This window comes from Petromyzon marinus, chromosome 24 (genome assembly GCF_048934315.1).
Source record: "Petromyzon marinus isolate PM22_M1 ecotype Great Lakes invasive population chromosome 24, UKy_Petmar_22M1.pri1.0, whole genome shotgun sequence".
In the NCBI taxonomy this organism is placed as follows: domain Eukaryota; kingdom Metazoa; phylum Chordata; class Hyperoartia; order Petromyzontiformes; family Petromyzontidae; genus Petromyzon; species Petromyzon marinus.
In genome coordinates, this window is record NC_133690.1 from 19,225,958 (window position 1) to 19,475,000 (window position 249,043).

At 50.0% G+C, this 249,043-nt stretch overlaps 11 protein-coding genes across 22 annotated transcripts; 4 read left to right on the forward strand and 7 right to left on the reverse strand.

Annotated features, from left to right (window-relative positions):
• Positions 1–8,379: 8,379 nt before the first annotated feature.
• RBM28 (RNA binding motif protein 28) lies at positions 8,380–20,659 on the reverse strand. Its single transcript, XM_032960200.2, has 20 exons — positions 19,845–20,659; positions 18,817–18,981; positions 18,306–18,423; positions 18,021–18,145; positions 17,680–17,774; positions 17,017–17,092; positions 16,240–16,332; positions 15,544–15,615; positions 15,101–15,427; positions 14,657–14,726; positions 14,119–14,228; positions 13,750–13,823; positions 12,996–13,131; positions 12,408–12,472; positions 11,118–11,270; positions 10,769–10,918; positions 10,347–10,421; positions 9,439–9,779; positions 9,016–9,268; positions 8,380–8,804 (listed from the first exon to the last, which is right to left on the reverse strand). The coding sequence occupies exons 1-20, from the start codon at positions 20,038–20,040 to the stop codon at positions 8,667–8,669; spliced, it is 2,832 nt and encodes a 943-aa protein (XP_032816091.2). The 5' UTR covers positions 20,041–20,659; the 3' UTR covers positions 8,380–8,666.
• A 1,926-nt stretch (positions 20,660–22,585) lies between these two features.
• On the reverse strand, positions 22,586–32,657 carry F2 (coagulation factor II, thrombin). Its single transcript, XM_032960203.2, has 14 exons — positions 32,500–32,657; positions 31,986–32,149; positions 31,126–31,150; positions 29,650–29,706; positions 29,362–29,467; positions 28,711–28,847; positions 27,707–28,021; positions 27,119–27,241; positions 26,455–26,578; positions 26,144–26,311; positions 25,710–25,883; positions 25,301–25,479; positions 24,380–24,450; positions 22,586–23,142 (listed from the first exon to the last, which is right to left on the reverse strand). The coding sequence occupies exons 1-14, from the start codon at positions 32,591–32,593 to the stop codon at positions 22,999–23,001; spliced, it is 1,881 nt and encodes a 626-aa protein (XP_032816094.1). The 5' UTR covers positions 32,594–32,657; the 3' UTR covers positions 22,586–22,998.
• A 2,559-nt stretch (positions 32,658–35,216) lies between these two features.
• Positions 35,217–37,952, reverse strand: C1QTNF4 (C1q and TNF related 4). Its single transcript, XM_032960204.2, has one exon. The coding sequence runs from the start codon at positions 36,927–36,929 to the stop codon at positions 35,763–35,765; it is 1,167 nt and encodes a 388-aa protein (XP_032816095.2). The 5' UTR covers positions 36,930–37,952; the 3' UTR covers positions 35,217–35,762.
• Positions 37,953–45,275: 7,323 nt separating this feature from the next.
• On the reverse strand, positions 45,276–58,477 carry ATG13 (autophagy related 13). Of its 4 annotated transcripts, none has more exons than XM_032960206.2 (15): positions 58,323–58,477; positions 57,445–57,542; positions 56,485–56,565; positions 55,264–55,383; positions 54,319–54,365; positions 53,868–54,008; positions 53,364–53,404; positions 52,774–52,870; positions 52,583–52,681; positions 52,156–52,246; positions 51,427–51,512; positions 50,891–50,978; positions 48,792–48,989; positions 47,809–47,937; positions 45,276–47,206 (listed from the first exon to the last, which is right to left on the reverse strand). In XM_032960206.2, the coding sequence occupies exons 2-15, from the start codon at positions 57,529–57,531 to the stop codon at positions 47,129–47,131; spliced, it is 1,383 nt and encodes a 460-aa protein (XP_032816097.1). In that variant the 5' UTR covers positions 57,532–57,542; positions 58,323–58,477; the 3' UTR covers positions 45,276–47,128. The 4 variants fall into 4 exon arrangements, with proteins under 4 accessions (XP_032816097.1, XP_032816096.1, XP_032816098.1 ...); XM_032960205.2 differs by having other exon boundaries at positions 57,445–57,541; positions 58,319–58,477; XM_032960207.2 differs by lacking the exon at positions 58,323–58,477 and adding an exon at positions 58,183–58,315 and having other exon boundaries at positions 57,445–57,541.
• Positions 58,478–61,070: 2,593 nt separating this feature from the next.
• LOC116945452 (muscarinic acetylcholine receptor M4-like) lies at positions 61,071–63,376 on the forward strand. Its single transcript, XM_032959762.2, has one exon. It carries the CDS (start codon positions 61,448–61,450, stop codon positions 62,852–62,854), a length of 1,407 nt encoding a protein of 468 aa, XP_032815653.1. The 5' UTR covers positions 61,071–61,447; the 3' UTR covers positions 62,855–63,376.
• A 300-nt stretch (positions 63,377–63,676) lies between these two features.
• Positions 63,677–113,494, reverse strand: LOC116945674 (diacylglycerol kinase zeta-like). Of its 4 annotated transcripts, XM_076069519.1 has the most exons (36): positions 110,693–110,795; positions 98,077–98,963; positions 91,996–92,107; positions 91,688–91,786; positions 91,463–91,537; positions 91,064–91,120; positions 90,342–90,410; positions 89,898–89,969; positions 89,496–89,612; positions 89,247–89,318; positions 89,030–89,125; positions 88,268–88,350; positions 87,762–87,822; positions 87,495–87,608; positions 87,246–87,383; positions 86,552–86,630; positions 86,383–86,438; positions 86,181–86,243; positions 85,916–85,989; positions 85,469–85,580; positions 84,445–84,644; positions 81,222–81,284; positions 78,808–78,911; positions 78,431–78,510; positions 78,185–78,229; positions 77,758–77,824; positions 75,739–75,779; positions 74,153–74,283; positions 73,946–74,059; positions 71,998–72,117; positions 70,998–71,023; positions 68,100–68,137; positions 67,119–67,239; positions 66,510–66,546; positions 66,229–66,364; positions 63,677–64,751 (listed from the first exon to the last, which is right to left on the reverse strand). In XM_076069519.1, the coding sequence occupies exons 2-36, from the start codon at positions 98,559–98,561 to the stop codon at positions 64,635–64,637; spliced, it is 3,474 nt and encodes a 1,157-aa protein (XP_075925634.1). In that variant the 5' UTR covers positions 98,562–98,963; positions 110,693–110,795; the 3' UTR covers positions 63,677–64,634. The 4 variants fall into 4 exon arrangements, with proteins under 4 accessions (XP_075925634.1, XP_075925635.1, XP_075925637.1 ...); XM_076069520.1 differs by lacking the exon at positions 81,222–81,284; XM_076069522.1 differs by lacking the exon at positions 78,185–78,229.
• Positions 113,495–113,927: 433 nt separating this feature from the next.
• On the forward strand, positions 113,928–122,653 carry DENND11 (DENN domain containing 11). 2 transcript variants are annotated; one of them, XM_032960219.2, is made up of 10 exons: positions 113,928–114,090; positions 114,426–114,525; positions 115,028–115,186; positions 115,728–115,890; positions 116,612–116,747; positions 117,468–117,596; positions 118,286–118,436; positions 118,801–118,860; positions 120,499–120,732; positions 121,222–122,653. In XM_032960219.2, exons 1-9 carry the CDS (start codon positions 113,928–113,930, stop codon positions 120,692–120,694), a joined length of 1,257 nt encoding a protein of 418 aa, XP_032816110.1. In that variant the 3' UTR covers positions 120,695–120,732; positions 121,222–122,653. The 2 variants fall into 2 exon arrangements, with proteins under 2 accessions (XP_032816110.1, XP_032816109.1); XM_032960218.2 differs by having other exon boundaries at positions 120,499–122,653.
• Positions 119,780–127,253, reverse strand: PTPMT1 (protein tyrosine phosphatase mitochondrial 1). Of its 4 annotated transcripts, none has more exons than XM_076069526.1 (5): positions 126,780–127,253; positions 125,598–125,678; positions 125,095–125,286; positions 124,412–124,618; positions 119,780–121,392 (listed from the first exon to the last, which is right to left on the reverse strand). In XM_076069526.1, the coding sequence occupies exons 1-4, from the start codon at positions 127,236–127,238 to the stop codon at positions 124,460–124,462; spliced, it is 891 nt and encodes a 296-aa protein (XP_075925641.1). In that variant the 5' UTR covers positions 127,239–127,253; the 3' UTR covers positions 119,780–121,392; positions 124,412–124,459. The 4 variants fall into 4 exon arrangements, with proteins under 4 accessions (XP_075925641.1, XP_032816112.1, XP_032816111.1 ...); XM_032960221.1 differs by lacking the exon at positions 119,780–121,392 and adding an exon at positions 122,230–122,779 and having other exon boundaries at positions 124,511–124,618; XM_032960220.1 differs by lacking the exon at positions 119,780–121,392 and adding an exon at positions 122,230–122,779.
• A 2,705-nt stretch (positions 127,254–129,958) lies between these two features.
• On the reverse strand, positions 129,959–142,571 carry TRAF6 (TNF receptor associated factor 6). Of its 2 annotated transcripts, none has more exons than XM_076069523.1 (7): positions 142,504–142,571; positions 138,716–139,039; positions 136,821–136,971; positions 136,302–136,460; positions 135,602–135,673; positions 134,979–135,056; positions 129,959–132,309 (listed from the first exon to the last, which is right to left on the reverse strand). In XM_076069523.1, exons 2-7 carry the CDS (start codon positions 138,994–138,996, stop codon positions 131,266–131,268), a joined length of 1,785 nt encoding a protein of 594 aa, XP_075925638.1. In that variant the 5' UTR covers positions 138,997–139,039; positions 142,504–142,571; the 3' UTR covers positions 129,959–131,265. The 2 variants fall into 2 exon arrangements, with proteins under 2 accessions (XP_075925638.1, XP_032816114.1); XM_032960223.2 differs by lacking the exon at positions 142,504–142,571 and adding an exon at positions 141,384–142,342.
• Positions 142,572–142,672: 101 nt separating this feature from the next.
• TTC17 (tetratricopeptide repeat domain 17) lies at positions 142,673–194,890 on the forward strand. Its single transcript, XM_032960222.2, has 26 exons — positions 142,673–142,948; positions 143,394–143,483; positions 144,288–144,457; positions 144,625–144,736; positions 146,125–146,259; positions 146,909–147,018; positions 151,560–151,707; positions 152,404–152,543; positions 152,790–152,950; positions 157,358–157,470; positions 159,120–159,266; positions 159,867–159,973; positions 163,395–163,614; positions 170,964–171,029; positions 171,493–171,717; positions 172,239–172,425; positions 172,976–173,077; positions 173,647–174,164; positions 179,717–179,897; positions 180,206–180,277; positions 180,789–180,909; positions 188,440–188,599; positions 189,170–189,253; positions 190,174–190,293; positions 191,816–191,959; positions 194,117–194,890. The coding sequence occupies exons 1-26, from the start codon at positions 142,775–142,777 to the stop codon at positions 194,237–194,239; spliced, it is 3,930 nt and encodes a 1,309-aa protein (XP_032816113.1). The 5' UTR covers positions 142,673–142,774; the 3' UTR covers positions 194,240–194,890.
• A 153-nt stretch (positions 194,891–195,043) lies between these two features.
• LOC142928931 (uncharacterized) lies at positions 195,044–218,503 on the forward strand. Its single transcript, XM_076069527.1, has 7 exons — positions 195,044–196,601; positions 197,439–197,558; positions 203,941–204,027; positions 211,729–211,840; positions 212,468–212,742; positions 213,372–213,459; positions 214,504–218,503. Exons 2-7 carry the CDS (start codon positions 197,439–197,441, stop codon positions 214,671–214,673), a joined length of 852 nt encoding a protein of 283 aa, XP_075925642.1. The 5' UTR covers positions 195,044–196,601; the 3' UTR covers positions 214,674–218,503.
• The last annotated feature ends 30,540 nt before the right edge of the window (positions 218,504–249,043 follow it).

Here is a 249,043-nt window from a genome sequence, read left to right on the forward strand (position 1 = left end):
GGTCACAGAAAAGGCTATGTTAAAGTTAAAGCATACACATCCGCAAAGGCACCCCTTGACAAAGGAATTAGCATAGAATTTAGCATTGAAATAGCTAAGTTAAAGTATACATATCCGCAGAGGCACCCCTTGACAAAGGAATTAGCATAGAATTTAGCATTGAAATAGCTGAGTGATTAGCTTGTAACTGGTCACAGAAATAGCTATGTTAAAGTCAGAGCATATACATTCACCGAGGCAACTAGTACAAATCAAACAGGATAATTTAGCATTGAAATAACTAGGCGAATTTAGCATTGAAATAACTGAGTGATTAGCTTGCGACTGGTCACAGAAATGGCTATGTTGAAGTCAAGGCCTACACATCTGAGCTATTTACAGTAAATGGGTATACAATACAATATATAATGAATACTAAATAGTGAACCAATAAAAAACTAAAATATAAATTACCTCAATGTTATCAATGAACTCTATATATTCTCCAATCAGCTAAGCTACCAACAATAAGTCGTTATATATCACAATGCTATATGGCGAAAAATGGGTGGATTCTTACCCTCAACTTTAGCAACACGGATAGCTACGGGTCCCGTTCAGACGGACGAGTTCATCCATGGTCAGAACGGAGGAGGGAGAGAGAGACAGCTGCGAGGCGCTATTATACTCCATGTTGTAAACCATACAATTAACCGTGGTGTGAGAGGTATTAAGAGTCAATGCCAGCGAAAGAGCTGCGGTCTGAAGGTCATCGTAAAATACAATTAATTAAGAACGGAAATGGTTTAAAACATCTTTCCAATGGTTACTAAGCCAGAATCCATCTTCTCGGTTGAAATTGTCTCTGTGCTTGTATATGTGAATGGCCTCATGAACGAATCTCTCATGGTAGCCGGTTGGTTTGCAAATAACCTCCGTCTTGGAGAAGTCAATGTCATGTGAGCCCACTGAATTATAACAATGATCTGCCACGGCAGAGGAGTTCGTTCTACCGTGTTTCAAGTCTGCTTTATGTTCGCGGATGCGGTCCAAGATATGTCGTTTGGTTTCTCCAATGTAGCTACTACCACAGAGGCACTTTAGCTTGTAAACGCCCGGGTACTGTATGTCTGGAACAGCATCTTTTACAGATGGAACTAGATCACGGATTTTATGTACTGTATTTCGATTTAAAGCTTTCGTGACTGCAAGGATTCATCTTCTTTGGTTCTTTCGGTAAAGTCACGTAGAATGAGAATAAAATAATAAATTGATAAAATAAAATAACACAATAATATTCTCACGACGTTTCGGCCACAACACAAGCGGCCTTCATCAGGTGAAGGAGACGAGACTGTCTGGAGGACGGCGCTGGAGTGAGAAAGCCACGCTGAGATCACGACCTTTAAGCTGTGTGAGAAGAAACAAAGCGCCTTGACAAAGGAATTAGCATACAATTTAGCATTGAAATGGCTGAGTGATTAGCTTGTGACTGGTCACAGAAAAGGCAATGTTAAAGTTAAAGCATACACATCCGCAAAGGCACCCCTTGACAAAGGAAGCTAGTTCTTGCTAGAATTCGTAGAGAAGCTAGTTCTAGCTAGAATTCGTTTGCATTGAGAGAAGTTGCAACAGCAGAGGTTAGTGTAAATGCGGTTGGTATTTCCTTAGAGTCGCGGCATCTCTACAGAAAGGTGAGAGACTCGATTAGTTGAGCCTTCTTATCCCGGAGTCTGTTGAATGATCTTAAGGTGGTGTGGAATCCCTCTCCGTAGAGTGTGGAATCCCTCTCCGTAAATCAGACTTACACGCACCGAACTCGATCAGTTAGACAAGACACTCTACAAATCACACTTAACATTGACAGCAACAATGTCTACATCGGATTGGGAACATGTAGACAATATGACTACCTCTTCGGCTGCCACTATGTCGACCAAATGTAGGGACAATTTGATTTCCAAATTCAATCACCTCTCCAGCAAAAAATCGGATCCACACACCGCAAAGATAGACGTCAACAAAGTCGTAATTAATCGCAGTAACAGTTCCATTTCTGATGGTCTGAAATCCGTTTAGCTAAAGGTCTAAACTTTGCTGTCACACCGAGACACTTACCGGTTAATGATATCATTGCCCATGTCGACGTTGCACTCAAGGGCTTGAGTCACATCGCTGCAGACATAGCAAGATCTGAAATCGCTGCAACCCTCAAAAACGCTAAGTTGCCACCCAGCAACATCAGCAAAGACGAACGTTTTGAATTATCTCAATTAAAAAAGAGAGATGATATTGTCGTCCTCTCAGCCGACAAGGGCAATGCCACTGTCATCATGGACAAAACAGAATATAACAACAAAATTCAAGAACTACTCAACGATGGCAGCTATACAAAAATAAAAAGAGATCCCACCAACAGCCTGGTTACCAAAACGAACAAAATCATCTCTGATTCAACAGCATTAATTGATGAGACCAAACAGTTCTCGTTGAAACCCTCTGCTGCCAGACCACCAAGATTATATGGCCTTCCAAAGATACACAAAGAAGATACACCCCTTCGTCCCATCGTCTCTACTATCAACTCCCCCACCTATAAACTGGCACGTTTTCTTGCTGATATACTGCGACCTTTCACTGGAAAAAACACCTCTGTGGTACTAAATTCTACTCACCTGGTATCGACAATCAAAGGCATTTCCCTGTCCCCAGACGACCTGCTTGTCAGTTTTGATGTGGTGTCCTTGTTCACCAAAGTCCCGGTACCTGACACCATCGCTATCATTGAAGACCTGGTTCATCAAGGACTGCACACTGATGTATCCCCCCTGGTGAGACATTGCTTAACCGACACATACTTCACCTGGAATGGAACTTTCTACAAACAAACTGAGGGCACCCCAATGGGCTCCCCCCTATCTCCGGTTGTAGCCAACGTATTCATGGAAAAATTTGAAACTGACGCCATCCAGACTGCCACTCTACGCCCGACCTTATGGAAGAGGTACGTGGATGACACCTTTGTCATCTGGCCACATGGCCAGCCTGCTCTAGACCAATTCCGCGACCACATCAATTCCATACACCAAGCCATCAGATTTACCATGGAGGTCGAAAAAGATGGCAAACTACCCTTTTTGGATGTCTTAATTAAAAGGAGACATGATGGTTCAATGAGCCACTCTGTCTACAGGAAAGCTACCCATACAGATGCTTACTTGAAACCGGATTTCCACCACCATACATCCCAGAAGAACTCCCTCATCAAGACTCTATACCATAGAGCCCAATGCATTTCCGACCAGGAACACATTACCAGTGAACTCAAGCATGTACACCAGGCTCTCAGGGCTAATGGTTACTCCGACTACACAATCCGCAAAGCCATCACTCCAGTCATGAAGAAGGATCCTCTGTTGAGCCACTCAAAACCATCACCTTGCCCTACATTGCAGGGGTCACTAAAAAGATCTCCAAAATCCTGAATAAACACAAGATCCAGGTCCGATTCAGCACAGTACATAACATCCGTGATCTAGTTCCATCTGTAAAAGATGCTGTTCCAGACATACAGTACCCGGGCATTTACAAACTAAAGTGCCTCTGTGGTAGTAGCTACATTGGAGAAACCAAACGACATATCTCGGACCGCATCCGCGAACATAAAGCAGACTTGAAACACGGTAGAACGAACTCCTCTGCCGTGGCAGATCACTGTTATAATTCAGTGGGCTCACATGACATTGACTTCTCCAAGACGGAGGTTATTTGCAAACCAACCGGCTACCATGAGAGATTCGTTCATGAGGCCATTCACATATACAAGCACAGAGACAATTTCAACCGAGAAGATGGATTCTGGCTTAGTAACCATTGGAAAGATGTTTTCAATCATTTCCGTTCTTAATTAATTGTATTTTACGATGACCTTCAGACCGCAGCTCTTTCGCTGGCATTAACTCTTAATACCTCTCACACCACGGTTAATGGTATGGTTTACAACAATGAGTATAACAGCGCCTCGCAGCTGTCTCTCTCCCCCTCCTCTGTTCCGACCATGGATGAACTCGTCCATCTGAACGGGACCTGTAGCTATCCGTGTTGCTAAAGTTGAGGGTAAGAATCCACCCATTTTTCGCCATATAGCATTGTGATATATAACGACTTATTGTTGGTAGCTTAGCTGATTGGAGAATATAGAGTTTAGTGATAACATTGAGGTAATTTATATTTTAGTATTTTTTATTGGTTCACTATATAGTATTCATTATATATTGTATTGTATACCCACTTACTGTGAATAGCTCAGATGTGTAGGCCTTAACTTCAACATAGCCATTTCTGTGACCAGTCACAAGCTAATCACTCAGTTATTTCAATGCTAAATTCGCCTAGTTATTTCAATGCTAAATAATCCTGTTTGATTTGTACTAGGTGCCTCGGTGAATGTATATGCTCTGACTTCCACATAGCTATTTCTGTGACCAGTTACAAGCTAATCACTCAGCTATTTCAATGCTAAATTCTATGCTAATTCCTTTGTCAAGGAGTGCCTCTGCAGATGTGTATACTTTAACTTAGCTATTTCAATGCTAAATTCTATGCTAATTCCTTTGTCAAGGGGTGCCTTTGCGGATGTGTATGCTTTAACTTTAACATAGCCTTTTCTGTGACCAGTCACAAGCTAATCACTCAGCCATTTCAATGCTAAATTATATGCTAATTCCTTTGTCAAGGCGCTTTGTTTCTTCTCACACAGCTTAAAGGTCGTGATCTCAGCGTGGCTTTCTCACTCCAGCGCCGTCCTCCAGACAGTCTCGTCCGCTTCACCTGATGAAGGCCGCTTGTGTTGTGGCCGAAACGTCGTGAGAATATTATTGTTATTTTATCAATTTATTATTTTATTCTCATTATACATGACTTTACCGAAGGAAACAAAGAGGATTTATGTACTGTGTTGAATCGGACCTGGATCTTGTGTTTATTCAGGATTTTGGAGATCTTTTTAGTGACCCCTGCAATGTAGGGTAAGGTGATGGTTTTGAGTGGCTCCACAAGAGGATCCTTCTTCATGACTGGAGTGATGGCTTTGCGGATTGTGTAGTTGGAGTAACCATTAGCCCTGAGAGCCTTGTGTACGTGCTTGAGTTCACTGGTAATGTGTTCCTGGTCGGAAATGCATTGGGCTCTATGGTATAGAGGCTTGATGAGGGAGTTCTTCTCGGATGGATGGTGGTGGGAATCCGGTTTCAAGTAAGCATCTGTATGGGTAGCTTTCCTGTAGACAGAGTGGCTCATTGAACCATCATGTCTCCTTTTAATTAAGACATCCAAAAAGGGTAGTTTGCCATCTTTTTCGACCTCCATGGTAAATCTGATGGCTGGGTGTATGGAATTGATGTGGTCGCGGAATTGGTCTAGAGCAGGCTGGCCATGTGGCCAGATGACAAAGGTGTCATCCACGTACCTCTTCCATAAGGTCCGGCGTAGAGTGGCAGTCTGGATGGCGTCAGTTTCAAATTTTTCCATGAATACGTTGGCTACAACCGGAGATAGGGGGGAGCCCATTGGGGTGCCCTCAGTTCTATTCTTGTGAAACGTGGATCCCTCTAATGCAGGGGTCACCAAACTACGGCCCGTGGGCCGCATCTGGCCCGCGATGTCAGTCCATCAGGCCCGCCGACGGTACTTGAATATGGTTGATAAAACGTATGGAACACGAGACGTTGTGATACAATTTAAATGTAAATGTTTAGAATACTAGATCTTCACGTGTGCGGAGACCTCCTGACTGCTATGTTCCTTAAATTTACTATTTTAAATTATTGTATCTAGATTTTCTTGTTTATTGTAATGTTTGCTTATTTCGCGCCATCCCAAGTCCTTCCCCGGCTCGTGGTAGCTCCGCCTACGCTCTGACGTTGCCATGGTTTCCATGGCAACGTCCTGGCAACACGTTACAATGGTTTCCATGGCAACACACACAAACACGCATCTTTCCCGCCCCCAGATTTTCCAGCTGTCAACACAGGTCCGACACTCCAGAAATATGTATTTATTATGCGGCCCGCGCACGTCATTCTTTCAGTTATCCGGCCCACTGTGAAAAAAGTTTGGTGACCCCTGCTCTAATGGAACATCTGCGCCAGTTATAAACATTCAGGCTGGCATGCCTACGATCCATCCTGTTTATCCGGGCTGGATTGTGTGAGCAGCTCACAAATCCTTGAAAGATCTGGACACATTCCCTTCGGTGAGCTCCTTCGGCAGGCAAGGCTGCATTGGGTCATGTAGTCCGTGCCCATTCACCGCATGCCCATTCACCGCATGCCCAAGCAGCTTCTGTTTGGCCGCATAGAGGGGGCTAAACGGGCACGACACGGGCTGGAGAAGAGATGGACTGATGCGGTACAAGAAGATGTGGAGCTGAGTGGACTTGCCGACAACTGATACCAGTGGTGTCAAGATCGATCTCTATGGAGGAGGCTCGTGAAGGACGCTGCTGGGCAGTTGGAGGCAATCGCCCTCCAGCAAGAATGGATGGCAGATGAGCGATGCTCACAACAATGAGCGGAGCTTCGGGCATATAAAATACATCAAGTTAGCACAGTAGGGGGTACAGCTGGTGCATCTACCAGTCACCTCGGTCAGCCAACCCATGACACCTGGGTCTGTCCCGAAACCGCCTGTTCGCAAGACTTCGACGCCTCGACACTTCACGTGGCCTCAAAGTGCACTTGGTCTGACACAGGCGCCGTGGTGACGTCACCGTCAATTAGTGAATGGCGGGTAATGGTATTAACGCTGTACTTCTGCTTTCTGTACGTATTTGTTTTGATCTGAAATAAACAGGGATAGTAGAACCTCTCGGCCCCACACTTTCCTGGTTCGGCTCTGCGCCTTTCCTTTTCGGCCCCGCCCCTTCACATTCAGGCCCCGCCTTTCTGTTTAGGCCCCTCCCTCTTCGAGTTAGGTGTGGGAGTGCACGTGCAGCAGTGGGTGATAGTGCAGCGGTTCGCGCGCTGCGCCACGAACTTGGCGACTGGATTCAATTCCCGCTCACGGCCAAAACCAGTGACGATTATCTGAAACGGTTCTGGGCCTCCTCTAGGTCGGCTCAGGCTCAAATATGTACCTGGTGTGGTGTGTAAATATCGCCACCAGGGAGACAAAGGCAGTCGGGCGTGGTGCTGGCCACCCAGCTCCTCGTGTGCCGTGCCGGCCTTCATAGGTGCTCGCTAACAGCACTTTCCCCGACAGTCTGTTAACGCTATAGGGGTTTCCTTGTCTTGTGGGTGCGAAGGGCAGCTTCAGAATGACCAAAAACCCTTTGAGCAGCAATGTTGTAATAGATGTCACCGCACTCTGGGTCATTGCACTGCGGTCATCGCGCATTGATATTTCAACGATTCCATTAGGCACAATAAGCACACATCGGGGCTTAATTTCTCACCGACAAGTAGTCATAGCAAGAGGGTATACCGGATGTGGTATGCCGGGTGTGGATATATGCCCCTATTGAAAATCAGCTAAGACTGCAGCTGCAGGTTTTCTGGACTCACAGACAGCCAATGGATGTCGAAGCAAAGAGTGAGAATGGGGGTGATTTGCTAGAGACGAACGCGCAAATGGAGCTCACGGGACCCGATCACCAACGTCGCCCCACTCCACCACGCGCGGGCAGCGGACTTCCCCCCCCCCTCCCCCAACGCAGGGGGCACCACGCATGCCGGGTGACCAATACGGAAAGGCGACGTTAGTCATCCGCCATCACGACACTCATTTACCGAGGAAACCTCAGTGAGTCTCAACGCTTTTCCAGGAGGGTCCTCCCAAGTTTTGACAGTAGGGGGAGGGCAATGTTGCTATGCGTAATACCCAATCAAGTAATTTGCATTGAGGCATTGGGATGATTGGCCAATACCGGTTACATTATAGCCAGCGCAATCCCATGCGGAATAGGGTGAGAACATGTAAACTCCACGCAGAAACACGCCAGAGTTGTGAATCGAACCCAGGCGCTTCTTGCTGCAAGGCACGAGAGTTATCACTGCGCAACCCAGCCACACAAGCCTCACCCCCAGCTGCACCTCCGGCACGCAACGCAGCCCCGCACGTTGACTTCTCGTCTGTGGCATTCGTAACGCCGGAACGTAAGACCATGCTCTTGAATCCTGAATCAATTGCGCCGTGTATTTTAAAAGCAAAAAATGTCTTGCTCAGATTAGTAATATCCATCTATTCTCAGTTAAGTGGTAGCAAGGAATAATTTCTCACTGAATGTTTTCCAGGTCGCTGGTAGACTGGAGCAGGACTTAGACACAGAACTAAAAACAGTAGCCAAAGCGAGCAGGACTTAGACACAGAACTAAAAACAGTAGCCAAAGCCATATGGAGATATGCATGTGATAAAAGGTGTACGTTTATTGCGAGACGGTTTCATATGTGCAGCGGCAAACCAGTAAACGTTCTCTTCAATACGGTTCTCAGTAATATTATCTTAAAAGCCCATATTCAGGCAGCGTGGCCTGATATGAAGCTCATGGGTCCTGACGTATGTATGATGAACGTCTTTCGCACCGTACGTAGCCAACCATACTAATCAGAGGTGCCAAGGTAAATGTGTGTGTTTGGATACGCATGTTCCCGTGTCTGGTGCAAGCGTGCGGTGTTGGGGATTGCTGCGGTCACTCCTGGAACCACTTGCTGGCCATAGGTCGCATGGCCGCTTGCTCTGAGCCGAATATTCGCTGCTTGTAGCGCTTGACAAGATCCCCAAAACGGCGTTCCTCGTGGTCCGCCTGGTGTGCTCGCTTCTCAGCTCGCTTCGGAGGAAAGGGGAGACAGGCATTTCCATTAACAGCAAAAGTGGCCTCCATTTTTTCACTCGCACAACACAGCGTCCCCACGCGACCCCACAGGATGGCGTATGGCCCTGGCTCAACACTAAGTAAAGCTCCTTAATCAAACCACCCATTCCCAAGCGCTACTCCTAATGTAGGGCGGTGGTGGGGGATGTGGTGGGAGTCATTGTACCGGAGTTCGCTGCGCCGGAGTTCTCTGCGCCGGAGTTCGCTGCACCGGAGTTCGCTGCACCAGAGTTCGCTGCACCAGAGTTCGCTGCACCGGAGTTCGATGCGCCGGTGCCACTCCAGCTGGGACGCGTGACAATGCCTGCTGTGGCAGCCCCTCCCCCCCTGCCCCTCCACTTCTCCTCTCGGCTCTGCTCTTCTTGTTCTTAGGTTTCTGGTCTCTCTTCATGGCCAATGGCTTCCCCTTGTCGCGTTTCCTGCACCAGTGCACAGAGTAGGGTCGTTCGGAACGAGCAGCACAACAACGAGGAGCACCCCCCAAAGCAAATGAGCACTTTCACCGGTTACAGCGAGCATGGAATGAGAAGGGACAGGTTAAAGGTTAGGTTTAGTGATAGTGTTAGGGTCAAGGGTCATGGCGCCTCACCGGATTTTGGGTCCAGAGTGTGAAGGCAGTGGCAGCAGCTTCCGGCGCGGACCGTCTCCCTCCTCCTGGCGCTGCTCCTCCACACGTGTTTGGAACCCGGCCCACCGGCCAGTGCCGCCCCCCCCCTTCCCCACGGCTCCCCCGGCGCCGACCTTCGCCCTCCCGGGCTCCCGTGCCCCTGTCTTGTGCGGCTCCGATCCTCGGCTCTCCTGCGCCACGGCGCTCATCCCTTTCTGTCCCTTGGCATTCCCAGAAGCCTTGCCCTTCCATACTCCTCCTGCTCCCCCTCCTGCTACATCTATCGCCACATTCCCTTTCCCCTTCACGGCCGCCTGCTTCTGCTAAAAAATGAAACAAACAACTTCATTAACCCGGCACCTGGCTCTCTCTCACGAGAAACGATCATGAGCCAGCCATTGCAGGGGCCCAACTTTATTTCTTTAATGTTTTACTCCAGTGGATATCTTCTTGCTAATGAGAGCAACTTCACCTGATGTCAGGCGAAAGCACTCATTTGTTAAATGTAGTATTATTTGTTTATTTAAACATCGCCCTGACAATCTCTTGAGACAGAACATCATTTGCAAGGGTGTCCTTTGTCAATTGATGCATACACAGCAAACTTGTAAAACATTAAACCACCAACTTCCAAGAACCGACATCTGCGAGTTCTGCTGCGTAGGTTTGGCAGTTGGGCCATGTTGCTTTACCAAGTGTTTCTAGGTCATACCATGCGTTGTCCAGCATGATGTCCGACAATCCTGAAGAAGCTACCAGCACGTGGAATTAATTGTAGGACATCGTGCCAAACAACGCGGGGTGCAACCCAGAGACACATGGGAAGACTAGACGTGTGTGGGTGGGTGAAGGCGGGGGGGGAGGTAGCTGGGCGGTCGTCACCCACTCACCCGACTCTTGAGCAATCGGGCCTCCTTTGCATTTAGCTTCACCCGGTCTTCAAGGGAGAACTCTACGATCAGGCGCTGAATTACACACACACATATAGAGTTAGACCAAACACAGCGAGTCCTGCAAACTGAGTTATTATCTCTTTTAGGAGCGTCCCGCCAAGTTTTCACAGGAGGGTCCATTGTTGCCACTTGTGATCCCAACTGAGCACTTTGCAGGTAATATTTCAGCATTGTAAAAAAATTTGAGCTATGGAAAGAAACCGGAGATTTCGGTGGAAAACCATGCAGAACAGGGGGAGAAAATACAACCTCCACACAGAAAGGCACCCGAGTCGGCAATCAAATTCAGGGGCCGGTTGCCGAGAGACACCGGCGTTGCCGCCGCACTGCCGCCCTGCCGGAGGGGTTTCTGCACGCACCTTGGCTGGACCAAAGATGGCCGGGTTGTTGTTGGTGCTGCGCAGCGCCGTCAATGCGTGCTCGTGCTCCACAAACTCCACAAAGCCAAAGCCTTTCGACTGGCCCAGCCCGCGGCTGTTCACAACTTGCATGTCGCGCATGATACGACACTGGAGGTCCAGGGAACACGCGCACACATACGCACGCATGCACACGAGAACTGGGGTTATGGGTCACTTGGCACACAAGTTCACACAAAAAATAACGAGCGAGAGGGGGGTGGCTCAGTGGCACTGAGGAGTGTGTGCGAGAAGCGTGTAGGAGGAGGAGAGGGGGTGGTGTGTGGGACGAGGAGTGTGTGGCTCTCACCTCGGTGATACGGGCACCTGGTCCGCCAGCGCACAGGAAGATGGAGCGCAGCTTTTTGTCGTCCGCCGACTTGGGGATGTTGTGCACGCAGAGGCGCGTTCTCGACACGAACACGGTGACGCGCCGCAGCTTCTGCCGCTTTAGCTGCTCAAACTGCAGAGGGGAGCGGCCCCGGCACCGGCGAGTGAGGCACACCCAGTTCACATGGCTGTCCGGTGCCTCGGCACGATTTTTTGTACGTGTGTGTATATATGTGTGCGGCAAGCTTATTCTGGCATTTCCGAAATACAGCTGGCCTGGCATCGGTGCCGTGGTGACATCACCACCACTTAGCAATTGGCAGTTTTTTTATGTGAAGTGGGGAGCGGTATTATAGCGGTGAGCATATTGCGCTAGGCACCTGGTGACCCGAGTTGAATTCCCACTCATGGCTAACATTTACCTGCTATAAATTTCCAAATGATATCATTTGTGGCCAGGTCACTTCTGAAAAAGAGCTACATAGCTCAGTGGGCCTTACCTGGTAAAATACAAATAAAAGTTGTAACATCGGTGGCGAATATCTGTGTACTGGGCCTCCCCTAAGTTTACTCTGCCTTAAATGAGCACCTGGTGCTGTGTCGACATGAGCACTGGGGAGACGAAGGCCTCCAGGCGAGGTGCCGGACATCCATCGCCTTGTGCGTCATGTCAGCCTTAAAAGGTGCTCTCTAAAAGCATTTGTCCCAACAGCCTGTCAAGGCTATAAGGGGGAATTCTGTGTCATTGTCATATATACACACACACACACCCACTCACCCACCTACCCACCACCACACTGCAGCTCACCTCACTTCTCCCTCTCTCTGCACCACCCCACTGTGGAAATTCTTCCTATTGTCTGTTCCCCAAGCTCTAACAATAATAACCCTGCTCAATACAAGAAATGTGTCGCACTCTTATCTGTTAGAACTTTGACAGTGCTCATCTTCTTTGGTTCTTTCGGTAAAGTCACGAAGAATGAGAATAAAATAATAAATTGATAAAATGACACAATAATATTCTCACGACGTTTCGGCCACAACACAAGCAGCCTTCATCAGGTGAAGGGACGAGACTGTCCGGAGGACAGCGCTGGAGCTTTAAATCGAAATTTTGACAGTGCTGTTTGTTGCTGGCCACTTTACGTTTTGGACCTAGGGGCCTATGCTCAGCAACTGTGTTTAAAGAAAACGTGACCTCAAAAAGCACCTAGCCTGGTACCAAGCGCCATGTGGATGTCACTGCGGCTGAGGCTACTGGTGCTCTTACCCTCTCTCGCTTGGCCAGGTCAGCTGAGCCGAGACCTTCAGCTGCTGCCGTTCCAGCTCGGATCACTGTCCAACGGCACAGAGCAAACCACACATGGCGTCACTCGCACACGTATCCACACAGGCGCCACATCGTTCTAACTTGATAGGCTCTCACATGTTCAGTTCATTATTGTTAGTCTGGTCGTTTACCCAAGAAGGCCTCACCAAGTTTCTCCCAATAAGAGGAGTCCTTGTTTTTGATGCAAATTTACACTACAGAACACAAAATAAACTAGGACCCGTATTAAACTTGGACCCATATCTTACAGAGAGGGACCTTGCCTATAACATCTGGAAGTTCACCATCATCGATTCAGAAAGACCCAACTCTGCTGACGAGACACTGCATATAAAAACTGGTCAATAGTTAGTGTAGTTTCGCTGTTACTCTGCCGTTGAAGGAGCGCAGACCACAGTGGTTTACTATACGGGATCCATAGTTTGGGTTGCATGGCCACAATCGCACTCCTGTGACCTGTCTTAATTTCCAAATGAAGGGTGCGAATGACCGTGTGCGGTGTGACCGACGCGGGCGGGCATCACTCACGGCCCTCGCGCGCCAGGTAAAGGTTGCGCCGGTCGGTCGGCTTTGCGTCCCTCTTGTCGGCCAGCGTGCGGGCCTCGTCGCGGCTCACGGCCAAACACACGACCAGACGGCGCCCGTCTAGAGCCAGGCCACCAGCCTGGAGGGTGGAAACGGCGCACGCTCAAGCATGCTCACCCACACAACCACGCTCACACACGCACAACCATGCTCACGCTTGCCCACACAACCATACAGAGCAGCGAGCACCATGAGCACCGCTACGGTGTGCTCACCATGGGCAACGAGCTTCGCATGAATACAGCCTGTTGTATAGATGCCACCCTTACCGTTGTCGTACGCCGTCGATGCTTCAAGTTACTTTTGATTTTAAAAATGTAATTCAATTAAACTATCCTTCATATTCCTTGGGTCTTTCCGTAAAGTCACGTAGATAGGTTCAAAGAAAATAACAAAAAACTACGACGTTTTGATCGCAACACAAGCGGTCGTCATCAGGAAAAGGGGTGATGACGACCGCTTGTGTTGCGATCGAAACGTCGTAGTTTTTTGTTATTTTCTTTGAATCTATCTACGTGACTTTACCGAAAGACCCAAAGAATATGAATTCCTGCAGTCACGAAAGCTTTAAGTCAAGATTTATCCTTCTTTAATGACCCTTTTCTCATTAAAAAAAAACATTAGCAATTGCCACCCTGGGCAGTACCAAGAATCAACGTTTGTGGTCCAATGGCTCAGGGGCCGCCATCGCGCTCACCTCCTCGGGACCCTGGGTCGCGGCGATGCACGCCTGCGCCGCCTCCGCCGTGTGGAACTGAGCGAACGCGCAACCTGCGGGGCAGAAATGCACGCACGGCATGGTCACTTCACAACGCGGCATGGCGCGGCATGGCGCGGCATGGCGCGGCACAACACGGGACAGCACGGTCACTTCACAACATGGCACAACACGGCACAACACGGCACAAAGTCGCAAAACACGGCACGACAGGGCACAACACGGCACGACACAGCCCGGCGACCGGTGTGCCGTGGACAGTCATGGGAAAGAAGTGCGGACAGATCCAGAGCTGGGTGGGTGCAGTGAGCTGGGAGGAGGAGTGCCTCCTCCTCCCCCCCCCCTCACCCTTCGAGTGCTCCGTGTCAGGGTGCAGGACCACGCGAACGTAGCGCAGCTTCCCAAACTTGGTGAGCACCTCGCCCAGGGGGCCCTCCTCAGAGTCAAAGGAGAGATTCCTAAACACAAAGAGAATAACGACTATGGTGATGACGATTACCAGGATAATTCATCCGCATTCGGAAACGAGGAGGCCGCGTAGCTCGGAGATCACAAGCGCCAAGCCGGCACTGTTGAGACCCTGGGTTTGAATCCAGATTCTGAAACCCTGTGCGTAATAAAACTAATATCAATAATCCCTTGATACAATGCCATGCGGTGCTGATTTTATCGACCGCGAAGGTATGATAGGCCGAGTCAACCCCAAACCAGGATTTGAACTATCAAACTTGCAACTGCGAACAGCTCACTCTGCTGCTGAGCCACGCGGTCGGATAACGCAATGGGGATAAAATTGGTAAAGGCGTGGATTAAGTCGTGTGGCGCAGGGAGACACGGGGAGACACAGGGATAAACGGGAGAAGCTTCAAGATGAGCGACAACAAACCTGATGAAGACCGTCTTGCCCTCGCCCACGTCACTGGGGAGGTTGCGATTCACCGCACGCTTCTTTTCACCTGCAGTGGTAGCAGAGACAAACAGACACGTCGTGTTAAGGCAAAGACATGGCCGCAGAAACACGAGGATTGAAGATTTCGACTGTGCATACGCGATTGTTACACGAGGGGTGGGTGACATTACACGGCCGCCATGCGCTCATTACAGACGGGGATCGTCGTTCTAAGCGCGGTTTGTTATAACGAGGTGACGGACGTTATTTTACCCGCCGAGCCAACGCATCATTCCACGCCTCGTCTCTGCAGCTGCCGAGCCGACAGGTGGAAGACATCGACTGCACAAATTCGCACCCAAAATAACAATCGGCGCACATGACATGGTGCATGTGCTGTGCATGGAGCCAACGGGATCGGTCACGGTGACGTGGACATACCGTCACTCTCCTCGTCGTCGTCCTCATCGTCCGAGCCGTCTTCATCGTCCGACTCGTCGTCCGAGCCGTCGTCCCCATGCGCGTCGTCATCGTCATCGTTGGAGGCTGCAGTGCTGCCCTCGTCCGAGCCGGATTCACTCTCCGGGTCGCCGTCTCCACTCCGCGGCCCCGCTCGCGTCTCCCGCCCGGGTGGCGCCGCCTGGGCCACACACTCCGTGTCCTCCTCCTTCTCCTTATCCTCGTCATCCTCATCATCCTTGTCCTCATCTCCAGCGGGCCCCTTGCTCCCTCCATTTATTGCACCTTGCTTGCCCTCTGCCTTCTTTCCTGCAGCCACACAGCACAGTTGGGTCTATACAAGTGTGTGTGTGTGTGTACAGGTTTGAGGCAATAGCCACGTGTCTTTGTACAGGTGTGTGGTTGTAAAGGTGTGTGCTTGGTACCCGGTGCTTTGGATGCATTGGCCAACTCGTACTTGTCCTTGGCCAGGGCCCAGTCCACGGACACGGCCCGTCCTGCCAGACAAAGACCGCGAGTGTCCGACCAGAACAAGTAATCAACAACAACGGCACCCACGACTCATGCGGTGATGTCCCCACAGAGACAACGCCAGGCTAGATGGACTTTGAGGCCATCACATGAAAAGTCAAAAGCTCGCTGCTGGCATGAGTTCACAGGACAGACCCAGGTGCCATGGGTTGACTGACTGAGACGACTGGCAGAGGCACCACATCTGCGCTCAACACTGTGCTAATTTGCTGCGTTACCCGCTCGCCATCCCGCTCGTTGTTGTGAACGTCGCTCCTCTGCCCTCTGCTGTTGCTGGAGAGCGACTGCCTCCAACTACCCAGTGGCATCCTTTACAAGCCTCCTCCTCAGAGACCAATCTTGACACCACTGGTACCAGTAAGTCCACTTAGCTCCACATCCTCCTGAACCACATCAACCCAACCCTTCTCTAGCCTATGTCGTGCCTGTTTAGTCCCCTTAATTTGGCCAAAGCAGAAGCTGTATGAGCATGTGGTGGCTGGGCATGCAAACTACATGACCCATCCAACGCAGCCTCGCCAGGTGAACACATGCACACACCCCACACAGAGCAGACGTGTGTAACATCACCAGAAGTTGAGCATCCACACCTTTAATCTCCTTGCTGTTCATCTCCTTCAGAGCCCTGGTGGCGTCTGGCATGCTGGTGAACTGAACGAAGCCAAACCCCTTCATCTTCCCATCTGAAATAACGTCAATAAAAATAATATTAATTACAATACCAATATAACAATATCAAGCACACGGCAATGGCTCATTCCACTAGGAGCAGCAAACGGCACGCAGCATCCGGGAGCATAGTGCGGTATTTTCCCTGCTCGTGCCGTCGTTTCCCTTGCACGCACGGCCTGCAACGTAACGGCCACGTCCTTCAAGTGCCTCACGGCAAAAAGGGCCTGGTTTCATAACCTGACACGGGTGTATTTCTGTGTGCAGTTTCTATGTTCTCCCCCTGTTATGACAGGTTTTCCAGTTTCCACCTGTAAGCACACAATGTAACTCTTGTTGGCTACAACATCCCAATGCTGAAAAATGCGAATGATTCAGCTAGGATTACACACAGCAGCTAGGATTACACGCAGTAGCTCCGAAAACGTGGCAGGACCCTTCTGAAAAAGAGTTGAGACTCGACGATCATTGCTTGACAAAGAAGTGGAATCTTCTTGGTTTTTCGATAAAGTCACGTAGAATGGAAATAAAATAATAAAAATAAAACATATTATTTTATTTCCATTCCAAGTGACTTTACCGAAAGAACCAAGAAGATTAATCCCTGCAGTCACGAAAGCTTTAAATCGAAAAAAGTAGAATGATGGTCATAACAACAACAAACTCCGAGGAGGCGCAGGGTGCACCCGCCGTCTTACCTGGTTTTTTTGGGATGTTCACCTCCAGCACGATTCCAAAAGGAGAGAACGCTCGTTTCAGATCGCCCTGTGAACACTGCATACAGAAACGAGCATTGCCGAGAGTGAAAGATGTTCGTCCATCATCTCAAATTCCCCGTTGCAATGAGCGCTACCCACCAATGATATGCGACCGCCACTTATCACAATGTCCCTCTCCATGACACGCACTACCACGTACTTTGTCCAATGATCCAGCGCTTACCGATTCACACCGGTCACTCGCTCACCGGCGGTCTGTCGCCTCTCTATCATTCTTCTATGGCTCCTAGGATGGTGACTGTTCTTGTAAAATTCACTCGTTGATTCCTCCACCCATGTTGAGGACTCTTCCAGAAAGTTAATGTTTCGTCTCATCCACACTGTATTGAACCACCACATACAGGTCACAACACACTAAATCAGCCCCTCCCTCACCACGCTGCAGGACGCCTCACTTCTCGCTTCCCCCTCGCACTGCTCCACTCTGGAATTCCCTGGTCCCATCATCTCTTTTCCCTAGGCTCTAACAATAATAATCTTGCTCAGTTCCAGAAACGTGTTACACTCTTGTCTATTATAATGTGCTGTTTGTGGCTGGCTGCTTGAAGTTTTGGGCGATTGGGCCCTGTGCTCAGCACAAACCTTAAAGCTGAGGTTGCGCACAATGAGACGGGCACGAAGGCGAGACTTCTTCATGATGCCCGGCCGGTACAGCAACACTACCGAGACGCGTTTGCCTGCACACATATAAGCACCCACGGCGTTACCGAACGGAGTTCACCAAACATTTGGTTTGTTATCATGAAAATGAGTTTTGTTAATCATGGTTAAGTAAGCATTAATAATGAAATCTATAACACGCGCAATATTTCAGACACGAATGACCGTAACTCTATTGAACATGTGCGAGCGAACCAGTGAGCGAGTGAGCCGGTGCGTGACTGAGTCAGGGGTTGTAGGTTCCTCTGGTGCACAGTGGGGACCTTGGATTAGGTTCTGCTGCCAGAAAGTCATCGCGGTGGTGGCCTCCCGCACGGTGGAGAAGCTGACGTGGACCTTGGTCGGGTGGTCAGGCACACGGGCCACGTCCAGCACCCCAGCACGCTGCCTGCTCACGCACGGGGCCACACCGCGAGGTCACACGCCGACGCTGCCAGACGCATCGTCGCCAAACACAAACCATCTGCCGTACCACCACGTGAGGTTATTCGCATTGCCGCAATGGTATTTTCACGATGCGATGTCACGTTTCTGCATCTCAATGGCACCTGCATAGCGACTCCAGCATTTCGGGTTCCAGCGCTGGGGGCAGGCCGCTGAGCTCCAGGGTCGGCCGCTGCCTCGGCTGGCTCTCCCACGCCGGCTCCTCCGTCGTCGCAGCCTCCTCTGATGAACGCACACAGATGCGTCACAATAATGCGTCACACGCTTCACAGTGGATCTTAAACATCCCATGACGTCATTTAAAGAAGAGTAGACCATCGTGTGCCAGTCATGGTCAAAATTACCCAATTAAAAAAATACTCGCTAATCAGTCAAAACAGTCACGTATTGAAATACCCCTCCAGCCCACCCTTACTATGAAAACTCAGTAGCACCTTCCTGAAAATGAGTCTTGAGACTTAGTGAGGTTTTGCTGGGTAAACAAGCAGAATGATAATGGTAACTTAAAGTCCTATTCTGTCCCGAGCAAGTGAGAGGTTCCCCACCCTGCTCTAAACGGCAAAACTTTGTGGATGGGCGGACGGGCGAGCGAGCGAGCAAGGTTGCTGGGCGCACCTGCTTCGGTCTTAGAGGGCTTGGTCTTCTTGACCGGTGGCTTCTTCTTGGCGACGGTGGTGATGAGCTTGTGTCCATGGTACTCGACCTTCCCCTTTAGCGCCTGCGCGGCGTCAGCGGGCAGCGCAAACGTCACGTAGCCAAAGCCCTTGCAGTGAGGGGAGCCTGGCGTCGACAAGGGGTACGCACCAGCAGAGACACGACTCAGTCAATCCCTCCGGTCTTGAGACTCGACGAGGCTGAAAGGGAAAAGTTAGACTACAGCGGCCTGAGACTGTGAACACGGTGCTACGATGTGGAGTGAATGTGCACTCATATATTTAACAGTATAAACTATTTGTTTGGCTGTCTGGAGGTAGTGGAAGGTTGTAACAACACAAATTTGGTCAGATCATGACGTGGCCTAACCCAATATTAATTATATTCGCTGCGAAAGCCTACGTGTGAAGTTTAAACCCTACTGCAGTAATCATCTCCTTCAGTTACATCGCACACAACTCCGCTCTGTACCACCCTGCCCTACCACACACAGCACGATCACCCTGCACTACCACACAGTACTGTATTTCACCCTTCACTACCATACACAGCACTCCGTACCACCTGCCCTACTATAGCGTGGGTCAGAGCTGGCTACACTACCAGACAGCCCACTGTGTACCACCCTGCACCACCACACACATCCCACTGTTTACCACCCTGGACTACCATAGCCTTCTCAGACCCACAACTACACGAGCAGAAACAGCCCACTGTGTACCACCCTGTACTACCAGACAGCCCACTGCGTACCACACTGCGCTGCCAGACACAGCCCACTGTGTGCCACCCTGCAATACCAGAGTTAACCCACTGTGTACCACCTTGCACTACCAGACACAGTCCTGTGTACCACTCTACACTACCAAACATATCCCACTCTGTTACTACCCTGTACCATCACACACAGTACTGGCTCTATAAACACGTGGCAAAGACACGGTTCGCCTTCAGTGGAGCCCGTGAGTGCTCGGAAGCCAGAGTCGTACCCTTCTCCGTGACCACGAAGCACTGCCTGATGGGGCCGAACTCCCCGAGCGCCTCCTCGAGCCCGGCGGCGCTCGCGTCGCGAGGCAACCCGCGCACAAACAGCGAGGCGCCTGTGGCACGCACGGGGGCCGCCATGTCCGCGTCTTCACTACCCCAGTTCGCGCGCTCAATTGGCTCGCCAGGCGATGACATCATCGACCACGGCACGCGAGGGTCGCGTTCGGTTGCTCCACTACGGCAATGTGCTCGGGGTGTGGGGGGCGCGTTCGGTTATTGCACCACTTGGCGACGTTTGTGGTGACGTGCAGAGAGGTAAAGCGCAGCCCCGCAGCTGCTCGCCCACGCCGCTGCTGGCGGAAGCCCCCCCCACTCCCACACAGGAGCTCTCGGCGATATTTGGTCTACTCTTCCACGTTGACTAGAAGTGTAAAAGCATTGGAAGAGGTAGATAGTACCCACTCGTTCGTCTATCGGCCGTCATCCCTGCTCAACCGACTCACGCTCCAGAACAGTGAATGCCACGAACCCGCCTCCGTACTCTCATCCACGTGTTCCTCTAATTCCAAGCGTGCATCTCTCCGTGAATCTTTGCACACTTCTCACTATTTTGTTCCATTTTCTCCGCGAGTGTCCATGTTTTTGACCCACGTCACAAAAGCTTATACACACTGATTGACAACTTCCCTCATTAGACAACTGATTTTATCGGTGACCATCGATCACCGATCACCTACGGAAATCGATTCTTAACCTTACGGCGCACACGCGGATTTATCACGCGAGCTTCCGACTCAATGAGGACTGAAGTCTGCAGGCCTCAGCTGCTGGGTTGCTCCAATTGAACCCTGCAGCCACTAGAGGCGCTACACGTGCCACAATAGCCCAGCGCCGTCGCTTCCTCGTGTTTCCCGTCTCATCATTTCGTAAATATATTGTCCCCCAGGGAGATAGTCATGCACAGTCGGTTGAGCATTATGAATCAATATCTCTGTTCTCCGATTGTTGTCGAAATTGTATCTATAAACATGAGGCTTGTGTCAATTTGGAGCTCTTAAGAAAGCCTGGCGATCCCGTTTGACCGTCAACTAAATTATCAGAGCCTTTCCGAAGGCATGAATCAAAAAGTTATAGAAATTGGACCCCCCCAGACGAAAGACACCCTACATACAATAGAGTCAGTAGTATCTACTAGAGTCAGTATTATCTACTGACTCTATTCTATATATACCTACACACCCTACATAAATAGAGTCAGTAGCAACTACTGACTCAGCCCGCCGAAATTCAAGTAATATACAACAGGTTGCTTCAAAAATTGTTTAACACTTCTGAGAATTTGCAACAATACCACAATAAATGAGCTCCAGGCTCGGGAGACCACCTGGAAAGATTCCAGGCATGTGTTGACAATGATGGCGAACAAGTGGAGACTCAATTTTGAAGATATTAGCATCCAATTGTTATCATGTTAGTGTATTATCCGTTCTTTTTCCATTAATAATGATAGTCCCATATAAGTGCAAAAAATAATTTGACACACCCCCTGTATTTGCGACTTGGCTTTGGAACGCCATCCCGTGGCCTCGTTCCCCAAGCTCCTGTAATAAACTTGGCTCAAGTAAAGAGACGTGTAATACGCCCGCAGTGGTAATCTGGGTGGCCTGCGGAATCGAACCGCGAATACTCTGCAACAAGCAGAGTGTTCTACCACTGGGCCACCGCATAACTGTGCCATGCAAGGGGTCTCATTGAGAAGGCAACTTGAATCGCAGGTCTTCTTCGTAGCCAACACAACGATCCCTATTTGTTTTTGGGTGAGGTCACGTGGTGAAAGGTTTATCGCAAACAAATCATGTGAGGAACCCCTCCACCACCCGACAAGACTGTTACATTCACACAGATATTATTTATACGGTGCCAACAAATCAATCAGTCGATTCCCAATAAAGCTCGCAGATGGCTTCAGGCTTTTCTTAACGATGTTAAATTCAGTCTGGAAAAGGCTTAAGTTGCCGATGCAGAGGAGCTGTATTGATCAGAATGTGAGCAATATATCGGCACGTGTAAATCACGTCGGTGTAAGCGTGAAAATTTCGTAATGCTAACAATCATTCGATGTAGAAAACGTTGCACAAGACGCAGCAGCGGCACTCAGCATGACGATCGCTCTTGAAACTAATCACCGAAATGTAAAGTGTAACACAAACACTAAAAGCTATTCCCTGAAATAGTTCAGTTGCATAAGCGGAAGTGTAAATATCGGTTCACAGACTCAGAGAGACCCTGGTGTATCTCTTGGGAGAGAGTTCCAGAGTCTGTCGGGTGGTGAAGGGATAACGACACGAATTTTGGCATTAAATCACGAGGTCGCCAAACTCAAACACGGAGCAGGTTTGAGAGGTGCCGGCTGCGAGGAGCCTCGTGTCAAGTCACGAGCACAGGCGGCGTTCACGCTGCGCCGTGCGGTGATCGATGATGCAGCGCTCACCGAGGCACTCCAGTTTCTCGCTTACTGGCGGTCAGTCGCCTCCTTGTCACTCTTCTATCACAACCACCATAGTCGCTGTTCCTGTGAACTTCACTCAGTTCAAGAAATGTCTTTACTTATATCTCACATCTTTGACAACGTTGATGATCGTGCTGTCTATTTCGAGCTGCTTGACGTCTCTCGCATTCAGGCCTGTGCTCAGCAGCTGTTTAATAAAACGAATGAACACAGCATTGGACACAGAGACAGGAGGATTGGTCTGTATTTCCTTTATTGAGATAGAGACTGCGTGAGGGTGAGTGTGGGCGAGTGTGTGGGGTCGCTCGCTCCAACCGCTCCAGTCTCTCTGGGCACACGTGTGGCAGGAGGTGAGGGCAGGGGAGGGGAGAGGGAGGGAGGCCAAGTCACAGTTGAGAAAGCCTTGGGGAGTGAGATCAAGATCAGAGAGGGCCTCTTGAATTCCAGATTTTGTTAACGAGGGATACAGTCAGGTTAAGGTGCCAGGTTAGAGGTTCAAGTGTCAGGTCAAGGGTGGAGGTGTCAGGTCAAGAGTTAATTTGTCAGGCCAGGTGTAAAATGACGAGTCAAGGATAATGCGTCCAGTCACGGGTTCACGGGGTGGGAAAAGGGGTCAGGAGGTGGGAGGTGTCGGGGTGGGCGAGCCCTCATGTGTCTGGCTCCCCGATCACTTTGTTAATCCACTTGCGCAGCCGGTAGACATGCGTGTAGATGCCGTACTTGCCGTCGCGGTCACACCCCTCGCCCCACGACACGATGCCCATCTGGTACCAGCGCTTGCTCTCGAAGTCCTACACAGTGGGGCACATGGCACAGTCTGCAGGTTTACTGGGGGTGCTGCGTCGGCGTTGGGTGCGGAGCAGATCTGTTACTCATTACACTTTGGGGTTTGCGTCGAACTAGAACCCACATCCTTGCCTTTAAACATCTGGCAGCTTACAGGTATTGGTTTAATACAGATTCGACTCTGCTGATGAGACTTTAAATGTCGAAATCAGTCCTGAGTTTGCTTGTATTTAACCAATGCTGCTTAACAAATCACTCCCAGAAGACTGTGTGGCCAATGGGAAGTGTTAAGAAGGTGAGTTGTCTGCGGATTTGTTCTGTTACCTCCTAAACATTTACCCAAAAAATCCGAAGTCTTAACTGTTGTGATAGGGGCACCAAATGTGATATAGTTTTACCCAATTAAGTAATTTGAGAGTAATTTATGAAGTCTGTTAAATTTGGAACATGACCCCGACTCTCAATGGCCTACTCTTTTAGAATACCATCACAGGATATGTAACGTCCACTGTGAAGCAGATGGCGCGTAGAGTTTATCGGCTAATACACCCTCAGTAGTTATCCAGGAGGGCCTGACGAATTCGAAGTGCGAACCTCTGCAACAAACGGCCAACACGCTGCTGCTAGGTCATGTCATGGCCCCATCATCATCATCATCATCTTCCGGGACCACATGGTGGAACCGTGGACATTAAAGAATTGTCAACAATTGTTTGAACAAATTTCTCGGATTTGTTCATGAAACAGTCACGCATGGGTGAAATACAGTGAAACGACACCCTAGCCATTCTCTCTCCTGCAGCTGCAATAGGCGATTACAAACCCTGGGGTATGAGCAGTATGGTCCTGTGTATGTGTGTGCGCGCATACGCATGCGTGGGGAGTGGTAACACAGCGGTTAGCGCACAGCACTATGAACCCGGAGAGCCGAGTTTGATTCCCACTCACAGCTAACATCACTAATAAATATATGAACCGATCCTGGGCCTCCCCTAGATCGACTGAGCCTCGAATGAGTCCCTGGTGCGACGTGTAAACATCACCACTCGGGAGACAAAGGCAGCTGGGCATAGTGCTGGCCACCCACCCCCTCGTGTGCCATGCCGGCCTTCATAGGTGCTGCTCGCTAACAGTACTTGCCACAACAGTCTGTTCAAGCTTACACGGTGGGATCTTTGTCTCTGTAAATGGGTGCGTACATGTTCACGTGTGGGAATACACTCGCGTCTTTCGTGTCCATACCTTCATAATAAAGGGCCCACCACTGTCTCCTTCACACGCATCACCACGCTTCACGTCTTCCGGTTCATATCCTGGGCACCAACACACACACGTGGCACCCGACAACTCGGCACCTTCTCCCTTCACACAGGCACAGCACCTGGGCAGGTGGCAGGGGCCACACCTCTCTCCCAAGCACATGTGCTGCAGTTTCCGCCACGCTATCCTCAACCGTGTGTAGCTGTCGCCAGGGCTTAATATCTTCATTAATATTTCCAGGTCACTGATAGCAAGTTCAAATCCCACTGGTTGACTCAGCCCATCATCCCTCCGGGGTTGATAATATAAGTAGTTAGTCTCATCCCCTCAATAGGAACGTGGAATATCCACCACTGGCTCTGCAGGGCTGTCAACAGAAGACGAGCACTACCTTAATGCTAATCTGAGTAGGAAATCACTGACTTTTAACTTTGAGTATTAACCAGGGTGGCCTACCAGATGCAAACTGCAAATCTCGGCAACAAGCAGGAAATGCGCCACCACTTTGACCGCATAACTGCCCCAGAATCTACCGGGACAATGGCGACAGGGTGGCGGCGCGGTGGTAACACTTATGACTCACAGCAAGAAGGGGCCTGAGTTCGATTACAGACACAGGCGCCTTTCCATGTGGAGTGTGTATGTTCCCTCGGTGTCCTGCATGGGTAGCCTCCAGTTTTTCCAGTTACCTCCCAAAGGTAAAGAAACCATTATAATGTAAATGGTATTGGCCAAACATCCCAATGTTGAAATTTACTTTAAGTTACTCAATGGGATTATAACACAGCATCAACATCTCCCTTTACTGCAAAAACTTATCAGAACCTTTTTCGAACAGGATGTTGAGACTCAGTGAGGCTTTCCCGGATAAACAAGGAAAATAGCAGCAGAGGTGGTGCCCACCTGCACACAGCATGTTGGCCGTGATCCGGTGGGTGGTGGATGCCTGGCAACGGTTGGGATCCACGATGGGGAGGTTGATCATCTGCAGGACCTTGGGCTGTGCTCGGGGGTTGTTGGTCCACGTCTGGAAGAGGTTTCCCCACCCAGTCACTCGGCCCTTGAAGCCTGACTTCAGCAGGCTGAGTAGAAACAAAGACAAATATCCCCCCGTAGCCTTAACAGACTGTTGGGGCACTGGCTGTTAGAAATTAGTGTTAAGTGGGTACGAGTGTGATATAGGCACGAGTGGGACATGGGGAACGAGTGTAATGTGGGCATGTTTCTGGTGTGGGCCCTGTGTACACGTTCCTGGCTACGCATGCACGTGTGAGTCGGTGCGTGCGTATGCGCAGAGTGGGCGCCCGCCCACCTGACTGCGACGTCGCGCGTGGGGAGGCAGATGGGCACGATGTACTGGGTGAAGGTGATGGGTTTATCCAGGTGCAGGAGGGCGATGTCGCGTTCCATGTTCTCCTTCCAGTTGTACTTGGAGTGGATGATGATCTTGTCAACGTTGGAGATCTTTTCCCGGTCCTTCTCGTACCTGCCGACCACACCAACATCAACAACGGCAGCAGCAGCTGCCATTCACCACAGTGCCTGTGCGAGGCTAGGTGCACTTTGAGGCTTTCACGTGAAGTGTCGAAGGCTCGCTGGCAGGAGGTCATTTGACAGACTCAAGTGTTATAGGTTAGAGATAAGGTTATGGTTAGAGCTAGGGCTAGAGCCAGGGTTCGGGTGAGAACCAGTGTTATAGTTCGACTTTGGGATTTGGTTCGATGTGGCACCTCGATCGGCGCTCACCCAGCCTTGTTGTGCTTGCCGATGCGCACCGCCAGCTCCTTGGCCGTGAAGTTTTTGTCCCAGGGTGGGTAGAAGACGCAATGCGCCGCCGTGAGCACCCACTGGTCGCTGATGAGGCTGGCGCCGCAAAGCATGTCCATGGGACTCTTGCGGTAGAGCATCACCTGCCTAGACACACAAATGCGCGCACAGGTGCAGCCGGCACAGTGAGTGGCTCTGCGGGTGGAAATGGAGGTGGCGCTGCCAGTGGCGCCACGTGTTGTGAGGTGCCGGCGAGGTGCCGGTGGCGCCACGTGTTCGAGGTGTCGCACCAGGGTGCGCTCCCCTCCTCTGCGTTGTCCCCATGCACCACGCGCTGGCGCTGAGACTCCTGCAGCTCCTCTTCTCCCACGTCCTCTTTCGCCATCAGCTCAAACATGGGTCGCTTCCCACACTCTGTACACACACGGACAAATATCCCGGGTGTAGCCTTAAAATAATTATTGGGGCAAGTGCTGCTAGCGAGTGCCTATGAAGGCTGGCGCATGGCATGGTGGGCCACTTTTGTTTCCCCACTGTTCGTGTTTTGCACATCACACCAGGTATACAATTTAAGGTAGATTCGGCCCAGGACCGGTTCAAATATTCGTTGCTGGTGTTGGCCGTGAGCGGGAATTGAACTTCGGTCGCCGGGTTCGTAGCGCAGCGCGCGAACCACTGCCCCACCGCTCCTTTAGACACACATGTGCACGTGCATCACCCACGTGGGGAAACGACCATGGACAAACGCCCACAATACAGCCGCCCTATCAGCAACCACTGCGCTGGTAGAGCAACACTGGCAGCCATGTCACTCAAGTCACTGAGCTCACGAGACCAAGACGAGTCACGTGCGTCATCTCAACACCCGAGCTGTATTACCCGGTCCTTGAGCCACCCTCATCACTGAGCCGTGTCACCCTCGTCGCCCTTCGTTGATCTCGTCGCCCTCATTACCGAGCTGCCCGCTTCCAAACGAGCGTGGGTTGATGAGCGTCATCTTGGGGTCGGTGCCTGTGGCTGTGGTGCGGCCTCGGCCCCCTTCCTCCTTGGGCGCCTCCATGAAGATATCATCCTCATCTGCGCGACACGGACAACGACACTATCCCCTGTGCGGGCGGTGTAACTGCCCAGGGCCCATGAGGCCAAGGCCCTGGGCAATCGTGACAGGGGGCCCACTGACCGTGTTCTACCACCGAATCGCTCCAGTCACTCGTTCAATGCAGGTGATCACCTCCTTGTCACTCTTCTATCGCTACTATCATGGTTACGATTCCTGTGAACCGCACTCCTTGATTCCTCTACCCACCCACTCACCCACCCACCCACTCACCCACCCACTTACCCACACACGAACCCAACACCCACACTGCAGGTCACCTCACTTCCCTTTATGCTTCTTCCCTCGCACTGCTCCACTTTTGAATTCCCCCCCGCCATCATCTCTTTTGCTGAGCTCTAACAATAATAACCCTGGTTAATCAAGGAAACGCGGTAGCCATCATCCGGCATCCATTGGCACGCCTGAGCAGGGGCCACACTCGCCGCAGTAGTGCAGGGCGCAGTAGTCGATGGTCAGGCCGGGGTCCGTGGTGTAGCACCAGGCGCCCTCTTCGTCGCCGTCCGGGTTGCGGCACGCGGCGCCCTCCAGGCCCGCGGCGCGGTGCGTCAGCGGCGAGTACCGCGAGACGTGGGGGGTCTGGGCCGACCAGGCCTGGCAGTGCCGGCCCGAGCGCGTGACGTTGACGGGCCCGCGGTAATCCTCGCCCGCTCCGGGGACGCAGGGGCCCTGGGGCCGCGGGGCGGGCTTGGTGGGCGTGACGCGGGGGGACACCGGCACGTGCTGGTTCGGATCCTTGTCTGCGCGGCGGTGGGGAGATTGTTACCATCGTGACGCTTGCTCGCCCGGGAAAGCCTCGCCAACTCTCCGGACTCTTGTCACAGAAGGGTCCTGACGAGTTTTATACGTAGGGGCTGATGTTGCCGGGTATGGTCTCAATTGGGTAATGTGCAGGTAATCTTTCAATATTGGGATCTTTGGCCAACAGCAGTTAGATTGTATGTTTTATTGCTATGGGAGGACATCAGAGAACCCGGAGGAAGCCGATGCAGAAAGGCACCCGAATCGGGAATCAACCCCAGGCCCTTATTGCTGTGAGACACGAGTGGTACATATGTGAGAGATCCTTGTTTATGTTTTGCTGAGCACAGGCCCAAAGGCCTGAAGCGCCAAGCTGCCAGACACAAACAGCACTATAAAAGAAGTTCGAAAAAAGAGTTAACGCGCTTATTTAATCGTGCGAGGTTATAACAGCTTGGGAAGAAAGATAGGACGTAATTCCACAGTGGAGCGGTGCAAGGGAAGAAGCGGAGAGAGAAGTATTGTGACCTGCAGTGTGATGAGTGGGTGAGTGGATGGATGAGTGAGTGGGTGTTGTGAGCTGCAGTGTGGTGGTTGACCACAAGGTGGAGTATTTGACCACCTGGTTCAGGTTCCTGTTATATGGGGGACACAATGCTATCCCACGCGGGCAGCAAAGGGCACTCACCGCAGGTGGGCACGGAGCAGGGCTCACGTGGCACCAATGGGTCGCGTGTGTAGCACCACGGCCCGTCCTGAGACGCGTCCGGGTTACGGCAGAAATTCTCCACCAGCTGCTTCTCAGGGTGATCGACGGGTTTGAATCTGTCCGGGGCGGCACAACAAAGGCAAAGATCCCTCGTGTAGCCCACATAGGGGCAAGCGTCGTTATCAAGTAGCACGTACGAAGGCCGGCCACGGCACGCGAGGGGGTGGATGACCAGCACCACGCCCGACCACCTTTGCCACCCAAATCTGACGTTTACACACCGCAGCAGGTATTAATTTAAGGCCGAGTTAACCTAGGGGAGGCCCAGAATAGATTATAATATTCGTCACTGATTGTTGACCACGAGTGGGAATAGAACCCGGGTTGCCGGGTTCACAGAGCAGCGTGCCGAGTCACCGCTCCCAACCACGCAGGCAGCGCATGGGAGACAACGCTTCACGTGGTGGCGGTGGCCGTGGTGCAGGCGGCGGTTGTGTCGTTCAAGGGAACCGGCGATCACTTCCAAAAAAGGTCACCGAAGTGCATGCGGTTACTGACAGTGCAGCAGTAATCAACTTTAATGATCCCAGTGCGACCAGACAGAGGCCTGGCTGGGGGTGTGGCCCTTACCGCACTTGGTGCGGGAAGTTGCTGGTCCACAGCTGACACTGGCGGCCCGACTTGGTGAAGGAAACGTTTCCGATGTACTGCTCTCCATTGCCGGTCATGCATAGCCCTGCACGCACACGCCACGCAGAGATAACTTTATGTGGTGAGGGATGGCTGCACAGACAGAGAAGACTACACATCGTGGTTTCTGCACCGACACGCTGTCCACGTGTGCAGCTGTGTGCAGGTGCGTGCCATTGTGTGCCACACGTCACCGCGACAGCTGAATGTCGTGGCGGCGTCTCTCACCCTTCAGGCAGCCGCGGAACAGCTCCATGTGGCTCCGAATATTGTCCAAGTTGCATCCTGCACGCACACAGCGAACGCTCGGACCGTGCGTATACGTGTGTGCCTTGCATGTTATTATTATGATTACCCTTCTTCTTTGGTTCTTTCGGTAAAGTCACGTAGAATGAGAATAAAATAATAAATTGATAAAATAAAATAACACAATAATATTTGGTTTAACACGTAACCCAAAAACCTTTATTATGAACAATAATATTTTCACGACGTTTCGGCCACAACACAAGCGGCCTTCATCAGGTGAAGCGGACGAGACTGTCTGGAGGACAGCGCTGGAGTGAGAAAGCCACGCTGAGATCACGGCCTTTAAGCTGTGTGAGAAGCAACAAAGCGCCTTGACAAAGGAATTAGCATATAATTTAGCATTGAAATGGCTGAGTGATTAGCTTGTGACTGGTCACAGAAAAGGCTATGTTAAAGTTAAAGCATACACATCCGCAAAGGCACCCCTTGACAAAGGAATTAGCATAGAATTTAGCATTGAAATAGCTAAGTTAAAGTATACACATCCGCAGAGGCACCCCTTGACAAAGGAATTAGCATAGAATTTAGCATTGAAATAGCTGAGTGATTAGCTTGTAACTGGTCACAGAAATAGCTATGTTAAAGTCAGAGCATATACATTCACCGAGGCACCTAGTACAAATCAAAAAGGAGAATTTAGCATTGAAATAACTAGGCGAATTTAGCATTGAAATAACTGAGTGATTAGTTTGTGACTGGTCACAGAAATGGCTATGTTGAAGTCAAGGCCTACACATCTGAGCTATTCACAGTAACTGGGTATACAATACAATATATAATGAATACTATATAGTGAACCAATTAAAAAAAAGGTCGTGATCTCAGCGTGGCTTTCTCACTCCAGCGCTGTCCTCCAGACAGTCTCGTCCCCTTCACCTGATGAAGGCCGCTTGTGTTGTGGCCGAAACGTCGTGAGAATATTATTGTGTTATTTTATTTTATCAATTTATTATTTTATTCTCATTCTACGTGACTTTACCGAAAGAACCAAAGAAGATGAATCCTTGCAGTCACGAAAGCTTTAAATCGAAATGATTACCCTTGTTTTCCCAGGAAAGCTCCTCGCGGAGTCTCAAGACTCTCTTTCAGCAGGGTTCTGCCAAGCTTACACAGTAGGGGGAAATCTTGCTGGGTGTAATCCCCAATCAAGTCATTTGCTTGCGCAATACTTGGTATTGGGATGTTTGGCCAATACCGGTTACATTGTAGGATTTGTTTTAGCTCTGGGAGGAAACTGGAGAAGCCAAAGGAAACCGATGTTGAATAGGGGTAGAACATGCCAACTCCACAAAGAAAGGCGCCCTTGTCAGGAATCGAACCCTCGATTTGAGACATGCCACCACCACCCACCGCCGCCATGAAGTGCGACGTGAGTGCATGGCGAGAGAGCCGTACCTTTGTACTGATTCCAGAACGCGGCCTGTTGGGAGGAAATCGCCGTTAGTTCACGGGGACGCGCGGGAGGGCAGCGCTGGCAGCCGCGCCGCGTGAACAAATGCTAAGGTAGCGACCCTTGCCACGCATGACCTCGTGTCGTTCACTGGCAAACATTCAACCCTCTAGACTCTAGAGAGTAAACTCGGCACTGCTGCTGCTGCGTCTGGCGACTCACGCACGCAGGCGGTGACGTGGCCCGGTGGGAGGCGGCTCGCCGCTTGCTGCAAATGATCGCGGTTCGAATCTATCGTACCACCCCACCCCCCGGTGAATACCGTGGTGAGTATTTAGCCATAAAGATACGACGCGCCGTCGGCTTCGAGCTCCCGTGGCGTCATCCGAGGAAGAGTCGGCCACTGCGTGCCGGCGTCATCCTCTAGATCTGCCACCTTTGTAACATTACACCGTAAAGCAATCGTCGCTAAAGTTGAGCACAGCCCTCGTGAAAACGACTCCTAAAAGTGAGTGAGAAGGAATTATTGGCCACCAACCACTCCCAAGCACCAGCCTCACAGCTCAGTGTATCACCACGCACTGTAACACCAACCGAGTTCGATTCCCGCTCACGGCCACCACCGGTGACGATGATCAGAACCGGTCCTGGGCCTCCCCTAGGTCGACTCAGCCTAAAACGAGTACCTGGTGCGGTGGTGTGTAGTAAACATCGCTAGCACTGGGGAGACAAAGGCGGCCGGGAGTTGAGTTGGCCATCCACCCTCTCGTGTGCCACAGTGCCGGCCTTCATGGGTGCTACTCGCTGCCAGCACTTGCCCCGACAGTCTGTCAAGGCTACACGGCGAGTCATTGTGGGGGCGCACCGTGCCGGCGTCGTTCTCGTAGACCTCGCGCGCCTCCTCGTGGCTGCAGGTCTCCTCGACGCACTCGCGCTCGAGGTTCCCCTGGAGCCGCTCCTCCAGGAACGAGTTGGCCCTGCGAGTCCGCGGGTGGAGCACGCGCGACGCCACGGGCCGGTCCAGGAACACTGCACGCATCACCACACATCATCGTGACACCATCACTCATCACCGCAACACCGTTGCCCATCACCGCGAATTCACCACCCATCAGTATAAATACATATTCTGATTCTGATGATTCTGATCATCGTGACACCATCACCCATCATTAAATTACAGAAACATCAAAATGGATGATGACGATTATGTATCGAGTGTGTGCGCAGACAAGGATGACGTGCGTGCCAAATACAACCGCCAGTGAAGTTCCATAAAGAACCGAGAGCTCTGCATCATCTTGCGAGTCAGGGATTTAAATGGGAGGTACTTGGTGGGGGGGGGGGGGGTGCATGGGCGGCTAATCCATGAGTCTCACCTTGCGCCCCCTGAGTCGCGTGGATCATCGTCATGGCCACCGTCGCCATCACCACCGCCACGATCATCCTCCTCGCAGCGGGCAGCATCATCATCTGCTCCTCGCTCGCTCCGGCCTCGCAATGAGCTCTCCCCGAGTCCTCTCCTCCCCTTGCTCCTCGTCTCGACGCGGCACGTCGTTAAACATTAGCGACTCTCGCAGAGGAGGCGAGCGTTGCGAAAGGGGCATCAGCTCCGATAAGCAAGGGCAACAACGCGCAGCGATAAGAGATAAGCGGCGGACCCCGAGTGCACGAGCGCTGGGATTGGGATCAGTTTCAAAGCGCATGGCGCGGCATAAACAACCGCGCGGGGGAGGGAGGCGCGGATGGATGGAGAGACAGAGGGGTGAAGGGAGATACATGGAGAGACAGCGGGAGACGTGGAGATACATGGAGAGACAGAGGGGTAAAGGGAGATACATGGAGATACAGAGGGGTAAAGGGAGATACATGGAGATACAGGGGGGTAAAGGGAGATACATGGAGAGACAGGGGGGTAAAGGGAGATACATGGAGAGACAGAGGGGTAAAGGGAGATACATGGAGAGACAGGAGATGTGGAGATACATGGAGAGACAGAGGGGTAAAGGGAGATACATGGAGAGACAGGGGGAGATGTGGAGATACATGGAGAGACAGGGGGAGACGTGGAGATACATGGAGAGACAGAGGGGTAAAGGGAGATACATGGAGAGACAGGGGGAGATGTGGAGATACATGGAGAGACGGAGGGGTAAAGGGAGATACATGGAGATACAGAGGGGTAAAGAGAGATACATGGAGATAAAGAGAGATACATGGAGATACAGAGGGGTAAAGGGAGATACATGGAGATACAGAGGGGTAAAGGGAGATACATGGAGATACAGAGGGGTAAAGGGAGATACATGGAGAGACAGAGGGGTAAAGGGAGATACATGAAGAGACAGGGGGAGACGTGGAGATAGGGAGATACAAAGAGAGAAAGAGAGACAGGAGCCAGTGGAGAAGCCACTGGTAGACAGGGAGGGATATTGAGAGATGGGGAAAGACAAAGAGAGGCATGGAGACAGGGGAAGAGGCAGAGGGAAACAGGGGAAGACGAGAATAGGCAAGCAGAGACAGAGGGAGGACAGAAGAAGAGAAGGAGAAACATGGGGAGAGATGTGAGACAGGGAGAGACGGGGGAGATAGTGAGGGACAGTGAGATAGAGAGAAACAGGGGGAAACGTGGAGAGACAGAGAGAGGCGTGAGGAGATGAGTGAGCGAGATGGTGCCGGCATGTGTGTGTGACCAGAGGGGAGAGCAGGGTGCGAGCGCTCGTAGGGGTCACATCCATCAGCTGCGATGGAGGCGTCGCAATTGATCGATTGCTGGGCTGCGTTTCCACACCAGAGGCCCCTTCCTCCCTCCCTCGCTCTCACATTCCGCAGAACAGGTGGCATCGTGCGAGCTCCCATTCATCCAGGAAACAGCCCGCCGCTCCGATCACACAGCTCCACACACACACACGAGTGGCGACATAGACACACTCAGAGCCGTGGGGTCTTTAACGAGAAAGCCCATTATAATGATTATTCAGTCATGCTTCCGATACAATGCCCATGCTCGCAGTTTGTGTCTGTTCGCCGCATTACATGGACGGATGATGACGAATTGCGTGCAGTCCCCACTCTTTTCCGTTACCAAATAGGCACTAAATTTTGACTTAAAACTTGTATGACTGCAGGAATTCATATTATTGTTTATTTCGGTAAAGTCACGTAGATAGAAAAGAAAATAACATTTTAATTAAAAATAATAAATTTAAAATAATAAAAGCCAAAAACCCACGACGTTTAGATCGCAACACAAGCGATCTTCATCAAGCGGAGACAGCTTGTGTTGCGATCAAAATGTCGTGGGTTTTTTGCTTTTATTTTCAATATATTATTTTTATTAAAAATTCTATTTTTTCGGCTTTTTTTATTTTCTATCTACGTCACTTTACCGAAAGAACCAAGAATACAATTAGGCATTCGCTCAGTGGCTGTTTCTCTAAAACTCGTAGATGGCAGCGAGGCGGTGGTCGCAGAGCTGTTTAATTCTCTTAAAAATAAATAATGTTTGTCGACTCTCCGGGTGAGGTCGCGCCCTCTAAAGGCAACGTTTAATTTGGAAAAAGGAACTCGCTTGTTTTGATGTGCTGTAAATAATTGCTCAACCATGCGCTCTGTTTGATGTTCAAGTTACAGGCGGATTGGAAATCATGAACCAGTGAATCAATGTGTGCCGAACAGGGCCCCATCATGCACGTGGAGTGCTGCTCGTGCCTACAACATCTGGAAAGAGCAGCATTTGTTTCACAAGCCTGACCCTGCTGATAAGATGCAGAAGGTCGACAGTAGTTCATTTTATATTCTGCTTCAATAAATGTTGTTGGATATCATTAATCCGGAATGACCACGCAAGGATGCTGAATTTGCACTTTTTTCTCTTTGTGGAAAAGTAAACTGCACATTGTGTCGATTCCGTGTATTTATTTGTTGTATCATTGTTGCTTACGACAAAATCACCAGCAATGCGCCTGGGCTCGTCAGATCTTCGTGTGTACCGAGCTGGTGACTCAGGCTACGGCAGGATTAGACAAGGCCATCGCCCCACCACTTGTCACACAGACATATATATTGCTCGACTTAACGCTCTAACACCAATCCATTACACGTATACAGTATTTAATAACGCACAATGTAAGAAAAATAAATAACATATATACAATGAAGACATTTTAAAATAACATTTGTTTTAAAACTACTGTACTACTCTTTAAGACATCAAAAAGCAGGGTTGTGCCTGGATAGTTCTAGTGCATGATGCACTGTACAAACGAACGCGTGTCTCAGCCCGATAGCGCAGGGGATCGGGCACGAGCAGGAGGAGGCCGCGGCGTCTGCAGCGAGGTGCCGGGCCCACGTGAGCAGGGACGCGCGGCCACGTGGGCCCGTGTGTGTCCAGTGACGGTGCCAGCTCCACTGTGCTGTGCTCACAGTTCCCACTGTCTGTCCTCTCCGTGCTGCTGCTGATAAAGACCGCCGGGCGAGCAGCTCCACGTGGGTATGGGGGCTCTGCTCACTTCACCCCGATCTCTCAGACCGGAGTATCACATCGCCCCCTCCCCCCGCCGACGTTCCCCCCCCCCCTTGCCTCCGTCCCAGTTTTCCCGGCAGCTCGAGGCGAGGTGCTGATGGGTCGACGGTGGGGGGGTCAGTGGCCGGCGAGCGGCAGCAGCAGCATCCCGGAGAAGGTGACGCAGCGGCCCGCGTTGCTGTAGAGGCCGAGGCGCGGGTGCGCGGGCGCGTGGAGCCACACGCGGTCGCGCGCGTCCAGCCGCAGCAGCGCGCTTTGACTCTGCATCTCGCGGCGAGCCGAGCGGCTGCTGTCTCCGATTACCGCCTCCATGGCGTCTCGGTTGCGCATGAGCGCCACGGAGACGCCCAGCCCCGGCGCCTTGGCCACGGTGAAGGCGAAGAAGTAGAGGCCCGGCACGCGGCACGTGAACACGCCCGACCCCGCGTCGAAGTCGCCGCCAATGTCCACGAGTTGCGCGTCGAAGCTCAGGGCGCGGGCCGCCGCGCTCGGTCTCGTCGCTGCCGCGAGACTCGAGGTGCGAGCCGCGGAGAAGGCCGACCTGGTCGCGGGGGAGCGCGGCTCCTGGGGAAGAGGGGGGGCAGGGGGAGCGGGGGAGGTGGCGGGAGGAGCAGGGGGAACAGGAGGAGACGGCGCGGGAGAAGAGGGAACCACGAGCGAAGCGGCGCGAGGCGCGCGAGGGGCGGCGGAAGCAGGGAGAGCGGTGCCGGCCACGGGCCCCGAGTCGCCCGACGGAACTGCGTAGACCAAGTAGCCGGTGAAGGTGGTGTAGGCCCCCGCGCTGCTGTAGAGCGCGTACCTCGGCTCCCCGTGCAGGCGGAGCCACACGCGCTCGCCGCGCCGCAGCAGCAGCATCACGCTCTGGCTCTGCGTCTTGCGCTCGCCGCGCCGGTGATCGTCGTACACCATGACCTGCACCTCGTTGCGGTTCTTTACGAGCATCACGGAGAGCAGCTTCCGCGGGTACTTGCCCACGGTGAAGGCGAAGTAGTAGGCGCCCGGCACGCGGCACGTGAACGCGCCGGACTCGGCGCTGAAGTCCTGGCCCAGGTTCACGAACACGCGGTCGAAGGTCACCGCGAGGCGCGGGCCACCGATCTGGCTGCGAGTGCGCGCGGCGGAGAAGGCCGACACCTCCCCGGGGTATGATGTCCCTGGAAAGGGGAGCCCGGGGTTGAGGATCCCTGCCTTGGTGGTGGTGGTGGAAGCGGCCGTGTGTGCGCCCAGCAGCGCTGCGCACGCAAGCAGCGCGGAGACGCACGCGTGGAGGAGTCCGGGTCCCATCTGCGTGACGCGAGGCTGTTCCGAGTCGGACTCCGCGAGGCTCCGTGAGGCTCCGTGCGGCGTCGCTCCACCCTACCTGGAGCCCTGCACCTGCAGCTGTTCCCGCCCCGCAGCGCAGTGAACGCGCCGCACGGCCACTCCGAGTTGCGGACTCGAGCGAGTTCGCGCCCCGTGCGCGCTGCCCGGCCCCATCCACAACACCCGCACCTCCCGGACCGCGTTCCACCTACCCCTAGCTTCCCCACTCCCCCGTGTCTCCTTAATCGTCCATGCTCACGTGGTCGCGATAATTAGGGCTCCATTTGGCGGAGCGCGCGGATCGCGGCGTGGACTGCCGCGACCACGTACAGGGCGCGAACTGTGGCGGCTATCGACGAGGACAGGAAACCACTCCTGATGGGGAGACACACACCCACACTCACGCTTCCTTACAAACAAAACTCAGATTTCCCGTGCAGCCTTTAACAGGTTGTTGAGGCAAGTGCTGTTAGCAAACACCGATTAAGACCGGCAAAGCGCCCGCCTGTATTGTATCCCCAGCGCTGAGGTTTTAGAATCAGATTCCTGGCTTCCAAGCGCAGTGCGTTGACCCGCTCTCACACTCGCTTATACATTGACACACGCTCTCACACTCGCTTATACATTGACACACGCTCTCACACTCGCTTATACATTGACACACACTCTCACACATGCTTATACATTGACACACGCTCTCACACTCGCTTATACATTGACACACGTTCTCACACTCGCTTATACATTGACACACGCTCTCACACTCGCTTATACATTGACACGCTCTCACACACGCTTATACATTGACACACACTCTCACACTCGCTTATACATTGACACACGCTCTCACACATGCTTACACATTGACACACGCTCTCACACACGCTTACACATTGACACACGCTCTCACACACGCTTATACATTGACACACGCTCTCACACACACCCTCGCTTATACATCCTCGTGCTCACTCACCCACCCCTCCCCATTCTTCGAGCAGCCGCTGTAATTACCCACAGCGCCAGGCTGCGTGTGACGCTCCGGCTGGATGATGATAGAAGCAGACCCCGTGTCCCCCCACGGGCCCCCCCTTGTCGGGCCCCAGCCCTGCCCCCCACACAAAGGGGAACGGGACCTGAACGTCGCGCCGATATCTCGCAGCGCTCTGCACAGACTCCGTGGACTTCCACTCGATTAAAAGCGTCACACACCCAGCACCATATCCTATTACCTCGCTGCACTTGGAGAGAATTCAACGTAAGTGGTCAGGCTGATTGATGATCCAGAACTCCCTAATTTACTCCAGTCACTTGCTTACTTCATGATTCCTCCACCCTTGTTGAACCTCAGTCTATCGGACACTGTTTCGTCTCATCCATACTGTCTTCACCCACCACACTTGCAGCTCACAACTCGCTCACTCACCCACCCACCACACAGCTCACAACAAACTCACTCGCCCACTCACCACACTTACAGCTCACAGCACACTCACCCACCCACCACACAGCTCACAGCACACTCACCCACCACACTTACAGCTCACAGCACACTCACTCGCCCACCCACCACACAGCTCACAACACACTCACTCACCCACCCACTACACTTACAGCTCACAACACACTCACCCACCCACCACACAGCTCACAACACACTCACCCACCCACCACACTTGCAGCTCACAACACACTCACCCACTCACCACACAGCTCACAGCACACTCACTCACCCACCACACTTACAGCTTACAGCACACTCACCCACCCACCACACAGCTCACAGCACACTCACTCACCCACCCACCACACTTACACCTTACAGCACACTCACCCACCCACCACACTTACAGCTCACAGCACACTCACCCACCTACCCACCACACTTACAGTTTACAGCACACTCACCCACCCACCACACTTACAGCTCACAGCACACTCACCCACCCACCACACAGCTCACAACACACTCACCCACCCACCACACAGCTCACAACACACTCACCCACCCACCACACTTACAGCTCACAACACACTCGCTCACTCACCCACTACACTTGCAGGTCACAACACACTCACCCACCCACCACACTTGCAGCTCACAACACACTCACCCACCCACCACACAGCTCACAACACACTCACCCACCCACCACACTTACAGCTCACAACACACTCACCCACCCACCACACTTACAGCTCACAGCACAGTCACTCACCCACCCACTACACTTACAGCTCACAACACACCCACCCACCACACAGCTCACAACTCACTCACTCACCCACCACACTTACAGCTCACAACACACTCACTCACCCACCACACTTACAGTTCACAACACACTCACTCACCCACTACACTTGCAGCTCACACACTCACTCACCCACCACACAACTCACAACACACTCACTCCCCCACCCACCACAATGCAGCTCACAACACACTCACCCACCCACCACACTTGCAGCTCACAACACACTCACCCACCCACTACACTACAGCTCACAACACACTCACCCACCCACCACACAGCTCAAAACACACTCACTCACCCACCACACTTACAGCTTACAGCACACTCACTCACCCACCCACTACACTTACAGCTCACAACACACTCACCCACCCACCACACTTACAGCTCACAACACACTCACCCACCCACCACACTTACAGCTCACAACACACTCACCCACCCACCACACTTACAGCTCACAACACACTCACCCACCCACCACACTTACAGCTCACAGCACACTCACTCACCTACCCACTACACTTACAGCTCACAACACACCCACCCACCACACAGCTCACAACACACTCACCGACCACACTTACAGCTCACAACACACTCACCCACCCACCACACTTACAGCTCACAACACACTCACCCACCAAACTTACAGCTCACAACACACTCACTCACCCACCCACCACACTTACAGCTCACAACACACTCACTCATCCACCACACTTACAGTTCACAACACACTCACCCACTACACTTGCAGCTCACACACTCACCCACCACACAACTCACAACACACTCACTCACCCACCCACCACACTGCAGCTCACAACACACTCACCCACCCACCACACTTGCAGCTCACAAAACACTCACCCACCCATTACACTACAGCTCACAACACACTCACCCACCCAACACACAGCTCACAACACACTCACCCACCACACTTGCAGCTCACAACACACTCACCCACCACACTTGCAGCTCACAACTCACTCACTCACCCACCCACTACACTTACAGCTCACAACACACTCATTCACCAACCCACCACACTTACAGCTCACAACATACTCACTCACCTCACTTACAGCTCACAACGCACTCGCTCACCCACCCACTACACTTGCAGGTCACAGCTCACTCGCTCACTCACCCACCACACTTACAGCTCACAACACACTCGCTCACCCACCCACCACACTGCAGCTCACAACACACTCACCCACCCACCACAGTTGCAGCATACAACACACTCACCACACTTACAGCTCACAACACACTCACCACACTTGCAGCTCACAACACACTCACCCACCACACTTACAGCTCACAACACACTCACCCACCCACCTACCCACCACACTTACAGCTCAAAACACACTCACCCACTCACCCACCACACTTGCAAGTCACAACACACTCACTCACCCACTACACTTACAGCTTTCAAAAGACTCACCCACCACACTTCCAAGTCACAACACACTCACTCACCCACTACACTTGCAAGTCACAACACACTCACTCACCCACCCAATACACTTGCAGCTCACAACACACTCGCTCACTCACCCACCACACAGCTCACAACACACTCACTCACCCACCCAGCTCACAACACACTCACCCACCCACCCACCACACTTACAGCTCACAACACACTCACCCACCCACCACACTTACAGCTCACAACACACTCACCCACCACACTTGCAGCTCACAACACACTGACCCACCAAACTTGCAGCTCACAACACACTCACTCACCCACCCACCACAGCTCACAACACACTCACTCACCCACCCACCACACTTACAGCTCACAACACACTCACCCACCCACCACACTTGCAGGTCACAACACACTCACTCACCCACCCACCACACTTGCAGGTCACAACATATCCACCACACTTGCAGGTCACAACACACTCACCCACCCACCACACTTGCAGCACACAACACACTCACCCACCCACCACACTTGCAGCTCACAAGACACTCACCCACCTACCCACCACACTTACAGCTCACAACACACTCACTCACCCACCCACTACACTTACAGCTCACAACACACTCACTCACCAACCCACCACACTTACAGCTCACAACACACTCACCCACCCACCACACTTGCAGCTCACAACACACCCACCCAACACACTTGCAGGTCACAACACACTCACCCACCACACTTACAGCTCACAGCACACTCACTCACCCACCCACCACACTTGCAGCTCACAACACACTCACCCACCCACCACACTTACAGCTCACAACACCCACCCACCACACAGCTCACAACACATTCACTCACCCACCACACTTACAGCTCACAACACACTCACCCATCCACTACACTTACAGCTCACAACACAGCCACCCACCCACCACACTTGCAATTCACAACATACTCACCCACCCACTACACTTGCAGCTCACAACACACTCGCTCACTCACCCACCACACAGCTCACAACACACTCACTCACCCACCCACCACACTTACAGCTCACAACACACTCACCCACCCACCACACTGCTCACAACACACTCACTCACCCACCACACTTACAGCTCACAACACACTCACTCACTCACCCACCACACAGCTCACAACACTCACTCACTCACTCACCCACTACACTTGCAAGTCACAACACACTTACACTCACTCACCCACTACACTTACAGCTCACAACACACTCACCCACCCACCACACTTGCAGGTCACAACACATCCACCCACCACACTTGCAGGTCACAACACACTCACTCACCCACCCACCACACTTGCAGGTCACAACGCACTCACTCACCCACCCACCACACTTGCAGAACACAACACACTCACTCACCCACCCACCACATTTACAGCTCACAACACACCCACCCACCACACTTGCAGGTCACAACACACTCACCCACCCACCACACTTGCAGGTCACAACACACTCACCCACCCACCACACTTGCAGCACACAACACATCTCTTTCTCCTTCTGTGACACTGCTGCGCTTTGTAATTCCCTCCCACCTTTTCCCAAGCCTGTAAAACCTTTCTCCATTCAACATACGAGTTACATTATTCTCTATTACGATGATAGTTCTGTTTATTGCTGGCCGTTTGACATCTTGGGCCTGTGCCTAGCAACTATTTTAACATATAAAGCATCCCAAACAGCCGACAGACCTCAACTCAACAGCCAAACAACAGCTGGTCCCTATCTTCACTGGCAGGAGGAGATAGGGAACCTCGTTGTGCTCTCACCGTCATTACAACTGAGACCTCCTTGTGTGTGTAATGACAGGGTGACACCGGCCGGCCTGTAAGGGTAATTACGGTTATAGCTGCATTACATAATGCTTTATTATAAGGGGGGGCGTATCTGGGGTAAAGGTCAAGGGCGGAGTCAGTCGATAAGCTCCGGGAACCATCCTGAAGGGTCTAGAAGGATCTAGAAAGGGGGCGTGGCCAGAGGTGGAGCTTGAGCACGCCATGCAGATATAAGGAACACCGAGCCAGAGCTTCGGGGCTGTTAGCGTGGGGTCTGGGTCCTCGTTGGGTCGCTGTCGTTGTCAACTCTTCGCCTCCTGCTCGTGCCTGAGACCAGCTCTGTTGCCACCGCTACGCTCGTCAACCAGCCAGCGTAGCTACGCAGGATGGAGATGGGTTGCGTGTTTGGACAGCCTCAGTGTGGCCGCGTTACGAAGTGTATCGCCGTGTGCATCAAAAAATAAGAAGCCTTCTACTAGAAGACGTGGTGCTAATCTCTCATTAACACTGCTGTTGTGCGCACATGCGGGCATGATACTCTTATGCAGCTACAGAAGCTCATTCATGCTAATCTCCCTCCCTAATCTCCCCCATTAACACAACTGACGTGCTTGGGTCCGTGGATGGAATTCCTTTCCAGCTCAGACCCCGCTTGCTTGCCCATCGCCACGTATATAACCTCTTGTTGTAGCTGCTCTCTCGCTGGTTCAGCAGTTCCACTGCTGGATTATATTTTTCCGCCTGAGGACAACCGCTTGTGTTGCAAATGAAAAGTCGTGATTTATTTTATTTTATACCTACGTGACTTGACCGAAAGAACCGAAGAGTATAGAAGACGTGTGTCGGAAGTCACTCACTACATATGTATGTGGAACTGCTTTCGCACGCGGTGTTGGCACGGCCTTTGACGTCCAACTCAAGCCCGTGGATTCAGAGGCGCAGGGGTTGGGGCTACACCCCGCCCCCCTTCTTGCTAACGCCACTCGAGATGGGGGCGCTCAGGGGTTCCGGGAGGCACTCGGCAAAATGCCACGTGGGCCCCCTCATTCATTCACAAAAGCACAGGCCGTTGTGGGGCCCTATTTTCTGAAGCCCAGCGGAAACTACCTCCCTCCCCCCCCTTTTTATCCTGCCTCCCCCCACTGAGCAGCCCTGCCCTGCAGAGAGATGACCGCACCGTCAGCCATACAATGTTTGGCTGTTCATGCGTAATGCGCAGTTGCGTTCGCCTTTGCACAGTGTTGCAGCGAATGCTGAATAAACAAACACGAGTGATGGGGCAGCCTCCCCTCCCCCCATCGCGGCCCCGTGCCCAGTCCGCTCAGGCCTTGGAAAACAAACACCCCGCGTGGATCAACCACCCCCCAAACCAACATCTCCTCTCCGCACACTTGCAGCCACTGTGCCCTACCAACGACCCCCTCCCTCTCCCACTGAGCCAGTTCTACCGGACGGCAAGTCAGCCACTGAATGAGCAGAGCAGGTCACAACTGGCGAAACGGATATTCAGCTGGTGCGTCCATCTGCCATAGCTCCGGCACTATGCGCTTTCCCTGCACCCAGTGCTGTGGTTCACAATATTTCTGGACCCGTGGGCCACGAGCAAAACCTAAAAACTCAGCGGACCAGCATGTACCAATAACATTTAATAAATGTAAATTAGTATGCATTGCATGATGCCATTACCAATGTCAGCAATCAGCAGATTTAGTCACGAGCTAGCTGCGTTGATTCCAATCTAAAATTATTTGAATGCAATTATAATGGTGTGCTAAATATCTAAAGTTGTGCAACGGGCAGGTTGAGCCACCGGCCCGAGAGAAAAGTGCGGCCCCCTCCACGCGAAGCCAGCGATGGCTCCACAGCGTGGAGAGGCCCGTGGGCCCTCCAGACGCCGTCTGCTGCTCCTGCCAGCACAGGAAGCCGACTGCTACGAGGACCGCGGCGTAATTACGAGGAACATTCCACATCCTCCTAGAGGGCCCGGCTCCAGCTGCACGGCGCTGCCTCCATAGATCTTCACTGCGTGTGCCCATAGGCGCAGGGTGGGGGGCTATGAAGGGACTCCGCTGTGCTACCCAAGAGAAACGCGTTTCCTGCCTCATTACGCGGGCCGACGCGCGGGCCGTGTTGAGCAACCCTCGCACACGTGTCCGCTCCAGCCCCCACGGGGATAAATCGGACCCCCATTCTAGAACGCAGCAGGACCGAGAGACCGTGGGAAGGAACCGAGCGAGCGCTCTCTCACCCCCACCTCGCCCGACTGGACTTGCTTTCTTAGTTAACACAGGCCCAAAGTGTCAAGCAGCCAGCAACAAACAGCACCAGATCAACACTTGTAATAGATACGCGTGTGTAACATTTCATGAATTGAGCAAGGTTTTTTATGAGCTTGGAGAAAATAGATAATGGGATGGAATCCCAAAGTGGAACAGTGCAAGGGACGCAGAAACAAGTGTCGTGACCTGCAGTGTGGTGGGTGCGCGTGAGCGGGTGTGGTGTCGTGACCTGCAGTGTGGTGGGTGCGAGTGAGCTGGTGTGGTGTTGTGACCTGCAGTGTGGTGGGTGTGAGTGAGCTGGTGTGGTGGTGACCTGCAGTGTGGTTTGAATGTGGATGAGTCAGTTTTGCAGACCGAGTCCTCAACAGGGGTCGATAAACCAACGAGCAAGATTTAATAGAACAGTAACCATGGTGTAGCTATAGAAGCGTGATAGACGACTGACCACCAGTGTTCCCATTGCCATGCCAAACAAGCCAGGATAAAGTCTGATGCGGCAGCAGTATTGTTATCAGGTCGATGGCGTTTATTGTACAAATGTGCACAGGCCACGAGTGACGCCCAACGGAAACGAGAAAGCGATGCTCTCAGAGGGGCCTCTCACCAACTTGCACTTGGATCATAACCAAATTGGAATTAAAATAACGGGAAATAAATATCCTCAAAGTGCATATTGGCTGGATAACTTTCAAAAACATGTCATTTCTTGTTTAAACATTACATGCCTGGAGTAAACCGGACGTTATTTTAAAAATATGATCCTTCCCGGACTATGTCAGCAGAAAACCACAAACCCCCCAGCGCTCCCGAGGGTTACGACCTCGTTACATACGCTTCGTTTCCGTGGCCAGTGGGAACTATGCTGGCTACCGGTACCAGAGCCGGCGATCCCACTGCAATCGCAGCTCCCTAGGGCTCGCTTTTCAAAAGCCAGGCTGATCCCAAGTAGAGCATACGTGTGCTCTGTGAAACGTCATCAAATGGATTAACCAACAATTATAATAACGTAACGACCGACTATGTTTAGCTTTGTTAAAATATATACATATTTAAGATAACTCAGTCCCTGGCCTTCACCAAGGCTAGGAGGGATAGGATGGATGGTAACAGTGGGAGAGACCGAGGCTGTGAAGCCCCATGGCTCACGGAGCGTGAGAAGAACGACCCCGGCCGATAATGGCCCAGCAGAACCTGGTTCCAAGTGATCATGGAAACGAAGCAATGGTTGCAGAGGACACGACGAGGGCTGCCCTCTGCAGCACGTCGTCGCATCAACCACGCTTCACGGGTCAACTGCCTACAAACCGCGGGCTTCACCATCGGCCTGACCAGGCACAAAACGAAAAAGCTCAGCGTGAATGTCGCACCACTCGTTCACTCCAACCCACGTCGCGAGTGCCGCACGCGCGTGGAGATCCTGCGTGGGGTGCGTGCTGTGGAACGAGAGCGGCACGGGGAGTGTGCCCGTTTCGAGCGAATCCTGCGCGCGTGAGACCAAGGCAGCCGTGACCTCTCATCCCCATGTGGTTTTTGCGTCGGTCGAGAGAGCAGCCTCTGTGCTGGCTGCTTCTGTGTTCTACATGCTGGCAGATGAACTTCACACGAGCGAAACTTTGGGATGCATTGCATTGCACAGGTGTGGCAGCGTGGCGTGGGCCAGCCACACCATTCAGGGACCTGTGGGGATGTGCCGAGAGGACAGTGGAATGGGGAGTGGTGGTGATCAAGCAGATTTATTTGGGGGCTAAGGGTCACCCCCTTGGGTAAGGTGAAGGTGACTTGTCTGGCTCAGAAATTAGATATTTTTTCATTATGCTTGTCACCCAGAAGACTGAGTCTCAATACACTTTTTCCTGGCAATTCTTTACGATGCAAGTTGCATATAATGTTTCTGCATTGGGATGTTTGGCCAACACACATTTTTAGTGTTTTTTAGCTATGGAAGGAAACTGGAGGACCTGAAGGAAACCCATTCAGATCACAGGGAGAACATACCAACTCCACTCAGAAAAGTGGCCTAGTTGGAAATCGAACCCAGGTCCTTCTTGCTATGAGGCACAAGTTTCACTACTGCTGCACACCGCTGCCGAATTGGTGGCAGGGGTCACAGTATGGAGTGAAGAGGAAGTTGGGGGTTAGAGCTAACGTTGGGCTTAGTGTGCTGCACCCAGCTAACAGAGGTAGCGGGGTCAAATGGTAAATGAGAGCTAAGTGGAGGGGAAGCGTTGCTTTGGCTACGGACAAGGGTGAGTGTCGGCTCTAAGTGTGCGCCGGGGTCTGAGTGACGAGGCAGCGGTGGAGGAGGGCGGAGGACGTCTGTATAGAGTGGAAGCTGGCAGAGTAGGTAGACGCCGGCCTTCATTGTAGCGTCTCTACAAATGAATCAAACTCCTCCATGCTGCGCTCATATTCAGCCAACTTCTCCGGTAGAGAGTCCTGTACCACAATGCACACACAGAGCACACAAAACAAAGATAAAGATCCCCCTATAGCCTTAATAGACTACTGGGGAAAGTTATCTTAGCGAGCACCCATGAAGGTCGGCGCAGCGCTTGAAGGTGTAGTTTGGCCAACACCAGTCTTCGTGCTGATGTTTATACACTGCACCAAGTATTTAAGGCGGAGTCAAGCTATTGGAGGCCCAGGACCAGTCTAGATATCCATCATCAATGTTGGTCGTGAGAGGGAATTGATCTTGTGTTGCCGGGTTTGTGGCATGGTGTGCTAACGCTAAACCACTGCTCTCCACAGCACGTCTCGAACTCGAGTACATTTCTGTATGGGTTGTGTGTTATCCCCCTGTTCTCCATGGGTTTCTTCTAGGTTTAATTGGGACCACACTCAGAAACATCGCCCTCTACTGTGAAAACTTGGCAGGACCCTCCTGAAAAAGTCTCGAGTCTCAGTGAAGCTTTCCTGGGTAAATAAGTACAATAATGATGCAATATTCTGTTCATTCGCATGCAGTGACCCATGTAACAGCGCTCAGGAGTCCAATGTCACACCATGAGCTGTGTACTGCAGAGCAGCCTACTCACAAAATCCTCCGCCATTGACTGGGTGATGCTCTCAATGCAGAAGCTGCTGAGGGGAGGGGGGTTCTGAAATTCGCGATAGAAGGACCCAAGGTCCATCGGCAGGAGGTCGTCTTTGGAGAACGCCGGCTTCTGTAGCACAAACACGCACCCCTGTCAGGTGGTTCTCGTCCATTCGCACCACCAGCATCCAGTTATGAAAATAAATAAGCATACAATATAACCTCCTCCCCATATCAGTCTACCACGTAAATAAATTAAGTGATATCTTTTTTACACATGCCATCAGTATGAGAAATCATAATGCAGTAGCATTGGCAAAACATCACAAAACTCTGGACCAGTTTGAACTTTCAGTGTCTCATCCGCAGTATGTTTTTCTTGAACCAATGCTGTGTAACTGTGGGATGTTTATAGTCAGGACCCAGTTCAATGCAAATCTAAATATTATAAAACACACACTAGAAGGTATATCGTCTCCTTAATTATTTATAATCTCCACAACGACGTATAATTATTTGTGTTAAAAGTCATTAAAGCAACACAATAAGTCCAGAGGCCACTGTGCAGTTGCAAAAGCTACCCTCAATGATTATGTTTACACTTGTTTACCCAGGAAAGCCTTACTGATTAGCACGGTTGCCTACGTACAGCGTTAAAGACGTTCAACATACATACGAGATATTCAGGAGGATCCTGCCAAGTTTTCACAGAAGGGGGCGACAACTTTTTCAAGTAATTTTCCAAGTTTGGCAAATTTGGACCACAACGCCAGCACATTGGCCTATTCTGTGAATTATGTGAATGAAGTCACGGGATCTTCAATACCCACTGTGAAGCAGATAGTGCGTAGTATGTTATGGTTAATACAGGGCGGGTTGCCGGATTTCAACTGCGAACATCTGTGACAAGCGATAAACGCGCTGCCGCTAGGCCCCTATAACTCCCAGCAAAACTAAATAAAACAGGAAAAGCGTAAACTGCACCAGGTCAACAATGATGAAGTCGTCATGCAGGATTTGGGATCCGTGGGGGGACCCCAAGGAGCCGTGCAGGGACTCCAGGGGACCACTGTGCTCAGGGGACCCGGGGAGCGGAGAGCTGGGGGGACCCTCGCTGACCCCCTCTTCTGCCGTGGCATCTCGCACAAATGACGCAAACGGGAGGTCAAGTGCCGGGGACACCTGTGAGTTGTTCCAAACAAGAAACATGCGTTATTGTCCATCCACTGAGGATAATACAACTTGGGTTCATAGGGCATGTTATTTATCAGTGACCAAAGAAACCATCGTTCAATCTCAAGACTGTTTCAGGAGGATCCTGTGAAGTTTTTGCAGTCGGGGGCGATGTTGCTACGTGCAATCCCAATTGAGTAAACTGTAGGTCATTTTTTCAAGTCTGGCAAAGATGGACCATGGCTCTAGTATGCAATGTCCTATTATTGCATCCAATGCGAAGCACATAGCAAGTAGTATTTCACAATTGTTACACCCGCAGTAATAACTAGGGTGGCCACTGGATTCGAATAGTAAACCTCTCCAACAAGCGGTAAACACACTGTCGCTTGACCATGTCACCGCTATCGCTAGGCTGCGAGGCAAATGTGTTACCGTTGCACTTCCCTGCCATCCCAATGCTATGGATAGACAGCATTAGTGTGAATGAACAAACTGTACTGTAAAAACAGATGGCTCGGTAGCATATGGAGCGGCTCGTAATTGAAACGTTGCAAGTTCAAATCCTGTTTGGGGGCTTAATCACTCCATCAACCCTATGGGATTGATAAAACCAGTACCACTTTGTAGGGAGATTAACCGCAGTTGTCCAATGGATAGATTTGCCTCCTGCAATAAAAAAGTGTAATTTCGACCAATGGCCGTGAACAGGAGATGCGTACAGCCTCGATGCTCGTTTGAACAGGAAATCGCTTTGGAATTTTTTGAATTTGTTACAAAAACAAAGGTTCACCAATACGTGACAGGGCTAGAGTTAGGGGCGTCAGGGCGGGCCCTCATGGTTATAATTAAGCTCCCAAGTGCTCGGTGTCATAAACTTCTATGGCAGACACAAAACAACAGGCAATCCAAAGGAACAAACAATTCGAGAGTTTATATTGGGACTGATTAAACAGAGTTGCCCATTAAGTTAATAAATGTTTACAGACACAAAGCTCTATCCTGTGCAATAAGCGGGATCAGGAAATAACAGGCGCTGCACTCTAATGGAGCTACTCTCAAGCACTTCCAGCTGTTCAAAGGTGGTCCTCAACCGGGCGGCTCCCTGATGAGCAGGCCTCGGCGTCTGTGCAGGCCACTACAGATGCATAACGAAGCTCGCCAGTGTCACAAGCAGCATTAGGTCTCCAACACAGAGGATGCCACTTAGCATCAGTGAAGTTGTGGTCACTTAGGCTGAGGAGCTCGGAGATATTCTCACAGGAAACACTTTACAATCTTCAAAGTGCGGTTGGCTGTTGTAAATACAATGCCCTATTTGTGTCTGAAAACACTTCAAAAGATAGTTATAAACTACACCAACACAAAACAGCACTTACCCATAATGTGTTTCTGTGAAAATAAACATGGGTAGTGAGTGGACACATATGGATTGGGCTGCTTAGACTTTTACCTGTAGCTCTACATTCCACAGGAAGTGTGTCTTATAAAGGCTCTTCCCAACACAAAGATCCCCCTATATCCTTGACAGACTGTTGGGGCAAGTACTGTTAGAGAGCACCTATAAAGGCCAACATGGCACATGATAGAGGTGGAATAGTTAGGACCATGCCTGGCTGCCTTTATCCCCCCAATTTTGATGTCTAGAGACCATACCAAGTACTCGTTTAAAGCTGAGCTAGCCTAGGAGAGACCCAGGAGCAGGTCAGATGTTTTGTCGCAAAGCAGGAATCGAACCCGAGTTGAAAGCGCAGTGCGCTAACCACTGCGCTACCACTTACCCACGTATTCTCACACATATCACACTGTGCCCCATATCATGCAGGGTGCATTCACAACAGGCAGCAGGCTCGGGGGGGGGGGGGGGGTCTACTGTGAGGGTCAGGCTATCAGGCACAGGGGGTGCTCACCTGCGCAGGTGGTTTACTGACAAAAGCCCCTGGCTTGCGACACACAGGGAAGAGCAGCAGGTCCTGCACCCCACTCCTCCCCGCTCCACTGCGATCACACGACCCAGCACAATGAGATACCCATCATCGCAATCAAACCACTGCAATAACATAGTTCTTATTCATTCTCTGTTAATGCCCCATACATCTGGCCGGGTGGTAAAGTCGTTGCTTTTGCTATTAATTGTATTTGGTTGTTTTTGCTCTTATTTCAATTTGATCATTGGTGTACTTTATACATTTTTTGCCGTTGTCATTTTGTTGCCCCAGGTCACTCCGGCAAACGAGACTCATCTTGATATCTCCAGTTATCACTTGCTTAAACAAAATAAACTTGAACTTGTCAAATCTCTAAATGTCACAGCCACATGCTGTGGCCGACACACAAACCCAGATAAACACTGCACGCTGCCACACAAAATGAGCTTTACAAACGCAGCGTGCTGGACAAACCACAAGGCTTTCTCTGTGGGGCTAGCGATGTGAGGGAGTTGTACCTTGGCCTAGGCGGCGTGTGCGTACACGTGGACGGTAGTGATGATGAGCCACCTCCATCTCCCTCATCATGGTATCCACAATGCACCTTGGAAATGTAACAATTCACAGTCATATAATACATATAACACAAATTACTTATTTTCTTTGTAAAGCCACAGGGAGTCTGAAGACTGTTTTTCGAGAGAGTTATGTATTGTGAGGTTTGGCCAGCACTAACGAAATTGTGCATTTTTTTCTGTGGGAGGAAACTGGAAAACCTGGAGAAGTTGGCCAAACATCTCAGTACAGGACCACAGAGCTTGGGCAATTTCTGGAGCCGATTCTAGCTGCCTTGCAGCTTGTCTGTGATCTCCCACGCACCTCTGTGCAAGTTACAACTGGACATCTGTGACGAGTGGACATCTGTGAAAAAGAGCCTCATAACTCATTGGATTTCTCCAGGATAAAGATTTCGATTATGACATTCAGCAGTGTTTTGAGATGCATAATGTTGCACGTTACAATCATTATGAAAGCCATTCAGCAAAGGGGGAAACAGACAACGAAAGGCGCCCACGTCGGGAATAAAACCAAAATCCTTCTTACGAGGAGGCACAGTTCTCAACCACTGCGCTGCCCTGCCGCTCAAATAACACTGTGCACATTAACATGTTGGTATGAACCCAGTGGAACTGGGCAGGCATGAAACATCATCATTGTCATTCACCGACAGAAATGTCAACACCGACCTGCGACGGAGGCGATGTGGAGAAGGAGGATGCGCACATGTCCTGGAAGTCATCGGTAGAGCCACATGTCTCTTCCCCACCGCCTGCTCGCCTACAACACAACAGAGGTGCACGTTACTATCCACTCAGTCTTCACTACAGGCCGTTGAAGCACCAAAAACAAAGCAACCATCAATCCAGTTACCCAACACGATAATAATGTGCAAACGGACCTCAATTGGAATGTTGCGACTTAAAATCCTCATTACGTATAAGGGGTCAATAATGAGTACGGTTTGTGGGCAAGTCAACTGTGATAATCCTTGGCTAAACCCATCCCTTCCCAGAGGAATGTGGAATTTTCGCCACTGGTTAAGCACGGTAAACAGGAGCTGAGCACCGCTTCATTGCTCACTGCAACAGGAAATAACTTTTTGTTTGATAATACCTGTGCATGCAGGGCTGGGCGGCAGAGGAGCTGTGCCGGGGGTTGTCGGAGAAGTGATCAATAATGATACCCATCAAGGGCTTGTTCTGTTCCAACTGCCTGTGACCAAAATACACACACACACAATTGGCTCAACACCAGCACGGACATTAAAAGTATTTATGCAGGATGTTAACAAGCAGGAGGTTCACCTGTTGGCAATGAAAGTGAGGTTGGTGCGGTAGGCACAGCCCAGGGTAATGGTGCCCTCTGGTGTTCCCACCATGCCCACACGCAGAGTCTGAAAACCTGGGCACACACACATGTACAGACATGCCTGTAAACCGATTGATGGGATGAAAATGTTTATTTAAAAAAATTCTTCTCATTATGTTAAAATTGTGCTATCGGCATCATTTCTGAAACTCTTGCTCCGTTTACTTTTGGAACTCTGGATCTCTGCTTTTGAGAAGGGTCAGTGACCAAAATGTTACCGTATATCTAAATGTTTTTCCTACCAGGGTACTGTTACTTACGAGTTATTTTATATTTATACTTGTGCACGACTGTCAATGCAGCATCAACAATAATTCATAAATAAAGAAGTGCACCATCCCATGTATAGTCATTGTTACAAGCATGAGAACATGACCTCACTACACCAGAGAACCTTGTTGCCTGGCTTCAAAACGAGTATCTCAGATGTAAGCTCAGCATTCTAGCACACTTTTATCCCTCTTGAGCAACCCAGTTGCATTTTCCTTAGCTTTTTCTGTTCATGTATTGGATTTTAAATGCTTACCTTCACCTAGGCACCCCAACTGAACTTCATCGAAATAGATTCTGTGAAAAAACCGCACAAGTACACCAAAAGAGTATTCAGCATTCTTGTGTGCAGCTCTGAGAAATGTTGCAAAGGCCCTTTTTTTATAATTCTATCATTAATTATGATAATAATGATTATTACGCTTTTTATCCAAGAAAGAGGGTTCTGCCAAGTTTTCACAGTTGGGGCAATGTTGCCGTGTGTAATCTCAGTTGAGTAATTTTCAGGAATTTTTTGGTCATTGGGTCGTTTGGCCAATATTAGTAATATTGTATATTTTTTAGTTATCGGAGGAAACCCATGCAGAACAGGACACACAAAATCCGCACAGAAAGTCGCCCGACTCGGGGATCTCAGGACCTTCTTACTGAGGCACAAACGTTACGACTGTGATGTAAAGGCGCTAGACAAATGACAATAATAGCCGATGTCGTGGAGATGCGGCATGAGAGACAGGGTGTGGCGGTGATCACGGCATGCCTGTACAAGATGACGTAGTCATGGCCCTGCTTGCGCGAGAGCTTGTAGGCCGGCGTGACGCGTGTGACGGCCAGCAGTGACTTGAGAAGCAGAGAGAGACGGTTATACACAGTGTAGGAGACCTTCACCTCGTGATCACACCTGTCCCGCACACCACAGCACACCACAATCAGTGCACTTCTTGTTAAAGGAAAAGTATTCGTTATATGGTTAGATGCATATCCCACAAAGCAGGCTCTTGTAAAAAAAGAGATTTTATTTTATAAAAATGAACGCCGTAAATCGTAATGAAATGATGGATCACGTGGTGAATTACCATGAAAGGCATGTTTGTGTTGTGTTAAGAAGTATGTTTTTCCACTGAGCGAATAAGGCATGTATTTTATGGGAGACCTGCACTGTGATTATTGCTATCCATTAGGACATAGGTTGTGAAACTCCTACAACATACTTCTCATTCATTTCCAAGCTCCAAACTTCTAGTCCCATGGAATCACCCTGCAACACAAGCCACAGGGCAACCATATTAGCAGGGTCGTGTTCCTTTTCAGAAACACTAGCTGCTTAATCACACTCAGGGCAGCTCTGTAAGCGTTATTTTTCTCAACAGGTGGCTACAGAGATTCTTTATTTCATTACAAATGTGGCATTCATGAATACAACCTCAGAAAACCTTGAAATATGTTCAGATAACAAAATCCTTAATAAAAAAATGTGTTTTTTCCAGTTCTAATTTCTTTAGTGTTCAAGTAACTACCGTACTCTTATAACTAGATCAAAGGAGTCAGAAATTGTCATGTGCACAGCAATGGGAATGTATAGGATTCATATAATTAGGACGCAGACTTCCACATGCCAATTTTTCTGGCTTCAAAGCTATGATTTTTTTCTGCATTTTTTTTCTTAAATCAGGTGTAATTTGTTGGTTAAGTGTAAGCGCGTATGTCTGGTTATGGCTGCATAATCATGTTCTTCATATTAAAGGTACAGCTCTACAATTGCTTGGTTACACCAATGCTGGCAGAAGGGAAACCACTAACAAGGAGTTCTAGAGGATATTTAGTCTACTCTTCCACACTAATTAGACGTGTTGGAGGTGGGAATGCCCACAATTTCCCCAACCTACCAATTAAATTAATTGTTATACTGCTGAGTGGACAGTGGTATTGAGGATTTGAGAAACTAGCTCCATTGTTTCTACTGCCATGTCAAAATATTGAATGAACTCAAACTGGCGACCTCTGGATTACAAGTCCAGTTTGCTAACATTTTAAACCAAGGCAGCTCCCTTTATTTCTCAGTTAAAAAGCTAAAACGTTAATGCTTGGACATTGCTATATGCGCGGAAAATCAGGAAACTTTTTTTAATGTTATTTTACATTCGATTACACCTCACCTCGCATGTTTTCAGGGAGACCTCCACGCACATGGGCATGCCAACTCCAGGTAGCTGGTTCCCCATGGCTCTCTTCGCTTCCTGACTCACTTCCGGAATGTCTCTGATCACCAAGTTAAACTACACAGAGCGAAATTACACTCACAATTATGAGCGGCACATGTTGCTCTACAGCATAGGTAGGGAACTTTGTCCTCACCGTAGGCGAAAAAGGACTCGACTCCCTTTAGTATCAGGCCACATGTTAACACAAACCTCAGTCATGTCTCTCACTGCAAGAGGCCGTTGTATTAACATCAGCAACTAAGCACAATCAAATGATAAATACACTACGGTTGTCAAATCAAAAGTAATCCCCTCTAGTACTCGATTGGTGCGGCCAAGAAACTTGTTACGTCAAAGTGATTTATTGCTCAAATGCCACCCCTATGACAGGGGTGAGTCTATCACACCTCCGATTAGAAGTGCAAGAGAAGATCAACATACATACACACATGACAACCACTTAACTTCCCCACAAAATAGTAATTATCTTATTGACTCAGGAGGGATGATGGGCTGAGACAAACCTCAACCAGGATTTTAACTCACAATTTTACTATTGAGCGCCTCTTGCCATGTCACTGGGCCACCTGGCCTGTATGCATGTATGTTGAACTTCTTTCGCACCATACATAGAAAACCGTGCGTATTGGAAGTTACATGTGTAGGACAACCAAACACAAAAACACTTCTAGATTTACAGCTTTCGTGACTGCTAGGATCCATACTCTTTGGTTCTATTGGGTAAAGTCACCTATGTGACTTTACCCAATAGAACCAAAGAGTACAAAACACTGTTCTAAAGAAATTCGTTTTCATACTAGATTTAATAGTACATAGCTCCAGTGGCTTCCTAATATCGGAAGGAAGAGCATTCCAGATGGCCACAGAAATGCATCTGAAAGCGCGTGACGCAGTGACAGTCTTTGTCTGATGGCCAGCCAAAAACCTGGCCTGTTAGTGACAGATAAATATTGTTTTATGGCCACTTCAAAGTAATAGTTTCTGTGTGGTCAAGGGCTACACGAATAAAGTCGTGGGCCAACGGCCACCTACCCCTGCTGTACATAAAACCTGACGATTTCCACCATTTTAGTCAAGGGTAGCATGGCACAGGATGCGGTGTGTGTAAGGGAGCACAGACACGGGGCGTTGCGGGGGGTGAACGGATGCCCTCACCCAGTCGGAGCCAGATGACGAGGCGCTGGACTTGGTGATGATGCGCTCGCCTAGCCGGGCCTGGACAATCACCTGTACAGACTGCAGCATGCAGAACAAGTGGCAGAGCAAATGGGGTTTTATTTCTTCAACACAGTTACTGAGAAAAACCCCAAAACATCAAGCAGCCAGCAACAAACAGCACTATCACAGTTGTGATAAGACTGTAACACTTTATTGAATTGAAAACGTTATTATAAGAGCTTGACTAAAGTGACTATGGGAGGGAATTCCAAGCAGGAGCAGTGTGAGGGAATAAAGAAAAAGTGAAATATTGTGATCTCAAGTGTTGGTGATCTGAGGTGTAGTGAGTGAGTGTTGTGATCTGCAGTGTGCTGAGTGTTGTGATCTGCAATGTGGTGAGTTTTGTGATTTGCAGTGTGGTTGAGTTTTGTGATTTGCAGTGTGGTTGAGTGTTGTGATCTGCAGTGTGATGAGTGTTGTGACCTGCAGTGTGGTGAATGTTGTGACCTGCAATGTGTTGAATGCTGTGATCTGCAGTGTGGTAGTTGAATAGTGTGGATGAGACAGAACGGTTTCAAGTCTTGGCGTCCACGATAGTGAAGCGCCTGTCACTGCTATGGCAGTCAACAGAGCATATGCGGAGCGAGACACTTTCATCCCTCAAAAATGTCCCCAACTCGCTGTCACTTACACAGCAATTCAACATTTATTTGAATCCCTTTAGAATAACTTAAATCCCTTGTTTATTATTAAATCCCATATTTATTATATAATATCCCATATTAATAATGTAAATCACCTGATCGTTAAAAACTCATAACATGCACTCTCACAATCACTTAAACCCTTTAGGTACAGTATAATTCCACTCTTCATAATATCTCAGAGCACCATTCACATTAACCACGAAGTCACTGTGGACGAGCCGTGTACGTATCGGTTACAGATAATACCCACCTTGAGTGCGAAGAATTTTAAAAACTTGTCCAAATCCTTTTTGTCTTGAAGGCTCAACTCCTTCGGCGAATCCATGATGTCGAGCATAAGGCGGCGCCTAAAACAGCAAATCAAAGGCAGCGACATCACTTAGCCCGCGCCCGAGACGGCGCCGCGCATTCATGCGGCTCGGCCACGCTGCGCGCTCCCTACCCCGCAGGCCTCTCAGGCAACAGCGATGCTTCTCGACCAGCACAGGCCGTCGGCCTCGATCCCCTCAAAGCGGGTACATAACGCAGATTAAGATAAATCGTTTCTTAGTTTGCCACTTGAGTAATACGAGTTGATGGAATACAACGGAAACAGAACACAACGGACCAGATCCTCCTTTCATAACATCGCAAATTGTCCACACAAATCGGATCCCAAAGCTCAACCCTATTCCCATGTCCCACACTCCCCAGATCGCACTCCTTCCAGCCTAACCCCACACTTTCCAGCTCTCACACTCACCAGATCCCATACTCATCATGTCCCACTCTCTCCAGATCCAACTCTCACCAGAGTACACTCCAAACCAGATGCTCCGTTCACCAGACCCGACACTCACCAAATCACACTTTCCAGATACAGCTCTCACTCACCATTTCCCACAGATCAGATCTCACACTCACCAGATCCCACACACACGCAGAGCGACCTCAAAGTCCTCCACAGGAGTGCGAATAAATGCATATGTAGATGTCTCCTCGGTTAGACCTGCATTCCCAGCTGCTCCTCACAGGACCAAGGATCTCCAGGGGACCCTGGTCCCCGGGCCAGGCCCCACAGGCATTGGGGGGGCAGCGCTGAGGGGAACCTCTGCTGCCCTCGTCGGGGGTTGATCTCGTCTCACCAGGAGGAGGAGGAGGACGAGGAGACGGGGTCACAAGCGACGGCTCGCACGGGAAGAGGCCTCAATCCTCTCGGCGGGGCCGCGCCATGGCGCCACGCAGCGCGTGTTTACGTCGCAGGGGGGAGGAGGAGGCAGGGGGAGGGGCGACCTCGCGCCCCTTCCGGGCCCTGTTGACGGCCGCGCTCCGTGCCACGACGGCGCCCTCTGGCGGCCGCCTGGCGTGCTGCTGGCGATTCTTGTGGCGCGTCACCCAATAGGTTCATATGGTCTTCTTCGTTGGTTCTTTCGGTAAGGTCACGTAGAATGAGAATAAAATAATAAAATAACACAATACAATTCTCACGACGTTTCGGCCACAACGCAAGCGGCCGTATGGCTGGAGATGTTTTACATTTATCCGTTTTTTGCCTGGTTTTGGTTGTTTTTGTTCTGATTTCCTTGATGTCACATATATATTGTGCAATATATAACTATATTCTGTGGGTCTTTCGGTAAAGTCACGTAGATAGGTTCAAAAAAAATAACACAAAAATAACAAAAAAACTACGACATTTCGATCACAACACAAGCGATCGTCATCAGGCAGACTGTTTTAAAGGTTTAAAACAGTAAAGGTTTAAAACCGTCTGCCTTGTTGTGCTGCGATCGAAACGTCGTAGTTTTTTGTTATATTTTTGTTATTTTATTTGAACCTATCTACATGACTTTACCGAAAGACCCAAATAATATGAATTCCTGCAGTCACGAAAGCTTTAAGTCAATATTTAAACTTATTTGCTTTGAACGTTTTGGTGACCCTGGTCACTTTTTCTTCTTTGGTTCTTTCGGTAAAGTCACGTAGAATGAGAATAAAATAATAAAATAAAATAATAACTTGTATTGTTTAAATTGTATTGTTTTAAAAAACAATGCATTTTATTGTTTTATTTTATTATTTTATTCTCATTCTACCTGACTTCACCGAAAGAACCAAAGAAGATGAATCCTTGCAGTCACGAAAGCTTTAAATCGAGACCCTGGTCATTGTTGCAAATAAAACGCGTCTTGTGTTCTCATCTGGGTAAACAAAATACGCTTGAAACTTGCGGTGTTTTGAGTTTACGTGGTGTGTGGGGTTCACGAGATGTGTTGATCTTCATGTGATATGAGAGGTTCACATGGTGTATGGGGTTACTGTGGCGTGAGAGGTTCACGTGGTGTGTGGGGTTCACGCGGTGTGGTGAGATTCATGACGTGTGTGTGGTTCATGCGGTGTGGTGAGATTCATGTGGTGTGAGAGGTTCACGTGGTGTATGGGGTTACTGTGGCGTGAGAGGTTCACGTGGTGTGTGGGGTTCACGCGGTTTGGTGAGGTTCATGTAGTGTGAAAGGTTCACGCGGTGTGATGAGATTCATGTGGTGTGAGAGGTTCACGTGGTGTGTGGGATTCACGCGGTGTGGTGAGATTCATGTGGTGTGAGAGGTTCACGTGGCGTGTGGGATTCACGCGGTGTGATGAGGTTCATGTGATGTGTGGGGTTCACGTGATGTGAGAGGTTCACGTGGTGTGTGGGGTTCACGCGGTGTGGTGAGATTCATGTGGTGTGTGTGGTTCACGCGGTGTGGTGAGGTTCATGAAGTGTGTGTGGTTCACGCGGTGTGGTGAGGTTCATGTGGTGTGAAAGGTTCACGTGGCGTGTGGGGTTCACGCGGTGTGGTGACGTTCATGTGGTGTGATAGATTCACGTGGTGTGCATGGATGAACCATGAGCCCGCGTAAGTGTGGAGCGCCCTCATCTTTGATCCTCTGCCACTTCTCCCGCTCGGAATCCGAGCCAAATGCCGCGGCTGCGTTGCAGCCCAAAGGGGCAAAGCTCAGCCACGTGACGCTTTGGGTCCTGCGGATGAATAGGTGATCTCACACGCGCCCCGTGCCGTCCTCCACTCCCAAACCTCGTGGAGTTCTCACAAGAGCAAATGCAGCTCGCTCAGTCTGACGAGGGACACGTGAAGGAGACACGCATCACCGGTATTCTGAAGATATTATAATAACTTTGAAACAGGTAAAGGTTGCGCCGTAATATTGCTTCCTCACACCACTCCTGGCGATAGGGTATCCGCTCAATTGATCTCTGGAGGATATCGACATGGACATCCTCGCTAACAAAATGTTTCATCTCAAGGGATTTTGCAGGTGAATTGTTATAGTAAAGTGCCTGTTACAGGAAACAACTGTTCTGGTTTGGAAAGTTGGAAAATTACCAACGCCTTCAAATTTCAACAGGGGAACATCGATTCGAATAAGCCGAATAATGTTTCACCCTCCTCGATGGAAACCAGTGACCCGATCTGCACGGCGTCAAGGTGACTCCGTTGCTCCGGGTGGCGCGGGACCCGATTCTCCAGCTACAACATTCCCCAGTGTTGCCACCGAGAGCCAGGCAGGCTGCGCGAGGGCCGTATTATGCAAGCAGTTGCATAATTGGCTAATCCCCAAATATCTCATTTTCTCACTATTGCAATGTGGCCCAAAGTCCACACCATGAAATGCATAAACCAGCCACGCGCCCGCCACACTGCGCCCACGCGCAGTTTCCCCGCAGAGCCCTGCCACCACCGAATCACCCAGAAGGCGCGCCGGGATCTCGAGATCTCCGAAGCCAAGTGGGCTCGAGTGTGGTTCGTTCTTAGGCCAGCGACTGCCTGCGAATAGCACGTGTTGTAAGATTTGTCTACGAGGCGGCCAAGATATTTCAGGAGAGACATAGATTATTGAGTGTATATGTGCGGATTTGCGTGTTACCCTCCTCATATTTGCGTAGGGGTTCTTCGGTTGTCCTCCGATTTCCTCCCACGCGAAGCGGAACTCTTTTTAATGGAATTAGCCAACAACCTAATGCAGTAGGACCCTGCTGAAAGGAGTCTTAAGAATCAGTGAGGCTTTTCCGGATAGCTAACCAGATTAAACGTAAGATTATAGCTATCATCATCATCATCATCAGCAGCAGCAGAAGCAGCATCAGTAGCAGCGCTCCTCTGCCGACGCCCTCTGCCCGCGCCTGTACCCCTGGCTGGTGAGAAGGGGACTCCAATGCGCGCCTGCACCACTCTCTGCGACACGCGTCCGCGGGAGTGAGTGGCCACTCCGGGATGGAGACCGTGTCCCTACCGCCTCTGCTCACGGAGAACGCGACCTTCTCGGCTGCTCCGCGCTCGGCGCTCATCTTCTTGGGCACGGGCGCGCTCAGCCTGCTCACGGTGCTGGGAAACGCGCTCGTCATCATATCCATCTGCGTCAACCGCCGGCTGCAGACGGTCAACAGCTACTTCATCTTTAGCCTGGCGTGCGCAGATCTCATAATCGGCGCCTTCTCCATGAACGTCTATGCGGTGTACGTGTGGCGGGGCGCGTGGCCGCTGGGCGCTGCGCTGTGCGACCTGTGGCTCTCGATCGACTACGTGGCGAGCAACGCGTCCGTCATGAACCTGCTCATCATCAGCTGCGACCGCTTCCTGTGCGTGTCGCGGCCGCACACCTACCCGGCTCGCCGCACGGCCCGCGCCGCCGCGATCGTGATCGCGGCCGCTTGGCTGCTATCCTTGCTGCTGTGGGCCCCGGCCATCGTGCTCTGGCAGTTTGTCGAGGGGGTGCGCACCGTGCCCCAAGACGCCTGCTACATCCAATTCTTCTCTAACCCCGCGGCCACCTTGGGCACAGCCATCGCCGCCTTCTACCTGCCTGTAGCCGTCATGTGCATTCTCTATCTCTACATCCTGCGCGCCAGCAGGTGCCGCGTGCAGCCGGGCGAGCGGCCTCAGCAGCGGCCACAGGGCCCAGTGAGACTCATGGCCTCGGCCAAGGTGCTGTTCCAATGGCCTGGAGATGGCCGCTCGCGCAGCGCTGGGAGCGCCGCGAGTGAACGGGACGCAGAGGGGGAGAGAGCAGCGCCGAGCGCGCGGCTGGAGCTACACGCGGCCGGGCACGACGGCGCCGCACAGATGGATTGCAGATCTCGTCGGGGAAGTTCCCTCCCCGAACTCAGCCCAGGCTCCGGAGACGAAGAAGTCGACGGCGGGAGCGGCCCGGGAGCGGCGCCTCGCGTCCCCCCCGCGCGGTGCCGCCGTGCGCGCCGCCGTCGTTTGTCGAGCGAGAACGGAGAGGCGAGCGGAGAGACGGCGAGTGGCGGCCCGCGGCTCCGAGTGGGTGGGGGAGGTGGTGCGGGCGCGGCGCGGCGTAGCGGGAGCTTCGGCGGCGCCCGGGCGCGGCGCGAGAGGAAGCTGACCCGCACCGTGGCCGCCGTGCTGCTTGCGTTCATCGTCACGTGGACGCCCTACAACGTGATGGTGCTGCTCGCCGTGTTTTGCACGGACTGCGTGCCCCACGCCGCCTGGGAGCTGGGCTACTGGCTCTGCTACGTCAACAGCGCCGTGAACCCCGCGTGCTACGCGCTCTGCATCCGCGAGTTCAAGCGCACATTCCTGCAGCTGATGCGCTGCCGTTGCGGGAGCCGAGCGCAGGTCCGGCGCCTCGCGACCGGGATAGCGCGGGGCAGGTGAAGCGAGGTGTGGAAGCCAGTGACGAAATATGTGGGGGGCAAGTGGAGAGAGATGTAGGGGACAATGATATGAGATGTGGGGTGGCGCAAGTGAAGCCAGGTGTAGGGGACAGTGATACAAGATCTGGCGGACAGGTGAAGCGGAGTGTGGGGGGCAGGTGAAGCGAGATGACCCCTCTGAATTGAGGAAGCAACACAAACCAAAATCGCGAGGGGCCTCAGGGTCACGATCATTTATCGTCTTCTGTAAGTTTCTATTCTAGAGCAGATATATGACTCTCCTCGCCCAATCCCACTTCCCCACTTAAACCCGCAACACTGCCACAGATGCCCCATGTACTCGGGTTTCTAGCTGGGCAGTGGTGGTGGCTATGCACGTGGCGGCCTGTAATCCCGCATTGTGGAGGTAAGTGAGGTTGGTGGAGCACACACGTTGCAAGACTCCCTTCCCGTGGGTGTAGAGGAGGTGGTCCCGCAAACATGTGGACTCCACCTGTTCCATTTGTACGGGACAGTGTTTCATTCTCGCACGTGTGGGGTTTCTCCGAGTGCTCCAGTTTTCTCCCACAAGTAAACACTCATTAATTGGTCGGTAACACCTTCATATATAGAGGAACGCAGACCATCTGTCCGTGGTTCATCCGCGTCCCTCTGAGTTGTCCTCTCTACGACAGCGAGCGAAATATGTGCGGCGGCGACGCAGTGTTACAAGGCGACATTGTTATTGCTACTACTGATAGTAGAGTCGTGCTGAAGGTGGCTTCCCGTCGGTGTTCTTGAGGCGGGAGTCAGGACACGGCGGCGGCGGCGAGCGCGGCGGAGCTGTAAACACGGCGTCGCTTTATTACAAACGCACGGCGCGCGGCCACGGACGCGCGCCGCCCACCGTAGAAATGCACTCCACGCGACGCCAGCCTCCATCATCACCGGTCAGAAATATATAAAATGTCGAGTTTAAAATCTCAAGAGGATGTTTCACACGCACAATATGCAAAACGAGCACGACCATCATTCCCTCGGTATGTACACACACTCGGCACTGGGGGGGGGGGGGTCACGCAAGGTCACGGAGTCATGCAGTCACGGCACGTGGCGCGGTGCGCCAGGAAGCACGGGGGAGGTGAGCGCTGTTGGCGGTAAGAGTCGGGGGTGGTGGGAGGGACGGGGGAGCAGGGTGAGGCAACGAGAGCACCACCAGGATGGTTACCTGGACGCACTCAGTAAAGATCATCTCCGTTTCATGGTCAGACCCAGGAGGGATCGAGATCGGGGTTCACGAATGTACAAGACACGGCGACACGGCGACATGGCCGGGAGAGGGGAGGGACGGGGGGAGTCAGGGAGAAGAAGCGGTGGGGAGGAGCGGGGCTGAGAAATCAACGTGAGATGAGCGGGCGGGCGGGAGTTTCACTGTCGCGGCGACTGGAGAAGAAGTCATCTCAGCTCCACGGAAGAACTCGCCCGCGGGGCTCGGTGCGGCACCCAACACCGGGCAAGTCCAGCGAGCAGCAGCGCGGGGCCACCGTGCCGAGCGGGTGGCACTGATGAAACCGGTGGTGTCACTGTTGGAGCTGGGTTATTGCTTGTGGAGTTTGTGGAGCTGGTGCTATCATTGCTGGTGCGCTCACGATGGTGATGGTTGCGCTAGTGTCGGCTGCTGGGGCCGCGAGGTGGTGGTGACGAAAAGTTTGGTGGTCAAGGTGATAGTTAATGTGGCGGTGATAGTGGTGGCGGTGGTTAGTGTCGGTAATTGTGGCAGTGGTGATGGTGGACGGTGGTCTTCACACGGCCGTCTCCTGGTCGTCGCGCGTGATCATCTGCTGGTGCTGCCGATTCTCAAGGAAGGCGGCGAGCTCCAGTTCCCCGGCTTCACGCGCCACATCTCCTGCCAGATCCCCCTGCAGCGGCACCGGCACAAGTGCCAGCAAATTCAAGCGATCGGTCGGGCAACCCAAATCCCTCTCTGTATTGTGCAACCATAATCTCCTGCGACTTCTTCGTCTAAATGCCCACGCGATGTAAATTCGGGGCGACAAATCGCAGAGCAGATTAATGCATCCAAGCTGAGTCTGTCTGTACTCTAAAACCAGATACCACCAGATGAAAGCAGAGTCTATCACTACTGTGAGCAAACGGTGGTTGGAGAGACGACCATAAAGGCGATTCAGTTGCAAGACGTCCGAGTTGCAAGCAACCACCAGCCGCTGCAGCCTCACAGGGTCACGCTTCCTGCTCAGGGTCAGTGCTTACCACAAAGCCAACTCTGAATGTGTCCGATCTTATTTGATATCTGAAGCTGAGCAGGGTTCAACCCAGTTAATACTTGAAAAATAAAACAGGTGTTAAGATGTTCAAACACCAAATATCTTCATTTTGCAATTAATCAAGTGTGCATTAACCACACGGACTTGCGGTGAAAATGCAAAGAAAACATGCTCTGATCATATATGAATCATATATGCATGGTCTTTGAAACTGATTGACCTACGCCAGAGACAGCTTTCTTTATGGCCTAGTCGCACCAGTATTAGACCAGAAAACACCAAAAGGCGACAGTACAGTGTTTTGTTTGCATGTTTCCCGCAAGTACGTGTGGTTAATGCAGACTTGCTTCCTTGGAAAATGAAGATATTTGGTGTTTGAACATCTTAACACCTGTTCTATTGCCAGAAAGGGTAAAACCTAGTCTTATTTGTCATACTTTGATACTGGCAAATAAAGGTCCCATGGTTAATAAATGGATGGGAGACTGTGTAGGGACGCCAGGTGAGGTGTTGTAGGCTTGAACTGTCAGCAATGTGTTGGATCTATCTGTGCTGAGCTTTAGTGTAACCCCCTCGCGTGGACGGGATATCTCTGAGTTCTTCTCACGTGAAGAGTACTCAGGCTCGATACGGCTTCCCTAGGAAAAGGAGATAATAAATACATGATAATTTCTGCTGAGGATGCCGATGATGATGAATAGGGATGTAATGATTCACCCTCTCTTCCTTGGTGATTCGTCGTTGCAGTCGGGATGACATTCTGCTGCAATAATCGATCATTTATTTCCCATCGTGGTGGATGTGTAGCATCTGTAGCGGCGGCAGGGGTCACGTGACATATAAATGAACAGCATCTACACCCGACAAGACCACCGATTCGCCCACTAGATCCCCCGCACAGACCGCGAGCATAAGAATCGGTTAACCTATGCATCACTTTATGATTAATGATGATGTGCCGTTTCTGTCTCCATTGGGCTACATCAGTGATTAATTGGCGATGAACATGAAGAGAGCTCCCAGAGGCACACCGTCCCAGGAGAAGGGAAGGGGAATGCTGGGGGTGGGGAGAGAGGGAGGGGATATGTTGGGGTAGGGTACTGGATTGGACCTTGGAGTTGATTTTGAGCAGCGAGGCCCCGGCCTCCACCAGGAAGTAACAGACGGTGCGGTGCCCCCCAGCAGCAGCACTGTGCAGAGCAGTGTTCCCTCTGCGCGACACATCGTCATCTTCATCATAGTCATCACTGTATACTCATCACGCCATCACGCATCACAACATTAAAGTACAATATAGCAACATCACGCATCACACCATCAGAACATCAAATGATACCATAACACCATTGCAATATCACAACATTACGTGTGCGTGTGTCTGTGTATACGTACGTGTCAGCCTCCGTTTCATCCAATAGCTCTAGGGGCCCTGTTGGAAACACAGCAGCGCATCAAAAACAGCACGCCCCAATTTCACCGCATCACGCAGACTCCCACCATACCACAACACCACGAACGCTCCGAGCACACCATGATCCTCCCACCACACTACAATACCACACCACCACCCCAGCACACACACTACTGCCACCCCACACACACTCCTGTCACACCCTTCAATGTCATTCTCAGCGTGCATCTCTCCGTGCTTCTCTGCACGATTCAGTTGTTGGACATTTCCGGTAAATTGTCGCGTCTCTCAACCACGTGGCACCTACAGATTAAACACCTCTAGGCTCACCGCTACTTAATTTTTCATTACCATGTTCAGCTTTCCAAAAGCAGTCAATAATGGTGACTGTCCCATGAAGAGACTCACCCCCCACCAAAGGAATGAGGAATTTGCAGAACTGCCTAAGGGTAGTGAACAGAAGTTGATCACCTCCTCGATGCTCATTTCAGTGACGGAAATCACTTTGGCCTTTGTTAGATTTTTTCCAAAAGCCGGTTTCAGCACGAGCAAAGCAAAACACGGCCATGGTGAACCTTGGAAGAACGGACCGGTCTCAAGGATGTGCTTGACGAGGTCGCGGTGGCCCCCAGCAGCCGCGTGGTGGAGCACGCTGCGCCCCTCAGAGTCACGGGCCAGGAGGTCGGCCCCCCGCGAGTGGGCATCGATCAGCTGGCGGGACGCACGGGAGGAGACAGCGGGTAGTCTTTGAGCCATTGGCTGAAAACATGTCTAATCGGTACCACACAGGATGGCAAATGCTATAAATTATTTTGTCGAATAATATTATCTCTGGATCACAAATATGTGCGATAGAAATGTTATGGCGGTAGCTTTAAATAAACGAAATTGTTTATAGAAGCGTACCATCATGTGTCTGATAGAGATTATAGGTTTTGAAGGGAAAACAGGCTAATGCGATTGGAAACAAAAAAGAGACGACAGTGTCGCTCAGCCTCCTGCCCACGGCGGACACCGCCCAGCCCACTCCCTTGATAGCTGCGCCACTGTGCACTGCCTGGTCAAGGACCTAGGCCGCTTCGCCGCCCGCTCGCTCTGCAACTTACTTTCTAGGGAACTCCGCTTGTTCCCCCTCTCCGCTTTCTCTCCTCAACACGTTCCTCCTCCACGCCATGCTTTCACGAGTAGGTGAGTGTGCGGGTAAGTAAGTGGGTGCGTTAATGAGTAAGTGGGTGAATGAGTGAGTTAGCAACTGAGTGGGTGGGCGAGTGCGTGAGAGGGAAGGTGAGCAGATAGGCGAGTGATTGGGTGAGCGAGTGAGTAAGTTGAGTGTGTTTGCGAGTGGGAGAGTCGCTTCTTTTGGCTCGCTCCTTTGCTAACTCCCTCCCGTTTCCTCCTCGGGTGCATCACGCGTGCAAGTCGTCATCATCGTTATTGTTGGGGTCTCCGAGTCTTGGGCTCTTCCTCAGAATTATGACCGTGCCCCCGCCCACTGCGCAACCCATTCGCGTGGCGCAGGGCAGCGAGGGGGTGCGGTGTCCGGGGTGCGGTGACGGCGCTCCAGCGCTCACCTTCTCGAGCGACCCCTGCCGTGCAGCGTCCAGCAGAGCTGCGGGAGGGGAGGAGGAGGGAGGAGACATTCAGCCCAGAAAGCAAATGCACGCGCCAGGAAAACCTATCACAGTAACAGACACAGACAAGTGGAGTCCGGTTTTCTCCTTATTATGACTCATCAGTACAGTCACCGATGCTCACTGCTGCACAATCTGCCTCTAGTAACCGTGCATGAGGAGTCCCCACAGTGCTGATGAGTCCGAAGAGGAAGTTACCGGTCCACAGCTCTGTGTCCCTGTCTCACTGTTGTCCCTAGCAGTCGGTCAAATTTGCTCACATTTATATGATGGTGCCCTAGGACAAGAAGACCACAGTGGAGTTTTTGAAGAACTGCTGCATTTTGTATATTGCACAGAGGCCGAGTGTTCTGTGCACACACCCCTGTGTGGTTTGACACTAACGGATGCATGTGTGGTTCCACAGCAACGGAGCAACTATGCCGGCGCTGCTATCCCCTCGCAACCCCCACACGAACACACGCACACCCCCACGTAGGGCCTCGTGGGGGGTCACCTGGTACCCTGGGTTTTTACCCGAGGGCCCCCTCGTGGGGATTTCCCACGGTTTCTCAGTGCCAGGAGATTGCCCCTCCCCACCCCCAGGCCGAATTGCATTGCGGCCCCGTGGATTAACTTAAAATTGTATGGCCACGGCGAGCTCACTGAGCAACCGCGATGAGCACGCACCCAGCACAGGGGAATAGGGCCGTGGGGAGAGCAAGACACCTGGAAAGCGGGCTAGAGCTAAAAATACAGCAACAGCAGCGCGCGAGAGCAGGTGGGAGGGAAGTTCATGAATACAGAAAAAAGGGACACGCGTCGTCGGAGGGTGCGGAGCAGTAGCTTCGCGCATTAGTGACTCTCCATGGGGGGGGGGGGGGGCACGGGTAAGTGTCGATTGGCTGCGCAGATTAGGGATGATGCTGAGGGGCACAGGAAGGCGCCCCAATTGGCTGGGAGGGTAACAGAACTTGGCCAGGAATTTGTGAAGAGCGAGGATAAAAGGAAGGAAAAGAAAAAACGTGGCTTTCGTCTCCTCAAGTCAGCGAGGGAACCAGCCAGACTTCCAGCCGCTCGAGCGTCCGAGTGACGCTGGCGAGCGCAGCTAGGACACGACCCAGGCAGAGACCTCCTGGACCCTCGTCCATTCGCCTCCCAGCACGTCCTTGAGGAACCGTGAGTACGCCCGTGGGGTGAGGAATAGCGCGAGGATTCCCGGAGGGTTTGGGTACAGCTAGGTGGGACGCTGCTCGCTAGATGTTTTTTTTTTGTTGCTCCGGGCCACGTAAGGCTTTTCTTCAGGAACCCCATTAATAAACTTTAGCAGAGCAACGATGCCGCGTGGTTTCTGTGTGTGTGGGGAGAGCGTAGGGATGGTGTGAGTACGTGCATACGTGTGACGATCGGCGAGTATTCAATCATAAACGATCGCTGACGTTCGCGTGCATGGTTGAGCAGCAGATTAACGCGCGAATATTATCATCGACACGATCGTCATTGTGCCCGGTGCTTGCGCTCGCCGCGCGTGTTTGCACGGCGAATTAACGCGCGAATATTATCATCAATGCGATCGTCATTTTGCCACGTGCGCGCGATCGCGTGCGGGTTTACTCAGCGCATTTTACGCAGTGTGTTTACGCAGCAACGACCGCATTGGGGGTTCAGTTCAGTTCAGTTTCAGTTCAGTTTATTTTGGTATAGCCCTGTGAGCCATTCGGCTCTTGAATCGGGTGCAACCACAACAAACAAAAAAAACACGAACAAGAAAAACATCTTAAAGTGACTATGTGACTGTGCAAACAGAACATCCATGGGAAAAACCAGCAAAAATATTCCTGAAAAAAGCACCGTACACCAACGCTGTGTGCAAAAAATCCCAGTGGGATGCAAGTCAAACAACAACCACAAAAACTTACATTAAGGCCATCAGTCTAACTCCGTACTACAACAAAACAAACATGTCTAAACCAAAAAAGTTTTCCAAATCACTAAAAAATAAAGCCATAATTGCAACGTAACAGTGATCACAAGGACTGTGACTGAATTTTTACAATAAACTACATAAGTAACATGTAACACCAAATCCTAGAGCCATAGCTGGCTGCATGAGTTACTCCACAACAACAGAAGCATCGGTCGGAGTATCAAATTTTTCAATGCAGCTTTAAGATCAGCACGCGTGGTACGTAATTCGAGCGTGTTTGGGTGTGAGGCCGTAGGGGCAGTAATTCATTAACAGCCCCGCAGCTGTGCCGCGTGCTTGCACTCGTCGTGCGTGTTGGCACAGCGGATTAAAGCCGATCCCACGGGAGGCGGGAGGGGCGCGTGCATATTCATACGGCTATTTTTAGCGCGAGTCGGGGCAAGCAACCCGAGCAGGCACGCGCGTGCACGCAGCCACCGCAACAGGTACGGGTGGCTGCGCGTGCACGTGGTGAGCAGCAGGTACGGTTGTGCGCGTCCACGCAGCCACCGCAGCGTGAGTGGTGGTTTACGCGGGGGAGGTGAGTCAACATAACGCGTGGCGGTGGAGAGCCAGCCACGTGTCATGCCCCACAGAGAGGACGCGGATGCGGCGAGGCCGATCACTTGATCGGCGGCTTCCCGGCAAAAAGGGGCGGAAGAGGGATAGGAGGGGGAGGGCATTAGCCCCCACACTTGCACCATATTTCTGCTATCGCGAGGTTCCTCCTCGTATCCGCACGTGTGTTGAGGTTTCTTAAAGGAAGTTGCCGGGCGCAAGTTCTGGCCACACCACCCCCTCGTGTGGTGTACTCACAAACAGCCCTTGCACCAATAGTCTGTCAAGGCTACACGGGGGATCGTTGTCTTCTGTGTGAGTGAGGAGCGCTTTACCTTTCGTGGCAGTCGACGTGGCCAACCTGGCAGAGATGAAAGACGCATTAGTCCCGGGTGTGTGTGATAGCGATGATGTATGTAATGGTGGTGGTGAGTGTATGGGGGGGGAGGGAAGCGGTGGCGCATTGGTTAGCACGCTGCGCCACGAACCTGGCGACCAGAGTTCAATTCCCGCTCAAATGAATACCTGGTGTGGTGTGTAAGCATCACCACTCGGGAGACAAAGGCAGCCGGGCGTGGTGCTGTGTGTGTGGTGAGTGTGTGCGTGTGGTGAGTGTATGTGGTGAGTGTATGTGGTGAGTGTATGTGGTGAGTGTATGTGGTGAGTGTGTGGTGACTGTGTGTGTGGTGAGTGTGTGGTGACTGTTTGTGTGTGGTGTGTGGTGACTGTTTGTGTGTGGTGTGTGGTGACTGTTTGTGTGTAAATTTCGATTTAAAGCTTTCGTGACTGCAAGGATTCATCTTCTTTGGTTCTTTCGGTAAAGTCACGTAGAATGAGTGTGTAAGCATCACCACTTGGGAGACAAAGGCAGCCGGGCGTGGTGCTGTGTGTGTGGTGAGTGTGTGCGTGTGGTGAGTGTGTGCGTGTGGTGAGTGTATGTGGTGAGTGTATGTGGTGAGTGTATGTGGTGAGTGTGTGGTGACTGTGTGTGTGTGGTGTGTGGTGACTGTTTGTGTGTGGTGTGTGGTGACTGTTTGTGTGTGGTGTGTGGTGACTGTTTGTGTGTAAATTTCGATTTAAAGCTTTCGTGACTGCAAGGATTCATCTTCTTTGGTTCTTTCGGTAAAGTCACGTAGAATGAGAATAAAATAATAAATTGATAAAATAAAATAAATCAATTTATTATTTTATTCTTATTCTACGTGACTTTACCGAAAGAACCAAATAAGATGTTTGTGTGTAGTGTGTGTGGTGACTGTTTGTGTGTGGTGTGTGGTGAGTGTGTGTGTGGTGACTGTTTGTGTGTGGGGTGTATGTGGTGAGCGGTGGCAGCACCTGGTGAGCGCCTTCATGGGCGCGGGGGGCGCACTGTGCTGCCGGGACAGTCGCTCCGTCACGCAGCAGCCGTCGCTGGACAGCCTGCGGCGTGCGCCGGGCACGTGGAACCCAACTGCCCTGTGGAGATGCAGTGGGGGGGGGGGGGGGGGGGGCAGGCAATGCCTGGTGCTGGAAATAACAATATATGTTTCCGGTATCCGGCACATCACATCCAGTATACATCCCTCTCATAGTTCATAGTTCGTTTATTTGGTATAGCCCTGTGAGCCATTCGCCTCTTGAATCGGGTGCAGGAAAACATCTTAAAGTGATTATGTGACTGTGCAAACAGAAAATACAGGAAAAAAATATCAAAATATTCCTGAAATAGCACCGTACTCCAACGCTGTGTGCAAAAATCCCAGTGGGATGCAAGTCAAATAACAACAACAACCACAAGACAACTAAGATTAAAGCCATCAGTCTAACTCCGTACTACAATAAACAAAAACATGGCCAAAAACAAAAAAAAATATTTTCGAAATCACCAAAATAAAAGCCATAAATCCAATGTAACAGTGATCATACATAAATAAATTATAACACCAAAATCTAGAGCCATATTTTAGGCCACTGAATAGCCGTGGCAGCTAGGGTTGTACAACTCCTCTAGAGCAGGTTTGAGTGAAGATCTCATAGGTAGTGATTCAAGTTGCAGTTTATTGGCAATAGCATTCCAGACCCTGGGGGTATCAATAGTAAAGGCCCTTCCTCCAGTTTTTGTACGGCAATAGGGAATGTGAAGCTGGTAAATGAGCGAAGACCTGAGGTCAAATTTGTTCTTTGAAAACAGAGAGGAGATCCAGTAGGTAGTCTGCGGAATTTTTTGTAAGTACATCGTGAATAAATAAGATCTGGTGCAAAAGCCGTCGAACATTAAGAGATGTTAAGTTTGACCCAATGTAGAGATCACAGTGGTGAGTCCTATATGGGCAGTTCAATGCAAATCTTAAGGCCGAGTGATAGATGGAATCAAGCTTCTTCAGTACAGTACTTGGGGCTGATTTATACACGATGTCACAGTAGTCAAGTAGAGGCAGTATGGTAGCTTTTATCAATTCCAAACGGAACATTGGGGGGAAGCAGTGCTTGTGTCGATACAGAAAACCAATTTTTTATTTTGTCTTTTTACCAATATAATCAATGTGATCTTCAAAACTAAGTTTTGAATCCAGGATGACCCCATGATACTTATAGATCTTGACTTGCTCTATTTGATAATTATTCAAGGAATGTAATTTGGGAAAAATAACTTCCTGCTTTAGTCCCGGAGAGAAGCATAGCACCTTGGTTTTGGAGGTATTCAGGACTAGTTTAAGAGAAACTAGCTGATGTTGTAGTTTGTTGAAATCACCCTGGAGCTTAGCAATCACGTCATCCGGAGAGCGGCCAGCAGTAATCAGTATCGTGTCATCTGCAAAAAGATTTACCCTGGAATTATCCAGTTCATTCCAGGGTAAATCTTACGACCACTACTCCTATAAGTTGCTCCCCAACTATCCTGGGCTACCAGCGGCCCGGAACACGGCGAGAAATGAAGCCGCGTGCACAGCTCCGCGCAGGAGCGCCCCTGCCTCCCCTCCCTGTCTCTCCATGGCATCCTGCCCCAATTAACCAGCCCCTCGCTCTGAACACCAACCCAGGACTAGAGACGGATGGAGATGGATAGGGATAGCACTCATCTTCATAGCGATGAAGATGAGCGCAGATGCAAATTAACGGAGGTATAGGTGGGTGGGGTAGAGATAAATGGATATGAATGTTGACAAAAGGGGAATAGAGGTGATTGGGATGCATAGAGACAGCTGAGTGGAGTGGAGTTGAAGTGAGCGGAGATGTGGGGAGGTGAGCGGGGACGAGGGGGGTAGGGCCCCCCGCTGGAGCGCAGGTGGCGCTGCGCCGGTACCGGCGCCGCAGGGGGAAGTGCAATCCGCTCGGGGTCGCGGGGAAGAGCAGCGCAGGGCGGCACGAGGGCGCCGGCCTCCGCAGGAGCTCGCTGTCCGACATGGGGCTCGGCACCCTGGCCACACACGACAGAGGGCACAAAGGAGGGGTGAGGAGGAGGTGAGGAGCGAGGGACGCGAAATGGGAGGCAGCGAGGTGAGGGCTCTACCCGGGAGAGGGCTCCACGAGGTCGGGCATGCCCGGCGCGGCCCCGCTGGACAAGGACGCCGGGCGCGGGGTCTCCGGGTCCAGCACGAAGAGCTCCTCGGCCGACACATCCGACAGGAAGTGGAGCTGCTCCTGCAGTCGCGAGGACGCAGGCGGAAATCACCATCAACATCATTAGCCATGAGGAATGCAACACACTGCTGACAATCTTCCTCCTCTCTCCCAGATCTGTCCCATCACACAAAACAAAACCACACTTTTTAAATTTCGATTTAAAGCTTTCGTGACTGCAAGGATTCATCTTCTTGGTTCTTTCGGTAAAGTCACGCAGAATGAGAATAAAACAATAAAACAAAACACAATACAATTCTCACGACGTTTCGGTCACAACACAAGTGGCCTTCTTCAGGTGAAGAAACAGGTCTATCCAGGAGACAGAGCTTGAATGGACGCTGTCACGCAAGGACCGAGTCTTTTTAAGGCTGTATGGGCGGAGTTGGATTAGCAGAGTTGGATTAGCATGTTATCAGCCGGGGTGGAGGAGGGAGGGGTGCTGGAAACAAACAATTTCAAAAGGTAAACAAGTGCCGCAGTCAAGGTGCGCTGCTGTGTGCTGAGTTGCATTAGGACTATGCTATAAACAGGACTACTATGTAAAACAATATTATACCCTCCAATCTAAACTACATGGTATAACATAGACAAATTCCACCTTTGAATTATACAATGCGTTACTTTACACTACCCTATACCTAGACTATAAAATATTAGACTTGTAACATTATACTCTGTCTTATTCTATGAATCCAACTATATACCACAATACTGTATATTCACTATGCAATTACGATGCTATATATTGCCTTATGAATTATGTTAAACATTACAATGTTATACTATTAATTGTTATACTCATGTTATAAACCATACCATTAACCGTGGTGTGAGAGGTATTAAGAGGCTATGCCAGCGAAAGGGCTGCAGTCTGAAGGTCACCGTAAAATACAATTAAGAACCGAAATGGTTTAAAATATCTTTCTAATGGTTACTAAGCCAGAATCCATCTTCTCGGTTGAAGTTGTCTCTGTGCTTGTATATGTGGATGGCCTCATGAACGAATCTCTCATGGTAGCCGATTGGCTTGCAAAGAACCTCCGTCTTGGAGAAGTCAATGTCATGTGAGCCCACTGAATTACAACAGTGATCTGCCACGGCAGAGGAGTTCGTCCTACCGTGTTTCAAGTCTGCTTTATGTTCGCGGATGCGGTCCGAGATATGACGTTTGGTTTCTCCAATGTTTACACAACTCATCAGTCACACGGCTTTCTGGGAGTGCATCATTTAATCAGCATAGGTTCAACACAAAAAAACACTCTGGACCGGTTTCAACACGCAGTAACTCGTCGGCCGTCAGGCTTGGTTGAACCAAAGCTGAAGAAGTGCCACAAGTTGAAGAAGGAGGCGTCTTTCTGCCTGCTCAATAACAAAGCCGTTTGTGTTGTTCATCGTTCCTTTAAAAGTCTGTGACCTGAACTCCATGTTACTGATGAGTGTGAGGTCCACTTACGCAGGACGCACGCGTCGTACCTGCATGCGGTCGATGCGGAAGAATCGATCTGCTGATGTGGCTGCACACACGCACAGGCACACACGCGCACGATCCCCCGACACACGCACAACAACAACGGCCATTGGCCGCTAAGTGGCGGTGACGTCACCACAGCGCTTGTGCCAGGCTATGTGCATGTTAAGGCCACGTGAAGTGTCGAACGCCCGCTGGCACGATGTCATGGGACAGACCCAGGTGCCACGGGTCGACTGAGATAACTGGCCGATGCACCACCTCTGCCCCCCACTGTGCCAACTTGCTGTGATTTTATCCACCCGGCGCTCCGCTCGTTGTTGTGAGCGTCAGTCCTCTGCCCTACGTTGTTGCTGGAGGGCGACTGCCTCCAACTGCCCAGTAGCGTCCTTCACGTGCGTCTTCCACAGAGGCGGTTCTTGACATTGCTAGTACCAGTTATCGGAAAGTCCACTCAGCTCCACGTCCTCCTGTACCACATCACTCCATCTCTTCTCTAACCCGTGCCACGCCCGTTTAGCCCCCTCTATCCGGTCAAACAAAAGCTGTTTAGGCATGCGGTGGCTGGGCATGCGGGCTACATGACCCAGCCAACATAGCCTTGCCTGCCGAAGGAGCTCACCAACAGGACTTTGTCCAGATCTTTCAAGGATTTGTGAGCTCCTCACACAATCCAGCCTGGTTAAACCCAGGATGGATCGTAGGCAGGCCAGCCTAAATGTTTCTAACAGGCGAAGATGTTCCATTAGGGGGGCCCACGTTTCGCAAGCAAACAGAAGGGAGGGCATGACCGTGGCCGAGAAGACTCAAAACTTCGTGTGGAGCGACAGACCAGGTAGCTTCCACACAGCGTTGCGCAGCCGATGAGAATATAATGCCGCTCGACTGATTCGGAGTGAGACCTCTGCTGTCAAACCAGAGTCGGTCATGAGCACACTACCCATGTATGGAAAACTCTGCACAACTGCCCATCACCAATTGGGAGTTATGGGGGTGGAGTGTCTGATGGCACAACATACCCAGGTCGGTGCTTAGTTTTGATGGAGCTGATGATAACACACACGCGCAGGCACACCAACAGAGCCACACACCGCACAGTCAGCTGTGCTGAACGGGCAGTGCCCTCTCTGTTCGGTGTTTATTTCGAGTGTTTATTCAGGGTTGCTGCGTTTCCCACTCGAGTAATTTGCGGTATAATTTTAGAAATTTGGCAGATTTGTGCCATGACAACGGCAAATAATGACTTATTCCTCTTCTAATGGCATCACAGGGTCTTTGACGTCAACTGACATGCTGAGTTTTATGTTAACACACCACAATATTAACCGGGGCGGCCTGCGGGACCTCGAACCGCAAAACTCTCATACGGAGATTGGGGCGCTCGTCTGTTTTGAGACTGCATGGGTCCACGCAATCACCGCCCCGTGGTGGGAGTGAGCGAGCAAGTGCGAATGAGTGAGAGAGTGAGAGTGAATGTGTGTGAGATGAAGAGGCGTGAGAATGTGTGTGTGCGAGTGTGGAGAGCAGTGGTGCATGGTTAGCTCACTGCACTGCAAACCCGCTCATTTCCAAAAACTGGCGAATATTTGAACTGGTCCTGGGCTTCCTCTAGGTCAACTTAGCCTCAAATGAGTACCCTGGTGCGGTTTGTAAATATCAGCCCTGGGGAGACAAAGGCGGCCAGGCGTGGTGCTGGCCACCCACCCCCTCGTGTACCGTGCCAGCCTTCATAGGTGCTTGCTAACAGCACTTGTCCCAACAGCCTGTTAAGGTAATACAGGGGGTCTTTGTCTTTATGTGAGAGGGAGTGTGTGAGTGTTTGAGCGTGAGTGAGAGAATGAGTGTGCATGAGAGAGTGAATGAGAGTGAATGAGAGTGATTGAGATTGAGTGTGAATGAGTGTATGAGAGTGATAGTGTGAGAGTAAAAGAGTGCGTTAGTGACAGTGAGAGAGTGTGTGAGTGACAGTGAGAGAGTGTGAGAGAGTGTGAGTGAGTGAGTGTGTGAGCCAATGCTGTTCTCACAGTCCAGGAAGCACCACTTGGGGGAAAGTTTCTGCGAGGAGAGAATCCTCGTCCTGCCTTCCCCCTCCTGCGTGAACGCAAAAACAACAGCCTCTATTCGTCACCAACAACGACCTGACCGCCAGCGCCTGTGCCAGGCTAGGTGCGTTTTGAGTTCGCTGCTGACAGGAGGTCACGTGCCATGGGTTGACTGAGATGACTGGCAGGTCAACCAATGTGCTCCTCCCTGCATTTTAGCCGCCTGACACACCACTCGTTGTAGGATGCATCTCATGAGACACACGTGAGGCATTCATGAGACTTGTGACACGTGAACCACACTTGACATACACAGTGACAATATTTAAACACACGACACAATGCGTCATGTGCATGGGGACACACAGCGACATGCGTGACGCTCGTGAAGTGCGTGGGAATCACACACGTGCTCGAGGAGCCTTGGCAGCCCCGCATCCGCAGCCGGGAGGTCCTGTGTGGGGAATCAGTGTCAATCGTCAACCCTCGCCACCATCACAGGGTCATTCCCAACATCACCACATCACCCCATAACAAGTTAAACACGCAGACACTACGACACCTCCATTCCATATCTGCCCCTCTTGATAAAATATAATTTATTTTGTACAAATCCCATCAGGAGGGGAGAGAGGAGCAGGAGAGAGGAGCTGACCTCCTGCAGACGCTCGATGTGCTCTCGGCAGGTGTCCAGATCACAGTCTCCTGGCACCACGATGACTCCCACAGGCACCGCTAAGTGTGAGACGCATCGCACGTGGGACAAGAGCAGGGATTCATTTGCACCCGGGGACGCGCGGGTATGCAGGTGTGTGGGTGTGAGCGCGGTGTGACCGAGGTGTGGGCGAGGTGGAAGGGAGGAGTCAGCGAGGTGCGAGCGAGGTGGGCGGAAGGAGTCAGCGAGGAGTCAGCGAGGTGTGAGCGAGGTGGGAGGGAGTAGCGAGCGAGGAGCGGGCGAGGAGCGGGCGAGGTGCGATCGAGGAATGAGCGAGGTGTGACTCCACCGATGCGTGTTGGGACGGTGATACTTACAGGCCTCGCGCAGGCGGTCCTTGTGGTAGCGCAGCTCCTCGTAGTCATGGAGACGGATGCGACTGATGCGAATCCGCAGCCTCTCCGGGGGGGTCGCCACGCAACTACAGCGGAACAACCACGAGCACACATGCACAGCACCGCTCGCCCTCACTGCCACCCGCACCGCCACCCGCACTGAAAAGACGCGCGGAGCGTCCCATCTTTGCTCCAGTATAATATGTATGTATATTAAACTTCTTTCGCACCGTACGTAGCCAATCGTGCTAATCGGAGGTGCGGGGGAAGAACAATCAACTAAACACAAAAATAAGAAAAGACGCTGGTTGTAACACACAGGGAGTAGTGACATACCGACACGCCACGGGACATAGGGACACACACCGATACACTTCCACACCAGAGGGGTATTGACACAATGACACTGACACGTCACAGGGGATAGAGATACACACACACCAACATGCCATGGGAGATAGAGCAAATGGCGCATGCTACGCTGGCACACCATGGCGGATAGTGACACCATGACACTGGCACCCCACAGAGGATAGTGGCAGTGGGACCCCACGGGTATAGTGACACCATGACACTGGCACCCCACAGAGGATAGTGGCAGTGGGACCCCACGGGGATAGTGACACCATGATACTGGCACCCCACAGAGGATAGTGGCAGTGGGACTCCACGGGGATAGTGACACCATGACACTGGCACCCCACAGAGGATAGTGGCAGTGGGACCCCCCGGGGATAGTGACACCATGATACTGGCACCCCACAGAGGATAGTGGCAGTGGGACTCCACGGGGATAGTGACACCATGACACTGGCACCCCACAGAGGATAGTGGCAGTGGGACCCCACGGGGATAGTGACACCATGACACTGGCACCCCACAGAAGATAGTGGCAGTGGGACCCCACGGGGATAGTGACACCATGATACTGGCACCCCACAGAGGATAGTGGCAGTGGGACCCCACGGGGATAGTGACACCATGATACTGGCACCCCACAGAGAATAGTGGCAGTGGGACTCCACATGGATAGTGACACCGTGACACTGGCACCCCACGCCGATACAGATGCAAGAGAGTGGCACACTGGCAAAAGAGCAGGAGTCCGCGTTGACGGACAATGACGAGTATCGACACGAATGCAGTGGCACGCATCACCCGCGCATGCCGGCATCAAGTGCCAGTGCTCCTGTCACTGGCACAAGAGGCCACTGCAGTCCACGATGCGCGCATGCCTTGGCTGTGGCACACGGAGCACACGGCGCTGTACACAAACACATGCAAGCACCATGCACATGCAAGGAGCACACGTGTCCACGTGCTCGTGCGTACGCCATGCGTGTGTCGACGTGTGGGCCACACGCGTGATTGTGGTGTTTATGGGGCAATGGTTACGGGTCCCATGATCACTCTGAACTCTTCCAAATGTTATCAGACATCAGAATCTCAGCAGGTTTGAGCCTGGTTAGTACTTGGACATCGGGCCAGGTGGTTCAGTGGCAGAATGAGCGGCTCGCGATCAATCATTGAGAGTTAAAATCCTGGTTGGGGGTTGACTCAGGCCATCATCCTCCTGGTATCGATAAATACGTACCATTTTGTGGGAAAGCCAACAGTGGTAATCTTATGGATATCCTCACTCCATCCATAAGAATGCGGGAATTCCACCACTGGTTCTTGGCTGTCAATAGGAGGTGACCATTGATGATGCCTAGCGCTTGTGTGAGTACGCAGGAGCTCGCTCGGAGGAGCTGGGGGGAGATGACGCTGGGCAGGCGCCCGTCGAGGCCATGGGCAGGGGAGGCCGCGTCTCGACGCAACCACACCTCGAGAGGCTTCACAGCTCTGGCTTATTGCATCTATCTGTGTGGAGCTTTGGGTGATGTCATCGAATCTCCGAAGCCAAATCTGCGCAGCGATGTGGACCGGCAGGTAGCACATCACCGCTTATCGCAGGGGTTCACGGACGAAATCCAGCGGCTGACCTCATTATTAACTTACATTTATTAACCATGCAACTAGGCACAATCCGCTTTGCACGTTGAAGATCCCGTCACGTCATTTGAAAGAGTAGGCCAATGTGTACCGGATCACAGTCTGAATTTTTTTAATTACCCCGTAAATGACTCCATTAGGATGAAACGCAGCAATCATCGCCCTCTCAAGCACAAACCAGGGTCAACGCGGGTTTTTTAGTTAATAAATTTCCGCCACACCCCCTCGGAGCCCGGAGATGATGACTGAAATTCAGTTCGGGGATGGGTAAATTCCCCCCCCCCCCCATAAAAGCACAGCCCCAGCCACCGCGCCCTGGGGCGGCCCGTGTGCGTGTGCGTGTAGGGAGCAGGCAGTGCTGGTGGTCACGTCACAGATAACGTCACTGGGGGGCTACTTACACGGGCGAACTAGCGGGGGGCGCCGAGACGCGCCGGGGCACACACACGGGCAGCTTTTGCACGCTGATGCACGCGCAGACACACGGACACACGCGCAAACACATGGATACACGCGCAGACACACGAACATAATCACAGACACATGGATACACGCGCAGACACACGGACACACGCGCAAACACATGGATACACGCGCAGACACACGAACATAATCACAGACACATGGATACACGCGCAGACACACGGACACAATCACAGACACATGGATACACGCGCAGACACACGCACATAATCACAGACACATGGATACACGCGCAGACACACGGATATTATCACAGACATCAGCGACCAACACGGACCCGGGCAAATGCACCGACACAGACACGTAAAGAAACACGGACATATGGCACAATATACACAGATGCCTAACAAAGACAAAGATCCCCTGTAAAGCCTTAACAAACTGTTGGGGTAAGCACCTATGAAGTCCAGCACGACACACGAGGGGGTGGGTGGCCAGCACCACGCCCGATTACCTTTGTCTCCCTCGTGGTAATGTTTACACATTGCACCAGGTACACATTTGAGGCTGGGTCAACCAAGGGAAAGCCGAGGACTGGTTCAGAAAAGCATCACTGGTGTTAGTCGTGAGCGGGAAATGAACTCAGGTTACCGGATTCGTAGCGCAATTCCCTAACTGCTACATTACGGCTCCCCACACAACAACAACTGCCATTCGCCACTAAGTGGTGGTGACGTCACCACGACGCTTGTGCCAGGCTATGTGCACGTTGAGGCCACGTGAAGTGTCGAACGCCCGCTGGCAGGAGACCACGGGGCAGACTCAGGTGCCACGGGTCGACTGACTGAGATGACTGGCTGATGCATCACCTGTGCCCCCTACTGTGCCAACTTGCTGCGCTTTAGCCACCCGGCGCTCCGCTCGTGAGCGTCGCTCCTCCGCCCTCCGTTGTTGTTGGAGGGCGACTGCCTCCAACTGTCCAGTAGCGTCCTTCACGAGCCTCCTCCACAGAGGCCGATCTTGACACCGCTGGTACCAGTCATTGACAAGTCCACTCAGCTCCACATCCTCCTATACCATATCACTCCATCTCTTCTCTAGCCCGTTCCGCGCCTGTTCAGCCCCCTCTATCCGGCCGAACAAAAGCTGCTTAGGCATGCGGTGGTTGGGCATGCGGGCTACATGACCCAGCCAACGCAGCCTTGCCTGCCGAAGGAGCTCACCGATGGGACTTTGTCCAGATCTTTCAAGGATTTGTGAGCTCCTCACACAATCCAGCCTGGTCAAACCCAGAATGGATCGTAGGCAGGTCAGGCTAAATGTTTCTAACCGACAAAGATGTTCCATTAGTGGGGTCCACGTTTCGTAAGCGTAGAGAAGGGAGGGAATGACCGTGGCCGAGAAGACCTGAAGCTTCGTGCAGAGCGACAGACCAGGTAGCTTCCACACAGCGTTACGCAACTGATGAAAAGATAATGCCGCTCGACTGATTCGGAGTGAGACCTGTGCTGTCAAACCGGAGCCGGTCATGAGCACACTGCCCAGGTATGGGAAACTCGCCACTCTCTCCATCACTGCCCCATCACCAATTGGGAGTTGTGGGGGTGGAGTGTCCGATGGTACAAAATACCCAGGCAGGTGCTTAGTTTTGGTGGGGCTGATGGTAAAGCCCCACCTCTTAGTGGCAAGCTCCAGGTTCAGCAACAGCGCCTCCAACTCCTCCACTGAGTGAGCAGCAATTACCAGATCATCGGCATACATAACGTGGTTGACCAATAGGAAGCCATCCCTTGACCGCACCCGGGCATCGATCAGCCTCCCATTGTATCTGTACGAGATGGAAATTCCTCCGGTACAGCCATCGAAGGCTTCCCACACAAGCACTCACACACAACATCCGCCATTCGCCACTCAGTAGCGGTGACGTGATCACGGCGCTTTTGCCAGGCCAGGTGCATTTTAAGGCCACGTGAAGTGTCGAAGGCTCGCTGACAGGAGCTCACAGGACAGACCCAGCTGCCATGGGTTGACTGACTGAGATGACTGGCAGATGCATCAGCTGTGTCCCCTGCTGTGCCAATTTGCTTCATTTTAGCCGCCCGGCGCTCCACTTGTTGTTGTGAGCGTCACTCCTCTGGTCTCCGTTGTTGCTGGAGGGTGACTGCCCCCAACTGTCCAGCAGCGTCCTTCACGAGATTCCTTCATAGAGGGCGACCTTGACCCCGCTGGTACCAGTCTTCGGCAAGTTCACTCAGCTCCACTTTCTCATGTTCTGCATTAGTCCATCTCTTTTCCAGCCCGTTTCGTGCCCATTTAGCCCCTCTAGCCGGCCAGACAGCAGATTTTTGGGCATGCGGTGGTTGGGTATGCGGGCGACATGACCCAGCCAACGTAACCTTCTAAACATAGACAAGGGAGGGGATAATTGTGGAGCGCCAGGCCAGCCAGCTTCCACACTTTACTTAGCAGCTGATGAAAATATAATGCTGATCAACTGATTCAAAGTTAGACCTCTTCCAAACTGGACACGGCTATAAGCACACTACACAGGAATGAGAACTCCTCAACTCTCTCCACAACTACCACATTACCCATGGAGAGTTGATGGGCTCATGCAACTGCATGAGCCACAGTCATGAAGATGGCACATAAAGAAAAAAAACAAGCAGACACACAAATACACACGTGGACATACACACAGTGAAAGAGAGACATAATTTTGGACACAGAGAAACATGGACAAACAAAGGCTCACTCCACTAACATGTGGAAAAATGTACAACACGTACACACAATACACAGAGTTACACGACACATGGACACGCAAGGACATAGATATACAAATACAGTGAAAGAGAGACAAACATGGACACAGACACATGGACACAGGGACATCACTGCAACCCTCACTCAGCTCATCTCATGACAAACGGAGGAGAACCTTTGGGATTGGGACACCTGGATCATGCAGAGATTGTGTCTCTACAGGGTGGGTCCACCACAGGGCACGCGAATGAGCACGCGAATGTGATGTGTATGAGATATAGTTAGAGATCCAGGTGCATATCAGCTGTGTGAAGTGTGTGCCAGGTGCATGTCAGCTGTGTTAGGTGAGTGCCAGGTGCTTGTCAGCTGTGTTAGGTGTCTGGCAGGTGCATGCCAGGTCTTTGCGAGGTGCACGTGAGGTGAGCGCCGGCTCACTCGGTGAGCAGAGGCACGGACGCCCTCCGCTTGGACTTCTGCACCATGAGCGCCTGGTTGCGCAGGGAGATGCGGATGATGGAGGGCGCGAGGCGGCACGGCTCCCCGTCCACCTGCACGGGCGTCGTGCGCAGCGTGGCCAGTACCGCTTCGCGGCACTGGTGAAGGCGCTCGCCGTGGCCTCCCACCTGCAGCGCGGCCTGCGGCCGTAATCACGACAGACGCGGCACTGGGACTGGTGGTCGATTGCAGTGAAAGGTGGAGTCGCGAATTCACCGATTTGTGCGAATGAGCGAATGTACAAACCGCACGGTAAAGATGGTAAAGCAAGATGCAGGCGCAGCCCTGCAAGTGCTAGCTCACGCTATTGCTGGCATAAAGGCCTCAACTCGGGGTAGCTTGGGAAGGTACTTGGTCTTCTCTTCTACATGGACCGGCGTGTTGCAGCAGACGGGCATACCCATACTTTACCCATCACACATGACGTTCAACTAACTGCGGTAGACCTATTTATACAGCGGGGTGAACAGAGGAGGCGGAGATTTAAGAAACTCGCCCTCATTGTTTCAACTGCCGCACCGGGAGATGGAATCGAACCGGCAACCTCTGGATCGCATGTCCAGTGCGTTGACCACTACCACCACCTTGGCCGCTCAATTAAACGCCAACACATCTCCCTTTCTACACATTCAGAAATCCCGTGGTAAGTTCTACTGAACGAGTCATTATCCCAGAGCGCATCGTGTAACAGGCGCTGATGGTGTGACGCGCTGCCTCAGTGAGTGTTAGGTGGGGGGGGGTCAGATCGTGTCATGGTGGCAGATATTCACGACTACCGATGCAGTTCGAGTTCATGTTAGTTCATTTAGCGCGCGTCCATCTTGGTCCGATCATCGAGCACCGTTCAGGGAGATCTAACGTCCGCCGCGGCAGGACGCTCTGCCCATGGGACGCGTCCCCCAGTCACCGTTTTGCACGGTCAGCGTCAATGCAAACAAATCGATATGAACTGCCCGGTCTTTACCAGGGACGCCATGGTGAAGCCGATGACCTCGATGTAGCCGTCGTCGTGGCGCTGCGGCTCAAAGTCGTGGTGATCGGCCGGGTTACCCCAGGGCACGGTGCCTGCACAGTACCTGGCGGGGCGGTCACAATCAACTAACAACGTCGACACAACAACCATCAACGGCAATGTTACACGGGGCTGGAAGCACCGCGGCTCCTCCCGTCACATTTAACAGTGATGGTCTTCGTCCATAGTGAAACCATCAACATGCCTGGTACAGCAATCGCGTCCCAGCTGTCGGTTTCAATGCCAAAGCCTTCATCAACTCCGAGACATGATTACTCTCGTACGAAGAAAATCCATGGTACGCTAACACTCGGATGGACAGGTACTGCACGCAGAGACACGCGGATACCTAGGGGTCGTAGGGCGAGGGAGCGAGCGGGCAAGTGGCGCGCGTCTCACCGGGGGATGTTGAGGAACACGATGCACTGCAGCTTCAGCTCCTGGATCTTGGGCGTGAGGTCCACGCCGTCGCACTGCGCGCAGAAGGGGGCGGGGGGGGGGGCCGTCAGTGCACGACTGCAAGGGTCTCAAAAGTGAACGACGGACTGGGGGAAGACGGCGATAACAAAACACACTCATTGTGACACTCACCACGGCACACACACTGACATCGATACACACTCACCGTGACACCAATGCGACACTTACCACGGTACACACTCACCATTACACGCACGTGCTTTGCAAGATCTCGGGAACTCCTCTGCAAAAAGTCAGAGAAGGCGGCCTAGACAGCACAGATCGCAGCACGCACATCAGCACAGACCGCAGTGCGCAGACCGCAGCATAGAGAGCATCTCAGTGTCCACCGAGCCCCACCCGGCTCTCTGCACTCTCCCGTCCGCGCGCTCTCAAAGCCCCCTCACCCCGGCGTAGAACATCTTGTTTCGGAAGCGGCTGTTGAACTTCTCTGGGTTGGCCTCTGTAACGGAAACGCACGGGAAGCACGCGGTGAGCTCCCAAGAGACACGATGCGACGTGGACCCAGATGCGGAGGGGAAACGCCGGGCGACGGGGGTCTGGGGCTCTCCCCACCTCGGGACTCGTGGAACTCCAGGGTAACCCGCGCGTCGAAGCCGAGGCTGAAGTAGTTGTTGAAGACGTCCAGGGGCAGCTGGTTCGGGTTAGGGGACGGCAGAAAGGAGGAGCTCAAGGAGGCGCCTGCTGGGAACGAGTTTGTCCAGCGATGCACAGGCGTGCGCCAGCCTCCTGCAGCAGCTCTCACGTGGCTCAACGTAATGTTTTTTTTCAGCACGGCTTGGTGAACTTTAAAGCAGGGCTCTTTGTGCACTCTTGTTAAGGAAACTAATTTCTTTAAAACTGCTTTTTGCGTTTAGTTGTCTTTCTCCCGCACCTCCGATTGGCACAGTTGGCTATGTATGGTGCGAAAGAAGTTCAACATACATAGTACAAGAACACAGGTTTGCAAACAGTATCACCATCAGCAGCAGCCATCGGTAACTTCAGCTGAGTTACTTAACCATGGAATACGCCGTGGGCAATGCACGCTCTCTCCCATCAGTCAGGTAGGCCTGCTTCATATGTAATCAACTCTAGCCCGATTTGATGCACCTGCTCTGAATTGGGGAAATCCCTCCCAAGGCTGGGAATTTCAAGCGGCGGCAGAGAGTTGAGGGCTTACAAGAGGCGATGCATTTCTATTTAATTATGTGGCGCTCCTGCTGCATGCTTCATGAGGTTCACGTCGCTCGACCAGGCTGGGCCGCACCTTGGAGGTGCCCTGCTCCTGCTCGTCTCGCCCCACGTCCGGGTTGGGCCTCACGTCCAGGTTCCAGCGGTCGAGCTGCACCGTGGCCCCCTCCTCCACGTGGGACAGAACCTTGGAGATCGGCTCGTCCGTGTAACCCTGGCGCGCGGGGCATGCACGGCGTTCAGAACATTTATCAAAGGAACGGACACTCGGACTCGCGGACTCGCAGACTCGTGGACACTCGGACGTGCGGACACTTGGACGCACCCCTCCCCAGTTCAGAGTGCGCGCCAGGTCATTCCCCGTGCCCAGGGGGAGGATGGCGACAGGAGGAGGTGGCACGATCTGCAGCTGGTCCAACACAGACAGGATCCATCCCACCTGGAGACACGTGTAGAGACAGAATTAGAGACAAGGAGAGGGAGATGTAGTCGCACGATGAGACACCCGTAGAGATTCACATAGATCCGCATGTACAGTGAGATAAACACCGAGCCACATGCACTTCGACGCACATAGAGACGCGCGTCTCACCGTGCCGTCCCCACCGCACGCCAGCACGCGGAGGTTGGGCACCTTCCTGTAGAGCTCCAACCTGAACGGAAACGCACCGTCGAGTCGAATTCAACACACAGCATTTGATCACCTTACACATTACAGCACCGCACTGCAGTACATGGCACCACACCGCACAACAACGCACCGGTCACACGCAACCACGTCGCATCACACTGCGCCAGATTGCAATCTACCGCACTACAGAGCAACACTTCACGCCACAGCCGCGCAAGCTGCACGCTACCACTTTACTCACAGCCAAACCACCACACCACCACGCAGCTCCATGTCCCACAGCCGTACGCCACACAGCCCCACACTACACATTACCACACAGCCCCACGTATCATCATACCACATGTCAGCACCACACAATCACACTACACCACACGCCACCACATCGCGAACCACCACCCAGCTCCACGTAGCGTGGCCCTTGCGGTGTGGAGCTTTGATGTGCGCCGTGCTCTCTCTGTACTCACGCCTCCTGCGGGCCGCCCGCCCCCAGATCAAACACCTGGCGCGGGTTGAGGAGCCACATGAGGCTCTGCATGATCTTGTTACCCTGCGGGGGGCCGGGGGGGCGGAGAGCGGGCCGTGAGTGTGGCCAACAACAAATCTCGCAGCGAGCTTCTCCTGCTGCTGCTGACCGAATCGGCGTCGGGGTGTCGGTGCTCATGGCTCCTGTCTACAGCCCGGGACCTATGACGGGGGTGAGTCTTATCATAGGACAACTACTGGTGACTTTCCCACAAATAGATGGTGGGCTGAGTCAACCCCTAAACAAGCTTTGAACTCGTAACCTTCTGGCCGGCATTGCCATTTCCACTTGGGCCTTAAAAGGGAAATATACATCATACTTGACTTAAAGCTTTCGTGACTGCAGGAATTGATATTCTTTGGGTCTTTCGGTAAAGTCACAAGTGCCTCAGCAGTTCTCCTGCTGTATTTTTTCACCTGAAGACGATTGCTTGTGTTGCGATCATAACGTCGTGATTTTTACAAATATTTTTCTATCTACGTGACTTTACAGAAAGACCCAAAGAGTATACATAATAGTATGTATATATATAAAAACCAGGTGGCGTTTCGGGCAATGACCCTCCTTCACAGTACATAGCCCAGATACATGGAATGAATAACAGTTGAATACTGCACTGTACCCCATATACATGATGGGGCGCTGATAAAAGGCATGGTGAGAATGGTTTCCAGGTGAACGGTCTTAATTCGACATGTGAGACCTGGTTCCCCCCGCTCTTGGGGTTGATGAAGACGACGAGCGGCTTCACGAGCGGCGACGCCACCGCTTTGACGGCAAACGGCCGCCATTTGCATTCCTGCACGCGGAGCCAACGGACGCACGGAGCAAGGTCAACTCGGTGACCTCTGCTCCGCCAGCATCGTGGGGCCAGCCAAGGTGGCCATGCAGTGCCGTGCGGTATGGGTCGCGGTCCTTGCCTCTGAGCCCTTCTTGCTGGATTTACGCTTGAGGGAAGACCGCTTCTTCCTCCTACTCGACTTGAGAGAGGCCTGCGCACCGCACGGTGCCACCATCACCACCTTCGCCATCATCACAACCACTACCATCACCACAATCACCACCACTGTGCTGGGCAGTGATAGACCGAGGTGGGCAGTGACGGGCCATGATAGGCCGTGATGGCCTGTGACAACCCGTAACCCCCCTCATGATGACCCGTCACTCACCTGCGGTCGCTTGACCCGAATGATCCACGTGGGAGGCACGATGACTGCGGCGTGGACCCCGAGCGAGCACGGCTCCTCGATTTGCTGCAGCATGAAGCACGACACCTTGTTGTGGTACTGTGGGGGAGGGTCGGCCGCCAGTCGTCAAGTCAGCCACCCGGCCAGTTAGTCACTCAGCCATACATTCACTTAGCCGTCAATTCAGGCAGTCAGCCAATTAGTCACTCAGTCATCAATTCAGCCACTTATCAAATTAGTCACGCAACAATCCAACTAGTCAGTCATCAAGAGGTGGGAACAAGAGAAGCCCCCGCCCAGAGTGACCGGTGACAAGGGCCAAGTTTGATTGTGCGGGCGACGTGAGCGCACGAGTGTGGGCGCGCAAGTGGAGGCACAACGCACGGCCTGCTTGCACCACGAGCAGCTGATCGCCACGATCTCCTTGCTGTGGAAGGTAAACTTCTGCTGGAAACCCTGAGACGGGGAGGATGGGGGCACGGGGGGCACAGACGTCAGTATTATGGGCAGGGTCAGGATCTTGCACATCCGATCATCACGGTTGGCTATGTACGGTGCGAAAGAAGTAAAACATAATACAGGGTCGACGTTCGGGTTTATGGTCAGGGTTAATATTCGGGTCTGGATCAGTATTAGGAACAATGTTAGGGTCATCATCAGTCTTAGGGCCAAGGTGAAAGTTTCAAAGTAAGAGTCAGATTTGGGGTTCTGGCTGTTCTGGCTGCTCCCCGCACCTCCAAATAAGTTCAACATACATACACGTAAGAGAGGGAAGTTAATTCCTAAACGTAGCCCATGCCTTGCATGGGCTACGTTTAGGTCGCTCACCTTGCCACACTGGCGACAACGGCCCTCCTGCCTGTGACGGTGAACCCAGTGGTGCCGCACAGCCGAGGCCTGCGCACGTACGGTTACACGGAACACACACGAGAATCCACATGGCCATGGCCGGGCAGCACACATGCGGGCATGGGAACCCACGTGGGCATGCGCACGGCAACACACACGGCCACGGCAACACACACGGGCACGGGAACACACACGCGCACGTGAACAAACACGCGCACGTGAACAAACACGGGCACGGCAACACACACGGGCACGGCAACACACACGGGCACACGCACGGTCAGTAGAATCCCGCGGCCCACGAATCCGGAATTCACTCCGTGTTCTCCGCTGCGTGGCTCTCAGAGGATCAAGGCGGCGTGGATTCCACCCTTTCATCTCGCGCGAGTGCGTGAGTGCACGTGTGTGTATGTGTGCGTGCGTATAATTGCTCCTGTGTGTACCTGTTTGTGCGTGTGTTTATATTACCCGCGTGTCCACGTACGCATGAGTTTGTGTGTTGCCTGATGGGTCTGTTTGATGGGGACTGTAATGGGGTCTGTGTAATGGGGTTTGTGTGACGGGGTCTGTGCCATGGGGTCTGTGCGATGCGTACTGTTATGAGGCCTGTGTGATGGGGTCTGTGCGATGGGGACTGTGATGGGTTATGTGTAATAGGGTCTGTGTGATGGGGTCTGTGCGATTGGTACTGTGTGATTCACCTCCCTCGCGCTTCTGGTTCCTGCTTCGCGAAATGTTGGCTTGCAGCGAAAATTAATCTGTGGAGAGATTTGAGGCATACGGAGCTGTGGGAATCCCACGAGAATCTCAAGAGAGGAGTGAGAGTGCCGTGAGTGCCTGAGAATCCCACGAGAATCCCAAGAGAGGAGTGAGAGTGCCGTGGTAGTCCCACGAGAATCTCAAGAGAGGAGTGAGAGTGCCGTGAGAATCCCACGAGAATCCCAAGAGAGGAATGAGAGTGTCGTGGGAGTCCCACGAGAGTCCCACGAGAATCTCAAGAGAGGAGTGAGAGTGCCGTGAGTGCCGTGAGAATCCCACGAAAATCCCAAGAGAGGAGTGAGAGCGCTATGAAGCCCGTGGGAGTCCCGTGAGAGCGGTACCTGCTCGAGTTGAGGGATGCACGCCACGTGCACCACGATGCGACACGACGCGCACTTCTTCCGCGACATCGACTTCTGCAGAGCAGGGCGGAGGAGACGAACCGTGATGTGTGGACACGAGAGAACACGTCGGGATACGTAGGGACACGAGGAGATACGTGAGGATTCGTGGGAACACGAGGGGACACTTGGGGGACATGAGGCGACACGTGGAGAGGCACGCACCACCGTACGCACGACGCAGCCGTCCTCGCCCAGGTAGCAGCAGCCGTCCCCCGAGTCCCCCGAGTCGAACCACACGTGGTCCCCGGGCACCGCTGCCTCCTGCACCCCCACGGACACACGGGGCGCACACGCGTGGGGAGATTGCACGGGTGTGCGCAGGGTAATGAGAGTGCAGGGAAAGTGCACGACGGTGCAGTGGGGAGTGTAGGAGAGTAGGCAGCGTGCAGGCGAGTAGGTAGAGTGCAGGAGAGGAGAGTGAACGAGAGTAGGGAGAGTGAAGGAGAGTGCATAAGAATGGGGTCACGCACGCTCCAGTCCACGGTCCCGCGCGCCGGGATCCTCTCTCCGCCGTTGATGAAGGCGCCGAGCGCCTCGTCCTGAGCCAGGAGATGCTGCAGCCCTGAGCGGGAGATGGCCTTCCTGGGGGCACGGTGAGCCAGGACATGGGCTTGCGACACTCACTCTCACTCGGTAACACTCTCAGCGACACTCACTCTTCCCTCGCCCTCGCACACTGAGCGTGGCAGTGGAGACTATTCACACAGCAGCATAGACACCATCCCTCTCATATTGGTTTTCGTACGCAAACAATACTTGTTTTACACATCTCTTCAGCCACACATCCTTCTGAAAGTGCAGATATACAAAGATACATTCATTAACAAACTGGTGGGGCGAGTGTGCTGTTAGCAAGCACCCAGCACGACGGAGTGGGTCGTGCTGCCTTTGATGTTTACACACCACACGAGGTACTCATTCCAGGGAAGGCGCAGGACCGGTTAAAATATTCATTGCCACATATTGGTCGTAAGCGGGAATTGAACTCGGGTCGCCGGATTCGTAGTGCAGCGCGCTAAGTGCACACATAGACACGCTAACCGCTACACTGCCGCTCCCATAGACAACAACAACAACCGCCATTCGCCACTAAGCGGCGGTGACGTCACCACGACGCTTGTGCCAGGCTATGTGCACCCTGAGGCCACGTGAAGTGTCGAACGCCCGCTGGCAGGAGGTCACGGGGCAGACCCAGGTGCCACGGGTCGACTGACTGAGATGACTGGCTGATGCACCACCTGTGCCCCCTACTGTGGCAACCTGCTGTGCTTTAGCCACCCGGCGCTCCGCTCGTTGTTGTGAGCGTCGCTCCTCCGCCCTCCGTTGTTGTTGGAGGGCGACTGCCTCCAACTGCCCAGTAGCGTCCTTCACGAGCCTCCTCCACAGAGATCGATCTTGACACCGCTGGTACCAGTCATCGGCAAGTCCAATCAACTCCACGTCCTCCTGTACCACATCACTCCATCTCTTCTCTAGCCCGTGCCGCGCCCGCTTAGCCTCCTCAATCCGGTCGAACAAAAGCTGTTTCGCCATGCGGTGGCTGGGCATGCGGGCTACATGACCCAGCCAACGCAGCCTTGCCTGCCGGAGGAGCTCACCGATGGGACCTTGCCCAGATCTTTCAAGGATTTGTGAGCTCCTCACATAATCCAGCCTGGTTAAACCCAGGATGGATCGTAGGCAGGCTAGCCTAAATGTTTATAACCGGCGAAGATGATCCATTAAGGGGGTCCACGTTTCGCAAGCGTAGAGAAGGGAGGGAATGACCGTGGCCGAGAAGACCTGAAGCTTAGTGCGGAGCGACAGACCAGGTAGCTTCCACACAGCGTTACGCAACCGATGAAAAGATATTGCCGCTAGACTGATTCGGAGTGAGACCTCTGCTGTTAAACTGGAGCTGGTCATAAGCACACTGCCCAGGTATGGGAAACTCTCCACTCTCTCCACAACTGCCCCATCACCGATTGAGAGTTGTGGGGGTGGAGTGTCCGATGGTACAAAATACCCAGGCAGGTGCTTAGTTTTGGTGGGGCTGATGGTAAGGCCCCATCTCTTAGTGGCACGCTCCAGTCTCAGCAGCAGCGTCTCCCACTCCTCCTCGGAATGAGCAGATATTACCAAAACAGGTCCCTGCAGGGTGGGCTGGTAGGAACATTGGAATTTTTTTTTACACCCAACAGCACGAGATTTCACTTCGTTAAAGTATTGAAAGGGGACAGACGGATGGATACATTAATTTATTGCAGGCTGGTACACTCAGTTTACAACTTCGTTCCTACCAGTATGACTTCCAAATGTTGGGTGCAAACAGGTCCCTGCAGGGTGGGCTGGTAGGAACATTGGACATTTTTTTACACCCAACAGCACGAAATTTCACTTCGTTAAAGTATTGAAAGGGGACGGACGGACGAACGGACGGACACATTAATCTATTGCAGGCTGGTACACTCAGTTTACAACTTCGTTCCTACCAGTATAAGACATATCAAGTCTCCACGCTGTCTATTGCTGATTTTACACCCAACAGCACGAGATTTCACTTCGTTAAAGTATTGAAAGGGGACGGACGGACACATTAATCTATTGCAGGCTGGTACACTCAGTTTACAACTTCGTTCCTACCAGTATTATCGGCATACATAACATAGTTGAGCAATAGGGAGCCATCCCTTGACCGCACCCGGGCATCGATCAGCCTCCCATTATATCTGTACCAAAAGGAGAATCCCCCGGTACAGCTATTGAAGGCTTCACGAACTACGTGGTCAAAATAGATGTTAAATAATGTGGGAGCCAGAGGACATCCCTGTCGCACCCCAAGGTGTACAGGGAATGGCTCTGACTCCCGGCCACGTAGTTTTGCCCGGGCCCGCTCACCATCATGAAGGTCCTTAATGATCACGAGCAGAGGGTCAGGGACTCCAAAAGCCAGAAGAACAATTCAGAGCCCAGGCCAATTGATGGTATCATAGGCCTTGACCAGGTCAATAAAGCAGAGATGTAGGTCTTGTTGGAATTCCCTACACCTCTGCTGTAGCAGACAGACAGAAAATACGGCATCTGTGCAGGACCGACCTTTCCTGAAACCGCATTGGGGCTCCGCAAGCCTCTCCTCAACGTGCCTGGCAAGGCGATGTTGAATAATCCTTGCCAGGACCTTTCTCGGCACACTGAGGAGTGAGATGCCCCTGTAGTTGTTACAGTTTGTGCGGTCGCCCTTCTTAAAGAGGGGGGCCACCAGGGCATCCTTTCAATCCTGCGGAACCCGTCCAGTGGTCCAGACTGTTGTTATGATGTCATATAGGGCAGTCTATGCACAAACGCCACCCTCCCTCAGCATTTCGTTTGGGAGATCATCTCTGCCCTGTGCCTTTCCTGGTCTCAGACTCCGGATCGCCTTCAGTACTTCCTCAACAGATGGCACCTCAGCCAGCCACTCACAGGGGGTGACTTCTTCCAATATTTGAGGCACCGCAGCCTCAGCAGGGTCATCCCCACTTTGTGCCACGATGTTTTCCTGGCTGAGGGGTTTCCCCTCCCCCAGGGCTTCACAGAAATGCTCAGCAAATCTGCAAACCTGTTCCTGGGGGTCGGAGATTGGAACACCGTTTTTTCCCCTAATGATGGTAATAGGTGTGGCGCTGCAGGTTACTTTTTTGATGGAGTTAAATAGAGATTTGTGATCCGGGCCACTGAGGTACACTCCATCTCCTCAGCAACCCGCGACCACCACGCTTGCAGCGCCTCACGGCTCTCCGAACCTCCGAGTGAAGGCTGCGGTAAGCCTCCTCATTCTCTGACGTGGGATTCTGTAGCCGATGACAGTGGGCCTGTTGCTTTTTCTCAACTATCCTGAACACCTCCTCTGTCAGCCATGGTCTCTGGGGAGGTCTGGACCGCGTACCCAAAGCAGCCATTGCAGCTGCATGAGTCACAGTCCTAAACCTCGCCCATTTACCCTCGACATCAGGAGGAGTGGGGGACGATGCCAACCCCAGCTGCAAGGGATAATGAAATTCTCGCTTGCAACTTTCATCAGCTAACTGAGACCAGGCCACTTTAGGTTGGAAGGGGGTCCTGGGTGTACACTCACCACCGGAGTGGAAGAATGGCAGGCGCATCTTACAGATGACTAGTCGATGGTCAGAGGGCAGATCAGCTCCACGGTAGGTCCTGGTGTCAAGGACATGGGCTCGCATCCGCTGGTCCGTCACTATGTAGTCCAGCAGATGTTCTTGCTTGGACCCGGCATGCATCCATGATGTTGTGTGGATGCACCGATGCCGGAACAGCGTGTTGGTAATTATAAGCCCATGGGCTGCACAAAAATCTAGCAGCCTCCTACCGTTGTTATTGAGCTGATCTGGCCCATGCCCTCCAATCACTCCAGACCAGGTGCCAGCATCATGACCAACTCGGGCAGTGAAGTCACCCAACAAGATGACTCTATCCCGAGGGGCCACTTTAGCCAGCACCTGTGACAGGAGGTCATAGACGGGTGCGAGGGGCTGGTAACCCCTCCACCTTCAAAAAATAACCACGAAACCACGACACATAGACACTACCGCACACACACATAGACACTACCGCACACACATAGACACTACCGCACACACACATAGACAATACCGCACACACACACATAGACACTACTACACACATAGACACTACCACACACATAGACACTACCGCACACACACACAGACCCTACCGCACACACACACATAGATACTACAGCACACACACACATAGACACTACCGCACACGCACACACATAGACACTACCGCACACACACACACATAGACACTACCACACACACACACACATAGACACTACTGCACACACACACACAGAGACACTACCGCACACACACACATAGACACTACCGCACACACACATAGACACTACCCCACACACACATAGACACTACCACACACACACATAGACACTACCACACACACACATAGACACTACCACACACACATAGACACTACCACACACACATAGACACTACTACATACACATAGACACTACCACACACACATAGACACTACCGCACACACACACATAGACACTACTGCACACACATAGACACTACCGCACACACACACATAGACACTACCACACACACACATAGACACTACCGCACACACACACACATAGACACTACCGCACACACACATAGACACTACCACACACACACACATAGACACTACCGCACACACACACATAGACACTACCGCACACACACACATAGACACTACCACACACACACAGATAGACACTACCACACACACACATAGACACTACCGCACACACACACATAGACACTACCGCACACACATGGACACTACCGCACACACACACATAGACACTACCACACACACATAGACACTACCGCACACACACATAGACACTACCACACACACATAGACACTACCGCACACACACATAGACACTACCGCACACACACATAGACACTACCGCACACACACATAGACACTACCGCACACACACATAGACACTACCACACACACATAGACACTATCGCACACACACACATAGACACTACCGCACACACATAGACACTACCGCACACACACATAGACACTACCACACACACACATAGACACTACCACACACACACATAGACACTACCGCACACACATAGACACTACAGCACACACACACATAGACACTACCACACACATAGACACTACCGCACACACATAGACACTACCGCACACACACATAGACACTACCGCACACACATAGACACTACCGCACACACACATAGACACTACCACACACACATAGACACTACCGCACACACACATAGACACTACCACACACACACACATAGAGACTACCGCACACACACACATAGACACTACCGCACACACACACATAGACACTACCGCACACACACACATAGACACTACCGCACACACACATAGACACTACCACACACACATAGACACTACCGCACACACACACATAGACACTACCACACACACATAGACACTACCACACACACATAGACACTACCGCACACACACACATAGACACTACCGCACATACACACATAGACACTACCACACACACATAGATACTACCGCACACACACGCACATAGACACTACCACACACATAGACACTACCGCACACACATAGACACTACCGCACACACACATAGACACTACCACACACACACATAGACACTACCGCACACACATAGATACTACCGCACACACACGCACATAGACACTACCACACACATAGACACTACCGCACACACACATAGACACTACCGCACACACACATAGACACTACCACACACACACATAGACACTAACACACACACATAGACACTACCACACACACATATACACCACCGCACACACACATAGACACTACCACACACACATAGACACTACCACCCACATAGACACTGCCACACACACACATAGACACTACTACACTGGCTTCCCATTCAACTCCAACTCTGCCGTTACGGAAATTCGCCGCGTCTCCCGCCCCTCCTCACGCACCCCCGCAGAGTTTCCGCTGCGTGGCCCCTCCAGGTGGCCCTGCCGGAGCCCCCCGCACTGGTCACGCGCTTCGCGTTGCAAACCCCCGCAATGTTCCCCATGGGGGCACGGCGCGCCCCGGTATGGGCCCCGCACGGGCTCTCAGGCCCCTGTAGGGACGAGTGCCGGCGGAGACACGGGGGTGGCCTCAAGTAGCGGCCGTGTCTGCGCGCCCCGCCGCGGGGAGCTTCGCGAGGGGGCGCAGGGGCCTCGACGCGAGACTCCTCTCCACGAGGACCCCCCACGGACATCGTTCCCCCGCTCGGCTTAATCGAAGCGGCGTGGTTGTCGCCCCCTCCGCTCGCAGTTTCCTCGACGACGATAACGAGGTCGGCCCTGTCCTCGCTGCCTGCCGGGAGTGGCAGGAATCCCGCCCCGGACTCCTGCTCCAGTCCTCTCCGAACGCGCTCGGGGAAGCCGAGGCCCGGCGGCAAGAGCAGCTGCATCCAGTCGACCCGCGGCGCGGAGCTTCCCCAGGCAACGTCGACGCGGTCCGGGCCGTGCGATCTCCAGGCGCGGCTCCCCTGGCCCCGGTTAGGGAGCAGGGCTCCGTGCTGAGCCAGCACCCAAAGCGCGCGGCTCACGGCTCCGCGTGGGTTTGCGGCTCCGCGCTTCGCCTTCGAGACGCTGCTCCTCCTGCACGGCGCCGGCTCTGCCGCGCTCGGTTGCCTCGCCGCGTTCCGCGGACCCGGGGTCTGCTGCTGCTGCGCGGACACGCGGCGCCGCGCTCTTGGCGGCTCCGAGAGGGGGTGCGCGGGGAGTACCACGACCCCACGCCGGCGGACCAGGGGACTCTGCGCGGGCGTCGCCGCCCCAGCCGCCGCCACGAGGGTCGGGCCCGGGCGGCGCTGCGTGGAGGAGGAAGAAGGAGAGGAGGAGGAGGGGGGCGCGACCCCCGCGAGAGATTTGCGCCGCGCGGAGAGAGACGCAGAGGGGAGACCCGCGCTGGAGCGGCGCCGCGCTCTGCTGCTCACGAGGAGCGCGGGGCGATTCTCCGTGCCGCCGCCCCCGACACTGGGCGGACCCCATCTGCTCGGGCCCTTGAAATGTCTCTTGAACTTTTCCATCACTCGCTATGAGCCGGGGACTGAACGCCGCCCGCTCGCTAACGCGCGGGCACTCACTGCCTCTCTCCGTGCTTGAGTGAAGTCGGGGGCGCAGGAGACCGCCTCTTTGTTCCACCGCTCCGGGTCCCTCGTCACCGAAGCGCGAGAGGGGGAGGTGATCGCGGAGAGAATAGAAAGCGAGGGAGGCGGCTAGGGGGGAGGGAGCAGCATGACGGCAGAAGGACGAGGAGTACCGAGGGCGATTGGAGGAGGCGCACCTCTTCACACCTCTTCACATATACTTGCACATACTCCTGTGCACACTCACTCACATTTATAGATAGACATCCTTCCACCGACACCTGCTCACACTCTCACCCATTCGTTGCAAGAAGCGAGAGTTTGTGAGTGGCCGCACCCACACTCTACCCCATCACACACCAACTATGCTGCGCCCATGTAGACTGCTGAGTGGACAGCGGCGTGGGAGGCTGGGAAGGAGTGAGGAACGTTTGACCCATCGCTTCAACTGTCTAGCCGGGAGATGAAATCGAACCGTCGACCTGTACGTTGAAAGTCCAGAGTACGAACCATGAGGCTGCGGCTGCTTGGGTAAGTAAATGAAGTGCACGATAATGAATGGATCATTGTTTTCACGAGAGTGAGACTCCGTGTCGCCTTCATTATACCCGCTTCGTGCGTGAGACCCATTTGAAGTCGCAGATCCCGCGTCGCCGCTCCCCTCTCGATCCGAATTTGCATCGCGTCTCATTAGCACCTCAAAGACATCAATGGCGATGAGAGAGGAACGGAAGCGCGAGTGAGGGAGGGCACGACGCAGTTCGCGACGCGCGTCGCGACCAGAGCACGACAGAAATCGGCAGGAAGAGGAGAAACTGTTCGGATAGATTCGGTCGAAATTGGAATCGTGCTGCTATCACATCTGGGGTGAAGTACTCAGTTCCTGCCTCACTGCACAGGATAGAGTTCACAGATGGATGATCCAGCACTCGTCAAATTCACTCCAGTCACTCGCTCACCCGCGGTTAGTTGCCTCCATATCACCCCTCTATCGCTACTACCATTGATTCCTTCACACATGTTGAGAAGGTCTATGAGACTGACTGTTCGATCTCATCCACAGTGTTCACATTCACTCCCTCTCCCACCCACACTGAAGGACAAAACACTTCTCTCTCTCTCTGCTCCTTCCCTCGCACCGCTCCACTTCGGCATTACCTCCTCCCAGTGTCTCTGTTCCCCAAGCTCTTACAATAAATAACCTCTCTTAATTCGAGCAACGTGTTCACTTTTATCTATAACAGCTTTGATCGTATTATTGGTTCTTTCGGTAAAGTCACGTAGAAGGGAAATAATAAAATAATAAAAATAAAACATAATAAAATAAAATTATCATGACGTTTCGGCCACAACGCAAGCAGCCGTCCTCAGGTGAAGAAACAGAGCTTAACGCAGGGTTAGACACGTCGGTAATTCAAGAGGGCACCGTGCTAGCTCATGCGTCGCTCATGCTTCACGAAGGAAGCATCGTTGGCAGTGTAGGGGCCGTGTCAAATACGCGGCCGCAAAAGGATTCTGATGAGAGGTGGACGGATACGGTTTGTTCTGAAAATGCGGAATTGTCCGAGTCCCAGAGGGGGGAGTTGAGGGTGCTCTTGCGTGAATTCTCTGATGTATTTAGCAAGAGCAAATTTTACATCGGTCGCACTATGCTTTTGAGTAACCACATCGATACGGGCGACGCCGCTGCCATCCGGCAAAATCCCTACCGGCTGAGCCCTACGGAAAAAAGAACACGTACGGCTGATGGTTGATTAAATGTTAGCCGCAGATATAATTTCGCCATCCACCAGCCCGTGGGGAGCCCCGATTGTTATTGGTAAAAATCAGGATGGTAGTTTGCGTTTCTGTGTTGACTTCTGTAAGCTTAACAAGATATCTGTTGCTGACGTGACCCTCTCCCTCGGATGGACGATTCCCTGGATGCTCTGGCAGGAGCACATTACTTTTCCACTCTTGACCTCCTATTCGGATTTTGGCAGTTGCCACGAGATGAAGCCTCTAAGCCCAAAACAGCCTTTCGTACACCACAAGGCTTATTCGAATTGAATCAGCCTCCGATGGGCCTTCATTCCACGCCGGCTACGTTCCAGCGATTGATGGAACTGGTTCTAGCTGGTCTCCAGTGGGACTCGTGCTTGATATATCTCGACGATGTTATCGTTTTCAACCGTACGTTTAAATAACATATGGAATGGTTATGTGCTGTCTTTCTTAAAATGCATGCGGCCAACCTCAAATTTAAACCACAGAAGTGTCACCTTCTCTAAAAATCTGTTCAGTATCTTGGCCACATAGTAAGTAAATCAGGTATTGTGACAGACCCGGACAAAACCGCGTGTGTTCGTACTTAGCCGACCCCCACGTCGGTGGGGGAGGTGCGGAGTTTCATAGGATTTGCGTCCTATTACCGCCGTTTTGTCGCCGACTTCGCTACTATTGCCAAACCGCTCCACGCCTTGATGGCAAAAAGTCAGAAGTTCTATTCGGGGGAGGAGGAGGCCGCATTTGTTGTGCCCCGGGATGGCTTGGTGAACGCCCCTCCCCACCGCTACCCCGACTTTTCCTTGCCATTCGTCCTTGATAAAGACGCTAGTAACAGCGGAATTGGAGCTGTTCTGTCTCAAGTTGTTAATGGCGTCGAGAGTGTTGTCACATTTGGAAGCAGAGTGTTGTCTCTGACCGAACAACGGTACTGTGTCACACGCCGGGAACTTTTGGCTATTGTTTTATTCGTGCAACAGTATCGCCCCTATCTGTATGGCAGACACTTTGAGGTGTGCTCTGACCATGCAGCGCTACAGTACGCACTGCATATTGAACAGCCGTCTGGCCAACTTTCACGTTGGTTGGAAGTCCTCCAGGACTATTCCTTTACTGTTTCTTATAGCAAAGGCACCCGCCACACGAACGAAGACGACCTGTCGCGACTACCAACGAGCGACGGGTGCGTGTGTTTTTGGGGCTCGGGGCACTGTAAGAAGCCCACCGAGGACTCGCCCCCTCCCCTGGTGGCGTCGGCCGAGGTTGGAACCTCTGAGGTAGCCGAGGGTCCTGTGGCGCGTGATGCCGTCATTGGGTTGGACCATGCAGAATGGGGGCGCCTCCAGGTTGAGGATACTTCCCTGCTTAAATTGCGACGCCGTGTCAAGGAGGCTGATGGGGGCGGGGATTGCCGGGGTGTTGCCTCTGTCATTGTCAGAGGCGGATTGCTTATGCATTGGGACAGAGGGTTGTGCCGTTACAACACTGTTGTGTCCACTGCCCTGCGGAGTGAAGTCATTTGGGCGGTGCACGAGCGACTGTTGCACCTGGGTGTGCATAAAACGTTGGCCACATTTAAGCTGGACTTTTTCTAGTCTGGCATGGCGGAAGATGTTGCTAATTTGTTGAAAGGATGTGTGCAGTGCACACAGCGGAAACCGCCTTCTAAACCCTGTTGTCCACCGTTGCAATCTATTCAGGTATCCCGCATAAATGAGTTGGTTGCTCTGGATACCCTTGGTCCATTTCCCACTACCCTTCGTGGTAATAAGTATTTGCTAGTGGGAGTCGAGTATTTTTCACGATGGCCTGTGGCCTGGCCGCTCCCCAACCAGTCAGCGGCGACGATCATTGAGGCATTCCTAAATGGCTATGTGATGGACAAGGGTGCCCCCGTGCGTCTTCTGACCGATAAGGGCAAAAATGTTTCTTAAAAATTGTTGCGTAAGGTATGCGATTTGTTGGGAACAAAGAAAGTATGTATGTCACCATACCATCCACAGATGGATGGATTGGTAGAGCGGCTGCACAGGACTCTGACCTCCATGTTGAGCCATCAGGTCAGCGAGTCCCAACGTGACTGGGACTTGCATGTTCCCGGAGTCCTGGCTGCCTATAGAATGGCCCCTCACGCATCCACCGGCTACTCACCATTTTTTTAAATGTACAGAAGAGAACACGACCCCCCCAATTGATGTCCAATTACGAGGCGCGCCAAACAAGGCTAAATAAAACATTTCTGACTCCATGCGCTTAACCGTTCAGAAGCTTTCAGAAGCGCAAGAGGCTTCCAGAGAAAATTTCAATTCGCGACAATTGGCAAATGAGCGGCTGATGGGTTCCCATCCTTCCGGACATGACTGGGTCCCAGGTGACAGAACCTGGCTGCGCTGTCCACAGGTGCCAGTGGGTACGTCGCCCAAATTGTTTAAACCCTGGAGGGAGCCGGTTGATGTGATTGGGATCGTTCGGCCCCAGTTTGTTCAGATTCGCTTGGGTCGGCGGAGTTGGTTTGTACATCTATTGCGCCTCAAGCCTTTCATCGCACCGCGTGAATTAATTCCATCTCCACTACGCAGGGGCCGAGTGTCAGATGTGTCCGGTGAGCTGAGGTGTGTACACGTTGAGGTTAGTCCACAGCGGAGTCATGTGATCTCGTCCTCAGGTGCCGCGCGTCTAATGTCCCCCAAGCCACCACCTGCGCGGTCTCCGCTAAATTCGGGAGAGGAGAGCCCGTCCACCTGGCCGACTGCTCTTCGTGAGGAGCCTGGTTCGACGGGACATTTGCAAATTCCCCCCGGGACCTCCAGGGAGAGTGAGCCCACCTCCCCTGGGGGCCCGGCCACAAGAGCTCGAACAAAGACTCTTCGGTTTTCGTGATCCCCATATACACACGCTCCCACACCGTCAGTTGGTTGTCGCACTCGGCAAGCCATATTGGTTATTGGCTGAAACTATCCTTATTGTGCTTGCGGGTGTTGTTACACAGTGCAGGTGGGAGATGCTGGTGATGGAGGGGGTCCCGAGCGTTCGCATTTTACTGCGGTTTATTTTTTCCCTCTCTTCCTTTGTTGCCCATTGTTGTTCTGTACTTTAGTCCCCTTTCCCCGTTAGTTACTGTATGTTTGTAGATAGTGTACATATTGTATAGGTGGGTTGTGGTATTTATTTGTTGAGCCACACATTGGGGTTTTGTTCACTTTATTCATTTTGTTCGTTGCTAAAGGGGGAGTTGACAGCCGGGACGGCTGAGTGCTACGAAGGGGGGGCGGGGGGGGGGTGATGTAGTGACATTGCAGAATGTCACTGGGTAATGCCGGCCCTAGAAAGGCACGGCGTGCGGTGTATTGACACAGGAGGCCCCTTCTGCAATATCAGTGCCTCACGTTGTGCCTGGGTGATGGACGCTGGAGCCGTTTTGCGCAGGAGGAACATTCCAAGACATGCCGACCGTTTTGTGGCTGTCTTGTCAAACGGGCTGAATAAGCGCAGGAATGTGGAATGCCGTCGTCTTGCCGCGTTACGCTGACATTTACGGTTGCAGCGAGTGAACATATCTCCAGATGGTATAAGAAAGGAATACATCCCGACGTATATTACAGCCTGTAGGTGTCTGGAAGCAGGGAACCAACGAGGGTGCGTGTCAGGCGGGCAAGAGGAGACCGATAAGGCGGTGGTCCAAGCGAACCTCCCGGGTTGGGAGTGCGAGGGGACAGCGCACGACGGGAACACGAGCGTGGCGCCCACGCGAAGCGGAGCCGGGTGTCGTTCGTGATGTCAGTCTCTGGGCGAATGTGCGACTACGTGAAGAAGATGAGGCAGTGACCTTGAACATAAATCCACGCCATGACTGGGTGTGCGTTATGAGGTGGTGATAAGGCACAAACCTGCCACTGTAGAACACATCATGCTGTGTATGCGTCTGGGTCATGAGGGCACGATAAATACGAACTACCCCCACTCTGCACATTCTGCTCTCTCTTCCCGTGGGATACCTTCCTGTTAATTTCTGCGTGAGACGTTATTCCTCCGATAAAAAGCAGGTGTTGCTGTGACTCCACGTATGATTGCTACTGAAGTATTGTTGGGGTGTTCATTAATTATTATAGTTGGGGGTTGGGTGACTCAGATCAAAATCTTAAAACCTGCAGCACGTGTGAGAATGCTCTGGATACGCACCCACATGCACCCGTGGGTGACAGTGAACAAAGCAGTCTCCAGCTGTGATCCACCCAGACTTAGGCCTACTGTGAAGAAGGGCCATTTCCCAAAGCGTTGCCTATTACAATTATTTTCTTCTGTATGTCATGTTGTTATTGACACGGAATGTGTTGAGTTGTTGTTGGAATGTGTGCTTGTCCACCACTGCCAATGCGGTGTCACCAAATGGCACGAGTGGCCAACATCACCGAGGGGACGAGAAGCCATCCCACGGAGGCGGCGCTCGCCTCGTCCCTCAGCCGCTCGCCCACGCCGCTGTCGTCCGCCTGCGATTCTCCCGAAAGCAGGAGGCGATGCTCACGCCCGAGTCCACAGCCCCTGTCACGATGCCTCTGCACCATATCGCGATCAACAAGCTTATACGGTTAATGGTGTGACCATCAACCGCATAAGAACATCAACCGGCTGATGCACACATCCCCTTTATAAATGGAAAATTAAAAGTCACAGTAGTGCCATTGTGGCCATGCAACCCACGCAACCCAAACTAAGTCTGCCCTCCTTCGGTTGAGGAGGATCAGCAAAACTACACAAATTCTACCTTGAAGCCCTCTCGTGGCCAGCAGACCTCGACATTGACATTTAGCTCGTGAACATATTTCCATCATACGCCAGAATAGAAGGGATCATCCAGGTGAAACATTGTAAAAATAACTTTCAATATCCGTTGACACTTTGTGTGCGTTTCGTAATTAGCGCACTGCACTGAGTAGCGTCATGTAGAGGTGACGTCATATCCAGACGAACACGGCTGACCTAATGCCAGATAGTGGTGGGGGAGACGGTCAGGGCAGATCATGGAGATCGCTGCGATTCTCTACTGTGCAGCAGCAGCAGCAGCTGCGGCATCTGGCGGAGGGCAGAACGCGGTGGTAGAGGGGAGGTGGTGGTGGTGGCATCATCAACGGTTTTGATGTCTCGATCGTTCGATTTCTGTGTACAGACACTGTGTGCAACTTTGTTACAGTGCGCTATTTCACAGTGACACTGATACAGCGACGTTGTAATATCATACCGAAGTGAATATTTCATCATTTCTAATATCCAGCACACAAGATGTATACAGAATATCAATGTAATGCTCTGCGCAAAGCTCCATCACATGGGATGTAAATTTAGATTATGTGCTGTCTGCTGTGACGAGGTCCCCGGCTACTCCGCACTGCACCCTGTATTCGGATTGTAAAACGATAACCCGTAAACCGGTAACCGTTTTCATAATCAATTACCGGTTCAGAAAGTCAGGAACCAGTGGTCGATTGCATTAAAAATGGAGTCGCGAATCCACCGATTTCTGCAAGCGAGCGAACGTTCAAACTGCACGGCAAAGAAGGCAATGCAAGGTACAGGCGCAACCCTGAAAGTGCTCGCGCACGCCACTGCTGGCAGAAGGGCCTCCACTCGGATCAGCTCAAGAGGGTACTTGGTATCTCTTCCGCACTGACTGGCGTGTTGAAAGAGGTGGGGGCACCCACACTTTACCCCACCACGCGACCTGCCAAGTGAATTCACTGTGGTATGGACAAAGGCGAAATGGAAGCGAACCGGTGACCCCTGCATTGCAAGTACAGTGCGCTGGCCATCACACCACGACAGGTCAAACACATTACGTACATCGGGATATTTGCATATGTGCGGCAAAGCAGTTTCTTGTCATGCAGTTACCGGTAAGGCAAAGCAAGCGATTCGACCTACACACCCCACCTCGTGTCGCCCCCCTTCCCTCGTCGCAGCAGCGTCAGCTGCTCTCCGTGATGGAAACATCACCGCAGCCGCTGTCCCTATTGATTTTATTCTCCTAAGTGCTGAAGAGCCCCCCACCCCTCGACACCATCCCTTCGCACCCCCCAGCACCCCCCCGGCTGCGTAACCACATCTCCACGTGTACGCGAGCCCTCCACGCCACTTGCAGCGCAGCCAATGGAGGACAGCACAAGGGCTGAATGTATTTTTAGCCGGAGCATTAAACATGGGATATATTTTATTGGCAAATGCGCGTGGGAATCCACAGTCCACGGTATTGGATACCCCAGAGACACCCTGTGTGAGGGAAGGATCGACTGTGAAACCATTGTGAAACGTCATTTTGAAGATGCATCAGCACTCGGTGAAGGAGATGCATCATCACCCAATAAAGGAGATGCATCATCACCCAGTGAAGGAGATGCATCATCACCCAGTGAAGGAGATCCATCATCACCCAGTGAAGGAGATGTATCATCACCCAGTGAAGGAGATGCATCATCACCCAGTGAAGGAGATGCATCATCACCCAGTGAAGGAGATGCATCATCACCCAATGAAGGAGATGCATCATCACCCAGTAAAGGAGATGCATCATCACCCAATGAAGGAGATGCATCATCACCCAGTAAAGGAGATGCATCATCACCCAGTGAAGGAGATGCATCATCACCCAGTGAAGGAGATGCATCATCACCCAGTGAAGGAGATGCATCATCACCCAGTGAAGGAGATGCATCATCACCCAGTGAAGGAGATGCATCATCACCCAGTGAAGGAGATGCATCATCACCCAGTGAAGGAGATGCATCATCACCCAGTGAAGGAGATGCATCATCACCCAGTGAAGGAGATGCATCATCACCCAATGAAGGAGATGCATCATCACCCAGTGAAGGAGATGCATCATCACCCAGTGAAGGAGATGCATCATCACCCAGTGAAGGAGATGCATCATCACCCAATGAAGGAGATGCATCATCACCCAGTGAAGGAGATGCATCATCACCCAGTGAAGGAGATGCATTATCACCCAGTGAAAGAGATGCATCATCACCCAGTGAAGGAGATGCATCATCACCCAGTAAAGGAGATGCATCATCACCCAGTGAAGGAAATGCATCATCACCCAGTGAAGGAGATGCATCATCACCCAATGAAGGAGATGCATCATCACCTAGTGAAGGAGATGCATCATTGCACAGTGGAGGAGATGCATCATCACCCAATGAAGGAGATGCATCATCACCCAGTGAAGGAGATGCATCATCACCCAGTGAAGGAGATGCATCATCACCCAGTAAAGGAGATGCATCATCACCCAGTGAAGGAAATGCATCATCACCCAGTGAAGGAGATGCATCATCACCCAATGAAGGAGATGCATCATCACCTAGTGAAGGAGATGCATCATTGCACAGTGGAGGAGATGCATCATCACCCAATGAAGGAGATGCATCATCACCCAGTGAAGGAGATGCATCATCGCACAGTGGAGGAGATGCATCATCGCACAGTGGAGGATATGCATCATCACCCAGTGAAGGAGATGCATCATCACCCAGTGAAGGAGATGCATCATCACCCAGTGAAGGAGATGCATCATCACCCAGTGAAGGAGATGCATCATCACCCAGTGAAGGAGATGCATCATCACCCAGTGAAGGAGATGCATCATCACCCAATGAAGGAGATGCATCATCACCTAGTGAAGGAGATGCATCATTGCACAGGGGAGGAGATGCATCATCACCCAATGAAGGAGATGCATCATCACCCAGTGAAGGAGATGCATCATCGCACAGTGGAGGAGATGCATCATCGCACAGTGGAGGATATGCATCATCACCCAGTGAAGGAGATGCATCATCACCCAGTGAAGGAGATGCATCATCGCACAGTGGAGGAGATGCATCATCACCCAATGAAGGAGATGCATCATCACCCAGTGAAGGAGATGCATCATCACCCAATGAAGGAGATGTATCATCACCCAGTGAAGGAGATGCATCATCACCCAGTGAAGGAGATGCATCATCACCCAGTGAAGGAGATGCATCATCACCCAGTGGAGGAGATGCATCATCACCCAGTGAAGGAGATGCATCATCACCCAGTGAAGGAGATGCATCATCGCACAGTGGAGGAGATGTATCAGCGCCCAGTGAAGCGGGGCGCACAAGCTGCGAGTGTGAACGCAGCAGCTTGGTAGCAATGAGCATGGGACGCCTGACGGCGAGAGGGAAGGGACCCCTCCAGCGGCTGTTTAACCTCACATACGAACACACGTGCACACAAACACACGTGCACACGTGCACACGAACACACGTGTATAAATACATACACACATGTATGTATTTATACATGTGCACACGAACACACGTGCACACGAACACACGTGTATAAATACATACACACATGTGTAATTGTACATGCACGTCACAGTTCCCCCGTGTGCACATCATCGCAGCTCCGCCTGGGTCTGTATCGTCCGCGCGGGCTGTGATGCCTTCATTGGCTCTGCAGAATCTCAAGAGACTCGCAACGCTCAGCCGAGGCTGTCCATGCGGTCAGCGCCCCTAATGACATTACGCGCGCCGACGCCCGGCGCTCGGGCAAGGATGCGATGCACCCCCCGGGGTCTCGCTTAAAGGTGGATGGGTGGGGAAGAGCGCTGATTCGCAGTGAAGGCAAAAACCATAACCCAGCTCCATCCAATAATAGAACCGACGCTGAGAGCACGAAGCTTAATTAAGCGCGTAACGAGCACTGTACGAATGAAAGACGCCACGTCACACAGATACACAGACAAATGTCCCCCGTATAGCCGTTAACAGACTGTCAGCAAACACCTATAACGGCCGGCACGGCACACGAGTCGGTGGGTGGCCAATACCAAGCCCGCCACCTTTGTCTCCCCAATGCTGATCTTCACACACGGGTACTCATTTAAGGCTAAGTCGACCTACAGAAGGCCCACGACCGGTTCAAATATTCGCCAGTTATTGGTCGTGAATGGGAATCGAACTCTGGTCGCCGAGTTTTTATAGCGCAGTGCGCTAATACACGGCCGTTCCCCACGTAAAGACACGCACATATATACACACAGACACACACACAAGACAATGATCCCTTGTGTATTCTGAAGACCACAGCACGCCCGGCCACCTTTGTCTCCCTAGTGGCTATGTTTAAACATCGCACCAGCTACTCATTTGAGGCTGAGTCGACCTAGGGAAGGCCCTAGACTGGTATTGGCCATGAGCTGGAATCGAACTGGAATTCTTAGCACAGCAACGCTAACCAACCGCTCCACACAAACACGGGGGGGGGGGGGGTGCTGACGCCTCCTCGTTTGTACACGCGGCCCACAAGGACGAGTGATAGTAAGCCTTGTCAGTCGCCCGTGTCATAGTAAGCCATGCCAGTCGCCCTTGGTGATTGAATATAAGCCATGCCAGTCGCCCTTGGTGATTGGTGACAGTAAACCCTGTTGGTCGCCCGTGTGGTAGTAAGTCTTGTGAGTCGCCCGTGTGATAGTAAGCCCTGTCAGTCGCCCTTGGTGAAATTAATCCCTGTTTGGTCGCCCGTGTGGTAGCAAGCGCTGCCGTGCATTGCAGGGGAAGGGTTGCGAAATCAGCATCCCGGGTGGACGACAGCTCCTTGAGGCCGCGCCGTGGCTTTGTTCAGCACCCACCGCGCGGACAGTTCCCGGATCTCACCGATACGAGATCTGTTTGCGGATGGCGAGATGCGGGAAGCGGCTCTCCAGGGACGTCCCGGCCTCCTCCCCCGCGCTCGGACCGCCCGCAGCCGCGGCGGCGGCCACCCTCATCACCGCGTCCGCCTCTCCTCGATCGGCGGGCGCGGCCGACGCCGAGTCTCTGCCCCGTGCCTCAGCCATGGCTGTCGGGGCCTCGCCTTGCCGCGCTGCAGTCGGCTCGCCCAGCGAGGCGGCGTAACGGGCGGATTGCGTGGCTGCGCAGTGGCGAGCTCTCACGTCCCCTCTCTGGCTACGCCTCTCTCTCGCCGCGCGCGCATGGTGACGGAGCTGCGCGCTGCCGCCGCCAGCTGACACCGAGGATCCGCGTCCGCGGCGAGGCGTACGACGCGCATGCGCCTCCCCCCGCCGCGTCGCCCCGCCGCTCCTGGTCTTGAGGGCGACTTCGTGAGTGGGGCGGGGGGGGGGCACCGAGATGACGCTCGACAAAGGACGGGGAAGTTTGGTGCGAGGTGTCAAAGTAGGGGACGGTGAATATGCGAGCGACTGGCCAATGCGTGAGCGATCCCATAATTCTGCCTGCAAGACAGTTGTTCACCCCATAAGTACCAAATATTTCGCCCCAATCAGCGTGGGCATCCCCAGTCGGAAACTGAAGGCACCGGAATAAGCGAACCCAGCGGCACGGTATACTACTGCCTCGTGGCAGAAAACTCATGAATGAAACCCTCCAATGTATCCCTCGTCTTCGTATGGCAGCACATCCTATGCTCACGCCTGTACGTGGTCCTGAGACGTGGCAGCACATCCTATGCTCACGCCTGTACGTGGTCCTGAGACGTGGCCACATTAGGACTGTGATAGCGAGGTCGCGACGTCACCATGGCCAAAGACACCGCACCTCCTCGCCACCAATGCTCTCCACTCTCCGCCAGAACCCACGGCTGCTGCTGCACAGGAAGACACGCAGCGACCGCCAATATCTGCCATGACAGTCTCACACCATCTTCCCTTAGGTCTTCTCTTCCACTTGGTCGTCCAGCTCGTGGAGACTTCTCAAATGCCGTTCTCGGAAACCGGCCCTCCTCGCATCTTGCACACGCGTCCCACTCAGGGCAGCCGTTCCTGCCTCATCACATCCACACCACTCACCTTGTCACGTTCTCTTGTGGACTTCTCCATTGCTGGATGTTGAACTTGTCACACTGTACGTAGTCAACCGTGGAAATCTCATACAACTGGGTTCGAATGCCATCAATTTATCTTGAAGCTGCCGAGTTGAGGTTCAGATCTCTGATCGGTACATTCAGATCGCACTCATTATATTCGTGAAGCCCTCTGCATATCTCTATTAGCTACATGGACAGTCCGTTTGTCAATCCACTGCTGGATAATGACCTCCCCGCACCGTGAGGGTAATATGGCCATACTTGACCATGCCAAAAAGAGCGGGTTGAGGGATGCAAGGCCCGGGATTTTGCTGCACTGCCCTCTACTGCCCGAAACGCTCACTACAACTGCAACATCGCTTTATGCACGGTACTCACCAATCTAAGCACGATCCAGGCTTAACTTTGCTGAGCTTGCGAAATTTGACGGGATCGAACACATTCCGGATGATTTGTGGGGAAGTCAACACTGGTATAGCATCACCCCCGACATAGAAATGAGGAATTTCCACGAATGGCTCAGGGCTATACAAAGTTATCATGGCTACGATCCTCACTCCACGACACCTGTCATGACGCAACAACGGCATTGCTTACCCAGTGCCAACCAACAGCGGCGCACTGGGGACTGGGTTTCAAGGTTACTCACGTACCCACGAAAACTCTTTATTCAGGAGGGTCCAGCATTGAGACGTTATGGCCAAATATCAGTTTACATTTTAACTGGTATAACACCTCCGATTAGCACGGTTGGCTGTGTACGGTGCAAAAGAAGTTCAACATACATATGTGCAGTTTTGTTGCAACGGGAGGAAATCGGAGAACGCAGAAGAAACTCATGAAAAGCAGGTGGAGAACATACAAACTCCATACAGAAGGCGCCCGAGTCTGGATTCGAACTTATGTCCTTCCTGGTGGTGAGGCAAGAGTGTCCCACTGATCCACCCTGATGCCCCGATTTATGTGCCACATTAACCGGGATTGTTGTGTATCCATACTTCACACTGGTCAGTGCAGGTTAGCTAGTCAGGTCCTGAATAGGGTTGGTGGTGCAAGGTTGTAATCTCCATCGCCGTGGAGGCAACAGCGAACGTTGGAGGATCTCACGGATGTCGCGAAACTCCCTTCCAGTGGGCATCAAGAAGTCTCCGTACCCTCGCTCGCCAGGAGATGGCGGTACAACACAAATTGTGTCTCCACTGGCTCCGTCTGTATGAGATAGTGTTTCCCCCTTGCATGCGTGGGGTTTCTCCGAGTACTCCGGTTCCCTCGCACAAGTAAACACTACTGTAATTTATTGGCCGATAACACCTTCGTATATAGAGGACCGCAGAGCTTGGGTGGAAATTGTTGGTAGCACCAGCTCCTCAGCGCGTGGCTGCTGCTGCCTTCCTGCTCATATGTGGTTCCTCCTCCTCGCGCCTCTGAGTCCTCTCGCTCTAAGAGAGCGAGGAGCGGCTACCGTGCGCTGCATTACAAGCCGAGATGAGAATGTAAATCAGCGTTGGCCGTTATTGGCGACTGCACCGTACATTGCGGTAAATCCCCTGCACCCGTGCTCCGGACATGGACACGAGTAGCAAGGGACACAACTCAAACACCCTTCTCCCTTCACACGCACACTCAGCGTTCTCCGTTTCCAGGGCGGTTTGCAGAGCCCATCCAAAAGTCTGCCCGGCGAACGCCTCCTCCTTCTCATCACAACCCCCCAGCCCCCCGTGACGGACATCACTCCCGACGGACACGAAACGCTCCTCTGAGCGAGCCATCTCTGTCGAGTCAACCAGCGCACGAGGCTATCGCTTTGCGACGTGACGCGGCGTCGATTGCAGGGTACCGTTCGCGTTGCATTGAGCTCGTTACGTGAGCGAGAGTGAAGAAGGACTGAAGGGAAGGAGGGAGCGAGGTGAACGAACCCGATTTCTGGGCGCGGCACTTCCCCGAGTCTCGCTCCATGAGGAGGTTTCGCCTCTGTTTTGGCAACGCGACTCGGCGCGACGCCCACATCCCAGGCAGTTCCTTACCCCCCCCCCGTTCCCCTTCCTTCCCGGAGCCGTGATTACGAAGATGGACGTGGGCACAGACAGCGAGGGCGCCTTGCTCCTTGCGGAGGAGGAGGACGAGGACGAGGCGGTGAGGCGGGCGGGCGAGGAGACGCTGCCGGGCCCGGGCGAGGTGGAGGCGGCGCTCGTCACGGCCGCCTTCGTGGCCACGTTTGACGCGCGGACAGGTGCGGGGCCACGGCGGTGACAGAAGTCACACGGGGCCACTCGGCGCCTGTCCCGTGCTGTGTGTGTCGGTGGTGTCGCCGGGCGCGCCCTGCGGATTGAGAACCGCTGGGTTAGGGCCACGAGGAGGCGGAAGGGGGCAGTAGAGATCTGGCGAACAGAGCGGAATAACGCGAACGTCCAGAATACTGTAAACGCCTCCTTCCTGGCTTTGACATTCCTCCTCGCATTGAGCTCCTAACCATATCGCCAAACGCAAGAATATAATTACATCTAACGGAATGAGGCTTGGAGTGTAGTGCGGGGTGTAGCCGTGAAGAGTGTTTTGTGTTGACAGGGAACGGGCTGGAGTGGTGCGCGCCTCACGATGCAGCCCTGGTCGGTATTGAGTTCAAGGCCATCGCGAGTGGAGCTCACAACATCACTTCTGACTTCACGTGCGGCTCCCTCACTCCTCACAGTCACTTCTAACTCCTAAGTCACGCACATCGCATTTTCACCTGCACGATATCCAGTCTGCGCGTCCCCACTGAAAGGCTTTGGGTCGAGGCCCGCTGGTGTAAATGAGTGTATTGCTCACAGCCGTGTGTGTCCGGGAGTCTTTGTGCATGACAGTGAGGGAGCGGTAGTGCAGCGGTTAACACAGTGCTATACGGACCTTGCGACCCAAGTTAAATTCCCGGCTACAGCCAATATCGAATATCTGAACCGAATTTGGGCTTCTTCGAGATTGATTTAGCCTTAAATTAGTATCTGATGTGTGTAGCTACACCAGTGGGAAGACAAAGGCGGCTAGGCGTGGTACTGGCCACCCACCTGCTCGTGTGTCATGCCGGCCTTCATTGGCGCTCACTAACAGCACATTACCCCAATATCCTTTTAAAACCTACACGGAGGATCTTTGTATTTCTTTGTATGTCCGTGTGTCTGTGTGCGCAGGTATTTCCGAACGGACAGCGCCTTTGGGTTGGCTCACTTCCACAGCCGGCGCGTGGACAGTGGCCCAGAGCGTGGCGTCCGTGTCAAGTCTGTGGGGGCCCTGTCCCCCAGCTACGCCACCCTCGCCTTGCACTCGGCCTTCCTCCAGGAGCAAGTCAGGTGAGAAAACAACCCAGCAGTTGCCCCGCTTGTTAGGGTAATGGCACAGCCCCGTGAGTGCGTGCTCATTCCACTGCTGACAGAAGGGTCTTCACTAGAGGGAGTTCTAGAGGAAGTTCTAGAGAGCCCAATGGGCTCTTTGGTCTACTCTTCCACGCTGGCCAGACGTCTTGGAAGAGGTGGGGGTACTCACACACAAGCTGCAGTGGGGAACTGAGTTACCCTGCTGCCAGGGGGACAGTGGTGAGCGGCAATCGAGAAAATTGCGCAATTCTTTCTGCCATGGCATAAGATGGAAGTGAACCGGAGACCTCTGGTTTGCAAGTCCATTCCCCACGAACCATTTCACTACTGCTGCGGCAGCTACCTTCATCTCTCGGTGAATAAGGGAAACAGGAAAATCCGACGTGTGTGTTGCTAGATACATTCTCTATTTGTGTGCGGCAAGCTCGTGACTGATTTGTCTAAAATAAAGCCCGTAATTGATTATGGCTGATGGTGATGCTGATAATGCTGATAATGTTCGTGATGTGTGGAACAGGAGGCAGCTTGACGAGCCAGGGCAATACGAAGCGCTCTCAGAGTTCTATGAGCAATACCGAGCAGTGCTGCCCTTCACCACCGAGCTCCCCACCACCCAGCTCCCCTCAAGCCAGCTCCCCTCAACCCGCACGCCACTCTCCTGGGATCGTCCTCTACTGCAGGTCCAACATGAACATCTTGGCCAGCCCCTTTCTTTAGACCAACTCAAGCTCGAAACGTCACCATGGCCAAAACCGTTGATGATGCCACCACCACGACCTCCACCCCACCACCGCGTTCTCCCCTCTGCCACATCCCACAGCTGCTGCTGCTACTGCACAGTAGAGAAGCACATTGACCTCCACAATCCTCTCTGGCCGTCTCCCCCACCACTCTCTGGCCTCATGTTTTCTCTTCCCCTTGGTCGCCCAACTCGTGGAGACCACTCCAATACCAGACTCAGAAACCGTCCCTCTTCCCGAGTCCTCCATGCGCGTCCTACCCAGTGCAGCCGTTTTTCTCTGGATATGACATCACCTCTACATGATGCTACTCAGTGCAGTTGTTTCTGCCTGATCATATCTACACCACTCAGCTTGCTCCATTGCTTATCCTGTCTCACCATAAAACTCCCAACATCCTTCTCAGGCAGCTGAGCTCAAATGCCGGCAATTTCTCTTCAGGCTGCCAACTTAGTCCAGCTCCCTGAGCACTCCTGCCTCAAACGCCCTTCTGTTTACACTCATTCATCTCCTCTTTACAGCCCCGAGCCTGCCGGTGTTAGTGCCGATGTTAGTGCTGGGGTGCTGGACAGTGTGCAAATGTGAGTGTCGGTGTGAGTGCTGGCGAGTGGCGCAAGTGAGATACGAGTGTTATGCGTGGTGACGTTTGCACTGCGTGCAGGGCCACCATGCAGGGTGCCTCTCCCGGCTTGTGAGCTGCTTCGGGCCAAGCGTGTTCTGCCTCTGGAAGTTGGCTCTCCTGCGCAAGAGGATGCTGCTCTACTCGCCGCCCCCGGTGGGCGGCACGTGCCTCCACGGTGGGCGGCGCCTGCTCCTCCACACACGCACCACAAACGCCTTGCCCATTACAACTGGGGTTTTGTTAACATTGATTACACAACTCTTTGGGTTTTTTCGGTAAAGTCACGTGGGTAAAAAATAATCAATAAAATAAAATAAATGCAAAATAAATTAATTAAATCACGACGTTTCGGAGGCAACACAAGCTTCCGTTCTTCAGGTGGAAACCGTCACAGCAAAAATTGCTGTATCTCACTTGATAAAATTGCCAACAATCGCCGGCTAAATCGCACCCGCAAGCGCTCCATAAATCGTGGTGTGTGCTCCACACAGTGCTCTGTAATAGTCGTGGTGTGTGCTCCACAGTGCTATGTAACAGTCGTGGTGTGTGCTCCACAGTGCTCCGTAATAGTCGTGGTGTGTGCTCCGCACAATGCTTTGTAATAGTTGTGTTGTGTGCTCCACACAGTGCTCCGTAATAGTCGTGGTGTGTGCTCCACAGTGCTCTGTAATAGTCGTGGTGTGTGCTCCGCTCAGTGCTCTGTAATAGTCGTTGTGTGCTCCACTCAGTGCTCTGTAATAGTCGTGGTGTGCTCCACTCAGTGCTCTGTAATAGTCGTGGTGTGTGCTCCGCTCAGTGCTCTGTAATAGTCGTGGTGTGCTCCACTCAGTGCTCTGTAATAGTCGTGGTGTGCTCCACTCAGTGCTCTGTAATAGTCGTGGTGTGTGCTCCACAGTGCTCTGCTGCTGCTGCCTGGGGAGCCACGGCCAGGCTGGGCTGGGCGCCGTGCCGCCCCTCAAGCCGCTCTTCTACGTCAGCGTGGCCGACATCGGTTCGCTGGAGTCGGAGGTTACCTACATCGCGTGTGAGTGAACGCACGTGCACAACAGCGTCTACATGGGGGGATGGGGGTATTTCCCGAGCTCTGCTCGTTTCGTCCCCGGGACTACACTCAGTTGCCATCCCTGGGTAGGATAAAAGATTCATAATTGACACCACTAGCAGGGTTGAGCCTGGTTAATGCTGAGTGGAAGACTGCTTGGGAATAGCAGGTACTGTAGGGTCGGGGCTGGCTGCGAGGTGGCCAAGAGATGGAAGGACGGCAATGGATTCTTGAATGTATCTGTGGGGAGCTTTGAGTGTCGCCCCCTCTGATGTGCCGGGTGTTTTCTTCGGGTTCGCCAGTTTTCTCCCACAAGAAGCCAAACTCTCATTAAAGAAATGGCCAAACATCCCAAAAGAGCTTAGTTTAAAACAGAGCTTGGTCAATTTTGAGATCAAGTGGGTTTTCTCCAAGTACTTTGACTTCCTACTACACTGATTCATGGAGTTTTTAAAACATCCTTATATAGGGCGACAGAGCATGGGCAATTGTTCCCGCTTATTTGTGGTTTCCTGCGCATTTGTGCAAAGAATGCAGATTAAAATTCGTACAGTATTGAGAGCCAATTTGCATAAACGATAGTGTAAAATAAAATTACTCTGAATGCACCAGATGTGTCCTGGATGGATGGTGAGTTGTGCTTACAAACGCTTGGCTGCTACTCTCAACAGGCACGACAGAGAAGGTGTTTGAAGACAAGACGGCACTGTACGACGTGTACGTTGACCGGCAGAGCCTCCGCTCGCACCACAGTCACCTGCAGGGCCTGCTAGCACCTACACGTGCCGACCAAAGCCGCTACCAACAGCTGGTGATGCAGAGGTGCTTACACCACAGCACACATCACGAGCATCACCACCACGAGCATCATTGTCACGACCATCACTGCCGGTCACTACAGTGCTCCGTGCACAGAGGCCACGTGGAGTCTACCCTTGGGACAACCAATGCTGACAATTACTAATTACAAGGTAGTACTCATTTAAAGACCCCCAACCAGGATTTGAGCTTGCCACTTTCCGATTGTGAGCTGCCCGCTCTATAGCTGGGCCACCTGGCCAGCAGCTAAATTCAAACAGCATACATCATCGTCACGAGACGGTGGCCCCATGGCAGAGCACATTTGAGCACGGTTTACTTACCTGTACGTGCGCTTGACTGTGTGGGGTGCGCGTGCGTAATCCAGGGAGGTGGTCTCGACGGGTCGGGATGGAAGCCAGAACCTCGACAACGGATTCTTTCTAACGTACGTCGGTGTCATCACGATAGCGAAGTGGAATCCTTCATCCCTTCCCACTTGTTGCGTCTCCTCGAGAAACCCGCCATGCCCTGCTGTGGCACGTGTCTGTATTGCACGTGAGCGAGTGGAGGTTTTATTTGCGGGTCACACGGACACGCGTATCTGGTGCCACCCAGTGGCTAAATCTGAAAAAGAAAAATATCCCACAAGGACCAAGGTAATAATAGGGGTTTTCCCCTTTTTTCTGGTAACAAAACTGAAATTTTTACAAGGATTCATGTCTGCATTAACCACAATACCTGCAGTCAAAATGCAAACAAAAAACATGCTATGATAATATATGCATTGTCCTTGAAACTGATTGGTCCACACCAAGGGACGGCTTTCTTTTGAGCCTCGACCCAATTGGTGCTCGACCAAAAAAATGGGGAAAACCCTATTATTACATTTTGGTACTGGAAAAGGTCTAATGATGTAGATGCTCACCCCGAGCCCTCATTACTTTGATAGTGCATTGTCTTTGAGCTGTACGCCTTCTGGCGTCATCTGGTCGAGCACCAATTGGGTCGAGGCTCAAAAGAAAGCCGTCCCTTGGTGTGGACCAATCAGTTTCAAGTACAATGCATATATTATCATAGTATGTTTTTTTGTTTGCATTTTGACTGCATGTATTGTGGTTAATGCAGACATGAATCCTTGTAAAAAAAGTTTCAGTTTTTTTGCCAGAAAAAAGGGGAAAACCCTATTATTACATTTTGGTCCTGGCAAAGGAGGTCTAATGATGAAGGACCAAGGTCTTTACCCCCGAGTGTTACCAACATCAAATTGGGCCACTCCCACCTTCACCCACATCATGAACACCAAAGACATTTGTCCGAGCCTACTTTTGTGGTGGAGTTTTAAATGAAGGAACATTTACATATGGTTGTGCAGTATATTAGATTTATTCTACAATGTGGTTGTTTTTCATTCGTAATTTCTATTTGCTGCACCGTTTCACTGTTTGATGCTGTTGCTCGTCATTGTGGTGACCCCAGGTCACTCTTGCAAATGAGTCTCACGTGGCTAGACAAGCACGAGAAACTCGACTGCAGTTGAAAAACGTATGGCTGCAGAAGGGGGTCTTTAAATAAGTTTCATGGTAACCTTGTGCTTGTGAGACTGTCAGATAGGCTACATTAGGCGTGGGTGGCTGCACTGCACAGCGATTCACACCAAGCTTGTGGGCGTTCTCTTTATCGGAGCGGTAATGCAGTGGTTTACCCGGTGTGCTATGTATGAACTTCTTTCGCACCGTACGTAGCCAACCGCGCTAATCGTAGGTGCGAAAACGGAGATATTTGAGGACAAGACGGCACTGTACGATGTGTTATGAACCTGGCGACGCGAGTTCGATTTATACTCACGGCCAACACCGTTTACGATGATCTCAACGAATTTCAACCTGCCCTGGGCCTCCTTTAGATCGACTAAGCCTTGATTGAGTACCTGGTGCGGTGTGGAAAACAAAGACGGCCGGGCGTGGTGCTGGCCACCCACCTCCCTCTGCGTCAGGCCGGCCTTCAAAGGTGCTGCTTGCTAACAGTACGTGACGCAACAATCTATTAAGGCAACATGGGGAATCTTTGGTGTCGTGCTGAGCAGATTCTTCCGGGAGCTGAATTCACGCGTGCTGGGCTCGCTGGTGCGCCTGGCGGTCAGCGGTGTCCGCGAAGTCACCGAGTCGGACGTGTGCCACATGGGCCTCGACCCCGTGGCTGACCGACTCTTCTTGGCCGATCTCATCGACCTCTACGCTATCAATGTCACCATCTCCGCCGACAACCCCTGCTGCCCCTAGGCCTGCGTGTGCTGCACCAGACAACGGATGTCGCATAGGTTCGATTCCCAATTCGTCTTCGTGTGGAGTTTGTATGTTCTCCCCTTACTCTGCATGGGTTTCCTCTGGATTCAGTTTCCTCCCATCGCAAAAAAAACATACAATGTAACTATTGGCCAATTGCCTAATGCTGAAAAATTACCTGCAGGTTATCACATTGAGATTGTGCATAGCAACATCACCCCCTACTTCAAAAACTTGTCAGAATGGTCCTGAAAGTATTGAGACTCAGTGAGGCATAAATACAAAATAGGCTCAAGCATGTGCAGTCGGAGTCTCCACACGCAACCAACGGTTGTGTGGCCCAAACGGCGAGGTCCCTGCCTAGTACTTGATTTTTATGATTAACACAGCAGCTGAGCACAGGCCCAGTGACTTAGATTGTCCAGTGGCCTAGCACACTCAGCTGCTCAGCCCCCCCCCACCCCCCCGAGTCCCTGCTCTGGCGGCCGGGAAGATGAGTGACGGGACGAATCGCTCCATTCCAGATGTCCAAGTGGCCTCGACATCGCAGGTGGCATCCGTCTGCACGTCTAGAGTGTGGAGGGGAAGGGTCTTCAGGACGCCTCGCTCTGCGGGGTACGGGCCGGGAGGCAGGGAAGGCAGGTCCAAGGCACCTGGATGCCTTGCCAACGAGATGTTCCATCGTAAGAGATTACCTGCGTGAAATATTTTATTTAACGAAAAATCAAAGGCAGCTAGTGTTTCAAAGGCAGCTTACAGAGTTTCTACTTTTCACTTGGTGCTTATTGTAGAGATTCACAATGAAATATAATTTAGATTTTCACACACGCACCCAGCTCATTACCCCAACGCAGAAGTTGGCAGTGCTCTGAGCCCAGTGTATTACTCCCAATGACCTCCTCTCCACGTATTTAAATGCTGCCCCGAGCACGAACCACCAAGGTGTTTTCTGATGCGGCAGATGTCACGTCAGTTCTCAAGACTTAAAGATAAGGGGCTCTGTACACCGCTACACCGTTCCATGCACTTGCGAGCGCTGATTCAGATTCAGCACGAGTTTTGGATTGAAATATTTCAGATTTAAAGTTTTCTCGGAAGTTCTCGGATGGTTCTGGATTATGTTAAGGTCTGTATTTACGTGTCACAATGGCGATATCACTTGATGCCACGTGCCACCAGTTTTAGCAGGAAAACAGCGGAAGTGACGCTGTGATACCGGCATTGTCACTTTCCTTTCAGAATAATCCGAATCGACGTTTTTTTTTGGATCGTCTCAAGTATCACATCTTGGCCTGATCCTGAGATATTTTTGATTCATCTGAAAATCTGGAGCTCACGACTGGTTTGGATGCTCTGGCTGAGCATGCACACTGTGCAGCTGGCAGAGGCTGCGGCACTCGGGTGACCGTAATCACCAAGTGTTGTGCTCGACTGACAGCTCCCGTGCCGTAATTACCCGCCCTGCCACTGCTGGAACATGCATTAGCACCAAACCAATTTGCACTCTCTAAACCACGACCTTGCTCAAGCAATTAAATCTTTAAATATTCATACATTTATTTTCTTGATACAAATTGTACATTTTATTTCACGGAAACCTTCGTTTAGATAAAGTATTTGGTGACACCGCATTAGCAGTGGTGCACAAGCACAAATAACAACACTTTACCACCCACTCAGTACAGAATCTTAACAGTTTTATACAGCAAGGTGGCCTCACACGTGCAGTTTCCTGACACGGACAAAGACGTGTCAAGCATCATGCTGTTGCATCAATCATGACCTTAAAAGGAATGGAGCTGAATTCACACCAGCTGCACGGTTTGTCACCTTTTACCCGTGTCGTGTTTCTAAACACTGGGTCATGCAACCACCGTCCTTCGATATGCTGCACATGAGTTTCAGAAATGACGTCATTCCCTGTAATTTCCCAAAATAAAATGCTGCACGACCTCATTCCTCTCAATTAAAACTGCTTCTTTTCCAAGGAAACACATTCCTGCGGAGGGAGCTGGTAGGAACGTTGGGTTGCTCGGTCAATGGCCAGGGTCAACGGCGGCGTCCTGTATTCTGCAAATATGCCTGAGGGCGGACACAAGCCGGCGTGAGTAGGTTAAACGTTGAGTTTTATAAGGGCACCACGGGGTGACCAGCCCCTCCCCTCCCAGCCCCACCCCGCCCCACCCCTCCCACCCAGCCCCACCCAGCCCCACCCCTCCCACCCAGCCCCACCCCTCCCACCCAGCCCCACCCCTCCCACCCAGCCCCACCCCTCCCACCCAGCCCCACCCCTCCCACCCAGCCCCACCCCTCCCACCCAGCCCCACCCTCCCCACCCAGCCCCACCCTCCCCACCCAGCCCCACCCTCCCCACCCAGCCCCTCCCTACCCTCCCCTCTCCACCCAGCCCCACCCCTCCCATTTTTTATATCCGAATGTCCGGATACACGTGGACAGACATCCACAGACATACACAATTAATCCCCTGCCTCCTGTGAGAATTAATTCCGGTTGGGCTTCCAGTCCACTACGTTTCCTACCAGTAATGCCCACTAGGAGCGCATTTGTTATATATCCAGGTGTCCGGATACATGTGGACAGACATCCACAGACATACAAAATTAATCCCCTGCCTCCTGTGAGAATTAATCCTGGTTGGGCTTCCAGTCCACTACGTTTCCTACCAGTACCAGTATAAATGGGCGCTAGGTGGCGATGTTTTTATATATCCGGGTGTCCGGACACACGTGGACAGACATCCACAGACATACACAATTAATCCCCTGACTCCTGTGAGAATCCCGGTTGGGCTTCCAGTCCACTACATTTCCTACCAGTAATGCCCACTAGGAGCACATTTGTTATATATCCGGGTGTCCAGATACACGTGGACAGACATCCACAGACATACACAATTAATCCCCTGCCTCCTGTGAATAAATCCCGGTTGGGCTTCCAGTCCACTACATTTCCTACCAGTATAAACGTGCTACTGCTGTTGCTTGCGAATGCCTTGTGGATCAATTGCCAGTGGTATGTCCAGACATTTGGATGTTACATGGACCAGCACAACGGTGGCTGAAAGTACAAGCATTGGTCCTCGCTGTCATACGGATTTGGGGCGGTCATGTGGCCCAGTGGTAGCGCGTTCGCCACTTGGTTATTACTTTGGGTGCATTTACGTGCCATCTGCGTTGCTCACAGCGGATATTAAGATCCCACAACGTCCTTTGAGACGAGCAGGAAATTACATGGCAACATCGCCCCCTACTGTGAGACTATTGCACTGTGCCTGTGAAACAGTCGTGCCTTCATTCGTGATCGCCCTGCACTGATTATTATGTTTTCTACAGATATAATACTTCAAGAAAATCCATTGATAGCATTAGCCATCCTGGGTCGTATGGGTAATTAATTTGTGGACCAGTGGCACAAGGACAATGCGTCACCTGCCCATACCTGTTAACCCATATGGCTTACCCATATTCTTGAACAGGGAAATGTAGTTTTCAGGTCCATATGGCGTACAGCCATTTCAATACGTGCAAAAAAATTTCTATTTGTGTTTCTCCCTTGTGATGGGACTTTGCAGGATTAGCGTTGAGATTTATAAGGGCACGACGGTGACCAATAAGGTTGAATTGGTCTGTAATAAGATAGGCACTGATAAGGGGTTGACAGGTATGCCTCCCTGAAAAGACATACATACATTACCACAAAGGATACAGCCAATGGGAGGGGAAGGCCAGAGCAGGTTGCCGGCTAGCCAGGGGGTCCGGTGGTCTGAGCACTGGCAGGGTCGTCCGCTCGCACCTCCGCCGCAAACCGGGCCAGGGCCTCCCGCTGGGTTGGCCGGATGAGAACGTGCTGCCGCAGAGAGTGGAGGTGGTTGCAGGCCTCCTGCACATCCCAGCCATGCACCTGCGCAAAGCCCGCACGGGCATCACCTGCCGCTTCACCGCTCGACTCAGTTGTGTTTTCGCTTTTGTCATTGTGGCACCCCAGCTCACGCTTGCAAACAAAGACTCTCCAAGTCTCTTGAGTTCTCTCCTGGTTAAACAAAATCAACTCGACCCCCTCGGCGCACGGCACTCAAGAGTGTACGTCGCAGTAGGAATTAACTTTACAACGCACCTCATGAGTAACTTTATTAAGCCATTAACGCGTGAGAATGCGAAGAGTGGGTGGTGCAGTGGTAACACATGCCTCAGAGCAAGGAGGACCTGGGTTAGATTCCCAACACGGTCGCCTTTCTGTGTTGCATTTGTTTATTCGGCCCCTGTTCTGCATGGGGTTTCCTCCAGGTTATCTGGTTTCCAACCACAGCTAAAACACGTACAGTGTAAGTGTTGTTGGCCAAACATCCCAAAGCTTAAGAGGTGCGGCGGACCACGTGCCTGGATAAGGTAGGCTGCCACCATGGTGGCGCTGCGCGACCGCCCGGCCTTGCAGTGCACGTAGACCGAGTGGCCGAGCGCCGCGTATTTCAGGGCGAAGGCCACGCCGTCGTGCAGCTGCTGTGGCGAGGGCACCCCCGTGAAGTCCACGGTGCTCAGCGTAAGCTGCTCCACGCCGGCGTCTCGCCACTCCTGCAGGCGCACACACCGGGCCCGGGTGCCCGGAGGAGGAGCTGCTTGCTTGCGTGAAGGGGCGCTCATTCATCAACGATTTTATTCGTGACCATGCACGTAATCATTCAAAAATACCAGAGTAGGTGGCACGTGATTGGCAGCCAAAGCCATAGCGATTGGTAATACTGGGTACGGTATGCCAGGCACGAATATATTTTCTGGGTCGCTGGTAGCCTGGAGTAGGTGGCACGTGACTAGCATCTACATTGATGGTGAAATGTCTAATGGATGTGGTGTGCCGGTGTTGGGCTTGAGTTGTCCTTAGAGACCTCGAGCGAGTTGCACAGGAGCCTCGTTTCGTACGGCTCGTTCATGGTGATGACGCCGCGTACGTTCTCCTGCTTCACCAGCTGTAAGCAGAGACGTAGGCAGCGTGAGCGGAGACACGGGGAGACACGGGGAGACATGGGCAGTCTGAGCGGAGACATGGGGAGACATGGGCAGTGTGAGCGGAGACACGGGGAGACATGGGCAGTGTGAGCGGAGACACGGGGAGACATGGGCAGTCTGAGCGGTGACACGGAGAGACATGGGCAGTGTGAGCGGAGACACGGGAAGACATGGGCAGTGAGAGCGGTGACACGGGGAGACATGGGCTGTGTGAGCGGAGACACAGGGAGACACGGGGAGACACGGGGAGACATGGGCAGTGTGAGCGGTGACACGGAGAGACATGGGCAGTGTGAGCGGAGACACGGGGAGACACGGAGAGACATGGGCAGTGTGAGCGGTGACACGGGGAGACATGGGCTGTATGAGCGGAGACACGGGTAGGCATGGGCAGTGTGAGTGAAGACACGGGGAGACATGGGCAGTGTGAGCGGTGACATGGGGAGACATGGGCAGTGTGAGTAGAGACACGGAGAGACATGGGCAGTGTGAGTAGAGACACGGGGAGACATGGGCAGTGTGAGCGGTGACACGGGGAGACATGGGCAGTGTGAGTAGAGACACGGGGAGAGATGAGGAGCGTGAGGGGAGACACGGGGAGACACGGGGAGCGTGAGGGGAGGGACAAGGGCCCATGCTAACCGCAACGACGGCACCCTCACGAGGCATGGTGAGTTCCTGTTCCGAAAAATGCATTGAATATGTGGTAACCTCCCGTTTACAGCCACCGAGTCAGTAATGAACATCCCGCATTCCTATGGCGGGAGCAAGTCTATCCAAAATACGATCATTGCTAACTTCCTCACAAATATTCTTAGTTTTTTCGGTAAAGTCACGTTGAAGAGAAACAACAAAATAATAAAATATATAAACTAAGAATATGAATTTCCTCACAAATGTTTACTCATTGGCACTAACTCTATCAAACCCGGCGGGATGATGGGCCGAGTCTATTTGAACTCGCGATCTTCCGATTGCGATCCGCTTGCTCTACTGCTGAGGCACCCGGCCAGACAGCCACGAGCAGAAAGGTGCACAAAGAGTGACGCGCGGCACCTTGCCTGCTCGGTCATGCCGCGTAGGGGCAGCGCGCCCAGCACCACGGTCGCGTCCACGCGGTCGAACCAGCGGCGGCGGCGCGGGCCCAGCACGTGGCACGCGAGCACCGTGTAGAGCAACGTGGGGTAGAAGAGCGTGCGGGCCGCGGCCCGGGAAAGGAATTCCTCGGCGAAGGGCGGCAGCAGCATCGCAGATGCGGCCTCGGCACAAGGCCCTGAGGTCGCGAGGCCCCGCCCACGCGCTCGAGACCCCGCCCACCTGGCCACCAGGCCCCGCCCGCCGGCTCTGATTGCGGATTTCACCGCTCCATCGACAGACGTCCTCGCAAACGCGTTCGCTCCATTTTGCTGCCGCTGCTGTTCGTCTCGACCACCTGGAAAGCGTATCACCTTGTCAAACTCCATGGGCATCAAGGTGCCATACCCTGGGCTTGCCAGAATGCGGTACGCCACCTGTTCCATCTGTATGGGAGTGTTGCCTCCTCGCACGCGTGGATCTTGTTGGTGCTGTGGTGTCCTCCCATTTTTATAAACGCTCATTTATTTACGACTATAATGAGCCAAGAATGTCTGCCTCGCGCGACGTCACTCCACGTGGGTACACCCCTTCGTCCTATCGTCTCCACCATTGACTCACCCACCTACAAACTGGCCCGATTTATGTCTGAGACCTTACAACCATTCACTTGTAAGACCACCTCAGCTGTACTTAGCTCACTTGGTATCGTTAATTAAGGACATCTCACTATCTCCAGGTGATTTGCTCGTTAATTTCGATGTAGTCTTTTTGTTTACCAAAGTTCCTGTGCCTGACACCATTGCAATCATTGAAGACTTGGTCCAACAAGGACTGAATGCTGATGTACCGGCCCTGGTTAAACACTGCCTCACCAACACTTACTTCACCTAGAATGGAACTGTCTACAAACAATTTGAAGGTACCCCAATGGGTTCTCCCTTATCTCCAGTTGTAGCCAATGATTTCATGGAAAAATTTGAGACAGATGCCATTCAGGCATCCACTCTACATCCGTCCTTGTGGAAGAGGTACGTAAATGACACGTTCGTCATCTGGCCACATGGCCGACCAGCTCTGAACCAATTCCTCAACCACAAATTATATACACCCAGCCATCAAATTCACCATGGAGGTGGAAAAGGATGGCAAGCTACCATCCTTGGATGTTTTAATCGAAAGGAGATCAGATGGCTCAATGGGACACTGTCTACAGTAAAGCCACCCATACGGACGCATATCTAAAACCTGACTCCCACCACCATCCTTCCCAGAAGAATTCCCTCATCAAAATTCTACACAATAGAGCTCAATGTATTTCCGACCATCATCACCTAGCCAGTGAACTGGAACACGTACACCAAGCCCTCAAGATGAATGGATATTCAGACTACACAATCCGTAAAGCTATCACCCCAATCGTTGGGAAAGAACCATCTGAGAACCCAATCAAAACCATCATCTTGCAGGAGTCACCAAAAATATCTCCAAAATCATAAGCAAACAAGATCCAGGCTCGATTTAACACAGTTCATACAATTCGTGTTCTGGTCCCATCTGTGAAGGATGTGATCCCTGACATGCAATACTCTGGCGTCTACAAACTAAGCTGTGTCTGCAGAAGTAGTTACATTGGGGAAACTAAGCGACATGTCTCGGACCGTGTTCGTGAACATAAGGCAGATCTGAAACATGGTAGGACCAATACCTCGGCCGTGGCTGATCATTGTTTTAATGCGGTGGGCTCACACGAAATGTATTTTTATAAGACGAAATTACTTATCAAACCCACTGGCTATCTTTCGATTTAAAGCTTTCGTGACTGCAAGGATTCATCTTCTTTGGTTGTTTCGTAAGGTCACGTAGAATGAGAAAATAATGAAATAATAAAATTCTCACGACGTTTCGGCCACAACGCAAGCGGCCGTCTTCAGGTGAAAGGTACAGACCTGTCGTCCCGACCTGTCGTCCCGACAGGTCTGTTACCTTTCACCTGAAGACGGCCGTCCCGACCTGTCGTCCCGACAGGTCTGTACCTTTCACCTGAAGACGGCCGCTTGCGTTGTGGCCGAAACGTCGTGATAATTTTATTGTGTTATTTTATTATTTTATTCTCATTCCACGTGACCTTACCGAAAGAACCAAAGAAGACCACTGGCTATCAACAAAGATTCGTTCATGAAGCCATCCACATATAGAGAAAGACACAACTTCAATCGAGAATATGGGTATAAACTGAGCAATCATTGGAAGGGCCTTATCAACCAGTTGAAGTCATAACTGGCTGTGATGTTCCCATCCTACCACCTTCCGATGTTAGTTGTTATTTTCAGCTCTCTGATTTTACATGAAAAGGTAAAATTTCCCCACACTAACACAGCCACCTCGCTCGCCAAGCTCGACGTTGCTACTCTCCGATCTCCCATTAACATGCTAATCTCTCAGTCACATAGCCACCTCCACGCCCTCGTGGACGCCGCTCTCCGATATAACAATAACATGCTAATTTTGTCACATTAACATAGCCACCTCCACGCCCTCGTGGAGGCCGCTCTCCAATCTTCCATTAACATGCTAATCTCTCAGTCATTAAAATGCAAATCAATTTATAACATTTTTGACATGCGTTTTTCTGGATTTTGTTGTTGTTATTCTCTCTCACTGTTCAAATAAACCTACCATTAAAATTATAGACTGATCATTTCTTTGTTCGTGGGCAAACGTACAAAATCAGCAGGGGATCAAATACTTTTTTCCCTCATTGTACGTGACTTTACTGAAAGACCCAACGAATATGGTTTCGCCTCTATATATATATTTTTTAATATTCTCAATCTTACAGAACTTTAGCATTACACTCATTACCAATAAATTATAGATGCATAAGCACATACATAAATACCGCACTTCACTTCATAGTAATTACAATGGTAGATATCTGGTTGCAAGTTAAAATCCTGGTTGGGGGTTGACTCAGCTCATCATCCCTCCGGGGTTGTTGAAATGAGTAACAACTTTGTGGGATAGTCAATAGTGGTTGTCCTATGGATACACTTGCCCCCACCAGAGGAATGCAGATTTTCCACCACTGGAACTGCAGGGCTGGAAACATGAGATGAGCACCAATGCCTCAATGTATATTTGATCAGCAGGAATTTACTCTTGATTTTTGTAACAAGGCTTTATTTCAGATTCATGAAATATCGATGCAAAACTAGCACGAGGTTGCAGTGATATAGAAACCACACTCGCACGCTTCAGTGTGTCATCCAAACATTAATTTGCCACTGCGTTTGGCAGAGAATGTAATCTCGTTACGTGAAACGTGGGAGCACACGACAGGAACTCTTCACTCTTTAATATCCGCCGCCCCAGCGTAATGGAACACACAAGTCACACCAGAGACGAGAGCTACACTGCATCCTCACAATAAAACACATCACTTCCCGTCGCAGCTTGGGTGTAGCCTCTATATGATCTCGTGCCACGAACCAGGAGATAATGCGACACCATTCGCAATGCAGCCTGATTATATCAATACCTCACAGTTTATACAGTACATTCTTACAATTTAGTTACAAAAAGCAGGGAAGACATGCTTTTGATTATAAAGGCTGCTCTCACAGGCTGTAGGCACATGGGTATGTTAACAAACGAATATCTGGCACGAACAGAAAATGACAATAAAAAATAATGTCTTAGAGAGCCCGCATGTCATCTGCAAATGGAGGTGGAGACTGAGCGGCATAAGTCGTAATCCAGTTGACTCCAGCTAAAATCCCGAGTTGGACTTGTAAAGTACCTGAATGTGGTGACATCTGAAGACCCTGCTGAGGAACTGTGCATATTTATTTTGCAGTGACATTCATAGGCCGAGGAAAATCCTTGTGGGAAGTGTTTTCAGATATATAATTGATTTCTTTGGGTCAGATCACGTAAATAAAATGTGTGTCGTATCTGTTTGCAGATACTCGGATTTAGAATAGATATTTATATTTATTGGTGCATGGTGGTCTGTGGGGTTGACAGTGATTCACAAACCACAGGTTTGGAACCACTGCTTTGGTGGATACATTTAAAACTCGGGGTGACCAATTACAATAATATTTGGGTGGCATGGTAAGACTTGAGAACAGCAAGAAGTGCCTGGGTTCGATTCCCGACACGGGTGCCTTTCTGTATAGAATGTGTTTGTCTTCCCATTTTTTGCATGGGTTTCCTCTTGGTTCTCCGGCTTACTCTCACAGCAAAAAAACCCCGATGTAACTGGTGTTGGCCACATGCTGAAAAATGACCTGCAAATTGCTCAATTGGGATGACACATGAAAACATCGCACCCTCCTGTAAAAACTTGGCAAGACCCTCCTGAAAAAGTGTCTCGAGACTCAGTTTTCCTGGGTAAAAAAAAAACATAATTATAACAAAAAAATAATTACGACTGACATTCTGGTTGTGTTAAACTCTCCACTCTGCTCATCCCATGGAATGTGGAACATTCTCGGGCTGATTTGGGGGCCGTGGGGGGTCCTCGAGCAGTAGGCCTTGCTGCTGCAACCCTCCCGGACCCAGCGTCGTCACCACCTCACAGCGCACCACTAGGCAGTCATCGCGCAGGTAAGAGCGGTGGTGCAGGGTGTTGATATCCATGAAATTCATGTAGCCAAAACCCTTGGGGTTGCGGTGCACGGAGGGGCGCTGGAAGGCACTCAGCTGCGGATCGGCATCCATCATTTCTGTCACGTGCACGCTATCGCGCTCACACTGGTCCACCACCGAGATGCGGATGCGACCTTTGAAGGGCCATGGCAGGCGGTGGTCATAGTCGCCTTGCAGCAGGTGAACAAACAAGGCCAGATGAGGTTGGCGCCCGGCGAGCAGCACGCTGGGAGAAGCCGCGCCCGCCGGAACCTCGCGGCCGCTCAGCACCTGCAGGCGAAGGCACAGGCGGTAGCCGGGGACTCCCGTGTAGAATCCCGAGCTGTGCATGACAGCCGGAGCGTCTGGGTGCATTCCGTCGGAAGCAAAGCCGGAAGCGAGGCCCCCAGGGAGGAGTCGTGAGAACCTCTCCACGCGCCACGTGAAGATGCCCGCGCACAGGCGCGACTCGGACTCGGCCACGCGAGCCTCCAGTGAGCGCACGAGGCGCGTGGCCTCGGCAAGCAAGCCCTGCTGGTTGTCCGTCTTGGCGCTCAGCTCCCGGATCTGGTGCAGCTGCAGGACGACGCGCTCCTCTAACGTCCGCGTGATTTCGCGCAGCCGGTCCAGCTCCTGAGCGCAGTCGCATGCGGCGCGGTCGCGCGAACCCTGGCTCCGACTGGCGCCGGCAGTCTGGACGTCCCCGCCGCTCGTGCTGCTGAGCCAAGAGAGGCTGTTAGGCGGAGCAGAGGACCCGGCCGCCGAGGACGGTTGGGCACCCTGGCCAACCTGGATACGCAGGATCTTAAGGCCATTGGCCAGGAGACGCATGTGCACCTGCGTGTGCTCATGCATGTGAGCGGCCAGCAGCGACCGCACCATCTGCAAGAGAGCAACATGCCACACACACATGCGAGAGTTCACACGTATAATGAGACGACTTCCGAGACACGACTTATAGAGGGTTTCTTATTTATTTCTTAATACTTTAATGACAGGGTCACAGAGTAACATAAGCACTGACTGACTTATAGCTTAGCCATCCATACAGCGACATCGGGAACACATAACTATATAGCTGGCTAACTATATAGTGTTGACGGCGATGAAGACTGTATAATTGGCTGGCTATGCAGCGACGACGACGAAGATATGGTAGCGATGACGGCGATGACAGCCAGGATCCAAACCCCTACGACAGCCCCGAACCCCCGTTTGCCTTTCCCTTATATTCACCCAGTGTGGCCAAGCCCCACCCTTGGCCACGCTCCTCTTCCGTAACTCTCTCGCGGGTTCCAGGAGCTTCCAGTTCGATCCCGCACCCATACCCGTAGTTAGCACTCCTGGCCACCAGATGGCATACCCTACAATCAGGCAGCATGTTCTATTTCGTTTAAAAATGCAGTGACATCCTATGCGACTTAATTATTATTCTTATTAGAATACTTATCTACTCAGGAAAGCCTCGCTGAGTGTCAAGGTTCTTTTTCAGGAGGGTGCTGTTAAGTTTTCACATTAGTGGGCGATGCTGCTGCTGCGCGTAATTCCATTTGAGTAATTTGCAGGTAAACTTTCAGCATTGGGATCTTTTGTTAAAAAGTTACATTGTATGTGATATAGCTATGGGAGGAAACCAGTGAACCCAGATGAAACCCATGCAGAACAGGAGATAACATACAAATTTCACACACTATCACTTACAATGAGGAAAAAAAGTATTTGATCCCCTGCTGATTTTGTATGTTTGCCCACTGACAAAGAAATGATCAGTCTATAATTTTAATGGTAGGTTTATTTGAACAGTGAGAGACAGAATAACAATAAAATCGATAAAAACGCATGTCAAAATTTTTATAAATTGATTTGCATTTTAATGAGGGAAATAAGTATTTGACCCCCTCTCAATCAGAAAGATTTCTGGCTCCCAGGTGTCTTTTATACAGGTAACGAGCTGAGATTGGGAGCACTCTTAAAGGGAGTGCTCCTAATCTCAGGTGTCTGTATAAAAGACACCTGTCCACAGAAGCAATCAATCAATCAGATTCCAAACTCTCCACCATGGCCAAGACCAAAGAGCTCTCCAAGGATGTCAGGGACAAGATTGTAGACCTACACAAGGCTGGAATGGGCTACAAGACCATTGCCAAGCAGCTTGGTGAGAAGGTGACAACAGTTGGTGCGATTATTCGCAAATGGAAGAAACACAAAAGAACTGTCAATCTCCCTCGGCCTGGGGCTCCATGCAAGATCTCACCTCGTAGAGTTGCAATGATCATGCGAACGGTGAGGAATCAGCCCAGAATTACACGGGAGAATCTTGTCAATGATCTCAAGGCATCTGGGACCATAGTCACCAAGAAAACAATTGGTAACACACTACGCCATGAAGGACTGAAATCCTGCAGCGCCCGCAATGTTCCCCTGCTCAAAAAAGCACATATACATGCCCGTCTGAATTTTGCCAATGAACATCTGAATAATTCAGAGGACAACTGGGTGAAAGTGTTGTGGTCAGATGAGACCAAAATGGAGCTCTTTGGCATCAACTCAACTCGCCGTGTTTGGAGGAGGAGGAGGAATGCTGCCTATGACCCCAAGTAAACCATCCCCACCGTCAAACATGGAGGTGGAAACATTATGCTTTGGGGGTGTTTTTCTGCTAAGGGGATAGGACAACTTCACCGCATCAAAGGGACGATGGACGGGGCCATGTACCGTCAAATCTTGGGTGAGAACCTCCTTCCCTTAGCCAGGGCATTGAAAATGGGTCGTGGATGGGTATTCCAGCATGACAATGACCCAAAACACACGGCCAAGGCAACAAAGGAGTGGTTCAAGAAGAAGCACATTAAGGTCCTGGAGTGGCCTAGCCAGTCTCCAGACCTTAATCCCATAGAAAATCTGTGGAGGGAGCTGAAGGTTCGAGTTGCCAAATGTCAGCCTCAAAACCTTGACTTGGAGAAGATCTGCAAAGAGGAGTGGGACAAAATCCCTCCTGAGATGTGTGCAAACCTGGTGGCCAACTACAAGAAACGTCTGACCTCTGTGATTGCCAACAAGGGTTTTGCCATCAAGTACTAAGTCATGTTTTGCAAAGGGGTCAAATACTTATTTCCCTCATTAAAATGCAAATCAATTTATAATATTTTTGACATGCGTTTTTCTGGATTTTTTTGTTGTTATTCTGTCTCTCACTGTTCAAATAAAGCTATCATTAAAATTATAGACTGATCATTTCTTTGTCAGTGGGCAAATGTACAAAATCAGCAGGGGATCAAATACTTTTTTCCCTCACTGTACCACCACTCACACACACACATGCACACACTCTGCAAAACTGGGAAAGAACATACAAATTCCACATATAAAGGCAATCGAGTCGCTAATCCCTTCTTGCTGTGAGGCACAAGTGTTACCACTACACCCCCCTGCCACCACTTAATGCACTATTTATCTCTGCAGCTATGTACCGAAGAGTTACCTGATTTATGCCTGGAATTTTTGAGAAAAGACATGACTCGGCACAGGATATGAAGCCCCAAAATTGTTACCTGAGCCTCACAGCCGAGCGGGCTGAAGGTGCAGGGCACCTGGGCTTGCTGACAGTCGACCTCCAGATGCGGCCCCAGCTGTTGTAAAGACAAACATAGCCATTGATCACAGAATGTTACATCGCCAAAAACTCATGTCAGGGAATCATCACCCATAATCAATCTACTGCTGGATTAAGGCCTCCTCAAGCCACTGCTGCTTCTCATGATCCTGCTTTTTTATATTTTTGCACATTTTTATTGACGCTGACATGTTTGCTGCAATAGTTGCGTAAGAGTTTATTGCTATGCCCATTACACCTTCAGGACGCAAAGTCTTCAGAATGTAGCTACCACGTGCGCTTACAATAATTAATGTACTTAATTTATACTGCGTCATTCATGCAATGCGCATTGTAAAACGCTGTCCAAGTCGTAATGTGCAGTTTTCGCACAGAGGTGCAGGAATTTACATGCAAGTGTGAAGGCAGCCAGAACCAGCAATACCTGGAGAAAATCCACGTGTGCGGGGGGGGGTAACGCTTAATCCTCACCCAGGTGGAACAGAGAAAAATGTATCTACTGGCTCTACAACCATATTCTGGACAACCCAAGAGATGGCAGTGATGGAACAGATGACTCACCTGTTCCCGGATCAGCTCCTGTTGGCAGTGTTTGCAATTCACCACGACGAGTGGACACATCTGTTCATGGTTCTGCAGAAAAACAAAGCAAACAGAACCCACACAGCAATGTGTTAGTCACTGACAGAAGCAAATATTTTAGATTACTTAACTAGTTGCTAAATATTCATGCTCTTTTAATTATATACATTCTTACATTTATAGCCAAATATTATAATGGGAATATATATTATGCTTTTTGACCCAGCCCGAGAATGGGCCACATTCATTGGGTTGAGCAGGGTGGAGAGTTTAACACCACCAGGATCGCACTTGTCATTAGTTTACTATTATACTTTTTAACCTAGGGAAGCCTCACCGAGTCTTAAGACTGTTTTCAGGAGGGTCCTGCCAAGTATTTGGAGTAGGGAGCAATGTTGAAATGTTTAATCCCAATTGAGTCATTTGCAGGTAATTTTTCAGCAATGGTAATTTGGCCAGTTCCAGTTACACTGTGAGGTGTTTTTTTAGCTGTGGGAGGAAACCAGGGAACCCGAAGGAAGCCCATGCAGAACACACAGAGAACATACAAACTTCACACAGTAAGGCGCCCGAGTTGGAAATCGAACCCAAGTCCTTCTTGCTGTGAGGCACAAGTGTTACCACTCTACGACCCTACTGGCCAGAATATAATCGGAATATATTGCAGCCACAGTCCAACCTTTGAGTCTTTGTATGCCATCTTCTCACAGCAGTGGAGACAAGTGACAATGCGTCTCATGCACTCCTGCTCCTCATGCTTTGCCAGGTCCCGCCGGCACACAGGCATCTCACAGCGCACACATGGCACCTGCGCGTACTCACAACGCAACTGGTGTTCCTGCACACACGCATACACGAAGGGAATTATAAAACATTCAGTCAAAGTGTAAGTGATGTCTTGGTCAGATAAGCAGTGCATCAATGAGGTGGCTCGGTGGTAGAGTGAAATCACGTTCTGGTTGGGGGTTGACTCAACCCATCATACCGCATTTCAGGGTCAATAAAAAAGTACCAGTTTGTGGGAAAGTCGACAGTGGTTCTTTGGAAAGATTTGCCTCCACCATAATAACGTGGAATATCCATCACTGGCTTATGGCTGTAAACCGGAGAGGAAGACTGCCTAAATGTAAATTTGAGCTTGTGTTATGCCATGGGAATGAGTCGGGATGCGGTGTAGAAAATGGCTGGGGCTTCTCACCTGTAGGGCACGCAGCTCGCCGCGGTGACCACATGGCTTGTTGGGACATCGCACGGTGAGCGATAGGATCTCGCGCTTGGCAAAGTTATCGGGGAAGAGTTGTCCCTCATGGAGCACGGCGTTATCCACGGGGCACTTGGGACCGGCGTCCCTAAGTCGGTAACATGGAACGCATATTTTAACCTGAAGTTGTAAAAGTGTGAACACACACTCAAAAAATTGTCTACACAGTTTACATAATCATTACAGAAGCAGCCAGACAAAGAGGCATCGTGTACAGGGGGGGATGCAGGGATACCCCTGGCTCTGCTTGTTTTATCCCTGGGACTGCACTTTCACTTGCCATCCCAGGCAGTGGGGGAGGGGTCGGGGGGGATAATGCGCAATGCCAGGGTTAAGCCTGGTTGGTGGGGGGCTGCTTGGGAATCACAGGTGCTGTAGGGGCGGGGGGCTGGCTGCGAGATGGCCAGGAGATAGCAGCACAGCAATAGATTCTTGAATATATTTGTGCGGAGCTTTGGGCGTGAACCCCTCCTATGCGCCAGGTGTTTTATCCGGGCTCTCCAGTTTACTCCCACAAGAAGCCAAACTCTCATTAATGGAATTGGCCAAACCTAATAATGTAGCAGGACCCTACTGAAAAAGTCTTGAGACTCAGTGAGGCTTCCCAAGGTAAAACACATGGTTATGTCAAAGTGCATGCATAGTGTAAAAGCGCCGACTGCTGCCCAGCAGCGGCAACTGCGGTGGACAAACAGTACACACGCCGGTGAGCATATACACGGGTGTGTCGGCAGGGCGGAGGAACTGGGGCAAGGGTCATGGAAGACCCCATCTGGAAGCTCCTGGAACCTGCTAGTGGGTTCCAGAAGGAAGGCACGGCCAGTGCGGATCCAGGCCGCGCTGGGTAGCATAAAAGCAGCTGAGAGCGGGAGCTCGGGGCTGCCGGTTCTGGGAGTGGACTCATCTCGTCATCGCTGTCGTCTTCGCCGCCTTCACTAGATATTGCACGACCGGAGAGTTGTTGGCTTTCTCGGTCAGCGCCATCAGTGCCACACAGTCAGGATTGTGTTTAGGTTAGGCTAGACGACTAGGGAGAGTGCGAGGGCGAACCTGTGAAGGGTGAAGGTGTTAATAAAAAAGGTGCCTCCTGGAAACCCTTGTCTCCGAATCGCTGACATTACACATGTAACATGCGTTGGCAATATCATCTGCTGTTGCTGCTGTGTGTGCAGGTGTCATAAATTTCACTGACTTGTCACAATCTCGTATTTCATGAAGGCCTCCTCATTGTGTCGGTCAGAAATATTGTTTGACCATTCTTTAACCTGATCAGTATTCCCTGTTGGTGGAATTTCCGTAAAAAAATTGTAGATAGTCTGTGAAAATGTTGAAATATTTTGGTGGCAGGATGGTAGTGCAGTGGTAACACTTGTACCTCAAAGTAAGAATCGCCTCGGTTCAATTCCCAAATTGGGTGCTTTTCCGTGAAGAGGTTGTATATTTTCCTCTTATTCTGCATTAGTTTCCTCTGCGTTCTCTAGTTTCCTCCCATTACATACAAAAAAACACACTGAAACCAGTATTGGCCAAAACATCCCAAAGCTAAAAAATTACCTGCAAATGTCTCCATTGAGATTACACATCGGATCATCGCTACTTACTGCAATTTGTAAAGACGCTCCTGAAATAGACATGAGACTATGTGAGGCTTTCCTGCGTAAACAAGCGCAATAATAATGACATTTTACAGATAACGCTCCCCTCCGCTCCCATCATCTGTAAAACATCCTGGCTGAAACTGGCAGGGTCAGACAACTTCATGACACTGAAAGCAGTTCTATTGAAGCCATGTGTGTGGGAATTTCCAGTGTGTGTGGGAAGGCCCAGCGCACCTCATGGAGTGCAGGATGCATGCTCTGCAGAAGCGGTGTCCGCAGGGAGTCTGCACGGGCTCCCTCAGTGCCATCAGGCAGATGGGGCACTCGTACTTGCTCTCAAGGGGCGGCTCAAAGTCAGCCTCGTAGCCTTGAGCCTCGGTGGCCGAGTCATCGCCAGACACCGAATGGAAGGAGAGGCCGCTCTCTGAATAATCGGTTGTGTCTCCTGGCGTGCGCAACCCCCGTGCGCTGCAGCATGCCTCATTGTCCACTTCGCGACCACTGCCACAGCTCATTGTGCAACGCGGCCCCACGGCCCGGATGGGGCCTGCACAGAACCTAGTGGTACACGTGGGGGGAAGTAGTTACCATGGCGTGAGTACAAAAGATCACAGGAGTGGTGAAAGCAAGTTAGACTCCCATCGCTGACCCCATCACACAGACCCCAGTCTACCTTGGTATGCACACACACAACCGGCAGGAAATTTGCACACAGGCATGGCGCGCACACATATAGATATAAGTTATTTGCATCAGCCCAACTTTGCTGATAAATGTCGAATCTGGTCCATAGTTTGATGGTATTGAACCAATGCTGCTGAAAATATTCACTCTCCGAAAGGCTGTGTGGCCAATGGGAAGTGTATATGTTTTTGTGGAGAGATATGTGAAGGTGGATTTCGGACTAGCTTCAGGAGTGACATGTCCCGGTTTTCTTAACATAAACCTGTTACCTCCATGAAGTCTGAAACCTGGCCTGTATACAGTTTGTGATGTTATTTATATTGCTTAAAACAAATTTTTTACGTAAAGCTACAGCCCTGCAATTGCTCAAGCCAATTTCGGCGCGAGGGTGTTCACAAGAGGAACCTCTGGGGGGAGTATTTGGTTTACTCTTCCACAATGACCAGACGTGTTGGAGGAGGTGGGCATAACCCACTCTTCATCCCATCACACGCGACCTGCCGATCAATGAAGTTGCGGTGACCCCATTTACACTATACTCTTTTGTTCTATTGGGTAAAGTCACGTAGGTGAAAATAAAATAACAAAAAAATAACAAAAAATCACGACGTTTCGGCCACAACACAAGCGGCCTTCATCAGGTGAAGGGACGAGACTGTCTGGAGGACAGCGCTGGAGTGAGAAAAGCCACGCTTAGATCACGACCTTTAAGCTGTGTGAGAAGAAAACAAAGCACCTTGACAAAGGAATTAGCATATAATTTAGCATTGAAATGGCTCATTGAAATAGCTAAGTTAAAGTATACACATCCGCAGAGGCACCCCCTTGCCAAAGGAATTAGCATAGAATTTAACAAAGGAATTAGCATAGAATTTAGCATCTATGCTAATTCCTTTGTCAAGGGGTGCCTCTGCGGATGTGTATACTTTAACTTAGCTATTTCAATGAGCCATTTCAATGCTAAATTATATGCTAATTTCTTTGTCAAGGCGCTTTGTTTTCTTCTCACACAGCTTAAAGGTCGTAATCTAAGCGTGGCTTTTCTCACTCCAGCACTGTCCTCCAGACAGTCTCGTCCCTTCACCTGATGAAGGCCGCTTGTGTTGTGGCCGAAACGTCGTGATTTTTTGTTATTTTATTTTCACCTACGTGACTTTACCCAATAGAACCAAAGAGTATGGATCCTAGCAGTCACGAAAGCTTTAAATCTAGAACCCATTTACACTGTTGCTGGATGACCAGGGGCGGCGGAGTAAACTTTCCCGATTGTGTTCGCAGTCACGCCGGGAGATGGAATTACACCGGTACGACTGGAATGCAAGTCCAGTGTGTGCTGTTACATTACGGCAGCTACCTATAAACATACACAATGCGGCGAAAACACAGTCACGGCAAAATCTCACGAACCACCCGGCTTCGACGCTGTTCGGCCTGGCGCCCGCAGCAGCGGCCAGGCGAGCAGGGGGCACTGCCCTGTGCGGCCTCTGGGCCTCACATGAGCGACTCATCACATTTATATTAATACATCTCCAATGGTGTAACGCATTAATCTAAATATATCTTCCAATGCTGTTTGGTTCTTTCGGTAAAGTTACGTATAAAGAAAATAAATAATACGACGTTTCGATTGCAACACAAGCAGTCGTCATCAGGTAGAACTAAATTTGATAGACAAAACACAGACACACACAGAGAGAGACATACAACATACAGATACTCTGTGTTGTCTCTCTGCTTGTCTCCGTGCCTGTGTTTTGTCTCTCTCAAATTTAGTTCTACCTGATGACGACTGCTTGTGTTGCAATCGAAACGTCGTCTTCTATTATTTAATTTATTTTCTTTCTACGTGACTTTACCGAAGGAACCAAAGAGTAATTCCTGCAGTCACAAAAGCTTCAAATCAAATATCTTCCAATGGTTTAGCGCAATATATGCGGGCGAATGTGTATCTGGTCACGTTATTTGGAGCACACTGTAAACACGCAAGAGACACACGCCGCTCACAGCACGACACCCCGGCGTTCAGACCCCAGAGCTCGGATCTCGGCAGTGAACGAACCCCGGTTACCTAGGCCGAGGACTCGGAGCTCACCGGTGCGCGGACCCCATTGCAAAAAGACTGGCACTCGGACTCCAGAGCTCGAATCTCGGGTACCACTGTTTAGTAATCAGGGTGGTCAGACCCTGGTGCTCGGACTCAGGAATTTCATTCTCATACCTCGGACCCGGTTGCTCGAACCTCTGTACTCGGACCTCAGATCCCAGTTCTCGGCGCACTTTGAACCCCGACGCTCCCCCTGAAGTCGGCCCACCGAAATTCAACCTCGGCCCCCGGGTGCTGCCCCCGGTATCTCGCTTCCTTCATCCGGGGACTCAGCCCCCACGTCACGTGACCTCGGGGAAGCCCCGTGACGTCACGATTGGGTGTGCGGGGGGGGCGTTATCTCCACCCAGGCTCTATCCGCTGCTGAATGGCTGCGGCCATCCAACAGTGGAGAGCCCTGGCGTCCATCCATGCAACGGCGATACATGCATCTCTATCCCGCAGGCAAGCCGCTCTCACATCTGCGGCGGACGTCCCCAAGGGCGAGATTCCCTCTGAGGCTGCGACTCCCTCACGGTCTCGACCGTCTCCCCTCGCCATGCGTCCTGCCTAAGCCCCCTCGCTTTCCTTGCGCTGTGAACAAGAGCCATGCTCGAAAAAAATCGCCTGTTTTACATGTTCATATGTACGCGTACATATAAACGCACCCACAATGTTGTACACAACCAATAAAACATTCCGATTACGTGAGGGTTTTCACATTTGAATTGTCAGTAATGTGCAAAATGGGTTTCCATTTAATTTCAGAGGAAGTCTGGTTTGACGGGTCATTGCCCATACTTGTTTATATCTATTAATGAGGAAGGTGTTGAGTTACTGTCACCCTTCTGCGGAGTGAACGCGGAACTCCTCGCCCTTCAAGCGAAGCTCACATCACTGACCGATGGAGCGAGGAGGCTCTGCCGCCACATCACGAGACTTTGTAACCGGCAAATGTGCACACTGGGACACCATCGCTCCCTGCTGGCAGCACACGAAGTCGCAGCATTTTGTATCTGCCTTGTGATCGCAATATGGTCCAGGAGCTCAATGCCCTGTCTGGTGATAGCCGCGAGAGGGCTTCAAGACAGAACGTGAAGGAGAAAATACGACTGTGGTTTACAATACGGTCCATGGTTTGGGTTGCATGACCACGATCACACACTATGGCTTGTCTTTAATGTATCGGTGGGCTTACTATATGGGTCGTAGTTTCGGTTGCAAATGACAACATCCTGGTCTCTGGAGTTCTCACCCGGTGAACACAAAATCGACGGGAACACTTGAAAAACCACGCGTGGTGCGGCGGTAGGGTTGGCAACTCTTGAGACTTCAAAAAAAACGAATTTCCTTAAAATGTCAAATTAAAATCACTCGGAGGGTTGGCAACTCGATGCGGCGGGGACACTTTCAGCGCGGCGGGGGCCTCGAAAGACGCCGAGCGCGGGGCCGTGACGCGCGCTGATGACGTCACCGCCCAGGCGCGAGCCGTAGGAGCGAGCCGCAGGAGCGGCACAGGAGGCGCCATGGCGGGACGCGAGGAGGCCGAGCCGGGCGCCCCGAGCCGGAGTCCGATCTGCACCCAGGGGTTCATAGGCGCCGCGGCGCTGTGGGTCGCGGCGACGTTGTTCGCACTGCCCGGGCCAAGCGCGGCCACCACGCACTGGGTCGTGACGGAGGACGGACGCATTCAGCAGCAGGTGAGAGACAGAGGGGTACAGGTAAGGCCCACTTCCTGTTCCCTTTCTCAACGTACCCCTGTCCCCGCGTACCTCTGTTTACAAGGGTTCCTGCCTCCACGTACCCGAGTCTCCACGTTTCCCTGTTAACACGGGCCCCTATCTCCACCTGCTATCTGTTCTTGTCTCCATGTACATGTCTCCACGTACCCATGTCTTCACGTACTGCTGGTTTCACGTAACCATGTCTTCACGTATTCTCTCCGCATACCCGTCTCCGCGTACCCCCGTCTCCACCTACCTCTATCTTCACACACCCTGAGCTGTATCGGTGCTGCTCCTAAAGTACAGCAGAACCCCAATAATCCGTGTTGATTTGGGAGGTGAGTATTGTGCGTCCTATAATCCGCCGTTGTGATGTTTTGGTCTTGATCCGTGTCATATCTCTCGTATGCTGCATGAACAGGTGGATTCCCAGTTGAACTTGAAGCACCCCCATGATCTCGTGTTGTTCATGCGCCAGGAGGCGCGTCTGGAGGCCCTCAAGGAGCTCGAGGTGAGTGACCGCGTGTAACCTATGAGAATATGTAGCTTGTAAGAAACATATCGTCATAACCGCGCGGCTGTCAACTCGTGAGAGCGTTCTGGTTGGGGGGCGCACACGGCGGCAAGGATACCATCATCGTGCCACCATCTTCATTTAGTCTCGTTGTAAGCGTTTGCTGTTCTTTTCGATTATTCTGATCATCAAGGTGCACATGCTAGCTCTATCTAGCTTTAGTAATTATGCAGTAGTAATCTTACCATTTATATGGTGCTCAATGCTTCGGAAACCCAAAATGCCTTGCGTCACATACATCTCAACCACTCGAAGGGCAGCTGTCCTTGTGCAGCACAAGGCGACTCAGCACCGGCCTCCAAATGTGTATTAGATTGCCAGTAACAACATTTTTAAAAAATATTTTTTATTGCCAAATATACACGATTCCTCACAGTGTATACGAAATGTAGGTTACTGTGTTTATTATCGATATAATGCTGTGGTTGTCCCACCTGATGGCGGACGCTTGTGTTGCGCCCGAAACATCGTGATTTAATTAATTTTGTTTTATACCTACGTGGCTTTACCGAAAGAACCAAAGAGTATGGATATAATGCTTGTTAATCCAGAAAAACTGCAACGAGTCTCAATACTTTTGCAGGAGGGTCCTGCCAAGTTTTCACAGAAACGGACGATGTTCCATTCTGTGTCCCAATTGAGTAGTTTTTAGGTAATTTTACAAACTCCACACATTGGTGCCACTTTCTCGAATAGTCTATTAGGCTATACAGGGGATCTTTGTTTTGTGCGTGGGTGCAGCTGGTTCTTATGGAGCATAAAATTCACATCGAGGAGAATGAAGACAAGGACACGCGCCTGGAGGAGCGGCACTATGCCGAGGAGCCGGCCTGCACACACGCCCGCGTCCCCCTCGGTGACCTGGATCTCTATCATGGCACCTACATCGCCCTTGAGACCAAGAACATCCGGTGAGTACCTTGCGACAATCGTGGGATGGTGTCTTCCTAGCGGTGGCGCGTTAGCTGCTCGTTGCAGAAGTTGGTTTATGTCCAGCAGGGCACCCTGTTTGTACGTCATTATCGCTGCTGTTTTCGTTGTGTGGATGCTCTGCATGAACCACCTTTGTTGTGTGTAGGCCAGAAGATCACATAGATGTAAAGCACAAGCCAAGTGGTGACTTACTGAGTCCGGACTGCATGCGTATCCTGGAGCTCGCCTACAGCATACACGCGTTTCAGCACCTGCGGGTCAGTCTGCTCACACGCATGCATTCCCCTCTTGCACAGCTGTAGGGCACAACCAGGTTCACACATAAAATGCACACGCAAACACGCTTGCTGCATTTGTACAAATATGGCAACGGTGCAGAGAGTCAAGACCATGATGTGGAGCGGAGCCTTGCAGGAAGCCAGAAATGTGGACACTGACACAGCACAGCGTGAGACGGTGGGGAGTGTTTTCAACATGGATATGGAGGAGGATGCAGATAGCTACACTGATAAGAAGAAATCTTAAATGGTATCAACGAACGAAGGTGAGAGAAGACCGGATTGGACGCATTTCAGGAGGGGATGAATCGTTGAGTGAGGACGTTATAGAAGCACAGAAGGAAAATAATGGAGGAACAACAATTCGGATGCTGGAGGAGCTGAAGAGGAGAGCAGAGAACAGAAAGAGAAGATGGCAGCCGAGGACCTGCCATGAAGGCAGATCACCAAATAAGAAGCAAAGCGAAGCCCTGCAAGTGCTTGCTCACGGTCCTGCTGGCAGAAAGGCCTTCCCTCGAGGTGGTGGTACTGTATTTGGTCGATACTTTCCATGTTGACCAGACGTGTTTGAAAAGGTGAGCCTATCCACACTTTTATGCTGCCTCACCCATTCATACTGCTGGATGGATAGAGGTAGTCGGGAGATATGAGAAATTTGCACCATTGTTTTAACTGCCTCGCTGGAAGGTGGATTGCAACCATTGAAAAGATGTTCTAAATCGAACTAAACATTAAACTAATTTTCATTGGTACAGTATATTTTTTCAAGTAGTGGTACCCCAAACTTTCGCAGCACAGGCTGGTGCACTGCCGGTGCCGATCACTGTGGTACACCTTTCATCATGATAAGTCCGCCAATCAAATGCTAATTTTTAGACTAATTCCTTTGTCAAGGCACCTTAATCCCTCTCACACAGCTTAAAGGTGCACTGTCGTGTGCTACACCTTTCATCATGCTAAGTCCGCCAATCAAATGCTAATTTTTTATGCTAATTCATTTGTCGAGGCACCTTAATCCCTCTCACACAGCTTAAAGGTCGCGGTCTGAGCTTGGCTCTGTTTCACTCCAGCGCAGTCTTCGAGACAGGCTGGTCCCTTCACCTGATGAAGGCCGCTTGTGTTGTGGCCGAAACGTCGTGATTTTTGTTTTATTTTTTTACCTGCGTGACTTTACCGAATAGAACCAAAGAGTATGGATCCTTGTAGTCACGAAAGCTTCAAATCTAGAAAAGTCTGGTATGCTCACCATTACATTACAACAACTGCCATATGTGCAAGTAGCTACAAGTAATGGGGTTTTCATGTACATTCTTTAAAGTGCTTGCTGTTGATATTGTGGAGTGATTGTCACATGTGGTGCTTTCCAGGGTGTGCAGGAAAGAGGAAATCTGAGTGCTCCATTGCTGTCCCCAGAGGATCCTGTATTCCAAGCATTGCCGCTTCCCATGGGGACCGGCAGCCTCGATGAACTGGGGCATCTGATTCACCTGGCTTTGCAGCAGGTGTGTGCAATGTAGGGGCCACGTTCTTTGTCATAGCTCCGCTCTGGCTCAGTTTTCTTACGCGACTCGGCTCAAGCTTAAGCCACTCGGCTGCTTCCACACATGCAGGAGTGAATGCCTCAGCCATTGTTCAGCTTGGGCTCAGCTCAATGGAATCCTGAGCCTCGCTGGGACTGTGCTTCGAGCCGACTCAAGTTAAACGCAGTGGCTTTGAGCCAGCTGAAGCGAACCATCGCCAAGCCTGAAATAAGTTGTGACTAAGAATACGGTCCTTGGACATCGAGCATTTTACAGCTGTATGTTCATGGCACCTGTGTGAGTAACGGATTTGCAATGTTTGTATTATAGACATTGTATGAGTGGGTGTGTGAGTGGCCAACAAGTAAAGTGAGTAAGTGGGTAACCTATGGGTGAGTGTTTGATCGTGTGGGAGAGTTCATCTGTGAGTGAGTGAATGGGTGACAAGTGAAGGGAGTTGGTGGGTGAGTCAGTGTCTTCATAGGTGCTTGCTATTATCACTTGCCCCAGTAGTCTGTTCAGGCTATATGGGGAATTTTTGTGGGTGAGTGGGTGGGTGAGTGGATGTGTGGGTGAGAGTGTGACTCACAATTATAACAAGACTATTGTACACACACAATGTATGCTCCAGAACAAGACGTCCTGGGTGCTTTACAACATGGCCTCTTACTACTGGCGTCTCAAGAACAGTCCCACGCACGTGGCCGAGTGTGCTATGAGAGCCCTGCACCTGTCCCCCAGGTAATAATCACAATGCTAAACAAACTCTCTCCGGCGATGCTGCCATGTAGGCAGTGCTGCACGAGCATAAATTACCAACAACTCGTCACCTTCCTCAATCAGCACTGTGGCCTGAAAATGAAAAATAAATCAAGCAATCTTTTGATTTAAAGCTTTCGTGACTGCAGTAATTCATATTCTTAGTTTTTTCGGTAAAGTCACGTTGAAGAGAAACAACAAAATAACAAAATATATATATATATTTTGTTATTTTATATATATATTTTGTTATTTTGTTGTTTCTCTTCAACGTGACTTTACCGAAAAAACTAAGAATATGAATTACTGCAGTCACGAAAGCTTTAAATCAAAAGATTGCTTGATTTATTTTTTGAAGAGAAACAACAAAATAACAAAATATATATATTTGGTTATTTTGTTGTTTCTCTTCAACGTGACTTTACCTAAAAAACTAAGAATATCAAGCAATCTTCTTTGGTTCTTTCGGTAAAGTCACGTAGAATGAGAATAAAATAATAAATTGATAAAATAAAATAACACAATAATATTCTCACGACGTTTCGGCCACAACACAAGCGGCCTTCATCAGGTGAAGGGACGAGACTGTCTGGTAGGACAGCGCTGGAGTGAAAAAGCCACGATCAGATCACGACCTTTAAGCTGTGTGAGAAGAAAGGTCGTGATCTCAGCGTGACTTTCTGACTCCAGCGCTGTCCTCCAGACAGTCTCGTCCCCTTCGACTGATGAAGGCCGCTTGTGTTGTGGCCGAAACGTCGTGAGAATGTTATTGTGTTATTTTATTTTATCAATTTATTATTTTATTCTCATTCTACGTGACTTTACCGAAAGAACCAAAGAAGATGAATCCTTGCAGTCACGAAAGCTTTAAATCGAAAAATCAAGCAATGTTTCATGCACTGGCTCATATAGCAAATAGAGGTCAGAGAGACAGAGAGGATATTGGTTTTAGACTCCACAGTAGAACTGTGTGATAGCTCGGTTTACGATAATTCTCTTTGCAAGTCATAGAAAGATTATAAAATATAATTCTTACTGGTGTTGCATGGTGTATTGTGCTATTATTCATCAGCTTTCTCTGCCAAATTGAAACACTTCCCAGGAATTCATCTTCTTTGGTTCTTTCGGTAAAGTCACGTAGAATGAGAATAAAATAAAACAATAAAATTCTCACGACGTTTTGGCCACAACACAAGTAGCCTTCTTCAGGTGAAGGAACAAAACTGTCGGGACGACAGAGCTTTAATGAACGCTGCTAAGATTCGTAGCGTCTTTAAGCTGGTTGAGAGAAATAAGGCACCTTGAAAAAGGGGTTTCCATATCAAACAGGAGAATTTATCATTGATATAGCTGAGGGATTAGCTTGTGACTGGTCACAGAAATAGCTATGTTAAAGTCAAAGCCTACACATCCACAGAGGCACCTAGTACAAATCAAACAGGAGAATTTAGCATTGAAATAGCTGAGGGATTAGCTTGTGACTGGTCAAAGAAATAGCTATGTTAAAGTCAAAGCCTACACATCCACAGAGGCACCTCGTACAAGGACGCCAAAAGGGGGCTGCAACAACTCAAATATCATACAGTAAACCGATGTGAAAAAACCTGAGTCTAAATTACATCAATATAATAAATGTACTCAATATATTCTTCAATAAGCAGAGCTATTAACAGCAACTGGGTATACACTACACTATAATGAATACCATATAGTAAACAGATAAAAAACTAAAATATAAACTTCCTCAATGTTATCAATAAACTCTATATATTCTGCAATCAGCTGAGCTACCAACAATAAGTCGTTATATATCATGATGCTATATGGCGAAAAAATGGGTGGATTCTTACCCTCCACGTCAGCACCACGGACAGCTACGAGCCCCGTTCAGACGGACGAGTCCATCCACGGTCGGAATAGAGGAGGGAGGAGAGAAATAGCTGCGAGGTGCTGTTATAATCATGTTATAAACCATACCATTATCCGTGGTGTGAGGAGTATTAAGAGTCAATGCCAGCGAAAGAGCTGCGGTCCGAAGGTCACCATAAAATACAATTAATTAAGAACCGAAATGGTTTAAAACATCTTTCCAATGGTTACTAAGCCAGAATCCATCTTCTCGGTTGAAATTGTCTCTGTGCTTGTATATATGTATGGCCTCATAAACGAATCTCTCATGGTAGCCGGTTGGCTTGCAAAGAACCTCCGTCTTGGAGAAGTCAATGTCATGTGAGCCTACTGAATTATAATAGTGATCTGCCACTGCAGAGGAGTTCGTTCTACCGTGTTTCAAGTCTGCTTTATGTTTGCGGATGCGGTCCGAGATATGTCGTTTGGTTTCTCCAATGTAGCTACTACCACAGAGGCACTTTAGTTTGTAAACGCCCAGGTACTGTATGTCTGGAACAGTATATTTTACCTTGAAAGGACCAAAGAAGATGAATCCTTGCAGTCACGAAAGCTTTAAATCGAAATTTAACCGCCTCTACGGGGAGGGATTCCACACAACCTTAAGATCATTCAACAAACTCCGGGACAAGAAGGCTCAACTAATCGAGTCTCTCACCTTTCTGAAAAGATGCCGCCACTCTAAGGTAATACCAACCACATTTACACTATCCTCTGCTGCTGCTGCAACTTATTTCAATGCAAAACGAATTCTAGCTAGAACTAGCTTCGCTCTTATCTCAGAAAAAATCAGACTTACACGCACCGAACTAGATCAGTTAGACAAGACACTCTACAAATCACACTTAACATTGACAGCAACAATGTCTACATCGGATTGGGAACATGTAGACAATATGACTACCTCTTCGGCTGCCACTATGTAAACCAAATGTAGGGACAATTTGATTTCCAAATTCAATCACCTCTCCAACAAAAAAATCGGATCCACACACCGAAAAGATAGACGTTTACAAAGTCGTAATTAATTGCAGTAACAGTTCCATTTCTGATGGCCTGAAATCCGTTTTTTTGCTAAAGGTCTAAACTTTGCTGTCACACCAAGGCACATACCGGTTAATGATATCATTGCCCATGTCGACGTTGCACTCAAAGGCTTGAGTCACATCTCTGCAGACGTAGCAAGATCTGAAATCGCTGCAACCCTCAAGAACTAAAGTGCCTCTGTGGTAGTAGCTACATTGGAGAAACCAAACGACATATCTCGAACCGCATCCGCGAACATAAAGCAGACTTGAAACACGGTAGAATGAACTCCTCTGCCGTGGCAGATCACTGTTATTATTCAGTGAGCTCACATGACATTGACTTCTCCAAGACGGAGGTTCTTTGCAAGCCAACCGGCTACCATGAGAGATTCGTTCATGAGGCCATTCATATATACAAGCACTGAGACAATTTCAACCGAGAAGATGGATTCTGGCTTAGTCACCATTGGAAAGATGTTTTAAACCATTTCGGTTCTTAATTAATTGTATTTTATGGTGACCTTCAGACCGCAGCTCTTTCGCTAGCATTGACTCTTAATGCTTCTCACACCACGGTTAATGGTATGGTTTATAACATGATTACAACAGCGCCTCGCAGCCGTTTCTCTCCTCCCTCCTCTGTTCCGACCGTGGATGGACTCGTCCGTCTGAACGGGGCTCGTAACTGTCCGTGGTCCTGACGTGGAGGGTAAGAATCCACCCATTTTTTCGCCATATAGCATCGTGATATATAACGACTTATTGTTGGTAGCTCAGCTGATTGGAGAATATATAGAGTTTATTGATAACATTGAGGAAGTTTATATTTTAGTTTTTTATCTGTTTACTATATGGTATTCATTATAGTGTAGTGTATACCCAGTTGCTGTTAATAACTCTGCTTATTGAAGAATATATTGAGTACATTTATTATATTGATGTAATTTAGACTCAGGTTTTTTCACATCGGTTTACTGTATGATATTTGAGTTGCAGCCCCCTTTTGGCGTCCTTGTACGAGGTGCCTCTGTGGATGTGTTGGCTTTGACTTTAACATAGCTATTTCTTTGACCAGTCACAAGCTAATCCCTCAGCTATTTCAATGCTAAATTCTCCTGTTTGATTTGTACTAGGTGCCTCTGTGGATGTGTAGGCTTTGACTTTAACATAGCTATTTCTGTGAACAGTCACAGGCTAATCCCTCAGCTATTTCAATGATAAATTCTCCTGTTTGATATGTAAACCCCTTTGTCAAGGTGCCTCACTTCTCTCAACCAGCTTAAAAGACGCTACGAATCTTAGCAGCATTCATTAAAGCTCTGTCGTTCCGACAGTTTTGTTCCTTCACCTGAAGAAGGCTACTTGTGTTGTGGCCGAAACGTCGTGAGAATTTGATTGTTTTATTTTATTATTTTATTCTCATTCTATGTGACTTTACCGAAAGAACCAAAGAAGATGAATCCTTGCAGTCACGAAAGCTTTAAATCGAAACTTCCCAGGAAGTCTGGTAAATTGTGTGGTTCCACAGGATGAGGAATTAGATTGTACGTCATTTGGTGCTGACGGGCCCCCTTGTCCCCCGTGCAGGCCACACCATGACGTGGCGCTGGTGAACCTTGCCAGCGTGCTGCACCGTGCCCACTACTCGGCTGATGCCGCCGTGCTGCTGCATGCTGCGCTACCCATCTCCAGCGATCCGGCCACGGTTCACTACACCCTGGGCAACGTCTATGCCGTGAGTAGCAATCCGCTAACTGATGTCTTCTCTGTACTAAGCGACCAGTTCTCTGTACTAACCAACCAGAGCGGTGATGTGGCCCAGCAGTAAGGGGCTCTCCGCTTGATGCAGAGGTTGCGCTCATGACACACAAAGTGCTTGCCACAAATTAACCACAATACCTCGCTGATTTCGTCAAGGAGCATGAACCATCACGCGAACTACGGTCATCCTCACAGGAGCTTTTAGCCAGCCATCGAACAAAGACAGTCACTGCATCGCGCACGTTCAGATGTGCTTTCTGCGGCTGTCTGGAACGCTCTTCCGATATTAGGAAGCCACTGGAGTTATGCACTTTTAAATCTATATTGAAAACTAATTTCTTGAGAACTGTTTTTTGTGTTTGTTGTCATTGCCCTGCATCTCTGATTACCACAGTTGGCTATGTACTGTGCAAAATAAGTTCAACATACATCTGAACAGGTCCTGGGCCCCCTTAGGTCGACTCAGCCTCAAATGATTTCCTGCTATAATGTGTAAAACAACATCACTGGGGAGACAAAGGTGGCCAGGTGCGATACAGGCCACACCATCCCCTCGTGTGCCGTGTTGACCTTTGTAGATGCTCGCGAACAGCCCCAACAGCTTGTTTAGGATATTAGGGGATCTTTAGCTTAATGCATGACCACGTGTGCATGATGTCACGTGTTGCAGATGCTGGGAGAGTACAATCACTCGGTGCTCTTCTACGAGCAGGCGCTCGTGCTGCGGCCCGAGCTGGAGGCTGCGGGGAGGAGGCGCCACGCTGTGCTTTGCCAGCAGGGACTTGAGCGCAAGCTGGAGGCTCAGCACAGGTGGCTATCCAGTGCTGCTGTACACACACTAGCCCCCTTTCTGCTGTGTACACACTATATCCTGGCTGATATGTACACATAAACTACCCTGCGCTTTTGCATACAAACAACCCGTGCAGAACAGGCGTGGAACAAACAAGCTGCACGTAGAAAGGCGCTCAGGTCGCGAAATCGAACCCAGGCCCTTCTTGCTGTGAGGAACGAGTTTTAAAACTGCGCCACCACTCTGCGGCTTCATTATCACAGGTCCTTGCAGCAGACGTTGAGTGAGCTGAAGGAGTACCAGCGGCAGCACGAGCAGTACGTGCACCTGCAGGAGCAAGTGGAGCGGCACAAAGTCCCGGCTGACCAACAGCTGCTTCACACGATCCTGCACGAGGCTCATCTAGCCCGCGACACTCACTCCGGTACCCACACTCCTGCACTGATCTAGCCTGTGAATCTCACTCTGGTACCCACACTCCTGTACTTATATAGCCTGTGACATTCAGTCTGGTACCCACACTCCTGCATTGATAAAGCCTGTGACACTCACTCCGGTACCTACACTCCTGCACTGATCTATCCTGCGACACTCACTCTGGTACCCACACTCCTGCACTGATCAAGTCTATGACATTCACTCTGGTACCCACACTCCTGCACTAATAAAGCCTATGACACTCCAGTACCTACACTCCTGCACTAATCAAGTCTGTGACACTCACTCTGGTACCCACACTCCTGCACTGATCAAGTCTATGACATTCACTCTGGTACCCACACTCCTGTACTGATAAAGCCTGTCACACTCACTCCGCTACCCATACTCCCGCACTGATCAAGTCTGACAACAACAACAACAACAACAACCGCCATTCGCCACTAAGTGGCGGTGACGTCACCACGACGCTTGTGCCAGGCTATGTGCACCCTGAGGCCACGTGAAGTGTCGAACGCCCGCTGGCAGGAGGTCACGGGGCAGACCCAGGTGCCACGGGTCGACTGACTGAGATGACTGGCTGATGCACCACCTGTGCCCCCTACTGTGCCAACCTGCTGTGCTTTAGCCACCCGGCGCTCCGCTCGCTGTTGTGAGCGTCGCTCCTCCGCCCTCCGTTGTTGTTGGAGGGCGACTGCCTCCAACTGCCCAGTAGCATCCTTCACGAGCCTCCTCCACAGAGGCCGATCTTGACACCGCTGGTACCAGTCATCGGCAAGTCCACTCAGCTCCACGTCCTCCTGTACCACATCACTCCATCTCTTCTCTAGCCCGTGCCGCGCCCGCTTAGCCCCCTCAATCCGGCCAAACAAAAGCTGTTTCGGCATGCGGTGGCTGGGCATGCGGGCTACATGACCCAGCCATCGCAGCCTTGCCTGCCGGAGGAGCTCACCGATGGGACCCTGCCCAGATCTTTCAAGGATTTGTGAGCTCCTCACACAATCCAGTCTGGTTAAACCCAGGATGGATCGTAGGCAGGTCAGCCTAAATGTTTCTAACCGGCGAAGATGTTCCATTAGGGGGGTCCACGTTTCGCAAGCGTAGAGAAGGGAGGGAATGACCGTGGCCGAGAAGACCTGAAGCTTAGTGCGGAGCGACAGACCAGGTAGCTTCCACACAGCGTTACGCAACCGATGAAAAGATATTGCCGCTCGACTGATTCGGAGTGAGACCTCTGCTGTTAAACTGGAGCCAGTCATAAGCACACTGCCCAGGTATGGGAAACTCTCCACTCTCTCCACAACTGCCCCATCACCGATTGGGAGTTGTGGGGGTGGAGTGTCCGATGGTACAAAATACCCAGGCAGGTGCTTAGTTTTGGTGGGGCTGATGGTAAGGCCCCACCTCTTAGTGGCACGCTCCAGTCTCAGCAGCAGCGTCTCCAACTCCTCCTCTGACTGAGCAGCTATTACCAAGTCATCAGCATACATAACGTGGTTGAGCAATAGGGAGCCATCCCTTGACCGCACCCGGGCATCGATTAGCCTCCCATTATATCTGTACCATATGGAGATTCCCCCGGTACAGCTATTGAAGGCTTCACGAACTACGTGGTCAAAATAGATGTTAAATAATGTGGGAGCCAGAGGACATCCCTGTCGCACCCCAAGGTGTACAGGGAATGGCTCTGACTCCCGGCCACGTAGTTTTACCCGGGCCCGCTCACCATCATGAAGGTCCTTAATGATCGTGAGCAGAGGGTCAGGTACTCCAAAAGCACGAAGAACGACCCAGAGCCCAGGCCTACTGATGGTATCATAGGCCTTGACCAGGTCAATAAAGCAGAGATGTAGGTCTTGTTGGAATTCCCTACACCTCTGCTGTAGCAGACGGACAGAAAATATGGCATCTGTGCAGGACCGCCCTTTCCTGAAACCGCATTGGGGCTCCGCAAGCCTCTCCTCAGCGTGCCTGGCAAGGCGATGCTGAATAATCCTTGCCAGGACCTTTCCCGGCACACTGAGGAGTGAGATGCCCCTGTAGTTGTTACAGTCTGTGCGGTCCCCCTTCTTAAAAAGGGGGACCACCAGGGCATCCTTCCAATCCTGCGGAACCCGTCCAGTGGTCCAGACTGTTGTTATGATGTCATATAGGGCAGTCTGTGCACAAACGCCACCCTCCCTCAGCATTTCGCTTGGGAGATCATCTCTGCCCGCTGCCTTTCCTGGTCTCAGACTCCGTATCGCCTTCAATACTTCCTCAGCAGATGGCACCTCAGCCAGCCACTCACAGGGGGTGACTTCATCCAATATTTGAGGCACCGCAGCCTCAGCAGGGTCATCCTCACTTTGTGCCACGATGTTTTCCTGGCTGTGGGATTTTCCCTCCCCCAGGACCTCACAGAAATGCTCAGCAAATCTGCGAACCTGTTCCTGGGGGTCGGAAATTGGATCACCGTTTTTTCCCCTAATGATGGTAATAGGTGTGGCGCTGCAGGTTACTTTTTTGATGGAGTTAAATAGCGATTTGTGATCACGGGCCACTGAGGCAGACTCCATCTCCTCAGCAACCCGCGACCACCACCCATCCTTGCAGCGCCTCACGGCTCTCCGAACCTCCGAGCGAAGGCTGCGGTAAGCCTCCTCATTCTCTGACGTGGGATTCTGTAGCCGATGACAGTGGGCCTGTCGCTTTTTCTCAACCATCCTGAACAACTCCTCTGTCATCCAGGGTGTCTGGGGAGGTCTGGACCGCGTACCCAAAGCAGCCATTGCAGCTGCATGAGTCACAGTCCTAAACCTCGCCCATTTACCCTCGACATCAGGAGGAGTCGGGGACGATGCCAATCCCAGCCGCAAGCGATGATGAAATTCTCGCTTGCAACTTTCATCAGATAACTGAGACCAGGCCACTTTAGGTTGGAATGGGGTCCTGGGTGTACACCCACCACCGGAGTGGAAGAATGGCAGGCGCATCTTACAGATGACTAGTCGATGGTCAGAGGGCAGATCAGCTCCACGGTAGGTCCTGGTGTCAAGGACATGGGCTCGCATTCGCTGGTCCGTCACTATGTAGTCCAGCAGATGTTCTTGCTTGGACCCGGCATGCATCCATGATGTTGTGTGGATGCGCCGATGCCGGAACAGCGTGTTGGTAATTACAAGCCCATGGGCTGCACAAAAATCTAGCAGCCTCCTACCGTTGTTATTGAGCTGATCTGGCCCATGCCCTCCAATCACTCCAGACCAGGTGCCAGTATCATGACCAACTCGGGCATTGAAGTCACCCAACATGATGACTCTATCCCGAGGGGCCACTTTAGCCAGCACCTGTGACAGGAGGTCATAGAAGGCATCTGACTCATCGGCTTTGCCTGCATCCCTCCACGGATGTTCATCTTCGGTGGGGGCATAAGTAACCACGACCACCATTCCTCGCCTCCGGTTGATGGGAAGGCGAGCCCAAAGTAGCCTGGGGCTTACAGCTTCCCACACCTCACCGCCACGCTCCCACGCCCCCTTCATTCTTTTGTTCAAAAGAAGACCCACACCCTGTTGTTTGGCAGTCTGCTGCCCCGAGTAGAGGACTGTCCACCCCTCATGGTGGCAGGAGCCAGAGCCGGTCCACCGGACCTCCTGAATGCCGCATAGATCCATGCGGTACCGGTCCAGCTCCCGACAGAGGAGTGGCAGCCTCTCCTCTGCAGTGAGCGTTCGAACATTCCACGTGGCCACCCGTAGTGGCTTTTCGTTGTTTCTGGAGTAGCCCCGAGGGTAGGTATTCAATCTCCTGGCTCCGCCAATTGGGGTTTGGCCAGGAGACGTCATAGACGCCTGGCCAATGTGGGTACCGGAGTGAGTGTCAAGTCTGACACTCACTCCGGTACCCACATTCCTGCACTGATCTAGCCTGCGACAATCACTCTGGGACCCACACTCCTGCACTTATCTAGCCTGTGACATTCACTCTGGTATCCACACTCCTGCACTGATCAAGCCTATGACACTCACTCCGGTACTACTCAACCAGGTGGCTCAACGGTACAGCGACCGGCTCGCAATCGAAAGGTTACGACTTCAAATCCTAGATGGGAGTTGATTCAGCTCATCATGTTTTTCTGGTCGTTAAAATTAATACGACTTATGGGGGTAAGTAAACAGTGGTTGCCTTATGGATGGACTCTCTCTTACCATGGGAATGTGGAATTCTCTGCACTTGCTCTGAGCTGCAAACAGGAGATGAGCACCGCCTCAGTGCTCATTTGAGCAAGAATTCACTGTGAATATTGACTCGTTATTTACAACACTGGGTGCTGTCAAGAACTAGAGAAATCCATCTGTAATGATCTGGTGGCATAGTGTTTGCTGTCTTTCTGTTATTGATACGAGTGCAGGTAACAGTCAGGTGTGTCGGTGGAGCCAGCAACAGAAGCTGCTAGTTTGTCAGTGGGATCAGCCGGTGCGGTACACGAAAGGGGAGGGAGAAGATGGCATCGAGCGCGTGCAGGTTGGAGGCTTCTCGTGACTCGCAAAATGCCACATTGTTTTGTCACACGTACCCATGGCCAGCACTCCCACCACCAATGCATCCACATTGCGGCAGAGAGTAATGTTGTTGGGGTGAGGGACTTGCAGCTGGGTGTGATGATTTCAAGTGTTGCTTTTACACATCATCTCCATCATCATCTCTTTCAATCTATTTGAGTCATGGATTTGAAATTTACTTCTGAAATATGAGAGATATAAAAATAAATATATGTATTATCATTGAGCATGATTAATTATTATGACACTTATTCTTGGTTCTTTCGGTAAAATCACGTAGAAGGGAAACAATAAAATAATAAAAATATAAAACAATAAAATTATCACGACGTTTCGACTGCAACACAAGCAATCATCATCAGGTGTGAAAACCACAGCAAGAAAATTTGAAAAAAGTGGCGTTTTTTTTTTACGTTAGCACCACGGAGAGCGATTTGGCAGTTATTCAGGTGGACGAGTCCATCTATGTTCAGAAAAGAGGAGGGAGACGAAAATAATGGCTTAGCAATCATTGGAAGGTTTTGATAAACCATTTCGGGTCTTAATTGATTGTTCACGCTTACGGTGGCTTTCAGACCGCATCCATTATTTTCGTCTCCCCCATCCTCTTTTCCGAACATAGATGGACTCGTCCACCTGAATAACTGCCAAATTGCTCTCCGTGGTGCTAACGTTAAAAAAACCGCCACTCTATGTGACTTTACCGAAAGAAGCAAGAATATGAATCCCTGCAGTCACGAAAGCTTTAAATCAAAATATTATGACACTTGCTCATTGGTTTTTTCGGTAAAGTCACGTATGTAGAAATACAATAAAATTATATTAAAACAAAAACCAATCACGACGTTTCGATCACAACGCAAGCGATCTTCATCAGGTGTCAAGAACAAATCACGGAGGTAAATACAACAAAAAGATGAGAGACGAGAATTCAACAAACCTGAAAAAACAATATGTGAAGCACATCCAGTCAGGCCAACAACACAGTTAGACACTTCCAGGTTTGTTGAATTCTCGTCTCTCATATTTTTGTTGTATTTACCTCCGTGATTTGTTCTTGACACCTGATGAAGATCGCTTGCGTTGTGATCGAAACGTCGTGATTGTTTTTGTTTTAATATAATTTTATTGTATTTCTACATACGTGACTTTGCCAAAAAAAAACAATGAGTAATTTTATGCAGTCACGAAAGCTTTAATACTTTATCATTATGACACTTGTTTACCCAGTGGAAGCCTCACCTTGTATCAAGACTCATTTATTACAGAGTCTTGCTAAGTTTTCCCAGTGTGGAGCGATGATTGCTGTGTGCTGTGTAGATTCCCATTGAGTCATTGTAATGTGACTTTTTAAATTTGGCAAATTTGGACCATGATGCCGCAATTGCGATTGACTTCACATGATTTGTAACGTTAAGCATGAAGCAGACGGTGAATAGTATGCTATGGTTACTACACCGCACAACCACAATAACCAGACGGCCTGCCGGATTTAATCCACGAACCTCTGTCACAAGAGGCGAACGCGCTCCCGCTGGGCCACGTTACAGTGACTTACTGCGTGTCGTGTGGAATGGAGTGTCATGATGCACAATGCGCAACCTGTTTCAGTTTGGGGAAGAGGAGCCAGGAGCTGGCACCACAGCCCTGCCGAGCAGAGCAGATTCTCTGTCTGGTGAGGGCCTCGTCTCTTCACGGCCCCACCACCATACAGGACCTCGATCCAGGAGCCACCACAACCTGCCGGCCAGTGTACAGGTAGGCGACCACGCTTAACGGATATATACTCCGTGATTTTTTCTTGCATTTGTGCAGGAAACGTTATTATACTTGGTGGCCAGGCTGTAATTAACCAGGCTTGGACAGGACACATCACTGGAAGGGATGGACGATTGGTGAAGAATATTAAGGGAATGGTAGCGAAGGAGTGTATGCATCCTTGAGGATGTCCACAGAATGAGATTGAGCAATCAGATCAGTTCATGTGCAGGTGCTGGATTGAGTGTTGCAGCGCAGGGAAGGCCTTCATTCTTGCAGGGAGTTGTTCTTGGCTGATGACGATGATGATAACCGGGCTGAGCCTATCAACCGACTAAACACAAGAACCTGGGTTAATCGGAGGCTGCTGCCCAGGTTTTAATCTAGGATCTCAGTGGTGGTGGCTCAGTGCTGTCACCCCTGAACCACGCACCTACCTCAAACGTATATTTTATTCATAATGAACTTCAGATTCCCGTTGGACAGCTTGAGATCGGTTATGTACAAAACAGTATATTTTTGGTTGTGCAGATGTGTGCGTGTGAAGTGTGTGTTTGGTGTGTATCTGTTAAAGCTCTGTGACTTGTGATGTCCATTCAGGGTTTCCTTTGGCCCCAGAGGAAGGAGTGCCTTCATACTTTTCCCACAACTTCACCTGCTTCAGTTCCACCGATATTTTCTTTTCTTCTGGACACCATGGGAATGAAGTAAGACATCACCATAGACACACAATGGGTAGGACCACATTTATTTCAGAAATTCATCAAGTAACTACTTCATATGTTATATCCTGGCTGGTCAGGTTGCCCAGCAATCTGGTGAGCAGCTCGCAATCACAAGGTTGCGAATTTAAATTCTGGTGGGGAGTTCAGTCCAGAGTCCATCATCTCTGGAATCAATAAAGTAGGTACCACTGTGGGGGAGTAAACAGTACTCTTTGGTTCTATTCGGTAAAGTCACGTAGGTAAAAAATAAAACAACAAAAATCACGACGTTTCGGCCACAACACAAGCGGCCTTCATCAGGTGAAGTGATCAGGCTGTCTCGAGGACAGCGCTGGAGTGAAACACATCCACGCTCAGACCGCGACCTTTAAGCTGTGTGCGAGGAAACAAGGTGCCTTGACAAAGGAATTAGCATAAAAATTAGCATTTGATTGGCCGACTTAGCATAGAGGTGGTGTACATGCGGGTGCACATGCCAGTTGGCGTGGGGGGGGGGGAGGGGGAGTTTGCCTATTGATGGTGTGAAAAGGGAATTTAAGAGCTGCGAAAGTTTGGGGTACCACTACTTGAAAAATATACTGTACCATTGAAAATTAGTTTAATGTTTGGTTCGCTTTAGAACATCTTTCCAATGGTTGCTTAATTTGAAACCATCTTATCGGTTGAAATTGTGTCTGTGTTTGTAGATCTGAATTGCCTCGTGAACAAATCTATGATAAAAACCTGTGGGTTTGCAAAGAACCTTGGTATCGGAGAAAATTATATCGTGATCACCCACAGCGTTGTAACAATGATAAGCTACGGCAGAAGAATTTGTTTTGCCGTGTTTCAAATCTGATTTGTGCTCTTGAATTCGGTCAGAGACATGTCGCTTTGTCTCCCCGATATAGCAATCACCGCAGGTACAACTCAATTTGTAAACCCCGGGGTACTGTAAGTCAGGAATGACATCCTTCACGGATGGGATCAGATCACGAATTTTGTGTACTGTATTGAACCGGATCTGCATCTTGTGTTTGTTTAGAATTTTGGAAATCTTTTTAGTAACGCCTGCTATATATGGTCATGTGATGGTTTTGACCGGAGTATCAAGTGGTTGTTTCTGTATGGAGGGAGAAACAGCTGATGTTACTAATGGGTTTCTTAGCTCTGAACTCGCGAATTAAAAAAACAGAAGTGATATAGTCATCCTCTCAGCCGATAAAGGCAACGCTACTGTAATTATGGATAAAGATTCATACAACAACAAAATCCAGAATCTGCTCAAAATTAAAAATGACGCTACCAATAGCCTAGCGATAAAAACCAACAAGATCATCACAAGTTCGACCTCCCTAATCGACCCAACTAAATGTCCCTCCCTAAAACCTTCTGCTGCAAGACCCCCTAGATTCTATGGTCTTCCCAAGATTCATAAAGAAGGCACCCCACTACGACCCATCGTATCCACGATCAACTCCCCTACCTATAGACTAGCCCGTTTTCTGTCAGATACCTTGCTGCCTTTCACTGGCAAGACCGCCTCAGCAGTACTTAACTCAGCCCAATTGGTCTCTATGGTCAAAGACCTACTGTCCCCTGACGATATCCTTGTCATCTTCGATGTGGTCTATTTGTTCACCAAGGTCCCAGTACCTGATACCATTGAAATAATTGAAAATTTGGTCCAACATGGACTAGACCCCGATACACCTGCACTGGTTAGGAACTGCCTCAACAATACCTACTTTACTTGGAATGGCTCCTTCTACAAACAAAATGAGGGTACCCCCATGGGATCCCCCTTGTCACCAGTGATAGCCAATATTTTCGTGGAGAAATTTGAATCAGACGCCATCCAGACTTCCACCCTCAGACCTTCCCTGTGGAAGAGATATGTGGATGACACTTTCGTCATTTGGCCACATGGCCTCCCAGCTCTGAACCTCTTCCTACACCACATCAATTCCAGACATCCCGCCATCAAATTCACCATGGAAGTGGAGAAAGATGGCAAGCTACCATTCTTAGATGTTCTGTTTGAGAGGAGACCTGATCGCTCATTGGGGCATTATGTCTACAGGAAACCCACCCACACAGATTCCTACTTGAAACCTGATTCCCACCACTACCCAGCCCAAAAGAATTATCTCATCAAAACTTTATACCATAGGGCTCATTGCATTTCGGACCAACACCACCTGACCAGTGAATTAAAACATGTACACCTGGCCTTCAAAAGGAATGGATACTCTGACTGTACCATCCGCCAAGCTGTTTCTCCCTCCATACAGAAACAACCACTTGATACTCCGGTCAAAACCATCACACTACCATATATAGCAGGCGTTACTTAAAAGATTTCCATAATTCTAAACAAACACAAGATCCAGGTCCGGTTCAATACAGTACACAAAATTCGTGATCTGATCCCATCCATGAAGGATGTCATTCCTGACTTACAGTACCCCGGGGTTTACAAATTGAGTTGTACCTGCGGTGATTGCTATATCGGAGAGACAAAGCGACATGTCTCTGACCGAATTCGCGAGCACAAATCAGATTTGAAACACGGCAAAACTAATTCTTCTGCCGTAGCTGATCATTGTTACGACGCTGTGGGTGATCACGATATAATTTTCTCCGATACCAAGGTTATTTGCAAACCCACGGGTTTTTATCAAGAGATTTGTTCACGAGGCAATTCAGATCTACAAACACAGACACAATTTCAACCGAGAAGATGGTTTCAAATTAAGCAACCATTGGAAAGATGTTCTAAACCGAACCAAACATTAAACTAATTTTCAATGGTACAGTATATTTTTCAAGTAGTGGTACCCAAAACTTTCGCAGCTCTTAAATTCCCTTTTCACACCATCAATAGGTAAACTCTCCCTCCCCCCCCTGCACTAACCGGCATGTGCACCCGCATGTACACCACCTCTATGCTAAGTCGGCCAATCAAATGCTAATTTTTATGCTAATTCCTTTGTCAAGGCACCTTGTTTCCTCGCACACAGCTTAAAGGTCGCGGTCTGAGCGTGGCTGTGTTTCACTCCAGCGCTGTCCTCGAGACAGCCTGATCACTTCACCTGATGAAGGCCGCTTGTGTTGTGGCCGAAACGTCGTGATTTTTGTTGTTTTATTTTTTACCTGCGTGACTTTACAGAATAGAACCAAAGAGTATGGATCCTTGCAGTCACGAAAGCTTTAAATCTAGAAGTGTTTTTCCAATTGTGAGACTTTCCCCCACTATTGCAATGTGTAATTCCCACAACTACATTGACAGTAACAGCATATGAGCACCACCTAAATGCTCATTTGAGCAGGAAATCACTTTGACTTTATTGAAGTTTTAATATGTTTACACTTGTTTTAAATACCTCATATGCTGAATGCCAATGTGCTTTGTTTTTGGAAGCCTGACTCAGATGTTGGAGGATGTCATGAACTCTCCTGAAAAGCTACGGTGTGCTATGGCACACAGCATGCAATCAGCGCAACCGGAATTGCCTGAAGAGACTGCTCACAGAGCATGCTGCCTCAAGCCGGAGCCTAGGCATTTCCAGCCCGGCAGCTCAGAAACCTCCGTCACCCACGGCGGTATAGCCGCTGGGAGAAGAGAGCCGTTAATTCAGCAGGTCAGATTTCTTGCACAGCTCTCGGCCACCCGTTCTTCCTTTTGCTTGTCTTCGCCCATCCCCTCCCTCACCACTCTCATCCCTCCCAATGTTCTGTCACAGTCATCTGCTTTTGTGGCTCATAATGTTTGTGAAGGGGAGGCTGAGGTAGTAAAAACAAACATCACGTAACTCGAAAGCAATTCAACATTCTCAATGCTTCGAGGGTGACAGGGCGATGGCGCAGTGATAACACTCGTGCCTCGCAGCAAGGATCTGAGTTTTTATTCCCGACCCGGGTGCCTTTCTGTGTGGCGTTTGTATGTTCTCCCCTTGTACTGCATGGATTTTCTCTGGGTTCTCCGGTTTCCTCCCATAGCTTAAATAAAAACATAGTCATTGGTGTTAGGCAAGCATCCCAATGTTGCAGGACCTTTCTGAAAGAGTCTTGAGACTCATTGAGGCATTGCTGGATAAATACAGGCAATAACAAACTGAAAAGATGGTCATGTTTGCAACCGACGCAAACAAAATGGAGGTTTTACAAAGTTTCCACACACAGGTGGTATTACTTGGCATGTGTTCTGCAGTGCGTATGTGACACCGCATATTTGAGGTGGCGCTACGCATTGTAGATTTGGCACCATTTTTATAGCACAAGGCTCTCGTTAAGGAAGGCGCTGTGTTTCACCGATGGCTAGAGTCGCCAGTAGTATTGTAGTCGGGGAGCTAAGTTGCTATGTGTAATCAGAATTATTATACCCAAAGGTTGCATCAGTTTAAATAAAATTTATCTTGCCAAGAAAATAAGTTTCATTAAGTTGTGAAGCATTTACTTGCCTTTAATCTGCCCACTTGGCTCAGTGGCAAAGCGAGTGGCTCACAATTGGAAGGACACGAGTTCAAATACATGTTGTGGGTTGAATAAGCCCATAAAACCTCTGGGTCAATAAAATGAGCACCATGTTTTTGGAAAGTCAAAAGTGGTTGTCCATGAGAATAAGGAAATTCCACCATTTGCTCAGGGCTTTAAATGGGAGCTTTGAGGCACCAATGCCTCAAAGCTCATTTGAGCGAGAAATTATTCTGATATTTTTTTGGACTTACCTTTTTTAAACTATTCTTATTTTTCGATTTAACTTTCGTGACTGCAATGATTAATCTTATTTGGTTCTTTCGGTAAAGTCACGTAGAATGAGAATAAAATAATAAATTAATAAAATAAAATAACACAATAAAATTCTCACGACGTTTCGGCCACAACACAAGTGACCTTCAACAGGTGAAGGGACGAGACTGTCTCGAGGACAGCGATGGAGCGAACACAGCCAAGCTCTGACCGCGACCTTTAAGCTGTGTGAGAAGAAACAGAGCGCCTTGACAAAGGAATTAGCATAAAAATTAGCATTTAATTGGCGGACTTAGCATGATGAACGGTGTAGAGGGGGTGAACATGTGCAGACAGGCGAGGGGGGGAGGGGGAGTTTGTATATTGATGGTGTGAAAAGGGAATTTAAGCTGCTGCGAAAGTTTGGGATACCACTACTTGAAAAAATATACTGTACCATTGAAAATTAGTTTAATGTTTGGTTCGGATAATTTAGCATTGAAATAGCTGCGTGATTAGCTTGTGACTGGTCACAGAAATGGCTATGTTAAAGTTAAAGCATACACATCCACAGAGGCACCTAGTACAAATTAAACAGGAGATTTAGCATTGAAATAACTCAGTGATTAGCTTGTGATTGGTCATAGAAATAGCTATGTTGAAGTCAAAGCCTACACATCCACAGAGGCACCTAGTACAAATCAAACAGGAGAATTTATCATTGAAATAACTGAGTGATTAGCTTGTGACTGGTCACAGAAATGGCTATGTTAAAGTCAAAGCCTACACATCCACAGAGCCACCTAGTATAAATCAAACAGGATAATTTAGCATTGAAATAACTGAGGGATTAGCTTGTGACTGGTCATAGAAATGGCTATGTTAAAGTCAAAGCCTACACATCTACAGAGGCACCTAGCACATGGACGTCAAAGGGGCTGCAACAACTCGACTATCATATAGTAAACCGATGTGAAAAAACCTAAGTCTAAATTACATCAATATAATAAACGTACTCAATATATTCAATAAGCTGAGCTATTAACAGTAACTGGGTATACACTACACTATATAATGAATACCATATAGTAAACCAATAAAAACTAAAATATAAATTACCTCAATGTTATCAATAAACTCTATATATTCTCCAATCAGCTAAGCTACCAACAATAAGTCGTTATATATCACAATGCTATATGGCGAAAAAAGGGGTGGATTCTTACCCTCAACTTTAGAACCACGGATAGCTACGAGCCCTGTTCAGACGGACGAGTTCATCCATGGTCGGAACGGAGGAGGGGGAGAGAGACAGCTGCGAGGCACTGTTATACTCCATGTTGTAAACCATACCATTAACCGTGGTGTGAGAGGTATTAAGAGTCAATGCCAGCGAAAGAGCTGCGGTCTGAAGGTCATCGTAAAATACAATTAATTGAGAACCGAAATCGTTTAAAACATCTTTCCAATGGTTACTAAGCCAGAATCCATCTTCTCGGTTGAAATTGTCTCTGTGCTTGTATATGTGAATGGCCTCATGAACGAATTTCTCATGGTAGCCGGTTGGTTTGCAAAGAACCTCCGTCTTGGAGAAGTCAATGTCATGTGAGCCCACTGAATTATAATAGTGATCTGCCACGGCAGAGGAGTTCGTTCTACCGTGTTTCAAGTCTGCTTTATGTTCGCGGATGCAGTCCGAGATATGTCGTTTGGTTTCTCAAATGTAGCTACTACCACAGAGGCACTTTAGTTTGTAAACTCCCGGGCACTGTATGTCGCGAACAGCATCTTTTACAGATGGAACCAGATCACGGATTTTATGTACTGTGTTGAATCGGACCTGGATCTTGTGTTTTTTCAGGATTTTGGAGATCTTTTTAGTGACCCCTGCAATGTAGGGTAAGGTGATGGTTTTGAGTGGCTCCACAAGAGGATCCTTCTTCATGACTGGAGTGATGGCTTTGCGGATTATGTAGTCGGAGTAACCATTAGCCCTGAGAGCCTGGTGTACGTGCTTGAGTTCACTGGTAATGTGTTCCTGGTCGGAAATGCATTGGGCTCTATGGTATAGAGTCTTGATGAGGGAATTCTTCTGGGATGGATGGTGGTGGGAATCCGGTTTCAAGTAAGCATCTGTATGGGTAGCTTTCCTGTAGACAGAGTGGCTCATTGAGCCATCATGTCTCCTTTTAATTAAGACATCCAAAAAGGGTAGTTTGCCATCTTTTTCGACCTTCATAGTAAATCTGATGGCTGGGTGTATGGAATTAATGTGGTCGCGGAATTGGTCTAGAGCAGGCTGGCCATGTGGCCAGATGACAAAGTGTCAACCACGTACCTCTTCCATAAGGTCGGGCGTAGAGTGGCAGTCTGGATGGCGTCAGTTTCAAATTTTTCCATGAATACGTTGGCTACAACCGGAGATAGGGGGGAGCCCATTGGGGTGCCCTTAGTTTGTAGAAAGTTCCATTCCAGGTGAAGTATGTGTTGGTTAAGCAATGTCTCACCAGGGGGGGGGTGCATCAGTATGCAGTCCTTGATGAACCAGGTCTTCAATGATAGCGATGGTGTCAGGTACCGGGACTTTGGTGAACAAGGACACCACATCAAAACTGACAAGCAGGTCGTCTGGGGACAGGGAAATGCCTTTGATTGTCGATACCAGGTGAGTAGAATTTAGTACCGCAGAGGTGTTTTTTCCAGTGAAAGGTCGCAGTATATCAGCAAGAAAACGTGCCAGTTTATAGGTGGGGGAGTTGATAGTAGAGACGATGGGACGAAGGGGTGTATCTTCTTTGCGTATCTTTGGAAGGCCATATAATCTTGGTGGTCTGGCAGCAGAGGGTTTCAACGAGAACTGTCTGGTCTGATCAATTAATGCTGTTGAATCAGAGATGATTTTGTTCGTTTTGGTAACCAGGCTGTTGGTGGGATCTCTTTTTATTTTTGTATAGCTGCCATCGTTGAGTAGTTCTTGAATTTTGTTGTTATATTCTGTTTTGTCCATGATGACAGTGGCATTGCCCTTGTCGGCTGAGAGGACGACAATATCATCTATATTTTTTAATTGAGACAATTCAAAGCGTTCATCTTTGCTGATGTTGCTAGGTGGCAACTTAGCATTTTTGAGGGTTGCAGCGATTTCAGATCTTGCTACGTCTGCAGAGACGTGACTCAAGCCCTTGAGTGCAACGTCAACATGGGGAATGATATTTTTAACCGGTATGTGTCTCGGTGTGACAGCAAAGTTTAGACTTTTAGCTAAACCGGATTTCAGACCATCAGAAATGGAACTGTTACTGCGATTAATTACGACTTTGTTGACGTCTATCTTTTCGGTATATGGATCCGATTTTTTGTTGGAGAGGTGATTGAATTTGGAAATCAAATTGTCCCTACATTTGTCGTCGCATCGTCTCTACTATCAACTCTCCCCACCTATAAACTGGCACGTTTTCTTGCTGATATACTGCGACCTTTCACTGGAAAAACCACCTCTGCGGTACTAAATTCTACTCACCTGGTATCGACAATCAAAGGCATTTCCCTGTCCCCAGATGACCTGCTTGTCAGTTTTGATGTGGTGTCCTTGTTCACCAAAGTCCCGGTACCTGACTCCATCGCTATCATTGAAGACCTGGTTCATCAAGGACTGCATACTGATGTACCTCCCCCTGGTGAGACATTGCTTAACCAACACATACTTTACCTGGAATGGAACTTTCTACAAACAAACTGAGGGCACCCCAATGGGCTCCCCCCTATCTCCGGTTGTAGCCAACGTATTCAAGGAAACATTTGAAACTGACGCCATCCAGACTGCCACTCTGCGCCCAACCTTATGGAAGAGGTACGTGGATGACACTTTTGTCATCTGGCCACATGGCCGGCCTGCTCTAGACCAATTCTTCGACCACATCAATTCCATACACCCAGCCATCAGATTTACCATGGAAGTCGAAATAGATGGCAAGATACCTTTTTTGGATGTCCTAATTAAAAAGAGACCTGATGGTTCAATGAGCCACTCTGTCTACAGGAAAGCTACCCATACGGATGCTTATCTGAAACCGGATTCCCACCACCATCCATCACAGAAGAATTCTCTCATCAAGACTCTGTATCATAGAGCCCAATGCATATCCGACCAGGAACACATAAGCAGTGAACTCAAGCACGTACACCAAGCTCTTAGGGCTAATGGTTACTCCGACTATACAATCCGCAAAGCTATCACTCAAACCATGAAGAAGAACCCTCTTGAGGAGCCTTTCAAAACCATCACTTTACCCTACATTGCTGGGATCACAAAAAAGATCTCCAAAATCTTGAATAAACACAAGATCCAGGTCCGTTTCAACACATTACATAAAATCCGTGATCTGGTTCCGTCTGTAAAAGATGTGATTCCGGACATACAATACCCTGGTGTCTACAAACTAAGTTGCCTCTGTGGTAGTAGTTACATTGGAGAAACCAAACGCCATATCTCGGACCGCATTCGTGAACATAAAGCAGACCTTAAACACGGTAGGACCAACACCTCGGCCGTAGCAGATCATTGTTCTAATTCAGTAGGCTCACATGCCATTGACTTTTCCAAGACGGAGGTTCTTTGTAAGCCATCTGGCTTCCATGAGAGATTCGTTCATGAGGCTATCCACATATACAAACACAGAGACAATTTCAACCGAGAAGATGGATTCTATCTTAGCAATCATTGGAAAGATTTGATAAATCATTTCAGTTCTTGATTGATTGTTCACGCTTACAGTGGCTTTCAGACAGCATACATAAAAACAAATTTCGTCTCCCCCCTCCTCTTTTCAAAAAAATAGATGGACTAGTCCTGGCAAACAGCCAATCGTTGCGCGTGACGCAAACGTTATTTTTATATATATAAATAAATAAATATGCCGTTTTCAAAATAAATTTATGCAAACCGACACACCTGATGATGACCGTTTGAGTTATGGTCGAAACGTCGTGAGAATTTTTATTGTTTTATATATATTTTGTTGTTTCTCTTCAACGTGACTTTACCGAAAAAACTAAGAATATAACATTGAGGTAGTTTATATTTTAGTTTTTATTGGTTTACTATATGGTATTCATTATATAGTGTAGTGTATACCCAGTTACTATTAATAGCTCAGCTTATTGAAGAATATATTGAGTACATTTATTATATTGGTGTAATTTAGACTTAGGTTTTTTCTCATCGGTTTACTATATGATAGTCGAGTTGTTGCAGCCCCTTTGGCGTCCATGTACTAGGTGCCTCTGTGGATGTGTAGGCTTTGACTTTAACATAGCCATTTCTGTGACCAGTCACAAGCTAATCACTCAGCTATTTCAATGCTAAATTATCCTGTTTGATTTGTACTAGGTGCCTCTGTGGATGTGTAGGCTTTGACTTTAACATAGCTATTTCTATGACCAGTCACAAGCTAATCACGCAGCTATTTCAATGCTAAATTATCCGAACCAAACATTAAACTAATTTTCAATGGTACAGTATATTTTTTCAAGTAGTGGTATCCCAAACTTTCGCAGCAGCTTAAATTCCCTTTTCACACCATGAATATATAAACTCCCCCTCGCCTATCTGCACATGTTCACCCCCTCTACCCTGTTCATCATGCTAAGTCTGCCAATTAAATGCTAATTTTTATGCTAATTCCTTTGTCAAGGCGCTCTGTTTCTTTTCACACAGCTTAAAGGTCGCGGTCAGAGCTTGGCTGTGTTCGTTCCATCGCTGTCCTCGAGACAGTCTCGTCCCTTCACCTGATGAAGGCCACTTGTGTTGTGGCCGAAACGTCTTGAGAATTTTATCGTGTTATTTTATTAATTTATTATTTTATTCTCATTCTACGTGACTTTACCCAAATAACCAAAGAAGATGTATTCTTATTTTACCAGGTAAAGCCCACTAAGCTATACAGCTTCTTTCAGAATAGATCTTGCCACAAATGATAGCTCAACGAAGTGGTTTAACACGTGGAAATTTAAAGCAGCCAAATAACCTAAACACATATCTAAATGTGGAGGGAAATACTTCAGGAGCCGGAGAAAAATCCACGCCACAATGGGGAAAACATGCAAATTCCAAATATACAGGCATCAGGGTTGGGATCGAACCCATGTACTCCTGCATACCAGGCGAGGGAGTTAACATCTCGTCACTGTGGTGCCCCTACCTGTATTCATCTTGAAAATAATTATGTTATGATTAACATAGCCCTCTTGTTGTTATGTGCAGTGGTTGGCGAGACTGTCAAGAGCGAAAGATAATGTGACTCGGGCTTTGTCCCTCGCCATTGACAAGGTGAGTTTATGCTTGAGCCAGTGTAGGTGAAATTACTCACACATCTGGTATCCACACTTCCCACATACTGCAGTAGTTTCACAGTAAGGCGTGATGTTATGCTATTTGAACCAATTTAAATATTTTTATGTACATTTAGCAAATTTAGACCCTGACGCTGGAAAGCAATGGCCGATTATTTTGAAATGACGGTACGGGATTTTTAATGTATGCTGTGTAGCAAATGGCACATATTTTGACGGTTAATTCACCCAAAGTATTAACCAGGGCGGCTGCTGAAACCGGACCAAAAGTCTCCGCAACAAGTGGCAAACGCACTGCCGCTGGCCCATGTTTCCACTGCACTACGCTACCAGGATGTGAACACGTGGAAATTAAGACCATACTTAATAGAATTGGTAACGGTGCATGACCCTCATGAAGGGAGTGTAAATCTGTGCACGCGGCATGTCGGGGCTCGCAGTGCGTAGAGCCCCGGTGGGTCTTCCACGTGCTCGCTGGGCTGCACTGGCGTGGAGAGGGGAAGGCGGTACGGGCGGCCGCGTGCTTGCAGGCCGCAGTGCGTTTGGCTCCCCAGGGCGCACGGCACGTGCCGCTTACGGACCACGCAGCCCTTGCGCTGCACCTGAGCCAGCTGACGGAGGCCGCCCTCCTTCTAAACCACTCACTCAACCACACTGCCGACCAGGTAAGCCTCACCACCGCAAAACCATGCCGTCATTTGCCGCTAAGTGGTGAAGACCTCATCGCAGTGCCTGTGCCAGGCTAATTGCACTTTGAGGCTGTCACGTCAAGTGTGGAAGGCTCTGGCAGGTCATGGGACAGACCCAGGCGCTATGCTTTGAGAGGACTACCAAATACACCAAATGTCGCCCCAATTGTGCCACCTCACTGTGTTTTAGCTGCCTAGCACTTGTTTCATTTTTTTGTCCGTTGCTCCACCGCTCTTTATTGTTATTGGAGGGTAACTGCCTCCAACTGCCCAGTAGCATTCTTCATACGCCTCCTCCACAGAGGCAGATCTTGGAGGACACTTGGGAAGAAAGCTGCTGAGCTCGCCACACACGCACACGCATATGGAAATGACGGCATGTACTGGACCTGTATTTACTCAAACAATGATTGGCTAAGACATGCAAGGTTCCTTTGAAATAAAACTGTCTCGATTTCTAAATTTGATTACTGAAGTTGTTGTGTTTGGGTGTGAAGGCCGCGGCTTTTCTGGTGCTGGGCAACGTGTTGCTGGATGATCGGAAGGCAGGTGGAGCGGTGGAAGCGTTTGACCGAGCACTGCAGCTGAACCAGCACTGTGACCTCTGCGGACAGGGCCTGCTCCGAGCCCGTTGCCTGCAGCTATACCCAACCCTGTACAAGATCACCACGCTGTCACGAACCGGTAAAACCTCAACTCTGACCCAGTGAGCCTCGCTCGCTCTAGCTCAATCATATATAATTATCAAAGTAAATTAGCTGATAATACATCTCCTTCCTCTATCTATCTGCATATAAGAAATAAAAGTATATTTTACCACATGGCCAGAGAGTATGTTTATTCAGCAGCATTGAATTACTACAAGTAAACTCTTCACCAGTTATGAGATTGAGTGTGTCATCAGCAAAGTCGGTCTCATCAGAGTACTTATGAACAACATCGATTAGTTGCGAGTCCTAGTTCGATGGAAAACTATAGAATACACAACACAAAATAATTACTATCATTGTAGAGGATATCATTCACAAATAATATAAGCAGATAATCTGCCTCCTTCCCATATTTATTCTGATAAGATCACCATGCCGTCATGTACTGGCAACACCCCAACTGACTCAGCGAGCCCCCTCCCTCCATCTAACTCTGGAGCACGTTGTCTATATACCATCGTGTTGTCTAGTGTGTGGGGATTGACGAGCGCGTAGTAAGTGACGAGTGTGCCGACTGTTTCCAGGGAATTGCAGTGAGCAGAAAGAGATCCCTGCAACACACAGCACACGAGACATTGGGGCGGCACTTCCTTCTTCCCTCGTTCAGCATGGAAGGACAGAACAAGGTTTGTCTTCTGTTAACAATCCCGTTACAGGTTTCACAAACATCTTAACGGTAATCAGTCTGAGTGTTGTTCAAAATTATACAGAACTACGTAACACAATGTTATTGTATAGCTTCACCAGTGGTACGAGTTATCAGCAGCACATGTCTATGTTGTACTCACTATGGACAATTGCAGTTGTGTCTGCATCGTTTAACTATTGGACAGCCCTGCCTATATGTGGGTGTTCAATATAAACTTCAATGTTTCAACCAGATACTACTCCCCACTCACCACTCATATGACAGTCACCTGACACACCACTCTCTACCCCCTTCAGACTCGCTCCTTACCAGATACCATGACCTGACACTCGCTGCACCGACACTCGCCACACCTTCATTGAGTTTTCTGTATTGGGAAGAATAACTGGTGCATTTGTTGAGTGATTGAAGCATTGGGTGAGTGAGTGGTGAACTGTGCATGTAGAATGTGAATAAATGGTAGCTGTATGATGTGAATGAGTGGTGGCTATATGGTGTGAATGAGTGGTGGATGTATTGTTTGAGCAAGCTTATAATGTGTTGTAGGTGCTGGAAGCCAAAATGGCACAGGGGAGGAGGTCCACTTGAAGGAGGAGCAAAAGCCAGAATCAGAGGAGGTGGATGAGGTGGGGAAACTCAAAGAAGATGAGCCACAGCAAGACCTTGAGGCCGAAATGAAATCTGACAATTGGAAAACAAGCTTAGATATGCAGCCAAGTCAGAAGGAGAGGCTCTTCAAAGTGGAAGGGAAGGAGGGCATCATTGCAGGGCCGGAACTCACTCGGAAGGAGACGCAAGGCTTGGAAGAAGAGGCAAAATCCTCCACACTGGACTCGACTGACGGAAGTACAGAGCAGCGCGGCGCTGACGACTCCATGGTGGAGGAGCCGCGGTCGGCACTGGGCGACGTCTTGTCCACTGTGTGGTCAGAGAGCGGTTGGTTCGAGGGAGCGCTCGAGGTCAAAGGGCAGCGGGTGGACTTGCAGGGGCTACGCATGGTTGCTGGCGACTCACAGGCCGGGCCCTGCTTTGGGGACTGTCGCGATGGAGATGAAGATGAGTGGGTAAGCACCTTACAACAGTGATATTTGATTTTTGCCAGTACAGTTCTCAAGCCTTGTAACGCTTTTCCTTTGCTAATAAGATGCTCAGAATCATTAGATATATTAAGTCTGTTTTGAAAAACTCAACTCTTTAAACGTGCCTTTACCCCCCGAATTCTGGCCATTTACCCCCATCCTGTTTATTTCCTGCTCGTCTTACATGGCGTATTGGTATCCACGGATGAAATGCGGCTTATAAATTAAAATTATAACTATAAAGTTACGATGTTGAATATATAACGTGCACTATTCTTGTTCGCTCCCAGAGAGAGAGAATGATTCAGAGGTGCGGGAAACCACAAATTAGTGGGAAGGCAGCCTGAATCAACACCAATAATTGTTCAAGCTATGTGGTCCTAGTTTAACACGTAGGCTTTTGCGAACAATATCATCCATAATAGAGGTTTTTTGGTTAGATCGCGTAAATATATAAATGTGTCGTTAAACCCGCCACCACCCGACACAGTCGTCTAGTAAGGGTTACATCATGGGACCTCCTTTGCCAGTACCAAAATATCAGAATAGGTTTTCCCCTTTTTTCTGGCAACAAACAGGTGTTAAGATGTTAAAACACCAAACTGAAACTTTTTACAAGGAATCATGTCTGCATTAACCACAATACTTGTGGTCAGAATGCAAACAAAAAAAAATACTCTGATAATATATGCATTGTTTCTAATGAGAGCTCTCATTACTCTGATAGTGCTTGTCTTTGTGCTGTACGCCTTTTGGCGTCCTCTGGTCTAACACCGTTTGAGACGAGGCTTAAAAGAAAGCTGTCTAAGGTGTGGACCAATCAGTTTCAAAGACTGCATATATTATCAGTGTTTTTGTTTGCATTCCGACCACAAGTATTGTGGTTAATGCAGACATGATTCCTTGTAAAAGGTTTCAGTTTGGTGTTTTAACATCTTAACACCTGTTTGTTGCCAGAAAAAAGGGGAAAACCTATTCTCATAGTAAGGGTTGGTATGTAAACAGAACATGCCAAATGGTCACTAGTACAGCACACCGGTGTGTTGGAGAACCAAGCCACAACATTTACAATCTGAGTACGACGTTTCGCCAGTAATTACAACTAGCTTCATCAGGCAACAGCCAGATTTGTGGAAAAGTCCACCTGTTTCGTTTCTTATATAGAGGCATAGATGTGGTGACCACACTTTTGCGCTCTTGCGCAAGTGGGGGGGGATTATTGAGTCAGCGTACATTATGCATGCGCATTATGTGAGCCCATTGATATTTTCCTTCCTGTCCATTGTGTGTAATTAGCCGTACCAACGGTACCATATTTTCCCGTATATAACCCGCGGGGTATACCACTTTTTACAAACAAAACATATGGAGGTGCAGGCTATCCCAAAAATATTTTACACGTGTGACATGTCATAACTCGTAAAATGTTTTCATGGTTGGACTATCCACTATGCAACACTTATGTTTGACTAAAGCACTGCTGAATAAACCACTAACACTAAAATTGCACGTGTTATCACGTTTTAAATGGTTCGAATTGTTTGTACAATGTTTACATTGCGCAATGGGAAGGGGCTTAACAAGCATCTACCAGACGCGGAATCATAATTGCTGAGTCCCTTAGGCCGCGGCTATTGGCTGAGGACTATACAGTCCCGACCATGAGCTTTGTTTCAAACTTCCAATGGCTTTGTTGCCAGGAGGCAATGGCGTTACTGTACTGCGCAATGCACAATCTACCAGTGCTAAAACTGTACAGGGGTAACTACTGGTCCAGTAGCTGTAATATGATGAGGTCGAATGCTGGTAAGCCTAACAGTACACTTACTTATCTACCAGTTATGTGTTACTTATTTATTGGATATTTACTTTTGTTACTTATTTACTGTTTTAAGGTTAGTTTGTTTTCTTTGTGCACGTCATGATTTAATGTTAACAATAGTTCAATGTATTACAAATGTAAACTTTGTATTAATATGATAGAATTTATCTGCGGTAACTACGTTAAAGATATGAATGCATGCGGGGTATATGGAGGTGCGGGCTTTCTGAAATTTGTTTTACACAAAACGCTATTTTTGCGGGGTATATGCGTCTACGGGTTATATGCGTATGCGGGCTATATACGGGAAAATATGGTAATCCCTATTGAAATATGGTGGCCTATGTAGGCATGTATTTAAACAATGTATTATTTGATGATTCGCTTCCACGCAGCAGTAAGTCGGTAGCTATCGAACGGTTTAAATTATTTTTCTTTCTTTCAATTTCGATAGATTTTCTAATTAGTCTTGGCCAGTAGTAGCTTTGTTTTGCACAGAACTTCACCATCAAAATCAATTGAGTATCGAATTGTAAATGTTGTCGGTTTACTCTCCATCACACCGGTGTGCTGTACTAGTAACGAATTGGCATGTTCTGTTTACATGACAAACCTTACTAATTGGCTGTGTCAGGTGGTGGCGGATGTAATGACACATTTATATGTACGCGATCTAACCCAAAAAACCTCTCATTTGCATTAAACTAACGCACCCTAGTGGCGGTGCTTCTGATAGGTTTCTTTTTAATTACAGATAAACAGGTATTTTTTTTTAATTTCGATTTAAAGCTTTCATGACTGCAAGGATTCATCTTTCCTGGTTCTTTCGGTAAAGTCACGTAGAATGAGAATAAAACAATAAAACAAAATAAGACAATAAAAGTCTCACGACGTTTCGGCCACAACACAAGTAGCCTTCTTCAGGTGAAGGAACAGAGCTGTCGGGACGACAGCGCTTCAATGAACGCTGCTAAGATTCGCAGTGTCTTTTAAGCTAGGTGGGAGAAGTAAAGCGCCTTGACAAAGGAGTTTACATATCAAACAGGAGAATTTAGCATTGAAATGGCTGTGTTAAAGTGTTGGATCAGCAGGGTGCTAAAGTCAGAAATTAGCATGTAACTGGGAGATTAGCATGATGTTAATGTGAGGGATTAGCATGTGACTGGTCACGGAAATAGTTATGTTAAAGTCAAAGTTTACATATCAACAGAGGAATTTAGTATATGGATGCTAAAGGACTGCAACTACCCAACTATCATACAATAAACCAATGTGAAAAAACTAAGCATAAACTACATCAATATGATAAATCTACTCAATATATTCTTCAATAAGCTGAGCTATAAACCTAAAGTAACTGGGTATACACTACACTATATAATGAATACCATGTAGTAAACTAATAAAAAACTAAAATATAAACTACATCAGTGTTATCAATAAACTATATATTCTCCAATCAGCTGAGCGCTTCAATGAACGCTGCTAAGATTCGCAGCGTCTTTTAGGCTAGGTGGGAGAGGTAAAGCGCCTTGACAAAGGAGTTTACATATCAAACAGGAGAATTTAGCATTGAAATAGCTGTGATAAAGTGTTGGATCAGCAGGGTGTTAAAGTCAGAAATTGGCATGTAACTGGGAGATTAGCATGATGTTAATGTGAGGGATTAGCATGTGACTGGTCACGGAAATAGCTATGTTAAAGTCAAAGTTTACATATCAACAGAGGCATTTAGTATATGGACGCTCAACTACCCAACTATCATACAATAAACCGATGTGAAAAAAATAAGTATAAACTACATCAATATAATAAATGTACTCAAAATCCTGAACAAACACAAGATCCAGGTCCGATTCAACATTACATAAAATCCGTGATCTGGTTCCATCTGTAAAAGATGCTGTTCCAGACATACAGTACCTGGACGTTTACAAACTAAAGTGCCTATGTGGTAGCAGCTACATTGGAGAAACCAAACGACATATCTCGGACCGCATCCGCGAACATAAAGCAGACTTGAAACACGGTAGGACGAACTCCTCTGCCGTGCCAGATCACTGTTATAATTCAGTGGGCTCACATGACATTGACTTCTCCAAGACGGAGGTTATTTGCAAGCCAACCGGCTACCATGAGAGATTCGTTCATGAGGCCATCCACATATACAAGCACAGAGACAATTTCAACCGAGAAGATGGATTCTGGCTTAGTAACCTTTGAAAAGATGTTTTAAACCATTTCGGTTCTTAATTGTATTTGCGGTGACCTTCAGACCGCAGCCCCTTTCGCTGGCATTACCTCTTAATACCTCTCACACCATGGTTAATGGTATGGTTTATAACATGGAGTATAACAGCACATCGTGGCTGTTTCTCCTCCGTTCCAAGCATAGATGGACTCGTCCGTCTGAACAGCTCGTCGCTGTCCGTGGTGCTAACGTTGAAAAGAAAAACCCGCCACCCATTTTTTCGCCATATGGCATTGTAATGTATAACAACTTATTGTTAGTAGCTCAGCTAATTGGTGAGTATATAGAGTTTATTGATAACATTGATGTAGTTTATATTTTAGTTTTTTATTAGTTTACTATATGGTATTCAGTATATAGTGTAGTGTATACCCAGTTACTTTATGTTAATAGCTCAACTTATTGAAGAATATATTGAATACATTTATTATATTGATGTAGTTTATACTTAGTTTTTTCACATCGGTTTATTGTATGATAGTTGGGTAGTTGCAGTCCTTTAGCGTCCATATACTAAATGCCTCTGTTGATATGTAAACTTTGACTTTAACATAGCTATTTCCGTGACCAGTCACATGCTAATCCCTCACATTAACATCATGCTAATCTCCCAGTTACATGCCAATTTCTGACTTTAACACCCTGCTGATCCAACACTTTAACACAGCTATTTCAATGCTAAATTATCCTGTTTGATATGTAAACTCCTTTGTCTAGGCACTTTACTTCTCCCACCTAGCTTAAAAGACGCTGCAAATCTTAGCAGCGTTCATTGAAGCGCTGTCGTCCCGACAGTTCTGTTCCTTTACCTGAAGAAGGCTTACTTGTGTTGTGGCCGAAACGTCGTGAGAATTTAATTTTCTTATTTTGTTTTATTGTTTTATTCTCATTCTACGTGACTTTACCAAAAGAACCAAGAAGAGGAATGTTTTATGTATGCGTGGGAATGGCTTATCCGATAATGCAAGACTTGCTCCATTCTTCTTTGACGGCTACGCATCTTTGCCTTGTGGCATTGAATCGTGATCATTGGTTCCTTCCATTGTTATTTGTTAAATGAAGTCTGGAATTGGCCTGTAAACACACTGTACTGGTGGTAAAAGGAGCGGGGTTTGAGCACGATATTGTACAGTGATACGCTCTCCAGATACCAATGGATCTGTTAGAGAAGCCCGGAGGGATCTTCTACAACATCTGGCTTGCATACCAGACCTAGTTCCTTTGGATCTTCATCTCTTTGACTCTGCACAGTCATAGCTGAAGCACAAACCAAACAACTTCTCTGCTGCTGCCATTAGGTAGCAACTGGGCTGCTGGCACACATTTACTCAGAGGGAGGCTGCTATGTGAATGCTAACATGTTCTCCGAATAATAACTTTAGCCTCTCATTGAGGCACCTTTATGATTACTTTAAGGCAATGTTGGTGACTCGACGTGGATGTTGCTTGGCTGTTGTTGTGCAGATAACTGTGCAAGTAAAGCAATCGCGGAAACAGAAGGAGGCCTGGGGAGACTTTGGTCTAATTCCGAAGAGAGAGGGAGGTCCCATGGAAGAGGCAGAGAGAGAGCAGTGGGTGTTTCCTCCAGCGCAGAAGGATTCTGAACCCCAGCTTAGTGGCCCCGTAAAAACCTCTGCACCTCCAGGTGAAACGCGGTGTCCCTTTTGACTGATGATTATGCATTTACACCACATCACCTTCATTTGGTCGCAAAAAACCTTCTCACTGAGGCATAGTTGTGGACCTGAATTTCTTAAGTGACTTGAGGTGGCTTTTACCTTACACTTTTGAAAATGTTGGAAGGTAAGATGGGCCATTAAATTATGTGGTCACCCTGTGACTGATCAACTACAATGGCTGCTACTCCTCTGCCGGTCTCTGTCCATTTATCATGACCATTTGATGGAAGATGTTTGTGAAAAGGAATTGTAAATGTGTTGTCTCTGGAATCAGCTCTCCAGAAAGGACATTGCATCCCGCAGAATGGTGATAAAGGGCATCCAATCAGCAAAGAGCAGCAACCAGGTACTCAAAGAGGACGTGCTTAATTATTATTATCATTGTGATTACGCTTGTTTACCAATCAGTCTCGTTTTTAGAAAGGTCCTGCTAAGTGTTTCACAGGAAAGGGGCGATGATTGCTGTGTTTATGAATAAAGTAATTTGCTAGTGTTTTATAAAAAAACATTGGAACATGACGCCGGCACATAGTGGTCTATTTCTCTTTAAATAACATCATGGGATCTTTAACGTCCACTGTGAGTGAAGCAGATGGCTTGTAGTATTTCATGGTTAATAAGCACCACAGTATTTACCAGGGTGGCTCGCCGAATCCAAAACCGCATACTCCTTCAACAAGCGGTGAACATGCTATCACTGGGCCATGTGACCTGCCCATTCGTGTTAATGGTTGGCTACGTACAGTGCTAAAGACGTACATAAGTATAGAATGCGAAGTGTGATTGAGAATTTCTCGGAAACCGTTTCCACAGCTGCCTTTAGGTGTGTGCGTGCTGTCGCAATGGTGTGTGTGCAGAAGCAGCCAAGAACTTTGCGAACCTAGGCTGGCCCAGCACCAAGGAATGCATCCGAGTTCGACGTCTCAACCCCAACATCCACCCTTCCACTTGGGTTCCCCTCACTCTCAAGAACATCCGGTGAATTGATCCTGCTCTGGTTTTATATGCTGACACCCTGCTTTACCCTGCGATGTACGATTTATTTTAAAAGCAGTTGCTAACCAATTGATGAGAGGGCTAATTGAACCTTATGGCGGGACTCCGGGGTCCTGAATAAACGGAAGTCAAAAGCAAATCTAATTAATTAATTATTTCCCCCGACTCCGTCCCACCGTGCACATAAACGCCGCGAACCACCTGGCGCGGATCATTCTGTTGTCATGTCGTCCAAGTGCAGCGAGGACGAATGCGCATAAGAAACAAAACTTTTTAACTTTGATTAGCTCGTAGTGTAGAGCTCATCGAGAGGAATAGATTGCCGTATTGTTCGCCTTCAACAGACATAAAATGACGTCGCAACGCAGTTTATGCGAGAGCCGGGGGCTTATGAGGTCCCGCCATAAGGTTCAATTGGTGAGAGGATCAATATGTCAAGTGGCGAGCAATAAACAGTAATAAAGGTTGACACATGTCTGAATAGAGCATGGTTATAAGACATAATGGAACAGAATCCTGAAGTGCGAGGAAAGAAACCGAAAGAGAAGCGTTGTTACCTGCATTGTGGCGAGTGGGTGATTGAGTGAATAAGTGTGTTGTTTTCTTTGGTTCTTTCGGTAAAGTCACGTAGAATGAGAATAAAATAATAAATTAATAAAATAACACGATAAAATTCTCACGATGTTTTGGCCACAACACAAGTGGCCTTCATCAGGTGAAGAGACGAGACTGTCTCGAGGACAGTGATGGAGCGAACACAGCCAAGCTCTGACCGCGACCTTTAAGCTGTGTGAAAAGAAACAGAGCGCCTTGACAAAGGAATTAGCATAAAAATTAGCATTTAATTGGTGGACTTAGCATGATGAACAGGGTAGAGGGGGTGAACATGTGCAGACAGGCGAGGGGGAGTTTACATATTGATGGTGTGAAAAGGGAATTTAAGCTGCTGCGAAAGTTTGGGATACCACTACTTGAAAAAATATACTGTACCATTGAAAATTAGTTTAATGTTTGGTTCGGATAATTTAGCATTGAAATAGCTGCGTGATTAGCTTGTGACTGGTCATAGAAATAGCTATGTTAAAGTCAAAGCCTACACATCCACAGAGGCACCTAGTACAAATCAAACAGGATAATTTAGCATTGAAATAGCTCAGTGATTAGCTTGTGACTGGTCACAGAAATGGCTATGTTAAAGTCAAAGCCTACACATCCACAGAGGCACCTAGTACATGGACGCCAAAGGGGCTGCAACAACTCGACTATCATATAATAAACCGATGTGAAAAAGCCTAAGTCTAAATTACATCAATATAATAAATGTACTCAATATATTCTTCAATAAGCTGAGCTATTAACAGTAACTGGGTATACACTACACTATATAATGGATACCATATAGTAAACCAATAAAAACTAAAATATAAACTACCTCAATGTTATCAATAAACTCTATATATTATCCACTCAGCTAAGCTACCAACAATAAGTCGTTATATATCACAATGCTATATGGCTAAAAAATGGGTGGATTCTTACCCTCAACTTTAGAACCACAGATAGCTACGAGCCCCGTTCAGACGGACGAGTTCATCCATGGTGGGAACGGAGGAGGGGGAGAGAGACAGCTGCGAGGCGCTGTTATACTCCATGTTGTAAACCATACCATTAACCCTGGTGTGAGAGGTATTAAGAGTCAATGCCAGCGAAAGAGCTGCGGTCTGAAGTTCATCGTAAAATACAATTAATTAAGAACGGAAATGGTTTAAAACATCTTTCCAATGGTTACTAAGCCAGAATCCATCTTCTCGGTTGAAATTGTCTCTGTGCTTGTATATGTGAATGGCCTCATGAACGAATCTCTCATGGTAGCCGGTTGGTTTGCAAAGAACCTCCGTCTTGGAGAAGTCAATGTCATGTGAGCCCACTGAATTATAACAGTGATCTGCCACGGCAGAGGAGTTCGTTCTACCGTGTTTCAAGTCTGCTTTATGTTCGCGGATGCGGTCTGAGATATGTCGTTTGGTTTCTCCAATGTAGCTACTACCACAGAGGCACTTTAGTTTGTAAACGCCCGGGTACTGTATGTCTGGAACAGCATCTTTTACAGATGGAACTAGATCACGGATTTTATGTACTGTGTTGAATCGGACCTGGATCTTGTATTTAGTCAGGATTTTGGAGATCTTTTTAGTGACCCCTGCAATGTAGGGTAAGGTGATGGTTTTGAGTGGCTCCACAAGAGGATCCTTCTTCATGACTGGAGTGATGGCTTTGCGGATTGTGTAGTCGGAGTAACCATTAGCCCTGAGAGCCTGGTGTACGTGCTTGAGTTCACTGGTAATGTGTTCCTGGTCGGAAATGCTTTGGGCTCTATGGTATAGAGTCTTGATGAGGGGAGTTCTTCTGGGATGGATGGTGGTGGGAATCCGGTTTCAAGTAAGCATCTGTATGGGTAGCTTTCCTGTAGACAGAGTGGCTCATTGAACCATCATGTCTTCTTTTAATTAAGACATCCAAAAAGGGTAGTTTGCCATCTTTTTCGACCTCCATGGTAAATCTGATGCCTGGGTGTATGGAATTGATGTGGTCGCGGAATTGGTCTAGAGCAGGCTGGCCATGCGGCCAGATGACAAAGGTGTCATCCACGTACCTCTTCCATAAGGTCGGGCGTAGAGTGGCAGTCTGGATGGTGTCAGTTTCAAATTTTTCTATGAATACGTTGGCTACAACCGGAGATAGGGGGGAGCCCATTGGGGTGCCCTCAGTTTGTTTGTAGAAAGTTCCATTCCAAGTGAAGTATGTGTTGGTTAAGCAATGTCTCACCAGGGGGGTACATCAGTATGCAGTCCTTAATGAACCAGGTCTTCAATGATAGCGATGGTGTCAGGTACCGGGACTTTGGTGAACAAGGACACCACATCAAAACTGACAAGCAGGTCGTCTGGGGACAGGGAAATGCCTTTGATTGTCGATACCAGGTGAGTAGAATTTAGTACCGCAGAGATGTTTTTTCCAGTGAAAGGTCGCAGTATATCAGCAAGAAAACGTGCCAGTTTATAGGTGGGGGAGTTGATAGTAGAGACGATGGGACGAAGGGGTGTATCTTCTTTGTGTATCTTTGGAAGGCCATATAATCTTGGTGGTCTGGCAGCAGAGGGTTTCAACGAGAACTGTTTGGTCTGATCAATTAATGCTGTTGAATCAGAGATGATTTTGTTCGTTTTGGTAACCTGGCTGTTGGTGGGATCTCTTTTTGATTTTTGTATAGCTGCCATCGTTGAGTAGTTCTTGAATTTTGTTGTTATATTCTGTTTTGTCCATGATGAGAGTGGCATTGCCCTTGTCGGCTGAGAGGACGACAATATCATCTCTCTTTTTTAATTGAGATAATTCAAAGCGTTCGTCTTTGCTGATGTTGCTGGGTGGCAACTTAGCGTTTTTGAGGGTTGCAGCGATTTCAGATCTTGCTACGTCTGCAGAGATGTGACTCAAGCCCTTGAGTGCAACGTCGACATGGGCAATGATATCTTTAACCGGTATGTGTCTCGGTGTGACAGCAAAGTTTAGACCTTTAGCTGAAACGGATTTCAGACCATCAGAAATGGAACTGTTACTGCGATTAATTACGACTTTGTTGACGTCTATCTTTTCGGTGTGTGGATCCGATTTTTTGTTGGAGAGGTGATTGAATTTGGAAATCAAATTGTCCCTACATTTGGTCGACATAGTGGCAGCCGAAGAGGTAGTCATATTGTCTACATGTTCCCAATCCGATGTAGACATTGTTGCTGTAAATGTTAAGTGTGATTTGTAGAGTGTCTTGTCTAACTGATCGAGTTCGGTGCGTGTAAGTCTGATTTTGTCCGAGATAAGAGCGAAGCTAGTTCTAGCTAGAATTCGTTTTGCATTTAAGTTTTCATTCAAGTTTCATTTATTTGGTATAGCCCTGTGAGCCATGCGGCTCTTAAGTCGGCTGCAACCGCAACAAACAAAATTTGAACACAGAACATCTTAAAGCAACAACGCGTAACAGAAACATCCTGGAATAAACCAGCAAATATTCCACGCAAAAAAACATGTTAAAACGCTGTGTGTTAAAATCAATGTGGTGCAAGCCAACAACAACAACCATGAGAAAATTTAGATTAACCATATGTTTTCGAATCACCAAAATAAAGCTGTAAAACAATGTAACAACAGTAATCATAGGAACTGTGAATTTAAATTTAACAATAAACGTTATACATAACACGTACGACAAAAAAACTGCAGCCATAGCTGGCAGCACGACACTCCCAGTGTATGATGTGTGAGTGAGTCAGCAGCAGAGTGAGTGAGTGTATGATGTGCGAGTCAGTGTATGATGTGCGAGTCAGCGTATGAAGAGTGAGTCAGCAGCAGCGTGAGTGAGTGTATGATGTGCGAGTCAGCGTATGAAGAGTGAGTTAGTGAATGATGTGTGAGCGAGTGTATGGTGTGTGAGCGAGTCAGTAGCAGTGTGAGTGAGTGTATGATGTGCGAGTCAGTGTATGATGTGCGAGTCAGCGTATGAAGAGTGAGTCAGTGAATGATGTGTGAGGGAGTATATGATGTGTGAGCGAGTCAGTGGCAGTGTGAGTGAGTGTATGATGTGAGTCAGCGCACGATGTGTTAGTCAGCGCATGATGAGTGAGTCAGTGTATGATGTGCGAGTGAGCCAGCAAACAATGAGTGAACCTGTGTATGATGAGTGAATGGGTCAGTGGTTGTGCGAGTGTATGATGTGTGAGTGAGTAAGCGCATGATGAGCGAGTCAGTGCATAATGTGTGAGTGAGTCAGTGCATGGTGTGTGAGTGAGTCAGTGCATGGTGTGTGAGTGAGTCAGTGCATAATGTGTGAGTGAGTCAGTGTATGGTGTGAGTGAGTCAGTGTATGATGTGTGAGTGAGTCAGTGCATGGTGTGAGTGAGTCAGTGCATAATGTGTGAGTGAGTCAGTGTATGATGTGTGAGTGAGTCAGTGTATGATGTGTGAGAAAGTCAGTGTCGGCTCCCTCTGCTTGCGCCGTCGTCCCACCCCCCCCTGACTCCGTTGGCCCCCCCCAGCTCCGTCACCCCTCCCCCGACTCCGTCGGCCCCCCCCTGGTTCCGTCAGCCCCCCCCAGCTCCGTCGCCCCCCCCCCAGCTCCGTCGGCCCCCCCGGCTCCGTCGCCCCCCCCCGACTCCGTTGGCCCCCCCTGGCTCCGTCGCCCCCCCCCAGCTCCGTCGGCCCCCCCTCCAGCTCTGTCACCCCCCCCCCCCAGCTCCGTCGCCCCCCCCAGCTCCGTCGGCCCCCCCCTGGCTCCGTCGCCCCCTCCCTGGCTCCGTCGCCCCTCCCTGGCTCCGTCGGCCCCCTCCCGGCTCTGTCGCCCCCCCCCCCCGACACCCTCGGCCCCCCCCAGCTCCGTCGCCCCTCCCTGGCTTCGTCGCCCCCCCCCGGCTCTGTCGCCCCCCCCCCCCGACACCGTCGCCCCCCCCCCGGCTCCGTCACCCCTCCCCCAGCTCCGTCGGCCCCCCCCCGGCTCCGTCGCCCCCCCCGGCTCCGTCGCCCCCCCCCCGACACCGTCGGCCCCGCCCCCACCTCCGTCGGCCCCCCCCTGGCTCCGTCGGCCCCGCCCCCACCTCCGTCGGCCCCCCCCTGGCTCTGTCGCCCCCCCCCAGCTCCGTCGGCCCCCTCCTGGCTCCGTCGGCCCCCCCCGGCTCCGTCGGCCCCCGACTCCGTCGGCCCCCCCCGGTTCCGTCAGCCCCCCCCAGCTCCGTCGCCCCCCCCCCCCCAGCTCCGTCGCCCCCCCCGGCTCCGTCGCCCCCCCCCGGCTCCGTCACCCCTCCCCCGACTCTGTCGGCCCCCCCCTGGTTCCGTCAGCCCCCCCCAGCTCCGTCGCCCCCCCCCCAGCTCCGTCGGCCCCCCCCGGCTCCGTCACCCCTCCCCCGACTCCGTCGGCCCCCCCCTGGTTCCGTCAGCCCCCCCCAGCTCCGTCGCCCCCCCCCCCAGCTCCGTCGGCCCCCCCCGGCTCCGTCGCCCCCCCCCCGACTCCGTTGGCCCCCCCTGGCTCCGTCGCCCCCCCCCAGCTCCATCGCCCCCCCCCGACTCAGTCGGCCCCCCCTGGCTCCGTCGGCCCCCCCCGGCTCCGTCGGCCCCCTCGGCCCCCTCGGCTCCGTCGGCCCCTTCCGTCGGCTCCCTCGGCCCCCTCACAAACGGCCCCGCCAGCCGCTGCTGGCCGCGCGCGCCTTAGGCGGCCATCTTGCGGGCTGCGCGGGCCTCTGGGCCGTGAAGCTGGCGAGGAATCCCGTGGCGGCGTTCTCGCCGTCCGTGCGCAGCAGCAGCGGCAGCAGCAGCGCGGGCCCCGTCGCGTGCACGCTGCCGGGCGGCGCCGCGCCGCAGTAGCGCGCCAGCCGCGGCGCCGCCGCCGTGCCGCCGTCGTGCAGCGTGAGGGCGTCGTAGCGGCACAGCGGCTCTCTGTAGGCCCCCCACACGTCTCGTAGGCCCCCCACACGTCTCGTAGGCCCCCCGCACGTCTTGAAGGCCCCCCACAGGTCCTGTAGGCCCCCCACACGTCCTGTATGCCCCCCACACGTCCTGTAGGCCCCCCGCACCTCTTGAAGGCCCAAACGTCCTGCACGAGACAGTAGTTGCAGCAGCAGAGGTTAGTGTAAATGCGGTTGGTATTACCTTAGAGTCGCGGAATCTCTTCAGAAAGGTGAGAGACTCGATTAGTTGAGCCTTCTTATCCCGGAGTCTGTTGAATGATCTTAAGGTTGTGTGGAATCCCTCCCCGTAGAGGCGGTTAAATTTCGATTTAAAGCTTTCGTGACTGCAAGGATTCATCTTCTTCTTTCGGTAAAGTCACGTAGAATGAGAATAAAATAATAAATTCCTTTGTCAAGGGGTGCCTCTGTGGATGTGTATGCTTTAACTTTAACATAGCCATTTCTGTGACCAATCACAAGCTAATCACTCAGCTATTTCAATGCTAAATTCTATGCTAATTCCTTTGTCAAGGCGCTTTGTTTCTTCTCACACAGCTTAAAGGTCGCGATCTGAGCATGGCTTTTTCGCTCCAGCGCTGTCCTCCAGACAGTCTCGTCCCTTCACCTGATGAAGGCCGCTTGTGTTGTGGCCGAAACGTTGTGAGAATTTTATTGTGTTATTTTATTTGCTCAATTTATTATTTTATTCTCATTCTACGTGACTTTACCGAAAGAACCAAAGAAGATGAACCCTTGCAGTCATGAAAGCTTTAAATCGAAATTTAAGTGTGTTGTTGTGTCCTATAGTACAGTGGTTCCACACAGTGCAGATGAGATGTAACAGTCCAGTAGAGAGTCCTCAACATGGGTGGTGGAATCCATGAGTGAAGTTCATGGCGACTGACCGCTGGTGAGCGAGTGACTATTCAACGGCTCAACAGACTCGATGACAAACGTTTCACAGAGAAGCGTTTGGTATTGTGCAGGGTGCGGCTAACGAGCAGTGGGTGTGTGGCGCGTGTAGTGTGGCGGAACACATCGACCTGACGTCGCCGCTGCAGGAGCCATTCTCGGAGCCGGTGTGCAACCCGGCCCTGCCGGCCAGCATGCACACGCTGGACCACCTGGCCGGCGTAGGCGCTCGCGGCTCCCTCATGTATGGAGGAGAGAAGCGTCTGCGAGGGGTAACCACACACGCGCATCCACAACATGAGCATTACTATGTAGGGAGGTTTACAGTGACTGTCCTTAGGATATACTCATCCCCACCATAATGTGGAATTTCCACGACTGGCTAAGGCCTATAAACAGGATATGCTAATTTGTGTAGGAAACCACTTTTATTTTGATGCATGAGAGCCATTTACAACCACCCGGGTACACAACCATACATGTTCTGCATTAGCAAAGGTTGTCAGTAGCCTCTGTAGTAAACTCAAATATCGGTCGTGTATTCTTCTGGCCACAGCGTCACCTAACACTGTTCCTCATCCATCAACCACATTTGGAAACTCATGGAGTTGAAATTTCCGAAAACAAACGGTATCTAGATCTTGGCGAGAAAGTCATCATGGCCAAACCCACTGATGCCACCAGCATCCGTATCAGACAGATGTACTCAAATGTCACAAATTAGCTTAAACACTATGATAGCTATCAAACACACGTGTTTGTAACAATTACATTGAGGCTTTACTGTGGAGTGGATAGACTGTGATGCTGTGATGTGTGGTGCTTTGCTGTGTTTCCCCCAGGAGCTGGAGAGACTGGCCAAGGCCTCATTAGGGGAACGACGTCTGGAGCACGTGGCCACCCGAATCGCCAGAGCGATGGAGAAGGTGTTCGAGGATCTCTTCATACTCAGAACACTATCTCAAACTTAACTTACAAGCCTTATAGACACTCTTTCCGGCCAAGTAGCTTACAATTGGAAGATTTAGAGTCAAAATATTGGTTGGTGGTTGACTCGGCCCATCATCACTCTGGCAAAGTAAATAGTGGTTGTCCTATGGACTCCCCCCTGCCATAAAACTAGGAATTCCTACCACTGGCTCAGGACTGCAAACAGGAACTGAACACTGCCTAAATGCTTATTTGAGTAGGAAATTACTCTGGCTTGCAAATCTGCATCACCCACACCCGCCAGGTGTCAGAGGTTCATATGATCCTTTGTAATCTTGGGTTTTATTCAGCCTTCGTTCTCGTTTTCTTCCCATGTCTCGCAACTCTACAGCGCCTGCGACGTCCTCACCCTAGCTGATGCAGACTAAAATCCATACCTTTGTCACAACCCAAATAGCCTTCTGGAATTCTGTCCTCTACCACCTCCCCACATCCCTTGTCCCCTAAATTCCTCATCTCCAAGCTCCAGATGATCCAAAATGCAGCTGCCAGGCTTCTCGTCCGCACCTGTAAATGAGACCACATCTCCCCAATATTCCAATCCCTCTACTGGCTGCCAATCCGAGATCAATTTAAGGTCGCATTCACAATTATCAAGATCCTCCATGGACCCCCTTCCCTCTCTACTCTACTCCCCTCTATGCATTCTCATACCTCTCCCCTCTCATCTCGCTCTACTCCCCTCCACTCACTGTGCTCAAACTCCCTTTATGTGCTCTCAACTCCAGCATTAAACACGAGAGAACTTGGTTCAATCTCGTGCGAGAGCTGAACACTTGTATGTGTGTATGTTGAACTTATTTCGCACCGTACATAGCCAACCGTGCTGTGTGCTGGCTATATGTTCTGCCCACAGAATGACACATCATGGGTGTTGGCCAACCTCGCTGCCCTCTACTGGAGGATCCAGGGCCAGGGGCGACGTGCGATCGATTGCCTGAGACATAGCCTGCACCACGCCCCTCACCACATGAAGGTGCCCGACACCGCCAGGGCTTCGCTGCACCTTCGTCACTGTGCACCATGTCTGGTGGTTGTTATGGGGTTTTTTCTATTTCAATGTTTCAGAGAAAATCGTTTGCGTTAGAGAAACATAGAATTTGCAAGGTAGTCCAGGGTGGCAAGTGACATACAATAAACACGTAATGATGCGTATACACACATACAAATATAAAGATTCCCCATTTAGCCTTGACCAAACTTTTGGGGCAAGTGCTATTATCGAGCACCTATGAAGGCCATCACTCGAGGGGGTGGGTGGCCAGCACCACACCCGGCTCCCTTTGTCTTGCGTGGCGATTTTTACACACCGCACTAGCTACTCATGTGAGGCTCAGTCAACCTAGGGGAGGTCCAGAACCTGTTCAGATCATCAGCACTGGTGTTGGCCTTGAATGGAAATCAAACTCTGGTCGCTGGGTTTGTAGCGCAGCGTGCTAAACACTATTACACCGTTCCCCCACCCACACATAGAAAACATACACATTTTAAATCTCTAACTTAACACACATGTATACACGCAGACCTCGCTTAGTGCTCAAGATGTGTTCCTGGAGAAGTGAGCGCAAATTGAATCAACACGAAAATGGGTCATTTTACTATTATATATGGAGATGCATTCCTGATGTTATTTCTTGTTTATGAGCAATACATGAGGGATTCATTGGGATATCGGTAAAAGTACTAATAAAAATACAGATGGTAAACATGATTTAATAAATAAAAGCGAATATTTTGTTATATCAATATTATGTACTATACTCACGAGTGCATTCTACCGACAACCCACAGCCACCTGATGCTCACCTGCCCTCAACCCGCCATATCACTTGGATTTTGACATCGAAAGTGATACTTTTCCTGACACTTTGGTCACATTTCCAGCACGAACACTTGCAGGCCTTTTTCCAGACATAATGGGTCTTAAAATGGTCACAAAAACAAACATAAATGAGGCAGAGACCAAGGTGGAGTAAACATACGTCAGTGGGCACGTGTTTTTTTAAATACTGGCGAGCGTTTCTCAGCTCGGAGCATTTCTTGCTCTCATTGGCTTTATGTTTCCTCGGCCAGTGCGGCATGTTCTGACTCAAAAGCGCTTCTAAGATTTTTGGATGTTCTTAATTTTTTTATTAAAAATGTCACCAGGACAAAGAGCACTATAATGAATCAGCATTCTACGGGGTAGTGCTTAGCAAGGTCTCCCTGTATACTGAAAATCACTCCCAAACTCATCAACATGTAGATAATTAATTATGCACTGGTTTATGTAGAATCTACTCTTGCTGCACCAGTTGCAGATGTGCCAGTTTGTTTGAATTAAAGTTGTAAATCAGTTAAATGTTGAGGTTGGTGGTGCATTTCGTGTGTCTTGAGAGATCATTCCATGTTGACACAGCTCTGTGAGGCAGAGTGTGCCTGTTGGGTTTGCCTGTTGGGAATAATCGTTGTCAAGTGGCTTGCGATGTTGACCTGCCTATCCGGCGCGTGCGTTGTAGGACGTGGCTCTGGTTAGTCTCGCGAACGTGCTCCTACAGGCCAGGCTGGGGAAGGAGGCTCAGGTCGTGGCTGGCATGGCAGTGCACATCTCTCCCAGAAACCCTACCGCACACTGCACGCTGGGCAATGCCTACCTCGCCATGGTGAGCACCGTGCCACTGCTCGCACCTAATTCACATCGCAACAGAAGCCAAGTGAGTAGTAGAGTTAGCAGCTCGCAATCAGAAGGTTGTGAGAAAATCCTGTTGACTCCGGAGCATTGACCCAGGGTTGATGAAATTCATATCACTGTGTGAGGAAATCCGTCCCGTGACAAACTCACCCCTGCGATAAAAATGTTGGATTTCCACTGCTGGCTCAGGGCTGTAAATAAGAGTTGAGTCTTGATGAGGGAATTCTTCTGGGATGGATGGTGGTGAGAATCCGGTTTCAGGTAAGCAATACATATGGGTAGCTTTCCTGTAGACAGAGTGGCTCATTGAACCATCAGGTCTATTTTTTATTAGGACATCAAGCACGTACACCAAGCTCTTAAGGCTAATGGTTACTCCGACTACACAATCCGCAAAGCTATCACTCCAACCATGAAGAAGGACCCTCTTGAGGAGCCTTTCAAAACCATCATTTTACCCTACATTGCGGGGATCACAAAAAAGATCTCCAAAATCTTGAATAAACACAAGATCCAGGTCCGATTCAACACATTACATAAAATCCGTGATCTGGTTCCGTTTGTAAAAGATTTGATTCCGGACATACAGTACCCTGGCGTCTACAAACTAAGTTGCCTCTGTGGTAGTAGTTACATTGGAGAAACCAAACGACATGTCTCGGACCGCATTCGTGAACACAAAGCAGACCTAAAACACGGTAGGACCAACACCTCGGCCGTAGCAGATCACTGTTATAATTCAGTAGGCTCACATGACATTGACTTCTCCAATACAGAGGTTCTTTGCAAGCTATCTGGCTACCATGAGAGATTCGTTCATGAGGCTATCCACATATACAAACACAGAGACAATTTAAACCGAGATGGATTCTGGCTTAGCAATCATTGGAAGGATTTGATAAACCATTTCGGGTCTTAATTGATTGTTCACGCTTACGGTGGCTTTCAGACTGCATTCATTATTTGCGTCTCCCCCCAACTTTTTCCGAACATAGATGGACTCGTCCATCTGAACTGTCAAATTGCTCTCCGTGATGCTAACGTTAAAAATAACCGCCACTTTTTTCAAATTTTCTTGCTGTGGTTTTCACACCTGATGATGATTGCTTGTGTTGCAGTCGAAACGTCGTGATAATTTTATTTTTTATATTTGTATTATTTTATTGTTTCCCTTCTATGTGACTTTACCGAAAGAACCAAGAATATGAATCCCTGCAGTCACGAAAGCTTTAAATAAAAATAATAACAATAATAACAATATCACGACGTTTCGATCGCAACACAAGCAATCGTCATCAGGTGAAAAATATAGCGAGAGAGCTGCTGAGAATATATGGTGGGAGCGCTGCTCAGGCAGGTAGTTATAAACGTTTGAGATGGGTGTAGCCCAAGGGTCAGTGGGCGGGGCTCGAGATGAAATTTGCATGTAAATTGCAGATCAGAGATATCTTGACAAACGAAGCTGTGGGTGTGGCCATTGTATTGTGAGAGATTAGCATGTCATTGTAAGAAATTTGCTTGTCAATATAAGACATTTTATTGTAAATGTAAGCTCGGCGAGAGCTCGGAAAGAGCCATCGCCACATGGAGGTGGAAAAGAATGGCAAGCCGCCATTAATTGCTTGTGTTGTGATCGAAACGTCGTGATATTGTTATAATTTTTTATTATTTGTTCTATCTACGTGGCTTTACCAAAAGACCCAAATAATATTGATTTTATGCATTTTTTTACATTCCAGTTTCTGTGGTGTTAGTTTTCAATTATTAGGATATGTTTTGCCATTGTTAAGTAATAATTGTCCATAGGATTCTGCCGTGGTGCAACGGTTGGGCCAAACACTGGACTTGCGATCCAGATGTCGCCAGTTCGACTCGATCTCCGTGCGTAACAGTTGAAATGGGGGCAATTTTCTTAAATGCCCCCACCTCTGTCCATCTAACAATACAAATGGGTACTCATTCGACTGGCAGGTTACATGTGGTGGGGTAAAGTGTGGGTATGCCCGCCTCTTCCCGCCTGGCCAGCGTGGTCTTTCTGCCAGCAGTGATATGCATGATGAACAAAATGCAGGGCTGGATCTTTAATGTTTTAACTACAATGGGCACCGGCATGGTTGTGTGTGCATAGGAGGACAGACAAAAGGCCCTGCAGTGCTACGGATCAGCACTGGCCCTACAGCCAGAATACCCTACCGCCCTGGAGCGTCTGCGAGCTGTGCAATGCAACATCCTTGTCTATGAAAACCAGTAGGCTTGTGACCTCACCTGGGATGGGCACTTACCTGTGATCTCACCTCAGAGGGCCATTCACCCATGTTCTCACCTGTGAGGGCCACTCACCTATGTTCTCTCCTTTGCCCTCAACTGGTATTGGAATCAAATGTGGAGAGTTTGAAACTGCACAACATGGCGTCTTGGGTTTTTTTGTCAAATTTGTGTCCAAAATTTAAACATAATCAGATGTGTATTAATCGTATGGTAATTACATTAGAAGATGAAATCCCTCTACACACTTGACACATGCCCTGTATGGACAGATGTTGGCTGCACATGCAGCAGAGCATGTGGTATCGATCCCTGCGTGTCTTGACGTGGGTGATCGGCAATGCCTGTGGTGAGTCGAGGCAAAATTCAAACCTCACAGGGTGATCATTTTCAGTTTTTATTTGAGCAGAAAATGGCCAATTCTTTAAAAAATATGAATTTAATCTAAACGCCGTGAGGTTTATGTTCCTTGTCAATTATAAACCATCGTGAGGTTCACAAGAATGCAGATGGTTGCATATTTTACAACACTTGTGGGGAGCTTGGTGAATCTCAATATTGAGAATATTTGTGGTACTCAGTGTCCTTCAGACCTTGTATTTGTACCACGTGGAGATTAAACACTTTGACTGATTCAGCTGATTTCTCATTGTGGATGTGTGGGAATGCGCCATGCACGACAGGAAAATCCTCATACTCTGCACGAGGCTTGCCGAGTTCTGATACTAGTGTTGCCACGTGTGGCGAGAAATCCCAGCTGCCCTTGGGCCACTGAGGGGACGATGAAATGTACAGCCAGCCGAAGACATGCTCACCACAACAAACCCCGATTTGCCCATGGGCCTGAAGACAGAAATTCCTCCTCCCTGTCTCCTATTCCCTGTGTCTCTTCATTATCTTTCTCCAAGTCTCTCTTGTTTCTTTCTCGCCATGCCTCTATTTGTCCCATCTCTCCTTCTTGCAGATCTGTGAGTCATCTACAATTTTAGTTATTTCTCTAATTTTTATACATTCATTATAAACAATATATTGCTGGAATGCATCCCAGTTCAACTATACTTCACCACACCACTCATTGGGAGTTAGGGAAGACCCAGTAGAGGTTCAGATTCAGGTAATCACCACGGATGTTGGAAGTGAGGTGGAAATTGAGTTATTGGTTAACAAGAGACGGAGATAAATGTCATATTTGTCATTGTATTATTCACAATGCGATATGTAAAATATGAAAATTTTTACTTGGTAATTAGGATTTTAAGTGTTTATTATTTTTGGATGTGATTTGCTTCACCACATAAGCTTGCCTCGTGTGTAGTGTGTGTTCAATTCCCACTCATTGCCAATATCGGTGGATATCTGAACTACCGGTAGTCCTGGATACCTCCCCTAGATCGACACAGCCTTAAATGGGTACCAAATGCGATGTAAACATCAGCATTGGGGAGACAAAGGCGGCCAGGCGTGGTGCTCGTCAAACCATCCCCTCATAAGTGCGAATCACTAACAGCACTCGTCCTAGCAGCCTGTGTGGGTGACACAGGGCATCTTTGTCTTTATATTTGTGTGTGTAGGGGAGTCAGGGTTAACAATGAAGATATTTCTTGTTTAGTCATTTAATTAACTTCCTTTGCTGAACACGCATTATACAGAGATGAGAGAAACAAGACGAGAGATGAGACCCAGATAGAAAGAGACGGGTTGAGGCACACACCAATCATAGGCTCACAAGAGCTAGACGAGATCTCCCATAGGGTTCAGTGTTAATCACCCAGGCTCACAGAGCCAGGCTAAAGCTCTCTCCCACACAACATGACCCAGAAAGTGCTTAAGAATTTAATCAGAGACACGGATATTAATACGTGCCTTCACTAACCATACTTCACCAAAAATCGCCATTACTTTCACTTACATTACCAGCGGTGAACACTATGGGAGCCTCAGGATGAACACAGGGACACACAAAGACAAACTGACACAAACCCAAAGATTCACAAAAGTCCATAGCCTCAAGGAGACCCATACACTCGCACAGAAACCCTCCCACACATCTCTCGGTCACGGGGAGAGATAAGGAAAAAGAGGGTTCATAATGGCCATGTCGTCTCTCCACACACACACACGCTAAAGCTACTGTATCACGGTTATTAACAATAATTGTCAACTAAAGTACAATTAAGTACCTTACGTTTGAGATAAAATATTTGATCATACAAGTATTTGGTTTAAGATGTAGTTATCGTGAGTAAATTTAACACTTTGAGTAGCTAGTGTTGCGTTTGTGAGTTTAATGTTTTCATTTGTGGGACCAGGAGTTAATTTATCGACCATTTCAACCAATCATCAATAACGTGAGTACATGTATCCTGTATACACATTAACGCGCATAAACACAGACTTCGCAGAGATGCCCCATGGCCTCACGCAAACGACAGACTCGCGCAAACACGGAGATTCACAGCCTCTTAGACACACGAAGACTCATACAGACTCGAGTAGATGTAACCAGTTCCACTATTTCGCACTTCTGACCGTGATCCAAGATCACAGGGGTGGTTGTTGAATATGAACGTCTCGACGAATTCTCGCGTTGCCTATTGCGCCGACTGCGTCGTCCCTCGCGCCTCGGGGCTCCCACAGCTCCAGGAGACGGCAACGGCCTTTTTTTTACGCACCAACGCCTCAGCCTCCTGTGTTTGTGTGTAATACCTTCCATTAATATATTTTCCCAAATTACCCATATATTCGCTTTTCTTGAATGACCTAGTATCGCAATATTTGGTATCGTCCCCGAGTCGCTATCAGGAATGAAAATGAGCTTCATAGCTCATCGGATTCTTCCAGTAAAGATTCTGATTCGGAATAAATTGCGCTTCATTAACGAGACGCTTACTCGCAATATAAAACCGTCATACAGCATGAAATCGCCCAAAACAATGCATTAAATATTGAACAATGTTATTAACAACTGACGCCCAAACCCAGTTTACAATGCCATAAGCAAATACTGGAATATCGCCTCCTGCACAAAGATGCGTTCCTAGGAAAACGTGAATAATTATAATGAAGTGTAAAAAAATGCAGATGATAACTTAACAATGTATTATTTCAACTACTGCTACAATAAATACATAATTAGATAAACCATGAACTAGAAACCCGTCACAACTCGGATTCTCCTCCCACAGATGCCCACAGAGCCCCGCCCCTCGCGTGCGGGGGAGAGTGGAGGGGCTGCGGGGGTAAGGAAGTCACGTGCCCCCAAGTGCGCGCGCTGCCGTAACCATGGTTACGTGATGGAACTCAAGGTGACGAGGCTGACGCTGATGATTTTGTAGGGTTGAGTCTGCAATGAGGATTGCTATGTTCTGTAATTCATATTGATGTTTTTGATACTACTACTACTGATGATGGTGGTATGAAGCTGGGCTATGCCATTGATATCGATGGTGTCGCTCCTACTATTGTACTAAAGTACTACTGAAAAGAAGACTTGGGCTGGTGTACTTTAACTGCTTTATTTCGTTGTCACCGCTCGTACACCACAGAAACACTCCTCATGAAAACCAACCCCATTCCCACGTTTTCAAGTTCCTTTTAAACCCCTTCACCAATCACCTTTCTCCAATTTCCCGCTTTGCCAATACGCTCTACGCACAAATCCGATCAGAGTGACAACGACTCACCCATCGGATTGCGTGTCGTGCACGTCAGTGCTCACCCCGATCTCTATTCCCCGCGTAAGCGTGCCGTGTGTGCGTGACGTGAGTGACCCCTGACCTCCGACCCTTCCCTGGTGCATGTGTGTGGCGTGTGCGATGTTGAGTGCAGAAGGTAACAGTGTTTGTATGATGCGAGTGTGTAAGGATGGGTGAGACATAATCTACATCACCCCCCTCTGTTGAGACAGAGCCGTTCCCGGCCCGAATAACTCCGTGCCCTGGCTAAACAAAACGTAACACGGCTAGGACCCCGACGCATGCATAATGATATGAATCCTGAAAAGCATTAAAAAAACAATAAATGAATGTAAACAATCGACGAATGCCAACGAGCGTCCGACATACCCGTTAAACCAAGGGGACAACAAATAAAGAGAGCAAGGGAAGAAAGAAGGGAAAGGGAAACGAGAAGACAAATGATACACATTTATTCCTTTCGCCGATATCTCCCAGGATCTGTCACCACAACTGAACAAAAGAGGGTCCCAGGGATATCTTCATTTGCTCCTGCGACGAGGCGACGTGAATGTGAGCGGGTGCACAGTCCACCTCTCGTGGACGGGTCAATGCTCAGGGTTGGTGCTGTGTCCCCAGCCGCACCCGCCGATGGACCCGGAGCTGGCGAGCCATTCATCTGTACCCCTGCAGGGGAAGCAGGAGTAGGATGTCACTTGAGCGAGCAGCCACCTACGAGCACGACAACCTCTCGCCACCTGGCCGAAGTGACAATGAAGGCGGTGAACATGAGGATACGTGAGGGGGCGGCTCGTCCGCAACATAGCGTTTCGGCCTAGAGGGGTGAACATACCACCAACGTTTCCCCAACTGAATGCAGACACACTGGGGTCAAAGTATTTGCACTTCAGTGACCGGGCTTTGCCACGGTCAATGCAGTTTCGCTGAAGTGCGTATCGGCACCTGTGAGCAGTGCAACCAAGCCAGGTCGCAAACCGCAAAGGGGGCCATGATCACTGACTTAGCTCGCAAGCGTTCGTTCGCCGCCTGCGCTAACGCGGATGCCACTGAACCCTTCTCGTGAGCCTCGCGTAAATACTCCAGCGAGTAGAAAAACGAAGCCGACCAATCACCTGCCCGCTGCACAGGCTGCAGCTGAGCCTGAATCAGAGGGTTCGGCTCCCGCGCTACATTAAAAAAGGGTGAGTATCCCGTGGATGCATGTGGCAGCGAAAAATAGTCCATTTGCTAGGCGTTCATCAAATGACATAACATCCCCAAGATTGTGCGGTTAAAGCGTCAAACCATACCATCCGTTTGCGAATGGTATGGGGAAATTCGCACCTTCTTGACCCCTAACATGTCGTACACCTCTTGCAAAAGCTTGAAGGAGAAGTTGCGCCCTGGTCTGTCAACAGGTGCTCAGAAACCCCCTTGTCAGCCACATACCCGTTAACAAAGGCATCGGTTATAGACGCCGCGGTCTGATCGACCAATGTTCCATGCGAAGGGCCAGTGGGTAAAGTATTCTATACCCGCTAGTAGGTATTTATTACCCCGAGCAGTGGCTGGAAAGGGGCATAATATATCGAGGGCAACGAGCTCGTTAACACTAGAGACTTTTATAGACTGCAGGGGGGGTGCGTATCACGGCAGCCAGAGGCTTCCTGCACGTACAGTCCAAGCAGCCCACCACCCAATGATGGAGATCGGCGGACATGCCCAGCCAAAATTAGCGAAGGCGTAGTGCTGCTTCCGTCTTATGGCTGCCCATATGGAGCAACTGTCGGACATAAACGTCTGCGCATAGCTGACTCCAAAACCCTGTGGCCGACAGTCACATCCCAGTGCATCAACAGGCCATTCAACAACGAAAAAAATTCCCACCACAGTGGCACTAAGGCAGCTTCTGCCTGCTGCAGGTTCCTGCATTCACCCAAGGTCAGCCCTATATCACAGTCAACTAATGCCGACGAGCCCGCCTGGTTCAAGTCCCCCGCCGACGCAGCTGCAGGCTTACAGTGCGGGGACCTGTCGCCACGGCGCATGCAACAGGAGCCGGCAACCGGGACAATGCATCGCCATTAGTGTGTCTCAGCCCTTTGCGGTGCACCAATCAGTAGGAATATTCCTGCAGTCGTTCAAGCTACCGAGCCATCTGACCCGCCGGTTGGTCAATGCGAAGCGAATACTCGAATGCCGCATGATCTGTCCGAACAGTAAACGCGTGGCCGTACCGATAGGGGCAAAATTGTTTAACAAAGTGGACAACGGTGAGCAGCTCACGATGGGTAACACAATATCGCTGTTTGGCTGGTGACAAGACACGACTCCCATAGGCGATCACGACTTCCGTAACCTCTTGAACCTAGGAAAGAATGGTCCCGATCCCCATGGCGCTAGCATCCATATCTAACACAAAGGGAAGCGAACAATTGGGGTAAGCTAGGGGTGGTGCTTCTGTTAGATGCTGGCACAGCATCAAAATGCGTCGGTCTCCTCCTGGCCCTAAGGGAACGTCTATCCCTTTGCCGTGAGTGCATTGAATGGCTTATCAATGGTGGCAAAATTTTCGACAAAGCGGCAGTAGTACGACATGAACCTCACAAATCTGTGAACCACGGTCACAGACATGGGAGTGGGCCAATCACCTATGCACGCCGTTTTGTCCAGATTCATTGCGACCCCGAATGCATTGACGTGACCCAAGTACATAATGGAGGACTGAACCAGATGACATTGGAGGGTTTAGATGTAAGGTTCGTGTCGTGAATTTTCGAAAAGCCCTGTCGCAATTGTGCCAGTGTTCCTTGAATATGTGATCAAAGACAATAACATCGACTAAATAGATGAGGCAGGACTCCCACTGTAACACCACAAGTACTAACTCCATCAACCGTTGTAACGTGGCAGGAGCCGTCTGCAAACCCATAGGGAGACAGTTGAATTGAAAAAAACCTTGGGGCGTCTTGAATGCAGTTTTTGGTCTAGATTCGTCATCCAGTGGTAGCTGCCAAAATCCCGTCAAAAGGTCTAGGGTGGAGAAAAATGTAGCCCCTGTGAGCGGATCCAACGAGTCATCAATATGTGGGAGCAGGTAAGCATCCGCCAAGGTGACTTTGTTCAGGCATCTGAAGTTTACGCAAAACCGCAGGGTGCCATCCAATTTATTGACCAGGACAGCCGGTGCCCCCCACGGACTCATAGCGAATTAATGTCTGCCTCCAACATCTCCTGCATTGCTCGCTGTACATGCTCTTTTTTTGTAGGACTAATCCTATCGGCGTTCTGCCTTATGGGTAGCGCATCACCCATATCAATGTGGTGTTCCATCAGAGTAGTGCAGATGACATCATAGGGACCCTTGCTGAACACATCGGCGAAGTCGTAGTACAAGGTCCTAAGCTCTCCCAACTCCTTCTCTGACAGAAGTGCTCTGCTCCAGGATCTCGTTTCCCCAAGACACATTCTACGTCGACCAACAGTTCCCCCAAATCCACGTTATGAACACCCTGTGCATCGGAACATGAGCCTATAGGACTGACATGTGCAAAAAACGCCCCTTCCTGTACCATTGTGGGGGTGTCAGCCGTGTTAATAACTTGTAAAAAGTGTCTGATTGCTGTGCACGAGCGTGTCAGATGCTGCCAAACAGTGGCGAGCAGCCGCTAACGGCACCGTGGACACTACGAGCGGCGACTTCGACTGGGAAGTGACGAGCGGGGTGTGATATCACAAAGGCATCAAGACCTGAGCACCCAGCGGGATCAAGACCGTGGTTCGCACAAGCCCCTGAACCCGTGAAACTTGCTTTCCCCCTCCGCCCGGACACAAAAATACAACCGACCCCTGACAGAGTTTCTATACAGCCTTCTGTCAGGCACAGGGGTATGCGACTCAGAAAATCCATACCCAGCAAACAGGGAACCGTGAGCATGCTGGAGACCAGTACCAGTCCCCATGTCTCCAGCTCCCCGATGTGGACCGGCACTACCATTTGCCCTACGATCCCCATACTTTCCCCATTTGTGGCTATATACCTCGCCTGAACTGGCTACTGATGATGCTGTCCCTCTGGCAACAAAGATGCACAGGGATATGATGGTGGCTGACACACCCGGGTCGACCAACACGTGCACGCTAACCCCTGCGACTGAACCTACCAACACTGATGCCACGGCCATAGCCGCCACTACCCTTCTCGCTAGACGACACCACTTAGTGACTGTGTCTGGCCAGGGGGCCAGACCGGCTATGGGAACTAGTGACATGCCTCCCAACGAATGAGATGCGTGAAGGGGTGAATATGGGATGGATGGTTCTGGCCAGGTGTCTGAGGTGTGCGCACTCGCCTGAGTTTAGGCGGCTGCTGGTGAAGCCCGGCGATCCTAGCTGGTCATCCCGTCTGCCACCATCCTGCTGCGGCATCCGCGAACGATGTGGCCCTCGTGACCGCAGTGATGGCAGATGACTTCGCCCCTACCTGGGAGCGTTGCTTCCACCTACTGAGGTGCCCAGTGTCATGCTCGCCGCTCTGCTTCTCGAAGCATCCTCGGGAGTCATCGCAAGGTGGCCACCACCTCTCTCCGATAAACCTCTGCCGGATGTGCGTGCTCCCTTGGTGGCTCTGGCGTCTCGATTGCTCGGGGTTCTGCATCGTCGTCGAGATGTTCAGCGACGCATGCCACAATCCACGTGGGTCCCACCATCTCCTCATAGGCCTGGAGATGCCATGCGACCCAAAGCGTTATGCGGGCTTCTTCCCCCACCAACGGCAGTACCACCCCTGCCTTTAATACCATGGTAAGGAGATGCTCTGCCACCAGCGAGTCCAGGGCCGGCTTGTCGAGCTGCGGAAATGTGGCTTCTGCCAGCAACAGCAGTTAGGCCCTAAAGACTAGGAGCGATTCAGACGCGTCCTGCTACCAATTCAGAAAATTTTGCTGAGCCCCGGATGGGGGTCAAACATCTCCGCCATCTCCTTATCTACTGCCTGTGGGGATCCCCTTTTTGCGGCCAGGATTGGCTGCCAGGGCCTGTCCACTTCAAAACGGCGAATGAAGTCGTGCCAATCCCCAGTTTTGGACGCGAATTTCTCAATCACGCCCAACTGGCAGCTGCATCCCCGTCCGCATTTCCTGGGTCATGCTTGTTTGGGGCACACCTGGTTTTCTGGTCCCGGTTTGTTCTGTTGCCCCTTGCTCTGCCGTCCGCTGTGACCTGCATGCTCCCAGTCTCCTGTTGCTGCTGTCGGCAGGGGCACGGAGGATGAGATAGGGCTTGCTCCTGATCCTGCGCGGGAAGCACTGTCGTTGGTGTCAGTAGTGGTTTGTCCGCCGCTGGCTGCTGCGGTGCCCCCGGGTTGTCCCCCATCAGACCCCAGCCGGCGAAGCAGCACTGTTACTGCTTCAAGCACCTGATCCATCCTCTGATCTCTGGATGATGGTCTGCTGCGGCGGCGAGTCTGCCCCACCAGGTTGGTGGAGGAAGGCGCCCATGTCGGTCGGACGGCTGCCTCGGACCCTGTCGATGAGTCGGTGGACGAATCCCAACTTGGTGGGTCCGTTTCTGAGCAGTGCTCGTCCGGGGTGCTGAGAGTGTCTTCTCTTTCTCGATCCGCTCTCCGCATCAATCCAATCAATGTCAACCACTAACCCATCGGATTGCGAGTCGTGCACATCAGTGCTCAAACCCCAATCTCTATTCCCCACCCGAGCGTGTCATGTGTGCGTGACGTGAGTGACCCCTGACCTCCAACCCTTCCCTGGTGCATCCCCTGTATGCGTGATTGATGTGTGTGGTCCGAGTGTGCAAGGATGGGTGAGACATCCTCTACACTACTAATGATGATGTAGATATGTCTCTGTTATCAGCTAGTGTTTTTGTATGATTGCGATATTGATATTGCTGATGTTGCTATGATTGGTGATTATGTTGCTCTTATTGGTGATGTTGCTGCTTATGATGTTGCTACTATTAGTGATATTGTTGATGTTATTGCTTATTTTATTAGGGACACAAGCGCTTCTGCATGTGGAGAGATTGCTCTTGCCAGAAGTGCACCCTCATCGCAGCCAGACAGAGAATCATGGCTGCACAGGTCATTATATGCGTCTCTATCAGTCTTTCTGTGGATCTCTACGAATGTATATGTGTGTGTATATGGATCTTCATGAATGTATCTATGAATATCTGTGCGTGTCTGTTTATCTCTATTAATGTGTCCGAGTAGAAGTGAAGAGTCTCTATGAGTTGTTTCTCTATTAATAATATATTATCGATACATGAGCTCTAAACAGAATCAAAATATTTCCTGGAGGAATCCGATGACCTATAAAGCTATTTTTCACAGATATCCAGTAGTGACGGGTCAGAACATTCCAACAACAAACAATACAAAAACACCATAGGAGTGCGATGTATAGGAAAGGTAAACAAGTAACTTAAAAATATGCAAATAAAACTCTTTATTTTATCTTACCAGATAAAGGCCATATTTGCTTATTTTAGAAGGGACCTGGCCTCAAATGAAAACTAAACAAAGTGGCTTATTATGTGGAAATTGATAGCAACAAAATTGTCTAAATACTATCATCTATCTAAATACTATCATCTAAATACATGTTTCTAAACATCTAAATATATCTTAAATATATCTCCTTATACATATATGGATGTTGATTATGGTATATTTATGTACATGTGTAATAAGCGAGCGCCATCTTCTGCATAATTCGGGAGTTACACTTTATATACTGTCAGACAGTCCAGGCCTTAGCAGTAGTGGGGTTCTATCTGGGGGAAAAGTTAATGGGCGGAGCTAACATGGAAGCCTTTGAAATGTTCTCGAAGGTTCCTAGAGGGGCGTGGCCAGAGGCGGGGCTTAGCCTCGGAAAAGGGAATATAAGCAGGGAGTAGCGGAAGATTCAAGGTCGGAGGTTGAAGATCGAAGAGGAGCTCCCCGTCGCCGCTGCCCCGCCATCTCCACCAGCCACGTGGCGGCTCGACCGCCAGCCGCTCATCCGCTTCCAAGCGCGCCGCCAGCCAGCGGTGCGGTGGAGAGCGGGGTGAGCACCACGTGGCGCAGGGCAGCGCAGTCACACCAAGAAAGAAACGACAGCATCCGCGTAACGAAAGGAGTTGTGGCTGTGAAGATCATTTAATAAATAAATAAAGTTCTGCCATGTCGGAGCCACTTATTACAGTGGTGTCAGATAGTGGACTTTTTCTGGAAGACACGATGTCCAAGCACCAGAAAAAGAAGAATCCATCTACGGTGTCCTCCTCCTCCGACGACGAAGAGGCGACGACGCAGCTCCTGCCGACCCCGGTTCCCATGGTCCCGGTTATGGAGCCCATGGCGGGTACGGATGTCGCACCTGCGGCAGACGGCGCGGCGGAGCTTCCACATCAGCTTCGCCCCGACGACCCGTGGCAGAGGGTGGAGACACAGATGAGCGCTTTGACGACAGCGCTCCTCTACTTCGTCGCTTTCGTGATGCCGATCGCCGCTGGACGAGGTCTGGTGGTGGACCGTCCGGGGGCGGACGAGCAGAGGGCCGGCGATGGCGCCTTGGAGGGTCCCCCTTTGTCTGAAACAGTTGCCATCCCAGGCAGGGTGGAGACGGCCGCCATTTCGCAGTCCTCGGCGACCACGCGTCTCCCGACCGCCATTTTGGACATCGCGGCGGTGAGCGGTGGGCCCGCTGCCATTTTGACGCTACCGCGCGGCGGGTTGCCGAACATCGCGACACCCGCTGCGAAGGAGAGGGCCAATCGGGTTCGACGCATGCCCCAAATTCGAGAGTTTGTGGCCGCTGGGGGTGACTGGAGTGCAGTTCGCTTCTATCGCCAAACCATTGCATGCCCTCACAGCTAAAAATCAGCGGTTCCACTGGGGACCGGAGGAGAAGGCAGCGTTCAATACCCTGCGCGATTGGTTGTCCGACGCGCCTACTCTCGACTATCCTGATTTTTCATCACCGACGCAAGTGACACCGGTATCAGAGCAGTCCTGTCGCAGATGAAGGGAGGCGTCGAACGCGTTATCGCCTACGGTTGTCGGGTGCTCTCGCCGGCAGAAACCCGTTACTGTGTTACACAATGAGAGTTGCTGGCAATCGTTCATTTTGTCCGACTGTTAAGGCCCTACCCTACTTATATGGAAGGAGATTCGTTATCCGCACTGACCACGCAGCTCGCCAGTATTCATTAAAGATTGAGTAGCCTGGCGGCCAGTTGGCACGCTGGCTTGAGGGCTTGCAAGAATTCACATTCGATATCACTTACCAGAAGGGTGCCCGTCACGCCAATGATGACGCGTTGTCGTGGTTGTCACACGCACCTCGCTGTGCTTGCAGCTCCGGTAAGAACCGCTGTACTCCTCACAACGTGTCTCGTCGATCTGTCATGTCCGCAGTTGAGACACCCCTGGACGAAACGGGGGTTCCGCCTGCCGACTGCGTATTGCACCTTCCACGTTCAGTATGGTTCCGCGAACAATTATCGGACGACTCCTTGACTTCCTTGCGGCGACGGCCCATGCCGACCGCGGGTGATTTGAATCCAGTCAAGGAGGGTCGATTCCTGGTTCACGAGAGCTAATTGATGTGGCAGGACGAGATGTCTGGCCGGCTTCGGCTGGTTGTGCTGGAGTCTCTCCGTGCGGGGTTGATTCGTACGTTACATATTGAGCACCTTTTCCATCTTGGTGTCCAGAAAACGTTGCTCACCCTGCAGAGGGATTATTCTTGGCCTGGTATGACGTCAGACGTCACTTGTGCACTCCGATCATGCTCCGATTGTGACAGGAGGAAATCGCCCCGGCAACGTTACTTTCCGCCCTTGCAATCCATTTCGGTCACGCGCATCAATGAGTTGGTTGTCCTCGATGTGTTAGGTCCATTTCCTGTTACACCTCGTGGGAACAAATTTCTTCTCGTGGGCGTCGAATATTTTTTTCGTTGGCCTGTGGCTTGGCCCCTGCCAGATCAATCGGCTTTGTCCATTGTGGACGCTTTCGTGAACGGATACATGATGGATAGAGGGGCGCCGGAAAAGTTACTCACCGATCAGGGTAGAAACTTTTCTTCCAAGTTGTTGCGTGACGTTTACGATGCCTTGGGGACCAGGAAGATTAGTACGTCTCCCTACCATCCTCAGACAGATGGTATAGTTGAGCGACTGAATCGTACCCAGTCCGCCATGCTGTGCCAAACGGTCAATGAAAGGCATGGTCAACTGGGATTTGCAGATACCTAGCATACTCTCTGCATACCGGATGGCGCCACATGCATCCACGGGGTACTCGCCGTTTTTCCTCATGTATGGAAGGGAGAACATGCCGCTGGTGGATGTCCAATTGGGCTTCCCAGTCATGCCGCTAAAAACAACTCTTCCTGAGCATGTCCAGGAGTCCCTTCGATGGGTTTCTGAGGCACGGGAAGCCGCCAAATTGAATACCTCCAGGACCCAGGCGCGCAATGAACGTTTTGCTCGGAGGTCCAAGGGTGACATGCTATGGTCTGTTGGTGATAAGGCATGGCTTCACTGCCCACAAGTGCCCATTGGCACCTTGCCCAAGCTCCACAGACCATGGCAGGGCCCTGTAAAAATTGTGGAAGTTTTGCGTCCGCAGTGTGTTCGTATCTGTCACGGCCGCCATCGTTGGTTCGTTCACCCGTCGCGGATGAAACCGTTTGTTGTTCCCGTTGGGTCATCATCATCTCCAGCAATCGGTCTCCTGGTGCCTGATGTGTCCAACCAACCTGCGGCCCCTGTGCAAGGTGATCCTCCGAAGTTGTCTTTACCGCCCATAGCGCCCATGAGTGAGGCTTCAGGACCGGCGGACGACCCTGTTCTGCCATGCCCACCTGCGTTGGACCGAGCCTTGCCGCCCCCTCCTGACCCGCTGCTGCCGGCTGCCGGAGCCTTTGCGTCGATTCCGGCTCAGGCGGATGGCCCGTGTACACGGACACGTTCCAAGACGTTGCATTTCTCCTAAGGAACTCATGTCTGCTTACTTGCGTGTCGGGTCCCTGTTTTCCGTCCCCTTGTTCTTGTTGTTCGCATGTTGACCTTTTCTGGCACTCCATATTACTTGATATTCCTTGCTCAGCCAGGACGGCTAGATTTTTTCACCACGGTGGGGGGGGGGGGTGATGTAATAAGCGAGCGCCATCTCCTGCATAATTGGGGGGTACACTTTATGTACTTCACATTAACAGGTTAAATTTCTCGTGCCAACGTGGCCACCTCCGGACGTCGACCTCTATGTCGCGGTGGCTCTGCGATCTTACATAGACATGCTAATTTCTCACATTAACATCACTAGCCCCACTTCATTTATGACCCTGGGACTACACCCTATAAAACAGTATGCATTCAGCAGCTTTCCCCTCTTTCCTCCTGATGACGATCGCTTGTGCTGTGAACGAAACGTCGTAGTTTTTTGCTTATTTTATATTTATTTTGTATTAATTTGTACCTATCTACGTGACTTTGCTGAAAGACCCAAATAATATATATTATGTCTTATCTCTGTTCACATCTATGAATCAATTTTAATAATTGTCTATTAATCTCTATTAATCACTTATTTAAATGCATCTATCATTCCCCCGCACCTCCAGATTCATTTGCCCGCACCTCTGATTAGCCACGTACGGCGCACAAGAAGTTCAACATAGTACATACATATGTACAGTGAGGGAAAAAAAGTATTTGATCCCCTGCTGATTTTGTACGTTTGCCCACTGACAAAGAAATGATCAGTCTATAATTTCAATGGTAGGTTTATTTGAACAGTGAGAGACAGAAAAACAACAAAAAAATCCAGAAAAACGCATGTCAAAAATGTTATAAATTGATTTGCATTTTAATGAGGGAAATAAGTATTTGACTCCCTCCCAATCAGAAAGATTTCTGGCTCCCAGGTGTCTTTTATACAGGTAACGAACTGAGATTAGGAGCACACTCTTAAAGGGAGTGCTCCTAATCTCAGCTTGCTACCTGTATAAAAGGCACCTGTCCACAGAAGCAATCAATCAATCAGATTCCAAACTCTCCACCATGACCAAGACCAAAGAGCTCTCCAAGGATGTCAGGGACAAGATTGTAGACTTACACAAGGCTGGAATGGGCTACAAGACTATTGCCAAGCAGCTTGGTGAGAAGGTGACAACAGTTGGTGCGATTATTCACAAATGGAAGAAACACAAAAGAACTGTCAATCTCCCTCGGCCTGGGACCCCATGCAAGATCTCACCTCGTGGAGTTGCAATGATCATGAGAACGGTGAGGAATCAGCCCAGAACTACACGGGAGGATCTTGTCAATGATCTCAAGGCAGCTGGGACCATAGTCACCAAGAAAACAATTGGTAACACACTACGCCGTGAAGGACTGAAATCCTGCAGCGCCCGCAAAGCCCCCCTGCTCAAGAAAGCACATATACATGCCCGTCTGAAGTTTGCCAATGAACATCTGAATGATTCAGAGGACAACTGGGTGAAAGTATTGTGGTCAGATGAGACCAAAATGGAGCTCTTTGGCATCAACTCAACACGCCGTGTTTGGAGGAGGAATGCTGCCTATGACCCCAAGAACACCATCCCCACCGTCAAACATGGAGGTGGAAACATTATGCTTTGGGGGTGTTTTTCTGTTAAGGGGACAGGACAACTTCATCGCATCAAAGGGACGATGGACGGGGCCATGTACCGTCCAATTTTGGGTGAGAACCTCCTTCCCTCAGCCAGGGCATTGAAAATGGGTCGTGGATGGGTATTCCATCATGACAATGATCCAAAACACACGGCCAAGGCAACAAAGGAGTGGCTCAAGAAAAAGCACATCAAAGGTCCTGGCGTGGCCTAGCCAGTCTCCAGACCTTAATCCCATAGAAAATCTGTGGAGGGAGCTGAAGGTTCGAGTTGCCAAACGTCAGCCTCGAAACCTTAATGACTTGGGGAAGATCTGCAAAGAGGAGTGGGACAAAATCCCTCCTGAGATGTGTGCAAACCTGGTGGCCAACTACAAGAAACGTCTGACCTCTGTGATTGCCAACAAGGGTTTTGCCACCAAGTACTAAGTCATGTTTTGTAGAGGGGTCAAATACTTATTTCCCTCATTACAATGCAAACTTCAGACAGGCATGTATATGTGCTTTCTTGAGCAGGGGGGCCTTGCGGGCGCTGCAGGATTTCAGTCCTTCACGGCGTAGTGTTACCAATTGTTTTCTTGGTGACTATGGTCCCAGCTGCCTTGAAATCATTGACAAGATCCTCCCGTGTAGTTCTGGGCTGATTCCTCACCGTTCTCATGATCATTGGAACTCCACGAGGTGGATCTTGCATGGGGTCCCAGGCCGAGGGAGATTGACAGTTCTTTTGTGTTTCTTCCATTTGCGAACAATCGCACCAACTGTTGTCACCTTCTCACCAAGCTGCTTGGCAATAGTCTTGTAGCCCATTCCAGCCTTGTGTAGGTCTACAATCTTGTCCCTGACATCCTTGGAGAGCTCTTTGGTCTTGGCCATGGTGGAGAGTTTGGAATCTGATTGATTGATTGCTTCTGTGGACAGGTAGCCTTTTATACAGGTAACAAGCTGAGATTAGGAGCACTCCCTTTAAGAGTGTGCTCCTAATCTCAGTTCGTTACCTGTATAAAAGACACCTGGGAGCCAGAAATCTTTCTGATTGAGAGGGAGTCAAATACTTATTTCCCTCATTAAATGCAAATCAATTTATAACATTTTTGACATGCGTTTTTCTGGATTTTGTTGTTGTTATTCTGTCTCTCACTGTTCAAATAAACCTACCATTAAAATTATAGACTGATAATTTATTTGTCAGTGGGCAAACGTACAAAATCAGCAGGGGATCAAATACTTTTTTCCCTCACTGTATGTGTATGAATCTCTATTAATGCAACGAGTGAAGACGCTCTTTAAATGTATAAAATAAGATCGATTTAAATGTATATATCTATCTCTATGAATCTGTTCGTCCACTAATGGTTATCTGTGCATTTCTATGTATGTCTATACATCTCTATGTATCTCACTATCTCTACGGATCTATATCATTATCTTAATAATTTCGAATACCATTAAATGATCTTTGTTAATGCAATGTATTTCTATAAATCTGAGCCTCTATGAATGTCAATAATTTATCTTTTTTCTCCATGAATAGCTGTATCTATTAATAAATTATCTATGAATTGCTATAAGTTTATATTTTTTATCTCTGTGAATGATTTTAGGTATTTCTATTAATCATTTCTTATCTCTGTCATCCTGTATCTCAAATATTTGTTATCACTCGCAATCAATCGTTAATCTCTACCTCTGGATTTGTATTAATCATTTATATGAATCTCTATGCATAATTTGTTATCGCTCTGATTATATATCAATGCCTATTATCAATGTTGTACCCTGATGGATGTACTATATCTCGATGGATGTACAATATCCATAATCTGGTGATACTGTGCTAAGCAGATCCATTGTCCAAACACATCACCTATTACATAATTGATATATTTTGCCTTTTAAGGGCGAGTTATTGATGAATGTGTTGGGATTTGTACAGTATCTCTGTGAATCAATTTATATCCATGTACAGTATCTTTATTAAGCTGATGTCTTCATACTTTATCACTATGTATCTATGAATGTATATATTGTGTTAAACATACATTTTAATTTATATAAATACATTTATATCTATGGACTTCCATTATTTCTAATAAATAAGACCGCTATGACTGCAATATACTGTATATATTTCTATAGGTGGCTCTCAGGAGACAACAGGCTCAAGAGGAGGAACTGGGCCTTCGGGTCCAGGCGAGGCAGGCCTCACCCGGTGCGCTTGGCCACAACATGGCGGCCGTCACCCAGTCAGGTTCGTCGTGATGGCACCATAGTGATGTCATCAGAATCCCAGCGACACGGCCTTGATGAACCCAATAACTCGTCATTATGAACCTGACACAGTCCATTATGAACATATCAATACGCCCATTTTAGTTCCACTGACACGACCACATTGCACCCAAATGACATAGCCATTATGGACCCAGTGACAGCAATTACGAGCACAATAAAACGGCCATTTTGAGCCTGGCATAGACATTATGCACCTACTGACACGACCGTTTTGTACCCAACAGCAATATTGAATTAAGAAAGGTTTTTGTAATAATTTGGGGGGAAATAACCATAGGTATCACCATCATAAAAGTGGAGCAGTGCGAGGGGAACAAAAAGACAAATGATGTAAATTGCAGTGTGGTGTTTGTACCGCGTGTTTATTGGTCATTGGCATTTTAGGCACTTTGTAATTTGCTCCCAATGTCTGTCATAACTTTGCTCAATGTAAGAAACGTCTTACTACACTCTTTAAGTGGTACATACTTCCCGATGGGCGTTTTAGTCCTTTGGCTTGTGCTCCTGCAATTCATCTGTATACGAAACCACATCGGCCGATATGACAGGCCCTCTGTGACATCACTACCACCCTTCCCACCAGATTTCCCAATGGCTTCGCTTTCCCATAATGCACCGGTTCCTGGGGGTCGTGACCTTTTCGCCGAGGGTGGGACCTACTACGGGGGGGGATGTCAAGGGGACCAACAGCAGTTCCTGCCTCGCCTCGTGAGCCACTTCTACAGTCATGCGGCGGGGACTGGGCTTGGACTGGTTTCTGGCTCCGTGATTGGCTCAGGCTCTGTGGTGGGGGCGGGGCCAACGAGGGAGATTACCCCGCCCCCTTTCCTTGCGACGTCAGAGGGCGGATTCTGGCAGGTAAATAAAATAACATGAAACACTAGAATCACAACTTAAAGCTTTCGTGACTGCAGGAATTGATATTCTTGGGTCTTTCGGTATAGTCACGTAGATTGGTTAAAAAAAATAACAAAAGACTTTGACTTTTCCATCGCACCACATAATCGTCATCAGGAGAAAAAAGAGTGGGAAAGCTGCGGAGGCAGGCTGTTTTAACGGTTTGAAATGGGTGTAGCCCAAGAGTCATAAACGAAGTGGGCGGGGCTAGTGATGTCAAAGAGAGAAATTTACATGTAAATGTAAGATCAGAGAGCTACCTCCCCGCGCACTTCGGTTATGACCCTTGGGCTACACCCATTTCAAATCTTTAAAACAGCCTGCCTCAGCAGCTTTCCCGCTCTTTTATCTCCTGACAATTGCTTGTGTTGCGATTGAAACGTCGTAATTGTTTTTGTTATTTTCTTTGAACCTATTTACGTGACTTTACCGAAAGACCCAAGAATACTAGAATCACAATACAACCGCAACAACCACAAACCAACAATCCTCCTTTACCCCTCTTCTCCCGCCAGATCCCCTCCCAAAACCACACAACCCCTCCCCCTTTCTCAACTACTGTGCCGTACTCTGTATTCCTCTTTCACCAGGGTGGTGGTCATCCCGCTCGCCCCCTCTACGGGGGGGACAGCAGTCGTGGTCACGTGACCAATTATCCGGACAGCAGCAACAACAGCTGTAAGCACACGACTAATCAGTTACAACCACTACACCTTCCACTATACGAATACTTTCAGTAACACTCGCCGGGTGGTGGTGAACCACACAACTTTGACTTAAAACTTTTGTGACTGCAGGAATTCATTTTCTTTGGTTCTTTCGGTAAAATCACGTAGATTGAAAATAAAATAAAAATACAAAATAAAATAAATAAAAACTCACGACGTTTCGATCACAACACAAGCGATCGTTATCAGGATGTTGTGATCGAAACGTCGTGAGTTTTTGGATATTTTTTTTTTCTATCTACGTGACTTTACCGAAAGAACCAAATAATAATCACACAACTGTGAGTCTTTCCTGGAGGCGTCGAGGCTTGCTAGGATAATGCAGTACAGTACAGCAAAATATGGACTTTACCTGTTCAGTCTGTAGTATTTGACAGTACAGTATTGCTCCTACGAACGTGAGTTTTACCTGGGTGCGCCCGATACCTCCCTTATGTACAATACTGTACTCATTAATCAGCCGATAACACCTTCATACTGGTAGGAACGAAGTTGTAAACTGAGTGTACCAGCCTGCAATAGATTAATGTGTCCGTCCGTCCGTCCCCTTTCAATACTTTAACGAAGTGAAATCTCGTGCTGTTGGGTGTAAAATCAGCAATAGACAGCGCAGAGACTTGTCCTACCAGCCCACCCTGCAGGGACCTGTTATATTGAGAATAGCAGGGCTTGGAAAAGTGTGAATATCGCTGGCTCACCACCTGGCTGCTGTGGTTGCTAGCGCCTATAAGTCGTTTTCATTTCGTGAGTGAGCAAAAACTGCGCATCAAAATGTTGTTGATAACCACTAATTACTTTCTCACAACTATTTAGCCATACACAGCTGATGATATGATCACCAACACTGACCGTGATGGGCCTGTGCCCACAAGATGGGCATCATTGACATCAGTTGGTATGATGGACATGAACTGACGATGAACTATTACTGTACAATAACTACTACCATTACACATACTATACACGTACTAACTTTGCACATTTATACCCACAGCAAAAGGGGCAGCGTCTGGACCACAAGGGGTGGGGCTTGGGCCGGAAGAGGTGGAGCTTGGCATAGAGCAGGTGGGGCTTGGAGCAGAAGGGGAGGAGTTTGTGCCTGACCTCAGCCTCCGCGATGAAGAGGCCCAGGGAAAGGGGCACGGGCAACAGCTCGGCAACTAGCAAATCAAATATTCTTTGGGTCTTTCGGTAAAGTCACGTAGATAGGTAAAATTTTAATACAAATAATAAATAATATAAATTTTTAACCTGTCTACGTGACTTTTCAGAAAGACCCAAAGTATATGAATTCCTGCAGTCACGGAAGCTTTAAGTCAAGAGCAAACAAAGTAGTGATATACCAAACTTTCACAGCAGCTTATTTCCCTTCAAAACAACGTTCGTAAACTCCCCTCCCTGCCATGTTAGGTGCTCTATCAGCACTTTATGCTAATTCCTTTGTCAAAGCGTTTGGTTTTCTCCCACACAGCTTAAAGGACGCGACCTGGCTTGACTTTCTTAATTCCTATGCTGTCTTCGTGACAGCACGGTCCCTTCACCTGATGAAGGCCACTTGTGTTGTGGCCAAAACGTCGTGATTTTTGTTGTTTTATTTTTTACCTACGTGACTTTACCGAATAGAACCAAAGAGTATGGATCCTTGCAGTCACGCAAGCTTCAAATCTAGAAGCAAATAAAATGTTTAGGCTCGTCACCACATTGAGCATGGTCTAGACACTGCTGAATTAAAAGTTTAACCAAAATCTGCAAATGATATAGAAATTATATGCAAATGTAATTCACAGCATAGTATATATGTAAATGATTTGTATATGATGTACAACGTATGCGCAAATTATATGCAAATGAGATGCTTGTTTCATCATCATGGTCTATCCACTGCTGGATGAAATGTTTAAGCAAACAAGATGCTATTTTTGTCCTATAATTTTTTCTTGCGAATATGTTCAGGAGCTAAATGACAATATTGAAGTCCATTGGCCACAGGAGGGGTTCAGGAAAGAGTTTGTGTGCAGACTACAAGGGTTTACTATATTGTCCATAATGGTAGTTGCATGGCCACAATCACACTGTCAAGGAGATGTGTAAATTGATCTGTTGATGAAATTGATGGTACACAGGTGACTTTGAGGAATGTCAAGGCCCGGAAGTATGATGTTTGGGTCTCAAGTGAGGTGTTTATTCTGGACAGCCACTTTCCACTCTGTTCACCAGCATTATTCCAGAAATAGGTGAGATTCTAGGATAGTAACAGTATGATCCCAGAAGGCGGATCGGAACTTGAGTGGTAGCGAGGTACATTTTTGGGTCTTGGTTGATGCTTAGGGTGTTGTTGGCAAGAAAATGTGCAAACTACCTCTGCGGATATGCGGTGGCAGAATGTATGTATGTATATTGAACTTCTTTCGCATTGTATGTAACCAGTTGTGGTAATCGTAGGTGCGGGATGTTTGCCAGAACCGGGAGCCAAGGGATTGGTGTCAGTTTAAGTGTTTGGGTTATGATGCGCATAACGATATTTAATTGTGCATCTAGCAGTTTTGTGTACGAGCTCCCCAACCAGGCTGGAGCACAGTACTCTGCCACTGATGTAAAGTTTCTGGAGCAGGATGATTCTTGATTTTTTTAAGAGATGTGTCTTTTGTGGGACTTGAAGATCAGGCATATATCCATGATAACTGCTATATAACTTGGAATGGGGTCATAGCGCTCAGGGTTATTTGCAGAATAGTTTTTTTGCGCTCAGGGTTATTTGCACATCAAGGGTGGAATTTGCTGTATGATTGTTGAGGTGGAAAGTGCTTGTGGTTTCAGAGGGATATTGTTGGAGCCTGTGGTGATGGAAATATGCTTCCAATAAGATTAGATCAGCTATTCCTATACTTTGCACCTCTATCGTTTTTTGTATTATTTGTTGTAACTTTCTGAACTGCCCCTACTGGACATCTCTCAAAAAGAGCTTCATAGCTCATCGGATAACTCGAGGATAAATACAGATTCCAATTCTGTTCAAGTATTGGCAATATTCTCGAGGTTTGTGCCCTGTGCAAGCAAGGACTATGTCGTCTGCATATATAAACTTGTGAGACGAAGTGTGTGGCAGGTCACATGTTAATAATGATGGTGCTACTATCGAACCTTGCGCGAAGCCATTTATAATTCGCTTGCGGCTGTGTTTACCAGTGAGATGTACCCTGAAAGTATGGTTGCTGGGGATGATCGTGTTGATTAGGTGTACAGTAGAATGTGATCTGATGATTTTGGCCCACTTTAACAGCAGGTCATGATGCCAAACTGTGTCATAAGCAGCAGAGCAGTCAATCATTGCTGCGCTGGTTTTCTGTTGATGCTGGAACTAGCTCATATAAGGGTGGTGAAGGCAACATTTTTTTTTACAGCAGCTATGGCCAGTTTGAATATGGCTTCTTTTCGAGACAGTTGGGAGTCGATAATGGGTAAAAGTCAGCTTGGAGGTGGAGCACAAGAGCGATATTGGCCTGTAGCTGTGTGGGTGAGTATTTCTGGGTTTAGAATGGCAATGACTTTACATTGCTTCCATGCCCTCGGGGGTTTGCCTGGCCTGTGTATGACGTTGAAGAGCTTTGCAAGCCATTGTCCATATAATCTCATGTTCTTTAGGAACTCAGGACACAGTAGTGTCTGCGGTAGTTGACTTTAGGTGATGGTGAATTGTTTTCAGACAACTTGTTTGGTGAGCTTGTACATTGGTTATGAGAAGGTCGGCATATGGGAAGCGACAGCATTTTCTGTAGTTGTCTGAGGTCTGTGCTCTGTTGTTTTTGAGGCACCTAGGTTGCAGTGGAGCTGCCAGGCTTGATAGCCGGAGTAAGTGATGTCCAAATCTGCAGTGACATCTTCCCAATGTTTTCTTTGTGCAAAGTTCACGGACTCCAAACAGTGGAGTGTCCTTGGTATACTAGTACTAACGAATCATTTTCAGAGTTATGTGTCTGGTTGCCAATGTGACATGTTTTTAGATACCCCTCAAGATATAGTTTTTATGGCAGATGTCAGAATGTTGCTGAATTAATTGCTTCAGGCTTTGGCTTCAGGTTTTTCGATTGGGCTTCAGTTTATTTTTCGTTGCCAGGCCAGTTGGCCTTCTGAATGTTTCAAGGTGGCCTTGTTTTTGATATTATGTCCAGTATCAGTCCTCCAATGTGCGTTACTGCCTATTTGCGTTGGCTCTTTGGAAAATTGCCTCTAATTGTTTGCAATGTAATTAGTGGCCGTCCATTTTTTGTCCTTTGAGATGAAGCATAAGTCTGGGTTAGAGCCCACTTTCCATCGGGCTGAGTGAAATGTGCCCAGCTGTTTAGGGTTGTATATAAAGAATGTGTCTTGTGCCGATGACCATTCCTCAAGTTTCTCTCCTGCTGTGTCATTTTGTGAGTAGCCCTATTGTGTGTGGTGGCGATGTTATTTTCCCTCCTAACAAGTTACGTTTAGGTCTTGGAAGTCCTTTAAAGGCCTCCTCTGGTGGACATCTGGTCCTTAGCGGGGCCTTTTTTTGGCATTAGCTCTATTGATCATATCTGGATTCAAATTAATGACGTCCATTTTGTCAAGATGACAGTATTAGTTGTATTAACATCTCCCCCCCCCTCCCTGTAACATAATATGCAAATGTGAAGAAAATAAGATGCTAATTTCAATAACTGTCATGGTCTATTCACTGCAGGAAAAAAATGTTAAAGCAAATGAGATGCAAATAATATGAAATGATATGCAAATAAAATGATTGCATTTCAATTAACTTGTGTAATTCTAATATCAATTTTGGTTTATTGATTAGGAATGAAAAAATGTCTTCTAAACTTAATATATCGTTTAACAAAATCTAAGTGAGTTTTTAACAGTTATTAATGTTCAAAATAGACACATTAATTCATCGATATGGTTAATGTATAATTTGTAAGTATGATTGGGTTGTGCATTCATTGTGTTGAAAAAATAAATACATATGTTAACATTTTTACAATTGGTCACTCACCGATCCACTAGGGAATCGAACCCGGTAAATATCATGGTCGTTGTCGATTCCTCTTGGCGCGATCCATACCAGCATTGTTAATATTCAATTCGATTGAGCGTGATCGGGATATCCTATAATCGATTCCACACACCTGTGATGATGTCAGGGTTATGGGTTAGGGTTATGGGTTAGGATTAGGGGTTAGAGGTTAGGGTTATGGGTTAGGGGTTAGGGTTAGGATTAAGGTTAGGGGTTAGGGTTATAGGGTTAGGGGTAGGGTTATGGGTTTGGGGTTAAGGGTTAGGGTTTGTGTATGGGTTAGGGGTTAGGGCTATGGTTAGTTAGGGTTAGAATTAGGGGTTAGGGTTCGGGATTAGGGGTAAGGGTTAGCGATTAGGGGTTAGGGGTTAGGTTTAGAGTTAGGGTTATGGGTTAGGTTAGGGTTAGGGGCTAGGGTTAGGGGTTATGATTAGGTGTTAGGGTTAGGGTTAATGGTTAGAGGTTAGGGTTAGGGGTTATGGTTGGGAGTTTGGGTTAGGGTTTGGGTTACAGTTTGGGTTAGGTTTAGGGGTTAGGACTTCGGGTGAGGGGTTAGGGTTATTGGTTAGGGTTAAGGGTTAGGCGTTAGTGTTAGGTGTTAGGGTTCGGGGTTAAGGGTTAGGGAAAGGGTTATGTTTAAAGTTAGGGGCTAGGGTTAAGATTTAGAGTTAAGGGTTATGGGTAGGGTTAAGGGTTAGGGGTTAGGGGTTAGGGTTAGGGGTTATAGGTTAGGGGTTACGGGTTAGGGGTTACGGGTTACAGGTTAGGGGTTACGGGTTAGGGTTACGGGTTAGGGGTTACGGGTTAAGGGTTAGGGGGTCGGGTTAGGGGTTCGGGTTAGGGGTTCGGGTTAGGGGTTCGGGGTTGGGGTTAGGGTTAGGGGTTAGGGTTAGGGGTTGGGGGTTGGGGTTAGGGTTACGGGTTAGGGTTACGGGTTAGGGTTTGGGGTTAGGGGTTACGGGTTAGGGGTTAAGGGTTAGGGGTTCGGGTTAGGGGTTCGGGTTAGGGGTTCGGGGTTGGGGTTAGGGGTTGGGGTTAGGGTTAGGGGTTAGGGTTAGGGGTTGGGGGTTGGGGTTAGGGTTACGGGTTACGGGTTAGGGTTACGGGTTAGGGTTACGGGTTAGGGTTAGGGGTTATGGGTTAGGGGTTACGGGTTACGGGTTAGGGGTTACGGGTTAGGGGTTACGGGTTAGGGGTTACGGGTTAGGGTTATTAGGATTAGTATTAGGGTTGGGGAAAGGCGTATGGTTAAGGGTTATGGGTTGGGGGTTAGGGTTAAGGGTTGGGGTTAGGGGTTAGGGTATTTGGGTTAGGGTATTAGGGTTAGAGTTTGGGGTTAGGGTTTAGGGTCAGGGTCTGGGGTTAGGGTTCAGGGTTTAGGGTTAGGGTTATTAGAGTTAGGGTTATTAGGGTTAGGGGTTAGGAGTTAGGGGTAAGGTTTAGGGTTAGGGTTATTTAGGGTTAGGGGTTAGGGTTTAGGGGTTAGGGTTAGGGGTTGGGTTTAGGGTTAAGGGTTAAGGGTTAGGGTTTGGCGTTTGGGGTTAGGGGTTAGCAGTTATAGGGTTAGGGTTATAGGGTTGAGGGTTTGGAGTTAGGGTTATAGGGTTAGGGTTATAGGGTTAGGGTTAAAAGGTTAGGGTTATAGGGTTAGGGTTATAGGGTTAGGGTTATAGGGTTAAGGGTTATAGGGTTAAGGATTAGGGTTTAGGATTTAGGGTTTAGGGTTAGGGCTAGGAGGTTACAGTTAAGTTAGGTTAGGGTTAAGGGGTTAGCGTTAGGGGTTAGGGTTTAGGGATAGGGTGAGGGTTAGTATGATATATATAGATTAAAAGTGGGACATTTCACGATTAAATGTTCAAGTAAAAAATAAAATTGGCATACTAACCTATGCCGTTTTTAGCCAAAATAATCCCAATTTTCACAGCTTTATTTTTCAACAAATAGTGCATTCTTCGGTTGTGTTAGCCTTAGTATGCTATACGTTGCACTAGCGGTAAGCACCCGGCGTTGCTTGGGCAAAAAAGGCAGACACACACATGGACTTACACACAGACATCGAACCACACTCATAGAAACACATCAACTTACAACAACAACCGCCATTCGCCACTAAGTGGCGGTGACGTCACCATGACGCTTGTGCCAGGCTATGTGCACCCTGAGGCCACGTGAAGTGTCGAACGCCCGCTGGCAGGAGGTCACGGGGCAGACCCAGGTGCCACGGGTCGACTGACTGAGATGACTGGCTGATGCACCACCTGTGCCCCCTACTGTGCCAACCTGCTGTGCTTTAGCCACCCGGTGCTCCGCTCGTTGTTCTGAGCGTCGCTCCTCCGCCCTCCGTTGTTGTTGGAGGGCGACTGCCTCCAACTGCCCAGTAGCATCCTTCACGAGCCTCCTCCACAGAGGCCGATCTTGACACCACTGGTACCAGTCATCGGCAAGTCCACTCAGCTCCACGTCCTCCTGTACCACATCACTCCATCTCTTCTCTAGCCCGTGCCGCGCCCGCTTAGCCCCCTCAATCCGGCCAAACAAAAGCTGTTTCGGCATGCGGTGGCTGGGCATGCGGGCTACATGACCCAGCCATCGCAGCCTTGCCTGCCGGAGGAGCTCACCGATGGGACCCTGCCCAGATCTTTCAAGGATTTGTGAGCTCCTCACACAATCCAGTCTGGTTAAACTCAGGATGGATCGTAGGCAGGCCAGCCTAAATGTTTCTAACCGGCGAAGATGTTCCATTAGGGGGGTCCACGTTTCGCAAGCGTAGAGAAGGGAGGGAATGACCGTGGCCGAGAAGACCTGAAGCTTAGTGCGGAGCGACAGACCAGGTAGCTTCCACACAGCGTTACGCAACCGATGAAAAGATATTGCCGCTCGACTGATTCGGAGTGAGACCTCTGCTGTTAAACTGGAGCCAGCCATAAGCACACTGCCCAGGTATGGGAAACTCTCCACTCTCTCCACAACTGCCCCATCACCGATTGGGAGTTGTGGGGGTGGAGTGTCCGATGGTACAAAATACCCAGGCAGGTGCTTAGTTTTGGTGGGGCTGATGGTAAGGCCCCACCTCTTAGTGGCACGCTCCAGTCTCAGCAGCAGCGTCTCCAACTCCTCCTCTGACTGAGCAGCTATTACCAAATCATCAGCATACATAACGTGGTTGAGCAATAGGGAGCCATCCCTTGACCGCACCCGGGCATCGATCAGCCTCCCATTATATCTGTACCATATGGAGATTCCCCTGGTACAGCTATTGAAGGCTTCACGAACTACGTGGTCAAAATAGATGTTAGCTAATGTGGGAGCCAGAGGACATCCCTGTCGCACCCCAAGGTGTACAGGGAATGGCTCTGACTCCCGGCCACGTAGTTTTACCCGGGCCCGCTCACCATCATGAAGGTCCTTAATGATCGTGAGCAGAGGGTCAGGTACTCCAAAAGCACGAAGAACGACCCAGAGCCCAGGCCTTCTGATGGTATCATAGGCCTTGACCAGGTCAATAAAGCAGAGATGTAGGTCTTGTTGGAATTCCCTACACCTCTGCTGTAGCAGACGGACAGAAAATATGGCATCTGTGCAGGACCGCCCTTTCCTGAAACCGCATTGGGGCTCCGCAAGCCTCTCCTCAGCGTGCCTGGCAAGGCGATGCTGAATAATCCTTGCCAGGACCTTTCCCGGCACACTGAGGAGTGAGATGCCCCTGTAGTTGTTACAGTCTGTGCGGTCCCCCTTCTTAAAAAGGGGGACCACCAGGGCATCCTTCCAATCCTGCGGAACCCGTCCAGTGGTCCAGACTGTTGTTATGATGTCATATAGGGCAGTCTGTGCACAAACGCCACCCTCCCTCAGCATTTCACTTGGGAGATCATCTCTGCCCGCTGCCTTTCCTGGTCTCAGACTCCGGATCGCCTTCAATACTTCCTCAGCAGATGGCACCTCAGCCAGCCACTCACAGGGGGTGACTTCTTCCAATATTTGAGGCACCGCAGCCTCAGCAGGGTCATCTTCACTTTGTGCCACGATGTTTTCCTGGCTGAGGGATTTTCCCTCCCCCAGGACCTCACAGAAATGCTCAGCAAATCTGCGAACCTGTTCCGACCATGGACGAACTCGTCCGTCTGAACGGGGCCCGTAGCTATCCGTGGTACGGAAATTTGAGGGTAAGAATCCACCCATTTTTTCGCCATATAGCATTGTGATATATAACGACTTATGGTTGGTAGCTTAGCTGATTGGAGAATATAGAGTTTATTGATAACATGAAGGTAATTTATATTTTAGTTTTTATTGGTTCACTATATAGTACTGTGAATAGTTCAGATGTGTAGTCATTTCTGTGACCAGTCACCAGCAAATCACCCAGTTATTTCAATGCTAAATTCGCCTAGTTATTTCAATGCTAAATTCTCCTGTTTTGATTTGTACTAAGTGCCTCGGTGAATGTGTATGCTCTGACTTCAACGTAACTATTTCTGTAGCAGTTACAAGCGAATGCCTTAATTTAGCTATTTCAATGCTAAATTCTATGCTAATTCCTTTTAACAATGGATGCCTCTGCGGAGGTGTATGCTTTAACTTTTAACATAGCTATTTCTGTGACCAGTCACAAGCTAATCATTCAGCCTTTTCAATGCTAAATTTTATGCTAATTCCTTCGTCAAGGCTCTTTGTTCCTCTCACACAGCTTAAAAGCCGTGATCTGAACGTGGCTCTCTCACTCCAGCGCTGTCCTACCAGACAGTCTCGCTCCCTTCACCTGATGAAGGCCGCTTGTGTTGTGGCCGAAACGTCGTGAGAATATTATTGTGTTATTTTATTTTATCAATTTATTATTTTATCCTCATTCTACGTGACTTTACCGAAAGAACCAAAGAAGATGAATCATTGCAGTCACGAAAGCTTTAAATCGAAATCTGTTCCTGGGGGTCGGAGATTGGATCACCGTTTTTTCCCCTAATGATGGTAATAGGTGTGGCGCTGCAGGTTACTTTTTTGATGGAGTTAAATAGAGATTTGTGATCACGGGCCACTGAGGCAGACAACATCTCCTCAGCAACCCGCGACCACCACCCATCCTTGCAGCGCCTCACGGCTCTCCGAACCTCCGAGCGAAGGCTGCGGTAAGCCTCCTCATTCTCTGACGTGGGATTCTGTAACCGATGACAGTGGGCCTGTCGCTTTTTCTCAACCATCCTGAACACCTCCTCTGTCAGCCAGGGTCTCTGGGGAGGTCTGGACCGCGTACCCAAAGCCGCCATTGCAGCTGCATGAGTCACAGTCCTAAACCTCGCCCATTTACCCTCGACATCAGGAGGAGTCGGGGACCATGCCAATCCCAGCCGCAAGCGATGATGAAATTCTCGCTTGCAACTTTCATCAGATAACTGAGACCAGGCCACTTTATGTTGGAATGGGGTCCTGGGTGTACACCCACCACCGGAGTGGAAGAATGGCAGGCGCATTTTACAGATGACTAGTCGATGGTCAGAGGGCAGATCAGCTCCACGGTAGGTCCTGGTGTCAAGGACATGGGCTCGCATTTGCTGGTCCGTCACTATGTAGTCCAGCAGATGTTCTTGCTTGGACCCAGCATGCATCCATGATGTTGTGTGGATGCGCCGATGCCGGAACAGCGTGTTGGTAATTACAAGCCCATGGGCTGCACAAAAATCTAGCAGCCTCCTACCGTTGTTATTGAGCTGATCTGGCCCATGCCCTCCAATCACTCCAGACCAGGTGCCAGTATCATGACCAACTCGGGCATTGAAGTCACCCAACATGATGACTCTATCCCGAGGGGCCACTTTAGCCAGCACCTGTGACAGGAGGTCATAGAAGGCATCTGACGCATCGGCTTTGCCTGCATCCCTCCACGGATGTTCATCTTCGGTGGGGGCATAAGTAACCACGACCACCATTCCTCGCCTCCAATTGATGGAAAGGCGAGCCCAAAGTAGCCTGGGGCTTACAGCTTCCCACACCTCACCGCCACGCTCCCTTCATTCTTTTGTTCAAAAGAAGACCCACACCCTGTTGTTTGGCAGTCTGCTGCCCCGAGTAGAGGACTGTCCACCCCTCATGGTGGCAGGAGCCAGAGCCGGTCCACCGGACCTCCTGAATGCCGCATAGATCCAGGCGGTACCGGTCCAGCTCCCGACAGAGGAGTGGCAGCCTCTCCTCTGCAGTGAGCGTTCGAACATTCCACGTGGCCACCCGTAGTGGCTTTTCGTTGACCTACACAAACACACATATGGACTTACAAAGACGCACATATCGACTCAGACACACACACAGGGACTTACACACACACACATGAACCCACGCACACACATCGACTTACAGACACAAAGCGACTTACAGACACACATCGACTCATACACACATACACACATTGACGTACACACATCGACTGACACACATAGGCTCCCACACAAACATACATGTACTCACACACACACATAGACTAACACACACACATGGAATTACGCATGTTGTATATGTCGGTTATGAAAATTTGATGAAAATGATAAAAATTAAATGAAATTTGGAATTTGAGTAATTATCCGAAATTGTGTTAATTGTTATGATTATGCGCACAAATTATGCTAATTCGGGATAATCGTATTAATTTATACGAGTGGGTGTGATTATGCTAATGCAAGCCGTTATGATAATTAAGCCCCGCCTCGCTGACGAAGGTCGTATCATCAATCGGCATAAGACAATAAATCGTATGAAGTTATGCCAGTGTGATGCAAGCATGCTAGAGTGACTCGCTTCGTTGTTTAACTTTGTATTAACGCTCGGCAATACAATTATTCTCGCTTTAACATTTACTGAGTGTATTCGTGTGTTTATGTCAGGTCTCCAAATTCAGATCTCAACGCAGGATACAGTTCTTGTAAATAAGATTATTATGCATGAAATTCAGGAAAGAAACACGCAACCACTTCTGCGTTAATCAATTTTATTTTCTAACGAAACCTTAACTCAAGAAGATGCAACTCTCGGCTTGGGATTATCAATACAGTACCATCAGTAAACATCAACGATTGCGTTGTTTCACTTTGGCAACCGCACATATGATTAATTCCACCGCGTAACGCGACCTTAATTGGTGATAGAGTCGTTAGAACATGCATGCACGCCATTCTAAACAAAAACCTTAATACTCTAAGAAAAAAGTGTATTGTTCCCTTTTGTTTAGCATCAATATGCTATATATTACATTAAAAGTCGGAAATTTCACCATGAAAATTTAAAGTAAAGAAAAGCAAATTGGCCGTTTCTTGGCCAAATTGGCCGAATTTTCATAAATTTATTTTTCAACAAAAAGGGCATTCTTTGGTTGTGTTTAGCCATAGTATGCTATATATTACATTAAAAGTGAGACATTTGACGATTACATTTTCACGTCTCAAAAAGAAAATCAGCATACTAACCTATAGTTTTTTTTCCAAAATTAGCCAAATTTCCATAGCTTTATTTTTAAACAAAAAGTGCATTCCTCAATTGTGTTTGCTGCAGTATGTTACGTATTACATACAAAATTCAAAATGTCACGATTACATTTTCAGCTCACAGAAAGAAAATCGGCATACCTTCTTTGGTCAAAAAGCAAATTGGCATACTCGCCTATGCCGTTTTTGGACAAAATTGTGGTAGGGTTAGGTGTTAGGGTTAGAGGTTAGGGTTAGGGATTGGGTTATGGGTTAGGGATAGCATTAGGGCTCAATTATTCTGACTCACTACTCTCCTGCACATCTGGCAAAAACATTGCCAATCTGCAGCGTGTACAATTTTTTTTGGCAGGCGTCATGACGGGTACTGCAAAATCCGACCATGTCTGTCCAGTGCTCACCGAACTGCATTGGCTTCCTGTTGCCGAACTCATACATTATAAGGTTGCACTCATTACATACAAAGCGCTTGCCACAAATGAACCACAATACCTTGCTGACATCATCAAAGAGCATAAACCATCACGCAAACTCTGGTCATCTTCGCAGCAGCTTTTTGCTAGTCATCGACTAAAGAGGTCGCTGCATCGCACGCTTTCAGATGCACTTTGTGTTGCCACAACAGCGAAGCCGCTCCGTCGAAACCGGAGCCGTCGCTGTGCTGCTGCGACCGAAAAGCCACCCGGCTCCCGTCACGGCACTTCCCCCGCCACACCCCCCCCCCCCCCACACACATAAACACACACACTCAAGTAGGGCCTCATGGGGAGGGAGGGGGGCACCTGCCCTGAGTTTTTACCCAATAGCCCCCCTCGTGGGGGTGCTCCACGGTTTCTCAGGGTCAGGGAATTGGCAGCCCCCCCCCCCCCCCCAGGCCAAATGGCACTGCGGCGCCTTGGCTTAACTTAGAATTAAATGACCACGGCGAACTCACTGAGAACCGCAGTGAGGAGATGCTCAAGACACACACGGACCAGCAGACAGGTGGGGAGCGGGGCAGCGCGGGTTAAGCGTCTCTACCCATGGTGCACCGCGGGTTAGCGTCCCTACCATGATGCACCGCTGATTAACGGCCCTACTCATGATGTACCGCGGATTAACGGCCCGATCCGTGATGCACCGCGAATGGGCGGTGCGAGGGCTTTGAAAGGAGCATAAAAAGGGACGCTTTGGGGAAGCACGGGGCCATTTTTTTACTGGAGATCAAGAGGAGGGAGGGACCGAGGAGCCGTCATCTCACTGTTACTCGTACGTCCGTGGGACGGGGCAGAGAACAGCCAGTCTGTTACAGGAGGAGCCGTCATCTCACTGTTACTCGCACGTCCGTGGAACGGGGCAGAGAACAGCCAGAGTCTGTTTACAGGATCAACTATCCGCAACCTCCATCGCTGCGAGGTCGGACCGTAAGTACGAGGGAGAGAGATAAGACAAAGGGGCGAAATTCGGAGAGAAAATAGAGAGCGGGCGGGCCGATTAAGTATCAGGCAGTAGAGAGATAGGTTAGACCTGTCCTGCTGGTCCGTACTGACACGCACAGTCTAGTTCGTTTATTCGTGGGGAATAAACCGTCTATAGGGTATAAACCGTGTCGTGTTGTCTCTGTGAGTACGAAGGGGCGGTGCGTGGTGTGGCGAGCCTGCCCGCGGTGATTCTTTTGTTTGCGCGTGAGTAATTTTACCCACGTGTTTACGTTCGTACGGGTGGGTTCACTCGGGGCTTGACGCGCATGCCGGGGCAGCAGTAACGTGCTATCACCCTGGGAATTAAAGTACGGGTCCTTCGATCATTAAATTCACTAGTGCGTGGTGTGGTGAGCCTATGCATCGTGTGGTACTGGTTGTAGTTTGCCCGCACCAATACGAGGGCGTGCAGGAGCAGCGGCGCTCACGGTACGCGCCGCGCGTGTAGCTGTGGCGGCTACCGTCCCCAGCCATCACTGAATTGTCGGGGCCGTTGCCCACCGACTCCCCCGTTCCATCCATACCGCTACCTCCCCGGCTGCTCTGTCAGGTCCAGACTACCAACCCCTAATGCCTCGCCCCCCTGTACCTCTGCCTGGGATGTCGACCGCGTTTGCGTAGCTTAATTAGCGGCTCGTACGCTTTGCGCTCGCGATGCGCTACCCTGTTCAACGGCGGCGTGTCGCGGTGAGCGCGCTCGCAAAGCAAAACCCCGTCCTGCACGGGAATAAACAGGCGCGGTGCGCCCCCGTGGGATTCCCTCCCACTCACGCTCCACGTGCTTAAGCAAAAACAACCACGCCGCAATTACTTTGCTCCGATTTAACGGGCTGTTTACACAGCTGCGTATTCACACACGCCAGGCGCTTAATTCGCTATTAGACAATAGCGCGAGTGCGCGCCCGCCACCCCGTCACACAGGCGCGCGAGCGCAAAGCGCTACTGTAGGCTATTGCGCAGGTACACGAGCGCTGGGTACCACCGAAGATATTCGTGTAGGTACGCGCGCGCTGAACAATACTGTAAACGATCGTACAGGTACCGGCACTAAGCACGTTCTACTCCTTTATTCGCTGCAAACAGCTGCGTATGCGCGCGAACACAAAACACTCTGTACACACTTGTACCGGTATGCGAACACCAAACACTCCGTCTCCCTCCTCGCACTCACAGTGACCACGACACAGCTTTATCCTATTAGTGGTTTTATTCCCCGCGAGTATCGAACTAGACTGTGTGTGTCAGTACGGACCAGCAGGACAGGTCTAACCTATCTCGCTACTGCCTGATACTTAATGGACCTGTCTGCCCTCTATTTACTTTCCGAATTTCGTCCCTTTGTCTTACCTCTCTCCCTCGTACTTACGGTCCGACCTCGCAGCGATGGAGGTCGCGGATAGATGATGCTGTAAACAGAATCTGGCTGTTCTCTGCCCCGTCTCACGGACGTGCGAGTAACAGTCAGGTGACGGCTCCCCGATCCCTCCCTCCTGTTGATCTCCAGTCAAATAAAAAAAATGGCCCCTTGCTTCCACAAAGCGTCCCTTTTTATGCTCCTTTCAAAGCCCTCGCAGCGCCCATCCGCGGTGCATCACGGGTCAGGCCGTTAATCCGCAGTGCATCATGGGTAGGGCCGTTAATCCGCGGTGCATCATGGGTAGAGACGCTAGCCCGCGGTGCACCATGGGTAGAGACGCTTAACCCACGCTGCCCCTCTCCCCACCTGTCTGCTGGTCCGTGTGTGTCTTGAGCATCTCCTCACTGCGGTTCTCAGTGAGTTCGCCGTGGTAATTTAATTCTAAGTTAAGCCACGGCGCCGCAGTGCCATTTGGCCTGGGGGGGGGGGGGGTGGGGGTTGCCTGCCAATTCCCTGACCCTGAGAAACCGTGGAGCACCCCCACGAGGGGGGCTCTCGGGTAAAAACTCAGGGCAGGTGCCCCCCTCCCTCCCCATGAGGCCCTACTTGAGTGTGTGTGTGTTTAGGTGAAGGGGGGGTGGCGGGGGAAGTGCTGTGATGGGAGTCGGGTGGCTTCTCGGTAGCAGCAGCACAGCGACGTCTCCGGTTTCGACGGAGCGGCTTCGCCGTTGTGGCACCACATAGCCCCCCGAGGTGCCAGTCCCCGTCCCGGGTTGACTGGAGCACCTCGCCTGGGTTGCTCCCACGAGGTAGCGCCGCGGGGTCCGCGGGACTCGTCCAGTCCTCGTGGCCGGCCTCGGGGGTGGTGGCTCCGTCTCCCGGAGTTCGGGGTGCGGTCTCATTCCCCACTCCAGCGGTTTTCCTTGGTCCTTGGCACCTGCGGGCTGGGAGACAAACTCGGGGGCGGTAGGGTTCAAGGGCCGTCGTCCCCGTCCTCCCTGGCCCGGGTCAGGACCCCCCGGGGCCCTGGGCTCCGTGGGGCCCATATACCGTGCGAGGCCCCCGGGTATGGGGGGTGTGGGGACCCCAGGGTTTTGGGGTACTCGAGCGGCGGGGTTCTCCTTCGCTGGGGCCACCCTCCATGGTTTTAGTCGCCGGACCTTGACCACCATCTCCCGGCCTCTCTCCTCCCCCTGAATCAGTACCGTCCAGGGGGAGATCTGTCGTCCCACGGTCCAGGGTCCTCGCCAGTAGGTGGTTAGCTTCCCCGCCTGCCCGGCCCCGACGCGAGGGGTGTGCAGCCATACCTTAGAGCCCACCGAGTAGAAAGGGGGCTCTATTCGGGGTCGGGTCCCCTGCTCCTGCCTCTGGTGTGCGGCCTCGCCTTGCGGGTAGGCCCGGCCCCTCGCTCCTCGTAGGGTCTCCATCAGGTGCTCCACGGGGCGGCTCCCTTCCTCCCATTGCGGCGGAGGGACACCGAACAGCAGATCTGTGGGTAGGCGAGACTCACGACCAAACATCATTAGGAACGGGGTCTGTCCCGTAGATGTGTGTACCGTGGTGGTGTAGGCGAACAGGGCATAGGGGAGGTGTTCGTCCCAGTCCCGTTGATTCGCGGCCGCCATGCGTTTAAGCTTCCCGGCTAGAGTCTGGTTCATCCTCTCTACCATCCCATTTGCCTGGGGGTGGTACGCTGTAGTTCGGTCCTTCTGGATCCCGAACTCCCGGCACAGCGCCTGGAATAGCTCTGCCTCGAACTCACTACCCTGGTCGGTAATGACTCATTCGGGGATCCCGTGCTTCAGTACGTAGTGTTCCACGAACGCTCGGGCCACTACGAGGGCTGTCTTATCGGGGATGGCCACCGCTACGGGATAGCGTGTGAAGTACTCCACCGCTACGAGAATATATCGGTTGCCCCGGTGGGATCGCGGGAACGGCCCTTGCAGGTCGATCCCAACCAGCTGATTCGTTCGACTGACGCGGAACGGTCTCAGGGGTACCTGGTATCATGCTGGTTTCGGCCCGCATTGCTGGCACGCGCAGCAGCCCTGTACCCAGGCGGCCACGTCTTGTGCTAACTTGGGCCAGAGATACTGGCGACGCAGGGTTTCCCGAGTGCGCCGTTCCCCGTCATGGCCCCCGAGCGGGTGGTCGTGCACCAGTCTTAGCAGCTGGGGTCGCACCTGGGCGGGTACACAGATGCACCCAGGCTGGCCGGCTTCGGTCAGCTCTCGTACTACCCCGTTCTGCACGCACAACCGGGCGTACAAACCACTCCAGGGTCCTGGTAGGGCGTCCTTCTTCTCCCGTAGGGCCGCTTCCACCACCGCCAGATCTGGATCCCGCAGCTGGGTCCGTCTCAGCTGCGCGTCGTCCAGGCCCGGAAAGGTGCAGCCGACGTCCTCCTGGATCCGATCGGGTGGGTTGCGCGACCCGTCGGGCCCCGGGGTGTGGGCCCCGTGCCCGCCGAGTGGTCCCCCGGGTCCCTGGTTCCTCCTACCGGGGTCTCTGTGGCACATACTGCACTGCCTCTCGCCGGGGGAGGGTTAGTCTCAGTGCGCTCCTGGGGGCCTGCCACCTGCCGGCAACGGCCCCCCGTGAAGCACGGGCAGACTTCCTCCAACCTTGTCTCGGCGCACACCGCGGGCCGCCTCGACAAGGCGTCCGCATTTGCGTGCGTACGCCCAGCTCGGTACTCTATTTGCAGGTTGTACTCCTGCAACTGCGCCAGCCATTGCGCCATCTGCCCCCGCGGTTCCTTGAATGTAAGGAGAAACTGCAGGGCATAATGGTCGGTGCGCACCCGACATTTCCTGCCGTACAAATACGGTCGGAACTGTTTACACGCGAAGATCACGGCATACAGTTCTTGACAGGTCACGCAATAATTCAGCTCGGCCCCACTCAGGGTCCGACTGGCGTATGCGATGACCCGCTCCATCCCACCCTGCACCTGTGACAGCACCGCGCCCAGCCCACTGCTGCAGGCGTCGGTGTCCAAGATAAAATCCGTGGTGAAATCTGGGAAAGCTAGGGTGGGGTGTGGGTGAGGTGGTCTTTGAGGGCGGTGAAGGCCGTTTGGCAGGCCTCTGTCCATCGATAGGGGTTGTTAGGGGAGGTGAGTTGGGTGAGGGGGCGTGCAATCTCGCTGAATCCCTTTACAAATCGACGATAATAGGTGGCGAGTCCCTAGAATGACCTGATCTCCGTCAGATTCCTGGGCCGTGGCCATTCCACTACGGCGCGCACCTTTTCCGGATTGGTGCGCACCCCCGCCTCGCTGACTCGGTGTCCGAGGTACCCTACCTCGCGCTGCGCAATGTAGCACTTACGCGGCTTGAGCTTGAGATGGGCTGCTCGTAGTCGCTGGAACACCTCTCGCAACCTGGACCAGTGCTCGAACAGAGATCTGCTGAACACTATCACGTCATCCAGGTAAATCAGGCACTGTTCCCACTGTAAGCCCCGCATTACCAACTCCATCAACTGCTGGAATGTCGCAGGCGCGTTAGTGAGTCCGAACGGAAGCACTCGAAACTCGAACAGCCCCATCGGGGTGGTGAACGCGGTTTTCGGCCGATCCTCCTCCGCCATCTCCACCTGCCAGTACCCGGACGCCGGATCGAGGGTGGAAAAATACCGTGCTCCTGCGAGGCTGTCAAAGGTGTCGTCGATGCGCGGTATGGGGAAGGCGTCGCCGAGGGTGACTGCGTTCAATTTTCGGTAATCAACGCAGAATCGGGTCGACCCGTCTTTTTTCGTCACTAGCACCACCGGGGCAGACCAGGGGCTCGTCGAGGGCTGAATTATGTTATCACGTAGCATGTCCGCGACTGCCTCCTTGATCTGGGTCCGTTCGGGCGCGCCCACCCGGTATGCGGGGAGTTTGATCGGTCGGGCTGCACCTGTGTCAATTTGGTGCTTAACAAGGTCTGTTCGGCCTACATCTGAATCGTGCTCACTGAACACGTCGACGTACTCCCGTAACAACCCGCGCAGCTGATCGGCCTCCCCCTTAGGTAAATCTGCCCAAGGCACATGTAACGCATCATGCAGGGGAGCGATCTCGGCCCGGGGGGTTGGGCCGACCCCCCAGGCCAGATCCTGGTTGTCCTCGGAGTGGCCAGGGTCTTCCGCCCAGAGTGCAAACACCGAGTCGTTAGAGTGGCGCGCGTGCAGGGGGTGTATGGTGGCTACTGTGGTGCGTCGTCGCAGCATCGCCGGGGTACTGTGTGGGTTAAACACCCGCATGAACAGTCGGCCCCCATCTGCGTTTACCAGCGTGGCTGACCCGACGACTCCGTACCGCGCTGCCAACTCCGGGTGAGGAGTTAGCATTACCTCGCCCGATGGTCGGTGTGTGGGGTCGGCGGAGGGGGTGGCCACTGGCACCAGCATCTCGGCGAGCGGCCCGATGGTGACGGCTGACACCAGCGTAGCGGCCACGGATGTGAAGCGAGGGCGATTCGGCTCGGGTCCCAGGAACGGGATCCGCTCCCCGCTGCCCTCCGCGGTGGCGCATCGCTGGCGGGGCTGCACGTTGAGCCCCAGCTTTTCCAGGAGGTCCGTACCTGCAATACACTCGTGGCATAACACACTCGAGACGTAGAATTCCTGGGTGCACACCTGGTTTCCGAGACGGACCTCGAGGGAGATTCTTCCCAGCAACCCCATCCCGGCTCCGCTCGCTGTGTGCAGCACGCGATCCGGGGCCTGCAGGCGGCTCACATCAACCCCGAGCACGCTGCAGTGTGCGGCGCTCACGAGCGAGGCTACGGCCCCCGTGTCCAGTAGGATCCGGGTGCGCTGTCCGTTCACCTGTCCTTCCACCAGCGACGTGGCCCCCGTGATTCCTGCTACCAGCTCCCGCAGCCAGTCGCCCGTCCTCACCGCGTCCTTGGGTGTTGTGGTTGGAACCTGTGTGGGGTCACTCGCTCACCATTATTATTATCGCCGTTTTGTTTCGGGACCTCATTGATTGCACCCCTAGGTGGTCCATTCTCTAGGGGGCGTTGGCGTTTTAACCCTGGTGCCTTTCTAGCGCGGGCGATCTGGGGACAGTCCCTCACCAGATTCCCTCGCTGGTCGCACAGGTAACATGCTCGGGGAAGGGCGGCGGCCCCGTAGGAGCCTCCCCGCCCGCTCCCTCTTTCCCCTCCCGTACGCCGCTGCCCAGACTCCGCCTCTAGTCGGGCTACCCTCCCGGCCAGCCCTCCCAACTCGGTCTGAACCGTCTCTACTGTAGTCTGCAGCGTAGTCATATGTGCCCGTACTTGGGTTACCTTGTTGTCCACTTGGGTTACCTTGTTGTCGATCCCCCCGATGCCCGCCTGTATCCCCGCTACCCATCCCGGGGTGGTCTCGCGGGATACCGGAGGCTCCCTTTCCCGACCCCTTACCGTCCTGGCGAGCTCCTGTTCCTCCTCTTCCTCCTCGGTGGACAGACTTGCGATGGTGCGCTCCCGTCCCAGTCCTCGGAGCTGTGCGCGTTCGCTAGAAATTCTTTCACATTTGCGCGCGCGCTCGACAAGGGCGTTAAAGGGGAGGCGCGTACAGTTCATGTCTGGCTGCCACCACGCCGTGCGCGTTAAGTATCGCTGGATTTTCTCTGCGGCCAGCTCCTCAATCACTTCCGTTGTGTACCCCGGGCGTGCGATCCTTGTTAGCTCACGCACATCCTCGGCATAATCGCGCAGGTCCTCGCCGGGTTGGCGACGGCGTGCCTCTAAGGCCGCTTTTGCCTCCTCCTCATCGCGCATACCGAAACGCAGATCAAGTCGGCGCATCAGCTCCACTAGCTGTGTCTGCGCGCTAGCGGGTAGGGCTTCCACAAAATCGGCTGCCCGCCCATCCAGATTCATATTAAGTTGACGTAACGCCTGTGCGTCCGTCCACCCATTAATTTCCTTAGCCCCTAGGACGTTGCGGGCAAATGCTTTCCACGAAGGTGTACCCCGGCCGGTGAATATATGTCTTATTTTCGCGTGGGGTAACGCGGGGGTTCATCCCACTTCTGACACCAAACTGTGGGGGCTACCGTCCCCCGCCATCACTGAATTGTCGGGGCCGTTGCCCACCGACTCCCCCGTTCCATCCATACCGCTACCTCCCCGGCTGCTCTGTCAGGTCCAGACTACCAACCCCTAATGCCTCGCCCCCCTGTACCTCTGCCTGGGATGTCGACCACGTTTGCGTAGCTTAATTAGCGGCTTGTGCACTTTGCGCTCGCGATGCGCTACCCTGTTCAACGGCGGCGTGTCGCAGTGAGCGCGCTCGCAAAGCAAAACCCCGTCCTGCACGGGAATAAACAGGCGCGGTGCGCCCCCGTGGGATTCCCTCCCACCCACGCTCCACGCGCTTAAGCAAAAACAACCACGCCGCAATTACTTTGCTCCGATTTAACGGGCTGTTTACACAGCTGCGTATTCACACACGCCAGGCGCTTAATTCGCTATTAGACAATAGCGCGAGTGCGCGCCCGCCACCCCGCCACCCCGTCACACAGGCGCGCGAGCACAAAGTGCTACTGTAGGCTATTGCGCAGGTACACGAGCGCTGGGCACCACCGAAGATATTCGTGTAGGTACGCGCGCGCTGAACAATACTGTAAACGATCGTACAGGTACCGGCACTAAGCACGTTCTACTCCCTTATTCGCTGCAAACAGCCGCGTATGCACGCGGACACAAAACACTCTGTACACACTCGTACCGGTATGCGAACACCAAACACTCCGTCTCCCTCCTCGCACTCACAGTGACCACGACACAGCTTTATCCTATTAGTGGTTTTATTCCCCGCGAGTATCGAACTAGACTGTGTGTCAGTACGGACCAGCAGGACAGGTCTAACCTATCTCGCTACTGCCTGATACTTAATGGACCTGTCTGCCCTCTATTTTCTCTCCGAATTTCGTCCCTTTGTCTTACCTCTCTCCCTCGTACTTACGGTCCGACCTCGCAGCGATGGAGGTTGCGGATAGATGATGCTGTAAACAGAATCTGGCTGTTCTCTGCCCCGTCTCACGGACGTGCGAGTAACAGTCAGGTGACGGCTCCCCGATCCCTCCTTCCTGTTGATCTCCAGTCAAATAAAAAAATGGCCCATTGCTTCCACAAAGCGTCCTTTTTTATGCTCCTTTCAAAGCCCTCGCAGCGCCCATCCGCGGTGCATCACGGGTCAGGCCGTTAATCCGCAGTGCATCATGGGTAGGGCCGTTAATCCGCGGTGCATCATGGGTAGAGACGCTAGCCCGCGGTGCACCATGGGTAGAGACGCTTAACCCACGCTGCCCCTCTCCCCACCTGTCTGCTGGTCCGTGTGTGTCTTGAGCATCTCCTCACTGCGGTTCTCAGTTAGTTCGCCGTGGTAATTTAATTCTAAGTTAAGCCACGGCGCCGTAGTGCCATTTGGCCTGGGGGGGGGGGGTTGCCTGCCAATTCCCTGACCCTGAGAAACCGTGGAGCACCCCCACGAGGGGGGCTCTCGGGTAAAAACTCAGGGCAGGTGCCCCCCTCCCTCCCCATGAGGCCCTACTTGAGTGTGTGTGTGTTTAGGTGGGGGGGGGGGGTGGCGGGGGAAGTGCTGTGATGGGAGCCGGGTGGCTTCTCGGTCGCAGCAGCACAGCGACGGCTCCGGTTTCGACGGAGCGGCTTCGCTGTTGTGGCACCACATAGCACGTAGAGATAAATTAGTGAGCGGATATTCCGCAGCCGCAGCCTAATTAGTTGCTTCCGAACGGCTGCGACGGTAAATAAAACAAGATTACACAATTCAAGCACGCGATGCTGCTGGCGGTGGTTACCGCGTGAGTAGAGCTGCGCCGTGAGGTACACGGGTACCCACGTGCATAATCATACACCGGCTGTTGCAGTTGTGGTAGTGGTATGAATTTAACGGCCCCGACAATTCGGTGATGGCGGGGGACGGTAGCCCCCACAACTTCTGCAGTCGTTTGGAATGTTCTTCCTTCCGATATTAGGAAGTCACTGGAGCTTCGCATTTTAAAAATCTAGATTGAAAATACATTTTCTTTAGAACTGCTTGTTGTGCTTAGTTTATTGACCTTCCCCCGCACCTCAGATGAGCATGGTTGGCTATGTATGGTGTGAAAGAAGTTCAACATACACACCGACATGGACACTCGCTAAATAACCTAACCATCATTGACACTCGCTAAATAACCTAACCATCATTGACACTCGCTAAATAACCTAACCATCATGGACACTCGCTAAATAACCTAACCAACATGGACACTCGCTAAATAACCTAACCATCATGGACACTCGCTAAATAACCTAACCATCATGGACACTCGCTAAATAACCTAACCAACATGGACACTTGCTAGATAACCTAACCATCATGGACACTGGCTAAATAACCTAACCATCATGGACACTCGCTAAATAACCTAACCATCATGGACACTCGCTAAATAACCTAACCAACATGGACACTCGCTAAATCACCTAACCATCATGGACACTCGCTAGATAACCTAACCATCATGGACACTTGCTAAATAACCTAACCATCATTGACACTCACTAAATAACCTAACCATCATGGACACTCGCTAAATAACCTAGCCATCATGGACACTCACTAAGTAACCTAACCAACATGGACACTCGCTAAATACTCTTTTGTTTTTTTCGGTAAAGTCACGTAGGTAAAATAAAAATAAAATAAATGAAAATAACTAAATTAAATCACGACGTTTCGGAGGCAACACAAGCTTCCGTCTTCAGGTGGAACAGTCACAGAATAGCTGCATCAAGTGGAGAGCTCTGAGACAACCGAGATTATATACAGGTTAAGGGGGGGGGGGAGGAGCCAAGAAGGGACACGGGTGGGGGGGAGGGCTGAGATAAGCCGTCTTTTACTGGTAGGAACGAAGTTGTAAACTGAGTGTACCAGCCTGCAATAGATTAATGTGTCCGTCCGTCCGTCCCCTTTCAATACTTTAACGAAGTGAAATCTTGTGCTGTTGGGTGTAAAATCAGCAATAGACAGCGCAGAGACTTGATATGTCTTATTGCACCCAACATTTGGAAGTCACATTATCTCATTTGCGAACTTCGCTTTTGGGGATGTGGCAAATTCACACACAGCCCACAGCCGAATACCATTTGCGAGGCGAAGTTCGAAGGCACCGTGACGTTACTTTGCCAATGTTCCTACCAGCCCACCATGCAGGGACCTGTTGTTATGTTGCAGGGGGTTCGGGGGTAAGCGGTGGTGCACTGCACGAAAACGGGTAAAACACCCTTTTGTTATGCTGCAGGGGGTTCGGGGGGAGAGATGCACGAGTACACACATCCCACTGAGAGCAATGGAAATGGCTGTACAATTATAAGGCAGCTAAAGTTTGACTTGGTTTACAACATCTTTCCAATGGTTGCTCAATTTGAAACCATCCTCTCGGTTGAAGTTGTGTCTATGTTTGTATATCTGGATGGCTTCATGGACAAATCTTTGGTAATAACCGGGAGGTTTGCAGAGACGTGGCTGATCATTGTTTCAACACAGCGGGTTCTCATGACATTGTTTTCTCCGATACCAAAGTGAGAAATGGCGTCCACCCTGCGGCGACGGCGTCTGTGCGCTGCCAGGGGCAACGGCGTTTCGCGCATGCGCAGCAGTGAGCCGGTCGGTAAAAGTAAATAAATATAGATAAATCGCACCAAAACGTTAATTAAACCACTTTAAAGGCGACGGACGGCAAAACGGAATAGCCTATGCCAAGCGGGGGGCCTGGGGCGTGTCGCCCGGTAAAAAAATTTCCACGCGAACCCCGCGGTCCGAGAGCCAAATCCCTCGCAAGCGAGCGTACACAGACGGACAGACAGACAGACAAAAAATGAGTTTTATAGGTTAGATAAAGAAAAAAAATACAGCATTGTAAGACTAAATTCAATGGAGGAATTCACTTCTCATTGACTACTAACCCTGACCGTTAACCATAACTATAACTAGGCTAACAGGACATATGGATTATTTTGGGAGTCCCTATTCCATTTCCGGGAGCCCCACAACCACTTCCTTGGTATTCACATTCCCAGATGAGGAATCGGTCTCAGCGAGATGAGTTGAATCGTATATGGCTCGACTCTGTCAAGTAGAGTCGAAGGGCAAACACCACTTCTTCTTTGGTTCTTTCGGTAAAGTCACGTAGAATGAGAATAAAATAATAAATTGATAAAATAAAATAACACAATAAAATTCTCACGACGTTTCGGCCACAACACAAGCGGCCTTCATCAGGTGAAGGGACGAGACTGTCTGGAGGACAGCGCTGGAGCGAACACAGCCAAGCCCAGACCGCGATCTTTAAGCTGTGTGAGAAGAAACAGAGCGCCTTGACAAAGGAATTAGCATAGAATTTAGCATTGAAATAGCTGAGTGATTAGCTTGTGACTGGTCACAGAAATGACTATGTTAAAGTTAAAGCCTACACATCCACAGAGGCACCTAGTACAAATCAAACAGGAGAATTTAGCATTGAAATAGCTTTAAATCGAAATCAAACACCACTTTGTGTGACTTGTGGAACCCGGCGGCATTTTGCATTAAGTCAATGAAGGGTGTGATTGTTGCCGATTTGAAGCGCACTGTTTGGGAATGCAATGCATTTCACTATTTCAGCACCGATGTTCACCAAATATTGAACGGTGTAAATGTATGGGACAGCGTGGGATGTCAATGCAGTAGTTTGTTACTGGAAAATCTGTGAAGAAATAGAAAATTTCAGTGCAAATCGGCCGCAGAGTTTCGTTTTTTTTACCGGCGCCGGACGTGTAACGTGTGCCCTCTGGTGGACAAGTGTTGTACAACAGGTCAAGATTCAGTACCACAAGCATTCAATTCGTGGTTACGTCTGTTATCTGGTGGACATGTGCAGCATAGGCCAACACAGTACGCAGCAGTTGCCGCTGTCAGGCGTCACCCGTGCATTCCCCGTAGTTGTGAGTCGCTGATGCTGTGGCGTCCTGGCGTTTGTCCCAAGCGCGGTTGGCTGCAATGAAGCCGTGAAGACACCGCACAGTGCCACTGTTGCCGTTTCCGCGCCGAGGCACTGCAGTTGTACCATGTGACCACACGGTGGCGCTACAGCACCATGCAGGTTAAGTTATTTTAGCGATTCTCCATGTTGGTTAGGTTATTTAGCGAGTGTCCATGATGGTTAAGTTATTTTAGTGATTGTCCATGTTGGTTAAGTTATTTAGCAAGTTCTAGATTTGAAGCTTTCCTGACTGTAACGATTCATACTCTTTGTTTTTTTTCGGTAAAGTCGCGTGCATACTGACTGTGGTGGTACCTGCTATGATTACAGCAGTGCATACTGTGGTGGTACCTGCTATCACGACAGCAGTGTATACCGCTGAGGTAAATTCATCAAAGTCTCACGTCCTCTTCTCTCCCCCTCCACCCCAATCTGTGCACTAAATATTATAGGCTCGGTAGATACTAAAATTATAGCGATTAAATAGGATTATTGTAGCGCGGGGGGGGGGGGGGAGTAGCGGCCCAGCCTCGGCCGGCCGGGCAATCTAGGCGAGGCCGGAGGCTTTGCGCAGGACTAGGCCTCGTCACGGCAATCTGTCAGGTGAGTACTTTGTGCTATATAGTCTCTATATATACTGCTACTAGCGGGGAAATATATATTTTAAAACGTCTGAAACTTAGAAACATAACTTACAAATTAAAAGATAACTCATTAACTTAAAATAAAACCCAAGTGCGTCAAGAATCGATTCTTTCAATTGCGCAAAGAAATCGAAGGTTGCAGATTCCTTTAGAATCGTATTGAAGCGACGACGCTCGCTTGCGAGGGATTTGGCTCTCTAACCGCGGGGGTTCGCGTAGACATTTTTTTTACGGGCGGCACGCCCTAAGCCCCCTGCTTGGCATAGGCTATTGCGTTTTCCCATCCCTAAACTTTAAGGTAGTTTAACGATTCAGTGCGAATTTACTATTATTTTTTTATTTATACCGCTCAGCGCGCGACAGCACACATTTGCGCATGCGCGAAACGCTGACCGAGGGTTGCCCCTGGCAACGCACACGGTGGAGGGGCGATTCTCATTCCCGTGGACACGCTACAAGGTGAGTCGCGCATATTAACAGCTCCGTTAAAACATAGATATACTGTTTACTAATTTGTATTGCTCTCAATTATTAGGTCAGATACAGGTTAAGCAATGTTTGATGATCGTACATATGCACAATGTAACACGTTTTTTTCCGCTCGGTAGTAAGTGTTATTTTTAATTTGCTTAAGCCTACTATTTATGGAAAATGTCTATTATTCCCCACACACTTTGCTTTTGTAACCAGGCCTTTATGTGAAGGAATGACACATGCACACCACGTATTATCATTGAAAATTGCTACATTTCTAAATATGTCCTTGACACAAAAGCTAAGTTAGAGGGGAATTATAGCTTTTTGGTACTTTTGAGGCATAAGCATATAGAGAGTAACACTTACCACGCAGGGACTAAATAAATAAGAACTTTTTTGTTACACTGTTTATTAACGATACCAAATTTGCTCCTTTTAGACTTTGTTATTATTTAAATAAAGAAATCTGGTTATGCTTTGGTTCCAGCTTATTCACACTTTCCCCCTCTGTGCGGGGGTTGGTCAGTGATATGTTTATTCGGGTTTCTTTGTGTGCATCTGGACATAGTTACAGGTCACGTAAGTTTATTTATTAATATTAGTTTATATTTTTTTACACTTTCGCTCGCGGCTAATGAAAACAAAATGGCGGCACATGAGTCAGTGTATGATGTGTGAGTGACTCAGCGTATGATGAGTGAGTCAGCGTATGATGTGTGAGTGACTCAGCGTATGATCACTGCTGTAATCATAGCAGGTACCACCACAGTCAGTATGCACTGCTGTGAGTCAGTATGCACTGCTGTAATCATAGCATGTACCACAGCAGCAGTATGCACTGCTGTAATCATAGCAGGTACCACCACAGTTGGTATACACTGCTGTCGAGATAGCAGGTACCACCACAGCCAGTATGCACTGCTGTAATCATAGCATGTACCACAACAGCAGTATGCACTGCTGTAATCATAGGTACCACCACAGTTGGTATAAACTGCTGTCGTGATAGCAGGTACCACCACGGTCTGTATACACTGCTGTCGTGATAGCAGGTACCACCACAGTCGGTATACACTGCTGTCCTGATAGCAGGTACCACCACAGTCAGTATGCACTGCTGTAGTGATATCAGGCACCACCACAGTCAGTATGCACTGCTGTCGTGACAGCAGGTACCACCGCAGTCGGTATACACTGCTGTAGTGATAGCAGGTACCACCACAACAGTATGCACTGCTGTAATCATAGCAGATACCACCACAGTCAGTATGCACTGCTGTAGTGATAGGTACCACCACAATAGTATGCACTGCTGTAATCTTAGCAGGAACCACCACAGTCAGTATGCACTGCTGTAATCATAGCAGATACCACCACAGTCGGTATACACTGCTGTCGAGATAGCAGGTACCACCACAGTCAGTATGCACTGCTGTCGTGATAGAAGGTACCACCACAGTCAGTATGCACTGCTGTAGTGATAGCAGGTACCACCACAGTGAGTATGCACTGGTCTAGGGAAAGCATGTCCCAGCAAATGTAGGTATGCATTGCTGTAGTCATAGCAGGTACCACCACAGTGAGTATGCACTGGTCTAGAGAAAGCATGTCCCAGCAAAAGTAGGTATGCACTGCTGTAGTCATAGCAGGATACCACCACAGTCAGCATGCAATGCTATAGTCATATCAGGATACCACCACAGCATGCATTGCTGCAGTCATAGCAGGATACCACCACAGTCAGCATGCAATGCTGCAGTCATAGCAGATACCACCACAGTCAGCATGCACTGCTGTAGTGAAAGCAGGATACCACCACAGTCAGCATGCAATGCGGTAGTCATAGCAGGATACCACCACAGTCAGCAGGCAATGCTGTAGTCATAGCAGATACCACCACAGTCAGCATGCAAAGCTGTCGTGATAACAGGTACCACCACAACATGCACTGCAGTTATCAAAGCAGGTACCACCACAGCAGTATGCAATGCTGTAGTGAAAGCAGGTACCACCACAATATGTACTGCTGTAATCATAGCAGGTACCACCACAGTATGCACTGCTGTAGTCATAGGATACCACCACAGTCAGTATCCACTGCTGTAATCATAGCAGGTATAACCAGTCAGTATGCACTGCTGTAATGATGGCACGTACCACCACAGCAGTTTCCACTGCTGTAGTGAAAGCAGGTACCACCACAGTCAGTATGCACTGCTGTAATTATAGCAGGTACCACCACAATCAGTATGCACTGCTGTAGTGATAGCAGGTACCACCACAGTCAGTATGCACTGCTGTAGTGATAGCAGGTACCACCACAGTGAGTATGCACTGGTCTAGGGAAAGCATGTCCCACCATAAGTAGGTATGCACTACTGTAGTGATAGCAGGTACCACCACAGTCAGTATGCACTGCTGCAATCATAGCAGGTACCACCACAATTAGTATGCACTGCTGTAGTGATAGCGGGTACCACCACAGTCAGTATGCACTGGCCTAGGGACAGCATGTCGCACCAAAAGTAGGTATGCACTGCTTTAGTCATGGCAGGTACCACCACAGTCAGTATGCACTGCGGTAATCATAGGTCCCACTGCAGTCAGCATGCACTGCTGTTATCATAGCAGGTACCACCACAGTCAGTATGCACTGCTGTAATCATAGGTACCACCACAGTATGCACTGCTGTAATCATAGGTACCACCACAGTCGGTATGCACTGCTGTAATCATAGCAGGTACCACCACAGTCAGTATGCACTGCTGTGGTCATAGTAGAAACTGCTATTCAGTTGGTAGATCATGCTATATAGAGTTAGATACTAAAACAGTCGGTATATACCACTACAGTCAGTAAACACTGCTACAGTCAGCAAATACCACTACACGGTCAGTAGATACTACTACGGTCAGTAGCTACTGCTATAGAGTCGGTAGATACTGCTATACAGTCAGTAGATACTGTTATAGAGTTAGTAGTTACTACTATAGTCAGTGGATACTACTATAGAGTCAGCAGATACTACTATAGAGTTAGTTGTTACTACTATAGAGTCAGTAGATACTACTGTAGGGCCAGTAGATACGACTACGGTCAGTCGTTACTGCTACAGTCACTAAATACTACTATACAGTCAGTAGATACAACTACAGAGTCAAGAGATACTACTTACTCTGTTGTATGTAGGGTGTGTAGGTATAGATACCTACGTGGGGGTAAAGATATATTTTGAGGGGGGGGGGGGGGTGTCCACAATTTTCGGAAACCTTTTAGATCAACTATTTACCCCACACTTTCTATAACTTTTTGGACTTGTGCAAGCCTCTTACAATTTTGTTGGTGGTGAAGTGGACAAATGGCCCTCCGGGCTTTCACAAGACCTTAGTATCTGTGTATGTATATGTGTAGTGGGTTCCAGGACACGGAGACGGCAGAATAGAAGCAGCACTATTTATTTAAACCTTAACAAGGGTTACACTAGAAGGGGTAGCGGCCCCTCCACCCGTATAACTCAGGAACACACCCCAGGCTCTCTAGCCTAAGCTCTAGGCTCCCAGTTCATCCTGGTAGGGCTCTAAGGGAGGCTATCAGATCCGGCCCTGGTTAGGCACAGATCTCGGCACCCCGCCGACCAGACCGGCCCTTAGAAGGACTCTGACTCTGGGGCTCTGGGGCCACACCACTGGCTTGCTGTGTCGGCCCTGAAAAGGGCAGCGGACACAGGAGTCCCAGGGTCTCACCTAGCTGGCCTTCTTTCTTCACTGGTTGCTTCAGCCTCGGGCCCCACACTCTGCCCCGAGCTCCCTGGCTCCCCGCACTTTATACCCACTGGAGCCTTAGCGGACGTTGTTGTAGCCACCAAGGTGTGGGTGAACCACACCTTCCCGTGCCATGTGTTTATTCCCCATAGCACCCCTACATATGTAAGGTTTTTAAGAGTAGTTCTAAAATATTTTTTTGACCCGGGCAACGCCGGGTACTTACCGCTAGTGTATATAAAAGTCTCTGCGCACGTGCGCTTGCGAGGGATTTCGTTCACGAACGGTGGGGTTGAAGTCAAAAAATTTTTGCCAGCCAGCATGCCCTAAGCCCCGCGGTGGGAATAGGATATTCCTTTTTCACGCCCATCGCTTTCAAATTTGTTAAATTTGCCGATTTTGTAAAATGTATTTATTTAGTAGACATTAGTTTATTTCCCTTCACCGCGCGCTGGGTAACAACGCAGCCAGCTGCACTTGCACACAATGCCCACTATATTACCCCCTACCAATCCGTATGCGCCATTGCCCAAGGTAAGTTGCACACTTTGTATTATATGCATTTATATAAGACGTAAGTCGCACAAATTTGTATTATAAGCATTTATCTAAATAACAGGTCCCTGCAGGGTGGGCTGGTAGGACAAGTCTCTGCGCTGTCTATTGCTGATTTTACACCCAACAGCACGAGATTTCACTTCGTTAAAGTATTGAAAGGGGACGGACGGACGGACACATTAATCTATTGCAGGCTGGTACACTCAGTTTACAACTTCGTTCCTACCAGTATAAAATTTGCACTGCTCACATGGGTTGCCCCTAGCAACGCACACACGATCGCCACAAATTTTCATTCGCCTTACATTTGCAGCAAGAACACATGAAACGTAAATTCTTCACAGTGCGATTTCCTCTTCTCCCCACCCCACCCCAATGATACCCCAGTGCGTCCTGAAACTAAGATGGAGCCCCTACATATCATTATAGCGCTTACATGCCATTATTGTCGCGTGGCTGGGGGGAGCGGCCCAGCCCCGAGCCTGCCAAGGTGATACCTCGGCGGGCCGGGAAATCTAGTCGAGGCCGGAGGCTCTGCACGGGACTAGGCCTCACCACGGCACTCTGTCTGCTTACTACTTTGTGCGATATTCTGTATATACTGCTATACAGTCACCATGTACTACTGTAGTGTTAGCAGGTACCACCACAGTCACTATGCACTGCTGTCATCATAGCAGGTACCACCGCTGTCGCTTGCCCTGCTGGTTACACCACAGTATGCACTGTTGTAGTGAAAGCAGGCACCCCCCACAGTCGGTATGCACTGCTGTAGTGAAAGCAGGTACCACCACAGTTTGCACTGCTGTAATCATAGCAGGTACCAGCACATTCAGTATGCCCTCCTGTGTTAAACCATGTACCACCACAGTATGCACTGCTGTTATCAGAGCAGGTTGCACCACAGTATGCACTGCTGTAATAGCAGATACCACCACATTCAGTATGTACTGCTGTACTGATAGCAGGTGCCAGCACAGTATGCACTGCTCTATTAATAGCAGGTACCACCACATTCAGTATGCACTGCTGTAGTGAAAGCACGTACCACCACTGTCAGTATGCACTGGCTTTGTGAAAGCAGGTTACACCACAGTCACTAGATACTGCTGTGGTTATACCAGGAACCGCCACAGTCCGTGTGCACTGCTGTAGTAAAAGCAGGTACCACCACAGTCAGTATGCACTGCTGTAGTGATAGGGCATACCATCGATGTGTGTGTGCGTTAAGTCGGTGTGTGTGTGTGTTAGTCAATGTGTTTGCGTGCTGTGCGTGTGTAGACAACTATTTTTAAATGAAGTTACTTTTCACAATAATAATGCCTGCGTCTAAGTCCATGTGTGCGTGTGGGTCGATGTGCGTGTCTGCGGCGATGTGTGTGTGTAAGTCCATGTGTCTGTGTGTCAGAGTCGATGTGTCTTGTGTGTGTGTGTTAGTCGCTGTGCGTGCGTCGCTCCATGTGAGTCAGTGTAAGTCCATTTCTTTCTGTGTCTTTTGGTGCATGTCTCAGTCAGTCGACCTGTGGCATCTGGGTCTGCCCCGTGACCTCCTACCAGCAGGCGTTCGACACTTCACGTGCCCTCAAGGTGCACATAGCCTGGTACAAGCATTGTCGTGACGTCACCACCACTTAGTGACAAATGGCGGTTGTTGTTGTTGAGTCTATGTATGTATGTGTGAGTCGATGTGTGTGTAACTACATGTGTGTGTCTAAAGTCGATGTCTGTGTGTGTGAGTCCATATCTGTGTGTGTGCACGTGTAAGTCCATGTGTTTCTATGTGTGTGGGTCGATGTCTGTCTGTAAGTCCATGTGTGTCTGCCTTTTTCTCCCGGGCAACGCCCGGGTATTTACCGCTAGTATAAAATACAAACTGGGGAATTTACAGTGAGGGAAAAAAGTATTTGATCCCCTGCTGATTTTGTACGTTTGCCCACTGACAAAGAAATGATCAGTCTATTATTTTAATGGTAGGTTTATTTGAACAGTGAGAGACAGAATAACAACAAAAAATCTAGAAAAACGCATGTCAAAAATGTTATAAATTGATTTGTATTTCGATGAGGGAAATAAGTATTTGACCCCCTCTCAATCAGAAAGATTTCTGACTCCCAGGTGTCTTTTATACAGGTAACGAGCTGAGATTAGGCGCACACTCTTAAAGGGAGTGCTCCTAATCTCAGCTTGTTACCTGTATAAAAGACACCTGTCCACAGAAGCAATCAATCAACCAGATTCCAAACTCTCCACCATGGCCAAGACCAAAGAGCTCTCCAAGGATGTCAGGGACAAGATTGTAGACCTACACAAGGCTGGAATGGGCTACAAGACCATTGCCAAGCAGCTTGGTGAGAAGGTGACAACAGTTGGTGCGATTATTCACAAATGGAAGAAACACAAAACTGTCAATCTCCCTCGGTCTGGGGCTCCATGCAAGATCTCACCTCGTGGTGTTGCAATGATCATGAGAACGGTGAGGAATCAGCCCAGAACTACACGGGAGGATCGTGTCAATGATCTCAAGGCAGCTGGGACCATAGTCACCAAGAAAACAATTGGTAACACACTACGCCGTGAAGGACTGAAAGGCTGCAGCGCCCACAAGGTCCCCTTGCTCAAGAAAGCACATATACATGCCCATCTGAAGTTTGCCAATGAACATCTGAATGATTCAGAAGACAACTGGGTGAAAGTGTTGTGGTCAGATGAGACCAAAATGGAGCTCTTTGGCATCAACTCAACTCGCCTTGTTTGGAGGAGGGGGAATGCTGCCTATGACCCCAAGAACACCATCCCCACCATCAAACATGGAGGTGGAAACATTATGCTTTGGGGGTGTTTTTCTGCTAAGGGGGCAGGACAACTTCACCGTATCAAAGGGACGATGGACAGGGCCATGTATCGTCAAATCTTGGGTGAGAACCTCCTTCCCTCAGCCAGGGCATTGAAAATGGGTCGTGGATGGGTATTCCAGCACGATAATGACCCAAAATACACGGCCAAGGCAACAAAGGAGTGGTTCAAGAAGAAGCACATTAAGGTCCTGGAGTGGCCTAGCCAGTCTCCAGACCTTTATCCCATAGAAAATCTGTGGAGGGAGCTGATGGTTCGAGTTGCCAAACGTCAGCCTCAAAACCTGCAAAGAGGAGTGGGACAAAATTCCTCCTGAGATGTGCAAACCTGGTTGCCAACTACAAGAAACGTCTGACCTCTGTGATTGCCACCAATGGTTTTGCCACCAAGTACTAAGTCATGTTTTCCAGTGGTCAAATACTTATTTCCCTCATTAAAATGCAAATCAATAACATTTTTGACATGCGTTTTTCTGGATTTTGTTGTTGTTATTCTGTCTCTCACTGTTCAAATAATCCTACCATTAACATTATAGACTGATCATTACTCTTTGGTTATATTGGGTAAAGTCACGTAGGTGAAAATAAAATAACAAAAAATCACGACGTTTCGGCCACAACACAAGCGGCCTTCATCAGGTGAAGGGACGAGACTGTCTGGAGGACATCGCTGGAGTCCAGACAGTCTCGTCCCTTCACCTGATGAAGGCGGCTTGTGTTGTGGCCGAAACGTCGTGATTTTTTGTTATTTTTATTTTCACCTACGTGACTTTTCCCAATAGAACCAAAGAGTATGGATCCTAGCAGTCACGAAACCTTTAAATCTAGAATAGACTGATCATTTCTTTGTCAATGGGCAAACATACAAAATCAGCAGGTGATCAAATACTTTTTTCTCTCACTGTAACA

What these genes read in the sequence shown, in the direction of transcription:
- RBM28 (XM_032960200.2), bottom strand. Translation starts at nt 20,040, where the DNA reads ATGATGTCATCGCCTGGCGAGCCAATTGAGCGCGCGAACTGGGGTAGT. An exon ending in ATGCTGGAGTCGCTATGCAG is followed by an intron (nt 18,146 to 18,305) that starts GTGCCATTGAGA and finishes GTGCGTGAGCAG; the next exon opens with GCAGCGTGCTGGGGTGCTGG. An exon ending in GGCAAGACGGTCTTCATCAG is followed by an intron (nt 14,229 to 14,656) that starts GTTTGTTGTCGC and finishes CTTTGTGTTTAG; the next exon opens with GAATCTCTCCTTTGACTCTG.
- F2 (XM_032960203.2), bottom strand. Translation starts at nt 32,593, where the DNA reads ATGATGATGCTGCCCGCTGCGAGGAGGATGATCGTGGCGGTGGTGATG. An exon ending in ACGAGAACGACGCCGGCACG is followed by an intron (nt 31,151 to 31,985) that starts GTGCGCCCCCAC and finishes TCCTCCCAACAG; the next exon opens with GCCGCGTTCTGGAATCAGTA. An exon ending in ACGCGCGACGTCGCAGTCAG is followed by an intron (nt 25,480 to 25,709) that starts GTGGGCGGGCGC and finishes GTTTCTACTCAG; the next exon opens with CCTGCTGAAGTCAGGCTTCA.
- C1QTNF4 (XM_032960204.2), bottom strand. Translation starts at nt 36,929, where the DNA reads ATGGGACCCGGACTCCTCCACGCGTGCGTCTCCGCGCTGCTTGCGTGC.
- ATG13 (XM_032960206.2), bottom strand. Translation starts at nt 57,531, where the DNA reads ATGCTCGACATCATGGATTCGCCGAAGGAGTTGAGCCTTCAAGACAAA. An exon ending in CCACATCGCCTCCGTCGCAG is followed by an intron (nt 51,513 to 52,155) that starts GTCGGTGTTGAC and finishes TACATTTCCAAG; the next exon opens with GTGCATTGTGGATACCATGA. An exon ending in ACTTCATCATTGTTGACCTG is followed by an intron (nt 47,938 to 48,791) that starts GTGCAGTTTACG and finishes TTTGTGCTACAG; the next exon opens with AAGCCGGCGTTCTCCAAAGA.
- LOC116945452 (XM_032959762.2), top strand. Translation starts at nt 61,448, where the DNA reads ATGGAGACCGTGTCCCTACCGCCTCTGCTCACGGAGAACGCGACCTTC.
- LOC116945674 (XM_076069519.1), bottom strand. Translation starts at nt 98,561, where the DNA reads ATGCAGCTGCTCTTGCCGCCGGGCCTCGGCTTCCCCGAGCGCGTTCGG. An exon ending in GCGGGCGGCCCGCAGGAGGC is followed by an intron (nt 87,823 to 88,267) that starts GTGAGTACAGAG and finishes GTTTCCGTTCAG; the next exon opens with GTTGGAGCTCTACAGGAAGG. An exon ending in CAAAGCACGTGCGTGTAATG is followed by an intron (nt 85,990 to 86,180) that starts GTGAGTGTGTAC and finishes TTCTGCGCGCAG; the next exon opens with TGCGACGGCGTGGACCTCAC.
- DENND11 (XM_032960218.2), top strand. Translation starts at nt 113,928, where the DNA reads ATGGACGTGGGCACAGACAGCGAGGGCGCCTTGCTCCTTGCGGAGGAG. An exon ending in AACATCACTTCTGACTTCAC is followed by an intron (nt 114,526 to 115,027) that starts GTGCGGCTCCCT and finishes CTGTGTGCGCAG; the next exon opens with GTATTTCCGAACGGACAGCG. An exon ending in CAACAGCTGGTGATGCAGAG is followed by an intron (nt 118,437 to 118,800) that starts GTGCTTACACCA and finishes TGCGTAATCCAG; the next exon opens with GGAGGTGGTCTCGACGGGTC.
- PTPMT1 (XM_076069526.1), bottom strand. Translation starts at nt 127,238, where the DNA reads ATGGAACAGGTGGCGTACCGCATTCTGGCAAGCCCAGGGTATGGCACC. An exon ending in TACGCGGCATGACCGAGCAG is followed by an intron (nt 125,679 to 126,779) that starts GCAAGGTGCCGC and finishes CTCTGCTTACAG; the next exon opens with CTGGTGAAGCAGGAGAACGT. An exon ending in TGGCAGCCTACCTTATCCAG is followed by an intron (nt 124,619 to 125,094) that starts GCACGTGGTCCG and finishes GGCTTTGCGCAG; the next exon opens with GTGCATGGCTGGGATGTGCA.
- TRAF6 (XM_076069523.1), bottom strand. Translation starts at nt 138,996, where the DNA reads ATGAGCTGTGGCAGTGGTCGCGAAGTGGACAATGAGGCATGCTGCAGC. An exon ending in AGGAGCTGATCCGGGAACAG is followed by an intron (nt 135,057 to 135,601) that starts GTGAGTCATCTG and finishes TCTTTACAACAG; the next exon opens with CTGGGGCCGCATCTGGAGGT. An exon ending in CGCTCGGCTGTGAGGCTCAG is followed by an intron (nt 132,310 to 134,978) that starts GTAACAATTTTG and finishes GCTCTCTTGCAG; the next exon opens with ATGGTGCGGTCGCTGCTGGC.
- TTC17 (XM_032960222.2), top strand. Translation starts at nt 142,775, where the DNA reads ATGGCGGGACGCGAGGAGGCCGAGCCGGGCGCCCCGAGCCGGAGTCCG. An exon ending in AAGCTGGAGGCTCAGCACAG is followed by an intron (nt 152,544 to 152,789) that starts GTGGCTATCCAG and finishes TCATTATCACAG; the next exon opens with GTCCTTGCAGCAGACGTTGA. An exon ending in GAGAGCCGTTAATTCAGCAG is followed by an intron (nt 163,615 to 170,963) that starts GTCAGATTTCTT and finishes TGTTATGTGCAG; the next exon opens with TGGTTGGCGAGACTGTCAAG.
- LOC142928931 (XM_076069527.1), top strand. Translation starts at nt 197,439, where the DNA reads ATGCCCACAGAGCCCCGCCCCTCGCGTGCGGGGGAGAGTGGAGGGGCT. An exon ending in AGAGAATCATGGCTGCACAG is followed by an intron (nt 204,028 to 211,728) that starts GTCATTATATGC and finishes ATATTTCTATAG; the next exon opens with GTGGCTCTCAGGAGACAACA. An exon ending in GGACAGCAGCAACAACAGCT is followed by an intron (nt 213,460 to 214,503) that starts GTAAGCACACGA and finishes TTATACCCACAG; the next exon opens with CAAAAGGGGCAGCGTCTGGA.